The sequence below is a fragment of the Sciurus carolinensis genome, chromosome 2, assembly GCF_902686445.1.
Source record: "Sciurus carolinensis chromosome 2, mSciCar1.2, whole genome shotgun sequence".
Taxonomy (NCBI): domain Eukaryota; kingdom Metazoa; phylum Chordata; class Mammalia; order Rodentia; family Sciuridae; genus Sciurus; species Sciurus carolinensis.
In genome coordinates this window covers 139,042,097-139,330,454 of record NC_062214.1, presented here as the reverse complement: position 1 = coordinate 139,330,454, position 288,358 = coordinate 139,042,097, and the positions used below count along the sequence as shown (strand labels likewise).

Sequence of the window (288,358 nt, the reverse complement as noted above, 5' to 3'; positions counted from 1 at the left end):
CTCTTCCAGATGGTAACATTAAACTGCTCTTCACCTTTGCATCCTGTTCCTCACTACAGAAGTTCAGGGACTTTTGCTGAATTAGCTACAATACAACAATGGCTATATCTACTATAATACATGGTTGTGAAGACAACATAGAAATTATCTCAATCCTTGCTGCAGACACAAGGAAGCAAAGTTATGGAAGTCCATACTTGCATTCTGAGGAAGCAAAATGTAACAGCAAGGAAAACAGATATATTTTTATTCCATCTTAACAACTAAGAGATGTCTTTTAATTTCTTGCTATACCAATTTCTAAATCTAAACACTAAAGGTAATGTCTTTACCTGATTCACGTGGCACACTGCTTATTGGGATTTAAGTGCAATTCCCTAAATAGCTATAAATCTCTACTGATTCTAAACACTTTTACAAGTGTGGTCCTATTTGACCCTTGCAACAAACTCAGTGGAATTTTATGTGGATGGTTTGCTCACTTTATAAGTAAGGAAGCTGAGGGGCCAATATTAAATATTTTCTAACATCAACTTCCTAATTTGCAAAGGAACTCTTTTTCTATTCTGCCAGCACTGATTCTCTCTAAAAAAGATGTTGCTATGATCTGAATGTTGGTGTTCCCTGATATTAGTGTGTTGCAACCTAATACCCAAAGTAACAGTATTAAGAGGTGAGGCTTTTAGGAAAGTAATTAGGTTGTGAAGTCTCTACCCTCACAAATGGGATTCATGCCTTTATGGAAGAGACTGAAGGAAGCTACCATGTGAATATGCAGCAGGAAGATGCCATCCTGGAAGCAGAGAGCAGCCCCCACCAAGCAATGCATTTGTTGGTGCATTGAGCTTGGACTTCCCAGCCTCCCAAACTGTGAGCAATAAACTTCTGTTGTTTATAAATTACCTTGCCTAAGATATTTTGTTATGGGAGTCTCAACAGACACAGACGGGCGCAAAACACCATAAATCACATTCTGAAGATTTAGGAAGTTCTAAAAATGAAAAAAACTCTATAAATTGTTTAACTCAAAAGTTCTTTAACAAGATAAGCCACAGACTGGGAGAACATCTTTTCAGAAGACTCTTCTTAAAAGGGACTATAATCCAAAATATGCAAAGAACTCATATAACTCAATAAAAGAAACAATCTGATTTAAAATAAGTCACAGAACTTAACATCTCACCGAAGAAGATAAACAGATAGCAAATAAACACATGAAAAGGTGCTCCATGTTATATATCATTATGGAAATGAAAATTAAAGTAGTAAGACAGCCCTACTTACTTATTAGAGAGGCCAAAATACAGAACACAAGCTGACAAGTCTGGAGAGCAACAAGGATTTTCATTGGTTGATGGTGGGAATACAAACTGACACAGACAATTTGGAAGACAGTTTGGTGGTTTCTCACAAAACTAAACATATGTTTACCATGCAACCTAGTAATCCAGCTCCTTGATATTTACCCAAAGGACTTAAATCCAATGTCCACACGAAAACCTACACATGGATATTTATGTCAGCTTTATTTATAATTGCCAAAATTTGAACCCAACCAAGATGTCCTTCAGTAGATAACAGATAAGCAAACTGTGGTATACCCAGGTAAGGGAATATTATTCATCACTAAAAAGAAATGATCTATCAGGCTATGAAAAAAACAGAGAGAAAACTTAAATGTATATTATGAAGTGAATGAAGTCAGAGAAAGCTGCATACTATCGATTCCAATTATATAATATTCTGGAAAGTCAAAACTGTGAAGACAGTAAAATTACTAGAGGTCTCCAGAGAGTAGCAGAAAGGGAGGGGTGAACAGTTGGAGCACAGAAGAGACTAGTCCAAAATATATAGAGCATGTCTTATCTCTGAGCACAGTAAAGAGTCCCACATACACATTCCCACCAGGTGACACTATAAGTCATATCAGGACTCAAAGCCCTGTCTCCAAATTTTATGTTGCTCCATAACATAAAATTCTTGTTCTTTACTCCTACCTGCCAAACAACCATGAGATCTTGACTAGTGGAAACACTGGGTTTCAAGTCAGGGAACCAAGTCTGAGTTACTATTTTGCTTCCTGTAGAATCCTGGATATATTAATCTATGCACTTGAGTCTTAATTTTCTAATTTATAAAGTAATACCTATCCGATACGATTGTTATAAAGAGTAAATGGAAATTTTAAAAAATAGGATTTATTTATTTATTATAAATTTTTTGATGACTATACAGATTACACAGATTCAAGGCTTCTCTCACCTAAATTTGTAAGGGATTCGGTTTTGCATTTTGAGTTTTTTTGTTTTGTTTCTATACACCTAATATATCTATTCAGAGGTTCTGGGCTTGAAAACACATTTGGTATCAAGGCAGGAAGTTGCTATTCTTTACATTCAGTGAAATGTATACTGAAATATCAACATTCCTCTTTCCACCACACCACACGTGCCCCTTTTCCCTTGAGGATGACTCATGGTGGAGATGATGGAAGGTTGGTGTGGTCTGAGCAATAAGGTACCCACATATTACCATCTGCTTTTCTCAACTGCTGCTGTTCCCAAAGATAACTTGCATTAGCCATTAGGCCTCTCCTCTTGAGGGTTTCTCAAGACATTCCCCACTTGGTGGCTTCTCACACTAACAGCAGGTCCCTCTGAGGGTCCTAGAGGTGTTCTCACCAGTGTCTGCTGGTCCTGGTAATTGCTACCATGGCGATAGCAACTTCTTTACATGGCATTTATTAGAACCCATTTTAAACTTGCCCATTTGTAAATTTAGTCATCTTACTTTTGTTGAGTTGTAAGAGTTCTTTTATTTAGTCTGTATACAAGCCCTTTATCTGCTACATAATTGACAAATATTTTTCCCAGGATATAACTCTTCAATTTCTTGGTGTGAGCTTTCGAAGCACAAGAGGTTCTATTTTTAATGTAATCCAGTTGAACAATTTGTTTTTATGGCTCTTGTATTTTTATAAGAATCCCTTTTGCCTAACCCAAGATCACAAAGATTTTCTCCTATGTTTTCTTCTAGAAAATTTTTGTTCTAATTTTTCTATTTAGCTCAGTGATATATTTTGAGTTAACTCTTGTCTATTCTGTGAAGCACAGATCTAAGAGTTTTTGTTCAGTTTGGTATTATATTGTTCTTGTTTGTGTATGGACAACCATGTGTCCCAAGACCCGGGTGGAAAAGACTTCTTTCTCCATGAATGGCTTGGTACCTTCTTCAAAAATCAACAGATTATAAATGTGAGAGTTTATTTCCGGGCTTTGTTTCATTGATCCATATGCCTATATTTATGATAATATCAAACTGTCTTGATGGATGTAACTTTATGGTAATTTTTGAAGTTGTGTTAAATTATTTGTGCTAAATAAATAAGTGTCATTAAATTCCAGCAACTTTGTTCTTCTTTTACTCAGGTGTTTTGTATTACAAAGGTCCTTTGCATTTTTAAATAAATTTTTAAAACATTGTTAATTTATATGAACAAAACTGTTAGGATTTTGTGAGGGATTGCTTTGAATATATAGATTAATTTGGGAAATATTTCCATCTGAACAATTATGACTCTTCTAACACAGGAACATGAAATATCTCTCCATTTGTTTTAGTCTTAAATTTCCATTAGCAACAATTAATACTTTATATAAAACTTGCACTTCTTTCATTAAATCTGCTCCTCGTTATTTTATACTTTTTGATCCTACTGTGAATTAAATTTTCTAATTTTATTTTCAGAAACTTTAGTTGCTAGATCACAGAAATATAATTGATTTCATGTATTAATCTTGTTTATTAGTTCTAGACTTTTGTATTGAACTTTCTACACTTTTTATTAGTTCTGGTAGTTTTCTTTCAGCTTCATTAGGATGTATACATATTAAGACTACATCTTAGAGTAGGGCCTTAATGTCCTGTAATAAAGACTCTTTTGCTTCTTTCCAATCTGTATGCTTTCCATTCTTCACTATAAAGAGTGATGGTAGTTGTAGGTTTTTGATAAATTCCCTTTATCAGATGATGAAAGTTTCCCTCTATTCAGATGTCCTCAAGGGAATTGAGCTAATTATTTATCAAAATTTACCATACTCTTCTATTTGAGAAGTTCTAAAATACACTTTTCTATATTTTAGTTGCTTTCTAACAGCCCCAAGGCTGATGATTTAGCCCAAAGGAAAATACCTAGATTTTACAAAAAACATTTGGCACTAATCTCTAGCTTTAGGTTTAAACCCTAAAGCTGTACATATTCTCTGTTTCAACTACTTGGGAGATTAGCATTTAATGGACAAATCTTGATGGGTTTTGATATTTCTTTTAAGAACAGCAAAAACAAGTTTAAAAGATTGGGGGGGGGGGATTGTAGGTGATCCTGTCTCTTTAACCATGTGGCCCTTGGATTCCAGGACTAAAATGAGGAAGGGGATGTGTTTCTGATAGTCACTTTTGAACAGCAAGTAGCCATTACTTTCCCAGCACTTACTAATATGCCAGGCACTGTTCTTCATGCATACATTAACACTTTTAAGCATTCTTTAGTGATGATGATTTAAAGGTACTAACATTAGATCACTAAGGCTTAATTCACTCATTGTTAGAAATGTTTCCCCTCAGCAAAAATTTCAGGCCAAGTATTTTATGTAGAGACTAAATACAACTCCACAAAGCAAATTTGTATACTTGGCTGATGAGAAAAAGATTACATGAAGTGGTGAGTCTGGTGATTATTGGAGATTGTTTTGTAGCTAATTAAGATACCAAAGCTTGAAAAACAGTCTCTGCTTTTATCACTAAATTGCATGATGTGTTAAATGGTCACTGTGACTTGGTTCCCATCTGCCATAACGAAGCTGAGCTCAAACACATTTTTTTCTGTCATAGGAGCCATTTCTCATTTATTGTTCCCTCTGCCCTCTGGAAAAGGAAAGGGAACAGGGGCATTCTGTGTCAGGAAATGAAAAATGCTCTGAATTTTTCTAAAGATTGAAGGTATTTATTTAAACAACACGTGGTTAACATACAGCCGGTCAGTCTGATAATGACAAATGAGAGTGACCTGGAATGCGGTAAAAAGAGAAGTTAACGATCACAAGTTCAGCGCCCCCTGGTGGACGATGGTGGAAGGCATCTGCTTTGCCTCTGTCCCTTAGATGGTGTCTAACACCTTAGATGTGCATGTCATTAACAGCCCTTTTGCCCCTTGGCTTCTCTTGCCTTTCCCACCTTTTGCTTTCAGATAGCCAAAATACTTTAGGCTTTTATGTTTATATTTACTTTATCTCTTCGTATTTTTTAAAAAAAGCAAACAATTCTTTCTGAAGGAGCAATACATCATTAATAAAAATACTCTAACGGCCAGTTTGGAGGTGCCAGCCTGGTTGCCTGGGGTGTTTATGGCCATCATCCATTCTGTCTGTTCCAGTCAATGCCTGGGTCATACATACCAGCAGTCAAATATTTTTTCATATTTTTCCTACATATGAGATTACACATGTATGTACCCTTGCACTTAGAGCCACCTGTGCTTTAAAAACTCTGCTTTTTAAGATTCTCAAAGTCTGTTGTTGCAAATGGAAGTATTCCTTATTTTTTAAGGCCAAATAATGTTCCATTGTGTATATGCACCACATTTTCTTTATCTATTCATCATCATTGATGTATACTTAGGTGGATTCCATCTGTGACTTTTGTGAATAAGTTCACAATAAGCATGGAAATGAAGATATCTCTTCAAACTAGATCTCTTTTCCTTTGGATACATACTCAGAAGTGGGATTGATAGTTTATATAGTATATTTTTAATTTCTTGAAAAGCCCCAGTATTATTTCCATAATAATTACTCCAATAGTGTATCAGGATTCCTTTTCTCCACATTGTCACCAAATTTTTTATGTAATTTTTTGATAGTTGTCCTAACAGGTGTGAAGTGATGATTAGTGGTAATTGGTGATGCTGAGCACATTTTTATGTATCTGTTGGTCATTAGTATGTCTTCCTTTGAGATATGTACACCAGGTTCTTTTTGCATTTTTAAAATCTATGTTTCTTTTGTTTCTGTTTTTGTTTTCTTTGTTATTTACTATTGACTTGTATGAATTCCTTATATATTTTGGATTTTATCAGATATATATTTTCTTCTGTTCTCCAAGTTGTTTTCTTGCTAATTATTTCCTTTGATCTTCTTATTTGGCTATACTTATAGGATTATAATATTGTCCAGTCGGGGCTGATTTGCAGAAGACAGACACTACTTTCAAAAGAATAGAGTTTTGAAAAAGAGCCTTGGGTGTGTCCAATGTCATTGATAGAGTTACATGATCAGACCACAGGTAGGGCTTTGAGTAACCACTCTCAGAGCCACCTCAGATCTTCCCTGTGAGGGTAACTGCTTCCCATGACTGTCAGGAAACAAGGCAACTGAGAAGCTGCCACTGGAAATTTGACTTCAGGAACTTCTTCTCCATGCTCTGGGACCTACCTCTCAACAGCTAGAAAGCTAGTGATTAGACACAAGCATTCCACTGGTAAATTAAAAGAAAAAAAAAATTAAACTTGGTGCCTCCATTACTGTTTTCCAGAAATAACAATTGAAAAAAATATAGAGAGATATGACCTCAAATTTCACTCGAGGACATTTGACTGGCCAAATCCAATCACAGCAGGACTCTTTCTTAGATCAAGGGAATCCAGGAAATGAAAACTTTAGCATCACAGTATAGTTCAGGAAACTATACTAAAAGAACATCTTTTCAAATTACATGTTTCAAAGTACTTGTGGGTCATAAAATTAATTTATTTAATGGGCTATGAAATCAACTGACTTTTAATAAAACGGAATAGAATGGAATAGATTATGGTTATCCTATGGCATAAAGGAGAATTGTTTGATAAAGTCTTAATTTATTTTTATTTTATTTTATGTATCTTACATTCACACAGAGATTATTATTCAAAATGATCATATAGACCTTATGGACTAGAACCAAAATTTTTTATACACTGCACTGCATGGAGGGTAGAATGGATTTTAAAGACCAATCTATAAATCTCCAGCAGTAACCCTGTGAAGATGAAATTATATGTAAACAAACTGTATCAGTTTTCTATGGCTGCTGTGACAAATCCTCAAATTTCATGGCTTAAAAAAACACACACACACATACTGTGTTACTGTCCTGAAGTTAAGGAATCCAAAATGACTCTCAGTGAGCTAAAAATCAAAATATTGTCACAGCTGCATTCCTATCCAGAAGCTTTACTGAATGATCCAATTCTTTCTTGCTCCATTTGGATGTGAGGTATCCAACAAAACCTCCTGTGTTGATGCAGGAATAGTCTGAGGTGAAGTGATTAGATCCGAGAGCTGTAACCTCTTCAGTCCACCCTAGTTTGGACTGACCAGGTGGTAACTATAGGCAGGTAGGCCATGACAGGTGAGGTTGGTCACTGGTTGCACCCTGGAAGGGTTGTTCTTCCTGTGGCACCTTCCCTCTACCCACCTCCCTGCTCCCCACACACTCTATTTATCTATCTCTATCTCTGCTTCCTTGTTGCCATGATGGTGATAGGGAATATGAGGTTAAAGGAATAATTCTATAAACTTGGCCAATGGGACTGACTCCACATGCTTTCTTCAAAAAAGGAAAGCAATTTACCTAACGCCCTGCCTGGCTTAAGTCAATAGGCTATGTTACATTCCTCAGGAAATATCCTATTGTCTGCTAATAGGAAAAATACAAATTGCCCTGAAGGGGTGACCCTCACACAAATCGGGTTGAGAGAGGACTGCTAGGGCTGCCTCAAATTGGTGGTAATAGAAAAGGATAGGCAGTTGCGGGTAGGGAAGGGACAGTAAATGTTGACAAGACAGCTGGCACCAGAACAGCCATTTTAACATGTCTGACATGTCACGAAATAGTTCCTATTTCTCAGAAACGGCATAAGTTTCCATGTCACAGAAAGCAACTGTGTAATCCAGACCATGCCCATGTGCAGGATTCTTGAAATACCAAGAATCAATCAACAAAATGTACAATCCTCGTAACAGTGAAGAACCAGTCAGGAGGAGCTTACCAACTGCTTCTTGGTAACAGGGTACCACTGTGATAGAAACTGGGATAGTGGCTCCTCAAAAAAATTCAAATGGAATTTGAATACAATCCAGCAATTCTACTTCTGGGAATTGGAAGCAGTGTCTCAAATAAATATTTATATACACATGTTCATAGCACTACTATTCATAATAACCAAAAGGTGGGGGCAAGCTGACAGTCCGTTGAAGAGTGAATGTATAAACAAAATGTGATACACACATATAATATGATACTACTGAGTCCTAAAAAGGAAGGAAATTTTGACACATGCTGCAACATGGATGAAACTTGGGGATGTGGTACTAGTGAAATAAATCAATCCCAAAAGACAAATATTTATATGAGTTTCCTAGAGTAGTCAAATTCACAGAGACAGAAAGCCGAACGGCTGTTGCCAGTGGCTGGGGAAGGGTATATGGGGAATTGCTATTTCAGGGGCAGATTCTCAGACTTGCAAAACAGAGTTCTGGAGATTGATTGCACAACACAGACATATTTAAACTACTGAATTTATACACTTAGAAATGGTTAAGACAGTAGGATTTATGTTATCTATATTTAACCACAATTTTATTATTTAAAAATAATTAATATCCAGAGGTGGTGTTTCCCCTACATTCCATCTCTCAATGAGCAGCACCTGGGAGGGGGGTAGGTGTCACTCCTGACTCTCCTCTTTCACATTAGGTAACTCCAAATCTGCCCACTTCACTTCACCCCCCTGGCCTTAATCTGAGTGTTCTTCCTTTCATTACTCATCTGCTTTCCACCAAATATTTGTTCTGATTCAATAACCACACTTCAGCCAGATAGAGTATTATACACAGTGTTCTTAGGAAAGTCCCAACACTGGAAACAAGGCTTAGTCATACAAGCTGGTCAGTGTTAGTCTCAGGCACATCTCTCAACACCCGGGGGGCCCTCACTTCTCATTCTGGCCTAATCATATCATGGATACTAAGACCTGGTCTGGGCTCCAGGTGAATGAGGAGTTCCTGGTTTTGAGACATTCTTACAGCTCAAGGCTATCTCTCCTCTATCCTCTTGCACAACTCAGTTCTAATATTCATTAAATGCTTTTTGATTTGTGCTGCAAAGTCCTCAGCCATGATTCACCAGCCTAGCAAGTACATTAATATCAAGAAAGAAGCTATAATAGGCTTTTAACAATATGAGTCCCCAGAAAAACAGAACATATTTCAGACTCTGAAATGTTCGTCTTTTTAAAATGCAGTAATGAAAAGATAATTTGATCTTCCAGACATTCCAATCACATTTTTCCATAATCTACTCTCTCGTGTTCTCTATTGGCCTTGCTCTCTCATATATTATTAATAAAAAATAGTAATAAAAATTCCATCCCATATGTTCAACTCCCCGTTACTTTGACTTAGAAGGTACTTTTTGCAACTTTGTCTTATTCCTTAGGTTTTGTATTTTTTTTCCTCTTTCATTAGCTTTCCATTAGTCTCCAAATTCTCCTCTCAAGGTTAATGTGTCTTGCTGAGGACAGTGAGGCATTTGTGCTTCTTGGCCTTTGTCCTCTTCCTGTTGACCTCATTGAGATGCTATTTTTTGCTCTTTGACAGAGATAAAAAGAAGAAAATATATCTAATAAATTAGGTAATCACTCAAAATTGCTGAACAAACAGAAGTTCCTAAACTCTATCGTGAACAATGTATTTACATAGTTCCTTTTTCCCAAAGACACTTTTGTAAAAGCTGATAGTACATACTCAAACCATATCCCTTTTTCTCCCTAATCCTCCATTTTCAGAGACTTGGTCCAACCTCAAAACTTCAGCTCTAAATTCCATCCACACAACTCTTCACATCATTCAAGATCCATTTTTTGCAACCATAGTTAAGGCATTCATATACGAACTTCTTACCATTTGCATAAACATATATGTTTTAAATTTTATAAAAGTAACATTCTCTCAGATATCCAAGTTCAAGCTATTTTTACTAAACACCTAATATGTACCTCTCTAATGTGTGCAACAAAGAAAGAAATGGAGTATAATCACCCTCACCCCCAACATTTTCCCAGCCCATCTAGGAATGATGACAAACGGATGAAAGGCACCAAAATATGAAAAGGGTCACATGGTGGTCACAGTTCACTTTTCTCTGCCTTTTATCTTTGATTTTCAAAGTGCTGCTGTATTTTACTCTAATGTTTATAAGACTCTTTGTCGACTTCTCCCCAACTTGCAATCTTAAAGTTGTTTTCTTGTGTTCTCCAGCATACAAGCTTAGTACAATCCAGGCTTCTTTGGTTTTGTTTCACAGGTTCATTCTTCCTCTTCGTGGAACTGCCAGGTTATCACCTCCTGTCTTGGATTTTCTAGCATCCTCCTCTCATTGCTTCCACTCACTTCAATTCACCCAGGGCACCAGACTGAATTTCCTACAAAGCTGCATTGCAAAACCCCTCCCCAGCCCAGGAACCTACTATGGAATTGATCCTTTTCACAGCTTTTAAGGGGTCCTGGTCAAAACCCACTCAAGCTCACCAAGCTCATCTCCCACTAATGTCCAGACACTACTGAGTAGTGAGAGCCGAAGCTCATTTCCAAATGTGTCCTTTCATGAGAATTCCCACTCTGACAGCTCTTCTTAGTCTATGCAAATTCTGCTCAGGTTTTAAAGCAAGCTCAGGTCCCTCTTTATTTACTGACTACTGTGAATAAACCTAGCCTCTGATGTCACCCAGAACTACTCCATATTCCCAGGTCACCCAAGGTTCAAGTGATTTGGTTAGACATAGTTCAGTGTCTTTAACAAGTGTCTTTTTATCTTTTTTTTAAAAATTCTTTAAGCAAATCTTGTATACCAAATTAAGTTAAAAAGGGGGAGAGGGGAATAAAATGAAATAGCTTAGTCTTAAAAACACAACCAAATACTTTTGAGCTTAAGGTATTGAAGAGCAAGTACCTAGAAGGTTACAAATGGAATCAACAACAGTCTGCCCTACCAACTCTGACCCCAGAAAAACCATTAGTAATAATTGTAGCATTACCTTTCCCAGTCTCCTTTGCTCCCTGCCCCAGGCTGATCTTTCTTTCCTAGAACCTTTAAAATTTTACTTTTTCTTAAATTTAAGAACTGACTTTATGAGCAGGGTAATAGAAGGAATATTGGACAAAGAATATTAAGATCTATGATCCAATGCCAGTTCTCATAGAAGAAGAAGTCACCTCACCCTGGAGCCTCATTGTCTTTATCTGCAAAATAAGAAAAAATGAGATAATTTTCAAACTTTCCTTCAAGTTCTATTGTTTTTACATAACTAGCGCTATATACAAGACAGCAATAAGTCAGCATTAATAAATTAGTCCTAAGCTATTTTTTTTCTTAATTTTAACAGACTTAGCACTTTAAACAAGTAAATGACTCTAACTGTGCCATTTTAGCTAGCTCTTCCGGAGAAAGAATTTTTCCCTGATGAGGTCAACCTGGCTGCCCATGTGTATCACTCCATGATGATAACATGACTATCAGGTTAAAAAAACAAGTCCAGGGTTAAAACTCAAGTCACATAAGAACAAGAGTTCAAAGAAAACCTTCATTACAAGCATATCTCAAACCAGCTATAGCTCAATGTTGTTCCTGGGTCCAATAAATAGCACTATTGGTTGAGCAAAGATATTTCTATGATTCTTTTTAAAAACTATTTGAGAGCTTTCTGACCTGCCATGGAAGTTGTAGAAGCTCCCTAATTATTGGTCTAAGGACCAGGAGGTCAGGAAATTGGAAAAAAAAAAAACCTGAATAGAAATGTCACAACACTTTGCTTCTCCCAGACATCAGAAGAGGTCAGTAAAAGCAGGTCATCTTCGGGAGAAGTCATAACACAAGGGCTGAGTACTCTCTCCTGGAAAATGCAAGTGTCAGCCACCCACAGGAGAGAACCCAGATCCAACATTCTGACCTGGCAGTAAAGGGCAAGGATATTCATATGTCACTGGAGTGCCAGGTACAGCTTCTACCCAAGAAGCATCTTGTTCAATCAGATCTTTCTTTATCATCCCTTATGTTCCAGGGGTGAGATCATGAGCATAGAACAAAGGAAATTATGATAGAATATTTTCAATCAAGAAGCACCCAGTGAAGCATGTAATTAAGTGGAAAGCTGTCAGTGATTGCTTATTGTATCTGCACAGGACAAGACATTGGTTTAATGGCTTTATATAAATGAGAAAAGACAACTTGGTAATTGACTTAGTACAACAGTGGACAATGTAAAAAAGATACTTCTGGAGGCAGTAGGACATCAAGTACAATCTTGGGGTGCTAAACATTTAAACGCTGAAGGAAAATGCATAGGGATGGTCAGAAATCATTATCGAAGTAAAAAATTATTTAAAAACAACAGTGATTTTTCAGATTTTATAAAATCTGTTGACCTGATTACAAATAACTAGATTCATCTTTTCTATTTTCAACAAGAAACCTTTTTCCTTCAATCTAGAAAAGTTCAAAGTAAGTATCTCTGAACAATCTTGCAAAACTAGACGCAATGTATCAAAGGCAAAGAATAAATAAGGAAAAGCCTTAAAACTAAGAAAAGCATTTGATAACTCTCTTCACAGACTTAACATAAATGCTTCTTGGATCTATAAATTAAATCCTATTTTACCTCCAAAGGACAGTATAAAGTTTCTAAGAAGTTCAGGAATTTTATTGTATCTAAGTAAGGAGACTTAGATGCAATAAAATGAATTGTTGCCTGATGATAGATTGGGAATGTGTCACAATGTAGAAGAATTAAAGGTTTGGATTTTCTGTAGTATCTCAAATTATGGAGAAGGGGAAAAATGAAGTGAAATCAAAACTCAGAACCAGGAAGTAATTGTATCATGATGATGTCATGTTGCATCTTTCCATTCCAACCTAAGCTGTAATAAAGTAGTAAAAGGTAATTGTGGAGGCTCAATAGTGGCAAAGGGGGTGAGCAAAGATTGGAACTGTGTCTGTGGGGTTCCCTGACCTTCCTCCCTTCCTTCAAGACTCTATTTTTTTTTTTCTTTTACCTCATGATGTAATCAACTGGTTTTAGTTGTATTGGGAATAAATTCATACAGAATACCCACTTCTCATGAAGGGGAGATGGCAGGGCTCATACCTTTACAATATGAGTCCATTTGTAGCAAACTTAGAGAACTAACAAATCAGAGAACAGAAAAGATGGTGTAAGATGGGAATAATTACTAAGTTACTCTCTGTCCTTAATTTCACCACCTCAGCTCCTTTATCTTTACAGTAGGATGATGAAAGTTATATTCATTCAACAAATATTTGTTTGTTATTATGTGTGAGATAATACTGGTCTTTAACAAAGATGAAAAGTTGCCACCTCTAAAAGGATTTACACTTTAATAAGAAATATCAGTATCCTTCCTGAAAAATGTTGTTTTCATAATATTTAAAGGTTGCATCTAAATATAAACTTTAAATGCCTTTCTTTGACTTTTGCAAATCTTACATTGTAAGCTGTCCTTGAGGGCACATCTTCTTCCTACAGTTCAGCTATCACTCCTTTTTGCAATTTACTAGCAGTCTAGTCTAGTTAGAGTCCAGCTATTTATTAAATTCCTGTTTAATTCCATTGAATCTGCCAAAAACCTCCAGATCATCTCTACTAGAATGTTTCAAAGTTTACCCCCCCCATGCTTAAAATAAATTATTTTCCAGTTCTTCCTTTTTCTTTTACCTTCCCTACTCTTTTGGTTTCTTTTCTTCCAGGGAAAAGTCCTGAGACAAGAAATCTGGTGCAAATAGTCATTTGAAAGATGATCCAGGAGAAACTACTAGTGGATTGGAGTAGTGAGACCAGGGAGGGAAGTCATCCAAAAAGACTTGAGTTATCAAACAGTTACCACCATGATAACCCAGAGCTGAATCCTACTGGGTAATTGAGTTATCCTACCTACATGCAAAGGAACTGAAGTGTTTACCCACAACTCCTGTCAAACAGTGAGGTTGAGGGCTGTTGCCAGGACATCTGTTGCCTTCCCATCTCCTTTGGGAAGTGCAATCTTATGGCCGTACATAATAGGTAGGAGTGGAACCTCAACCAGAGCTGCTGCATTCGCCACCCTGCTGATCAACAGGAACAACATCCCTGATGCCCGCAAATAGAAACCTCGGAACCATTCATGACTTGTCCCCCTCTCTTCCTCACTCCCCATAACCTGTGAAGTTTATGCCCATTATGGTTTAATTTTGTTTGCCCTTCTCAAACCTTTTGCCATTGCCTTGATTCAGTGCTTCAATGCCTGTCCTACAATATTGCCATGAATGGATTCCTATCTGGTCTCTTGGCCTTTGGGCCCCTGTTTCAAGCTGCCAGCAGTCATCCATCTTTTATACTACCCCAGAAAGATAATAAGAACAATAACAGCCATGGGCTGAATGTTCTCTTTTTCTATGTCAGGCACTGGACTAAGAATACTGTACGCTTTATCTTATTTAATCCTCACAACAAATTTGTAAGATAGGTAATAATTTTTATCCCCACACTACAGGGGAGATCACAGAGGCTTACAGAATTTAATAAAGTCAGTGCTTATGAGATAAGGGAAGGAATCCAACCCCAGACAGTCTGACCCCACAACTCTGGTGCTTAAATCCATAAGATACTACCATTGTACTCATTCATCCGTTTAAAATGCAAATGCAATTATGTCATTTCCCTGATTAAAGTCCAAGTCCATCAATATTTTCCTAACACTTTCATGATTAAAGTCTTAACTTTTAAGTGTGTCAAGACACTACGTCATTTACTGCCCTCAGATTCCCTTTCTAGCTTATCTTTCTCCACCTGTACTCACATACTAGTTCATAAACTTGAGCCACTAGGAACAGGAAGCAGTGTGTTTGATTAAAACGTGGAGTGGTTTCAGGAAAGTCACAGAAGATAAGCCTGGCTTCACATCACAGAGGCCTTTGAAAAAGCACTGGATCAAAGAAGCCATATATCCCCCCAAGAGTCATCCACCTGCCTCAGCCATCAACATTTCTGAAAAGGTAATCAGGACTTTTAACCTCACACCCTGTCAGGAATGGCATGAACCAGCTGGGAAGCAGGCTGACCTACAAACCTGCTGACTGAGTCCTTACATTCAACAGCAGGTGTTGTCTGGCTTCCTCCTGCTCCCTGGCTAGCCAGTCCCTCTGTCTCCACACCCCTACTCTTCCATAGTCATTCCAACTGTCTTCCTCTGTTAGGTCTCTGCCTGCTGACCACACTGCTCTTCCTCTGCAATGAACTTGAAAGAGGCTCAAAATCTGTTCCCCTGAAAGAGGAGCCTGAGTACCTAAGAGGATAAAAGGCATTTTATATCGCACAGAATCCTTCAGTACCTTGTGTGCAAAAGATATGCAGAAGACAGTTTGTATAAGTGGGATGGCATATCAAGATGGTTTCTAAGACTGTGATATTTTGAATCTTAAAATTCTCTTATTTTGAATGTATAGTGCCATAAAAATTCACATATTATTATTGAAAAATTAAATCCTGAAAATCAACTAAGGTCTAATTAATAATAAGCAATAGTCTATATTTCATATGTGAATGTGATGCACCATCATAAAAGCAAACATGGTGAAAGTTAAATATTCACAGGTCTGGCCTTTATCAGACTAAGTAGTGTTATGGATGGTTAATATTTCACAGAGAGGGCTGGGGCTGTAGCTCAGTGGCAGAGTGCTTACCTAGCCTGTGTGAGTCACTGAGTTTGGTCCTTAGCACCACATAAAAAATAAAATAAAGGCATCCTGTCTATCAACAACAAAATTTTTTTAAATATATATGTAATTTCACAGAAAATTCTGCAATCCTTTTAACAGGATACAAATCACCTGCCACCCCACCTCCACCCTTCTTCACTATTTTGTAGATTTGAACTTTGCATATACATTCCCTCATAGGAATGAAAATCACCAGTAAGTAAATTTAAAAATCTTATTTCATGAAAAAGTTCATTCTCCAATCCATATGCAAATTGTTATAGATTTATCATCTATTCACTGTTAATACCTTCATACAAGGTGATTAAAATTTTCTTCTCACAAGAGAGATGGATGGATATGGAATTACATTTTCAACCTAGAGTCAACATTTTATAAGTGACATGGCCAGAAGAATTATGTTAGAATAGAAGCATATATTTCTGCTATGAAACATGCAGCATAGAGGTGAGAGGCTTAAAAATTGACCCTCATTAAAATGATGGTGTCATGCTATGACTGAAGATGGAAAGCAGCCTTACACCCAGTAGAAAGCTTCATTCATGAGTGAAAGGAAGATGCTCTTGGTGGTCAACTCATGAAACATGGCAGCATAATCAAATCAGCTCCAAGTTTCCTCGCCTTGAAATCAATTGTAAGGAAAATTCCATTTCACTGAAGGTAGCTCTATCTATTCCCCTGAAAAGGTGCTGCTAACACAAAATCAAATATCAAAAGACATATTCGGCTAATCCTAATAGGGAATTCTTTTTCAAATTCTGCTTATGTACAAACACTACATCTTGGCATGATGTGTGGAAATAGCTTATTTTAGTTATCATAAAAATTCTGTGTCATAGTAGAGAAGGTTTTATCACATTTTGCATATTAGGAAGTTCAAGTGCAAAGAAATTAATGTGGTTTGTCCAAAGCATAAAACTTTATTGTGATCTTTAACTTAGATCATCTGTCTCCAAGTCAGGAAATAAAAGAAAAGCCTTGGATTCCCTAATAACTAAGGTGAAAGAGCTATGAGGAAAATATGGATTTTTCCTGTCATGCCGTATTTCATCAGGTTGCTGAAGGGTTAGTTTCAAACATGTTCCTCTCACTTTAATTCTGTTCATATCTATGACAGGCTCAGTCTTTTTAAAATTTTTCTAATTAGTTGTACATGACAGTAGAATGCATTTTGACATATCATACGTAAATGAAGTAGAACTTCTCATTCTTCTGGTTGTACATGATGTAGAATCACACTGGTTGTGCTATCATATATGTGTATAATGTTGAATTCATTCCACTGTCCTTCCTACCCCAATCACCATCCCATCCCTTCACTCCCCTCTGTCTAATCCAAAGTACCTCTATGCTTCCCTAGCTCCAACTCCTTTTTGTGAATTAGTATCCACATATCAGAGAGAACATTCAGCCTTTGGTTCTTTGGGATTGGCTTATTTCGCTTAGCATGATAATCTCCAACTCCATCCATTTACCAGCAAAGGACATAATTTCAAGATTTTCTCCCATTCTCTAGGTTCTCTCTTCACATTATTATTGCCTTTGCTGAGAAAAAGTTTGAATCCATTCCATTTATTGATTCTTTTTTATAATTTTTTTATTTGTTCTAATTGGTTATACATGACTGTAGAAAGCATTTTGACACATTGTACACAAATGGAGCATAACTTCTCATTCCTCTGGCTGTACATGGTGCTGAGTCACACTGGTTGTGTAATCATACATGTATGTAGGGTAATAATGTCTGTCTCTTTCCACCATCCTTCCTAACCCACCACACCATTCCTCCTCTCACTCCCCTCTGCACAATCCAAAGTTCCTTCATTCTTCCCTCCACCTTCCCCCAACTATCAATCAGTTTCTGCTTGTCAGAGAAAACATTGTGGGATTGGCTTATTTCACTTAGCATGTTATTCTCTAGTTCCATCCATTTATCTGCAAATACCATAATTTCATTCTTCTTTAAGGCTGAGTAATATTCCATTGTGTATATATACCACATTTTCTTTATCCATTTATCTGTTGAAGGGCATCTATGTTGGTTCCATAGTTTAGCTATTGTGCATTGAGCTGCTATAAACATTGATGTGGCTGTTCACCGTAGTATGCTGATTTTAAGTCCTTTGGGTGTATACAAAGGACTGGGATAGCTGGGTCAAATGGTGGTTCCATTCCAAGTTTTCTGAGGAATCTCCACACTGCTTTCCATAATGGTTTCACCAATCTGCAATCCCACCATCCATGTATGAGTGTATATTTTCTCCACATCCTTGCCAGCACTTATTATCACTTGTATTCCTAATAATTGACATTCTGACTAATGTGAGATGAAATCTTACAGTAGTTTTGATTTGCATTTCTCTAATTGCTTGAGACGATGAACATTATTTCCATGTTTGTTGATCAATTGTATTTCTTCTTCTACAAAGTGTCTGTTCAGTTCCTTAGCCCCTTTATTGATTGGGTCATTTGTTTTTTCGGTGTTAAGTTTTTTGAGTTCTTTATATATCCTGGAGATTAGTGCTCTACCTGAGGTGCGTGTGGTAAAGATTTTCTCCTACTCTGTAGACTCTCTCCTCACATTATTGATTGTTTCCTTTGCTGAGAAGAAGCTGTTTTTAGTTTGAATCCATCCCATTTATTCATTCTTGATTTTACTTCTTGTGCTTTATGGGTCTTGGTAAGGAAGTCAGTTCCTAAGCCAACATGACAGAAATTTGGGCCTACTTTTTCTACTGTTAGATGCAGGGTCCCTCTTCTAATGCCTAAGTCCTTTATCTACTTTGAGTTAAGTTTTGTACAGGCTGAGAGATAAGGGTTTAATTTCATTTTATTTATTGATTTTTGGGAGTACTGAGGATTTGAACTCAGGGGCACTCAATCATTGAGCCACATCCCAAAGCCCTATTTTGAATTTTGCTTAGAGACAGGGTTTCACTGAGTATCTTATTGCCTCACCATTGCTGAGACTGGCTTTGAACTTGCTATCCTCCTGCCTCAGTCTCCCAAGCCACTGGGATTACAGGTATGCACCACCATGCCCAGTTCATTTTGCTACATCTGGATTTCCAGTTTCCCCAGCACCATTTGTTGAAGAGCTATTTTTTCTCCAATGTATGCTTTGGCACCTTTGTCTAGTATGAGATAACTGTATTTATGTAGGTTTGTCTCTGTGCCTTCTATTCTGTACCGTTGGTCTACATGTCTGTTTTGGTACCAATACCATGCTGTTTTTGTTACTATGGTTCTGTAGTATAATTTAAAGTCTGGTATTGTGATGGACAGGCTCAATCTCAAGAATAGAAGGGGATGCTAAAAATACCCTACAGAATCTTACCGGTTCTTAGAAAATGAAATTTTTGTTTACTTGGAATTATTTATGATGGTAATACTCTATTTTTTCCAATCTTACATTAACTATTAATATAACAATATATACTTGAAAGGTTTTTTTGAAACTTAATAGGATTGTTATTAATTAATAGTATTCTTAGCCTGGAATTCCATATGACATTCATGAAAATAAGAAATTGAAGAGGAGGAGGGTGTAAGAAAGTAACTATTTTATAGACTCCAATCAAATGCAGACTGAAAAAAATTACTTAAAAAGTCTAAAGATAGTCACTTGTAGAATGATGTATACCTTCCAAATAACTAGACAGATTAATATAAAAAATACATCATTGTTGTTACCAAAATTATTTTGGCAAAAGTATTCAGAAATATTAACTATCTCATAATATATTCAGAAACAAGTTTCATCCATGATATAGCAATTTCATGTCTAGAAGCCCAAGAAAACAATCGTTGAAGCATGATAATTATTGGAAAGGATTGGGAGAAACCTATCCATATGATTGCCTATCAAGTCATCTCAACATGTGTGGCTATGAAAATGTACCTAACAAACATCCAATCACAGGAAATACCACTAGATTAAGGTCCACCTGGCTGCTGCATTTTAAAATCCATTATTGCATTTCGGCCAAGGCCACACCTCCCTGACCTTCTCCCAGCTGATGACCCCAGGGACAAGATCCTAAGGTAGACCCACTTCTGGTTAGACTTAAATGGCAGTATGATGGCCAGGCAGACCATGTCTGGCTCCCTTCCTATTTTCTCTCACACAGGCACTTCTAATAAAATTCTTGCAGGTTTAATCCCATTTTGCAATCTGTTCCTCAGAGGACCCAGACTAAGACACATAAAAACACATTTTGAGAAGATAATTTAATTTCATGCTCCCATTTTAAATTAAATGCTCAAGAAATAGTACATGTTTAAAAAGCACAATGCAAACCATATGCTGAAAACAGACTAGTTATTGTGGGAAAATAAAAGAAAATGACAAATTCATATCAATATATACAGGTGATAAATTAAAATATACCAAAGTGTTAGAAGTAGTTGGTTTTTTGGTTTTTTAGTTTTGGGGTTTTATTTGTATCTTTGTTTGTTTTTTGCATTATGATCCTACTTTTATATATTTTTCTGTGTATTTTAAATTTCCTAAACTGAGATTATTTTATTTCATAATTTAAAGTATGATATAAACATCACAATTTAACAAAATACAAATTTATAGAAAAGTAGACAAAATACAATTTGGTTAAGCATTAAAAAGAAAAGTGAAATTGAGACACATGGTACTTTCCTAAAATAATTTGGGACATTTTGTTTGTTGGTTTATTTCAAATTGAAACTTCAGAGAGAAATTAAGCCTTGACTTTTCAGCAAATCCAAATTTGGTATTGATGAAAAGGGTTGAAATCTTTGTGCTCTTAACAATGGACACACACAAACTATCTCTTGCATATTTATGAACAAATGCACCCCTCCTGGGAGAATCTCTAAGAAGTGACATGGGGTTTCATGCTTCCTTTCAAGAGCAAGAAACTTTGCTTCTGTTTTGGCAGAACAGGGTCTCCTACCAAGATTTTAGTTCAATATGAATTATATGGACCACTGTTTCTGAAAGGTTGAAAGAGAAAGGAATGCTTTTGTTTTGGGTGAGGCAGGTATGGCAAATGCAATTTCACTCTCATGACAACTCTGAGAGCTTGGTGGCGTATGACTTTGTTGAGAAGTATTCTGAGGTAGCATCTGATTTAACTGGGATAAGTGGTACCATGAAGAATGGCATCTGCCTCTGTGTGGAGGGAAGGTCTTTGTCATCTTTGGAGTCTGGGCTAATAGATAAACACTGTATCATCCATAGGGCAGTTTTTCAGTCAATATATTTTGTGACTTTCATATAAAAACTGCCTATACATTTCTGTCAGTCTATTATTGATCAAAAGCATATATTGATCAAAAGTATTATGATCTATGTTTTATTAAAACTGTGTTGACTTTGAGGCTGGTTTGTAATCCACTCTAATATAGTTGAGAAGATGATGATATGAAGTAGGAGATTACTGGTTGTAGCTCATAAATATCCTGAAAATCAAGAATAATTGCATACTAATGAGCTATGTTTGGAGAATTGATCATTTTTATGTAGGGGGATGTTGTTCATACACTATCAAATTTTAATAAAAATACCCTGTATTTTCTATAAAAATAAAATGCTTATTGTAATTTATATCATCCTGCTACCGCTATACCATTTAAATTTTTAAAACATAATTCATGTATTGTTTTTGCCTACTTTAAAATAAAATGTGTTCACATATTGGGATTCGAAAGCAGTGCTACTGGTACCCAAGCTGCAGAATGTATGTGTTTTGTATGCTATTATTATTCAGATGGACCTAGAAATATTAGCACACAAGGCAAGGTCAGTGCAGTATCCAGTGGTTCACAGTGTGGGACACCTGGAAACAGGTACTAGAACTTGACTTTTATTACACCAAGTGATTTTAATACATCAAGTGATTCTTAAGCACACTAATTTAACAACCACTGACCTAAACTTCTGAGAAGCTTTATCACTTATTCCTGGGCACTGCTCCACTGCCCACCATCACTATTATTCTCATCTAGAAACACCAACAGTACATGTTCTATTCCAAAACTATTTCTTTAGATCAACTTCTGAAAAACAAGTGCATTCACTTTTAACCCTGAACATTCACAATCTTCTCAAAAGTCACTGTTAATACGTTCCCCAAAATTGGGGAAAATGCTGCTGGCAGCTTTGATTAAAATTACAAGTTCCTCTATTCTTGCATTCTTACTAGGATGACCTATATTCTTTTGGAGATTACAGCATCTTTCACAATCAATATGAAATGCCCCAGAAGCATCTCCATTCAGATGGATATAAATTGTGACTGATGATTTTTACATTGAATTTAAAAGTGTAAAGTAGCAGTAGGAGGAAGCCTATGCATAGGTAACAATTGACTACACTGAATGCTTTTCCTATACCAAGTCCTTTGTACTTTATACTCAAACATGCTTGCACTTGAGTTGGAAACATCTGGATTGATAATTATATTTGAGATCCATTGAAGCTTATACCACTTCTTTTGCATGCTTACTGTAGTGCTTTACCCCATATAAGATCTTTCATATCTTGTCCCTCACTCATTCCTAGGCAGCCAAATATGAATTGGAAGGGAGCTTTTCACATTATGAAGTCTCATTTGAAATATAAAGAATTTTAAATGATAGCATGCTAGCAAATCTAAGAAAAGAGCCCTAAAAAGGGTATGTCAATTAAGATGACGATGGTGTTGATCATTCCTGGATGAGGCTGGAAAATGCACCTAGCATGGAATGCCTACCTACTGCAATTGCCATGACCACCCCTGCACCTGCTGGATTCAGCTGTGCCCAGTCTCTTTCTTCTGTGAACCTTGTGAATTTTCTGCTGGCCACTACACAGGGTGAAGTGTTGGTTCTTTGCCACAAAGAAAAACTTTAAAGTTTTGAACATATACTAACTCTGGTAAAAAGACAGATGGCTTCATAAAATATGCAATAAAAGTAGTCTCTAGGGTCTTCTAAAGTTGAAAAATGTAAGAACTTGTTGTGGTGCCATTTGGCCCCTGAGGTTATGAGGCTGTCAGCATTTCAATTCCTGACTTTAGCAATTTTTAACCCTATCTGGGCAATTCTAGTTGGAAAGGAAACCTCTGTCTTTAAAAATAAAATAAATCTTTAAAAATAAATCTTTAAAAAATAAAATAAAAATTATATTCATCTGGACAAGATATTTGTTTAATGTCTTGAGTTAAAAAAAAGTGCTTCTTTTAAATTTTTGTCCATCTTTAAATAAAATTGTGTTGTGTGGAGGCAGGTGCACATTTACCACATTCATTTTAAGCAGGTAACACCTCACTAAGCCCCTCATTTTTTGTAACAATTCTGGTAAACAAATTCTTAGCTTCTTCAGGAAAAGTATTCATTAGACCTTCACAGAGTTTTCAAGCTGAAAGACAGAGTAAAGACAGAATCAGGGTCTGGAAAGAAGTCAAATCAGGAATACTATGTCCCAACCTGATATTAACCAGCAGGAGATTGTAGGCAAGACTTTGGGTCAGTCCAACCAAAGTGTCTTCTAGTTCTCCAGGGATGGAACGTTGCTGTAGAAAAACATTTGCCAATTGCCAATATTACAAAATGCTTGATCTCCATTCTCAACCAATCCTTTACCACTGTTCAGTAATTTTTCTACACTATTCTAGAGAGTAAAATATTTAAAAGTTTGAATCCCTGAAACTATATGTAAAATTAGGCTCATGTGATTTTTCCTGGGGAGAAAGTCTATCGCTACTCAGTATTTCCATAAAGACTTATGACCAAAAGAAATTAAAAGTTTCTATATAAAGTAAAGTGATACATTATCCATACCAGCTGAAGGAAGTTCTGTTCATCTTCAAATCCACAGTCCTATCCATATGCTGTACCGAAGGGTTTCATGAATGAATTAATGGATTAATGACAAAAAGAACAAAGGCACAAATTCCATTTGGGAATAAATTGCTAGATACTGAGAGTGCCTTGAGTAGCACAACTTATCAGAAACCTCGGTTCCTCAAATGATCCACAATCTTTGTTTGCTCATAGCAATTCATGAACATCCCTCTGTTTTTCTTTCTACTAGATACAGTGCTTATTTGTATTGCCCACGGCCAATTAACTTCAATGGAAAAAGGAAATCCATCATAATATTCATTTTTCTAATGGAAAAGTTAGAAGCAATCTTCTCTGAAATAAAAATGCATAATAAAGGACTTACTGGAATGGAGTTGAAATGGAGAGTACTATTTTTGAGCACCATATTTTGGTTGCAGGAACTAATACCAAGCCAGAGACACTTGTCCATCAGGCCACAAGCCAAGGACTTTAGTATCAGGTTTGCCCATATTTTTAAGAGTCCATTAGATTCTGACTACTTTGGCCCCTGCTCAGAACCCAAGAACACAGGTGTCTTTGGTATATTTATTGCAGTTGCTATTCTCACTCTGGGTGTGTTCCAACCAGGGACCGTCTTTTTCATGCTGCTGGTGCTGATGCTCTATTACCCTAGCCGTGTCCCAGCAGGCCTCACTGAGAGGGTTCTCAGAACTGCCTTTGATGTATGTCTGCTCTCCACATTCTCCAAAGGCTCCTGATGCTTGTTATACACAGGAAAGCCAAGTTTTGTCTGCCCACGACACAGAACCCTTTTGGAATTCCATCCAGAAGCTGGGGATGTTTCTTGCTGCTGCTCTGAGGCTGCAGGGTGGCTGCTGAGAATCTACTTCTTGTCCCCTGCTTCTCCTCTGGAAACACATTTTACTTATTAAGCTGTTTATTTTTACTGATGCAAAAACACACAGAAATTTTACATATTATGGGGTACTATGTGATGTTTCAATACATGTAAATATTGCATAACAGGTTAAAGAAATCTCTCTCCTCAAACACTTATCACTTCTTTATGGTGAAAACATTCAAAATCCTTTCTTCTACCTTTTTCAGACATACAGTATAAAATTGCTATTATAGTCACCCTACTTTGCAATAGCATACTAGAAATTCTTACTTCTGTCTAACCACAACTTAGCACCTATTGATTAACCTTCCCTCATCTCTCCCTCCTCTCTACCCTCTCCAGCCTCAGGTAACCTCCATTTTATTCTTTTTTTTTTTATTGTAAACAAATGGGATACATGTTGTTTCTCTGTTTGTACATGGCGCAAAGGCATACCATTTGTACAATCATAAATTTACATAGGGTAATGTTTGATTCATTCTGTTATTTTTTTCCCTTACCTCCACCCAGCCCACCACTCTTTTCCCTCTATACAGTCCTTCCTTCCTCCATTCTTGCCCCGCTCCCTAACCCTAACTCTAACCCTAACACTAACCCCTCCCACCCACCATTATGTGTCATAATCTACTTATTAGCGATATCATTCGTGCTTTGGTTTTTTGAGATTGGCTTATCTCACTTAGCATGATATTCTCCAATTTCATCCATTTGCCTGCAAATGCCATAATTTTATCCTTCTTTATGGTTGAGTAATATTCTATTGTATATATATACCACAATTTCTTTATCCATTCATCAATTGAAGGACATCTAGGTTGGTTCCACAATCTGGTTATTGGGAACTGAGCAGCTATGAACATTGATGTGGCTGTATCTCTATAATATGCTGATTTTAAGTCCTTTGGGTATAGGCCAAGGAGTGGGATAGCTGGGTCAAATGGTGGTTCCATTCCAAGTTTTCTAAGGAGTCTCCACACTGCTTTCCAGAGTGGCTGCACTAATTTGCAGCCCCACCAGCAATGTATGAGTGTACCTTTCTCCCCACATCCTCGCCAACACCTGTTGTTGCTTGTATTCTTGATAATCGCCATTCTAATTGGGGTGAGATGGAATCTTAGGGTGGTTTTGATTTGCATTTCTCTTATTACTAGAGATGTTGAACATTTTTCCATGTTTGTTGATTGCTTGTAGATCTTCTTCTGTGAAGTGTCTACTCATTTCCTTCGCCCATTTGTCCATTGCATTATTTGCATTCTTGGTGTAGAGTTTTTTGAGTTCTTTATAGATTCTGGAGATTAGTGCTCTATCTGAAGTATGATTGGCAAAGATTTTCTCCCACTCTGTAGGCTCTTTCTTCACATTGCTGATAGTTTCCTTTGCTGAGAGAAAGCTTTTTAGTTTGAACCTATCCCAGTTATTGATTCTTGCTTTTATTTCTTGTGCTATGGGAGTCCTGTTGAGGAAGTCTGGACCTAAGCCGACATGTTGAAGCTCTGGACCTACTTTTTCTTCTATAAGATGCAAGGTCTCTGGTCTGATTCCGAGGTCCTTAATCCATTTTGAGTTTAGTTTTGTGCATGGTGAGAGATATGGGTTTAGTTTCATTCTGTTCCATATGGACTTCCAATTCTCCCAGCACTATTTGTTGAAGAGGCTATCTTTTCTCCATTGCATATTTTTGGCCCCTTTGTCTAGTATGAGAAAATTGTATTTATTTGTGTTTGTGTCCGTGTCCTCTATTCTGTACCATTGATCCACCTTTCTATTTTGGAACCAATACCATGCCGTTTTTGTTACTATTGCTTTGTAGTAGAGTTGAAGATCTGGTACCCTCTGCTTCACTCTTTCTGCCAAGGTTTGCTTTAGCTATTCTGGGTTTGTTATTCTTCCAGATGAATTTCATGATTCTTTGCTCTATTTCTGTAAGGTACATCATTGGGATTTTAATTGGAACTGCATTGAATCTGTATAGCACTTTTGGTAGTATGGCCATTTTGACAATATTAATTCTTCCTATCCAAGAACATGGGAGATCTTTCCATCTTCTAAGTTTTTCTGTAATTTCTTTCTTTAGTATTCTGTAGTTCTCATTGTAGAGGTCTTTCACCTCTTTTGTGAGATTGATTCCCAAGTATTTTATTTTTTTTGATGCTATTGTGAATGGGGTAGTTTTCCTAATTTCTCTTTTGGAAGATTCATCACTTATGTATAAAAATGCCTTAGATTTATGTGCATTGATCTTTTATCCCGTTACTTTACTGAATTCACTTATGAGTTCTAAAAGTTTTCTGGTGGAATTTCCTGGTTCCTTTAAGTATATAATCATATCATCAGCAAATAGGGATAGTTTGAGTTCTTCTTTTCCTATTCATATCCCTTTAATTTCTTTGTTCTGTCTAATTGCTGTGGCTAGAGTTTCAAGGACAATATTGAAAAGAAGTGGTGAAAGAGGGCATCCCTGCCTTGTTCCAGTTTTAGGGGGAATGCTTTCAGTTTTTCACCATTTAGAATGATATTAGCCATGGGCTTAGCATAGATGGCCTTTACAATGTTAAGGAATGTTCCCACTATCCCTATTTTTTCTAGTGTTTTGAGCATGAAGGGGTGCTGTATTTTATCAAATGCTTTTTCTGCGTGTATTGAAATAATCATGTGATTCTTGACTTTAAGTCTATTGATATGGTGAATTACATTTATTGATTTCCTGATGTTGAACCAACCTTGCATCCCTGGGATGAAACCCACTTGATCATTGTGCACTATCTTTTTAATATGTTTTTGTATGTGATTTTGCTAAAATTTTGTTTAGAATTTTTGCATCGATGTTCATTAAGGATATTGGTCTGAAATTTTCTTTCCTTGATGTGTCTCTGTCTGGTTTAGGTATCAGGGTAATATTGGCTTCATAGAATGAGTTTGGGAGAGTTCCCTCCTCTTCTATTTCATGGAATACTTTGAGAAGTATTGGAATGAGCTCTTCTTTAAAGGTTTTGTAGAATTCGGCTGAGAAGCCATCTGGTCCTGGACTTTTCTTTGTTGGTAGGCTTTTGATGACTTCTTCTATTTCATTACTTGAAATTGGTTTATTTAAATTGTGTATGTCCTCCTCGTTTAGTTTAGGCAATTCATATGTCTCTAGAAACCTGTTGATGTCCTCGAAATTTTCTATTTTGTTGGAGTATAGATTTTCAAAATAGCTTCTAATTATGTTTTGTATTTCAGTCGTGTCTTGTGATATTTCCTTGTTCATTACGAATTTTAGTGATTTGGGTTTTCTCTCGTCTTCTCTTTGTTAGTGTGGCTAAAGGTTTATCAATTTTGTTTATTTTTTCAAAGAACCAACTATTTATTTTGTCAATTTTTTGTATGTTTCTTTTGTTTCAACTTCGTTGATTTCAGCTCTGAGTTTAAGTATATCCTGTCTTCTACTACTTTTGGTGTTGGTCTGTTCTTCTTTTTCTAGGGCTTTGAGCTGTAGTGTTAGGTCGTTTATTTGTTGAGTTTTACTTCTTTTATTAAATGCGCTCCATGAAAAAAATTTTCCTCTAAGTACTGCTTTCATAGTGTCCCAGAGATTTCGATATGAAGTTTCTTTGTTCTCATTTACCTCTAAGAATTTTTTAATTTCCTTCCTAATATCTTCTGTTATCCATTCATCGTATAATAGCATATTGTTTAATCTTCAGGTGTTGGAGTAGTTTCTGTTTTTTACTCTTTCATTTATTTCTAACTTCAATCCATTATGATCTGATAGAATACAAGGTAGTGTCTCTATCTTCTTGTATTTGCTAACATTAGCTTTGTGGCATAATATATGGTCTATTTTAGAGAAGGATCCATGTGCTGCTGAGAAGAAAGTGTATTCGCTCTTGGTTGGATGGTATATTCTATAAATGTCTGTTAAGTCTAAATTATTGATTGTGTTATTGAGATCTGTGGTTTCTTTATTCAATTTTTGTTTGGAAGATCTGTCCAGTGGTGAGAGAGGCGTGTTAAAATCACCTAGTATTATTGTGTTATGGTCTATTTGGTTTCTAAAATTGAGAAGGATTTGTTTGACATACATGGATGAGCCACTGTTTGGGGCATAGATGTTTATGATTGTTATATCTTGCTGATTTATGCTTTCCTTAAGCAGTATGAAATGTCCTTCTTTATCCCTTCTGACTAACTTTGGCTTGAAGTCCACATTATCTGAAATGAGGATGGATACTCCAGCTTTTTTGCTGAGTCCATGTGCATAGTATGTTTTTCCCCATCCTTTCACCTTTAGTCTATGGGTATCTCTTTCTATGAGGTGAGTCTCTTGCAGGCAACATATTGTTGGATCTTTCTTTTTAATCCAATCTGCCAGTGTCTGTCTTTTGTTTGATGAATTCAGGCTATTAACATTCAGGGTTATTATTGAGATATGATTTGTATTCCCAGTCATTTGGTTCATTTTTAAAATTTTATTTATTTATTTGTTTATTTTTTTCACACAACTTGGTTCCTCCTTTATTTGACAGTTCCTTTAGGATAATTCCTCCCTTTGCTGATTTGCTCCTTTGTTTTTTATCTCTTCCTCATGGAATATTTTGCTGAGAATGTTCTGTAATGCTGGCTTTCTTTTTGTAAATTCTTTTAGCTTTTGTTTATCATGGAATGATTTTATTTCATCGTCAAATTTGAAGGTAAGTTTTGCTGGGTATAAGATTCCTGGTTGGCATCCATTTTCTTTCAGGGCTTGAAAAATGTTGTTCCAGGCCCTTCTAGCTTTTAGGGTCTGGATTGAAAAATCTGCTGATATCCGTATTGGTTTCCCCCTGAATGTAATTTGGTTCTTTTCTCTCACAGCCTTTAAAATTCTGTCTTTATTTTGTATGTTAGGTATTTTCATTATAATGTGCCTTGGTGTGGGTCTGTTGTAATTTTGTGTATTTGGAGTCCTATAAGCCTCTTGAACTTGATCTTCCATTTCATTCTTCAGATTTGGGAAATTTTCTGATATTATTTCATTGAATAGATTGTTCATTCCTTTGGTTTGTTTCTCTAAGCCTTCCTCAATCCCAATAATTCTCAAATTTGGCCTTTTCATGATATCCCATAGTTCTTGCAGATTCTGTTCATGATTTCTTACCATCTTCTCTGTTTGTTCAACTTTGTTTTCAAGGTTAAATATTTTGTCTTCAATATCTGAGGTTCTGTCTTCCAGGTGTTCTATCCTATTGGTTATTTTTTCTATGGAGTTCTTAATTTGGTTTATTGTTTCCTTCATTTCGAGGATTTCTGTTTGTTTTTTTTTTTTTTCAATATCTCTAACTCTTTATTGCAATGATCTTTTGCTTCCTGTATTTGCTCTTTTAACTGTCGATTGGTGCTATCATTCAGTGCCTGCATTTGCTCTTTCATCTCATCATTCTATGCCTGCATTTGCTCTTTCATCTCATCATTTGCTTCCCTGATCATTTTAATTATGTACATTCTGAACTCCCTTTCTGTCATTTCTTCTGCCATGCTGTCATTGGATTTTATTGATGTAACATCTAGATTTGTTTGGGGCATTTTCTTCCCTTGTTTTCTCATATTGTTCAGGAATCAGTGGGTCATTAAGATATTGCAGATTTCCTCTATTGACTTATAATGTCCCTGAAGATTGCTAGTATATCCCCTCTTATCCTTCAGTAGCCTGCAGTCTTGGAAGAAGTTGATAATGCGGTGCTCCACAAGGAAGCTGCCTCTCTAGGGTTGGTGACCCTCAGGTGGGGTATATTCCCTGATAGTGGGCAGAGGTGCCTCCACTTGTTGACCAATGGTCATCCAAAGGGGAACTAGGCTGCGGGCTGAGGCAAGGCCTGTTTGTGCCTGTGTCTCTGGTTTTACCGTCCTTGTGGGAAAACCTCACCCAGCAGGGAAGACTTACCCGGTGGGGAGGTCTCGCTGGTCAGTTCCCCTCCTAGAGGTTCCCCTCAATCTACAACTACCGCCTGGGCTGGGCTGTCTTCCTCTGCAACGTTCCAGGGGCCCGGACCTACCTCCTGGGCCTGGGAGCCTCACCCTTCGCAGACGAGTCTCCTTAGGCTGCCACTCCTCAGAGAATCTGCCCGCAGTCCTGGAAACTTTGCTCCGCCCCTAGGCATGTCTCTGTGCAGCTCTTCCACCAAGAAGCCGGTCCTGGGACCCCACTCTGCACCTAATCGCCTGGCTATGCGGCCCCTCCTCTGAGCCGCCACCTGGTGCCCCGCACAATTGCTCCGAGTCCCAGAGACCCACCACACACACCCACCCCGGACAGCCGCCCGGTGTTCCGACGCAGTCACTAGGAGACCAAGCAACCCACTTCGCGTCTCCTCCTCCCTCCAACCGCCCGTAGCCCTAGGCAGTCACTACGAGTCCAAGTGACCCGCCCTCTTCCTCCTCCTCCTCGGGGTAGCCCCCCGGATGTTCAGGAGCGGTGGCTCGGAGACCAAGCGACCCACCGCGCTCCTCCAGTCAGGCCACCGGTGCTCAGGAGCGGTTGCTTTGAGTCCAAACAAAGGAGTCACCACTCGCCTCCTCCTCTGGCAACTGCCTGTGGCTCTGATGCAGTCACTCCTAGACCAAGCGACCCGCCGTGCTTCTCCTCTTCCTCCTATGGGCAGCCCCCGGTATTCAGAAGCGGTCGCTCTGAGTCTAAACAGCTCACCACGCAGCTCCTACTCTGGCAACTGCCTGTAGCTCTGATGCAGTCACTCCTAGACCAAGCGACCTGCCGCGCTTTTCCTCTTCCTCCAGGCAACCCCCCGATGTTCAGAAGCGATCGCTCTGAGTCCAAACAGCTCGTGACACAGCTCCTCCTCAGGCAGCCGCCCGGAGCTCCAGTGGTTGCTCCAAGTCCAGGTGCTGTGCTGAGCCGCCTCCTCTACGATGTTCCCAGTGGTCCGTGTTTACCACACCAGTGGGGGCTCCATTTTATTCTTAATCTCTATGAAATCAATTAATTTTTAGATTCCACATAAGAGTGAGATCATGTGATACTTGTCTTCCTGAGCTTGGCTTATTTCACTTAATATAATGACCTCTAGTTCCATTCATATTATTGCAAATGGCAGTATTTATTCTTTTTGTAGCTGAGTAGTATTTCATTATGTATATGTATCATATTTCCTTTATCCCTTCATAAGTTGATGGACACTTAGGATGTTTCCATTGCTTGACTACTGTGAATAATGTTATAATACATGGGAATGCAGATGTCCCTTTGACATTTTGATTTTGTATCATTTACCATATGGTAGTTCTGTTTTTAATGTTTTTGGAATTCCATACAGTTTTCAAGAATGGTTACACTAATTTACATCCCTACCAATAGTGTGCAAGTATTCATTTTTCTCCACGTTTTCACCAGCACTTGTTATCTTTTATCTTTTTTGTAATAGTCACTATTGCTTGAGTGATATAATATCTCGTTTTTGATTTGCAATTCTCCGATATTGAACACTTTTCTTATCTTTCCTTCTTTTTTAGAAATGTCTATTTAGATCTACTGCCTATTTTTAACTAGGTTACTTGGTTTTTTACTGTTAAGTTTTTTGAGTTCCATATATGTTCTGAATTAATATTAAGCCCTTGTCATGTGTATAATTTGAAATATTTTCTCCCACTCTTCAGGGTGTTTTTTAACTCTCGTGATTATTTCCTTTGCTCTGCTGGAGCATTTTACTTTGATGAAGTTCCATATGTCCATATTTTCTTTTGTGTCATGTACTTTGGGGCTCTTGCACAAAAATCCTTGTTCATCCTAATGTTCTGAAACATTTTCCCTACGTTTTATTCTAGTAGTTTTATAGTTTTAGGTCTTACATATAAGTATTTAATCCTTTTTGAGTTGATTTTTAGAGATGGTGAGAGAAAACAATCTAGTTTCATTCTTCGGTATACAAATATCTAATTTTTCCAAGACCACTTATTGAAAAGATTGTCCTTACTCCAGTGTGTATTCTTAGCAACTTTGTCAAAAATCAGTTGCTCATAGATGCATGAGTTGACTTCTTTGCATTCTATTCTGTTCCATTACTATTTTTGAAAGATTAAAGCTCTAGTAGCCTCCTTCCCTTATTCCACCTGTCCTGAGGCAGGCCTGAAGGACACAGTTCTTTGAGGGTGCAATTGATGATCAAGAATCACACGTTTCAACTGTGGTACTCATACCAGTGTTTCAGAGAATCATTTATTGTCCCTGTAAAATTCAAAGATAAGCATGTTGCCTAAGTTAGTTCACCTTTTGGAATATCTCTCTACTAACTTTAGCTCAACCTAGTTTATTTTGCTCTGCCTAAATCATTGATTGATTTAAACTGTTGATTTCTTATACTTACATTTTATTATACATTAAGAATAAAAGTCTCTACCACAATTAGTTTGTAATCTAGAAAAACAATGAAATAATTATGGTTTAAAGAAAGGTTTATTATAATAAAATATGTCCTATTAGATAACATTGTTGTAAAAAATGATTGGCCATTGTCATTAGGCAAGAAAATAAATGAGGCAGAAAAAATAGAAATGAAAAGACAAAATTATCATCATTTGAAAATGATATGGTTATGTAACCATAAGCACAAGAAAAACAACTAGAAAACTATTAGACACAATGAAATAACTCAACAAAATACATGATTACAAAATTAATTTCCCAAAAATAGTTTGCTTTCTTCTACACAAATATCTGATAAGAAGATATAATGAAGAGACAAAATACTAAAAATTAACACTAGAAATGTATTGGATTGACACAAAGAAAAGATTTGAAATTCTATTAAGAGATACAAGATGATAGATAAAAACATACACCTATTATTGAAAATTCTAAATAAATATTGTAAAGACATCAAATAACCTTAAAACAATCTATGTAATTAATGTGTTATTATAATACCTAATAAATAACTTGCCAAATTGTGAAATATACATTTAAAAATTAGATTTAGCACAGGAACAAAATGTTAGATCAATGCAACACAGTGATCAGAAATAGATCAAGTGTATTTTTTCAGTTTAATATATATCAAAGAGCACTGGCATTTAAAATAACTGGAGAAAAGATAGACTTAAGAAAATACAACCTGTGGGCTGGGGTTGTGGCTCAGTTGTAGGGCACTTGCCTTGCATGTGTTAGGCACTGGGTTCAATTCTCAGCACTGCATATAAATAAATAAAAATAAAAAAGATCCATCAACAACTGAAATTTAAAAAAAAAAACAGCCTGGAATTTGGACAAAAAATAAATAAAAATGAATTACTATCTCAATTCTACCAACATTTTCAAGATGAATCAAACATTTTCAAGATGAATCAAAGATTTAATGAATAAAAACTACAAAATTTCTAGATAATAAAAACAAAGATAATTTCTATATAATAAAAAAATTCTCATGGAGGCCCATGGGACAAATACATTGTGTAATAATGTGGAGATGGAGAGGCAGAGACAAGGAGGGAAAGAACAATAAAAGCATAAAGAAGCAACATTAATAAAGTAAATGTATCTTAAATCTGCCTATCTATAGCAGAAACCCCTGGAGCTGTAAACTTGTAGAAACATGAAGTGGTAAGTTTGGAGAACTGGAAAGATCCCTTGTGTTCCAGCAGAGAAGGAAGAGTAGTCCTTGTGAAGTGTGCTTAGAGACTCTTTATCTGTAACCAGGGCCTACTCTCCAGAACAGGAAGCTCTATAATATTTGTTTCAGAGCCCTGAAACTCCAACCACCACTAACCCTATTGGGTCACCTAAGTGGATAGAAGAGGGAGTAGAAGCTGTACAAAAGAAATGCTTGTGATGGTCCTGGCCATAGACACAGATCCACTGAAAGCCTGACATTTACTGGCAGAACTACATGGTTCCTTCCTCTCTCCACTCATCACCACACTATTGAGGCTCCAGCATAATTATGGAGGAGGATAATTTGAGATATAATTTAAGTCAAGAGGAAGATAAAACAAACCCTTAAAGGAATTGAATGCATGAACGCACAGTCAGATCAAAAATAACCTTGTCTGGAGCCACACTAACATTCTCAAAATGCAGGCCTATTTACTTGAGTTCCTATTATCCAATACATCAGGTACAGATTTCAACAAAAAAATCACAAAGTAAGGGCAAGGTGTGGAGTGGTGAAGGAGGTTGGTTGGACATTCAAAAGAACTAGACTCAGCCAAAGCAGTCATCGCCCAAGAAAAGTAGAAACAGAAGGAAACTTAACTCATCTTATAAAGCCAGCATTACCCTACTATCAAAATCAGATCAAGATATTATAAGAAATGGAAACTGAAAACCAATGACTCTCATGAATATAGATGTGAAGATCCTTAACAAAATATCATCAAATCGAATCTGACAATATGTAAAAATAATTATATTTGATGACCAACTGGGATTTATTCCAAGTTGGCAAAGTTAGTTCAATGCTTAAAAATCAATCTTAATAATCCATGATCAATAGACTACGGGAGGAAAATTATCTGATCATGCCAATTGACACAGGACAAAACACTTGACGAATCCTAACACACATGCATAATAAAAACAAATTCAGCAAACCAGGAATTGCTATAGATCCAAACTATAAAAGAAATTGAGAAAGGGTAATCTCTTCATTAGGTGGTACAAAAACAATTGGATATCCCTATACAAGGAGGAGGAGAAAGAAGAGAACCTAGATAAAGATCTTATAACATATACTTCCTTGACTTGTTAAAGAACATCTTTATAGACATACATTAACACAAAATTTAATAGTAAATTAAATATTATTTGCTCCCAAAGTCCAGAAATAATGTACAGATTCTTCTCTCTTCACTCCAATTCAATGTCATATTGTAAGTACTCACTAGTGCAATAAAACAAGTAAAAGAAATAAAGGATATATGGATTGACAGGGTGGGGGTAATCTGTCTTTACTCATAGATGACATAATTGTCCATACTTAAAATCTCAAAGAATTAACAAAAAAAAAAAAAAAAAAAAAAACCTCTGGAACTAATACACAATTATATCAAAGTCTATGGACAATTGCAGTTTCAAATTTAATATGCAATACCTTTACAATATTACTCCCCAAAATGAACCATTTAGGTATGAATCTGACAAACTATGTATAGGACCTATGTATAGAAAACTATAAAACAACATGAAAAAAATGAAAGATCCAAATAAGTGGAGTAATACTTCATATCCAAATAAGACAATATTTAATTTAATTAAGATGTCAATTTTTCTCAACTTGATGTAAAGATTTAATGGGGCATGGGTTATAGGTCAGTAGTAGAACATTTGACTAACATACCTGAAGCCCTGAATTCCCAGAACTTCAAGTAAAATTTTTAAAAAAGACAATGTGATATGTTGTAGCTTAGACATGGAGTGACCCCTAAAGGCACATGTGTTAGAGACTTGGTCCCCAGTTCATAGTGCTATTGGAACATGGTGGTGGGGCTTAGTGGGAGGAAGTTAGGTCATGGGGGCAAGGCCCTGGGAGGTACTGTGACCTTGGTCTTTTCTCTCTCTCTCTCTCTCTCTCTCTCTCTCTCTCTCTCTGTCTCTCTCCTCCTTCTCCCTCTCCCTCCTTCCTAGTCACCATAAGGTGAATATGACTCCTCCATGTCACCACAGGCCCAAAGCAATAGGGCCAAAAGACCATGGACTGAAAAACTCCAAATCTGTGAATCAAAATAAATCTTCCTTCTAAGTTACTTTTCTTATTTATTTTGTCCCAGTGATAGAAAGCTCATTAACATATGATCCCAATGAAAATACCAGCAAGCTATTTTGCAGATATTGACATTTTGATTTGAGATTGTATGGGAAGGCAAAAGATAGGAAAGTCAACATATATGCTGAAGAACCATGTTGGAAGACTAGCACTGCTCTATTTCAAAACTTATCCTAAGACTAGAGTAATTAAGAACAATGTAAAAGAACAATGGAATAGAATAAACAGCCTAAAATACACCCATATAAATATAGTCAATTGAATTTTTAAAGAGGAGAAAAGATAATTAATTAAATAGAGAAAGTTTAGTCTTTTCAATAAATAGTGCCAGAACAATTGGATGTTCCTATACAAAAAGAAGAAAAAGGAGGCGTAGGGAACATTCCTCAAGCTTATCTGACAGCAGTCACTGACACCATGGTCTAAGTAAGCCAAACAGTCTGAACAGAGAAACTGAGGTCATGGTAAAGACTCGCGGTGGAATGAAGGTCTTTGTAGTTGCTGCGGCTGAGTTTGAGCTGAGGGGAGGCCTCCTTCTGACATGCATCACAGAAAGCTGTGATGTGAGCTGCCAGCGCTGCCTTGCCTCATGCTGTGTGCTGGAGCTTGCCATTCCCCCAGTCCTTTGTCTCAGATCTGTTGCTGGGCAGAATTGCTTAGGCACGCTTGGTTTGTTTACATACCTGGACCCTCGATGTACAGTTCACCTAGAGGCTGACTCTGTTATACTTTAACAAGCATGTTAATCTGATTGGATAATGTGTCTACATATGTCCTGTGCAACCCTAAATAAAATTAGATCTGTGCCTTCAGAGCTCGATCTCTGTCCGATGCCTGAGTAAGCGCGCTGGGTAAGGCTAAGTAGGGTAGGCATCGTCAGTCCTCACCCTCAGCAAACCTGTCTCAGAACATCTACAAGGAGGAGGAGGGGAAGATGGAAGAGAAGAATCTAGACAAAGATCTTACAACTAACATAAAAACTAACTCAAAATATGCCATACATCTAAATGTAAAGCACAAACATATCCTGAAGAAAACATAGGAGAAACTCTAGTTAACTTTAGATTTGGTGGGAGTCTTAAAACACAAAACTAATAGCATAATTCACAAAAGATAAAGCTGATGAATCAGACTTTATTGAAATGAAAAACTTCTCTGGGAAAAACACTCTTAAGAGAATGAAAAGGTAAGTTACAGACAAAGAGGAAATATTTGCAATGCACATGTAGTATTAAGGATTTGTTTTCAAATTAAACAAAGGATTCTTTTAAAACTCAATGATATAAAATGAATTACCCAATGAAAACATAAGCAAAAGTTCTGAGCAGACACATCCCCAAAGAAAATTTACAGATGGCAAATATGTATATGAAAAGGCTCTCAACATGACTATTCATCTGGAATTGCAAATTAAAACAATGTGGTTCCCCTAAATATCTATAGAAAAACTAAAACCAAAAACTGACAATATCAAGTACTGTCCGTGATGCTAGGAGCTGATGCAACAGGCACTCTGATTCAGGGAACTCAAAATGGTACAGCCACTTTGGAAGACCAGTTTGGCAGTTTTATGGAACTAAACATAGTTAGTCATACTCTACCATTCAGAATACACACATATATCTCCTTACAATTTAGTAATCACACTTCTAGGTATTTACCAACTGATCTGAAAACTATGTTCATGTCAAAATTGCTTATGGATGTTTATGAGTTTTATTCATAATCATCAAAAACTGGAAGCAACCAAGATGCCCTTCAATAGATAAAATAAACTGTGGTTCATGCATACAGAGGCATGGTATTCAGTGATAAAAGAAATAAGCTATGAAAAAATTGATGTATCTTAAATGCATATTGCTAAAGAAAAGTCAGTCTGCATTAGCTCTATACTATACAATTTCAATTTTATGACATCACTATAGAAACACTATAGAAATATTAAATGGATAAGGAGTTACCAGGGTCTCAAGAAGTGGAGAGAGAGGTTGAATAGGTGAAGCACAGAGGATATTTTAGGGTGGTGAAACTATTCTATATAATACTTTAATGGTAAACACAAGACATTAATCATTTTTTCAAAACCCATAGAACTCTACAACACAAAAAAGCAAACTTCAACATATGCAAATTTTTAAAAAATCTTTTAGGAGGTCAAAGAGTTCCCGCAGAGAATGTGAGATGTGAAAAGAATCTAAGTGTATTACAAATGCATAAAATAATCTCATAGAAGTGGATGGGGTAATGAAGTGCTGACCTAAGAAAGTTTGGAAATAAATGGAAATAGGAACTGCACATAAGCAAAATAGTCTAGTTGAGAAAAAAATATTCATGTTGCGTTAACAATTCTGAAAGCACTATATGTATATACTGGAGCAGAACAACTAAGCAAATGAATGGCAGATGGTATAAAGTTACACCTAAACAAGATGAGGATGCTAAAAAGATTCATATGGTATTGGATTAGAGTTGGAAATCTCTTATGCTAGTCAACTTTCCATTATTATAACAAATACTTAAGAGAGATCAACTTAAAAATAGGAAAGGTTTATTTTAACTCAGAATTTTGGTGATTTCAATCTGTAACCATTCTTCCTTGTTGTTTTTGGGCCTGTGGTGAGGCAGCACATCATGGTGGGGAGTGTATGATGTGGTGGAGCAAGCTGCTCACCTTATGCTGCTGGAAAGCAAGAGAAACAGGAAGGAGCTAGAGTCCCACCACCTCCTTTGAGGTCATGTCCCCAGTGACCTGAGACCTCCCACTAGGCCACACCTCCTAAATGTTCCACCACCATCAAATAGTGCTAAGCTGGGGACTGAGCCTTTGGGGGATATTCTAGGTCCAAACTATAGCACATCTTTATGAACTCATGCCTAATTCAATATAGAGATAGTTGGTTATTTGGAAATATTTTAGATAAGTGTGTGTACACTTACACATACATCTAGTTCTGACAGCTGAGCTTAAGGCCCAGCAACAAGGAATACATCTAGTGCCTAGATCTTGGGCTTAAGTACTATCCTCCAATTAAAGGAACCAGAATTCCTAGGATAAGTTGCTGATACTAAAATTAGGGCAGAAAATACACAATATGAGCCTGGAGCATCTTGTAGTACCACAAAATAAGAGGGTTTTGTTATTTAAAAAAGAAAACCCACAATGATGGGCATATGTCATAGGGATTCTAGAGTCAACTAAGAGAGATTTCAATGAAACTCTAAGTATCAGCACTGGAACAAAGCTGGAATAGTTTGGGCAACAAAATTATGAAGTAATATTTGCTTATAATTTAAAGTATATAATAAATGCCCATGAGCACTCATGAATCTATACTAAAGCCATTGAATAAAAAGTTGAATATAATAGACAAGTTTTCTATGCAAAAAAAGTTCAAATAATTTATGAAATACTCTATACTTAAAGTGGTAGAGTATAATTCTTTATTCCTTAAATGTAACTATGCATAGTGACTTCCTTCCACAAGGTACATTATGAAGAGGGTGGTGGATTTAAAGTCAACAACCTGGCAAACACTACATGGTCTGATGACCATGGTTAACACCAACATTGATAAAGTTTGCCAATAGTATGTACCCTTTGTTTTATGCAATATCACTTTTTTGCAGGGGTCTTCCTCCCAAATATACACTTAATCCAAGTATAAGAAAAACATCAGGAAAATCTCAGTTGAGGAAAATTCTACAAAATACCTGACAGAACAGCTCAAAACTGTCAAGGGGATGTAGCTCAGCAGTAGAACGCTTGCTTAGCATGTGCAAGGCCATGGATTTGATCCCTAATAACTCCCCACAACACACACACACATACACACACACACACACACACACACACACACACACACACCTCAAGGTCATCAAAAAAGGAAAATCTGGAAAACTCTCATAGCCAAAATTGGCCTAGGAAGACTGTAATGTGGTTTCTTGGATGGGATCCGGGAACTGAAAAGGATATTAGGTGCACAAAGGAAATCTAGCCAAAAATACAGATTTTAACTAGTAATAATGTGTCAATATTGTTTTATAAATTTTAAAATATATACCATACTAATGTAAAGTGTTCAAAATAGGAGAAACTAAGTGTGTGGTATTTGGGAAATTCTCTGTACTGTCTTCACAATTTTTTTTTTTTGTAAACCTAAAACAAACTAAAAGATCTTTTTAAAAACAAAGATATTCAGTATTATTAATGATTAAGGAAATGCGAATTAAAATCACAATGAGATATCTGCACACCTATTTAAATGGCTAAAATTAAAGACTGATCACATCAAGTGATGGTGAAGATGCACTGCAACCAGAATGTCATACTCTACCGGTGAGAAAGTAAAATGGTACATCCACTTTAGAAAACTGTTCAACAGTTTCCTAAAATAATTAATAGCTACCATTTTGTCTAGTCATTACATTTCTAGGTATTTATCCAAGATTTTTTTAAAGAAAAGATTTTATCCATGCAGGAATGTATACACAAATGTTCATAGAAGCTTTACTCGTAATAACTAAAAACACTTCAATGTCAATCAAAAGGCAAGTGAATAAATTACAGTAATATTCATGCAGTGGAAAATCATTTAGCTATAAAAAGAAATGAACTATTGAAAAAAATCACAATATGGGTCACTCTCAAATACTTATGTTGGATGAAAGAAGCCAGATGAAAAAATAGTACCTATTGTATGATTCTACTTATATAAACCTTATAAAATGCAAACTCATATATAGAGAGAGTGGGCAGGGGGACAGAAACAAACAGATCATTTGTTGCCTGAGGCAAGGTAAGGAGTCAGTAAGAATTAGGAGGAAAGGTTTATAAATGATTAAGAGCAAATGTTGGTGTGGTCATGATAGATATATTCACTGTCTCAGTTATGGTCTTATGAGCACCTATACAGGTCAAATTTAACAGACCAAACGTTGCAAATATAGGTTGGTTATAGTAAAAATATATGGTATAGTATTATATGTGTATGGCTAAAAATTAAAAGAAGTGAATATACAGTTAAAATTAATAGAACTTCAGGTTTACTGAGTGAGAGGCTAGATCATTCACAATATAATATTTTTGGGGTTCTACAAGGAATTTTATTTTTTTTTTCTCTTTTTTTTTATTTATTTATTTATTTATTTTTTTTTACGTTTACATAGGGTAATGATGTTTATTATATTTTTCCCCTCCCCCCCACCCCTCCCACCCCTCCCACCCCTCCCACCCCTCTTTTCCCTCTACACAGTCCTTCTTTCCTTCATTCTTACTGCTCTCCTTAGCCTAACTCTAAACCTAACCCTAAACCTAATGCTAGCCCCTCCCACCCCCCATTATATGTCCTCATCCGCTTATCAGCGAGATCATTCGACCTTTAGTTTTTTGAGATTGGCTTATCTCACTTAGCATGATATTCTCCAATTTCGACCATTTGCCTACAAATGCCATAATTTTATCATTCTTCATTGCGGAGTAATATTCCATTGTATAAATATGCCACAGTTTCTTTATCCATTCATCAACTGAAGGACATCTAGGTTGGTTCCACAATCTGGCTATGGTGAATTGAGCAGCAATGAACATTGATGTGGCTGTATCTCTGTAGTATGCTGATTTTAAGTCCTTTGGGTATAGGCCAAGGAGTGGGATAGCTGGGTCAAATGGTGTTTCCATTCCAAGCTTTCTGAGGAATCTCCACACTGCTTTCCAGAGTGGTTGCACTAATTTGCAACCCCACCAGCAATGTATGAGTGTTCCTTTTTCACCACATCCTCGCCAACACCTATTGTTGCCTGTATTCTTGATAATCGCCATTCTAATTGGGGTGAGATGAAATCTTAGGGTAGTTTTGATTTGCATTTCCCTTATTACTAGGGATGTTGAACATTTTTTCATATATCTGGTGATTACTTGTACATCTTCTTCTGTGAAGTGTCTGTTCATTTCCTTAGCCCATTTGTTGATTGGATTATTTGTATTCTTCGTGTAGAGTTTTTGAGTTCTTTATAGATTCTGGAAATTAGCGCTCTATCTGAGGTATGGTTGGCAAAGATATTCTCCCACTCTGTAGGCTCTCTCTTCACATTTCTGATAGTTTCCTTTGCTGAGAGAAAGCTTTTTAGTTTGAATCTATCCCAGTTGTTTATTCTTGCTTTTATTTCTTGTGCTATGGGAGTCCTGTTAAGGAAATCTGATCCTGAGCCAACAAGTTGAAGATTTGGACCTACTTTTTCTTCTATAAGATGCAGGGTCTCTGGTCTGATTCCGAGGTCCTTGATCCATTTTGAGTTGAGTTTTGTGTAGGGTGAGAGATAGGGGTTTAGTTTCATTCTATTGCATATAGTTTTCCAGTTTTCCCAGCACCATTTGTTGAAGAGGCTATCTTTTCTCCATTGCATATTGTTGGAACCTTTGTCTAGTATGAGAAAATTGTATTTATTTGGGTTTGTGTCCATGTCCTCTATTCTGTACCATTGATCTACCTGTCTATTTTGGTACCAATACCATGCCGTTTTTGTTACTATTGCTTTGTAGTAGAGTTGAAGATCTGGTATTGCAATACCCCCTGCTTCGCTCTTGCTACTGAGGATTGCTTTAGCTATTCTAGGTTTTTTATTCTTCCAGATGAATTTCATAATTGCTTGCTCTATTTCTGCGAGGTACATCATTGGGATTTTAATTGGAATTGCATTGAATCTGTATAGAACTTTAGGTAGTATAGCCATTTTGACGATATTAATTCTGCCTATCCAGGAACATGGGAGATCTTTCCATCTTCTAAGGTTTTCTTGAATTTCTTTCTTTAGTGTTCTGTAGTTCTCATTGTAGAGGTCTTTCACCTCTTTTGTGAGATTGATTCCCAAGTATTTTATTTTTTTCGATGCTATTGTGAATGGAGTAGTTTTCCTAATTTCTCTTTCTGAAGATTCATCACTTATGTATAAAAATGCATTGGATTTATGAGCATTGATCTTGTAACCTGCTACTTTACTGAATTCACTTATGAGTTCTAAAAGTTTTCTGGTGGAATTTCCAGGTTCCTCTAAATATATAATCATGTCATCAGCGAACAGGGATAGTTTGAGTTCTTCTTTTCCTATTCGTATCCCTTTAATTTCTTTGGTTTGTCTGATTGCTCTGGCTAGAGTCTCAAGGACGATGTTGAATAGAAGCGGTGAAAGAGGGCATCCCTGCCTTGTTCCAGTTTTTAGGGGGAACGCTTTCAGTTTTTCACCATTTAGAATGATATTAGCCATGGGCTTAGCGTAGATGGCCTTTATAATGTTTAGGAATGTTCCCATTACCCCAATTTTTTCTAGTGTTTTGAGCATGAAGGGATGCTGTAGTTTATTGAATGCTTTTTCTGCATCTATTGAAATAATCATGTGATTCTTAACTTTAAGTCTGTTGATATGGTGAATGACATTTATTGATTTCCGAATGTTGAACCAACCTTGCATCCCTGGGATAAAACCCACTTGATCGTGGTGCACTATCTTTTTAATATATATTTGTATGCGATTTGCTAAAATTTTGTTGAGAATTTTTGCATCGATGTTCATTAAGGATATTGGTCTGAAATTTTCTTTCCTTGATGTGTCTCTGTCTGGTTTAGGTATCAGGGTGATATTGGCTTCATAGAACGAGTTTGGTAGGGTTCCCTCCTCTTCTATTTCATGGAATAGTTTGAGGAGTATTGGAATGAGCTCTTCTTTAAAGGTTTTATAGAACTCGGCTGAGAACCCATCTGGTCCTGGACTTTTCTTTGTTGGTAGGCTTTTGATGACCTCTTCTATTTCATTGCTTGAAATTGGTTTATTTAAGTTGTGTATGTCCTCCTCATTCAGTTTAGGTAGTTCATATGTCTCTAGAAATTTGTTGATGTCTTCAAGGTTTTCTGTTTTGTTGGAGTATAGATTTTCGAAATAGCTTCTAATTATGTTTTGTATTTCACTCGTGTCTGTTGTGATGTTTCCTTGTTCATTCCGAATTTTAGTAATTTGAGTTTTCTCCCTTTTTCTCTTTGTTAGTGTGGCTAAGGGTTTATCAATTTTATTTATTTTTTCAAAGAACCAACTATTTATTTTATTAATTTTTCCGATTGTTTCTTTTGTTTCGATTTCGTTGATTTCGGCTCTGATTTTAACTATTTCCTGTCTTCTACTACTTTTGGTATTGGTCTGCTCTTCTTTTTCTAGTGCTTTGAGCTGTAGTGTTAACTCGTTTATTTGTTGATTTCTACTTCTTTTTTTGAATGCACCCCATGAAATAAATCTTCCTCTAAGTACTGCTTTCATAGTGTCCCAGAGATTTTGATATGATGTGTCTTTGTTCTCGTTTACTTCTAAGAATTTTTTTATTTCCCTCCTGATGTCTTCTTGACTGGGAATACAAATCATATCACAATAATAACCCTGAATGTTAATGGCCTGAATTCATCAATCAAAAGACACAGACTGGCAGATTGGATTAAAAAGAAAAATCCAACAATATGCTGCCTGCAAGAGACACATCTCATAGAAAGAGACACCCATAGACTAAAGGTGAAAGGATGGGGAAAAACATACCATGCACACGGACACAGCAAAAAAGCTGGAGTATCCATCCTCATCTCAGATAATGTGGACTTCAAACCAAAACTAGTCAGAAGGGATAAAGAAGGACACTACATGCTGCTTAAGGGAAGCATAAATCAGCAAGACATAACAATCATAAATATCTATGCCCCGAACATTGGCTCATCCACGTACGTCAAACAAATCCTTCTCAATTCCAGAAATCAAATAGACCACAACACAATAATACTAGGCGATTTTAACACACCTCTCTCACCACTGGATAGATCGTCCAAACAAAAATTGAATAAAGAAACTATAGATCTCAACAACACAATCAGCAATTTAGATTTAACGGACATATATAGAATATACCATCCAACAAAGAACGAATACACTTTCTTCTCAGCAGCACATGGATCCTTCTCTAAAATAGACCATATTTTATGCCACAAAGCTACTGTTAGTAAATACAAGAAGATAGAGATACTACCTTGTACTCTATCAGATCATAATGGATTGAAATTAGAAATAAATGACAGAATAAAAAACAGAAACTTCTCCAATACCTGGAGACTAAATAATACAAGGAATTTTAAAAATTCACTTTAAAAAGCAACAGCTGGCTATGATTTCTCCCAACATTCTTTTTCTGGTTACAAAGATTACCTTTCATGTCTTTGAGAAGTACAAAATATCTGTGCATTTCTAAAAATGCTTTTCTAATGAAACAAAATAAGCAAAACATTAGCAACTCCCATAGCTCCTGCATCCTCTTAACACTCAACCATGGCCACAGAACAGTTGCACACACTAAAGGAAATGATCAGCACCTTGTGTCTTTGGTTTACCATTGAGTAGTGAACTGAAAGTTTCCACAAAATTAATTTGGCCAACCAAGAAATGTAACAAGTGTCAATTTCTACCTTGCTGATGACTAACTGCTCCTCTAGCTGGTCTGGAATCTGGGGTCGTGGGCCTTGACTGACATAAGACACACCTGGGGAACTTTTCATACCTGAACACCTTCCACACTGACAGAACAGCTGGAAAGGGCCAAGATGTCACAATTTGTTTTTTTAAGAACTCCATGTTATTCTACTGTAACTTAGGAGAAAGGATTGTTCCATCATTTCAGGACTCCTTGCAACACATTATAATTAAATGGCAAAATTTGAAAGGACTGGTGTCTGGATTCCAGGAAGAATCAATTAAAAAAAAAAAAAAAAAAACTCCCTTGCTTAAAAGAAAACTAATTTTTCATTTTAATATTTATCCAAAGATTAAGGAAAAATTAAGTTAGATGTATTAGATTCCATAATCTTCTCTGTATAGCAAGATATAATTTGTTAAACATGGATAAAATGAAAAACCTTAATGGATTAAAATATTCTGCATTATATAGTAGTTACCTTGAGAAATTCCCATAAATGGGCATCATTGTTGTGCTTTTTCTGTTCTATCAGTTATACTCAGATGAAATGTTCCATGAATTTTTATGACTTCCTGGACAGACGTGCTTTTTAATGTTGGAGCTGTTGCCCAGATAGAATTTTAGTACATTCTCTCTCTTTTTAGAAAAAAAAAAAAATGTCTCAAACTGAGCCTAAGCAAGACCCAGACATAATGAAGGAGAGATACTGAGATACTAAGGGAGGTTCAGTAATAACTCATCTTTGATATCCTGTAGATTCCGTCTTCAGAGTGCTTCCCCACTCCCATTTACTGACCCCAGTGCCCTCAAACTAAAATTTAAAGCCCTTTCCTAGATAAGGGCAGTGCCACAATAATAACAATGGTTATTTCAACTGATATTTATTGAGCACTTAATATATGCCAAGCTATAAACTATTTAAGGCAATGACAGCACTATGAACCAAATATTTTTATCATCCTAACTTTACATCTTAGGAATGGAGACACAGATAAACTGACCAAAGACCACAGTCAATGAGTGACAGAGCTGGGACTTCAGCTCAAGTTCCCCAGAACCCAATCCTAACTCCCACATCATGCCCCTCATACATGGGCTTCACGTTCAGACAGGCCTGAACCTGGCTCCTCATTCTGCCACTCTGTTTAACCACCCAGAGCTCTTCTCACCCTGGCTCTTAAATGAGTGCATCATCACCTACAGCCTAGTCCGTGATGGAATTCAAGGAGAGCAGGTCAGTTGCTTACCCAGGTCCAACCAACGAGAGGCATTGGATTTTAGAAGGAGAAGAGAGCCTGCAGCCTTCTGCATATGGAAATTCCTTATTGTAAATGCATGAAATTGTCTCTCTCCCTTTCCACAGCTGTGTGCCTATTGGGTCCTCCTGTCTGAGTGACCACTGCTTTGCTTTGTGACTAGCTAATGACATGACATAAAAGTCTGGCTCCAGGTTTGTTCTGCCTCCTGCCAACTGCACAGGAAGTGACAGCCTCTAACCTGGCAGGAACATATTGGTACCATACAGTGCTTGAGAAGGCAGGTTACAACTGAGCATCAAATACTTAGACAACAGAGCTCATCAGTTCCAGCGCTTGGGATTAATAATCTTACACAGGAAACCTTATGATGCAACACAATAGGGAATCCTTTTCCATCCAGGACTTCCAGAAAGGATTTTAAAATGTTCCTCCCACCCATAGGAAAACCAAATACCAAGTGTGACTGAAAGGGAGAATGGGACCAGATACAGGAATATAAATAATAAAACAGGATACAGAAGAACACAGCATCATGAAAACAAGAACCAGTGTTTTGCAAAACATTTTGAAGAAAATCAAATTACATATATAAATTAGCTATATTACAAAAACCAGTAATTTATAATTGATATCCTGAAGACTCTAATTTCCTGGTGCCTGCCCCCTCCCATTTATTGAGCCCAGTGTCCTCATACTAACATAAAACCTGTTTTTAGAAAAAGGCAGTGTAGCAACAGTAACAATTATTTTAACTGATATTTACTGAGCATCTAGAATGTGCCAAATAATATTGTGTACTTGTTCATACTAACAATAGCCTATGGGGTGAGTTACTATCATTCTTATTTTACATCTGTGGAATAGAGACACTGAGCAATTTAGTCCATAATCTACATAAACCAAAGTTGAGCCTTTGGTGAGGTCTGAATGATTTCACATGTATAAGAGGTATAAAGAGATTTTCAAAATAAATACCCTGCATACATTCTATGATCACAACAAAATTTAGAAATATGTACATTGGAGTAGATGCTTGGGTCTAGCCTGTCTAGTGTCTTTTTAGCAGCCGGCCCTCTCCACCCTGATTGCATCATTTCCTTCAGTCCAGGCTTATTTGCTGATTAGCCTGACCTTCTCCCTAACCCCCTCTCCAGGCTCTAGAGTGAGAAGGCTACAAGGCTGTCACTCAGGGTCTAACACAGCTGCCAGTCAGAGTAACCTATCCCACAGCTGGAGTGAGTGTTAAGCACAGGACCGAAACCAGGACAATCATAATCTTCACTGATACTTTTAGTCACAGCCAATGGAAAAAGTTTCTCTCTTACTGTAATTGCTAAGATTTTAGTGTGGGGACTTAAGCTACCCATGCCACCATGCCTACTATATGAAGTGGTTTCACAGAGTGAAAGTGAAGTGCAGAAGACAGGTTTGTGTGAGAGTCCATAGGAGACAACCCAGACCTGCCCAAAATAACGTGGTGTGGAACTGAGGAAGGACTCAGACTCTTGCGGCCAAATGAAGGAAACACCAGTCAGTGGAGTTTAAAACAATCACTGTTACTTAAACCTCATTGTGCCATGGGAATGATATCTGCAAAGTTTTTAAGCATATATTTGGATGAACATGTATTGAAATATTAATAATAGCTGCTTTGGGATGCTAGAATTATGAATGAATTTTTCTTCTTTGACCTTTTCTGAATTATTCCAAATATTCTTTAATTAAATTGTATATTATGATGTGAAAAGCAAACAAACACACAATAATTTTATATTGAAGGAAAGATATTCCTAGACCTTCATGGAGTACCATTCAAATGCACCCAAGAGTGCCAAACCTCCTCAAGAAATAATCTTATAACTTTATGCTCATAAGAGAATGTAGAAAAGAAGAAAATCTAAGATTCTGGAAACCCAAGAGTTAGAAGATTCCACTTCCCAGGGAAATCCACTTCACTTCACCACCAAAATCATCAGCAAACATCATCTCAGAAAGTAATCTGAAGACTAAAGAAATTAGGAGTAATTGTATCACCTTCTCAGTTCTTTAAAATTTAGATATGTAAAAATAATTTGTATTTCATTCAATGTGCTGCCTGATGTTTGAATGACTATAAATAGACTGGTATAGACAGTTACACATAGGAATATAGATATAGGTAAAGCAAAGCATAGACACAAGATAGATGTAGAAGTAGAAGTAAATGTATATTTATTGGGACTTTCAAAGTCATACTTGAGATCCATTCCTATATCCTTCTGTATATAATCTTTAGTTTTTCAACTAAAACTTTTCCCATCCCCAAGGTTTTCAAGAATCTAATCCTGATTTCCAGGGAGGAAATCTTTATAGTCCAGTCTCTAGGAAACTTTCCATTTCATTTCTTCTTACATTGACTATGTGTTCATAGTATAACAGTAATATGTAGAGTTTAGGAAGGTTTAAAAGAAAGTGGCGATATATGCCCTTTACACAGTATCTCACCACAATCACAGGGAAAAGAAGAGCCCAGGACAACAATGTCTGATAACTCAACACTCGCAACCCTAAACAAATTCCATGTGAAAGATCTTTTAGAGATGGTTGATAATTTTTTCATAAAGGACAGAACTGTGTAAGAAACATCCTCTGGTTTAACTTCTGGAAACATTACTTTTCCCTCTTCCTATAGCTCACTGCTTGTTCTGCTCATTATCTAATTCACCATTTTCTCTGGTCTTTAATAAGATTCCACTCTATTTCTGGCAAATCATTTGTGCTAATAATTTCCGGCTCAAGTTCTCTCTATAGACTCAAATGAATGATGACTTGTTGCTTTGCTCAGAGCTCATTTGCTGGACTGTAATTTTGGTTCAAGAAGAATTAACATTTTGTAAAACAGATGGTAGATAATAATTCATCACACCTTGAAAGTTTCAATGCTGCTGCTACTGCTGGAACAAAACCCAGGTTCATTTGACAGGTGTTCCATTGCCACTTGGTATTGTTTGAGGTAATATAAAACTTTTCTTTCCTGCATGCCTTGAATTTTTGTAAAAAAATTTTCAATACCTAAAAAAGAAAAATACAATACGTGAAAGGCTCTCTGAGTGGGGCAAAAGCATGTTCTTCTACAGCAAGTATTTGTGTGAACCAAAAAAAAAAAAAAAAGTGTATCTTGGACCCATTCATTATTTCTATAGAGAAGCAATTAAATAATCTTGCTAACTTTTTAATAGATGTTCTTTGCCCAATCAAATCCAAAACTTAGAAGTGCATTTCTAAGGTAAATCTTCTGACTCAGCAGCTAAAAATAAGGCTGAAAATTTTATTTTAAAAAACATCAATTAAGTAGACATTAGTGCCTGAGAAGTTGTTTCCAAATTCAAATCCTCAAAAGAATTATTTTACTGTGCTTTAAGCAGACATGGGAATTTAACCTGAAAGCTACCCTCCGAAGGTCTATTCCCTTGACCTTTATCAGGTACTTTGCATGGCTCACAGAGTAGACAAGAACTGGACTAAGAGTTCTAATCCAGGGAATAGGTATGAAGAAATAAATCCAGGAGAAGGGCTTCCTCCAGAATGATGCAAAAATTTTGAAAGATTGGAAGAATCCAGCATTATGCTGGAAACAAGTAAGAGAGTACACATGATTCCATTTAGTTCTAGTCATGTAAAGCCTTCCCTGTTAGGATTTTAGAGCTCAAATGCAAAGACTAAGAGGTGGATCTCATGGGGATAAAGTTGAGTTCTAGAATTGCAAACCTGCAGTGTACCTGGGCATAAGCAAGGACAGCATGTTTTGGGGTAAGACAAGGAGCACCTATGGTAAAAAGACTCCAATTCCTGTCTCCAGGAAAGGTCTGAGGCATATCAGAATCATTTCCCAGAGCTTCCCAGTGGGATTGAGTCCTAGCTGCCCACAGTAAAGAACCCATCAGTCACTGGTGCTTTGTTTTCTGCCTTCCTTTCCCTATCCCAGGCCCCCATTTCTTTATTAATGCTTCCTTGGATGATCTCCCAAGAAACTACTATACTCAGTTTCTTGTCTCAATGTCTGCCTCTAAGGAAACCCAACCCAAGACAGTGTGTGCCCATGAGTTCCTCTGAACTACAGGAGCTTCTAATTCTGTATTTCCGTCAGTGGGAGCCAATAATGCATAAGAAGCAGTTTATCACTCAGTCTGAGAACATAAAAGAGATATAATCCTCCTAAAAAGAGGTGTACTTAGTGTTGATAGAAGTCAATCCCATAGGTGCTGTGTGTTCATTTCCCAGGGCCATGAAAAGTAACCACAAACCTGGAAGCTTAAATCAGCAGGATTTTTTTTTTCTCATAGTACCAGTGTCCCAATGTCTAGAATCAGGGTGTCAGCAGGGCCATTCCCTCTGAGGGCCCTAGAGAAGGACGTTTCCTGGCCTCTTTTGGCTTCTGTCTGCAAAGTTGCACCTCTCTAGCCTCTGCTCCATTTTCACATGCTGTTCTTCCTTGTGTGTCCCATGGCCTTCTTAAAAGCACACCATTCATGAATGTAGAGACGCACCCCCAAAGTTTGACCTCTTCTTAACTTGTTATATATGTGAAGTCTCTATTTCTAAATAAAATCACATTCACAGGATTCAGGGGTGTGGACTTGAACATTTTGGGGGACACAGTTGGACTCACAACTCACTACATTCCTCAAACTGAAGAGTTGAATCCAGTTAAGTAGCCCTCTTTGCATCCTTATTCATCTATACCAGGTATGATGATTATGATGATGATGATGATGATGATAATGAGGACGACAGCAGCGACCACAACCAGGATGATAATGACAGGGAAGATGAGGATTTAAAAAATCTGTTCCTGCCAGAAGTAAGCTCTTAGCATGGTCAGGATATAGAGAAAATCAGTAGCCAATGTGTCCTGTTTCCTTGCTTTTTATTTATCATTCTAGAATGCTATAGTGGAAGGTATTTTTGAGAATTTGGTGACTGCCTTGGATTTTCTTGCCCTCTCTCCTGAGAATAGTAAGAGTAATTTTGACAAGACAATACCTTTCTTAGACTGAATGAAGGCCAAAAGCATCAGCTCAGAAACCCTCACAGTCCCTGATGTTAGTTGAATTTTACTTTGGTCTCTCTGAGAAATGCAGACTGCCAGGAAGAAAACAGCCACATGACATTTTTCACTATTGGTCTGGATCTGAGTGTGTCCCTTGTGAAAAGGCAATACTGCTCTCATCTCTACATGCACACCTGGTTTCCAAGTTAAATACTCCCGGTTCTCAAGTAATTCACAAACAGGTCATGGTATTTGAGCCACATTCATGTATATCCTGCTTCTTTGCTGCAATTTCTCTTTTGATTACTAATAAGAAAGCACTGAAAAGGAAAAGTAAAGGTTATTGAACAACCAGAGCAAAATGTCCATCACTAATTATCTGAAAGCCCAAATATCCAGCATCCTGATTACTACAGGCCTGGAAAAAGCACAGAGCGAAAACCGGGCATTTATTCTTCAATTAGAAAGCAGAATGATTACTGCCTTTCAGATGTACTGGGGAGCAACTCTTCAACCTCATCACTCCTTGAGCACAAAAGTAATTTACAATACAAAGAAGTGCTCACTTAGGGTCTCTGAACAGACTCAAAATGCTCTTACATGGAAGGCACTTCTGAATCTTTTCAGTTTTTGTCTCTTAATCAAATTAGTCTCTTGCTGAGATAAAACAAAAAACAGCTCACAAAATTATACATGAAACACTGTCTCAACTACTTAAAAATGTACAAAGCAGGGAGAAAAAAAGAAGAAAACAAATATCTCACTCCTAGTAATCTCTGAGAAGGAAATTGTGTTTTATTTCTTTCTTTTCAATTCTGGGTTTTTTTTTTGTTTGTTTGTTTGCGGTACTGGGGGTCAAACTCAGGGCCTTGTGCTTGCGAGGCTAGCACTCTACCAGCTGAACTATCTCCCCGGCCCAAATTCTGTTTTTTAAGTTGTCTACAATGAGCATATATTGTTAGCAATTTCCCATTAAAGGTTTAATTTGTTGAATGTTTATAATGTACATTACTCTCTTAAGCAACACTATACATATTATCTCAATTATTTCTGACCAAAGGGAAAACAACCTGTGTAGGAAGTATTTTTCCCATTAGGTAGCTTACTTAAGGTTAAGATTATTCATCTGATATACAAAAGTCAGAATTCAAAACCAAGTCTACAAATTTTTATTCTCTCTTCCATGTGTTTATTTTTATAATCATAGAAAAGGCTATTCTAAAATTACTATCCAAGATATAGTTAAAATAATGAAATCAATTTGTGTGAAATGAGCTCCCTAAAATGCAAATAAAATTATTATATTGGGAGAGGATAAAAACTTGTAAAAACATTTGATCTGAGTGACCAGCTCTTCAGTGATCTTTTGATATAAAAAATCACCAACCACAGCACTGTATGTACACAGTGCCTGGAAAACAGGGTAATTCTTGGAAGGTAGGGCCAGCCCAGATATCTGAGCCCAAGCCAACCTTCACCACTGGTAGAACTTTATGGCCTTGGTCAGTTTGCTTGTTCTGAGATTCCATATTATCATTTGTTCATTTTTCCATGCACTAATTCAACAGATATTCTTCTGTACCTAATGTGCCAGACATTTTGCAAGGCCTTGGGGATGACAGAGCTCAGCAGCTCACCTATGAACAAGGACTTCAGTGGGGTTGTTGAAGGACTGCATGAAGGAATGTAAAGCACCGACACAGAAGTTGGCACACAGAGGCATCCAACACATTTAAGCACTGGTGTAATCACAGTCTTTCCAGCTATAAAATGGCTGAGTGCAAGAGTATTGACTTCTATGATCCTTTTAATGGTTCATCAACCCCAGTCCAGAAAATACACTGGTTCTTAAGAAGTGCTTCAGAAAGCAGGATATCAGAGGATAAAATGAAAATTGAGATATTTTCCTTATAAGCCTATAATATATTAAATTTCATTTTCTTTTCAAATTTTTGTTTTGATAGTCAAAATTATATTTAATGCTCCCATGTAAAAATTGATAATTCACTAAGAAAGCTCTGAGAATATTTATGTAGGCAAATTCTTATGATCTTAGCTTCCATAATTTAAGAATTTAATGAAAAATTGTGGTAAGAACTCTTTTAAGCAAATTCCTTCTTTTTTAATATTTATGTTTGTAGATGGACACGATACCTTTATTTTGTTTATTTTTTTAAAGACTTTAAGATAGACACCTTGAAATCTAAATAACTTCCCTCCCTGACCAGAAATATGTCCATGCACTATACCCAAAGATATATATTTCCTACAATGCACATTCTATATTTTATGAGCATAATATTTGGACAGGTATGAAGTGACTTATATAGATTTTATCTAATATTCCAAGTGTTCCTTGTAAGTATAGAGAGGCATCCATCTTCATTGGAAACTGAAGCTGGGAGATGCTGAGCAACTTACCAAGTTATACTAGTAATTGTCAAAGCATGAACGTGAACTCCAGTTATCTAACCACAACTTAACCTTTTTGATAACACCACATCCAGGGAGCTTAGCAACACCCTGAGTATCTAGCTCACTCCTTGAGCATCTCATTTCTTCTTTTCAAAGCAATTTCAGTTCCTCCTAACATTGAGCTGAAATTGACCCTCTTACAGTAGTCATCATTCACTCTATTTTCATGCTTTTGTCCAATTAATCTAATTCCTCTTCTACATTTAAGGTCTTCAAATATTCAGATACACCTTTCATTTGTCCCAATTTCCCTATCCACCAAGGTTTCCTTTCTGTAAACAAAATAATCCCATTTTTCTACCATTCTTCAAATTACATTGTTTCAAAGCCCTACCCACTTCCTACTCCGCTTCAATAATCATAGTCTTATTTGTTTGCATCATTTTTAAAAGAACTAAATACAAGACCACAGGTGTGTCTGAAGAATGGAGTTGAATATCATTATCACCATCTTTGTCTTAGATATTATATTTCTATTTATGCAGCTCAATAGCAAATTACCTATTTTATCCCTGCTGCTTCACGCAGCTGACTCACATAGTATTTGCTATAATTATAATAAAGCCTCTAGGTCTTTTAAAAATGTGCTACAATAAATTCACATGTTCAACATCCTAATCCTGTGCCTTGTTTACATGACTTTTTTCCATGTTAAGCTACACACCTCTTAGACTGGGAAGGCTGAAGCATAGGAAAAACACTTTGTCAATGAATTCTTCTCCTTCACAGTTCTATTCAATTCACAGCGCCAATGTCCTCCTTGGTCACTGAGTGCAAATAGTGACCAAGCAAGATAGAGAATAGAATCCAAAATTCCACCTCTTGACATGTAGGCTTCTTCTGAGGTTGAGGTCCATTCATTTGCAGTTGATGGTGTCAATTTCACCCAGAAATTGAATTGGGAATTCACACAGTGGTCCTAGACTCCAGCCTACATGCTTCCACAACTCCTCCAGGACTCTGGGAGAAACCAGGACATGAGCTTTGCCAATATCCAGACATTCCTTATCTTCTGGGTATCCCATACTCCTAGGAACCAGACGCTTCTTGCCATCTGCTATAATAGGATAGACAAGATCTCAGGTTTCTTTTTTGTTTTGTTTCTTTACTGGAAAGAATAGCTCTAGCCAAATGTTCATCCTGGATCTGCTGAAATTTGTGACTTTACTGCTTCCCACACATGGTCAGCATCACAGTGTACAATCTGCATATAGAGCCTGTTCTCAGGTGGGCTCTATGTTGTCACCATTTTGAAATTTTTAACAATTTTCTCTATTTGTATATTTAATTTTTAATTGATCTGAGTTTAGACTGACATTAAGCAGTAAATAAAAAGTAGTTGATAAATCAAAATAGAAACTAAAGAAGAAAAAAAAAAAGAAACTAAAGAAGAAAGGAAAAGCTTTATATTTTAGGATCTCTACTGGCAAATTTTTTCCTGTTGTTTGAACAAGGGACTCCACATTTTCATTTTGCACTGAGTCCCACAAATAATGTAGTTGGCTCTGTGTTTTAATCAGTTGTTTTTGTTTTTGTTTCTTTGTTTATTTGCTGCCATGACTAAAAGACCTGAAAAGAATAATTTTAAGGAGAAAAGTTCATTTGGGGGCTCATTGTTTCAGAGCTCTCAGTTCATAGACAGCTGGTTACATTCCTCAGGGCTTGAGGTGAGGCAGAACAATATGGCAGAAGAATGTGGTGGAGGGAAGCAGCTCATTCAATGATGGAAGCAGAGAGAGAAGACTCCACTCGCCAGATACAAAATATATAGCCCAAAGGCATGACCCCAATGAACCACTTCTTCTAGTCACACCTTATCCTCTGTCAGTGACCAGTTAACATTTCACCTCTGAATGTTCTTGTATTGTCTCGTACATAAGCTTTTGAAGGACCCCTCACATCCAAACCAATAACATCCTGCTTGGGTATTCAAATTATTTAACAACTACAGCATGACCCCTGCCTAACCAGTCGAAAAAAGGTGCCAAGGCATACATAGAACTACAGTGTGCCAGCAGAGCCCTGGTCTTGCTGCTTCCCCTTGCATTGACGCAGCATACTGTGAAGCTCGTGATGTCCTGCAATCCCTTGACATGTGCCAACCAGCTTCAGGCCTGTGCCACAGTCAGTTCCACTCCCCTCTGTCCAGCTCAGTGGCTCCAAACCACCAATTCTGTCTAATCATCTTTGTTCGTTTCTTGTTCTGCACCTGAAAAGTTAAAATAAAGTAAAACTCCACTATTTCCAAGGAAAGTTTAAAGTGAAAAGTCTATTCAAATCTTGAAAAAAGTCAAGAAATTCATGAGCTGATTTACTATATCCTGTAGAGACCACACCAATGTGGGAACTAATATATTTTCATTTTTTAACTTAGTGCTTTGTAGGATCTCTGGTTGAAGAATCATGGTGCACAAAATGCTTTTTTTAAAGGCAAGGAAAGGGACTAAGTGGTACAAACTTGTTCATACATCAGTTCTCCTAATAGTCCTCAGTTCTGTCTTCCAAAGGTACAGATTGCTGGTGGTGTTCTTGCATATTTTGATTTAGGGTCTTTCTATTGAAATGCAATCCTAATGAAGAAATTATCCGATTCTCTTTTCTTTCTGAAGTGAGGAAAAACCATTGCTAGCAGAGCTAACCCCCAGAAGAAGGTTAAGGGTAATCTCAGTTTCCACACCTTCTCTTCAATTTCCATTCTGATCTTGCCACGATTTTAGACTACAATCACCGAAAAATCAGATTATCACTTTTTATAGATATCATCCTCTGTATGGCATTTCCTCAAACTAATATCCCACTTTCTGAAATACTCTCACTTCTCTCTTCTGTGTATCATATAAGATTTTAGTCTGAGTTCCATTCCTCTGAAACTTTCATCCTCTTCTGCATTACTGTTCTGAAACTTTCCATTCTAAGGCCATATATCTAAATGTCTTAGTGAGATCTGATTTACCTGCTTCACATTTATAAAGTTTCCATAGTTCAAGTACACTGAAGGTAGTTCAGAAAACTTCCAGTCGTGTTCACCTATAAAAGGTTGAAACTGGTTCACTCTGGTAGAAAGAACATTGGCTCTGAGTTCCAATTCTGCTTTTTCTCCTTTCTAGTACATGATCTTTGAAAATCTTTTTTCCTTTACAAACATAAGGGTTCATGTGTGAAATAATATAAACTTAGTAATTCTATTATACATGTAAAATTCTTCTTGATTGGGTGATAATCAGCTAGTACAATACCTGCACAGAATAATACTCACTGAATAATAGCTACCAATCTAGGGATACATTCTACAATCCCTTGTACAATTATAACATCATTTCAATTAAAGTTGTTACTACAAATAGTGTCTTCTGCTAACAATTTTGTGGAGATAAAACATATGTAGTTTTTGATGCCTAGAAAAGAATGTTAAAGAGAATAATATTTATTAGCAAAACAGAGCATGTTGTTGAGAACTAAAATGAAAACACCTGCTCAGGAGAGTGCAAGTGGGTATGTGGGTAGGTAAGCCAAGTCCAACACCCACTTAGGTATCAAGAATGACCTCCTGGACTACAGGCCATGACAATGTACTGTATGGTCCAAAAGGCTAAAAGAAAGGACTTCAAAATTTTTCACCATAAGTAAATGATCAATATTTGAGAGGATAGATAAGTTTAATCCAATTTAAACAATGTATGTACAATTTACATGGAACTCCAATGAAATGTACAATTTGCATGTTTTTGTGTACAGGTAAAATTTTATAAAAACAAAAAAGTAAAAGTAAAATAAAAACATTAAAAAAATGAATGGTCTTTTGGTTTCTTGGTTTCATGACAAGAAAGATATATAAAATCTACATTTCTTCTGAGGATCTCCTGAGGAATATCCTGAGTGCCCTATTCCTGTTGGTCAGGCATTTTAAATCCCCATGGACCTGGAGCAGATTAAAAGTTATAGGACACAGATGAGATTTATATGACAGCCTCATGCATCATTTTTCTCACCTTAGTGACCTTACTCCCCAGAATGCCATTTTTTGTTATGTGCATCAACACTGGAGAATTTAACAGGTTGTCTTTATTTTGCTTATTTCTCCAAAATCCTGCTCTACAAACTTTTTGGCCTTTCAGCTACAAAAGTTATTTCTCAGGGATACATAAAAGTGTCAATGTTACCAGGCGGTCTGATGATGCATGGCATACTTCTTGCTAGAGCAAGGCAATGGAGAAGGTATTGCCTTGAATCAAACACTGACACGAGGCCAAAAATCATTCTCCAGTGGAATAGGTTACGAATGTACAGGGAGATGTGAGGATGCACGCATAAGATGCACACCGCCCATCCGGAAAGCCATGCTGAGCACATAACATGAGGAGGTTGAGAACCTCTCTGAATTGCTCTCATGTTAGCTGAATTGGAATTTTGAACTAAAATACATTGCACATATGTTTGAGGTGTCAAAAAGCAAGATAAGGGAATATGCTCTTCCCCCTTTGGACTGGTTCCCATTTACCATTCAGAGATCAACTCATCAATTATCTTCTTCAGAAAATTTCTGTGATTTCTACTCCAACCATCACCACCCCCTCCCACCACCTCCACCTCCACCTCTTCCCATCACTTCTTTACCCCGACCACACTTCATCCCCCTTCACCGTACCCCCCCACCATCATTCTTGCCTCTGCCACCCACAGCCAGCACTACGCCTAATCTAATTAGATAACACACCACATGCCTCTTTCAAGAAGATACCACACCACATTTAGTTGCTTACTACTTTCTCAATGGACTTACTTTCTGGAGTCAGGGACAACTTTTGTTAATCTTCTTTCTCCATTGCCAAGTAAAGAGTCTTCCCTGTAATAGGTGCTTGGCAGATGTGTGCTGAATAAATGAATATACCTAAAAATAAAATTACTTTTCAGAAATGTTTGCAATATGGAGTTGTCTTCTCTTTATCAACCTACTGCCATTCTCAACTTCATTCTTTCCAGCTACTAAGGAACACTAACGGAGCAATTTACTAAATGATACCCTAGTGACCAGAAAGAGGTAATGAGGTAATTTCAAAAGTAATTTCTAGACAGAGTTTACTCACAGGAAAAATATGGCTTAGTACTTCCTAAGACCACAGGACAGGGTGCAGTAAATTAAGTCAATGGGCTGTGTCTTTCCAGACTCAGAAATCAATATATGGTGGTGTCACCTGTTGGAAGTCAGTTTTGAAAATGTGTCAAAGAAATCTCATTCTCTCATTGCCTATATTTATGATTCAGGTGGAATTTGTATGCATGGAAATTCATATCTGACTCTAACATGAATTCTTAAGTTGCTCACAAACAGTCCTTGAACAACACAGGGCAAAACTCTGAAGTTATTTTGTTCATTTCAATTTGTTTTGTTTCATTTCTTTCTTTCCTACTTTCTTTTTTTCTTTTTGTAAGACTTAAACATATTTTAAGGACAATAGAAGAAACAAGAAAAGGGAAAGTGCAGAAAGAGAAAATTTTAAAGATTTTAGAAATATTTATTTATGTACCCAATATCACATCAATCATTATTTCCCAAAATGGAAGTAACTTTGAAGTCTTTAACTTCTAGGAACATGAAACTCATTCTTTATCTGATCCAAATTCTTTCACTAACAGCATGACATTAAGAATGTAGATTCAGAGTTGGGGATGTGGCTCAGCAGTCAAGTGCCCTGGGTTCAATTTCTGGTACCAAAAGAAAAAAAGAATATATCTTCAAACTTATGTAACCTTTTCTCTAAGTTTAGGGGGCTGTGTTATTTACCCCAAGGTCCCTTCATATTCTATAATTTTACCAGTGTTTCTTGTTTTCCAATATCTCTGCCTGTCATTTAAAAAAACAGTCCATATCAAGGAAGACAACATTACAAATGAGCATCTACCCAGGCATCTGAGGAGCATTTTAAAAAAATTTTCACAGTGAAAGAGAAGTTGCTTTATTCTGATGCCAAACTCAAGGAGAGTTATAGGTACAATACCTATGTTTGAATTTTAAGGCCTTTATCAATCACATTTCCCCAGGATTGAATGTTGATCTCATTCCAATAATTCAGTATCTTACAGCAAAACAAAAATAAGACAGACAGGGTTACATGGCTTTCCATGGCTATTGTTGTCACTCATTACATTAGTATATCCTCTGAGAAGGAATAAGTATGGTCCAGGAATAACCCATTCATTTATTTATCATCCACCATTCACGGAGGAGGGAAAATCTAACCAATTCCCATCTCCGACATTCCCCTACCCCAAAGCAAAGAAGATATAGGAGGAACATCAGCAGAAAAGTGACAAACAGGAAAGTAAAGTTGATTTTGCTTTTCAGATTAAGAATTATATATACCAGACAACCATAATTTAGTATTGTTTATTATGTTTTTGCTTTTCTGATTAATATTATTAATAACATAGACTTTTTAAAGTTCCAAACTGTTTTAACTGTCAGAACTTGTCACCCCACAAGAAGACCCAAGACCAGCCATGTAGCCAGAAGTCAGACACAGAAAGAGTGGCTCAGGAAGCCTGGTTAGACGCCTGCGGCTTTTGACCAGTGAGGGAAGCTGGCCCCCTTCAATGGGACTGAACCAGAACACATGTTCATGTTTCCTGAGCACTTGGGTGTCCCTTGTATATTTGCTCTTTCGAAGTAGACTTTCTAAAATTACATTAAATAATTGAATCCCCTGAATGTAGAACATTCATGCATTCAGTTCATCCCATTTAAAATTTTATTAATAGAACCAGAAAGTAAGGGAATTAGGAAACTATCAGAGATACAACCTTTAGCAAATTCTCCCACTGGTACATATATCGTTCTACAAAATAAAAAAATTTGGTGGGATGCCACAGAGGGAATCCAGGTCTCATGCATGCTAGGTGTATACTCTTCATTGAATTATACTCTCAGGCCCCTCGTAATAATATTTTGTACTGAAAAAGTAGAAAGTCAGCTCTGATAGTAATGCAGTAATGCTGTTTAAAGTTTTCATTTATCCTAAAAGAGGATATTTTTCACTCTCATTTCCCAATGTGAGCAAAGAATCCCTTGACCATTCCACCATGAAATTAATCCAGCAAAAAGTCAGAATAAAAAATTCCTCATTTGTAATATTTGTCAATTTCTATGCTATAAACACTCCTACCATGGCCAATTTCAAGCTGCCAACAGTGTAACAACCAGTTGGCAAAATAGCTAATAATTTAACAATTGGCTCTGCATGCCAGTTTGAACCAATACGAGTCGATTCCAGCACATCAATGCCACATAATTAAACAACCCAAGAATTATTTTCAGACAGTAAACTCCTTAGTTAAATAACTTTAATAAGTCAATCCAAGTCCATAATTTCCTTCCTCTAGATGGTCACATACTGGCTGCCTGAAAATGTCCTCAAAATATTCTTTTTTGAGAAAGCAGAGTTGAGTTTATTGCTCCTTGAAGTAAAGGGAATCACTACCTCGGAAGATTCTTAGCAGCATCTCAGAAGGAGAGTAAAAATAGGACACCAGTAAGGTTCAGGGGTATCTGATTTAGGAAAGATTTTTATGAGAAAGAGGAGCTTGAATAGAATAGGCCAAGTCTCTGCACTAATAGTTTAAGATAGGTAGACACAGCAAAACAAGTGTTTTAAAGTGAATATTGAAAAATATAGTCATTTGTTGCTATCTACTAACCTTTTTTTTTCTTTTTGTTTTTTTATTAAAATCTTTTTTTTATTTTTACAGACTGCATTTTGATTCATTGTACACAAATGGGGTACAACTTTTCATTTCTATGGTTGTATACAATGTAGATTCACACCATTCATGTAATCATACACGTACACAGGGTAATACTGTCTGTTGCATTTACTATCTTTCTGTCCCCCACTCCCTCCTACCCCATTTTCCTGTACACCATCCAAAGTTCCTTCATTCTTCTCTTCCCCCTGCCACTACCCCGTGTTATATATTGTCATACACTTATTAGAGAAAACATTCGGGCTTTGGTTTTTTGGGCTTGGCCTATTTCACTTAGCATGATATTCTCCAACTTTATCCATTTACCAGCAAATGCCATAATTTCATCATTCTTTATGGCTGAGTAATATTCCATTGTGGATACATACCAGAGTTTCTTTAACCATTCTTCAACTGAAGGGCATCTAGGTTGGTTCCACTATCTAGCTATTGTGAATGGAGCTGCTATGAACATTGTTGTGGTTGCATCACTGTAATATGCTGATTTTAAGTTCTTTGGGTATAAACAGAGGAGTGGGTCCAATGGTGGGTCCATTCCAAGTTTTCTGAGGAATCTCCATATTGCTTTCCAGAGTGACTGCACCAATTTGCAACTCCACCAGCTATGTATGAGTGTGCCTTTTTCCCCACATCCACACCAACACTTATTATTGCTTGTGTTCTTGATAATAGCCATTCTAATTGGCATTAGATGAAATCTTAGGGTGGTTTTAATTTGCATTTGTCTAATTACTAGGGATAATGAGTACTTTTTCATATATTTGTTGATCACCTGTATGTCTTCTTCTGTGAAATGTCTGCCCATTTCCTTAGCCCATTTATTGATTGGGTTCTTTGTATTTTGTGTGTAAAGTTTTTTAAGTTCTTTATAAACTTTGGAGATGAGTGCTCTGTCTGAAGTATGTGTGGAAAAGATTTTCTCCCACTCTGTAGGCTCTCTTTTCACATTATTGATTGTTTCCCGTGCTGAGAAAAAAACCTTTTTAGTTTGAATCTATCCCATTTATTGATTCTTGTTTTTATTTCTTGCACTATGGGAGTCTTGTTAAGGAAGTCTGGTCCTAAGCCAATTTTTTTAACATATTTTTAGTTGGCAATGAACCTTTATTATTTTTTTTTTTTAATTTTCATGTGATGCTGAGAATCAAACCCAGTGCCTCACCCATGCTAGGCAAGTGTTCTATCACTGAGCCACAACCCCAGCACTCTACTAACCTTAAAAGGGATATTTATTCTGATGAGGAGTCTAGTGTTCAGATCAGTGGTTTTGGAAAAGTTCATGAAGCAAACAACAAAGTTCTTTGCAACTTTATCTTCCTGGGTAACAGTTTCCTGTAATAGTAAACATGTTAGCAAGGTCAGTCAAAATAGGAAGATTATTTTAATGAACATAGCCAAATAATAAAGTTCTGCATAGTTGTGCCTGGTTTTGGTTTCAGAACCAATGATCCATGAATCTGACACTTTTAACTTCCTTCAACATAACTGGTGATGTTTCACTGAAGTCTAAGAAGAGGTAATTCATTGCTTTCCTCTAAGTCTTGAGGATATTTGTAGCTATGATCATTTGAAGATATCTGTATAGGGCTGACAAGTATTCTGGTGCTCCAAAATAGATAAAGAATCATAGGTATAGTTTAGGTATTTGTCTGCCAAGTTGTAATCAGAGGATTCACATGGAACTTCCCAGAAATGTTGCAAAATATCTGCCACTGCCCTTTCTTGTCTTTGGGCTACATACTGATTTCCTTTACAATACAGATATCTCAATACAGAGTCTCACAAGGCATTGTCTCTAAAATTTTTGTTCAAATGAATGATTTGGTTCAATCTATCAATCATTTATCAATAAAATTAATATAAAGTGCCTGTCAGTTAACTTTCAGATTATAATAAGCACAAAGCCATCAAGATGGATACAGTATTTTTTAAAGTATATTCACAATGTTGTGAACTAAAAGAAAAAAATCAGTACAAAACATTATTGCCATTGGTTACAGAACCTCCACTACTCATGAGTTTTCCATTTTAAAATGTTTTTATATGTATACAAGGAGCAAAAGCATGTTAAACTTGCCTTTCCCAAAAGTGGTTAATGCATTGATCTCAGTATTGAACATTACATTTTTTTACAATGTCTATTCACACCATTCATGTAATCATATGTTCCCACCCCCTCCCACCCCTTTTTCCTCTACACCATCTAAAGTTCCTTTATTCTTCTCTTCCCCCCACCACCCTCCATCGTTATATATTGTCATGCACCTATAAGACATTATTCATTAGCCTAACATGTATTACTACCTATGTTGTTAATATTGAAGCACTTAGGAACATTATTGCCCCTATGATACTCATATAAAGTAGTAAAAATAGGATTTTTAAAATTCTTGTAAAAGGCACAAAATTTTTATAGAAGTAGAAAAAAATGCACATATATGGATGTGTAATGCCTGTGTGTATATGTGTGTGCATACGTAGTCCCTTTTCAAGGATGTGCAAGAGCAATGTCTCTGATGAAAGGAATAAAACATTCAACCTGTGAAAGTTTCCTGTGATTCAACAATAAACATGAAGAGAAGGAAAATGTGACTAAAAATGTGTGTATGGTAGTGAGAGGGATGGAGGCAATAAGTAGTTAAAACATGTGTGTCAATTCCAAGTGTTTTTAAATATTCAGGGTTAGTTCAAGAAATTCAAGGTGAATATGACTAAGTCCTGCAACATAGTCTATCCCACTGGTTTTCCATAGATACGAACCTCTTAATAATTTGTACATCACCAAAGGAAATGATGAGGTTTCCACCTGCAAACAGTGTGACTGCAAAGGAGTTTTCTAAATTACTTCCTAGGTTGCAAAGGGGATGAGGTGGGAGGGATGGAGAGGCAGGAGGGGTGGGGTGAGTGGTCTTGGGTTGCCTTGTGATTAAAACTGATCTATGGGAAAGTTTCCAAAAAGTTGGAGAATTTTCCTGATTCTAAAAGGTTTCTCACCCAGCTCTGTGGTGAGCTGAAATCCCCCTACATCACTGTGCACTATGAACTCTGGTTGCAGAATAGTCTGTAGAACCTAATATATCTTTGTGGTTTCCTTCTTCACCTGACAGGCTTTCCCGGGCCTGGCCCAGTAACAGGCAAGTGACTGCAGGACCACTGAGAGACAGCAAGAAGGGAGTGCTGCTTTCCCGATTGCTTTCAAATTTTGACCTTTAGAAAATGAGTCTTAATGAGAGGTAAAATCATCTGGAACAATTTTTTTCTTTCTAAAAGTTAAATATATTTTTTAAATTACTTTATACCTTATTGTGTTACAATGTTTTACCTAATCATATATCATGAATGTTGAGATATGTGACTAAATATTATCCCATAATGTTATTGGAAATAACTACATGCACATTCTGATATATGAGTATATATCATTTATTTAACTCATCTTTTATCAATAAAAATTGGATTATTTCAAATTACTTGATATTATTGAGTCCATTATGAATATCTTGATTTATTATCTTCTAAGTTAAATATTTCACAAACCAAAATTGTTATGCCACCTGCAATTCCCCTCAGTGCTTGACAAGGATTCTCCTGAGTAATAAAGGTGTTTGCAAAGTCTCATCATATTGGGAATTCAGTTGTGGACTTTCCTTCCTTGCTTAACATGTGTAGGTTTACTATTAATATTTTATGTGGTTTCCCTGAAAATAGGGGTCTTAACAGAACCAGAATTAAAACATAAAAAACAGACTTCTAATGGAATAGTGATTTCAGATTTAGTCAGTTGTAATGAAACTTTGAGTAACCAAGAATGTTATGAGAAAATACAAAAATAGATTCTAGCTGCCGATCCACTGTTGACTACTCTCAGATGACCTGAAGTATGTAGGCAAATAACTCCAACCCCATCAAGAATGATTAACAGGAACAGAAGAAATAAAGAAAATAGAGTTCCTACAGTTAAAACACCTTATGACAATGCTTATTTAATTAATGGAAAGCCACGACATCCTTACAGAGGGATGCCTCTTAAGCCCCTGGATTTAGACCCTCCTTTATCTCCCAGGGGATATTTAGATGTAAAATCAGGACATGTTATAATCTGGTTTGAAAGCATATATACAAGAGTGCAAGATATTCTATTTCTTAAAGATTAGGATTTACTAAATGCTGTAAATATTATTGGCCACCTATCCCCCGGAGGAAAAAGTTCCTCAATGTTAAGTTCACACAGTAGAAGATGATGTCATATTATTGTTAGCTTAAACTGCCTAGCACTTATTAACCACAGCAGTAGCCACACAACTGACATTTACTCAACCCTGCTGAACTTGCTTCAACCTTTATGATTAGTTAAACAATATTAATATGTCTTATTGTTTAGTTATAGGTTATCACGAGTAAGCAATTACTAAAAATAATTAAAATACTTCATTGCCTGGTCTAGTAATGATTATACAAGATATTTTTGTTATTTTTCCTTGTGATCTTTTTCTGCTCTGGAAAAACATGTGTAACTGTCAACCTTTTAATATATAAAAAGCTGGCTGGGAAAAATAAAATTGAGAACTTAGCATCCATTCCTTGAGTTTGTGTTGTTTTGTTCTCCACTTCGCCGACGCCTACTCCATCACCTTTGACCACTACAACCCCTGCTAGGGCTGGACCCCGGCACAAAATGTATTTCTAAATTATACCCCAGAAATTTTGTATACTGTCAATAGCAAAAACATGAAAGTTTTTTTTCTGATTTCTTCATCAACATTGAATAATAGCAAAAAAAAATCTTTGGAAATTTGATAGGTTAAAAAGTGATGTCTAATTATTGTTTTGTGTATGTGCACATACATAAACACACACAGATATTTTTCTTTGAAATATTTCTTTGCTCATTACTGAGGCAATATAATTTTATGCTTGTTTATTATTTTCATTTCTCCTTTTGAGAATTGCCTCTTTACATTCTTTGTCCGATTAGTCTTTCTTCTACTGACTTCTAAGTTGAATTACATATTACAGAATTTAAGTCCTTGCCTATGAACTCTCCACAAATACCTTTTTTCTAGTTTGCTCATGTAATTCAGAAGTATGAAAGTTTTGAATGTTTAGGAGTTGAAATCCATCAAATTTGTGGACCATTTTCATTTCAATATTCAAAGTTCTGCTTAGATAATTTTCACATAGACAAATATTTTTAAAGATATTCACTTATCTTTTTTAAGACATATAAATTCCCCCAGTACATCTAAGTATTTACTTCCCCCAAGAAATTATTTCGATGTATACTGAAAGTTATGAGAGATAATTTGCTTCCTAGTAACAAATAACTGGTTGCACTTCCCCCAAAAAATTATCGAACAAATTATCCTGTTGTGATGGCTGTGAAATACAGCTTTTATTTTACTAAATTCTTATATGTATTTGTGTTTGTTGTCTGACTTTCTATTCTGTTCCCATGATGTCTTTAATAGTACGTGGACCAATATTATACTTTTTGTTTAAATATTATTTGGTCCTTAATAATAAAGCACAATTTATACTGTATCCTACTAGATTTAGAATTGAGGCGATCTCTCTGCAATGCTTCCATTTGATTTACTTTTTTGATCAGTGGGATTATCCAAGAGTTTTTTTTGTTGTTGTTATTTGCACATTGCTGAGGTTTTATCTGACAACTTTTAAAAAATTCTTTCTAGTTTTATAGGATTACAGAGAATGTAACTTCTACAATGTCTGTTAAATTTCTACTTTTTGCATGTTTAAATAATTTCCTTGTAGCCAAATACATGACCAATTTTATAATAGTCACACACAAAATATTTTCTCTGATAGAGGGATGCTTTTTATAATAGTCACACACAAAATATTTTCTCTGATAGAGGGATGCTTATGATTATAATTTTTTCTTTGTGTCTTTCTTTCTGAAATGGATATAATGAAATATTCCACTAAAACCGTTTGTACTTCCATCTTCTACTTGGATTTCAAATATTTTTATCCATCTCCTGTATTAGTTGATGATAAAAGGTTTTGATAGCTTTATATTCCTCATAAATTGTCTTTGATGAGATAATTTCCTATTTTCTGTGATAAATGATAAAGGCACTAAACCTTTATCATTAAATTCCACTTTTTTGTTATTTATTTCCCAATTTGGCTTTTTTTCTTTCTCTGCATTAGTTGAATCTTTCTTTGTTTATTCTTTTCTGTTCAGTGACTCATTTTGCTTTAAGAGTATTTCTTATAAGAATTGGGTTTTGTTTTTGTTTTTGTTTTTGTTTTTGTTTTTTTTTTTTTTGGTCAGTTTTTGTTGTTGTTTCTGAGACCAAAACAACTGATAATAACAATTAGAGAAGGAAAATTTTTATTTTGGGACTCATGGTTTCAGTGGTCTCAGTCCATAGGTGGACAATTCCATCGGGCTCCAGGTAAGGCAGAACATCATAGCAGAAAGGTATGGAGGAGTAAAGCAGCTCAGGACCAGGAACCAGGAAACAGAAAGAGACTCTCCTCACCATGGACAAAATATACACCCCGAAGACACACCTCGAATGATCCACCTCCTCCAGCCACACCTTACCTGTGCCTACAGTTACCACTCAGTTAATCCCTATCAGAGGATTAATGCACTGATTATGTTAAGGCTCTCATAACCCAATCATTTCCCCTTTAAGCTATCTTGTATTGTCTCACACATGAACTTTTGGAGGACACCTAATATCTAAACCATAATAAATTATATAGCTACATTTTGATTTTTAACCCACTCTGATAATCTATACTTCAATAATGGACTATAGTGCATTTTATTTAGTAAAATGACTGATATATTTGATTTTATTTCTTCCAATCGTTTTTGTGCTCATTACCAATTTTTGTTTCAATTGCCTACTTTTCCCAGGTTTTTTTTTCTAATCATATCAAATTTCTATTCATTTCACTTTCCCCCCTTATTTAGAATAGCTTCTTCCTTTAAGGAATATGTTCCATTTAGCTGCTCTCATAACCAAATGCATTTATCTCTACTCTATTTGAAGCAAGATAGCAATCATTCCTCTACAAATGTTCTATTCCCTGTCCTTCCCCCTCATCCCAGTAATCCTTTTAGATCCCTTCATATATTCTCTACACCTACACACACATAACCCCTGATAAAACTGTTAGAATGTTTTGCTCTACTCAATTCTAATCTTTACTGAGATAGTTTGTCACATTGTAGTACTTTTTATTGTGGGTTATCTTTAGAGTTTTCCTTGTGATAGGTTCTCCAAATTTCAGGGGCCTCAGTTAAACGTTATGCATTTCCAAACAACCTATCATTTTCTATCTAATAGATAATTTAAACTGACTGTCATCGTTTTCTCTCTTCTTTGTCTTTCCTTATTTTAGTGTCTGATTTTGTTCATTTCTCATTTGATTGATGTTTTTAACAAGTGATTTTCTGAGAAGTAACACAAAATGAATAGCATAAGCCAAATCTTGCTTGCTAATGATGTACTTATCGTACTTGACCAAGTGAAACTTATTCTCAGAAATGACACTCCAGGTATGGAATCTTTTGCACATTCAATTTGTCCAACAACATTCTAGTAAAAGTGAAGACAGATTTTTACTCAACTTATGTAAATAGATTCATTGCTGTTGAAGGAAGAACACTTGATAGAGGTATTTCTGAATTCTGAAGAGTCAATGAGAATTGGGTACTATTAAAATACCCTATCAGTTTTAAAATTTAATAATTTAAAGAATTTATTTAGTAAATATTTAGTAAACATTTAATCAAATAACTTTAGAGCTAGTAATACAAGCTGAAGAAGAGTTTTCCTCCTACACCCATTAACAAACAGCACACTAAAAACAACATTTCAAATTAATAACCATATTAATTTCTCTTATCAATTCATTTGGTCATATGTACAGTCATGAGCCGTATAACCACTTTGGTCAACAATGACCACATATTCAACAGTGGTCCCATCAGATTATTTTGCCTAGTGACTTTGTTGACCAATTAATTTGTGTACTCTGATGTTCACACAATGATGAAATCACCTAAGGACATATTTCTCAGAACATATTTCCTTCATTAAGAAACATGACTGAGCTGGGGTCATAAGTCAGTGGTGGAGTGCTTCCCTAGCATACATGAGACTCTGGGTTCCAGTCTCAGCACCACATATAAATAAATAAGGGTCCATCAACAACTAAAACATTTAAAAGAAAAAAGAAATATATGACTATAATTCACACTTTTTCTTTAGCTCAAGAGTCTGCCCTCTGCCTTCATTTGCTTCAGCACTGAAAAGAGTACATTAGAAATCCTAATTCAATCCTTTGGTAAAATCTAAAAGTTGTCTAAGGAATGGGAACTCAAAAGTAAATATCCCAGTGTCTGTTCTTTGAAAGTGTCAACAATAGAGCACCTGATACAGTCCATCTCATGAGTGTCCAAAAATACATTATGCTAATTTATAGCATAGCAAAGAGTCTTTATGTAAATATCTAAGGTAAGCTGAAAGTTGTTTAATAAAGAAACAATGACTGTAGTCAGTTTATTACAGTGACCAATGCTATCAAAATGAAATAAAATAATACCCTCTGTTGGAGTACAGAGCATAGATATTTCATGAAGGTGTGATCAATGTTTTCTCTGATGATAAGACTAATGAGAGCACTGATAAATCTCCAGAACCTTCCCATAAAATGTATGGTTTCTGAAATATTCATTACATTTTACCAATGCAAACTTAACAAGGAAAGATTAAGCATGTTTTTTTTAATTTGACAATTCCTCCCATATAAATCTTATAACCATTATTAAGCTAATTATGAAATATGGAGCATTCCAAACATTTATTTCTAGTATTCCTCTTCATAAGGTGAAATAATAAATCCTTGTGAATTTTTCAGAGGCCCTCTGAGAACTCACATAGAGAGTGTTAGGTATAAAAGATACACTCTTTTATTAAATATAATTTTAGGGTTTGAATTTGGGAAGACAAAATCAAGAGTTATTGAAGGAGATTTGGCAACTTGATTAAGATTTCACCTTGGATGCAGAGAAATAATACATGGTTATCTATTTAATAAAAGTGAAAAAATATTTCAAAATAACAACAAGGTAAAATGATTGTAAGGAACTATAGCTCTTTTACAAATAAGGAAACTTGTGGGTTTTTTGTTTGGGAGATTTGGGTTTCAGTGTGTGTGTATGTATGTGTTTTGTTTAGTTGGTTGGTTTCTGAAGGATTTTGGTGATTTGGGTTTTTTTTGTTTGTTTGGGGGTTGTTGTTTTTTTGTTTTGCTTTTCTTTTGCTCTCTAAAAAATAACAAGGAAAGTATGAAAGTAACACAAAGCAGATAAAATTATTCTGCTGAGATATGTAGATTTTACAGGAGGTACATAATAACATCATATGTACTTTATTCAAATTCTAAGATTAATTTATCACTTTAATGGAGAAAATTTTAAATTCTAGTTTCTCATTAGTGATATGTGACAGAAAAAGATTCACAAATTCCTTTTGTTTCCTACATTATCTGGTTAAAAAAATCTAAATTTTAAACAAAATTTACCAAAATTTTTACATTTTTCATAGTTCCTTTTCAGATTCTGTTATTCTAATTTAAAGTAAATAAAATTCATTTTGCTCATAAGACTCTATAACTTTCTACACATATTCAGATTTTGTCATTAACTATGCTATCTATATTCTAGAATAAAATAACATTTCAATTTCATACAAATCACTCTCCTTTTTCCTTGGTAAACAAAAAACAAAACAAAAGCCCATTCAGTTATAAAATAAAGCATTCATTAACATGAATATCCTCAGAATATAGTGCATAAAAATCAAATAGTTATGAACTTAAAATTATGCTAAGTAATCAATGTTTCAGAATCAATACTACTTATAAATTTTCTCACTATCTATAGATTTTCCTTTGATTAATGTAATGTGAAAAATTTCAAGGTCTTAAATTACCTAAGGATTTAGAAATTATGTTCAAACTGACATACTACAAAACATAATTACTAATATAAAAATGTAAGAATAACAAAATTAACAATTTTATAATTTCAAGATTTATGTATCTATAATATTAGTTTATTTCATCAGTAAGACAATGTAATAGATTTAGGGTATTATCTTATCTCATGAGAAAAAATTCAAATTATATTTTTTAAACAATATTTGTTATTACTTCAAAAATTAATTGATCAAAAAAAAATTATTAATCCACTCTATTTTGTGCAAAGACTCATCTTAATTATGTGAGCTTGGATTCCTAAAATGTTTCTAAATAGTAATTTCTGCAAGAAAATCTTTTTTCCTCAAAAATCTAGTACATTTAAAGCATAAAAGATTAGATTCCTTATTTTTTTGATTTATATAAGCACTTCTTTATCTCTAAAACCTGGTCAGAGTAGAACTCCTTTAATTTCATAGACATTGTATCTAACAGTAAGACTTTCCAGAAGTAAGAAAGTATTTCACATTCACACAGGAGAGGCAAAGGCTTCTCTGAATTGCAAGCACATAGCTTTAGGTCACTCGTACAACTCCAACTGCAGATCAAAAGCAAACCCAGAATCATAACAACTTGCTAGTGTGGACTTCAAGAGCTGTGGCCCTTCCCAATAGTCAGAAAATAGTTTTCAATTGATTTGAATTTACAAGTAGTTGAAAAGTCAAAGATTAACAAATCAAATGCTGTCATTTCTCACCTTTCAGAGACTGGATTTCCATCATCCATTTGACAGAAATCACCAATGGTCAGACCATAAAACCAAATTCCCAACTATTGCTGCCACCGCTGGGAATGACTTTATTGACCATTCAGGAAACAGAAAAAGCAAAAGCACAACAAAATCAATACAGAGGGGAAAAAAGAAAACAGAGCATCTGCAAAGTTAAACTTCTGTTGCTGCTTGGGATTTACTCCAGGGGGCAGGAAAAGACATGCTTGAGCATTTGAATCCTATGAGGCCCACAGCTCCAAATGCAGTTTCCTCAGGTGAGTGCACTGGGGCATTTAGTGGATATTCTCCAAAGTCATTACAAAAATCATTTTCAAAAAGGTAAAACCATGATTCTCTTGCTCTATAAAATGAACATTCATCAGTGTTTCCTTTAGCCCATTAAATAATAAAGACACCAGTAAAATGCTTTTAAATAGATTTAAAGAGGATTCCAGAAGGTAGGTATATACAAGTACTTTAATAAAAGAATATTAAGACAAAATTGCTGGATACAAAATGATTTAATTGCTTAGATACAAAATGATTTAATGTCTTGAGGGCCATGAGCTGCTTCCTTTGGGGTTATCTGTTCCACCAAACAGAAATTTTCTTCTCTACCAGACAAAAATATACATGTTAACCTCTGCCACTACAAACTTGTAGAATAGTTCGGTCAATAGAAACTCAAGCCCAGACCTGCTGAGAAAAAGCACCTAACAATTTCTTCAAGCTGTATCCAATTTTTGGATGGCACTCAAGAATTTTTACTATGGCACAATGTGTCTGTTTTGGCAATCTACTGGAACATGGTAAGCTCTTCAGAGTGCAGATTTAGCTTTAAATCTCCAAATCAAGGGCATTTCCTGCTGCTATTTGATTATTTACTCTCCTTCTGCCATTCCTCTTTCTCCTTCTAGAATTCCTATAATAAACACAGTGAGTCTTATGAAAGCGACCATATATTTTCCTGACTGATTTCCAATTTTGCTATTTTTCCCACAAATTTCTGACTCAAAAGTGACCTTCCTATCCTTCAAATCAGTCACTGAATTCATTAGTTAGAGAATGATAACTTATCTTCTATCTCTTCCTATAACTGTCTTTTGCCAAGCAAGTGTTTTATTTATATTGACTACTCACCTTTCTGTGGCAAGTCCTTTAGATAAATTGTCATTTTGTTGTTGTCAATGATGATAACTCTTTGGAGTTTGTGCCTGACCATCTCCCAGTCTCCTAATTGGACAGACTCAGTTCACTCATACTCAACTCACTCTTGGCCAATTGGAACTCAGAATATCTGATATGTTTATACAACCCTAATGTTTCTCCTGCTTCTACCACTTTGGGCAAAGCATGGCGGACATAGATCTCTTCAGGCCAAGTTCTTCCCAAGAGCCTCTGCCTCCTGATCTTTTCTACAGGGATCTGATAGTGTCATCTCTCAAGTTCTGTCCAAGTCCACAAAGAAGAGAATTCCCAACAATTCTGCTCCCCAGAATTCCTACATAGCCCAAGCCATTCTTGAAACTTATCAGTTTCATAACCATATGACTCAACCAAGGCAGATATATTGGAGTTCGAAACAGAGGTAAAGGCAATGACCATCTTTCAGAATTCTCCAACCAAATACAACTTCAAATTCCTCCCCTTTAGTCCATGTTGCCTGAGGCCCACTGATTGTTGCTTCTGTTAGTCCATGATATTGTGGGCTAGGAGGGTGGGGACCTGAAGTAGGACACTGTTCCTAAAGCAAGGAGGAAGTATGTGAACATTAAACCATGTTTAACTTGGAAGGTTAAAGTGTGTCTTCGTTCAGCTTGATGGAGGAAAGTCGTCACACCTGGATTCCCCATGCTGCCAAACTCAGGTTCATGGTAGCACTGAGTTACTTCTCTACAGTTTATCTGGGTTTACTGTTTATCTGGGTTCTTTATTTTGTTAAATTCATAGACTTTAGAGCATGGAATATTTAAGGAAAGGGTCAAGTCTAAAGCTCTGTTGAGCCAGAAGAGAGCTCTTGGTGAAAAGGGAAAAGTTAATACTCTAGCTTCCTCGAAATGGAGAGATTATTTGTATTTGTTCTCTTAGAATTCTTTGGAATTGTTTTTGTCTTTTTTCTCATACTGAGGCTGGCTACACTAAAATGGAGTTGGACAGTTGTCCCCATCTTAGGATGGCCCAGGTATGGGTGCCTTAGACCTGCACTTCTCTAGGTCTTGCAGCAAACCTTCTCTCACATTAGGGCACACATACGTGGGTTGACTTTCCTTTTCTCTTATCTACTGTGTAGTAAAATCGAGACAGCTGGTACTGTGTGGACTCAGGGAAAGACACCAAATAGGCCTTTTATCTGTGTTGTGGTAGTTGTGATGGTTTGTGTTTGTTTTTGTTTTTCTCAGCTCCCAAAGAGGTTAAATTTAAGTTTGGAATTAAATGTCTGACCATTAGAGTCTATCTTTACCTGAATCTCTTACATATCGCTCTCACAATCCAATACAAAGTTAAGAGACTGATCACTAATGATACTCTATTCAAGATAATGGGTCTAGCTTTGTAAAGGTGGAGAATGATACATCTGTTAGCATTACATAAGACAGCTCTAATGGCCCAAAAAGGATTTTACAGCTTCATAAACAAGATACAGACTTGAAGCATTGTCAATATTATTAGAACCTTGAAATGGGTTCAGAGATTTTCCTGCTTTGCTTGTATTTGATGACCATAATTACTCACAGGTGCAGTAAGAAAACAAATCTAGCTGAATATTTCAACAGTAGCCTGATTCTGCTTTTTTCATTCTATGAACAGAAAACATTAGTTGCTTTTATTTTTATTGATTTTCATCTTTAATATCTTTTTTCTGTTTATAAAATGCGAAAACACAAGAAAGAATATATAAATCGACCCTAATCTTAGTAAGTAGAGATAACCTCTATTAGCATTCTGCTGAATTGACTTTCAGTCTTATATATACATATACTTAGTGAGTTCAGTCATTCTCTTTGTTTTATTCAGTGATTTGAACAATATAAAGTTAGTTTTTAATGGATATAATAACGTGTTTTTTTTAAATCCTATTTGATCTTATATTTTTTGAAATTACAAATCCAATAGTACTATGAATATTAGTTTAATATTGTTTTATTTCCTGATCCTTGTCAGTATAATCTAAGAATACCCACTTAAAATATTCCTGATGTATTTTTCATTCTGTCTTCTCTTTTTATTCTTATGTTTCATTTGGGCACCCACTTACAACAATTACTTGGGCTTTCCTCTATATGTACATCTGTGTTCTGACTGTGGTACCTTAAGGACCAATTTGATTTTTGTACCCTGTCAAGTAAACTGCTTATTCAAAATCCTTAAATTATTTTTATACTGGAAATTCGCATTTTTGCTAGCATATGCCTAAGCCTCCTTATCCTCTTCATTTTTTCCCAGAACAAAAAATGCCCAGAGTCTTGGGCATTTTTTTGTTTAGATCCAGCAACTCTTCTTTCCATGTCTTTGATTATACACTTAATTATAGTTTCTACTCTATTCATTTACTCTCATTCTCAAGAGTACCAATTATTCGTAGCTTCATATTCCTTTCTCCAAAATCTATCATTTTCTTTCTTATTATTTTCTCTCCCCCCACTTCATTATATAAAACATTTCACACTATTTTCAGTGTGGATTTTAATTTTGAATGGAGTTTAATTTCTGTGGTTTCTTTTCTTAGCATTGGTATTTCTTTCTTTTTTTAAAATCTCGATCAACTCCCCTTTCAAATACTCTTCCATAGATATCCTGTTTTTTAAAAAACTCAAAGCAGGTGCATTCTAAATGTTCTTCTTTTACCATGTTGACCTTTCACTCATTTATTGTTATTATTATTATTATTATTATTATTATTATTATTACATTTCTTGTAGCAGCAGATCTCTTTTATATTACAAGGGACTTTTAAAACGCTCTGTTTGGCATTTGTTCCCCCTTGTTTACACATCTTTGGACAGGGAGAAACCTTGAAGAGATCTGCCGATTGCCAAACAGAGACAGTCTCCCCTTTGTTCCTACTCAGTGTCCCCAGCTCTGGCAGCTTCCTCCTCTCAGGTCTTTGACTGAACATGGATGAGCACAGCCCCACTAGGTGTTTCCTGGGAGACCCAACAGGACCTATTCTTAATGTCAGATCCTCTACTATAAGCTATGTTAATTCCTGCACAGTCTGATTCTGTACACGTCTTTTTATGTGCACCCAGAGACACACACTTTCTGTGTGTGTGTGTGCGCGTGTGTGTGGTATAAAACCTGCACGAACAAGCGTGTCCATGATGTACTAAGGAGGCAACAATCCCACATTATCCCCTTTACTTTGGTGTTTTGTTTTTTCCTGATTAATGCAAACTTCTAAATTGAAATGTGATTTCACTAGAGAAAAGTTTACAAATCTTAAACGTGCAACTTCATGGATTTTTAGTATACATACCCATGCATCCATCAATGAGATGAAAAATTTTAAAGTTATCAGCACCCCAGACACCTCCCTTGGGAGCCTTCCAACTATTAATCCTTCCCTAGGGAGATTTGTACTCTGAGTCATGTCATCACTGATCAGTTTTACATTTTGAACTTTATAAATGAACTTATGTCATATGTACACTTTTGTCTAATTTCCTTTGTTCAAGATTATGTTTTTTATAATCCATTTATGTTGTAAGTATCCAGAACATGTTAATTCTCATTGCTGAATAGTATTTCCATTGTTTGAATATAGTAAAATCTATTTACCCCTTCTATTGATATACATTTCTACTGTTTCCATTTTGGAACCATAATCATGAGTGAATCATAACTTATGTGTATATACACTTTGACAGCTTCCACCAAACACTTTTTAAGCAGTACATGAGAGTTCTAGTTGCTCCAAATCCTATCTTTTATTATTATTAATTTATTTTTAATTAATCTATTCTTATAGGCATATAGCAGTATTTCCATTTGAATATCCTCTTCTGTGAAGTATCTGTTCAAGGACTTTCCTATTTTTCAATTGGGTTGCCTGCCTTTTTCACATGCATTTGTATAAGCTCTTTGTATATTGTAGATGCTAGTCACATCAAACATATATATTGTAAAATATCTTCTCCAACTCTGTGACTTATCTTTCCACTCTATTCCTGGGAATTTTTTTCTTTTTTTTTTTTTTTTTTACGTTTTATATTGAAATACTCTCAGACTTTAAAAAACTCGCTAAAATGGTTAGAGATTGCATTTTCATCCCTTAATGCTAACATTAACACTTAACAAGTTCAGTTATTGAAACCAGGCTATGGTTAATTAATCCACAGACCCTTATTAGAAGTTTGCCAATTGTCCTTTACTACACTAGGATCGTTTGCAAGAACCAGCATTGCATTTAGTTGTCTTATTGCCTCAGACTTCTTCAATAGGTGGCAGCTCTTCAGTTTATCTTTTTCTTTCATAACTTTAAAATTTCTAGGCAGGACTGCCTGTAATTAGAAAATTATTCAATTCAGGATTGTCTGATGTTTTCTTATGATTAGATTGAATGTATCCATTTTTTGACAAGAAGACCACAGAAATGATCTTATGGCTTTAGTGCATCATGTCAGGAGGCACAACATCACATGTTGACCATTTGGCCAAGGGGGTGCCTGCTAGTTTACTCCTCTATAAACTCACTACTTTCTACATTGCAATAAATGAGTATCTTCTGGAGAGATACTTTGAACCTATGCAAAGATCCTCTTTTTATCATACTTTTACCCCCTAATTTTAGCCTTCATCAATGATTTTATAGTCTGCAACAATCATTACTTTGATGCGTGCCTAACAGTGATTTTCCATTTCCATCATTCCTCTTAAGTCACTATTTCTAAATTTCTACAGAAATGAAAAGCTTTATTACTACCTCATTAATTTTTTATATAAATATGATTTCCTAAGTGTGTATTTTATTGTATGGGTTATAATTCTTTACCACCATCGTACATTTTGTTGTTCAGAGTGTCCCAGATTTGGCCATTTGGAAATCCTTTTCACACATTCTTATCTTTTCTTTTTAACACTTCATTTTTTACTTTTGGTGCCATAAGAAATTCCAGGCTCTTTTTTTTTACTTTTTCTGCCTTACACTCAGAACCAATGATATCTTCAAAAATCTCTATTTCTTTGGTAATAGATAATAGTATTTAGAAATCAAGAGCTGGGTCCTAGCTGTATTCATTGATACTGGAATATCATCGGTTCTAGACCAACTCTGAAGAAAAACAATGGTAGGAAATACACATATATATACTTACACATCTATATTTCTCTCCAACTGCATGTATATTAAAGTCACAAATTCGTATAGATACCTCTGATATCTTGGCCCATAATTGCATTACCTTTCTCAGATAGGCATGTGACAACATTCTATCTGTCTTTGGGTATTTCAAACTCCCTGAGTGGCCCCTGAAAGCTCCCTTTCTAGGTGTGGAGTTAGAAGTAGCAAATCCCACCCTTTACCCCAGACTGGAAGAGGAATGTATACCATTCTTACAGTTCAAAGAAAACTCTTCACTAATCCCCTTACAAAATCCTCTAAGGAGCACAGGAAATGTGGAACAACTTCTTAGACCCACTTTCTTTTAAATCAGCCTGGAAAGAGACTCTGTTTCACTAACCATTATTGTCTGTGCTCAGATAGAGGCTTAAAGGCCCTAGGCTAATAGTTTATGTACATTCTATAAATTCTCTCAAGGTTCTGTTTAGGGACAAGGGAGTAGCTTTAGCCCCATTAGAAAGCAACTGTGGCACAGCATGGAGAAGACACAGCTAGGGATAAGTGGTCACCTTTTCCTACTATTTCCTTGTTGGGGATGCACAGATCAAGGCCCTTGATCATCCACATGACAGTTAGAGGTCATTCCCCTCCATGTTACTCAATCAGAAAATTAGTTCTGTGCTTTCCATGACACTATACCCCTGCATCTCCATGTAGTTCCAAGAGTATCACAACAGGAAGTTCAGAGGATGAATTAGGTGTCACTGGTTGGTCATCACCACACATTAGAAATCTCCCTGTTTTTTTTAAGGTTGCTTTAGATTATTGTTTTATTTTGTTTGTTTGTTTTGGTTTGGTTTGGTTTGGTTTGGTTTTTTTTTTTTTTTTTTTTTGAGTTACTGGGGATTGAACTCAGGGCACTCTACCAACTGAGCTATCTCCCCAGCCCTAGATTATTTTTTAAGGAACATCTTTAAGATAGAAGAGCATAAAAATAAGGTGAGAATAATGTCAAAAGCATGCATAATAAGTTAAATTTTCTGCATAACTTTGTAAAACTGCTCCAATATCTGCAAATGGTTTCCTCCAACTTTTATAATTAAAATAATAGACTGTACCAGATTCTAGGGGACAAGTCCCAGTAAGCATGGACAGTTAGTTCTGGAGCATTTGGAGCTGTCAATATTTGTAGACTCTCTGCTTGCTGGGACAGCTAACCAGCTTCTGGGCCAGACACTTCTGAGGGTTGTGATTGAGGTAATTTCCACACAATGAGTAAGGTGGCAAACAAGGTTGCAGTACTGATCACAAGAACCAAGAGTGATAGGAAAGGATGAATTCAACTTCTATCCCCTTTACATTTTCCTTGATAGACTTTCCATCCTGCCCTCAAAAGCACTCTCTTGGTGATGATTATCATCACCAATATGGTAAATAAAGTGAAACAATTTCCCTGAATCAAATACAGACAGGATATATTGTATTTCTAATTGTTTTCTTACTTAAGCAAAACAGCAAGGCTAAAAAGCAACAAGCCCTAAAAGAGAGATACTGCTTCATTGATGAGCTGTTTACTTTCTCATGTCACCAATTATCATGGCAAATAAATCAATTGTACTGATTGGCTCCCTACAGCACTGTGTAGGATGCATTTCTTCATACATTGATATACTGTCATTCATCGTCATTCATCATTACTCTTTAATTATTATTGTACAGTCCATTTCCAGTACCTAGTAAATTAGCACTGCTTCAAAAGTCAACTAGAACCAAATCTTCTTTATCAATTTTATATCATTTGTTCATTTGCTTTACTAAGATTAACATTTACCAACTTTTATTCTCAGCACTGTTCTAGGCTCTTTGGTTATGATATTATAGTATCATGGTACTATAATGGTACTTGCTTTCATGGTAAAACAAGAATAAATATTAGTTGAGCTAATGTTTACTAAATTCTACAGAAGAAACACAATAAATTGGAATAGGAATAAGTGCTTCTATCTGAGAAGATTAAGGAAGATCTCATAGAGAACTTAGTGTTATCTAGAGGATTAAATAGATTTTGAACAGATGAAATGAAGGGATGAAGGAAGGACATTCCTAGTAAATGAAAGAACACAACAAATATGAATATGCAATGAATGGAAAATTGTACAATTTGATTGAGGTGGGGGGGGTACTAAAAACACATGGCAGAAGACATAATTTTGAAAATGTAAGTTTGAAATAAATCAAGGTAAACACTGAATGCCAGCTTAGAAGATATTTTTGTGATCTCTCCAGCAAGTAAAATAAACTTTGAAATTCTGTTTACTTAAAAAATTAAAACTGAAGATTTCCCAGTCATTCTATCTGAATTTCTTATCTATGTATAAAAACAAATTTTCCAAAATTTACAAATTTAATGTCTTGCAATATTGACTGGGTGATTTTTAAAATACTAAATTGAAATCAGTTCGAGTTTGTTGAGTACATTACATGTTAGACAGCGCCACCTAATGGCTACACATTATTTTGCAGACAGTCTATGGGAAGAACACAAACAAATGAATCCTGTGAGGAGAGTCCTCCCGAGAGGCCAACTGCCTTGATTACAGGAATCAGTAGGATGCCTTCGGTAAAGGTGGTATAAAGAACTGCAGGGGATTGGGAAGGATCCTGAGAGAATTGCTAAGTTCCAACAAAGCACCAAAATCAGTGTTTGGGTCTGTCCCTGCCTGTGTTCTCTGCATCTACTGGAGGATAGTAACCTTGAAGTATCTCTATTTCTAGTACACAAGTGAAAAGCATTCATCTAATATTTGCTTTTTGCAGATCCCAGGGTATTAAGGCATACGCACCCACAAAAGAACATAAATGATGAAAATTTACAAAAACTTACATTCTATTCTCAGTGCCTTTCTGAAAAAGAGGTAATATGGCAAAGTGTCACTTGCTTTCAGTTCCCTGATGTTTCTGTTAGGTCACCTCCTGTTCAGAGGTCATTGTCACATCACCTACAGATGGTCCTGTCTTTGTACAGGGACCTACTCTTTTAATTATACCCTGAGAAGAGAGTGAAGGGTGGTCAGGGCTCAAATAAACTCCCCCAAACACGTGAGGAACAATCCCATCCTGTTTTTAAAGAAAAAGAAAAAGAAGGAAGAGGAAGAGAAGGAGGAGGCAGAGGAAGAGAAGAAGAAGAAAGAAAAAAAGAAAAAAAGAATCTCTCTCACACTCACCCAACAACTACAACATTAAAGGCATTCATTCTCTTGCCCACCATCTAATATTGGCAAACTCAGAAAGAAAAAGTTCAGTTGTTTCAATGAACAGAAAACATAGTTCTCGCTTACTTTTGTGTTTTTGTTTTGTTTTTTTTTTTTTTGGATCAATGTGCCTCTATTACTACTGTGTCATACGAGGACACTGGAGTCCAGTGACTTCACTCCTCTAAAGTAGACTGTGACCTGCTGCAATTCTCCAGGAAGATCCCAGGTCTTCAGTCTCAGGGCTGCATCATTGGTCCCTCTTGTCTTGAGGCTCTGCCTTCTTGGACTGAACAACTACTGGTTCCTCTGGCTCTCCAGACTACAGATGACTATTATGGGCCTATTCAGTTCATGACTGTATAGCCAATATACCAAGTTTTGTTCCTCTGGAGAACCCTGACTCATACACTAAGTCATTTTAAGTTAGCAGTTCACCAGTAACAGCCTTTGGCTCACATCTTCAAGTACCATGTAAAAGGAAACACAAGATAATCCTATTTACTTGTATGATTCTAATTGGGTACACTTCATTTCTGCTTTTAGCTCAGTTCTATAATTTTAGCTCCTATTTGTAGATCAAGCTACACAACAATTTTGAATCATATTTCTAATGTGCTTTATGCTTGTGGATATAATTCACTTTCCTAAATGACACTAACTTAATGCCGTAGGTTGAAGATCCATTATACACTCATTATAGAGCTAGGAACAAAGGAAAGACTGATGGAAACAAGCACATTTTTTTCCAACAGTGTGTGTGTTTCCTGTACAGTTGCATTCAAAGAACATATTCCTGTACACATCAGATTTAATCAAATATCCTAATTCAACTTATGCTAGATTTTTATTATATAATGGTTAAAATATATTGCCAATATTTTCAACTCTTACTCTCATCTGTCTTCTAATGTCCCAAGAACATATGGAAGCTGGAGGAAACATCAGAGGATGGAAGGATGGTCAAATATGCAGTGTTTATCCACAGGCACATGGCCTGAACACTGACAGCAAATGCAAATTAAGTTGCTGTTGGATCTGGAGAGTTGATATGGGTGAGGAATGGGGGTATATGGGCCTCAGAGGCCTTCCTGCTCCCCAAAAGGGAGTTAGTGTGGGTGGAATACCCTGAAGCTTCCCAAGTGGGCCTGACTGCTAATGGGTCTGTCAGCATCAGTTCCTTCGTGGGTGAACAGCAGGCGGGAAATGTGGTCCCAGGAAGCTGCAGATCAGCCACTGCCACCACAGGCGTGGTGTTTGGAAGCCTGTTTTATTGGCGAGACACAGTCTGAGGGACTTATTCTCCACCTAACTCTCTTGTTTTCCCCAACTCTAGAATAATGTTCCCAGGAAGAATCACAAAAAGATATAATGTCTTTTGAGACCCAAGTTTGTTCATTTTCTTTAGTATAAAATCAATTTTTTATTCTCCTCTAAAACTACAGCTGGACAAACTCCCACATAAAAAGGGACATGGGGTCCACACTACATGACTATCTGGCACCTACAAGAACTTTTCGACCTTTTCTGGTCACCTAGAAGGACGGTGGATTTCCTATGTATAACATAAGTAAAATGTTTTTTTAAATTCATTCTGAAGTTTTCTTCTCTAAAGAATTCAACCCATCCAAAACTTACGCAAAAGGAAATATATTACCATCTTAGTCTGTGCTACTATAACAAAAAATTCACAATCTGGGTAACTTATATAGAAGAAATGTATTTTTCACACTTCTGGAGGCCGGGAAAGTCCAAGATCAAGGCATATGTATAAGAGTGTGTGTGTGTGTGTGTGTGTGTGTGTGTGTGTGTGTTCCGGATCTTTCTCATAAAGTCACCAATATTCAATCATAGCAGCCCACCCTAATGACTTTATCTAATCCTAATCACCTTTCAAAGGCCCCACCTCCACACAATACAGTCAGATTAAATTTCCATTCTCTTAATACCTTGCAATGGATATTAAAATCCAATATGAGTTTCAGAATGACAAACTGTATTCACACTATAACATACAATATAAATGAGTTACTAAAAATAAAGAAAATAAAGCAAAAACATTTCATTACAAACACAAAATCTTTTGTTATTAGATTCAATAGACATAAAAGTAAATTTCAATACATGCAATGAAAACAAATATAAGAAAAAATAAATCACCAAATCATGCACGTCATTCAAAGTGTGCATACAAAAGATAAATATAGTGAATCCTTATTACATTTGCTGCCTTTATTCATTCTGTGCTTAAAATAAAAAGTTGTGAATTAAATAGCAGCGCTACATAGACATTTTGAACAAATATGTACATCAAAATTTAAAGTTTTTAGTGTTACAGAAGAACTTATTTCTTGTTGACTTATCTAAATCAAAATGACTTGGCGCTGAGCACGGTGTTGCATGCCTACAATCCCAGTGGCTCAGGAGGCTGAGGCTGGAAGATGATAAGTTCAAAGCCAGCCTCAGCAAAAGTCAGGTGCTAAGCAAGTCAGTGAGACCCTGTCTCTAAATAAAATACAAAAAATAGGGCTGGGGATGTGGCTCAATGGTCAAGTGCCCCCAAGTTCAATCCCTGATATACCCCACAAAAATATGAATTGACAATGATGATGCTCCTCACATGTGATGATGACTATCAAAACAGTTTCTATGTTTTCTTTTAATAATACTGCTAGTAGGGAAACAAGATAGAGGTCTATTGGCAGGATAGAATAAGACATTTTAAAGGTATTTTATCAAGTTCAGAATATCCATTCTCAACTCTTATCCAAAATAAAACAAGTGACAATACTTTGCCAAATTTCACTTCTATCATTATTCATATTTTATCCATATCCAAGGAAAAGATCCTTATTCTTTGTCCTTATCAATAGCAAGTCACAATAATGCATCTTATAACATTATAATTGAATTTAAATTGTCTTAATGAGAGTCACAGATTTCAGATTCTATATAATTTTGAGTTTAAATCTAAATGCTAACTTTAAAATATTACCCTGTGTAGTTTAACTCTACTGGATGTGCTAGTTTATCTCTTTCATCTATGGAATCAACCACATGAGTTTTTGACCCTGAATTGGTCTAGACCCTCTTCAACAAGACAAGTCCCCTGAGTGCATGCTTAGTCATCATGGCACTGTTAAATTTCTGTTTCTATACCAGCTTCACAGACCAGACTCTGAATATCAATATCCTAGAAGGCATTACTGGATACTGAGGGAAACTCTGGTTTTCCCCATTTAAGCAATGGAGCAAGATTGGAAAGACTACCATCTGGGGAGCTTTGGGGGAAGATAAATTACAGGGGCTCTTGCTTGTGTTTACCCAACCAGAAGCTTCTCATCAGTAGATCCATCTGTCCACAGTGATTTCTAGATACATGTTGTCAAGCAGCAGCATCCAATAGAACATTTTGTGAAGGTTGAAATGTTCTATATCTGTGCTATCCAATTCAGTAACCACAAGTCACAAATGGTTATTATTGAGTATTTGAAATGTGGCTAGTTGCAGCTAGTGAGCTGTTTAATTTCAACTACTTTGAATTTAAATGATCATATGTAACTAAAGGTTACCATATTGGACAGAACAGTCTAGAAGCATTTATCAGACGTAGGTCCTAGGGCAGAGAGTGAAACAGAACCAGAAGCCTGTTATTCCAGCAACTGCAGCACTCAGAGGGTTCCAGGCAGCAGAGAAGAGAAAGGAACTGCCTGCCATTTTAAGTGGACTGCAGGTTAGCTCTTCATGTGACCCTTCCTCTCTGTAGACTCCTCTCTGAAATACCTCCTCTCACACAGTGCCAGATCAAGATTTAGGGGACCTCTGCCTGACATCCTGTTCAGATCATGGGGAGCTAGTCCCCTTCCTCATGTGAACTTGGCTTCCTGTACTGGATCCTGGCTTGAGGTTAAAACCAGGCCCTTAAACTTCAGGGAACAGTACAATCAAGCAGTTCATAAGAAGCCATATACAGCAAGTGAACAAGGCAGTCTTTTTCAAGAGCATTCATGTTATGGTTTGACTGTGAGATGTCCCCCAAAAGTTCATGTGCGAAACAGTGCAGAGGAAAAATAATTGGGTTGTAAGAGTCCTAACCCAATCAGTGGTTTAATCCCTTAATAGGGATTAACTGAGTGGCAACTGAAGTATAGGATAGGGCTGGAGAAGGTGGGAATTAGGGCATGGCTTTGGGTATATATTTGTATCTGGTGAGTAGACTCTCTCTACTTCCTGGTCACCATGATGTGAGCTGCCTCCTTCTGCCACACTCTCCGGTCATAATGTTCAGCCTCACCTTGAGCCCTGAGGAATGGAGCTGGACTTCTATGGACTAAGGTCTCTGAAATTGTGAGCCCTCAAATAAACTTTTCCTCCTCTACAGTTGTTCTGGTCAGATCCTTTAGTCACAGCAGCAAAAAAACTGAGTAAAACAATCCATATGCTTCTACAACTGAGTTTTGAAGAAGAAAAAAAAATCTGTTTCAACCCAACTTAAAGGAAAAACAACACCTTAGTTCTTCTTCAGCATTATAGGGTATTAGTAGCCTCAAAGACTTTTCCAAGTTTCCTCTAACAGGTTCCCTTTTATAAAGTTCCAGAAAGGGTAGTGTGAATGGAGGATCTCAAGCCCACCATATTCCAAGAATCACCTCCAGTAAGTTCTCTGAGGAAGTGTTAAATCATTGCACTGAATGACTGTGGAGACCTGAAAGATACTCTGGGTCCAGATTCCTGTTTACCCACAGTTGGATGAAACTTATTTGAAACCTAGCTCATTTCACATTTCACCTCTAAACTACAACATTAAAGGGCCATGCTCTGTCCGCTGTGGCAGTTCCCTTCTTGCCCTCCTCCCTCATTCTCTTTTTGAATGCACTCTGTCTGTTATATAACATGTGAACTCTGAGAAGTCCTGTTCCCACCTCTGTCCCACCCCCTCCATTACTCTACTCTTATTAGTTAGCTTCTTGTTTATCTTTCCAGGGTGTCTTTGTACAAATACAAGCAAATTAAATATGTTCTTATTTTCTGCCCTGGTTATATACAAAAGAAACATATTATATACAATTATAGCACATTTATTTAATTTAACAATAGATCCTCGAAATGGATCTTCCTCATCTTTTAGCAGTACATGATCAGGTTGTCTATGACATTTAGGTCATTACAATAAGCTTGTAAAACATGCCTTCTTAAGCCCTCTTTTTGTCCTGAGATTTGATGCCACTATTTGAGGTAGTTAAAATCTAAATTGTCCTTTTTGCTTATGTTTAAAGACCATTCATGATCTTTCTCACAATATAGGTCAAGGTTTTCAATTATCCAGCACATGATATGGCCAACATTTTTATTCAAAAAAATAAAATTTATTAAAACTACACAAAATGTTTTAAGAAATATTTTTTAAAAAATGGAGACACACATTAAGTATAATGTCCTTGACAGGAGTTCAGTGCTTTAGAGTTACCAAATATGAACTAGAAGCCTTCAGAATTAATTTTAAGGGTTGACCATGGTTATTAGCAGATACACATCTGCTTCTAAAACTGCTGACAGTTTCCCTACTGAAAGGCCGGAGACTACTCTGACTCTTACAGCCTTAGTAGAGACTGGATCCGCAGCTGCCACAGGATTGACCCTCTAGGCTGGGTTCTGATTAAATGGAACCTGAAGTGTTGACCTGTGCTGTTCCGTCAATTGCCTTGAGTGAGCTCACCTGTTCTATCAGAGAAAAGATCTGTGCAGCATCTTTATCATTTCAAATCTTTTTTACCTTCACTGTAATGCAAGTCATTTTGCTTTCTTCAGTTCCTTTAAGTTCCAGTAATAATAAGGAATGATCTGTAAAAAGGTAATTTAGGTACCTTAAAATTTTGGTCAGTTTATCTAAGTCCTTAACTGCTCATGTACGGGACAACACCGTAGCACAGGTGGTAAGCTCTCCACCGAGGGAGGAGAAGGTCTTTACAAAGCATTTGTGGGAGCAAGAAAAGAAAACATCTGATTGGTTAAAGGGGGATTCTCTAGTTGAAGGAAAGTTTCCAATTGGTTAAGTTTAAACTCCATTTTCCTGTCCATGTTGAGTTGTGCTCAGTCTGCTTGTGAAGGAACCCAAGGTGATGGAGCCATCAGAGTCTAATGGTCTCCCCATTAGTTATTTTAAAAGACCTCCTCCCTGACAAGGCCAGCTCTCCTGTAAATATTGGTAACGTTATACACAGCAGAGAAACAGATCAAAGGATAAGCATCCTCATGGCTCTCACAGTACTTCTATGACTGACAAATTCCATTGAATGAAGTCTAAAAAACCCATTGAGGCACAGTGTGGGTGGAGATAAAGAATAACAAGATCTTGCATCTTGATTCCAGAGTCAGTGACACCACTTGGAAATTATTTTTGCTTTCCTGCCACTGCTCCCTAGAGAGAGACCATCTGGGACCCCTGTGGGGACAGCACAACAGGCAGAGTTGCTATATTGAATTTTATATGGCTCCATCCAGAGCAGGAATCTGAATGTCAGTCCAACCACTGACAAGAATATTAGCCCTAAGAGCACAAATTACTAATTCATTTCTTACTCATGTGGCTGAATACTTAATGATCCAAATCTTGGGACTAGGCTGACTAACGGCTCACTGTTGGGTGATCCATTTTGACTTTTGAAGTTGCACTCAAATGGTATCATTAGCTTGTGAGCAAAACCAATTGTCTTAATCATCCCCAATCTCCCCAACCCTTCTTCGCTGAATAATATTATCAAAAGTCTGCACAAATCGGGCATCTGAGATTTAGTTGAATTAGTAACACCTCAAAGATCATTTATGGCTTCAGCAATAAGCCTCCAATTTCATCTAATTAGAGAGCAAGATTATTTCCCTAAATCCTCACTAATATTTTGATTTGACAATGAAGCAATCCTGATAAGGAGAACAAATGAGTTTCATAAAGCCACTGCTCTTTTGATCCCTCTTCACTAACCTGACCACTGTACCCCATGTGCAAGTTTTAGTGTCAAGGACACAATATTTAAGTATCTGTCACAACAGTCATTAGCCAAGAAATCTCCAAAGAACTACCCTGAATCTTCAGAAGCACTTTAACTCTGGAGCCATCATCCACCAGGGACATTGCTACTGCTTTTATACTTAAATTCTTCAACACTCAGGGACAGAGAAAATATTGCTTGGTCTCCTTATCATGAGAGTGCTTAAGTATTTACTAAAGCTAATGTTCCCCAATAAATTAGGGCTCATTTCCTGAAGATATTATTTCTCAAAGACATCCAGACACATTTTAAGAGAAGTTTGGTTGATAAGATTTCATGAGGAATGACAGTCTGGCTCAGTTTTCTCTAGCTTGGTACAGAACAACTCTTCACTTGAGACCCCTGTAGATATGTCTGTTTTAAGCACACAGAGTGATCTTAAAATAAACGTAACAATTGTGAATACAATGTTGGTGAGTGTGTTACAAAGGAAACAAGATGGGAATTAATAAATGCAAGGACAGGGGATAGAATGGCAATAAGAACTGAAGGAAAGTGAATAGAAAGAAGATAGAAAGGAAGAGGAATCTTATAGTGATGAAAGAAACCTTGGTGGCGGACTTTACAAGTGGTATGTGACCACTCACATACTCCACAAGGCAATTTGGCAGGGCAAGACTTTGGGCTCTGGGCGGTTGACTAGGTGTCTTGTGAATGCACTTGGCTTTGTTCCAAAGCTCTTAAAGTACAGCGACCTTGGCATGACCATCTGCTCTTCAACAGTTCATCCTATACTTTTCTTACTTGGCAACATTATTCCTTAAAGAAAAGAAGAAACTATATTTAGGAAACAATAAGAAGTTAAAAAAAAAATAAGAAGAAATGGGGTGTCCTGTGGAATATTCAGAAATTCTATGTTCCTCTCCCTCAAGAAGTTCAAGCACAGTCCCTTTACATTTGTCCTGAGCAAAATTAAATATGTCACTCATTCCTGTCGTATGCAATGAGAGGTGTACAATGAACAGAGATAGAAAGTTGCTTTGTGGAACCTTAAAAATCTCTACTAATTTATTTTAAAATTAATTACTCACTTGGGATGTGCAAACTTACCTTTCCCAGAAATGTAGGAAAACAACCAAACCCCTTGACTTTCTGAGAACCAGTGGTACGGTTTATTAAGGCAAATGTCAGCATAGCTGTTGTTTTTCCTCTCCCCATATATGAGTGCAAATAGCACCCCAGTGGGAGTCTGGAGACATGTTTATTTTTCATCTAACAAAAGTGACAGCGATTAAGTAGTGGAGTCAGAACCTGAACTCCACTATGTCCTACAATTGTTCCCTGGTCTCTGCATCACACATCAGCCAGGAATGTATACTCTGATTCATTACTGAATGTTTGATTGTCAACCTTCACAGATATTTGAGAAGTGCCAAGATGCTAAAGCGCAAGTAGAAATGTCGCACCTTTTGCTGGTGGGAGCCTCCTGCTTAGCGGAGCTGAGGACCCTTTTAGTAGATAAGGTTTTCTAGGGGCTTAACTATGTGTCAGTGTTCTGAACATTATACATGAATAGACCTTTTTATTATTCACAGCTACTCTGGGAAGCAGTTATTTCCATTTGACAAATGAGGCCATTGAAACACAGAGTGGCTAAGTGGCCCATGGCCGACCACAGTAAGTGGAGGGTGCCTGAATGTGAACTGGGGCTCCAAACTGTGCCATCCTCAACAAAATCAAGCCACCATTTGCCTGGTTTCTCTTTCACTTTTTTTTTTTTTTTTTTTTTTTTTGGTGCTGGGGATCAAACCCAGGACCTTGTGCATGCAAGGCAAGCACTCTACTGACTGAGCTATCTCCCCAGCCCCTCTCTTTCACTTTTTTAAGCCTGATGATATTTTTCTTTGAAGTGATAGCACCCAAATTCTTGGTTTCAAAAAAAATGTTTTGATGTGTTTTGTCGCTGTTGACTTCTACTGTCATTTTTGTCATTAATTTCCAAAAGTTATTAGGTCTTTCCAGTATTTTATTCTGCTTTTCTTCTTTTTCTTCTTTTTTTTTTTTTTAAAGAAAATTACACAGTATTATCTCCCTCCTTCCTACAACTACCTGTGAAATCTAACAACCCCAGAGACAACCAGGGTTTGTGTTTGTGTGTGTGGGAGTGTGTGTGTGTGATATGAGTGTATGTGTGTACCTTTGTGTGTTTATTGTATGCATCAATGTGTTACATGTATTTATTTATTTAAAAACACACAGAGTGCTGGATATGGTGGCACAAGCCTGCAATCATAGGCTGAGGCAGGAGGATCCCAGGTTGGAGGCCAGCCTTAGCAATTTAGCAGGGCCCTAAGCAATTTAGGAAGACCTTCCTCAAAAAATAAAAGGGCTGGGTTTGTGGATCAGTGGTAAAATGCCCTTAGGTTAAATCCATGATACCAAAAAACAAACAAACAAACAAAAAAACCCTCTGATACCTTTTTAACATAAAGGGGCCATACCCAAGACATATCTCTGAAACTTGCTATTTTTAATAAACAATGGGTCTTAAAGCTCTTTAATGCCTCTGCATATTGACATAAATCTTCCTTCCACTAGATGCAAATAGTAAAATATCACCTTATCTGAGGTAGTCCTTGACCACTCTATATAAACCCCACCCACCCCTGTCATTCTCCTTTTTTGCCTTGTTCTATTTTATTGTGAGCCCTTAGTAAGGCAGAAAATATTTTCTTTTGATATAATTATTAGCACATTTTAATTGTACAAATTAATGTACTTCATTGTGGCATTTCCATACACACATATAACAAGCTTTGATTTTTATTCACCTCCCTACTACCCTTCTTATCACCTCTTCTCCACTCCTGTTCATCCCTTTCCCTAAAAAATGTTCCACCTTGACTTCCACATTGGCTGTTTTTAAAGATTTCTCATATGGGAGAAAACATGTGACACTTGTCTTCTGAGTCATCCTTATTTAACATGATGATCTCTAGTTGTATCCATTTTCCTTCAAATGACATGATTTTATTTTTGATTATACTGACCAGTACTCCATTGTGTGTGTATACCTCATTTTTTTATCCATTCATCAACCAATGGGCATCTAGACTGATTTCATAATTTGACTATTGTGAATATTATGATAAACATGGGTATGCAGTTATCTCTTTTGTATGCTGACTTTGATTCCTTTGGGCACATATCCAAAAGAGGTAGAGCTAGATAATATATTGGTTCTATATTTAGTTTTTGGAGGAACTTCCATACTGTTTTCCATAGTGGCTGCACTAATTATATTCCCAACAGTGAATGAGGGTTCCTTTATTCCTTGCATCTTAGCCAGACTTTTTGTTTTGTTTTGTTTTGTCTTCTTGATTAAAGCTATTCTGACTAAGGTGAGATGGAATCTTAATGTAGTTCTTTGCACAACTAATGGCTAAAGATGTTGAGCATATTTTTCATTCATTTATTGGCGATTTGCACTTCTTTTGAGAGACGTCTGTTCAAATCATTTGTCCATTTTGAATTTCTTCTTCTTTTGATAATTTTTTGAGTTCTTTGTACATATTCATAACATATTTTCTTATAATCCATCTTTCTCCATTAAAAAGGAAATTTTGTGAGAAGAGAAATTTGGTTTTTACTGTTTATATTCTCATCCCATTAACCAGTGCAGGCACCTAGCAGACACTCAAGACATATTTTTTGAGAAATAGCCCTTTAAAAAGACCGTCAGTTTCAAAATCACAAGTGTGTGTGTGTTTCTATTGACCCACATCCTTGCCAATTTGGAATTTTATAAGTCTTCTATACTTTTTGTTAATCTCATGACTTAATTTAGTCTACCTTCTCTGAGAAACTCTGAGGTAAATTTTCAGTTCATATACTTACCCCCTTGGCAATCAGGTTTGTTTTCTTCTTGACTATATATAGGAACTCTTTATTCATTCTGGGTGTTGATCCTTTATATCTTATGTGCTGAAAATAATTTTCCCTATTCTGTCATTTGTGTGTCACTGGTGTGACATGAAGCTTAGGCTGATCTTCAAGGAGCCTGGCCCTTGGTAATTCTGTGGATTTACTATCACCATTTATAAATACATTATATCCTGCATTTCTAACACAGTCCCTGCTACAATTTGAACGCTTGCCTTCTTTAAAACTCATGTTGAAAATTTACCTGTATTTACCTGACCAGAATTCTGTGGATTTACTATCACCATGACCTACTTTGTTCCAGACCAGTGGGGCCTTCCAGAACCTTCTGTCTGTAGCCACATTCACTTTAGTGAACTCTACCCAGGAGTCTTCCCAGGAGATGTCCAGGACTGTGCTTCCTCAAAGGCCTTGCCAGAGAACATAGTGTGGAATTAGCTACTGTCTAGCTCTCATCAAAAGTCAGAATACAACATCCAAGCGTTACCGCTGGTGGATACCCTGTCCATTGGGCCTTTATGTATTCCATACAGCCTAATGCTCTGAAAGCTGAATTCTTGGCCTCTGCTCTCTAGGAGTCACGCTAGCTGATCTCCTCTGATCTGACCTGCTATTTAACAGATGCTTCCTCTGAAAAAGCACCAAGGAAACCCAGGGCCAGCTGAATGCTTGCAGTTAGCAAATCTGGGCATTACTGTCTCCCCAGTTATTTGCTTGCCAAGAATCAATTATGTTTTTCCTCAAATCTAATTATGCCAGTTAATTTTATTATGATAATTTTATAATTTGGTTAAGTATTATATAAGGGATCAAAATGTGAGTAAAAAGAGATTAGTTGTTTCTGTGAAAATTTAGTTGACTGTTGTGGATAAATTATGTGACCAAAATTGCTGTTGTACTAGATGTATATGAGGCTACTGTAAAAAAAAAAAACTGGGAAATTCCTAAATATGTAGAAATTTAGAAGTGTGCTTCATTCAGATTGCATTATGAAGAAAAAGTCCTGGCTAATTATTAAGATTGTTAAACTGTTATATTTTGTGCATGTATGAACATAAAACAATGAACCCCACTGTTATATTTAATTATAGTGTACCAATAACAAAGAAAAAAGACCGTTAAATGTTTATGCCTTTAGTTACAATATAAGGAACATCATATGCATCATTTTCCATGATTCCCTGCTTTACTAGACTTTTTAATAGCTGACCTTTCTACTCGAAGTGTACACTGTAGACCAGCAGCAGCATCAGTGGTAATGTCTTAGTTTATTTTTTGCTACTATAACACAATATCTTGGATTGGGTACTTTATAAAGAACAGAAACTCATTGGCTTACAGTTCTGGAGGCTGGGAAATTCAAGGTCTTGGCAGGTTCGATGTCTAGTGAGGCCATTCTCTTCTTCCAAGATGGTACCTTGCACATTGTCTCCTCCAAAAGAGAGGAAGTCTGGGTCTTCACTCGGCAGAAGGTAGAAAGATCAAGAGAAAAAAGGAAGTCCAACTTGTCCTTTTATAATAGCATTAAGATCACCTATAAGGGCTGAGCCCTCATGGCCTAACCACTTCACTAAGGTTCCACCTCTTAATACTGTTACAATGGAAACTAATTTTCAACATGAGTTTTAAAGAAGGCAAGCGTTCAAATTGTAGCAGGGACTGTTAGAAATGCAGGATATAAGGTCCATCCCAGACTAACTGATTCAGGATCTACATTTTAAGGAGATCCCAGATTGTTGTCTGCACCTTATCCTTAGAGAGTACCAATCTACAGAGTATTTTCTCTCCAATTGTATAAAAGGACATTAAAATAAATATGTGTGGTTAAGGAATTATCTACACATTATTCAGCCCATGTCAGAGATTCCTTTAAAATTTGATGCTAGGAAATACTTTGCTTCTCTCATAGGACTGAAGTATTTTCCTTTTGGACAGTAGTAATTATAATATCAGTATTACCTTCCTTTTTGTTTCGGCCACAAGAGAACTCATAAACAGAGTTTTTACTCATATCAGTCGTCTATTCTTATCTTCCTATTTCTAGATGTATGTTCCCTAGTCTTTTCATTTTATTTTATTATTTAATTTTGTTTGTTTCTTGAAATCAATTTGCTTTTTGTTTCCCCTAACATCATTTATGGAGAAAAGTAGAGAGAGAAATAAATAGACTGTCCTCAGCCTAGCATGGAAAAACTATCTTCAATCTGATCTCTTGCTACCTTCCTGACCTCAGTCCCTCGTCCTCCCATAAAAGAATATTATATTCTTTCCATGCTATTGACTCCTTACTATTACTGAAACATCCTCTTTTTTCTTCTTCTTTTTTTTAATGCAGTCCCTTGATCTCCAAAAGTTCAGTACAAATTATAGCTCCTTTTTCCCTGATCAAGCTGGAGCAAAGATTCTTTCCTCTTTAAACTCCAGAAAAACACTCTGTTAGTACCTCCCAAAGATAAGTTCACATTTGATCTCATATCATGTCCATTTGCATTCATGGCTCACAAAAGCACTTTGAGGGAAGAGAGAATGCTTTATTTGTGTCACCTGCAGTACCTACTGTTCAGAGTCAACTTCATGTGTAAGTTCAGGGAAGGAGCCCATGCCGTGGTCATCTACCTGAGACGTGACGCTAATTAACATAGCCACCATTGTTAGTTAATGAAGAAATGTGTAGTAGAATGAGTTAAGTACATATGATGAGAACTTAATTTTGCTTTATTTTTAAAAAAGATCAAACAGAAAAACCAATACGGTTAAGTAAAATAACCCATTATTTGAAATTTTTCTGCTTCATTCATCATTAAAAGGAACTCTTAACTTAGGGTTCAGCTGGCCATCTGAAGAGTTTACTCAAAACAGATAAGACAACACAAATAGATGCTGTGACCTTTAAGTAAAGCCAAGTAGGTATGGGATTTGGGGTAGGCTGGGTAAGATCTCTGTGTGTAAAAGCTCCATCCGTTGCACCAGGATCATGCTGCTCACCACAGGGCTTCTGGCACCATTTCTAAAGAGTCACAGTCCTTTAGTCAAGGCTTGCATGGCCAAAAGCTCCCCACAGACTGTCTCACGAGGATCTGCAGGGGAACAAGGTAACATTGACTTTGGTGGCTGAGAGACGGTGCTGCACAGCAGCAGGCAGACAGACGGGCACACAGCCAGCCAGGAAAGTGGGACACGTGTGTGAGAGCCAAAACATCCTGCTGACCTCAGGCTGCAGGATTGAGCTGCTGACATGCACCAGTAATAGGCTCAAACCCCTACACAGAGAGTGAATTTCATGTGCAAGCACAGGGGAGCGGCCCATGACATGGTCATCTGCCCAAGACATGGCATTAATTAGCACAGCCACCTTTGTTAATTAGGGGACACAGAAGACATTAAAATTGATCAACTCTTACCTTCTTTTTGGATCAGTGCTATTGGACGTAAACAGAATGCAAGCTAAAAATGTAATTTTAAATTTTCTAGTAGACACATAAGAAAGTAAAAAGAGCTACAATTAATTTTAATAATATATTTTAATGCAATATACCTAAAATGTTAATGTTTCAACATTTAATCAATATATTTTAAATGGTTAGGATACATTACATTTTTTTAACTTATAAAAACTATTTCATTGACAATCTATTTGACATACTAAATCCTTGAAATCCACATTTCATTTAGGACTACCCACATTTGAAGGGCACAATAGCCACATTTAAGTGGCAGCTACAATATTAAACAGTACAGAATTTAGAAACTAAAACATAAGTGTGAGTTATAGGTTAATAATAGCAAAGGTCTTGGCTTTTTTAAATCAAGGCATCTAGCTTATATTTCTACTCTTGGAATACTGATTGTTGGTATTAGAAAGGCTACCTAACTTCACTGAGCCTCTCCTCACAAGGAAAATGCTGCTAAATAAACTTTCAAGTTTGCTAGGGTAAACATATGCAGAGTACTAGCACATGCCCAGACCCCCAAAGAACATTCAACAAGTACTAATGTACTGATAACAAATCCACATGGAGGAAGGACTCTAGCACTAGCTACAGTGTGCATAAGAAACATCTTTGAAGGGAATTAGATACTCTCCTTTTTCCTTGTTTAAAATCACAATATTAAGGCAGGTGGTGGCACTAGTCCTATAATCCCAGCAACTTGGGGAGGTGAGACAAGAGGATTACAAGTTTGAGACCAGCCTCAGCAACTTAGTGAGACTTTCAAAATAGAAAGGGCAGGGATTATAGTTCATTGGTTAAAGCATCCCTGGGTTCTATCCCAGGTACTGCTAAATAAATAAATAATACAAGAGAAAGAGGATGGTTTCATTATAAAATTTTTTCTAACTTTACAGTATGTTCTTGTTCCACTAGTTTGCATTCCTTTTATGAAAATACATGAACTGAAGGAATACATGCTGTTACTCTTATGGTTATATTATGTGGTGTCCCCCAAAAACTCATGTGAGAAACAATGCAAGAATGTTCAGAGGTGAAATGATTAAATTATGGAAGTTGGAACCTAATCAGTGGATTAATTCACTTGAATAGATTAACTGGGTGGTAACCATAGGCAGGTAGGATGTGGCTAGAGGAAGTAGGTCATTGAGGGTGTGCCTTTGGGGTTTATATTTTGTCCCTAGTGAGTAGAGCTCTCTTTCTCTGCTTCCTGATTGCCTTGCCCTGAGATGCTTTCCTCTGCCCCATCCTTCGGCCATGATGTTTTGCCTCATCTGAGGTCCCAGAGCAATAGAGTTGGGCAACCATTGAGTGAACTTCTGAAACCATGAGCCAAAATAAACTATTCCTCTTCTAAATTGGTCATGGTGAGTCTTTTGGTGACAGTGAAGAAAAGCTGATGAAAACATTTATCATCTTCAATTTAAGGAATCAAAACATTTTGAATGAACTTCTCGTTTTGTTTGAAGTCTGGAATACGACAAGCTTGAAAGTCTTCGCTCTGTCTTCATGACAAGTAAAAAACTAAACAAATCGAAAAATCAACTTCTTAAAAAATAAATTAAGGTCACAGGGCAAACTTCTGCTCTCACAACCTAACAGAGAAAGAGCCCGGACTGAGGAAGAAAAATCAGAACTCTAATTGATTCATTGCTGGAGGTTCAGTGTGGACAAGTCTAAGAGATAGACACTCTCAGGAGACCTGGTGATAGGGGGACATCACGTCTGTGAGTTTTACCTCCATGAGCTCTACCAGATCCTAACTCTGAGTGTTGGATAAACACTCAGAAGGAGGAGGAGAAAAGAAATCATTTTGAAATATGCCTGAACCATCTCTTACTAACAAGGCTTGTCTTCAGGAGGAACTATTTTTACCAAAGACTGCTGGGGTGATATCACAGCCTAACACACCTGGGGAAGATGAATACCCAACTCCATCCCATCTAGTCATCCTATTTGGGGAGAATGGGTAGAACAAGGAGCAGTGGTGAAGTTCACAGTGCAGGGGCACAGGGCCAAAAGTCTGAGAAGTAATCAATCATAGGACCAAAGAATGCTCCCATCTCCCCAGACCTTATCCCTATATTACTAAAGCCCATTGACCACAATTACTTTTACACAGATCATATGTGACTTTCAACAAAAAAATTACAAGGCATACACACGCACTATTTGAAGAGACTAAGTAAGCATCAAAACCAGAGTTCCAGATGGCAAGGATATTGGCATTATCTGACCAGAAACTTTTAAAAAATTACAATTAAAATACTAAGGGACTTAAGGGAAAAAATGTTGACAACATGCATGATGAATAATATAAGTAGATAAACAAAAATTCTGTGAAACAAAGCAAAAGAAGTGCTAGCATCAAAAACAATGTGACTGAAATGAAGCATGCCTGTATGGACTCTTGTGAACTAGACAATGTAGAAAAGAATCTCTGATCTTAAAGATATAAAAGTAGAAACCTACAAAACTGAAAGCCAAAGAGAAAAAAGACTGAAAAAAATAAAACAACCCAGAACAGAATACCTGAGAACTGTGGAACAACTACAGTACACAACGTACGCATAATGGGAATAGGAAAAGGAGGGGGGAAACGCAAGAGGAGAAATACTTGAAAAATTAGTGACTGAGAATTTCCCCAAATTAATGTTCAGAGAACATTAATAAAGACAAGGATTACATCCACATTCTCAGACATGTAAGCAAAAGAGTAGAATGAAATATTTAAATTGGTAAGAGAAAAAACAAAAACCACCAACCTAGAATCCTTAATCCTGCAAGATCATCCTTCAAAATCGAGGAACAGCTGCTTTACATAGCTTTGGGTATGGGTAGTGGAGCAGATCATCAGGAGGCAACTTCCTGGTCTAGAGCAAAAGAAGAACAAAATCAAAGTGGAAGGTGGAAGAGGAGTTTGGGAGAACACACTACCCTCCAGAAAGATCCAAGATAAAAATAAAGACAATAAAGCCATGAGAAGAACATGTGGTGAAATAAAGACAAAGAACATGAGGGCAATTTCTCAAATCACTTGTTAGAGGAAAGAGGGAATGGTTATCCATGAACAAGCCAAGCAGGAAGGTAAGAAATGAAACCAGAGGGAGACACCATGACACCTTCCTAGAAGGTAAGATTAGTTAGAAAACATCTTTAAGAATAGAAACATAACTTTGGGATGCACCAGTCAGAAGCTGGGTTAAAGTCACTATAATCTCTAGGAAGACACTCCTAACTCCTTCCTGCCTCCCTCCTTCCATATGGAGTAAGAAAAAAAGAGTTTGGAGGAATATAGGTGCTGAAGAAAGAGAGTGATATTCTGTCTGATAGAAAGCAAGAGGAATTTCACATATGAAACAGTTTGGGAAAGAATTATTTTTAAGTTGACATTGTTAACTGGTAATTATTAAACCTCTCTCTGCTCCCTCTCCAACTTCCCACCCTTCCCCTTTTCATTTTCTTTTATGGTTGCCACTGGCAACAATTCAAGAAGAACCAGCTCTTGCTCCTAAGAATGAGGAAATTCTACAGACCCAACATATCAAATGATTAGATTAGAAGGCACTGCTGATAGGCACTGCTTAAAAGAAAGTTTAGAAAAAAAAATTTCTTTCATTGAACAAAATTCAAAATAGTATTTCTATAACAATGATTATTTCCTACATGTTTGTTTATTTTCTTTAGGAAGTTGAATTGGCACAAATTTTCCAAAAGACTTGTAAAAGTCACCAGCCAGGTCTAGAACTAGTTTCACTACTTGGCTTCCAAAAGTCAAAATCAATAAAAAGTGATTCTTCCAACAGAACTCCTCCTCCCTTGTGTGGTTTGGCATGGGACATTGTTCCACACCTCTGAAGCCCCAAAGTATAAAGCCAAGAAAAACTTCCTGCACAGTCTTACTCTGCCTTGATTTAAAATCTACACACTTTACTGCAATGTCATGCATTTCAAAATTTGCCTGATCTTCTTGGCAAGCCATTATTTAACAGGACACCTAGAATCAGTACAGGAAGACACTTTCTGAAGTAGTTGTTTTTAAAGTATTTTTAACCTCAACCCACAGTAAGAAATAATTTTTATACAGTTACCCTGCACATGCATACATAAAACATGTATAAAACTGTATACAAAAACTGAATTGAGAGAATCATGAAACAACACTGTATTATCCTTGCCCTGTGAAATTTATAGTCTAGTTCTATTTATAAAAAAGTATTGCTGCCCATAGTATTGATCATTGTCCTTTCATAGGTCATAACCCATCTTGAAATACATCAACCTACAGGTTGTGATTTCACTTCCTGAGTGGTTACCATGACATATCTATACTCTGCTGCCTGATTTGAAAAATCCTTTGGCAGTCTGATCCCATCTTTCTGTCCTATATGAGTTCCCATTTCTCCTAACACAACTCTTAAAGTAATAATGTAAGAGCTTCCTTTTATTGGGCACCAACTATGTGACCATTTCTGTACTGGAGCCTACGTGAATAATAACTTTATTACAACCCTGTGAAGAAGGTATAGATTTCTTTCCAAAAAGAAGATGAAGAAACTTGGACTCGGAGAAGTTGATCAAGCAAGTGAGTGACAGAATTGGGACTTGAATTAAAGTGAGTATAACCCTTTCCATGTGAACACACTGACCTCGGAGTGGGTTTGTTCCCTTGGTGCTCCTCCATTCTGCCTGCCTCCAGCAGTCCTGTGTTGGTGCTTGTTCCCTCACCTGGAAGTCTTTCCAACATCTGCTTCTCACAATGCACACCTACCTCACACATTTCCAACAGTTCTCAAACCCTACTTCTTCCAAGAAACCACCCAGGGGACTTCAGCCTGTATTCTCCTCTGTTCTTTTGACTCTTAGAAGCAGTAAAACTCAGAAGTTAGAGCTCCAGCACTGAACCAGACTTGCCCTTTTGATTAGCAGTTCAGCCACTTCAAATCTGAGGATGGTGCTAACCTTATGTGTCTCCATTCCCTGTTAATAATGCCCCTACCCCAAAGGGTTGTTGTGAGGCAAATGAGTTAATAGAGTAATTAGTACTGAAGTTCATACACAGCAGGTGATTAATAAATGTTAATATTACTCAGTTGTACCACAATGATCACTTCAGTATACCTTGTTGTATCCCTGAATCATTTACTCATTACATATTTTTTTTTTATTTCTCCAAATAGAATGTCATGAGCAGGACGATACCACATTTATAGCTGTACCCCAAAGTTACACAATACCAGGCATGTCATTTACATAAATTATGGTTTAGATATAAAGCACCCCCAAAAGTTAATGTATGAAACAAATAGAATTTTCAGATGTATAACCTAATCAGTGGATTAACTCACCCACTGATATGGATTAACTGTGTGGTAGCCATAGGCAGGTGGAGTGTGACTGGATTAAGTAGGTCACTGGGGGCATGACTTTGGGGTTTTTATTTTGCAACCAGCGAGCAGAGTTCTCTCTCTTTTTCCTGCCTGCCACATCCTGACCTGTGTTCTTTCACCATGCACTTCTGCCATGTTGTTTTGCCTCAGTTCAGGCCCAGAGCAATGGAATCAGCCAACCTTGGGTTGAACCTCTGAAACCATGAGCCAAAACAAACTTTTCCTCCTCTAAATTGTTCTCGTCAGATCTTTTGGTCACAGTAACACAAAAGCTGACTATAACAACATGGAACAAACACCAAATTTTGGTATCACAAAATTGGCCATTAGCAGATAAAGATTTTTTGCAAAGGAGCAGTCAGTGAGGACCTGTTAACCTTTACATTTGTGAAGGTAAATAATCAGGTACCTTTGGAGATGATTCTGTTTGGGGAAACTCACCAGATCTTTGCAAGTTCCAAACATAGACATGTTCTTGGGAAGAACTATGATGTAGATTCTGCTCTGTGTTCTGTTTAGCAACTGTGCAGATATAAACTTCATAATTATGTACTGAGACTAGATGCACAAAAGTGTACATTTCTTTATTTTCCCCAAAATGATGTTATTTAACTCTTGAGCTTTATTCACATGTAATTAAGTTTACTCTGTTGCTTCAAATTTAAGCCTTCCATTATAAGCAATTCTTTCCTCATTTTGCTTTCTTTCCTTCTTTACCAGGATAGTCTAATTTCCTAAACCCAATAAGGAGAGAGTAAGAAAAAGACCACAAATTCTGGAGTATGTTTTCAGCTCTGGACTTTTAATGAGCTTGTGAATATGACTGTCTGAGATTAGATACAGGCCTCTATAGGAAATAGGACATTTCAAGTGTACTCAACATAGATACTTTCTTTGTCCCTGATTTTCTTTCCAACCTCACCCAATTTCATTCATTCTGCAAACTCCCTTCCCCAACAATAGACACTCACTATAAGGAAGTTATGGTTCACGGCAAACACAGAGACCTCTGCCTGTCTTACTTTTGCCACCAATCATAATAGAAACATATTTCTTTCTTCTACACAGACAAAACAGCAAACACTAAAAAGGCACAAAGAACTCTCATAGGAAAAAAAACAACCAGAACATACAAAGAAAACCATATCTTTTATAGTGTTTCTTATCTTTTCAAAGAAGTGAAAGTGTAAGAGTCCTCAGATATCTGCCTGCAGGGAACAAATTTCTGTTCCACTAGAGATGCCCTATTGAGCTTGATGGCACCCAAACCCTTGAACAAGTTCACCTGTTAAATGTGTTTGTTCCTCAGAATGTGACTGCACTCTTGTTCTGCGTTCACTGGTAGAAGGAGGTCTGGTTCAGAGAAGATTGGTGGGTAAAAAGGAAATAAGAGAATTGACAGCTCCCTAGGTAAAAAGCAACACTTTTTTTTTTTCCCTAGAAAGTGACTTGAATAGGCTTCAGCTGCAGGATAAATCATCTCAAACTTCATCTCCTCTATTGATGGCTCACAGCAAGTTCTAGAAGATCCTGGACACTCACTAGTTGCTCAGAAGTCTTGAAATTATGACCTGACATTGAGTGATTTCATTGTTGAACCCCCAGTGAGTTGTACAGCTTGTGTTTATGTAGGTACAAATAGAAATGTATAAATCAGTGTATAATCAGCCAGCTTTGAGGGTTTTATAGCATCCTTGGAAATACTGGTAGCAGACTAAAATTGCACAATCAGATTCTTGGCTTCAGCCCCAAAGCAGTAGGTAGTGGGATGGTCAAGGGAGTGCTAACTTTGAGGTTAGAGAAATATTTGTTAGCAACTACATACCCACTTTGGCTTATGTTCTGAGAATGGTCCTCCCAGGTTTCTTGGTATATCTCTGGGAAACATGTCTGCTACACCAAACTACAAGTTCGGATGACCAGTCAATTTGGCCCATTGCAGCCTGAGCTTGACTGCAAATGGGGTTATGACAAATACAGATGTTAAATACTACTATGTCAATACTAATCATGTAAAATAAATAGTTATGTATGCTAAGAAAACTGAAATAATGCATTTCGCTAAATAAATATTTTTTCAGTAATAGCAAAATGCAGAACCAAAGGAAACAAAACTTAGTCACAGAGTAAAATCATTTCCAACTTAACCAAAGCTTTTATTTTTACTCCTCTTTTACACAGTCTCTGCCTAATTATCTTAAAAGCAAATTGTATTTCTAATAATAGCTAAATGACATCTTTTTTGCAATCTGCTGAAAGCTGCCAGTCCATTTTTGGAGTTTTTAAACAACCCTCCCACTCCTTCTGAAACATTGGGACATCTTCTTCCTGCAGTAAAACTTTCTTTGAGCAAAATCATACTTTGGAGATTCTTCTTGTCAAAGCAGAGCTTTCTCTTTGAACTTCCTTTTCCAGTAATTTTATCCAAGCATGAAATGATACTAGTCTCTGTTTTCAATTTAAAAAAACAAAAACAAAAACAAAACTATCCTTAAACGTTTTACATTGGAGGCTAGTTTTCAAAGAATGAGTCAAAATATTCTAGGTAGGAAGAAACTTCAGAGTGCATCAAATTCATTTACTGATGTTTTATAACAGGGAGTTGGCTAAGGGGAGAAAAAGCAGGGGGTCTTTTACAGGGAATTTTATTTTTTCCCTCCACTCAATCCAGAAAATGGTACTTCTACAAGGGGGACCATGACCAAGAGATTTAGGGCCAGCTTCATCTTTCATGAACAGCAGCATATTTGGTAAGAATGAAAAGATCATATCACATCATTCCCTTGCATTTAAATCTCCAAGGACTCCCACTGTTCTATTAAGTCACCAGCTAGGTTTCAGGTGCTGCTAAGCCTTGCTCCATTCTGCCTAGACTTCCCTTGCAGACTCTCTCCATCTTTGGGGTTCAGTCATACTCCCCTTCCTGTTGCACCCACACAGCTCCTGCCCTCAGTCCCTTCTCTGCTTGAAATGCTCTTTGCCCCACTCTCCTCTCACCAACTCCCATATCCTTTAAGTCTCAGTTTAAATGTCACCTTTTTTGGTAATCCACCTAAATTTCCATTATATCCCCTTTGAACATTTGGTACGAGTCTTATTATGACATACTTTGTTTCATGGTTGTCTTCTACATAATACCAGAAGATCAATGAGAGCAGCAACTATAACTGCCCAACCCAGTGCCCATCATCTAATGGGTGCTCAAGGAACCTTTACTGACAAATGCCTGAGGATGAAAAAAGAAACAAAGATGGACACAGGGAACAATTCAGTAAGTTATAGCTCTAAAACCCTCTGGACAGGTGGCTCCCAAATACCCATTGCAGTTTTCTATAAAGATTTTATAAATTATAAATAAAATAGTCCTTTTCAAAATTTCATGGCATAATTCTAATCTGTCTTCAAAGACAAAATATGACATTCCTATTAATTGTGGGAGGTAAAGGAGAAAAGATGCAGAGGATTGAAACATTGTAGTGAAATCCATGTGCTCTGCCTTTTCAACCTTTATTTGTATTTGTATTTTTATTTAGTGAATTTTTTAAAAGTTGGTGTTCCATGTATGCTACTTCCCTGTCTCTGTTATAATAGGCTGCCATCCTGACAGAAATGAAGCTGAAAAGCATCTGGGCCAGAATTCCCAAGTACCAGGTGGCAGAACTGGAACAGGTACTGGAGCTGTCAGAAATAATTAGTAGGTAGATAAGATTGATCTCAGTTCTTTCCTGACATGTAGTTTAGTTGACCTTAGAACCGATCTTCTCAAACTTTAATGTACATATGAATCACTTGGGATCTAGTTAAAATGCATATTCTAATTCAATAAATACAAAGTGGGGTGCAACTTTTAACAATCTCTCAGGCAACAGGCCTCGTCAAAATGTATTGGCACAGATCAGAGGGTACAATCACGCCCTAAAACAAGGGAAATTTTTTTTTTTTTTTTTTTAACAGAGAGATTGCATAAGCAATGTGTTTTGGTTGGTGGGGTCAGTATGGGAATGGTGGACAGCAAAGACCAGCTGCTGACAGCAGAGGGCAGCAGAGGGAAGGGTAAATTGCACTGGCTCCCATAGGCCAACTGCCCCAAAAGCCAGTCAAATGAAGTTCAAAACAGCACGGGTAAGAAAACAGAAAAACAGGAAAGAATCAGCAGCATGAGAGAGACGTTCATTTGGACCAGAATAAACTCACCAAAGGTAGCACTCTTTAGTAGAAGGGGAAAAAAAAAAAACACCAACCAAAGGCAGGAGATTCAGTTCTGACACCAAAACCAAGAAGCAGTGAACTTTGGGCCAGCAACTTATTCACCACTAACCTAGATTTCCTCATTAGTAAAACAAGAGGAAGTGCAAAGGGTGATGTCAAATGGGTGTTTCCAACCTTTATGTTCTGTGAGTTAGAAGTTCTTGTTCAGATTTTGAGGAAACTGAAAGAGTTCATATCCTATAGGCAAAGGTTGAGGAAAGACAAAATCCATGGAGAGACAATGGTCACCAGGGAAAGTGGGGCCCAACAGGGCATGTGAATGGCAATGAATTGATTTGGTCACCAAGTCAGGGATGGGGGCGGGGGGCTTTGGGTTTGGTTTGTTTTTTAATTTGTTCTCAAAGATTATCAGCAAACTGGTTAAAAAGTCAAAAGAATTAAAAAGGTTTTATAAACAACAGTCCCTGCCTTGTCCCTTTATTTGTGTCTTCCTTTCACCCCAGAAACATTGTTTTTTAATTCTTACTGTTTCTTCTCTATTTTACCTCCATTTCTATGAATACATATAGCATAATCCTATCACTTAATTCACTAGCTGTTTACTCCTTACTATGGTGGATTAGGGTATTAGTTCAATTATACCATCTCTTCTCCTTCACTATTCTCCAAATATAATTTCTTATTTTGGGATCATATGTGCATTCACTATTTCCATACTATGATGATGTAAATATTATTCAACAATAAGTAATATAATGATTATATTTAATCTCTTATATGTTTTATTTATCCTGAAATAATTTTCTTATTTTTCTATTTACTTAGTATGCTTTGAACATCTGACTACATTCTATTGTCACTTCGGTGTTTCTTTTGCCCAATTATCTCATTTTTTAAGGTTTTTTTTTTTTTTTTTTTTTTTAGGATTTCTCTCATGCTTTCCTAGCTTCTACCAGTTTTTCAATGTTTTAGTTTATTTTGAAATATTATATTACAATTGTCATATTGTTCTGGAACCTTTCACTGAGTAGGGATATTGTTCTGCTTTTCATTTTCCTGTTCTGAATAACTTTAAATGTGACTAACCCACAATCCTTTTCCATTGCTCATTTTTCAGACAGACGGGTTCTATTCTTCTTTTGGGAAGCAAGAGAGAGTCTGGATATCTTGTCTAGGTCCAAGCTCTAGAATTCTCTCTTTTTTTAAAGAGATAAATGTGTGACCTGGAATTGCTAAGATGCTCCTCATCACTCCCCTCTCCCAGCTCTCATGGGAATTCTCAATCGGTTGCCATTATTATTCAGACTCTCAATTTGAATTCAGCAGTTTCTATTCAACACAGGACTTTGCTTCTGAAAGGAGCTTTGGCATTTTAGTTTCTGGAATTCTAGAACTGGGCCAACCCCAGACACTCCCCCACTAATTGGAGTCTCCAGTCCAAGTCACAGGTTCAAGTCACACTATGGTATAGAAGAAATACTAAACCCTGTGCTCTTTTCACCATATTTCACAACAAGCTAGAAGACTGTGGTGCTACCTTCACACCGCTGGTTACATTCCTTTCTTCAGTATGTTTCCCTTTAAGAGAAAAAGACTGGAAAGATTAAAGTGACAGAAGCATAATTTATGAATCTCCTTAAGTCCCCCTGTGCATAGAAGTCACCAGAGCAACTGTTATCTTTGAGCATTTGTATTTTCACCAGTATTATTTCAGAAGTCAACTCCCTAGATTGTGGTTGGAGGTTTTGTTCTCCAATTGCTCTGTACCAGAACTCGAAGTAAGTCTGTGATGTTGGGCTTATATAACCCATTATGAGCCTTAGGTTTGCCATTTGAAATAGGATAAAGAAAAATGCCCACCTCTCAGAGCCATTGAGATGATGAGATGAGAAGATGTAGAAATTTAAACATATGAAATTGCCCTTATGATTTCATCTAATACACAAAAAAAAGTATTTAAAAACTAAAAAATCACATGCATGCCATTGTTAGTTATTTCAAAACAAAGTTATGAAACATGTGAAACTCTGTAATTTTATATTCTGAATACATCATTTTCACCTAATTTTTTTTTTTCTGTATTTCCCCACGAAGATGTAAACTTCGTAAGAGCAGTGATTCTTTTCTGTTTTTGTTCAATGCTATCTTCTCACTGCTTGGTACATTGTCTGGCACATTATAGTCTTTTAATAAATGCTTGATTGATGAATGAATGGTTTGTGCTAATTTTTCTGTAAAGCACATTATGCAATGGATAAAACACATGTGCAAACATTAAATTATTAGGTTGTTGGATTGGGCCTGTGAAACATGGTCTGCCAACCTATTTCTCTTAGCATTTCAGTTTGCTTTGCATTCTTTCCTAAAAATAGCAGTGGCTCCCCTGCTGTGGAGAAGGGAATCAGTAACAACACTACCAGTGCCAGAAACAGCTGCTGCTGAGAAAATGTGGCAACATTGACCTCCAAGTCCCTGTCCTCCAGGCCAAAATATAGAGAGTTTGCAAAAAAAGTGGATAATAGCTGGGTCTGGAACAAGGAAAAGCTCTGTCTCCCTTGCTGTATGTCTAGAAGTCTGGCAGTCTGTTTTTAAGTAAATAGACTTGCTCTAACGGAGCAATCTATCAAATAATCTGGCCTGCTGGGGCTGGGGGGTAAGGGGCAGTACTGCTTCCCTCTCCCTTGGGAGCTGTTTACTTGAGGAGGATAACAAATGAGAGAGAGGCAGAAACCTACAGCAATGACACTTAAGGCAGGAAAAATAATAGCATGTGGCTTAGGAGGGTCTCATCTTAACTCAAGGTGTGGATGGGTTTTGTGTGTTTAAATAGCCAGCTCTTTCCACTTGTAAGAAGGAGCAGACAAGTGCAGATCCATTACCAAGAGGTTTCTAGTGGGTTTGAAAAGAGCAGGGTGGTGCAAAGAACAGATGAATGAGCACAGGTTTGGTCTCTACAGGTTTTCTCCCTCTGTACTAATGGAGGGGTGTCAAAACCACCAATCTGCTTCATCACTACATAATACTTGATAAATGAGTAACATATTTACATCATTAGATATATGGGGTGGAGCATGGGATGCAGGGAGAAAAGAATTACCAGATATTCACAAGCAGACTTATATTTTGGACTTGACTCACAATATTCGAAAGGACACAATGAGAGGGTGCAGGTGTAGTTTAACCCTTTTAGTTTGTGCCAGAATCTTGAACTCTTTGGAAAGAAGAAAGGGATTTAATGCACACTACAAATGCTTTAATCAAGTGGCTTTCTTCACATACCATGAAAGCATTTTGAAACATTCAAGTAAAAAAAAAAAATCCTTATTTTCTGAAAATATAACGTCTTAAGAACCAAAGACGGTGCCAGACCAAGTCCCATCAAGTAACAAGGCACAATAAGAAGCTTAAAAAGGGTTAGGATTAAGTTACATTTGTATGAATAAGCTCATTTTTGTTGTTCAGGTCTCAATCCTTAAATGATCCTATCTTGTGTGTGGAAGGTGCCTCCTCATTAAATTATACAATAATGTTCTCAGTGTGGGTCCCAAGGGGACCCAAAATTTCCCCAGGGCTCACCAACCTTTAGAGACAAATAACATCAATAGCAGTAATTCAAATTTTGCTTGTCCATTGTCTCAACCTGCTGTAAAGTCCTCCCCTCACCCCAACCAGGTGTTCCTGAGGACCCTTGGGACAGTCTCCCACATGCAGATGGGAAGCCCTGCATGAGCACAAGGTGCTGCCCCTCTGCTGGCTCCCTCAGAGGGAGCCACTCCCAATCCCGTGCCTGCCCTTGTGCTATCCCCAGGCTCCCAATCTTCAAAATACACCCGGTGCCAAAAGATGCACATCCTTTTCTGAATCCAAGCAAGAGGACCCTTCACTCCAGTGCCATGTCACACTGTTTCTTGAGCCCTGACACAGTCTGGCTCATACCCCTTCACAAAAGTATTTTTATCTGATTTTTCCCCTCTCCTCCTCCTCCCACCTCAGACCTAGACCAAGGAGTAGACCATACATTTCTCTTCCATTACCCAAACGAACACAGATGTTCTGTTTCCAAGAAAAAAATTAAGGTCCCCACACAAGTGAACTTTTCCAGGGCCTTCCCTTCCAGTTTGCCAAACATGTCAACATATATGTTCTTGACCCCTAACTGTAAGTCGTGCCTGATTCTTCCTCACTCTTGTCTCTCACACTTATGTTCCAGATCCTATAAATTTTCCATTCATAGAACTTTTCTTTGATCCTTCTTTCCTTCTCATCTGCCACCATCTTAATTCTTATTTCTTTGTTCCTTGAGCTGTTTTTAAACCTCTGAACCTCACTAGTTAAGAGTCACTGCTCTGCTAATCCATCCTAAAAGCTACCAAAATAATAATCCTTGTCTCTGTCCTGAACACACAAATGTTTTGTTGTAACTTCTGACTTGCCATTGAGCCTACAAGTCAGGTATGCTGTAAGGCAACAGCCAGGGTATCAGTCAACCTAAGTCAAGTCTTAGCTCTGTGCTCAAATAACTTTTGTGACCTTGTTATAATCACTTAATTGTTTTAAGCCTAAATTTCATTACCTATAAAGTGTATTCTTAATATCTCCCTCATAGAATGATTGGAAGGAAAAAAATTATAAAAACTTGGTAGTAAATTTTAAACATGAAAATACCAAAATAAGATGCAATGTTACAAAAATTCAAGAACTTCCTCTTGGAACTAAAGACTTCCATAATCCAGCATCACCCACATTCCAACCTTTTCTGCATTTACTGCCATCTCCCCCTCTCTTCCCTAGACTCATCAATCTGTTTCTTTCCCTTTAAATGAGTCTTTCACTTCTAGATAATGCTAGTCACTGTAACAGATGAACTAAAATGTCAGTGCTTTAATATAAGAGAAGTTTATTTCTTGCTAACTTAAAATCCAACACAAGTATTCTAACTTGACAGTGATGATTCAGGGATTCAGCATCCTTCCATCTTGTGGCTCTATCATCCTCAACATAAGGCTTCCAGGGTCACTCCAAAAGAAGAGGAGCATGGACAATCACATGTGGAAGATTGTTATAAGGCCATATTAGAGCTCAGTTATATAACATTAAATGTAGTAAAATGGCAAGAACACAGGTTTGGTGAATAGTTGGCTACTATGTGTCATTAGCCAAAACTTACAACTAGAATATATTCTCCAGGATGTGTTCCTCAGATATATCTTTCAAAGTGTGGGGTAAACCTCAGATACAGCTTTCAAAGACCAGTTAGGGACTCATTTCATTCATGAAGACTTTTTGGAGCAATCTAGATGATGATCTTATTCTCCAAGTTCAAACTCTTAGCACATATTGATTATACTATTCTTTGACTCATGGGGTTCCTCTTTGTTAAGTCACAAAAATGTTTCTTAGATCTTTCTTCTCGAACCCTGAGACATCTAAATCTGGTAGCACCTTTCTTCCCTACATTGATGCTCCTTTTTCACACCTTCCTCATTTTTCTCCTGCCTCTTACCAATTCTGGTTGTTGATTCACTTTTTTCTTCCACTGAATAATTGTAGGGGTCCTTCCCTCCAAGTGGTCTTTCTTCTGCTTCAACTGTAACCTCTGTATTGATGTCTTCCAAAACTGAATCCTGTCTCAGTCATTAATCCTAGCTCCAAAGACATTATTCCAGCTATCTGCAGGACTTTTGTGGTAACCTGTCCCCAAACACCAAAGATACCTCCCTTCCCTCTTCCGATGAACAACATCTCTTGGAATCCACTCCCTTGTGCAGTCTCTTCCCCTTGTTGAGTTAAATGATAGAAGTGAGTTGCTGTGAGATTTCCAAAGCTGGGTTCAGTATCTGTGATCTTCCAACTTGGATGTCTCAGAGCATCATTCTTAGAACCCTCACTGTATTGTAAGGGGCTCAAGACTCACGGCAATAATTTGGTTGACAAGCCCCACCTGTACTCCAGCCATCAGCAAACACCAAATTCTAACCACATCAGTGAGTCCAGTAGAGACTTCAGATGGCATGGGCCTCAGCCACCAGCCAACTGATGGTGTTTGAGAGATCCTGAGTGAGAACTGCCCAGCTGAGCCCCATCAAGCCTTCCATCCATGAGAAATTATACATTTTTGTTATAAATAGTAAGTTTGGGAATAGTTTGTTACACTGCAATAGATATTCTGTAATAATGTAACTGGGGGTATCTAACTGTTCAGATTGCCCCCTGATAGGTTTTGTAGAGATATGTTTCTTAGTCAGAGTTCCCCTAACGATCTGAACACCAGGGCTGGGGAGATAGCTCAGCTGGTAGAGTGCTTGCCTCGCAAGCACAAGGCCCTGAGTTTGATCCCCAGTACCAAAAAAAAAAAAAAAAAAAAAAAAAAAAAAAGATCTGGACACCATGATTTTTCTTTCCTTCCTTTCTGTTCTAACTCATCTACAAGAGTGTAAGCCCCATCAGTCCACAGACTGTGTTCCCATATCCTTAGTACCTGTGCTTCTTTATAATAATAACTCAGTAAATACTTTGTGAATGAATAACTGAATAGATGAATTATTTTTGTACTTTATTTCTTTAAAATGTTTTATATAATCTTAGTTTTTGTTGCAAATTCAATCATGTTAGGAGAAAAGTTGTTGAGTGCATAGGTGCTAGGTGCTCTATTTATAATTATTTTAACTCTCATAATAACACTATGAGACATATATCATAAGTCATTTTTGACAAAAAGAGCAAGCTAAGGTAGAGAGAAATCCAAATTCCTTCCCAGGTATCACAGAGCTTGAAAGTATTGAGTCAGGATTCATGACCCAGGCTCCAAACAATCCTGACTTACCACACTCAGTCAACACTGCTTCCTTACAAGTTTCTTAAATAGAGAGCCTATTTTCAGTTATGTTCCTACTGTCATTTGTTTATTTGTTATATCTCCATAGGGATAGGTGCACAAAATTATTATTTAGAGAAAATGAAGTTTCGGGCCAAATATCATGACAATGTTTTCTCCCCTCTGCCATCTTTACTCTGACAAAATCTGAAACTGGTCAGAAAATAGGGAGTATAGTATTACTATTGTATGGTATGTAGCCAAGAAACCACAGAACAGAGATCCCTAACCCTGACTGCACGTTAGAATCATCTGGAAGCTTTAAAAATTATTTCATGCATGTAACCTCTCCCAGACCAATATAATCGGGATTTCTGGTGGTGGTTCACACATTGGTACTTCTTTAAAATTTACAGGTGAGACTGAAGTGCAGTCAGCCACCGTCTACTGCTATAGGAGTCTTGCAACCAGTATATGATTTCCATCATCTGTCAGAAAATGATCCAAGAGGTTTGGGGGGAACTAACAATTTTCATGTTAAGCAGCATAGCTCTTGGTTTTATGAAAATGCTTATCAGAATATTCTAGTTGGAAGGGTTGGGAGGATGTGGTCAGGCCTCAAATCTCAAACTCAAAAGCCAAGAAGCATTGAGTTGTGAATAAGCCAGCCTCATCCCAGCATCTTCCAGCTCCTTTAACTGTTAAGTCCTGTGATGTTAAAATTTAGTTATAAAACAATGTAGTAGAGTAGAATTTATACTTGTTTGTAGTTAATGATCCATGGTAATTGGTGGATAGTATTGGTTGTACAAAGAGTAGTGATGACACAAATTAAACATTTTAGATAGTAAGGTTACAAATACTAAAAGATGCAAAAAATGACTCTGATCACTTTTTATCATACACATTAACCAGACATAGTAAAATTCTCATAATCTATTTTCTCCCTATAGATGGCAATATCTGGTTTTTTTTTTTGTTTTGTTTTGTTTTGTTTTGTTTTTGCTTTGGGAAACAAATGAAACCCTGTAAAAATAAAAGTATACTTTGAAGATAGAAGAAAATAAAGGAAATAGATTCAGTGGTAATTATTCATAGAAGTTTAAAATATTTTTTTTAAAAACTACCTAAATTCCTTAAACCCACCTGCATTTGTAAAATAGTTTCCAATCCCCTCTTGTCTCGTTCATCTGGGAACACCTCAGCTGCCCAGGTTTGGTGGGACTGTTTGGATATTGCTACTCTCTCTAAAGAAACCCCGAAGTCTCACTTTCCCTCCACTATAGATAGCACAGTGGCGAAGTGTCTCTGTTCCAGGACAGGCGAGCTGGCTCAACTCATCCTTTTGGAGAGACACCAACCTCACTTCTCGTTCTGCCGTTGACAGCACGGAACGGTGTAAACTAAAGCCTCCTTCACATTTATTCATGCAGCTCAGCTCCTGCCCTGTTGATGTTCCCAAGCAAATGTGCAAGTGCCTAAAGACAATTAAACTATGATTCATCCTCCAGGACGCCTGCTAAGGCAGGCTGCCTGGCTGTGAGTGAAAACATATTTTAGCAGTAGCTGATCTTTTCCTTTGGTTGAAGACCAAGTCAGACTAGGCATGGCTTTGAAGTTATTTCTGTCTCGGTGGATTAGCAGTATCAAAAGAAGCAGCTCCACAAACCTTTTAACAAATATTTACAATTCTGCACTAAACAACCTCCACTGTACCTTAACCTTTAACGTCTTGTGAAATGCTTGCCAAACTCCCTGCCAAACTCATGCACTTGCCAGAGTCGACGAGAGGGCAGTAGCTCAAAGGAAATGAAGTAAAAAAAAAAAAAAAAAGAAAAAAGAAAGAAAGAAAAAGAAAAACCTGTAAGGCGTCCACTCTTCTCATGGAAGACCTGGATGCAGAGGTGGATCCTCTTCCCCAGTCCTCCATCCACCCATACCCTAGGCAGGAACTCCTCTGCCCCTGAGTAGCATTTTACTTGTTCAAATGGGATCTTGGAGGGACATATTGACTACCTTGAAGCCAAGTTTTCAGAGGTAGCAAAGGGTGGCTCCTAACCAGTGCAGGAAGGACACAAAACCATAGGCTCCACTGTAAAGGAGATGGATTATGAGGAGGCCCATGTTTTCATCTTTTAGAAGACTATGACGCTTGGCAAAGTTTATAGTAAACCTCCCTCATTGGAAGTTTTTAAATGAAAATGCTTATCACAGAAGACTTTGGTTGGTTCTGTAATGTTACAAGGATTAGTTTAATGAATGACTTTGATACCTTTTCTATTTTTTAGAATCCTCACTGTGAGCACAAAAATCTCAAAACAAAAAATCCTTGGAGAGTAAAAGGACAAATGAAAGAAGCCAGAAAATGAGACCATAGTTGATGGGTAGAGAAGAGCAGCAATCTAGTAGTCCCTCACTCCTGTCTCGATTCCCCAGGGACCCACACTACTCACCTGTGGAGTCAGACCCATGACAAGATCAGTAAAGGGTCCCTAGAAGGGGAAAGAATTAATGAAGTACCCCAATGAGAGTTCAATCAGTCACAGAGAAGGCACCAAAGGAAGGCAGAACTTGAGAGGATCAGATGGATGACAGCTGCCGATATAACAGCCACAAAGGTTTGTTCATGAAGTCCCAAGATATGGTATCTAGGGACTCCCCAAAACTCACTGTGCAAATCTGAAGCCCCACATCAATGATAGTGGCAAGAGTCCCAAGTATGTGCTATACCATACCTCTGCTGGTATAGCCCAGAAAACTTAAATTAGAAGTGGATCAACTCAAGAGATTTGGTGATAACAGTCATAGGCGTTTCATTCATTCATTCAGTCAGTCAGTCATTCAACAAATGCTTATGTTTCAAGGCACTGGTGTAAATGCTTTGCAAAATAAAAATATACAGGTCCTGGCATCTAAAAGCTTATCCTAATCACTAGAAGGTACACCAGTATCTATAACAGAGGTTAGAAATATGTAAGTTTCATCATTTAGTCACAGATTGAGTTTGTATTGGTCCTGGTGGGAAGGGGGGGGGGGGATTTGAAAAGCTCATGGATGAGACAGAATCAGTGCATGCGAAGGTGGAACAGAAGTACTCCCAGGGAGGGGAGGAAGAGTGTGAGCACGATATGGAAGAGGGAACGATCAGAGATACTTTAAAAAACAGTAGATGGTTCCATTTGACTGGGAAATGCTATATAGGAAGTAGTGAGAAATGTGATCAGAAAAGTGGAATCATCAGGAAGTGGAGGGCCAACTGTGTAAGTTTGAGCCTGATCGTCAGGTTATAAAGTAGTGGGAAGTCCAGAAAGGCTCCTTACAGAAAAAGGACTGGACACAATGGTTACTTCCAGAAGGTTAACCTTTTTTAATAGTCAAGGAAATTCTGACTTCAGGACCAAGTTCACAACCAAATTTTATGGTAAATCCTACAAATGGTCATATTCAATAGCATGAACAAGCAAAATCATCCAGTTTTTAATCCCAAATGTATTTCTTCCTACTGCCCAGAATACTCTGTTGGGTTACCAACTTTGTTGAGTGCTATAAATAACAGCCTATGTCAATCATGATTCAGGTCTGTCTGCTGGAGGGTGGAGCAGGGCAGAAGAAAACACTTCAGGGCACATCGTATGGGAAGCCTTCCTGAGAGTCCCAGAAGCTGTCCTCACCTCAGACGTTCATTCACAGTCCACAAAACCAGGAGCACAGTCTTGATTTACTCCCATAACTTACAAAGTCATTAATGCCCAGCCTTCCTCCTGAAAATTGTCAAAAAATACCTTTTTCTGTATGGTCATTTCCCTGTTAATTATGTAAAAATAATAATTGCACATAGACATTGTGAGTCTTATTTGGGTAGCATTAAACATGATAAACTCAATATAGTATTTTTGCACATTTTAAGAATATAAAACAGGAACAATTGTCATCACTCCATGAAACACTGTTAGTTGTACTAGAACACAATAATCTCTATTTACAGAAAATGCTTACATAGTTCCTACAACAGTTTATGGATATTTGCTTTTACTTTCAGAATTGCTTAACAGTTTAAAAATAAAAAGAGCAACTTAAAACAAATGGAGTTTTTTCTCTTATCAAAAATGTAGAAATTTTATTTTAGCAACATTTTAGGAAAAAATAAACAAGTAAATTGAAGAAAAATAAACGCCTTAATCCCACCATTAAAAGATAATATATTTTAATAAATAAATAGCATTTTATTCTACAAATATACCATAACTCATTCAACTAAATGCTTTTGAAATATATACAGCTTTCAATTTCTCAGTTTTAAAAGTAGAAATTTGATGTCGATATCCAAATATTTGTTAAAATCTGTAATCATTTCCTTAGGACAAATTTATGGAAATCTATATTTTAGGTCAAAGGGCAGGCATATTTTAAATGTTTTCAATGAGTACTGTTGACAAATCTTTCAGCCTTTCCTGCAATGAATAACCATAGTCAATTTCTTGAAAAATAGATTTTATGATTGTATTTTATTATTTGCTTATTTGCTAGTGAAAGATGGCTTATTTGCTTTGCCTTTAATCACTAATATTGATATTAATATACATAAGTGTGATTCCTTCCTTTTTAATTTATGTCCTTTCCCATGAAAATTGTATGTTTGCATGTTTTATTCTTAACAACTCTTCATAGATATGCCACAATATATATTTTAATAACTTTTATTTTACATTTTGTAGTATTTTGATATAGAAAAGTTAAATCTGGATGTAATTAATCTGTCCACATTTCTCTTTTCTCATTTCTGGATTTGGTGGCAAGTTTTTAAAAATCTAGCAACCCAAGGTTATAAAAATACTCATCAAAAGTTGGCATACTATTCTTATAGATTTGGCATTTGGATTTAATTACTTTGGTATGTAGTATAAGGAATTTACTTTGATATTTGGTATAAAGGAGTGCTTTTTCTCTGTGTGTTTTGCAAAGAACTACCCAATTGTCCCAATACCATTCAGCAAAACTTTTACCCTTTCCTCATTCCCTCCATTTAATTACAAGCCAAACTTTTATAGATGAAATGGATCAAGTTGAGGATTTCCCATCTTTTCTTTTGATCTGGATTCCACAACAGTGTGAACATTATTTTACCTTTAAAAATACTATGATAATTGGCACATTAGGATGAAGTCCTCATGATTAGTTTGTTTTGTTTGAATAGAAGATGTGCTAGTTTCACCCATTTGCCTTTAACATTTGTCAATATATTGTGAAAAATAAAAGCTTATGCCAGGTGCAGTGGCACACACATGTAGTCCCAGCAGCTCAGGAGGCTGATACAGGAGGATCATAAGTTCGACTTAGTGAGGCCCTCAGCAACACAGCAAGGCCCTCGGCAACTTAGTGAGATCCTGTCTCAAAAAATAGAAAATAAAAAGTACTGGGGATGTGGCTCACTGGTTAAGTGGTTAAGCAACCCTTTGTTCAATCCCTGGTATATATGCTTATCTAAAAAATATATTTACGGTATATCTATAAGCTGAAGGCTTTTCAGCATTAGTGATACCATTGATAACTTTGTATACCTTCCCTAGTCCCCTCCTCAATAGAAAAGAGCTAACCATTGTCACTGTCATTCTCTAGTTTATTTATGCCCTGACTGCATATGCATGTGTTTCTAAATAATAGATGTAACTGTTTAACATTTTTAAAAACTTTTCGTAAATGTCAGAGTGCAAATATTCCTGTTTCCCATTTTTTATTTTTATTGTTCAATATTATATTTGTGAAGCTTATGTAATTGATACACATAGCTCTATTTACTTCATTTTCATTGCTTCATAATTGTCCATTGTGTACGTGAAATGTGAAATGCATCATTTAAATAGCTTATCCACCACCCAAAAATGAGGTGTTCTGTGGTTTCTTTTGTTGCAAACATTCTTATCCCTGTCTCTGTAAACACATGGAGCCATTTCATGAGCATATATCCTAATGAGTAATCTTGCTGACTTGTAGGATGCATATGCATCTTCAATTTGACCTAAGTATTGTCCAGTTGTTCTTCAGGGTAGTTGAATGTTTAGTTTCCTAGAGTTTTTGTCACTCTACAACCTCATCAGATTTAAGTGCAGTCAAGATTTTAAACTTTTCCCAATTTGATCAATTCATTTTTCCACACAAACTTTAGAATTCTATTGTCAAGTTCTAAAAAAAAGGTAACTCTGAGATTTTTAATAATTTTTAACTTCAAATGTTCATTTAGAACAATCAGTGTCTATATAATATAAACTTTTCTCAATTCAGAACATGACTTTTCTAATTTTGCCTCTTTATACTTTGCAACTTTTCATGGTATTGACTATTTCTTAAGTTAATTCACATGCATTGCATATTTTGTTGCTCTTGTGAATGAACTCCTTTTTTCAAAAGGATAATTTTTAAAGCCCAAAATTTACTTTATTCTTTTATTGACATTGAATTTAAGTAGATTAGTGCCCCCCAAAAGATGGAAAATATGTTAAGAACAAATAGCTGAACACATCCATAGCATTATCTAAAATGTCAAATAAAAGGTCAGCACTGAAATTAAATTTCAGTACCATTATAAACACTGCTGGTCCCCTTCAGTTGATCTCCCCCACTCTCTAGAAGTCCCAAGTTTTCTAAAGTCACTTTTCAATGGCCCCTCCCAACAGGAAAGTAGACATGAGGGGATCTAGAATTCATCACAAAGAGCAGTGGACAAAAATGGGCAATGTGGAACCATCTCCCCAGGGCAATTTGCACCACCTTGCGACACCTTACTAAATTTCCCTGGCAGTAAAGACAATTCTTAACCCTCCTCTTTAACTATGACCTCAATCCCAAGGACACAGGAGAATGGGAATAAGAATGGGATTTCCCACCCCAGCGCCCTCCCTTTTTTTATGTGAGCAACCATCTCTTCATCAGTATGAGTTATCAAACACCTATCATGTGCTAAGAACAGGGTTCAAAGCTGTTAAGTAAGGGAGGGGATGTGAAAAGAGCCAAACAAGTGGTTTCTGCCCTCAGGGAGTACAAATCCTCCTTGGAAAGATAAGTGAGTTTGCAGAATTAGAGAACAATCCAGGACCTCTAAAAAATACTCTCGTATTTTTTTCTATACTACTCTCAAGATATATCCAATTATAGATGATAGATAGAATATAGATGATAGATAATAGATGACAGATTATGGATAATTGATAGGAGATAGATAGATAGGTAGATAAATAGAATATAAAGCATTGAGGCAGATTAGTTTCCATGTGACTGTGAATTGGAGCAATGGGAAATACCCTTTCACTATCATAACTGGGTAGAAGACTTGCTGTCATGTTGCCATTATCTGCCTCTGGGCTCTGAGTGTGTCTTCTCCTGCAGTCTCTACTCCGTGTTCCTTTTTTTACTCAGTTCTCTGGCTGTGGGTTGTTCTGGACAGCCCTTTCCTCCCCAAAGATGTTGAGTCTCCAACACCATTTAAGTAATCTCTGACGTGAAACAATAAACTGCTTCTCAGAACTTTGAAAAGAGTAGGGATAAAGTCCAAAAAAGTTCAGAACCTTGTGTACCAGTGAACCCTGAGTACCTGGGATTGATTTTACCTCTGTTTAAAAAATAAACGTTCCTTCCTCCAATCCCCCTATTTTAGAATGACACTTGAAGTAACATCCAGTGAGGGAGAGATTAGTCTGTTCATTCATTTTGCATTGTGGTGCACATTGCTAAAGATCTAAATACAAAAGATATATACACAGTCTGGAAGATTAAAAGTAAATTGCAAGCTATTTTGGTTCTTTAGAAGGAATTAATAGTATCGCATTCCTTAATCTTTTGTGGAGGGTTTATAGAGCAGTTTCATAAATATGATCTCCTTTAATTCCTACAACAGCCCCATCAGGGTGACTGAGCAGGTAATATTATTCCCATTAAATCCATAGATTTTTAAGGCTGGAAGGGACTTGAAGATCTATCCTGCAGATAAGACTCTAGGTTCAGAGAAGTTAACTGAGGCCACACAGCTGGAAAGGGGACTAAAAAACCTCATTTTGACTCCCAGCCTTCTTTTCTTCCATATCAGAAAGCTTCATCCATCTGAGCAGGGAAACCAAAAGTGGCCACCCAGTTGTAGATGCCCACAGGCAAGTAAGGAAGGAGGAGTACTCAAGGGTTTCCATTGTGGAATGTCTGTTTTGTGACCACAGCAACTGAGATCCTCACATTCCATGTTATGGGAATGTGACATACAAACCATTTAAACCTTCTGTGGTTTGTGTGCCAGTGTTACCAGTGACAGAGAATCAAAACAGCCCTTCACTCAGCCTGTCCAACCCCAAAGGAAACTGGTTTCCCAATCAATGTATCCCATCTTAGAAGATGCCTAGTTCTGGAATTCCATAATGTTTGAGAAGGAATGTGTTATTGCTTTGGACCTTAAATGTCCCCCAAAAGTTCATGTGTGGAGGGCTTGATGGCACTATTGGGAAGTGCTGGTAACTCCAGGTGGTGGGAAAGTAGACCTTTGGAGGCATTCCCTTAAAGTCCATATTGGGACCCCAGCCACAACTCACTCTCTCTCTATCTGTGTCCCCTCAACCACCTTCTGACTGTCATGAGGTGAGCAGCTTGTCTTTGCCATGCATCCACCATGACATTATGCCTCACCACAGGCCCAAAATTACAGGGTCAAGTGACTCTGGACTGAAACCATCAAAACTGTGAACCAAAACGAGTCTTTCCACCTTATAAGACAATTTATTTTGGTTATTTTGCCAGGGGAACAGAAAGCTGATTAACATAGAAAGTCAGTTTTCAGGTTGATTCTGATACTTAGGGCCCAACTTGGTTCAAAATCTTAAAAACACATCAGAGGGACTAGGGCTGTAGCTCAGTGGTAGAGGGTTTGCCTAGCATGTGTGAAGCACTGAGTTTGATCCTTAGCATCGCATAAAAATAAAATAAAACAAAGGCATTCTGTCCCTCTGAAACCACCACAACAACAAAATTTTTAAAAACACATCAGAAAAAAATTATACCTAGCATGGAACAAAATTTTACAGTTTTCCCCCAGAATCAAAGTCACAGGATATTTCCAGAGCAAAGATAACTCTCCATCCACAACTTCTAAGGATGTTTGTGTGAGTCTACCAGATGTATGGACAAGGATTGAAACAAGGTGACAACCAAACATGAGGAAGGCATGGGCCATTTATTTCATCATAAAACTCTGTGTCTACTTTCACATGATTAAAAAAAAAAAACTAACATGGGAAATGCAAAGGTGAGACAGGTCGCCCAAGGATTCTACCCCTGGCAAGGTGAGGTAGTGTGCAGCCGCCTGGCTAAGCTCTTTACTTGGCAAGCCCACAGCCATTTGGGACAGACAACTGGGTCACCATGTCCCTGCAACATCAACACTGTTCAGACACCGGAGCAAGTAAAGCAGGAATTTGATCCAAAGATTGGTTTTGGAGAACCACGCTCAGACTGGAAGCCTGAGCCCCTGAAAAAGATCTGTCTCGCCAGCTGGCCAAAATAAATACTTACAAAAATAAAAGAAAAGGGGAGAAAAGCAGATTATGAATAGTTTTTCCAGACATGCAATTCTAAACCAAAGTCCAGATATGCACTTTAGAAAGAAAAAAAAAAAAAAAAAGATCTGTAGTCTTTTGAACTATTTCATTTTTGAAAACAACCTTATTTTACTTTTAATTTGCTTTGATTCAAAAAATTGACACAAAGTGAGATAGAAATGCATTATCCTGAACATTAAAGCACATTAATACACGACTACAATGCATGTCAGTTAATTATTACTGATATAAAACAAACATAACTGCTTGCTGTTCCCTGGCTGTTACCATTAACTTCTCATCGTGAATTACTGAAATCCCTGTTCACAGCTTAAAGCCTATTTTTTTTCATTAGGGATCAGTTTTTTTTCAAATACTGATTTCAATAAACATTTATCAAATTCTTACTTTGGGCTGTGCATTCCCTTACTGATTCAGGGATTCTTGATTTCTATGTTAAAGGAAGGAAGAAGAAGTGAAATTCCCTAAAGGGAAATAAAGCTTATAAAAGATCTGACTATTTACGATGCTAATCTTTGTGTAACTTAAAAGGTACATATCAAATCTGAAGAGATTTTAATAATCCCACTAAGAAAAAGTAGGTTTTGTTTGGTTTTGCTTCTAATGAACATGATCATTTTATTGTGTTCTGAAATGGTAACATGTATTAGTTTACAACTCCACAATCTCAAATAAAGACAACATCAGGAAAACAAAATTACTGTGAATAATATATTAATTATTACTTGCTAAGAGCCTAACAGAAATGATATAGCTAGTAAGCAGACCATTTGAAAGTTAGATCTTCAACAATAAAGCAATAATTCTTCCAAATCCCATATTATGTAAAATGGAAGGAAGATATTCTTATAATTAACTGTTATATTCACATGTTCTGAGCATCTCAGGCCTTAGAGAGCAGAAAGTTTACAGCCAGTAATACCATCTATTTCTTAAATAGCTTTTTAATGACACTGTTCTTCTTTGGTTAAGTTATGTTACATAAAACCTCCCAGAGAAATGAAAAAAAAAAAAAAAAACAGTAATGAACATGACATATAAAGTTCCCAAACTCTTTCTAAAGTCTTGCCAATATATTCATCCCCCTACTGAACACATTTGCAAAGCAGCCCCTCTGACCTTTCTAATGAGCATCTTATGAGAATCCCAACTGTCATAAAGAAGAAAGAGATCTTATTAACCCAGAAAATTTATATCCCATGTAAGCCTCACACATTAAATATTGTATAATCCATTCATGAGGGAGCAGGAAGGATCAATAGTCTAAGTACAGTAATCTCAAGTAAGCTTAAATGATTGTTTTTATATTTATACAGTAATGATGTATTCTGAAGCCTAAGTTATGGGGAAACATTTTAATACAATGCATATAAACATTTCCCCTTATTTTTCACAACTTATTCAAACTATTAATTATGACTTTGATGCCTGTTCCATTTCCACATGAATTATACTGTAAATGAAAGTCACAGAAGATATACCATTATTTGGGTGCTGCATATCATAACTAATTTTCCATATCAAAAGAGATTTACTTTTTACTTTTTATTTTTTTTTTTGTAATAGGGATAGAACACAGGGACACTCAACCACTAAACCACATCCCCAGTCCTTTTTTATATTTTATTTAAAGACAGGGTCTTGCTGAGTTGCTCAGGGCCTTGCTAAATCGCTGAGGCTGGCTCCAAACTCACAATCCTCCTGCCTCAGGTTCCCGAGTCACTGGGATTACGTTACATGTCCAACCTACATTTACTCTTTTTATTATAAATTGAAGCATATTGCAAGGACACTCAGGAATATCAATCTTTATATAACCAGCCCTGGTCACTATTTAATACCCAATTTATGTAACCAAATAGCTAAATATATCTTAGATTGAAAATTCTGAAATCAAAGAGAATGGATTATAGGGGATGAATAATAAGAAATTTTGAAAATAAACTTGCTCATGTTGTACTGATGCTGCATCTATGCTTCATGCATTTAATCATGTCTCAATATGTATTTACCCACATCAGTGATGTTTGGTTTTGTGAAAAAGCTCAAATGAATTATGTTCCTTTAACAGTGTCAATATGATGTCCATTTAATAAAATCCTTTGATGATGCTTATGAACTCCAGCAAAATTCCCAGTTACAAACTCCCATCAGAATTCCCAGTTACAAGGTCTTCTTATAAAAAGAATTTTTAACAAACTTACAACCACCAAAAAATTCTGGTACAGACTTGTCACTATTTTTTTAAATATATTTTATAGTTGTAAGTGAACACAATATCTTTATTTTATTTTTATGTGATGCTAAGGATGGTACCCAGGGTCTCACATGTGCTAGGTGAGCACTCTGCCGCTGAGCCACAAACCCCAGCCCACTTGTCACAACTTTTAAGTCCTCTTTTTTAGGCAAAAGAAAACTCTTTTGAGTAGTGCAAACTTCTCAAAGTGCAAAAGCACCTGTAGATTCTTCTCCAGGTCTGGAGTAGGGCCTGAGATCCTGCCCTTGTGTCAAATGGCAGGATCTACTGGTCCAGGAAACAACCTGATATAGATAGAAAGTAGAAGAAAAGTATTCCTATGAAATCAACAAAATTTTCAACACCTTACTGAAGTGTTCCTTGGATTTTTAATGAGATTTTTCTATAAAGAAGCTCATCCCAAACATCATCTACCTTCTCAGCTACAGGAAACATAAGAATATTCATTCAATGGCTGTGAAGGCAGATCCTTCAGGTGGAAGACAGGACACAAGTTGTCTTTAATTTAAAGGAATTAAATGCATAATGGAAGCATTTACATGGATGAAGTGCCTCACTGTATTCCATACACTTAGACAAAGCAGAATTTAAAAGGCAGTATGATAGAAAAGATCAAACATCTTCCTCCAAACACAAATGACTGAGCACCATGTTGAAAGGATTGAGTGTCCTCTGAGAAGTGAAAAGCTAGGGTGACGGCTGAGCAGAGACGCAACTCCCAGTTGCATGCATTTGTTTTAGTCAGCTTTTTCGCTGCTGAGACTAAAATATCTGACCAGAACAATTTTAGGGGAGGAAAAGTTTATTTAGGGGCTCACTGTTTCAGAGGTCTCAATCCATAGACAGAGGACTCCATTCCTCTGGGCTCAAGGTGAGACTGAACATCATGGAGGAAGAGTGTGGCAGAGGGAAGCAGCTCACATGATAATCAGGAAACAGAGAGAAATTCCATCCTTCAAATACAAAATATATTCCCAAAGGCCACACCCCCAATGACCCACCTCCTCCAGTCCCGCCCCACCTACCTTTAGTTACTACTCAATTAATCCCATCAGGTGATTAGTATGCTGATTGGGTTAAGGTTCTCATAACCTAATCATTTCTTCTCTGAAACTTCTTGCATTGTCTCACACTTGAGCCTTTTTGGGGGGGGATCATCTCATGTCCAAACCATCACAGCATAAAGATGGCCTCATGCAGGTGGTGGGGTCACCCGCTGAAGAATGAGCTGGGCTGAAAATGTAGATAGGGAGAAACAACACACCGGGAGGCACAGATAGACATTTGCATGTTTTGTCACATTTTCGTTTCTACAACCAAATGGACAAACATTTACATTTTGCAATCTATTTCACTAAACCTTTTTAGGACTTCACAGATGAGACTAGAGTTTTTCAAAGCCCCAGAGTTCTCAGAGTAAGGCTTCCAAACCAACAACAGTATTAGCATCACCCAGAAACTTGAAAGAGATGCAAATTCTCATTTCTCACTGTCCCACCCCAGGATCCAGGGTTTAGGACCTACATCCTAGAAGCCACCACAGTTAAGTTTTACAATTATGGGACCATGGTTGTCATGCTTCAGTATGGACAAGAACCTCTTTGGGAGCTTATTGAAATGCAAATTCCTGGGCTATGCACAGAGAATCTGATTTAGTAAAGTTACAACAGGGTCTGAAATAAATATTTTTAAAAAGCAAGCCCACCTACTTCTGACCCAGGTGGACCACATACCCCATTGTGAGAAACACTGAGTTATAGTCTCAGAATATGAGGTGAAGAAAAGAAAAAAGGGTGGGAAGAGAGTCAATAAAAATAGGAGAGGGAAAGAAAAAGTAAAATATAGCTCAGTGTTTATCAGCATGAAACCATTCAGTAAGGAAAGGGTTTGATTCTGAATGCTATGGAAAGAAAATTAGATCCGGAATGCTGATACCTAAGTAACTCACACATTTCATAAAATTTGATGGACAGTTCCACAAGGATTTTTCAATAGCCATAAACAATTCCTCTTTTATAACAGAGGTCTCAGAGTATGACTCCTCTTGACATTACAAGTGTAGAGAAATTGCTGGAGTTCTTCCCCGCCTGATACCCAAGAATTTGATAAGCCATTGCTGTTTTTAACAGGCTGTCATTTATTGCTTGTGGGTCCCAGGAGAGCTTAATGGCAGAAATTACTCTTAAAACCTTGTCCTGTTTAGAGCAGCAGGTCAGCCTTAGCAGTTCCCTCACAGATCCTCTTCTTTTTCCTGTGAATGTTCAGGAATAAATCTCAGAGTGACTTAGCATCTAGAGAACAAAGTGCTGGCTCAGGAGTAGTGATAACCCTACTGCATGGTGAGGTTAATTATTAGATTTAAAGGTTGAGTTCTGTCCTCTAATCTTCCTCATTTTAAAACAAGATTGAATTGCCCACTGGTGCAGGTTATTCCAAACACGGGATGAAATAGGAACTTCCTAAAGCCCTCAAGGAGACACATGGTTTCTGAAGAATCCCTGGCTTTTCAGGCCACAGGCCTTCTGGAGGCCTAGAGGCCACTGACCAGCAAAGCCTTTCTCGGTATCCATGACTGGGGCATTCATCCACATGCAGTTGAGGATCCTGGTAAAAAGCAGAGGCCCTGTGGTCAAATTCTCCACCCCTTAGTACAAATGACCTTAAGCCAATAACCCTTCTCTATCCACTTAAGTATTCTCATTTATAAACTGAGAATATTAATCACAGTAACTTAATGGGGAGTCTCCATAATTAAAGAGATGATAAAACATTTATAAAAGATCTGACAGTAAGCACTTAATTGTTTTTATTATTTCTCGTATTTCATATGGTAGAGAATGGATCCAAGTAGACATGAAGATGGCACTTAGAATATTAAATAAAAACGTGTCATTGAATGTACTTTGAAAAATGAAAGTACTCTACATTTACAGACAGTCCCAAGTTTTGATGGTTTCAATTACGATTGTTCAACATTACAATGATGTAAAATCCACATGCATTCAATAGAAACATACTTAAAATTTTGAATTCTGATCTATTCCCAGACCAGTGATATGCTGTATGATCCTTTCTCAATGACGGCAGCAACAGTGAGTCTCAGCTCCCAGTCAGCTACAATGTCACCAGGGTGAAAACAAGGACTCTACTCCAGCTACACCAGCAGTCAGTAGATTCAGGGTCTTAAATATATTTTCAACTTAGGATATTTTCAATTCAGGATATTTTCAACTTTTGATTGGTTTAACAGGATATAACCCCAAAGTAAATCATGGAGCATCTTCCATGGGTCAAGAATGTATTAGGATAGAATCCTAAAAAAACCTGGAAGAGAGCAGCTTTGGCCTTTCTCACCCTGTTTTATAGGGCATGTCTATTCCAAAGTGTTCCTGAAATAACATTTCTCAAATTTCTTAGGTTATCTGGGTTGTTTTATGGCTTCAACTTCAATATGACAAGTCACCTAATCTCCCTGGACTTCCTCATTTGAAAAATGGGTTAGCAACTTCTTTGAGAGTCCAGTGACCACCGGCTTGTGAGGCAGCCTCAAGGATCTGAGGTGGTGTGGCAGGGGTGATGCTGCCCTGACTCGCAGTCCTCCGTGCTGTAGTGAGTGCTGGCCTGGGAATCCGTGGTGCATCCCAACACTGCTGTCCAAGGAGGAGAAACGTCTCCAATTGTGTTTTGACACTAAGATCCATGCAAATTTTTTGAAGTTGTATTACATTTTGTAGCTGTATCTTTTTATGTAAAAATGTTTAAAAAATATTTTCCAGATAAATTAAATTTCTCTCTCCTCTCTCCACTCCCCACCCTCCTATGCCAATTCTCCCAACTTGCAAGTAAAATCGACACTCCTTAGTTAACTCACTTAAACCCCTGGATGGTGAAGGAATCCCTGTTTTGGAAACTAATGGAAAGTTCTATGAGAAAATCACATTTCCCCAACCACGCTGCAAGGAGAGGTCTAGTATATTGAACTATTTCCTGGACTGTCAAGGCTTTTCAATTCTCATTCTTCTCCCATCTTGTCTATTCACCATCAAAGATCCAATATAGAAAGTACAGAGCATAAGAATTGAAAGTGGAAGATGCAATAGGAGAGGAGCCTGTGTTTTGTGGAGATGAGAATTCCTTGCAGAGCTATTACACAACTCATACATTATTCAGAGTAAATTACACTGGAAAAGTTGTGCTGAGATGTCTCTCCCATTTCATAGGCACAGTTCCACTATAGAACTTGAAAAATTGTCTAAATAGAGCTTCAGGACTTCAATAAAATCAATTGTCATTTTTAAGACCTCATCTCTAATTTTTGTGTAGTAAGGCAGCAACTTAGACACACAAATTATTATCTTGGTCTTCAAATTCAAAAGAGAAATTTTTTCCTGGATTATAAAACAAATGTACTTACATGATGGTCTTGCAGTCTAATTAATTCAGAATATTATTGTGATTTATAAGAAGTTTTTAAAAAATCAAATACTACTGTGTAACAGAATGTCATAAAATATTAAGTAAATTCCTAAGTACTTTTTCTTTCCTTAAATATAATTCAAAATAAGTTGATATACATATATTTCCTATGGGAAGATTATAGAAAAAAAAAGTGGTTTGCTTTATGCAAAACAATTAGGGGTCTTTCCCTTACATCTCAGAATCATAAAAATAAAAATGTACTTCAAAATGTCATGGGATAATATTTATGTTAGTAATACAAGGAATTGTCTCACCTATCATGCAATTGAAGTAAGAGTGAGGAGTATATATTTGGAGTATATATTTGATGCTTTTTCTGCTCAACGATTTATCACTTTCAAGTGATCGTTATAAAATTACAGCTATCATCAGTATAAACCACTGGTCTCCCAAGATTCCTCTATTAAAGTTTGTGTCATAAATTTGATGGATATGTTGAGAACAAGTTTTCAGTGATACTTTTTTTTTCATAGGTTTTGGAGATCTTCATACTTTCAGAGAACTAAGAGCTCTAAAGTAAAGCAAAACATCACATGAGCACATGTAAACTAATATCCTCTCTTTTTGAAAAGCAGTTAAAATTGTAGTTGTGGGAAGATTAAAGACCTCAATTGACCTACAGGCCTAGATAGCAAATTTTATATTTTCCTTGGAAAAGTGACTCTGATCATTTTAAATGGATTTTCTTAAGATCCATCAAAATACATACTAAGGCTAAATTTTTCCTAAAAGGTGGTCCTGGTGCAAACACAAACCCATGGGGGCTTTGTGAGTAGGTCCTGTCTGAACTAGAGGGACCTCTGAAGGACCCTGCCCTGCCAGCAGTAGTTGAGTCCACTTTAGGCACCCATGGGAAAAGGCAATATGGATTGTGTTATAGTCTTAAATGTTGCCTCCAGTAAGCTATTTAACTTGGGGAGGGGAGATAATTTTACATTTTTCTTATTAGAAAACCAAGATGTGCTCAATGATTAAGAAATAAATTGGAGGATGAATAAGTGTCAAAAGGAAAAAAAGGATTAAAAACAGGGTCACTTAACCCTACCATGTGACTTTATCAATAAAATAGACACAAACAATGACATTTCCACAGGTACTACCTGGTAAAGGTTGGTGTGTGGAAGTCGTTAAAGGTTTTCTATGTAAATAAAATGGATAGTATTCTGTAGATGTACTTATGTATACTTTATTTTATAATAAGATGTAATCTTGCTGGGCATGGTGGTGCACACCTACAACCCCAGTGGCTTGGGAGGCTGAAGCAGGAGAATCACAATTTCAAAGCCAGTCTCAACAATTCAGCAAAGATGGAATCTGACTATCCTATGTATTTTGTTCTACATGTCAATATGGAAAACCATATTATCACCAGATGGTTTCTTGGGTAGAATGGAATCAGAAAAGGAAGTAGTTGAATTGCATAATGTTTAAAGCCATGACAACAGTATGCTCCATTTACTTTATAGGAATTTACCAACTAATTTGAGGTGAAAGCTCAGAATGCTCATACCCACTGTTTAGAGCATTCTTCAGCAAACAGCTAGGAACTTTCATATGAACATTTGCCCTCCGACCATTTCCTCCCCACCTTTTAGGTTCAGCACACATCATGTTTCCTTGATTGGTGCAAACTTTCTTAAGAAAAGTTAGTAATTAAAAATTACTTGTGGTCTTTTATGCACTGTACTTGTTTTGGTTACAATTTGATGATATCATCTTTCAGTTATAAAGATTACAATGTCATTTTTGAGATATAGATACATCATTATTTCAGACATCACAGCCTCACACCTGACAGAATTCTGTTTCCAGTTTCTTAACTTGTTGACTTATCTTTAGGGCTTGTTAACTTTTACAGCAGGTTGATCTCAACCATGACTCTTCATTTTTCTTACTTCATCTTTCAAGTTTAATCTTATCCTCTGATCCCCAGAGTATAGTGTGTGTATATGTGTGTGTGTGTGTGTGTGCGCATGTACATGCACACATTTGGCACCGAGAGATATGTGTAGATGCTAAGGACCTCTCTACTCAGAGGAAATGGTAAATAAAAAGCATGATAGCACTATCTTTTTAAGGGCTTGGACTTGCCTACTATATCATAGAATCTTTTTTTTTAATCATGGAAACAGTAAAACATATATCTGTAGTGTGTTGGGTCATTATTACTTGTGTGTCCAGACCTGCTTCTCATTAAATACCTGCTGCGTGCTAGGAACTGTGCCGGCACTGGTGATGTAGTAGCGAACAGACTGACATTAGACTCACTCTCACCATTTCCAGGCTAGTGAGGAAGACAGCCTTTAAACAAGGAGACCCAGATGGGCAGAGCATTCCAGAAGAGTAGGCATCAGTACCATGGAAGTGTGTAACAAGAAGATCTAAGCTCCCCTTCCCAGACAGAAGAAATTTCTTTCTGAGAATAACTCCAGCAGGCAAAGATGGGTGAGGAGAGGAGGGGATGTTGACAGTCACCTGGAATCTCAAAGCAGATGGTCGCTCAAGTTCCTGTTATTTTGGGAAATCAATGATCCTAACACATTGACTAACAAATCAATTTTGATGACATTGGGGGACGCTGGAAGTAAGATTGCATTGTTATAACATGGTACGAATGCAGACTGTGACTCTCAGAGCAGAAGATTATTGCTTCGGATGCTGCCCTGCCTTCCAGGCACCAGTCACCTTATGTGGAATTCCCGTTCTTTCCCCCACCCATCTCGACATGCTTTAGATGCTTCCCCTCCCTCAGTCTGGTTACCCTCCGCTGAGCCCATTAAACAATAAGTAAGTAAAAGTGGAACAAAATTTCAGTGGCGTCATTATACTGCCAGAGGTGCTCTACCTGGTTATTTGACCTTCTGTAGTTAGTATTTTTCTTCTGTAAATTGAAAATAATACCAGCCTTATTGGTAAGGGTGAAATGCAAATGTCCTTAAGGACTAAGCCATAACTGAGTGTCTGGTACATTTGTTTTTAACAAATTCTACTTTTCTTTTTCTTCCCTTTCTTACTGCTGCCTGCATATTGACCTTTCTGCTGTCGATTTCTTTCTGGCCTTTACTATTAAAGATGAAATATAAGATATTACACATTGATTATTTCAAATTAACAGCCCAAGATAACCTTCTTATTGTGCATTTATCTAAGGTTAAGATGGCTGGGTGGATAGATAGGTAAATAAACTAATGGACCGATACAGGCATAAATTCACACACATCTGCCAGTAAAAATGGAGTATTAGACTAGACTTGCTTTTTTTTTGTGCAATACACTCATCAGGAAGGCAAGAAAAGAGGTGTAATGTCATCATAAAAATTGTTGAATAGACTATGTGCTTATCATGTTTTTTCTAGGTGAAAGAGAACAAGAAACAGAGTAAGGTTTGAAACTAGGAGAGTTATGTTGAACTCCACCATTCACTAGCTATGTAATCCTAGATAACACTAGACAATATTGATTCATATGTTTGTAATTTGTTTTTATTTAATGAATATAAGCATTGGTACTATAAGCATTGGAGATAATACACAAAACAAAAAAGACAAAATCTTTATACTCACAGAGCTTATTTTCTACTGGACAAAAACAAACAAAAAAATAAAAACCCAAATCTGTAAATTATAGAATTGCATAAAATTAAAAGTAATCATCTATAATCTTATCACTATTTTTTCTTCTTGATAAATAAAAAATAAAACAAAGTAAAAATCTCCTCCTCCTGTTACTTCTTCAGTTTTACCTATGGGAGACGATCATCAGGAATAACAGTGTATGAGCCCACAGCACTGGCCCACGCCTGTAATCACAGTGGCTCAGGAGCCTGGGGCTGGAGGATTGCAAATTCAAAGCCAGCCTCAGCAGTTTAGCAAGGCCCTGAGCAATTCAGCAAAACTCTGTCTCTATATAAAAAAAGGCTTGGGGTGTGACTCACTGCTTAAGGCTCAGTGGTTAAGCACCCCTGGGTTCAATTCCTGGTACCAAAAAAGAAAGACTAGAAGTATAAGAAGCTGGGTGTGACGGCACGTCACTGCAATCCTAGCAGGAGGACTGCTGAGACCAGTCTCAGCAATTTAGCAAGGACCTAAGCAACTTAGCCGGAGCCTATCTCAAAATTAAAAATAAGAAAGGGCTGGGGTATGGTTAGTGGTGAAGTATTCCAGTGTTCCATCCCCAGTAACCAACCCCCCAAAATCTATATGTACTTACATGTGTATTAAAAATAAATAAAACACACACCATAAGTCCTAGCCAAGATGAGATGTAGGCTCAGTTTGTCTGCTGAAGAAATTAGCACTATATAAAGTTTATTAGGAAAGAGGGAATCTAGACATTTCTCTCCTCTTTCCTTGGGGCATCGGTGCCTGACTTAGCTCCCATGGCCTCCTAAAGCTGTTTTCTCCCTTGTTTTCCATCCTCTCTCCAACCTGCCTTCATCCTGCTGTCTTTGCCACTTACATGCCTGGGATAACCATCAGTGAAGCCCATGTAGGACACAGCAAATCTTTTTCTGTAGGGTACTGATCAATTTTCCTACCCCCAATTTTTATCAGTGATGCTAAAATATCCCCAGTTCTCCAGTGCAAGAATGAAGGGAGGCAAAAGAAAAGAAGAGAAACCTCCTCTCTGACTGCCTCTCTTCTCTCATGCATGCTATAACGTGCTGCCTCTTTGCATCGTGGTTTAACTCCTTTATCCAGCAGTGAGAATCCTCCAGGCATGACTGACCACATGACATCATTTTCCTTTGGCGATTCTCTTAAAAAAAAAAAAAAAAAACTCTGATCCAGCCATTCTCCAGACAGGCTATTCCATTTTTCCACTTCTATGCCTCCCTCCTGATGTCTGTCTTTATGGAATACCTTGCTATGCAACACCTCAGCCCACAGATGGTATTCTGCTCAAACATCTCTCCCTCCAAGATAACATTAGACTCAGTTCCTTCAGAAGCAGATCCTGCAATGATATTTGAGTGCAAGCAGTTTACTTTAAGGAGATCCTAGCAACCCATCAATGGATGTGTTCTGGAGGAATTTATATGGTAGGTAACTGGAGTTCAATCCTAGTGGGGAGGCTGGGGAGAGTTATCCCCCCAGCAGGCAAGGTAGCTGAAAAGTCTTTCTTCATCACCCCTCTGTCATTACTGATATTAATCCCCCTGAAGTTCCAACTTGACCAATGTGTGGTCTGAGAAATGCTTCCAGTAGAACACTATGGGTGCTGGCAGTAGGATGCTGGCAGTGTGTACAGAAACCATGGGTGCCAAGGGTATATGGGCCTGGAGACATACGGCATTTTGACAAATTAGACATGATTACCCCCATCATGCCTTCATGACCCTTGGTTTGTATCATTCCCCAATAGTTACCATATTCCTGCCTCATGTTTAGAAGTATTTGTATGCAATTAGAAATATATGTATATATTTAATTTATACATACTTATTTATATAAGTGTGTGTGTGTATTCAATTACTAATTTGCTTACCTCGGCTTCCCCAGAAAGTAGAACCCATGGAAAATGCTTCTGTGCTGCTACTTTATCAAGAAGTGAAAACAGGGGGTGATCAGGGAAGACAGAAGTACCAAAATAAGTGTGCTTTGCTGCTGGCCACCAGTAAGTGCAACTGACTGCTTCACCTCACAGGACCATCCTCAAGGAGGCCAAATAAACAGTGTCTCAGGACGCTCCACAGAGAGATGAAAAGGAGAATTTTTCTACCAGTCCTTTACTCCCATCATTAGAGGTTCATTTGACAGAGACTCCTGCACATCTGTGGTGCACAGGTGGGCATTGAGAGAATTCTACAATGTCCAACACCTCAGCATGAACAGAGCAGCCAGGACAGATGGGGAGAGATGTGAGTCACAGTAGGAGAGGGGCTGTCTCTGGAGGCATGAGGTCAGTCTGAATCTCATCTATGGCTAAGTCAGGGACAAAAGTGTCTGAAGACTAGTAAGGTCAAGAGAAGACAAAATCACTTTCTAATTGTGCTTTATTCACCAGCTGAAATAATTCATTAGAGATGGGTGATCCCATCCTGACGTGTACCCACATTCCATGCCAGGAAAATTAGCCTGAAATGGTGTGAAGCATCTCTATCATAGCTTACAAAATAAGTCAACTTTCTATTGTGAAAATCTGGAACATCAAACTAAAAACAAAGGCAGCTGAGAGAACAGAACTGTTCTTTCCAAAATGTCTGACTGCAGTGAAAACGGGCCTCTGAGGAGCTGAATACACTGGAATAACAAAACAGCAAGAGGGAAAATAAACTGAGTGAAATACATTTGAATGAATTAAGTTAGAAAGACTTGTTATTATCAGTGAGGTAAAAGGAGGGTTCCTCTGATTCATTGAAAGTTTCCTCAAAAACATTCTATAAAGAATTCTTATATCAGTGCTTGATATGTCCATCTATGGAAATGTCACAGTGAAACCCTTTAATTTGTACAATTAGCATGTTAATAAAAGTAATTTTAACTGTTTTGATATTTTACTCATCAACGGCTATGAAGCACTAATCACAAGTGTACATAGATTTACATATATATATAATTCATGAAATCTGCATTTATGTACACATTCATGAAATCTGAATGAAAGCGGCAGAAGAGATTATCTCAGGGAAACAGGATGCTCAAAATCTTTATAGGTGTTATTCTGGAAGGCAAGCAATATATAAAAATAGAAACAAGTTTATCTGTTGGAAGAAAATGGGTACCTGGAAGAATACAGACTAGTAACGGATGCTGTTTAAAGGACAAGAGGAAATGTACTTGACTTCAGTTTTTTTAATTGTCATCAGCTAATTCTTTTTAAAAATCTGGGTACTGTTGAATATATTATGAGTGGGAATTGATGAAAAGGCCAATGACACATTTCTATAAGTACAGTATTATTTCAAAGAAAATTATTTTAAAGAAAATATTTTAAGCCTTAATATTCCTTGAGAAATATTCCCATTTAATCCAAGAAGAAATTTGATTCTTGAGATATTTCAAATATGCAGAAAATGATCTCAAAGTTTATAATTAATGTACAGCATGAACATTTTGCTAAAATGCATTAAAGGGTTTATAGAAGACTAAGCATAATGAATACAATAACGAAGGCAGGTCAAACTTCTAAGCAACATTTCAGTTTCAGGAAGAACCTCTATGTAAATGTAGACACCAGAGTAGTCTATGTGATCATGTATCTGAGGCACATTCTTCAAGATCAAGTGCTTGGTTATAGTCGGCCATAGCTTCCTCAATCAGACCTATTTTACCACGAACTTCAGCTCTGAAGTTATACGCTAGAGCATCATTAGGAGTCAAAGACAGAGCTGCAAAAGAAAATACATTAAAGATGTGTTTGTGCACTCAAAACTAGCTCCATTTTTTAAAATAAAATTTTATGAGAATTTTGATGTAATTCATTTGATAATATTTTTCTTCAAATGTTAACAATTCAGTTAAATTAAAAATATTCAATCTTCCTAAGAAAGTAAACTTAGGGAACCACAGTACAATACTTTTCTTGGAAAGGTTGGCATTGTTTATGTATGGGTTTCCTAATAATTCTCTATATGTGACTCTACCAAAACTTTAAGTTATTACCTAGAGGAATCTATATTGATTACATTAAAAATGACATCTAAACACAGTGATTCTTTTTTTTTTCTTTAGCTAGAAAGACAAAATGTTTTATTTTAAAACTTTAGAAAAACATTAAAAGACAAATGTCCATTATATAACCAGGAATGTTAACAATACAGAAACTGTAACTCTAAAGGTGGTAGGCACTTTCAGAGAACTAAATACTGCAAATTATCCTACATTCTTCTCTAATAACAACACTTGATATAACGGAAAATACCAAGGTCCTACTAATTATTTAAAGTCAACATCTTTGGGTTCAACTTAGTTACACAAGTAAAAGTTTTGTCTAAGATGTTCCTGACACATAAAGCTTCCAGATGAATTTCAGAAATGTTAACAAAAGTATCTTCCTTTTTTGCCTGTGAATGTTTGAGTTTTGCTCTATTGTTGGCTTATGTTCACTGCAGACACTGGTTCTAGGCCAGTCCAAGGATCTTCAAGCATTGAAGGCTTGAAATAACTTTACAGCTCATTAGATATTCTTTTTTTCTCTACCTCACCCTGATCCAAATGGTGTGGATGTCCTAGGAGAACCTTGGGGATGGGTCTGCTGCTGGCCTGGGGAGAAGCCAGATGGCTGCTGGGACCCCACAGGGGACTTGGAATAGGAGCCAGGGTAGCCATCAGGGGACCCTGACTTGAACTGGCCCTTGCAAAGACTGCTGTAGAGTGGCCGCTTCCGTAGGGACTAGACCAGTGCCCTAAGGTGGCATGTGATGCGGACTCTCCAGCCTGGGGTACACCAAAAGCCAATCCTGCCACCCCAACCTCCTACACCCATGAGGGCATGTCAGGAACCAAAGTTGAAGACCTCACTACCAAGTTCTCTCACCCATGACCACCCCGTGGTGACCACGTGCCCGACACATTGATTCTCATGTACCTCCATCTAGACAAATAGACCTGATAATTTTCTTCTTTTGTAGTCTAAAAACAAACACATTAACAGCTATCATTTTATCAAAATAGTACCAAAAAGTATACCTTTACTTAATTCTTCCTCAGCTAGCTCATACTGCTGTAAACTGTGGTATAAATGTGCTCTGTTGAAATATACTGCAGCCCAAAGTGGACAGTGTTCAACTGCACATGCAAAATTTTCTTTTGCTTCTTCATATTTTTTCAATATTGTATTTGTGATAGCTTGATTCATGAGAGCATAATCATCTTCTGGATCAAACTTTAAAGCCTTTGAGAAGTAGTCACCAGCCTAAAATGTAAAAATAATTATAATAAATGTACTTTAATTGGTAGCTGTCCAAAAACGTGAAGCACTTTTTTTTTTAATTTAAAATTAAGACCAGTTATCTACTAAGCAGGTAGAAGTATTTCATCCCAGATATATTGGTGCATTGACTGTAGAAAATATAGAGAATATTAAAATGAATAACAAACCAAAAGGCGGTCTGCTTTTTGACTTTACTATGTGTCTCAGTCAGTATTCTGTCTCTATGACAAAATACCTAAGATAATCAACTCAAAAGGAGAAAGGATTTATTTTGGTTCACAGTTTCCAAGGTTTCAGTCCCTGTTGGCCCTGTTGCTCTGGGACTGTGATGACATAATACATCATGGTGAGAGTGTGTGGCCAAGGAGTCTGCTCACCTCAATGCAGCTGGGAAACAGACAGAGGAAGAGATTGGGGTTCCAGTATCCCCTTTAAAGGTGCACCCCCAATGATGTAATTTCCTTCTGTTAAACCCCACCTCCTAATGATTCCACTATCTCCCAATAGTGCCACAGTTTGGTGAACAAGCCTCTAGCATATGAGCCTTAAGAGACATTTAAGATCCAAACCATAACACCATGTGTTGGGAATTCTAAACTATGTCAATGATAAAATATTTCTCCTTGCTGAATGAAATACACTCACTACCTGCCACCCAAATCTCATATTCTTGTACAGAACAACAACAGCTACAAGAGGTAAAAAGTAAATTGAAAAAGACTGAACAAGATCATAAAATAAATACAAATCAGGTAAGTAATATTTTACCTATAAAACCGTAGTAAGAGCTGAAGTTTCAAAGAAGGTCCTAAATCATATCCAAAGCAATAAAATTGCAGTAATACTATGAAAAATTATAAAGAAGAAAAAGGAGAAAATATCTTGTTGAGAAAAATCAAGAACTCTAGATTATTCACAATTCATCATTGACCTAGAAGATTTAAAAATAAAAATTAAGAAGGCTGCAGTTAGGTCAAGAAGAGAACAAAACTTCCTGTGTGAGTCTCAGAAACTACATTTGGGAGGCTCTGGTTTACCTCACAACACAAATTCCTCAATCTTCAACTTCCAGCTATAGGAAGTTAACTTTGGAAAGAATGTGCTTGCAAGACCAAAGATTGCAACAGTTCCCAATCACGGAACTTTTGTTGACTTGCTGACTGCTTGAAATGACTTATTGCCAACAAATCACACCCTGCCAACAGCCCCCTAGCAATCAATCAAGAACAGCTTAATGTATGAACAGACCTTCAACTCCCATATAAATTTGTTCAAAATGACTTGTGTAGCTATCAGGGCCAATCAAAATTTGTTCAAAATGAGTTAATTCACTTCATCCAATTTCCCCCTAACTTTTCTGTTAGAAATCCAGTTCTCCTTCCCCTGGATGGAGCTTGCTTCGTTTCTTACTAAACTGTGCCTTCCAACTTGCAGATCTCTTATGTACCCCAATAAAAACTGTCATTACTTTTATTTCAACCTCATTATGATTTCTTGGTTCACACAAAGACCCTCAAAATGTGGTCTGGAGTCCTGGTCCAAGAAATAATTGCTACAAGCCTGCAAAGAGGTAAGAACCAAAACTGAAACACTAAGTAGCATCCATAGCATTTTAACATGACTATGAATCTGAGCACATGATCATATTTCTAGTAATTTTTTGCTGTTATTGTTGTTTTTGTTCTAAATTAGTTATACATGACAGTAGAATGCCTTTTGACATGTTGTACACAAATGGAACATAAATTCTTCTTCTGGCTGAACACGGTGCAGCCACACCTGTAGTGTAATCATACATGTATATAGGGTAATAATGTCTGTCTCATTCCACCTTCCTGCCCATCCCCACACCCCCAATTCTTTATTATTATGTTTTAATAGTGTTTTGATCTATAATAAATGGGTTTTAAAAAAAAAAAAAAAAACAACTGGCCCTTTTACTATAAATAGCTTGAGATGCTGCTTAGACATCCTGCTACTCAAATTAGGAATCTAACTCCCTGATGGATGAAAATTAGGTTCTTACTTAAAATTTACCTTCAAGGGAAAGTCACTTTCCATAATTCAATTTATTCTGTCCAATTACTTCCCATTCTATTTTTTCCAGACCCACCACAAGTTGCCTTCTTATCAACCTCCTCCTATTTCCTATGTTGTACTCTGACTGAGGTTGTAAACATCCTCAAACCTAAGGGAGACTTTCCAGTTACTTTCCTCCAAGGCATTTTTGTGACACAGATAGTCTTCATCTCTCCTTCCTTCTTAAAATCCTCTCTGTCCTTAGGATGGGCTCTCCCTGGTCCACCTCTCTAATCATTTTCTCCCATCTCCCTCGCTGAACTATTTCCCTCCTTTTCCCAGGACCCATCCTCAATTCACTTCCACCATGGGTGATATAAATTCTGCTCACATGGCGGCAGCAGTTTAGACTAGGGAGCTAGATCGTTGGGTTCAACTTCTGCCTCCACCTTGGGTGAGTTACTAATGCTCTAATTGTATTATTTCTTCATCTGTAAAACAAAAGCTAAAAAACAAAAAAACAAAAAAAACCCAGCATTTATGTAAGGATGAAGTGAATTCAAATGTAATGTACTGAGAACAATATCCATAATGTAGTGAGCACTCAATCATTATTGACAAATCTGTTTTCTTCTGATGTCAATAAATGAAGAGGTAAAGGTCTTGAGGCAATTCTCCACAAAAGTTGTCTCCTCTGACTTTTGAGAGACAATTGGATCACAATTGTAGTTACTGCCTTACTTTCTCCCCAGGCATTCCTATGCTCTGGATGGCAGCTATTCTATGCTACAGTTATATGCAATTTAAGGATCTGTTGAGATGGGGGCAGAATTTATATCCCTCTGTCAAGACCTTAAAGAGGATTCACTCCTGAAGAGAAGGCTAAGGTTTCATTTGACAGTCATCAGAAATGAGGTGGGGAATGACTCCAAGCTTTACTTTCTGCATAAAGTAACTTATGCTTCATTTTAAATCACCAATAAATGATAAATGAAGGCTACACAATAATACACCATAAGAGCATGACTTCAATTATATAGAAGCAAATTCCTATCTTGGCTAAAAGGAAAGAACTCAGTAAAACACCAGCAGTGCACATAACTTTGAACAAAGAAAACTTTTTATTATAGCTTCCAAATTATATTACTTAGAAGACTGAAAACATATAAATTTATTGAGGTTACTGGAAGTATAGGAGTATGAAAAATTAAAGGCTAAAGCAATAACAGGCCTTGATTTTTTAACAATTGCTCTGACGTCCTCGTATCTATATAATTAATTAATTAGAAACAGATCTATATTTTTAATTCACCTGTAGTTCATAATTCACGCAAGTAGCCCATTTGAATGTGAATTTGAAACATTAAGATTCTAGCTAGGCCAGCTTCTCCAGGTTCTCGGAATGGAACTGGCCCGCTAGTGAGAGCCTTTCTGACCAGAACAAGCTCCGAGTCCCGGAGCCCCTGCAGCGCAGCGTACTCCAGCAACGAACCAGCGGAGAGCCGCGATCCGCAAACAGCCTCTGGGATTAGGGCAGGGCAGCCAGAGACCTCTTCAGGCGGCTCTGCCCACTCCGGCTGCAGGCTCTCTTCACGGGGCGATCCAAGATGGCGGCCTAGAGGGAGACTGCACCCCCAGTCGCTCCAGAACCCTGGAGTTAAGAAGGGGAGGCATTGAGAGACTCGGACTGAAATAGAGCCACGGGTGAATCTGCCCACTGGGTAAAGCTCGGCCCGGGTGGCAGGTCCAGATAGAGGTGGCTTATTGGAGCCGGGCAGGGCAGCTAGAGTCTTCCCATGGTAGCCTTCCACACTCTGGCAGTGGGCTCCTCCCACACGGCCAGCTGCACGGCGCAGGCCCACAGTGAGAGCATTTCCGCACAGAGCCAGTTCCAAACCGTGGAACCAGTAGGGGGCTAGGGGCAGTTTTCTTTGGATGAGCTGCTTTATCAGATTCCTCCAAGACATCAGGCTACTGAAGGCTGGGAGGTGATACACTGGAAATCTACCGGAACACTATAAGCCAGTAGCAGAAAACTGCAATATCTCAGGGTCCCACTGACAACTGACCAATATGAGAAAACAAGGGAAGAAAATGTCCCAAACAAACCTAGATACTACATCAATAAAACCCAATGACAGCACAGCAGAAGAAATGTCAGAAAGGGAGTTCAGAATGTACGTAATTAAAACGATCAGGGAAGCTAATGAGGAGATGAAAGAGCAAATGCAGGCATTGAAGGAGGAGATGAAAGAGCAAATGCAGGCATTAAATGATCGCACCAATCAACAGTTAAAAGACCAAATACGGGAAGCAAGAGATCATTTCAATAAAGAGTTAGAGATACTGAAAAAAAAACAAACTGAAATACTTGAAATGAAGGAAACAATAAACCAAGTTAAAAACTCCATAGAAAGCATAACTAATAGGATAGAACACCTGGAAGACAGAACCTCAGACATTGAAGACAAATTATTTAATCTTAAAAGCAAAGTTGGCCAAACAGAAAAGATGGTAAGAAATCATGAACAGAATCTACAAGAATTATGGGATATCATGAAAAGGCCAAATTTGAGAATTATTGGGATTGAGGAAGGCTTAGAGAAACAAACCAAAGGAATGAACAATCTATTCAATGAAATAATATCAGAAAATTTCCCAAATCTGAAGAATGAAATGGAAAACCAAGTACAAGAGGCTTATAGAACTCCAAACATACAAAATTACAACAGACCCACACCAAGGCACATTATTATGAAAATACCTAACATACAAAATAAAGACAGAATTTTAAAGGCCACGAGAGAAAAGAATCAAATTACATTCAGAGGGAAGCCAATAAGAATATCAGCAGATTTTTCAATCCAGACCCTAAAAGCTAGAAGGGCCTGGAACAACATATACCAAGCCCTGAAAGAAAACGGATGCCAACCAAGAATCTCATACCCAGCAAAACTTACCTTCAAATTTGACGATGAAATAAGATCCTTCCATGATAAACAAAAGCTAAAGGAATTTACAAAAAGAAAGCCAGCATTACAGAACATTCTCAGCAAAATATTCCATGAGGAAGAGATGAAAAACAACGATGCAAATCAGCAACAGGAGGCGCTAGCCTAAAGGAATAGCCAAATAAAGGAGAAACCAAATCATGTCAAAACAAATATGAGTCAATTGACTGGGAATACAAATCATATCACAATAATAACCCTGAATGTTAATGGCCTGAATTCATCAATCAAAAGACACAGACTGGCAGATTGGATTAAAAAGAAAAATCCAACAATATGCTGCCTGCAAGAGACTCACCTCATAGAAAGAGACACCCATAGACTAAAGGTGAAAGGATGGGGAAAAACATACCATGCACACGGACACAGCAAAAAAGCTGGAGTATCCATCCTCATTTCAGATAATGTGGACTTCAAACCAAAACTAGTCAGAAGGGATAAAGAAGGACATTACATGCTGCTTAAGGGAAGCATAAATCAGCAAGACATAACAATCATAAATATCTATGCCCCAACATTGGCTCATCCACGTACGTCAAACAAATCCTTCTCAATTCCAGAAATCAAATAGACCACAACACAATAATACTAGGCGATTTTAACACACCTCTCTCACCACTGGATAGATCGTCCAAACAAAAATTGAATAAAGAAACTATAGATCTCAACAACACAATCAGCAATTTAGACTTAACGGACATATATAGAATATACCATCCATCAAAGAACGAATACACTTTCTTCTCAGCAGCACATGGATCCTTCTCTAAAATAGACCATATTTTATGCCACAAAGCTACTGTTAGCAAATACAAGAAGATAGAGATACTACCTTGTACTCTATCAGATCATAATGGATTGAAATTAGAAATAAATGACAGAATAAAAAACAGAAACTTCTCCAATACCTGGAGACTAAATAATACACTATTATATGATGAATGGATAACAGAAGACATCAGGAGGGAAATAAAAAAAATTCTTAGAAGTAAACGAGAACAAAGACACATCATATCAAAATCTCTGGGACACTATGAAAGCAGTACTTAGAGGAAGATTTATTTCATGGGGTGCATTCAAAAAAAGAAGTAGAAATCAACAAATAAACGACTTAACACTACAGCTCAAAGCACTAGAAAAAGAAGAGCAGACCAATACCAAAAGTAATAGAAGACAGGAAATAGTTAAAATCAGAGCCGAAATCAACGAAATCGAAACAAAAGAAACAATTGGAAAAATTAACAAAATAAATAGTTGGTTCTTTGAAAAAATAAATAAAATTGATAAACCCTTAGCCACACTAACAAAGAGAAAGAGGGAGAAAACTCAAATTACTAAAATTCGGAATGAACAAGGAAACATCACAACAGACACGAGTGAAATACAAAACATAATTAGAAGCTATTTCGAAAATCTATACTCCAACAAAACAGAAAACCTCGAAGACATCAACAAATTTCTAGAGACATATGAACTACCTAAACTGAACGAGGAGGACATACACAACTTAAATAAACTAATTTCAAGCAATGAAATAGAAGAGGTCATCAAAAGTCTACCAACAAAGAAAAGTCCAGGACCAGATGGGTTCTCAGCCGAGTTCTACAAAACCTTTAAAGAAGAGCTCATTCCAATACTTCTCAAACTATTCCATGAAATAGAAGAGGAGGGAACCCTCCCAAACTCGTTCTACGAAGCCAATATCACCCTGATACCTAAACCAGACAGAGACACATCAAGGAAAGAAAATTTCAGACCAATATCCTTAATGAATATCGATGCAAAAATTCTCAACAAAATTTTAGCAAATCGCATACAAATATATATTAAAAAGATAGTGCACCATGATCAAGTGGGTTTTATCCCAGGGATGCAAGGTTGGTTCAACATTCGGAAATCAATAAATTTCATTCACCATATCAACAGACTGGAAGTTAAGAATCACATGATTATTTCAATAGATGCAGAAAAAGCATTTGATAAAATACAGCATCCCTTCATGCTCAAAACACTAGAAAAAATTGGGGTAGTGGGAACATTCCTAAACATTATAAAGGCAATCTACGCTAAGCCCATGGCCAATATCATTCTAAATGGTGAAAAACTGAAAGCATTACCCGTAAAAACTGGAACAAGGAGGCAGGGATGCCCTCTTTTACCACTTCTATTCAACATCGTCCTTGAAACTCTAGCCAGAGCAATTAGACAAACCAAAGAAATTAAAGGGATAGGAATTGGAAAAGAAGAACTCAAACTATCCCTGTTCGCTGATGACAAAATTATATATTTAGAGGAACCTGGAAATTCCACCAGAAAACTTTTAGAACTCATAAGTGAATTCAGTAAAGTATAAGTTACAAGATCAATGCTCATAAATCCAATGCATTTTTATACATAACTGATGAATCTTCAGAAAGAGAAGTTAGGAAAACTACCCCACTCACAATAGCATCGAAAAAAATAAAATACTTGGGAATTAATCTCACAAAAGAGGTGAAAGACCTCTACAATGAGAACTACAGAACACTAAAGAAAGAAATTAAAGAACACCTTACAAGATGGAAAGATCTCCCATGTTCTTGGATAGGAAGAATTAATATTGTCAAAATGGCCATACTACCTAAAGTGCTATACAGATTCAATGCAATTCCAATTAAAATCCCAAGGACATACCTTACAGAAATAGAGCAAGCAATTATGAAATTCATCTGAAAGAATAAGAAACCCAGAATAGCTAAAGCAATCCTTAGCAGAAAGAGTGAAGCAGTGGGTACCACAATACCAGATCTTCAACTCTACTACAAAGCAATAGTAACAAAAACGGCATGGTATTGGTACAAAATAGACAGGTAGATCAATGGTACAGAATAGAGGACATGGACACAAACCCAAATAAATACAATTTTCTCATACTAGACAAAGGGGCCAAAAATATGCATTGGAGAAAAGATAGCCTCTTCAACAAATGGTGCTGGGAAAATTGGAAATCCATATGCAACAGAATGAAATTAAACCCCTATCTCTCACCCTGCACAAAACTCAACTCAAAATGGATCAAGGACCTCGGAATCAGACCAGAGACCCTGCATCTTACAGAAGAAAAAGTAGGTCCAAATCTTCAACATGTTGGCTTAGGATCAGACTTCCTTCACAGGACTCCCATAGCACAAGAAATAAAAACAAGAATCAACAACTGGGATAGATTCAAACTAAAAAGCTTTCTCTCAGCAAAGGAAACTATCAGTAATGTGAAGAGAGAGCCTACAGAGTGGGAGAAAATCTTTGCTACTCATACTTCAGATAGAGCGCTAATTTCCAGAATATAAAAAGAACTCAAAAAACTCTACACCAAGAATACAAATAATCCAATCAACAAATGGGCTAAGGAAATGAACAGACACTTCACAGAAGAAGATCCACAAGCAATCAACAGATATATGAAAAAATGTTCAACATCTCTAGTAATAAGAGAAATGCAAATAAAAAACTACACTAAGATTTCATCTCACCCCAATTAGAATGGCGATTATCAAGAATACAAGCAACAATAGGTGTTGCCGAGGTTGTGGAGAAAAAGGTACACTCATACATTGCTGGTGGGGTTACAAATTAGTGCAGCCACTCTGGAAAGCAGTATGGAGATTCCTCAGAAAGCTTGGAATGGAACCACCATTTGACCCAGCTATCCCACTCCTTGGCCTATACCCAAAGGACTTAAAATCAGCATACTACAGAGATACAGCCACATCAATGTTCATTGCTGCTCAATTCACCATAGCCAGATTGTGGAATCAACCTAGATGTCCTTCAATTGATGAATGGATAAAGAAACTGTGGCATATATACACAATGGAATGTTACTCTGCCATAAAGAATGATAAAATTATGTCATTTGCAGGCAAATGAATGAAATTGGAGAATATCATGCTAAGTGTGAAAAGCCAATCTCAAAAAACCAAAGGATGAATGATCTCGCTGATAAGCGAATGAGGACATATAATGGGGGGTTGGATGGTTAGCGTTAGGGTTAGGGTTATGTTTAGGGTTAGGGTTAGGGAGGGTGGCAAGAATGGAGGAAGGAAGGACGGTATAGAGGGAAAAGAGGGGTGGAGAGGTGGGGGGGGAGGAAAAAAATAACAATGAATCAAATAACATTACCCTATGTAAATTTATGATTACACAAATGGTATACCTTGACTCCATGTACAAATAGAGAAACAACATGTATCCCATTTGTTTACAATAAAAAAAAATAAGATTTTGATTTCCCTATTCTTACTTTAAAGTTTTTCCTTTATATCTACTAGACTTTGCAATGCAATTCTCAAGGTACAATGTCAAATAATTCTTTATCTGAATAAATTATTATGGACAGGTGTATTTAATATAAAAGAGCAATTTCTTTTTCTTTTATTTTTGTATTCTTCTTATGTAAATACGCTACAGAAGAAAAGCAAAAAAAAAATGTATGCTGTTCTTAGAATGTTAGTAACTTGTGTCTGAGTCTAGCATGTGTGAGGCACTGGATTTGATTCTCAGCACTGCATACAAATAAATAAAAATAAAAATATATTTTAAAAAGAATAAAAAAGAGCACAAGCAATAATAATTGTTGGCATGGATGTGGGGAAAAAGGCACACTCATACACTGTTGGTGGAGTTGCAAATTTGTGCAGCCACTCTGGAAAACAGTATGGAGATTCCCCAAAAACCTGGAATGGACCCACCTTTTCACCCAGTTATCCCACTGGGTCATCCCTTTGGTTTATATCCAAAGGACTTAAAATCAGCATACTACAGTGATGCAGCCACATCAATGTTTATAGTAGCTCAATTCACAATAGCTAGTTTGTGGAACCAACCTAGATGCCCTTTGATTAATGAATGGATAAAGAAAATGTGGTATATATAAGAATAAAATTATGGCATTTGCTGGTAAATGGATGAAGTTGGAAAATATCATGCTAAGTGAAGTAGGCCAAGCACAAAAAAACAAAGGTCGAATGTTTTCTCTGATAAATGCAGGAAAATATATAACAAGGGGGTGGGTGATGGGAGGAAGAGAAGAATGAATGAACTTTGGATAATAATGAGGAAAATGGGGAGGGATGGGGTGGGGGATGGAAAGACAGTAGAATGAAGCAGACAGTATTACCCTATATATATGTATGATTACATGAATGGTGTGATTCTACATTGTATATAACCATAGAAAAGAAAGGTCGTACCCCATTTGTGTACAATGAATCAAAATGTGTCTGTAAAAATAAAAAAGATTTTAACAATAACAGAAAAAAACCTGCCTGACCCTGGATGTGTGTGCACTCTTAAGCCCACACATCCTATGCATTGAGACAGAGGATAGACAATATTTCAGATGAAATGTTGCCCAAGGAATGTGGAGAAAACAGAGTTACACTTTTAGAAAATAAAATTTAAAGTTCAAGCTGCATTTTAGATCTAAACAAATAATTTTGTATGGGATGGCCCATAGAGTTACCAAAGAAATAAATTTGAAAGTTAATGATCTTCCTTTCATGCACATCTAAGCATATACAGAAATCAAAAATCACCCTGGGCATTTTATTTGTCTTAATCTCATTAACTAACTTTACAATGCTAAGGAACATTTCTAGAACTCAGCAGGAAAGTGATGAGATTATCGAAGTTTAAGGCAATTAACCTTGGCCTGCCTGCTTGGGAAACATTAGTCACCCAGCTATCAACTGAAATCTGAGTGAGGACAAACCTCTTACATGCCTTACAGAACTCTACCGTCCATAACTCTGCCTCAGTATCTAGCTTCCCCACTGAGGCCAACTGGCCAATCATAGAGGTCAACCAGCTGGCGAGGGCCATGATCTAACTTGAGAAAAAATAAGAGCAATGGAGTATAAATGGAATGCAAGGGACAAATTTAGGAGAAAATAAAATAAATTATGAAGTTAAATGGACAAAATTAGATGACTGGTTAGATGAAGGAGACCAGATGAGAGAAGACAGTGATGGTTGACTCTGTTTCTACTTAGATGACATCTTGAATTTAGAGAGGATTTATTCAAAGAAAGCTGGACTGGAGATAGGGGGCATAGAAATCAATTCAATTTTGTCCCTTAATGGCACTTGTAAAATATCCACTTTTAGGAACTGGAGATAAATATGAGTTAGGAGCTGAGAAAAAAGGCGGAGGTGTAAATCATGGGAAGAAATGTACTCTCTGAGAGGGAGGAGAGGACAGAGTATGGTTCCTGCCCCTAAAGATCTTAGAGTCATGTTGTAGTGAGGGTATTAGAGATAGGTCCACAAAAACAAGTGCAGAGAGAAGTGAGGCAGAAACAAGCCCTTGTGTACCACCAACACTCAGAACAGAAGCAGAGAGGAGGGGCCAGAAAAGCAGACTGAGAAGGGAGCATCCAGCTGAGATGGTAGGAAAAAAAGATAGAATGGTGTCATCCAGTGACTAAAGTGCTTTAGGAAGGGGAAAGTGCCCTGTGTCAAATGCTGCTGAGAAGTCAGGTAAGAGAAGGATGGAGGAAGTCACTGGCTCAGATGGAGAGGATTGTGGAGAGTCTGTGAGATGAATTAGAAACTGAGAGACAGTTACTACAGTCGCTTAACAGAGACTTCTACAAAGAACCGTAGTGAAGAAACAGAGGAGCTAGCCTGAGTCGGCTATGAGGCCAGTGTTCATTTTCCTTTTCTTTTTTTTTTTTTTTTTAAGATGAGGGTTATTGATTTATGCTCTCATGTTAATGAGGAGGAGGAGGTTACAAGGTAATTTTATTGTGGTTCCAAGTAGAGGCATTAAATAAGGAAATGAGGGTATTAAAGTTATTTTTAGAAAGGCAATCACTACAGGAAAACTATAAGCCTTTCTATTTTCAGAAAAACTCTGAAAAAAAAATAGATTACAGAGTAAAATACTTTAAAGTGCACATAAAGACATAGAATATTAAAACCCTTCTATATAAATAAATGTCTAATTTATTCTTGAGTCAAAAGGGAAATAAAAATTGCAGGTGCAAAGTTTTAGGAAAACATTAATAAAAGCATTGCAGGATATATTTAACACTTCTGAGCTATAAACTTAAAATAGTTAAGAAGGTTAATTTTATGTCATGGGTATTTTACTCAAGTTAAAAATAATTATAGACCAAAATATGTGGGATACTGCCAAAACAATACTCGGGGATAAAAAGACATAATTTTAATAAACTGTCACCATATAAATAAAGGGTGGCAATAAATTAATTTACTCTTTTGTCTGCTTGTCTTCAGTTTATCTTCTGTTAAAGAGCAAGAAGACAAACAGAGCAAACTAGTAATTACAGATAAAAAAAAGAAATAATGAGAAAGGCAAGAGTTTGAGTCATATAAATGCACTACAATTCAAATAAATAAATTTTAAGAAAACATCATCTAATATCCTAAACCTTTCATTTCAGACATTACAAAATGAGGCCAAAAGAGATTAATGACTCACATAAAACCAGAACTACAATCCAAGTCTCCTTCTTCCCAATCATATACTCACTGATGCAATTTAGGAAAGGCATACGTTAAGATGAGTTAGCGGTTCTGTCATAGAGAGGGTCCTGAAGAATGTCCAAGTGGAGGTGGAGGGAGGGGGAAACAGAAGACTGAAGCTGAAAGCTGGCGAAGCTGAATATAACAAGATCTGACACTCAGGAAAGTTGGAAAAAAAATGTTTTCTGGGTAAGCATTGAATGATTTTGATGATATTGAGGAGAATAAATCCATACAGGTGTAAACATTTGATGGATAATTATAAACATTCTTATGAAAGAGAACATTACTTTTTTTAAAGGAAAAGCTAATGGTTTATTAGTTTGAGGTGTAAGGAATGCATTTTCAAACTATATATAACAAAGAAAGCATTTGTTTTCAAAAAGAAAATATTCCAGAAAACTCACATTACCTGAGAAAACTGCCTGTGGTGTAAGTAGATATTTCCGGCATTAAAGTAAGCCAGTGAGTACTTGGGGTCTAAAGCAATTGCTGCTTGGTAGTCTTTCATTGCATTCTGTTTTTGGCCCATAAACTCATGAATCACACCACGATTTGTTATGAACTCTGCTGTGGTATTGATCTGCAACATGATAGTGTGAGTCTTTAGCATCTGGGAATAGTATTTATCTCCCATTTCATGTCTGCAGAAATGAACATTATGAAATCTACTTGTGGGAAACAAGTAATTTTATAGTGGAGGTAAAACCCCATTAGAGCAAATATTTTGAGAAGAGACTTGGTATGAAATTGGTTCAATGTCAACACTTTGTTGATTTGGTTGCAATAAAGCAAATAATCTTGGTGCTTTACTAAGTTTCTTGCCAAGGAATAGCTGCAGAGGGAAAGCTTATCTGTTTACCTGTGTTAAGCTAGAGAGAAATTAAATTGAATAGTTAACACATTTATTTGCCCTATGTAGTAATAATTATCTTTAAGTTCTTTCCTTTTTCTCATCTCAAACCTTAGAACATCTACATAAATCTATGGAAACAAAATTCAAAAGCTAGAAGAAAAGAAGAATTTCTGTCACTACATTCAAAACAGGAGTTTTTTATTTGAAATTTCTCTACAGGAAGAATCTGGGGATTTACATTATTCTTTCTTTACCTTCAGACCTAGAACACTGTTTTATGTTTTACATTTATTTTGTATTACAAAGTAGTATTTATGGCCTATGAAACTTACAAGCTGCATTTACTAAGAACCACCAATGTTTGTTAGGAATTAGTTTCTTTTTTCATTTCAAATTCATTTAGACTACAAAATGGTCAAGTCACTATAACTCTTAATCCTGGGAACCACTCAAGGAAAAAAAATTTTTCTCCAAAAACAATATTTTCTCCATAAGTCACTTTAAAGAGGGAACAGAGAACCCCTTACTTGAAAAAGTTCATTAATGGTGTTAATTTATGCTAATGATAACATAATCTAAATAGATTTTTACCTTTATGGCAGCATTAATATCCTGCATTGCAGCAAAATTATTACCCATCTGAAGACAGACCACAGCTCTTCCTTCATAGGCCAGGTAGTTCTTTGGATCAACTTCTATGGCAATAGTAAAATGATTCCAAGCTTTCTGGAATTTTCCTTGGGCCTAAAATAATTTTCTGATTTCATGAAGTAAGAAATAGTTTGTAACATGACAAATGCTTATGATTCTACCTCATACAAAATCTATGGCATGTGGAACTAAAGGGCATATGGTACCAATCTAAGCTATTTTAAACAAGAAGGTGGGCTATACTGTGAGCAAATTCCATTGGCTAATTACCTATGAGTATTTATGGTAAAATTTTAATTAACTAAGATAAGTTCAATTACAGGGTCATCTCTTAACACCAGTTTCAGGTTACATAAAACATGGCCACCATGTGAAACACCAATGATTCTAACAATTGTTGATAATTTTACAGTGAGCTCCAAAAACATAGACAGGGATTATGTTTATTTGCTTGGCACTGAATTCCAGTTATATATAACATATGCATTATATATAAAGTAAAATTAATATGTGTTGCATAAATAGATAAAACATATTTTGATAAATTGTACAGCATCTGGAATTTTAGTACCATTATACATATTCCATAAAAGATGCTGGTAAATCTCCTAAGCATGTATGTATACCGAACTAAGCACCAAGTGGAAAAAAAAAAGAAAAATGGTAAGGAGAGGCACCCTTAATAGGATGTCAGAGTATTTCCCAGAGAAGACCAGTTACCAAACACCTCACCATGGGAAGGCAGCTAGTTAATGAATTTGCATGGTCTAGGGTCTGTCATTTTTCTCATGGGCTCAAAAAGCTAACCTGTCAGAATCTCAGAAACTAACACTTTAACCAAGATAAGCCCAGCGAGTCTCACAAAAAGCTAAGAAGAAATGCAGCTACTAAAGAAATTGGACCTTGCTTTTGGATAGGCAAATCTTCTCTCTCTGGATAAACCACTTGAAAATCCACATTGTCATCACAAGTTCATTTACTAAACAAGGAAGCAGGCAAATTGAGGTTAGATTATTGGAATACTAAACTGCAAACAGTGTCCCAATAGAACTTATCTGTCATCTGTTGTGCTCCCTTCTGTAGCCTCATGATAGGCAAACAGTAAAGGAATATGTAAGTACCTGTTGAACAAATCCTCACTCTTTCCCCCTGGATAGTACGTATAGTCCCCCATTACAGTGTTCCTGTTGCCACTGGCCTTCTTGGCCTGAAGTCAACCCAGGTATCAGGAAGACCAGGACTACCTAGCAAGTGTCTTCTCGTTCCCTGATCCTAAAACTGTCTTGTATCAGTCTTTCATTTCCTGACTCAATCCTTTATACTGATGTGCTTTTCAATCCTTTTGCAGTGAGATCTTCATAAAATGCAAATCTTTGATGTCACTTCTCTGATTAGTGTTGTTCATGTTTTTAACTGAACAGCAAGGCCTTCAATACCAGGCCTTATTTAATTTTCTAGCCTCACCTCTAACCACTCTCCCCTTGCCCATAGCATCCTACCCCTTAGGTCCCTCCCCCTCTTTCTTTCAAAGCTTTCCAATGGGCTACTCACACCCTAGCCCCAGCTCCTACTTCTGAGTAGTTACTAGTCTTTAACACCTCAGCACAAATGTTAATTCTTCAGAAAACCCCCACACTCTTCAAATAAACCTAGGTTCCCTTGGACTAAAGCCTGTTGTTTGTCTTTGTAGCACTTATCATGATTATAATAAAATAGTTATTCATATAATTGATTGTTAGTGTCTGTCGCTCCAATAGGAATTAAACTCTCCCAGAGGAAGCCTGCATATCTTGCTCACTGCTATATCCCTAGGCTAGAGCAGTTCCTGCCCTATATCAGGTACACAGTAAACACCTGCTAAATGCAGTGAGCCATGATGCTGACACATTCCACTGGAGGTCTTCAGATTTAGCTGCTTTGGAGTCACCCCAACCCTTTGCAAATTCTTCTGATCCATAATGGCTAATTTTGTATTTAACTCTCAGAAGGCAATTTTAATTCCCTATTAATAAATTCTTGAGAATACCTCACTATAGCACCAATCCCAAACACCTCCAGTGTTATCAGCCTTAGATCAGTCACAATTGCTTCTTTTTGAATGAAAAAGCAGCAACTTTAAGGGCATATTATTAACAGGGCTATTACAAATTACAATAATTTGAACACAATCTTTTTCCATTACTTAAGTTTTTTGAATATTAGAGGAGATAAAAAGAAGACTTACAATTGCTTAGTTCCTTTTCGTGAAAAATATAGCACATTTTTTACTCTATTCCAAAAATGTCCCTACATTTCTTATTAGTGCAAGTATCTGAGTGAGTTGTGACATTTCAGTGCACAGGTCAGTGTCACAGAAACCACGTGGAGGTCTGCAAGGCCCCACACAGTCTAGCAGCACCCTTCCTTCCTGCTGGAGGGACAAATGCCTGTCCAGATCTTCCTAGCAAGGTCAAGTCCATTGCCATTTGGAGGATGGTTGAATCCAGAAGTCCCTGTAAATCGTCTGACCCCTTGCACAGCTGGAATCCACTTCAAAACTTTCATACATTGTTTATTCCCTTTAATTTTTTTTTCACTAACTCAATAGGACAAAACCTATGGAACCAAGATATAAACTAGTGGAACAAACATTAGTCAGGGTCTTATACATGAAATTCATCCAGTAAGTTTTAAAAGCTGTTCATAAGTGTAGGGAGGGGTACAAACATTGAAAAAAAAAAAAAAGGAAGAAAAAAAAAAAAACTTAAATTCCAAGGATCCTCATCTGACTAGCATTTTAGGTCCCAAGACTCTTCCAGGCAGGCTCCCTGTACCCTAAACAAACTCCTGTGCCCCACTACTGTTCTGCATATTAAAAGTAAGGGAAAGGTAAATGTTCATAACCAAAGAAATTGCCTTTCTCCCCATCGCAACTAATGGGCCAAATATATTCTTTATGGGCCAAATATATTCTTTATCCTGTCCAAACAATTTGTCAATGGTTAAATTATTGTTATATAATATTACCTGCAAATTATAGCCTAGACTAATTCTGGCTTTTGCATATAATGGATTAAAATGCAATGCTTTCAGAAAATCCTTCTGTGCTTGCTTGGTGGCTTCATCATTTCCATATTCCATGTAGGAATTCCCGCGTCCAACGAGAGCATCCAGAAAACGTGGGTTAAGTTTAAGAGCCCAGGCGAAGAAATTGACAGCATCTTCAAACTCTTTAATTCTGAAAAAAAGAAAGAAAATATTGGTGCCTTCTGGAATTTATACTTTCTAATAACATAATCAACATTTTCCTGTATGTGACTTTTCCAAAAAGATTTTCATTGATGCTTATAAAAGAAAATCTTTCATTTTTTTATTATCCATTGTAAGAAGCAGATACATAAGTTCATATGACCTAAGGAGCTGTGAGCTGTGACTAAGGAGCTGTGTAAGGAGTTCTCAAAAGATTTTGGTAAAAGAAGGAAGGGAAGTAAGAACCATTTTCACAGTAGAATGTGAGGGGATGATATTCTGGAACTCTTTTTTCAAATGATAAAAGCCTGAATGGTATTCTTCAACCTAGTTTAAATGGCTATCAGTTACCAATAGAGGAAAGCTTGTGCTCTTATTGACAATGTACACTATTAAAATTATGTTTTGCCTAACAAAGTTTCAGTTAACTACAGACCACATATATGCAATGGTGGTCCCTGAAGATTATATCACCTAGTGACATCATGAACCCCTCACTTTATGTAAATATACTCTATGGTGTTCATACAACCATGAAATTGTCTAACAATGCAATGTATAGAACTTATCCCATCAGTAAGTAATACATGACTTATATTAAAAATAAATTTATTAATACGTATTTAATATACATATGAAAGGGACCAGGTTTTCATTACTGTGAATCTTTGCTTCAGATTTATAAAGAAATGTCATTTCACTGCAGAAACAAGGAGAGGAAGTGAGAGGAAGAAGTAAGTTTTACTTATTAACTTGTGAATGTATGTGGCTCAGTGATAATTCTCTCTCCCCTCCCTAGTTTATGGGATGAGAGCTAGTTTAGTGGTGGGATGAGGGCTTTGAAAGAATCAAATGTATGTTTATGGGCACAGAAAGTCACCTCCATTTCACCTACATATCTAATAATTATATTTAGTCTCAATATGGAAAGAGTTTAGGGTTTAAAAAAAATAAAATGAGTATTCTATTTACTTACCAGATACTATACTAAATGCCTTACATATGCTATTTCACTTGGTTCTGTAAGGTAGTTATGACTGTATTTTACAGATGAAAAGAAAATCATGGCTCAGAAGAGTTTCATATAGGAAATGGCACAGAGTAAATACCTGAGACTCAAATTGAGATAAGGCTTACTTCAAAATTTGTGCTTTTCCACACAGGCATCTCTACTGCACAGTTTTCACTTAAAGTATACTATAGTTGGTGCAGGAGAGCCAGTGGGCTTGTTTCTCAACAACATAGTATTCAAAATGTAATAAGATGTGTCACCATTTTATCTATTTTCCTTTGAAAAATATTATATTTTCTAGAACAGTTACCATGAGTTTCTTGTATTTTATAAAGGAAATTTGGGAGAAATGGTGATACATCTTATGACATCTTGAAACCTACTTGAGTGGTGATGGGTGAGGTCTCTGTGGTAAGTATTCTTCATAGGCTCTTATTTGGTCCTCATTACAACCTTGAAAAATTAATATTCATTTGCATGTTCTGGTTTATGTCTGGACTCTAAACCTGAATATGTAAATTAATACATGGAACTCAGGACAACTGTTCTAGAAACTAACGTATCCTACATATTACTCCAGAGTATCTTAAAACAGTGTTCCCTAAACTTCAGTTCTTTTTTCATGAAAGGTGCCCAACCTTATTTTCTATTTACACTATCATCTACCGAATATTTCCTTTAAGTCAACTTTTTCACTTAACTGAATGTATTTAAAAATACAATCTAATTTTGGTACCGTAAATAGAAAAATTGGTATGCAGTGCCATAAACAGATGGCAATCCTAAAAATAAATAAAATTTGTACTGGATACTGTGGTCTACATCACACTAAGCCCTTGGACTGCACCATCTATTATAAAGAGTTAGAACATTGTTAAAGACTAATCCTTTGCCTATTTATTGATTGTGTTATTTGTTTTTGTGTGTGTGTTAAGTTTTTTGCATTCTTTATGTATCCTGGAGATTAATGCTCTATCTGACGTGCAGGTAAAAAAGATTTTCTCCCTTTCTGTAGTCTTTCTCTTCATACTCTTGATTGTTTCCTTTGATGTGAAGAAGATTTTTAGTTTGATACTGTCCCATATTTGATTCTTGATTTTACTTCTTGAGTCAATCAATAAATGGGCAAAGAAACTGAACAGGCACTTTACAGAAGAAGAAATGGGATCTGTCAACAAATATATGAAAAAAATGTTCAACATCTCTAGCAGTTACAGAAATGCAAGTCAAAACTAAGATTTCATCTCACTCCAGTCATAATGGCAATTATCAAGAATACAAGTAGAAATAATGATGACAAGAGTGCAAGGGAAAGGGTACATTCATAAATTGCTGGTGGGACTGCAAATTGGTGCAACCACTTTAGAAAGTGGTTTTGAAGATTCCTCAAAAAAACTAAAAATGGAACCTGTTATACCACTCCTCAGTACATATCCAAAAGAATTAAAATCAGCATACTACAATGATGCTGCCACATTGATGTTTATAGCAGCACAATTCCTAATAGCTAAGCTATGAAGCCAACTTAGGTGCCCTACAATAGATAAACAGATAAACAAAACGTGGTATACATACACAATGAATATTATTCAGCTATAAAAAGAATGACTTTATGACTTTTGCTGGTAAATGGATGGATTTAGAGACTGTCCTGCTAAGTGAAATAACCCAATCACCCAAAAAACAAAGGTCAAATATTCTCTCAGATATGTGGATGCTAACACAGAACAGGGGTGCAGGAAGAATAGAAGTTCATTGAATTAAACAAAGGGGAATGAAGTGAAGAGAGCGGGGTGGAATAGGAAAGACAGTGAAATGATCAGACATAACTTTCCCAGACACAACTTCATATGAGAGTACACCACCAGTGAAACTCCAAATCATGTACAACCACAAGGATGGAATCCTAATTAGAATAAGTTATACTCCATGAATATATAATATGTCAAAATACACTCTATGGTCATGTATATCTAAAAAGAACAAATTTAAAAAAAAAAAAAAAAAAAAAAAGACTAACTCTTAGCTTTCTTAGCTGAGACTTTCCCCCTTGATGTGTCTGGAAGGTTGAGAAAGAGTTCATTTTGAAAGTGAAAAGTGATTCCATTTCTCACATTGTAAAGAGAAAATTATTAAAAAATTTTTTAAAAACCCTAGTTTTTCAGACCTTAATTGGCTTTAGTTTTGATGCTAGAATTGAGCAGCAGTCTAGACCCAAATTGGCTCAAAAAGGAAGTGACATAACAGAAAAGAGAAGTGAGGTAGAGACAGCCCAGTTGGTTCCTGCTCACTTCTGTCCTGTTTGATGTTTGAGCAGTGGTTGCTTGTGATTGGTTGAGACTCATTTACTTTTTACAAGAGTAGGTTATAGCCTGTTTACATATCACATGAGGTTACAGCAGAGGGAGGAAACTTTAGGCAAATTCTCCCCACTTAGTCAACCTTTTCCCTTTTGGTCAACCTCTTTAATTGACCACTGACCAGAATGTTGGGCCTTGACCTCACTCTCTGTCACCATCATAAATGGATTTATTTGGTCTTAAATCCCATTGGGAAATAAAAGTGGAGTTTGTAAGATAGAAATAAGAAAACAGAACAATAGGTGGGGAAAACAGATTGGTTAACATTAGGGTACTTGAGGCTACCTGGGGCTCAGGGTTAAAAGCAGAGGGTATTTCTTTGTTTTGCTGACTCAGTCTGGAATCTCTGTTTTGGATGGACAGGGAGACTAGTCAACTTTGGATATATTTCCTCACAGTTTAGTTTGATTAAGTGTCATTTAGCAGGAGGGACTCCATTTTGATTTTTGTTCAGTTGGGGCAAGGGGTAGTATAGAAGTTCAATCCAAAGAAATGAGCTGACATAATTTTTAACAAGTATTTTTAATGTTTGTTCACACCATAGTTAAAGTACTCATGATTCTTGCTTCATATTTTGGCAAACACTATCCAAAAGTAGTACACCAAGTGTTCTGCTAGAAGATCACACAAGAATCAACACTGGCACACTAGAAAACTTGGCTTTTGATGGTACAGACAGGCAGAAGTTACCATTCATGTATGTGAACCACTTGGCATCTTCTAAGTTCACCTCATGGTTGTTACTGAGAAACCACAAGGTTGTTTCCCTCAAGTAGTTTATAATGAAATTATACTCCTATTTCTTGGCAACTGGCACTATTTTAGAAGCAAAAATTTGCTAACGTAGGGTCACGATGCCTTCCCAGGTACCTTCTCACTATATTTCAGCATTAATTCCAAACAAGACATGACATTATCTCTTAATACTGGCCATAGTCAATGACCAGTAAGTTGTGTTGCACTCAGCAATTCTATCAATAGGTAGTAAAGCGTTACTTATGATGCATACCTATGGTGATGATGTGTACTGAATCTCCAGGACAATCCCTGTTTCCCCCGTAAATCTCTGAAATGTTCCTAGTTAATTGCTATTCAAATTGCATCATCCTGTGCAAGTGCACATTCTAATATATAGCTTATAAAACATAATTTGTCTTTTTGTATAGCTTAACCAATTACCAAAAAAAAAAAAAAATAAAAAGAAAGAAATACAAAAACAATGAGGCAGTGAAGAGAGGCACACCACCATATCATCTAAGTCATGTGTTACCAAAAGGCAGCAACTGACGCTATTTTTGGATACCTATCTAGTTGTCAGCATTAACTTTAATGAACATCTAGTTTATTTGGACAAGGTAAATAATCATTGAACCATATATCTGGAAATGAATCTTGAAAGTCCCTTGTATATCTCATCAAAATTGATAATGATTGAAATCAAGTCCAGAGGAGGTGACAAAGCTGAAGATAGATTTCCCTGACCATACTTCTCATACCAAAAATAAGGAAAAAAAAAAAAAAAAAAAAAAAGGAAACGACTAAAGAAACAGCAGTTTCATTTTTTCTGGAGATATGTTGATCAAAGTGTCCTATAGGGCAAAGCTCTTGTTAAGTCATCCGATGGCAATTAGCCAATGGAAAAATATGGCAGAATATCTACATTGCATCAAGGTGCATGCTCAGAGAGATATAAATTGTTAAGCATCTGTAACTATAAATATAAAAGTATATTTTAAAAGTTTTTCTAAAATAAAATGTGTTTGTTTCAATCTAAAGTAATGTGATCACACACGGAGGGTGCCTGATTCTTGTCAGTGTCTGCTAACAATGTGCTGAGCTTACCCGCTGGGCCACAAACACAAAGGCCCACTGCCTTTACCACATTAATCACATACGTGACCAGATGTGCCCTACTGAGTTGTACAAATAAATCACAAACACCTCCCCAACCAAAGAATGTGGCTTGCAGAGCTAAAGATTTTTTTAAATTATGTAAATATTAAGAATAGTAAAAATAAATTTGCTGAATGAAAAGTGTGTAGGACACAGAAGGGAGTAATCTATGTTATTATTTTTTTTAAATCTGAAGGTGACTTTCTCAAAGCGATCTAAAACTTAGCTCCATCATAACACTCTTGGTGATTAAATTGGGCAACAAGTAGGATATTCAGACTAAGGAATGTTGTCTCCTAGCAACCGCACGAGTGAGAACCAGGGATATACAAAGGATACTTCAAAAGTCTGCAACCCCACAAGTTCAAAGATCAAAGCCCTAAAATTTAAAGATTTATTCCTTTTATAAAATTTTCCAAATGAGAAAAGTTTTACTTTCCCTACTATAAGACACCAAAAGCAAGTCCCCATAGTTACAAACCATACTGCCATGGTCTAAGTGTGTTACCATTCACCTTGAAAAGCAAAAATAGTGTTCCTAAAAATATATATATATAACTAATGAGTAAACATTGTTAAGTTCAGTAAAACTGTTACAAGTCAATATACATGGAATTGGGACTCTGAGTTATCAGGGATTTATTGTTGATTGGAATTCTACTTTTATCAAAGAATAATAGAGATCCCAGTTGGGTGATGACAGTTGGTTATTTGGAATTGCAAAGCAGTATCAGCTTAGGGAGGTTCTGCCATATATACCCAGTGATTACATTTCTTAAGAGATTGTGAACTGACACACAGAGAAACTTCCTGGACTCTAATAGACACTAAACATAGGAAAGAGGTTGAGAGAAATTTGGGGTCTTTTTAGTTTTAACAGAATGCAGTGACCCTGGACATTTTTGTTCTGCACACACCATCAAAACAAACACATCAGTCATCATTATTCCTTCTCTTAAGAATGACAATTAAAGAGATGAAATATATAAAAATTGCTGGGTTAAAATAGGTAACAGTGTTACTGTGTTTTACTGTCTGTATAAAATAAAAGGTCCTAGTCCAATTTAGGCCTTTTAACCCAAAGTCACCTTCAGAAGGTCCAGTTACTATCTTACTTCGTCACTAAATTTTTTAAAGAAAATTCTCTTATAGGGAAACATAGATGTACTATGTGCTAAAAAGAAAAATAAAGAGTGCCAATTTCCTAAATAATTCACTATGTCCTATTCCCTAAACTGAATATTTACAGTCTTGTCTACATAATTTATGAATTATCCTAATTTCCTCCTTGAAATTAAGTGCTGTTTCTCTTATTTAAAGTGATGTTATAAACTATTACTTAACCAAGTACATTTGATCCTATATTAAAATCTGCATGAGCTGAATCTCTATGCATTCAAAAGCAAAACGATCAAAACTTAATTTTCAGATATCAAATGTACATGTAGAAATGTACACATTATAGTTAGCAAAGTCTATATACTATCATATTATTAATGTATTTTAAATTGATTGTCTGTATTTTAGCCTTATATAAGTGTTCTATCCTTCTGTGACTCTTATAGAAGTAAGAGTAATAATCTTAGAGGTAATAATGTTTTAAGCACTGTGTTTTTGTAGATTTTATTGTATTTTGTAGATATTTGCTGGCATTTTCTTAATTAGTTTTAGATTTACAGTTATGTTTTTTAAAGGCAAAATTTCTGGAAAATACATTACTTTTTTAAATCACCCTCTCTTCTAGGAAATGGAAGTTTTATAAGCTAGTCCCCTTTTATGAACAAATTACATAACTTTATTTTGTGCTTAGATATTTCAAGCTATGTATAATTTTATTCTACATATTACCAAGACCCTTTGCATTATACAGGTTGGTAACAAATGGACACCCGCAATACCATGATGCAGGTGTTTACCCGCCAACTGGTCTGAGAGTGTGTGAAAGGCAGCACGGTGCTAACGACATGCTAGTTGTGGTGGTTCCTGTGTCTCCACAGGGAATTCTCATTTTTCTCCCCCTTTTGAATGCTGCCACATCCAGAAAATTGTCCCCAATGTCTTCCATTATTTCCTGGCTTCTTCATGGGGCTGTAAGTAAATATATGTGATGATCCCACTTGCCTCCCCTTGGACACCAATTGTACTCCATACCTGTGGTGGCACATGGCGGCAGCATGAAAAAGACTCAGGTTGGTCTGGCTTATCAGTGCAGCTTGTTTAAAATCCTGAAACAGTTTTTCAAGTTTTTGTTAATTTTTCAATATTATCTCAAGTTCTCTCTAAAACTTTTGTCTAACTTTGATTCCACATAATATACATAGCACAAGCATTAAAGTATGCATCTTCCTAAAATCTCATCTTTTCTTCACAGGATCACATCTAGCAAGAGTGGATGTTGCAAGGGAATCCTGTAACAAATTATCTCAGTCGCTCTATTTTTGTTTATACCTCATGATCACCACCAGAGACTTCCCTACCTAGGTAGAAATGGAAACTCCTGGAGAGAAATTTTGGGCAAACTTCAGTGCAGGGAAAGGACACCTGGACCTTGTGTATGGATTAGTTAAATCTGCTCCTACCTTTGGAATCCACACTTCTGGAAAGAAATGTGTCCTTTATGCAGGGACTCAGAAGACTTCCTGAACAGGGAGGAAGGGAAACTCTAACCCCAAGATTTGAAGTTTGGAAAGTCAACTGGTATGGATTTGTATGGTCCTGGGAACAAGTTTGTTTAAAAGAATTAAAGGTGCTGAGTCTGCAAGAGATCCTGCCGTAGTGGCCCAGAACACTCTCCTCTGTTAGGCACCAGAGAGTTTCTGAAGCTTATAAACTTTTCAAAGTCCTACAGAAACATTTGTGACCTGAAGCAAAATAAGAACACCACTAAAATTAACATTTAAATAAGTATCTACAAATCAAAATGTCATGTGTGTACATATGTGCACATTTATATACATATGATTAGATTGATTTTACTGATTGCTATAACATGAGAAGGGACCTTCCAAAAGTAAGAGTCCAGAACCTCTGAATAAAAATTACTTCTTTTCCCCAGAGACCTTCTTCAGCAGGATCATCATGGGCAATTGGGTTGTGGCCAAGCTAAACAGTGGAGAGTGCTGTACTCTCCTGTGCTACACAAAATCCCTCCAGACTCTCTTTCTGAGGGTGACCAGCACCCCTAAGCCCCAAAGGGCATTTCCAAACTGCAGAAGAGCTAACTCTAATCCACAGTCTTGCTCCCTTTTCTCCCTCCTCCTCACACAAAATTTCCCTGGTTGTGTTTGAGGGAAGAGGCAGGCTGTCTTAGTGGGTAGGATGAGTGTTTCCATTACTAGAAGTGGAAGAGAAGCAGCAGGGCTGAACTGAGCACTCAGGGATCCTACAGGAGGAAGAGGTACCAAAAACAGACCAATCTGTAAATGTGAATTGTCTGCTTAGATTCATGAAGCATGTTTCAGTGCTAAATGGAACCATTTGGCTGAAAAGAAGAGATGGATTGCCTAATCAGATATAATCTCATCAAACACTCTGCCAGTCATCTTCCATTCTCTGTCAGAGCATTTGTCCCACATCCCCTGGAAACTGGCTCCACATTCATGCTATCTCCTGTCCTTGTCTCACTCTCCCAACCTAGCATGACTTCTCTCAGCCTGCCCTGCCCTGGAAATGACACATGACCACATCATTATAGTTCCTGTCACTACCAATCTCCCTGAATCCTAGTCAGCACTTACCAAACCCGCACCTCCAAATAAGTCCCATTTTATTCTGTAATTTGTAAACTGGCTCTAAAGATGTTCTTAAATTATTCTTATCAAAGTAAACCAGTAAACCAGTACTCAGACTCTAAAAAAACTATAGAACTTAAGTACTACATAGTGGTCCTCTGTTCCACTCCCCAAAGGCAACCATTTTTACAACTTACTGTTATTTTTTTCTGACATTTACCCTCAAGTTTCTAAATAACATGATTATTGCATCATATTTAACTTTACAACCATTCACTTTATACACAGAATAGGATTTAGCTGTCTTATATCACCACCCCATACACCTTCCTTCTCCCATCATCCCTCTACACCTAAGATGACCTGGTTTTGCTTTTTTTTTTTCATTAAGGAGGTCACATGTGAGCAGAAACGTGAATGAAGGATGGACTGAACCATATACTAATCAGTCAGAAGAAAGCCATGTGCACAAGGAAGAGCTGTGCAAAGGCCCTAGGCAGGAAGGGAGTCTGGTTTTGCTGCCAAGGAATAGCAAAAGGCCAGAGAGGAGTAACTAGGGTGAAGAAAAGGAGGACTGGGGATATAGCTCAGTTGGTAGAGTGAGTGCAGCCTGGCAAGCACAAGGCCCTGGGTTCGATCCCCAGTACTGCAAAAAAAAAAAAAAAAAAAAAGGGGGGGGGTGGGACTGAAAATGAGGTCAGACAGGTCAAGTAGGATCATGGTTGATCATTGTCAAGAATTTGGATTTTATTCTATGTGTGATGGGAAGCCATTTTAGAGCTTGGAGAAGAGAAGTTAACTTGTTCAGCTTTATGCTTTTAAGAGTTTTCTCTGGTTGCTGAATGGAGAACAGTGTGCAGAGGGGAAAGCATGGAGGTAGAGAAGCCAGTTGGAAAGCTACAGCAATGGTCCAGGGAGAGAGGATTCTGTTCTGAGATCTGAGTTCACACCTGCCCCAGTCCCTACTTATTGAGAGGGAGATGGTGGTGGCCATTAGGAGAATTGATTTAATTCAAAATATGCTTTAATGTTAAAGCTGACTGGACTTGCTATAAGGTTAGATGTGGGGTGAGAGGAAAGAGAGGGAACAAGCATGAGTCTCCTTAGATCATCATCTCCTCAAGGACTTGAACTCAGTCTTATTTATACCCTATGGTCAGTGCCAGTACCTTGTCTGAAAGAACAGCATTCAAGATCAAGTGAGACCTGAGTTCAAGTCTTTCCCTAGTACTTACTGGATCAAAGAACTTATTATTTAATTTCTCTTGAATACAAGTTTCCTCCTCTGTAAATTATAATTTTAAATTCTATAGTATTGTTGAACCTGATACATAGCAACTGTGCAGTAAATAGGATGGATATAGCTGTACAGTGCAAATAAATATTCATTCTGTAGGTAACACAGGCCCAACATTTAATCCCCAAAAGCTGAGGATCTTTGATCCCCACCTCCATTTTTCTTGCTTTCTATATTCCAAAACTGTTGCCCAGATTTCCATAGTTTTCTTTTCTACCACAATCAGAGAAGTTCTTTAGCAGCCTGTGCCTGAGGTAGTCCCTAGTGGTATATCTCAAAGATATTTTCAATTATCAAAAAGCCTAAAGGAATTGAAATGTTGAGATTACATTGTATCATACTGGAAGCAAGTAGAAAATAAGTGATCCTGTTGGGCAGTATCTCAAAAGATAGTTCCAGATGTCAAAAATTATAAAAACCATCCTGGGAGATGAAAAACAAATAGGAGAACACTCCTCTACATAATGTTTAGGTTGCAGTTTCTTAGAAACTAAGATGCAAAACTATTACCTAACTATAAACCTCAAAATGCTATTTGATTTCTGTCTTGTGTTTCTTAATTTTAATTCCAACATTACCATAAAATAGACAACAAAAATAAAGTTAAATGCGAATTATGAATTTTATTTATTTTATAATAAAATAAATATGAAACTATTTTTTCAATATACTGCATATGCTTACATCTATTACAATTCTGAACGCTAGTTCCCAGTAACTGAAAAAAATGTTCCCAGCAGCCCATTCTGATCAACTACATCCTAAACCATTTAAACAGATTTATTTTGATATGTTTTCAACAGGAAAAGAAAAAAACTGTGAAGGAGAAAGAGCACCAAGCACCAGAGTAAATGATACACAAATAATTTCATTTGCTACACAATAGAGTTTTGAGTGTATTTCTTTTCAGAGGTAATAGTCTCGCTCAATTAAAATTTACTCTTTATTCTCTGGCTATTTATCTGTATACAATGTGAAGTAAAAATACCATTTTTTTTGCACAGGTTCTTTTAATCATTCCTACCTAGTACTTCAATACAACTGTTGCTAAAGTTACCACTCATTAGCATTGCCATTTGGTAGCAACGAAAATGAGTTCACTAGTTTTCAAAAGAGAAAGTACAAAATCAAGTGGGTTCATTTTATATGTCCACAGGAGAACTCACCTCTAATGCAAAGCCATACTGCTCTTGCTCAGCATAGATGTTTCCACGATTAATGAGAGCATTTAATGTTAGACTTTCTACAGCTTCAAGCAGCAGCACAATTCCATAATCTGTTAAGGCCTAAAAATAAAATAGTCACTTACAACCTAGATACAATTCTTTAGATATTTTGTTCATTAGCCATGGACAACATGTCCCTGCACAAAGTAGGATCTCCACCTTAACTCTTTAATTTGACTTATAATTTGGGATCAAAACAATCATATGTTACATTCGCAGGGTTTCCTTAGCTAAGTATTATGAATATGCCCACTTTTTAAATAAGTGGTAGCCTTTATTTTTATTCTTTTTTTTTTCATTCACTGAATGAACAGTTTTTTCCTATCCTCTACTCTGTCCACCAGGTACTAGAAACATCCTAAATTTGAATTGGAGTAGTCTCCTAAACTATTTTCCTAGTGAATATTTTGTCCAAGAAAAAAAAAAAAACGGTCATACGGTTTGATTAGAAAAGGGCCAGATCTCATGTTTGCATCACCTACTAACTGAAAATGGCACGTGTTCTCTATGTCACCCTGTGCAGGCTCGCTTGTGCATAGGTTGAAAGAGAGGAACTCAACACCCACCCACCCCCAATTCAGTAGTTTCAACAAATGACTTACTGACATTAAAGCACTGCATGAACTACTGTTTAAAATTTAATTTCTTTTTAGTGTTTTATTGTCTTCCTCATAGAAGTCTCAGCTCTACGGGGTCAGACTTTATCTATTTTGTTCACCATTACAAACCCAGTAACAAGCATCATGACTGCACACAAAAGGCATTCATTACCTTTCTACCAAATGAATAAATCATGGATCAATGTAAATGGATAGTAACAAAAGTAACAAGTAAGCACTCATAAGAAATATCACTTTAAAATATTTGGTAGGTATACTCATTGTTTTTAATTTTTATTGGTGCATTATATCTATACATAATAGCAGGATTCATCGTTGCATATTTATACACACAAACAAACACACAATAGAACAATTTAATTTGGTCAATGTCCCCCCCCTCCCTCTGGTCTACCCCCTTACTTTACTATATTCCTCTCCTTCAATTTTTGCACACATTGTTTTCTAAAGATAATGGTCTAAGCTGAGAATTAATCTACTCAGATCATCTCCTTTCTTTTCATCGTTCTTTTTTTTTTTTTTTTTTTTTTTTTTTGTTCCCATTCAATGAACAGGTTTCCTGCTCTTAATTCTGCCCACCAGGTCTTAGAACAATCCTAAATTTGGGTTGGAGTAAAGTCTCCTAAACTAATTCCTTAGTGAACATTTTGTCCCAAAAGTCATATGGTCTGAAAAGAAAAGGGCCAAACCTTACTTGCTTGTAGCACCTACTACTGAAAATGATAAATAAATACCAAGTCACTTTGTGCTCATTGGCCCTTCTCTAGTATTTCCTGATTGTGCACTCAAGTGTCTAAAAATATTGTTCAGTTAAAGAACCTGTGTGTATACTGTGGCATAGTTATAAGCAAACATCAACAGAACTATAAAAATAATAATGCCTAAAAAAAAAAAACTTTTGTTTACAATAAAAATAAATAAATAAATAAAACCTAGAATGTTAGTCACAAATTACATATCTTTTCTTTTCATAGAATCCCAGAATATAAAACCTATAAGATGTGTTAAGAGATCTGCTAAGCAGCTGAATATGTGACATAAGAGGAAACAAATGCCAAGAAGTGAGATTTCTTGGAGAGGTGAGAGCGCAGGGGTTTTAAGAGAATGAGTGAGCGTCTTGGCCTTTCCCAGATGTGTATCATCCTACATATTAGTACTTGCTTCTCAGTTTCCTCAGCTGCAAAATTGGTATATTAAACATAAGATTGTTTTAAGAGTTAACTTAGAGGGCTGGAGTTGTGGCTCAGCAGTAGAGTGCTCACCTACCATGTATGAGGCACTGGGTTTGATCCTCGGCACCATATAAAAACAAATAAATAAAGGTATTGTGTCCAACTAACATATACACTTTTTTAAAAAAGAGTTCATTTAGAAATATTTTGTTTGTACATTGATCAATCATTTAGCCCACTGCCTAACACACAAGTCCTAAAAAAGAGGTAACTGCTATTATTTTTATTAGTATAGAATAATAGAGTCAGAATTCACCTTTGCTTAGTTTTTAGGAAACCATATCTTAGGAGAATGCCTAAGGGCATTTTTTTTTTTTTTTTTTTTTTTTGGACACTTGTTTTTTTCTCAGTCTAACATGGCAGGAATGTGAAGAATGGGATCAGCAAAAGGGAGGAGGTGACACTGTTAAGTGATATCTGGGTCCACATGTTGGAGATCAGATGGTTTTGTAAAGCCACCTAAGACTGTTAACCCAGAAGCAAACAAACCTGTGAACGCCAACCAGGTCTCTAACTCCCTGTGTGACTCAGATGAGTTTTCTAGCCTCTCCCTACTTCCATTTCCTCACCTGTAAAATGAGGGGATGAAATGATTTGGAGTCCTGGATGCTTTAAAATCACCAATATTTTGTGATTCTAATTTAGTCTCACTTTATTTGGGCAGTTTTTCATTTTCTTCGTTAACAAGGACTTGCCTTTTTTACATATCTGAGATAACAGAAACTTGGAAGTCGTTTCCCTAACCAGCCTATTGTTTGGGCTTCAGGATTACCTTTCTAGTAGGAGGAGGGGTGGGGACAGAGTCCTCAAAGATACCTGCTGTGCAGGTCACTGATAAATACTCCTTTAATTAACTCCCTTGTTCAAAATTAGTTATTCATTGTCTGTGTTTCTGAGGAAACCTGATAGTCTGGTTACCAGGAATTTTGCATCCTCTTGAATAGAAATGATGTTTCCCAACTTATTCCCTTCAAAGCTTGCACTTCTAAGTGTTTTAAACAGACAACTAAGTTTCAGAGATTGAGGAGTATGTTTGCATAGAACAGCGAAAATGAGATGAAGTCTTCAAGGAAAAGCTTCATTTACTGTGCGAGGATCAGAAACAGGGAGGGGGAGACCAGGGCATAAAAGAGAAAAAGAAGCAAAATTGACAGGACAGAACACTGGGAGCCCACAGATTAGCCACTCGGCTATGAGGGATCCTCCTTGAAAAAGGACCTCACTGAGAAGGGGTGAGAAGATAGGAGTAAGCCTGGAAAATATAAAAGAGAGTTTGCACAGGTAGATGCTGGATCAAGGCAAATAGAGAGAAAGATTTGTTGTAGCCATGGTTAGGCCTTTAAAACACACTGGCACATCTTGTTCACAGTCCCCAGAGGCGAAAACCATCACATCAATCCCCCTACTGCATGTATAGTGTCAGGACCTTCAAAAATGCCTCTGTGAACTGCTTGAGCTAATGTCAAAATAGTGAAGAATAATATTTCTAGTGATCACTGCTATAAAATTCTACAAGCAGAGTATCAATAGACACATTTACTCGCATGATTCTTATGTAGTGTATTTTAATGTATTCAACATTTAAATGTTTTTATTAGCATTACAAAATTAATTTTTTACTTATTACAGAAATTGTGTAAGAAAACTATATTATTTGAAATGATTCTTTAGTTCTTAAGTTTTATGTGGTGTATTTCCATAGGAATTACTTTCCAAAGTTATAGACGTAATCGGAAAATACTTCGCAGGTGCTTTAAATATGTTTACAAATGCTTTAATATGTTGTTTAGTCAATGTTATTTATTGATATCAACAAGCCGTTAAGTACATGTTGTTTTTTACATGGTTTAAGCTCATTGTTTACTAAATGATTGGCTCACCATTTGAAGTTCCCTTGTCTGGGTGTAACATAATGCTCTGTTATAAAATGCCACATAACACTTTTTGTCCATGTTGATAACTGTAGTTAAATCTTCAATAGCTAACTTGTAATTCTACAAAGAAAAAATAATTAAGAAGGGTACACCATAATGGACAAATTTAATTGCAGAATAAATTCTTGATTCTATCAGAGTTTCTGGAACATTCATTTAACCATTCAGGATATCATCTGTGAAATGAAGACAACAATCAAGCTAACCTTCCACAGAGTTAATTAAGAAGATTTCCTAGTAGGAATTCTTATTTTCTTTCAACTACAAATAAAATTAAAGATATCAGTAACTTTTTAATTTAGACAATCATTTTATTACTAATGTTCCTGGATGGCATGGAGAAAATTCTACTGATTGGTAAAAGGGAATCAACCCAGGTTCATCTAGCAAACATTTGCCAAAGTTGCTTACTTCTGTTATTCAGACTACCCAAACGTATAAGCATACATTTCTATAGGTAGTACTTTTCATGGAATTAACACATAATGCAAGAGCATATGAAATAGCTACTGAGAAAGGTCAAAAAAAATCAAAGTAGGGAGAAACAAAATACTCCATGCAGTATCAGATATCAACAGTGCTGCTCACACCGTCTAACCTGATCATTTCTGTTTAAGAACCAATCATGAATTCAAGTGATGATTTAGTTCTCAGGTGTAAAACTCTATTAAAATGATAAAATAGTAAAAAATGTAAAACATCCCAAGTATCCAACAATCAAGCGGTTAAAAATAAATGATGGTGGAATATTATGCCATCATAAAAATTATATCTCCAAAGATTAAATATAAAAAGCAGGGCACAACACAAATTATGTAAATAGCATAAACCCCAGCATATATTTTCAGGAAAATTAAAAATTAACTGCAGATACTCCAAAAATGCTCTCGGAAATTATAATTTGATGGTTGGGATAGTAATCCTTTATTCCCTTCTTCATATTTCTTTTTTATTCTTTTTATTTCCAAACTTCCTACAATGAACATGTTAGACTAGGTAGCCAGACAGACATGAGTAAAGGTGGTGGGGAGAGGAAATTCAGACTCTGCCCCTAGGCAGCACCCTGCTAGCCTTAATAAGGCCCAGGGACCAGCTTCTTGTGGTCAGACAGTTTGCTGTCAATCTGGAGAAAAGGAAAGCAATCTATGCTGGGAAATTTTCCAACATGATGAAATTGGAAATTGGCATAGGCACACTAAGCCATGATGGAAAAACCTCAGTAACCACCCCACATTCGTAATTGAGGAAGGAGGTTCTGAGACAAAATATAAAAACCTGCCAGGTGGGAAAACCCAAGCTGCTTCCTCTCTCTGTCTTCTTCTGTCTCTTGACTGAAATCTTTCTTCCTAGAACATAAGAGTAGAGGAACCTCTCTCCCCAGTAGCAAAATATTACTACTTTCTTTAAAAATAAAATAGTAATGATAACATTATTTAAAATGTAAAGGTCAAAAATAAGTACCACTATTTTGTGAAAAATCATGAATTGAAATCCCCTTTTGGTTCATTATGAAAAAAGTACTCTACGTAGTTCTGCTCTTTATACCACAGCAATTCTCCTATCACAGAGGAAAAGAGGGGAGTGAGTCCCTACTTAGCATCTAAATCAGTCAGGAGGTGGCCTACCCTGCTGTAGTATTTCAGAACTCCTCTGCAGAGATAGGCGTGCACACTCTCAGGATAAATATTGATGGCCTCATTACAGTTCAGAATTGCTTTGGAGAATCTGCCTTTTGAACCATAGAAGGCTACTCGGGCTAAGTATGCCTTTCAGAGAAAGAGAAAAGGAAAGCAGGAATAAAGGTTTTACTGAAATCATCAGTTCGACCAAAAATCTATGAACAAATCTATGCCACCCGAAGACAGTATTAAGATACAGTCTTTTCCCCCACTCAATCATTAAAAAAAAAAAAATTCAAACATACAGAATAATTGAAATAATAGTATAATGAACACCCGTGTACCTATCAACTGGATTCAATAATTATGGACATTTTGCTTGTCATATTTATTTTATTTTTTCCTTAACTATGGAAAAGCAGTTGTAGCCATCATAATTTTTCACCCTGTGGCCTTGTGACAGGTTGACATATTTGACTCCACAGAAATGTTATAGGTCAGTCTATATGGGCAATAACTAAACAGACTCCATTTTACCCTGAGACTCCATGTTATGTAAGAAATGCTTCTCCCGTGGGAACACCCCACCTCTGTACCCATCAACAGTTGCTTAGCATAGCATGTTTGGCAACACAAAATGACAATTCTTATATAATGCAAAATTGTTCTCTTTTTGAATCCTATTTTTCTTAGGCAATGTACCATGTCAAGAGTGATTGTCTAGATGTTAGTAACCATTCTTTAACTTGTACCCAACTAAGGTCATTTTGATCCACTTCCCCTTCTGCTTATGATTGTAGATCTCATGATGTTGGTTTGTAGTTCCGAATCATAGCAACAGACACTTATGACTGATGTACTGACGTATGGTATAAAAACCCCTGCAACCCTATTATCAGAGCTGTTCTCCCAATAGTCATTTTGGGGTGTTGTGTGAGACAGTTAACCAGCCGGCTAATAAAGACTCTCAGATTTGGATTTCTCAATGGTGATTGATCTGTTCTTAAAATTGCACCCCACAACAGCCTTCAGTATGCATCTACCATGGAAAAAAGAGATTGCCCTAGGTAACCACACTGCCATTATATCACATTTCTAGAAATTCCCTAAAATTATCTATTATTCAACCAATTCAAATTTCATGGTCTTTTTAAAATCAGGATCCAGTCACACTTCACCTATTAAATTTTGTGTTGCCTTTAGTCTATTAAAAGACAGAAATCCATGTGATAGCAAAATAATAAATAAATAAAATTAATAACAGTATGTAAATTAAAATTATTAACAAATAAATTAATAAATTAGCATATTTAGATACATCTGAATTCACAAAGCACTTTAATAAACATAATATCTCTGTTGGGAAAAAAAATTTAGTCTAAGAAGAAATACAGATATCTGGATTTTGAAAATATTTTTTGAAAAATAGGCACAATAACCAATTGTTGCTATCTAATAACAAAAGTATAAAAAGAATTTAATAGTTTTACCAAGATTAACAAATTTTCCAAGTCATTGTTATTATATATTTAAATACCTGGTAGTGTTTTGGATCGAGGGTAATTGCACGATTAAAGTCCAGAATCGAGCTCTCCTTTTGGAGTTTTACTTTACAAAGCCCACGTTGATAAAAAGCTTCTGCAAAATCAGGATTTGCTTTCACAGCTTTTGTAAAAGAATCAAAAGCCTGGAAGAGCATAGTGTTAAAGCACAAACCATTTAGTGATGCAATATATTAGTTTAAAAGGTTAATAAATTGCAGTATTTAACTTTTGTTGAAAAGTTTCACTCTATTTTCTAGTCTTTTTAAATATATTCTCCCAAAGAAACTTTTGGGGCAAGCAAGCCAATATTTAGGAACAATTCAGGTTTACTGTTATATTTAAAAATCTCACTCTTTTCAGGTTAATGTTTCCATAATCCATGCTGTTAGATAACAGTGCTTTTGCAGGCATAATTTTAATCATTAGTCTTTGGATTTCATTTCTTCAAAGAAATTGCAACCAGAATCATTTATTTTCCATAATAGTCTGAGAATCATAGCAGATATATGATTATGAAAATTCAGGACAACAGAACTCTAAAATTTTTTCCAATATTGTAGAATATACAGCCAAGTCTTCTCTGTTGTCCAAAAGGACAAAAAGCATGGAAAAGATTATAATTAAACTTACATTTAATGAACAACTTAGTGGACAACTACTCAAGGCAATTCTTTTTCTTAAATGTAAATTTAAGATACTGTCCATCCTATATATATAAGGCAGGATTGGAATGATGTGTGAGTGTGTGATTGTGTATGTGTATGCAGAAATGGAGTTGTGGTATAGCCAACAATAGCCATTGGATAATATCAATTATTTTACATATTCCAATCAAAGACTGATAAATTCATAATAACTGAATCAACAGGTTTTCAATGAACCTGGCCATCTTAATAACCAGTTTCAATCTGATTTGAATTAATCCGTTATCAATAAGCTAAGTCAAAGAATATTCTACTAATTTTCAACTTATTCTACAATACATTAAAGCTCTCAATATAAACTACTTGGAGTTTAATAAGTAATGTAAATTAATAATATAATAAAATTGCATCACTATAATAACTTCCTATATTTAGGTATTTTTTGGTGGAAAACATATCAGTCCTTAGATATTGTCAAAAACTAACATTAAATAAAATGTGTTGATTATATAAAATAATTTGTGGGAATTTCAGGGTTGACTATAAAAAGTCAATCATTATAAACTTTTGGTCTAGTCACTCCTTGTACTATCTAGATAAGCCTCCAGAAATAAAACTGAATGCAAGCAACTGGTTTTTAAAACCAAACAATCTATGCATCTAAGTACACAATATACCATGTGAGAGAAGAATGGAGGAACTCTGGATTATGTAGAGGGAAATGAGAAGGGGTGGGTATGAAAAATGGTGGAGTGAGACAGACATCATTACCCTGTGTACATGTATGATTACACTAACTAATGGTATGAATCTGCATCATGTACAATCATGGAAACGAAATGATATACCCCATTTGGGTACAATGAATCAAAACGTAGTCTGTAAAAAATTAAAGAATAAATAATTTTTTAAAAAATACCATGTGGAAGTTGTTTTCTTCCATGTAACAAAGACCCAAGTTATACAGACAGTCTGATGAAAGAGTTGCAGTATTTGGTCCTTTTGGAGAATAAGAAAAGACTTCCAATGCCTTCATATACAGTCTCATAGCTTCCTAGAATGATTTAAAAAAATGGGGATGAATGGAATATCTCTTTCTAATATTTTTTTAATATTATAACTTTCAATGTTAAAAAGAACCTAGACAAGGAAGCTGTACTCCCATTTCACAGGGTATGCATGGATCTGGTAAAGACCACAGGTCTTGTCTGTACACCCCAAGAAGAGGACCCAGTTCCAGAGCAAACACAGAGTCCCACTTGAGTCCCTACCCGATAAACCAGGACCTAGACAGGTTCACACACAGGAATTTTTGGAATCATAAGTTTTAAATTCTAATGACTATTTCCTAACAGTCTTAATCAGACTTACATTTATGAACTGGTTTATGAACAATTTCTTAGTAATTTCCCTGGGTGAAATACTTAAAAATCTACTAGATAGTAAGAATATTGATAATATCCGATGTAATTTGCATCAACTTTTATTGGTTTATGCTGTACTCTTAATGGGGTTCTATGGGCACCAGAAAATAAACTATCATCAAAAATCACTCTTTTTAGTCAAAATAGTTGAAACCAATTAATGAAAAAAATTAAATTTACCCAATAGAAGTACCATTTAATAATAGAAGAAACATCATACATCTCTATACAGAAATACAGACACTCGCTAATTGCTGTCAATTTTCTTAATGTATTAAATTGCTAAAGAAGCCACGAGATTTAACTTGGATGTGCTGTGTCTTTGCTGCTCCCTTTAACAATTACTTCAGGTTAACAACCCACCTCAACATCCATCCTTCCGTCCTCACTCTTATCACATGACCTGACCATGGAAAATTGGATTGCTTTCTCAATTTTCGTTCTTTGCTTTTTAGTACATCTATATCTTCAGCCATTTTCACCTTTTCTTTTCTATCTTCAAATGATTTCCTTTCTTCTCCTCTTCAGAGCTCACTCCTAACACCATCTCCTCTGCTCTTTCTGAGCACACTTTGTTATTTCCTTTGTTTTTTGGACCTCTGCCCCTCCACTGTCTCCTTCATCCCTAAAGAGACTCTATTCCAGCCTCCCATCCCATTTAAATTAAAATGAACACATCTTCACTTCCTCCTGCCTTCCCATCTCTCCCTCCTTCACTACTCTGTGAAGTCTTACCAGGGAGATCTGGGGAGTGAGGATCAGCAGATAACGCATATTGGTATTCTGAAAACAGTACAGTGGCTTCTGTGGATAACAGCTTGGAAGGGAACAATAAGGAAAAAAATTTAAATCTATATTCTGAACTAGGATAATGACCACAAAAATAGAGAAAGGAAGCAGATTTGAAAGATTATTTAAAAAGTAGAACCAAAAGACCACTACCATTGATTAGGTAGAAGAGGATCAACAATGATACTGGGCTTCCAGCTAGAGCAACAGGAGCAGGGGAAGGTCAAAGCAAATGTCAAGGAATATTCCTGAAAGAATGGAGAGATGAACAACTTCAAATATGGGCAATCAAACTCTGAGAAATGACCACTGAATTTGCAATAAGGAACTCACCAATGAAAAATAGCCAGAGGACTATAATCATTTTATGTTGCTGCAAATTACCACAAATTAGCATATTAAAGTAACACACATTTATTATCTCCCAGTTTCCACAGGTCAGGAGATTGAGAATGGCTTACTAGTTCCTCCACTCAGGATTCCACAAAGATGCAATCACCATTGTCAGCTGAGCTGCATCCTCCTCTGGAAACTTGACTGGGGAAATCACCTTCCAATCTCATTCACATACTGGCAGAATTCATTTCCTTGATACTCCAGGACACAGAGTCCTGGCTTCTTGCTAGCAGTTGGCTGCCCTCAGATTCTAGATACTATCTGAAGTTTGCCACCACATGACCTTCTGCATGGGCAGTCATAACATGCAGTTTCCTTCTTCCAGACCAGTCCAAGAATTGCTCTTTCCAGTCTGCTAGAAAAGGAGTCTTAGATAATGCAACATAATCAGGGAATGACATCTTTGCCCTGCATACTGGTTAGAGGCAAGTCACACATCCTGTTCATACTCAAGAAATGAAAGGAAATTATATAGGGCATGATTCATGGAGGTCAACTACAGAGTCCACTTTCTGGGCCCCAATGACTCCATATTCCTGCCGCATGCAAAATACATTCCTCCATGCCAGTGCCTCCAAAAGTCTCATCTCATTGCTCCATTAGATAAAAGTCTGAAATCTCATTATTTAAATCATGTCCAAGTATGGATGAGGCCTTTGAATATTATTCACTGAAGTACCACTTCTGGAGCACAATTCCTTTCCATCTATGGACATGTGAAATTAAAGACACAAACTATTTCTCTCTGAAACACCCAACATGCAATGGTGGGATAGGCACAGGATAATAACCACAGATATTCCAGTTCAACAGGAGTTGGGTGGGGAAATGGAGGATAAAAAGGCCTCAGTGGTCCATGGCAACTCTTTTTGGGTGGATATCCAGAGTCTCTTGATTAGGTTTAAAGGCATAGAATAATTTTCTGTGGCTCTTCATTCTGCCCTTGAGGTTCAAGGTCTTGCCCTCTGGGTCATTACTCTTTTTACTTAAAAGGTTGGACATGTTTGCAACTGAGTTATTCTATTAATCTGTTTCCTAACAGTATAATTTAAAGGTCTGACAGTCTTTCATTTCATATTCATTTTTAGTCCAAACTGGTTTCTAAAGAAATAATTTTCTTAAGAATTTGGAGACCTTTAATGCATTTCACAGGCATTCATTCTCTCCATTAGACCAAAGCCATATTCACTAATTTTTGCAAGAAAATTCCTTCTCTACACTGGTCTCTTGCTTAGATGTATGAAGGACAACATCTTTAAACCTTTAGAGGTCCTCTGGTTTGGTTAAGATTTGTAAGGCATGTCCTTAATCTCTCAAAAGGGAGTCATGCTATTCTGAATATTCTGGCTTTATGGTATTCCTGGAATATTAGCAACAGGTTGTCCAGTTACGCCTTGTTTGTCTCACTAGTTAGAACATGTTACTGACAGTGACTATTTTGCTTTTATCATCCTTTGCTATCTGGAGAAGTAGAGAATTATCCTCACCAAGTCCTGTTTTATTTTGTTTAGCAGTTCTTAGTTTACTTCTCTCCTCTCATACTCCACTGTAAGAAGGAAGAACTAACCTGGCATCACTCAGCACTATCAAAACTTTACTTTAAAATTATCTTACATATTAGGATCCTGACTATTTAGTTCTCTTTTCCATGTAACTACAGGAAATATTTTTGCTAAGCTTTCAATCACTATATTTAAAAGATCCCTCTTTCACCAGTTTCCAATAATATGTTCCTTATTTATTTGTGAGATTATAGTAGCATATCTTAAAGACCAGATATCCACCAACAGTCTGTCTAAGGTGGTTAAAGCTTTCTTGTCATGCTCCTGAAAAGTCTTGTAGCCTCTGCCCCATTGGTTGGTTTCAAAGTTGCAGCCACATTTTTGGATATTTATTATAGTATCACTCTACTTCTAGGCACCAAAAACTGAATTAGTTTCCTGTTGCAAAAAAAATTAAAATTCCACAAACTTAGTGCCTTTGAAATGATACACATTTACCATCTTGCAATTTCCATAGTCAGGAGTCTGTGCAGGGGTCCTCTGCTCTGGGTCTCATAGGCTACAATCAAGGTATCCACCAGACAGCATTTTCATCTAGAAGTGCAAATAGGGAAATATCTTCTCCTGAGGTCTCTAAGGTTATTGGAAGATTTCATTTCCTCATGGCTTTATGACTGAAGATACAAGCTTCTAAAAGTACTGACTATTGGAGGCTCCCTGAGGTTCTACAGGCCACAGCAATTCCCTGAGAAGGACTCCTCCACAGCTAGTTCACAGTAGGTGTCTTTGCTTCATCAAGGTCAGCAAGAGAATCTATCTCTCCAGTCTGCCAAAAGAGGATCATATACAATGTAACATAATAGTGGGAACAATACTCCATGAACTTTGCCATATTCTCTTGGTTAGAAGCAAGTCATAGATTCCACCCAGACTCAATGTCATATGAGAGCAATGTTTGTTGGAGGTCACCTTATGATGTGTTCACCACAAGAGGATAGAAGCCAGCCAGATTATACTGAGTGGAAGAATGAGTGGAAAGTGAGGAAGTGAAGACAATGGATACAGAAAATATTCAAGATTTGTTGTGCCAGAGATGAGAGAAAAGTAGATAACTGGAGGAGTCGAGGAGGTAAAAATTGAGAAGCGTGTTTTTTAAATGAAATATAATTCCTCGTAATTCAGCAGGACACAGTGACATATGCTTATAATCCCAGTTGCTTGGGAGGCTGAGGCAAGAGGATCACAAGTTTGTACCCAGCCTGGGCAATTTAGCAAGACCTTGTCTCAAAAAAATAAAAAGAAAAAAGTCTGGTGATGTGGTTCAGTGGTAGAGTGCTTGCCTGACATTATGGTTTGGATCTGGAATGTCTCCCCAAAAGTAGATGTGTTGAAAGTATGGTCCTCAATGTAGCAAGGTTCAGAGGTGTGGCTTTTAGGCAATGATTACATTATAAGGGCTTGGAACTCTTCTGTGAATTAATCCATCAAATGGATGGACAGCTGGAAGGACTATTAGGAAGTAGAAGGTAGTTAGAGGAGGTAGGTCAAGGGTGAGGGGGTTGTTGGAGTACCCTGGAAAGGTTTCCCTGCTCCACCCCCTCTGTTTCCTGTCTGCCATCAGCTGAACAGTTTTCCTCTACCATGATGTTTCCACCTTGGAGTCAGCCAATCATGGCCTAAATCCTCTGAAACCATGAGCCAAAACAAATCTTTCCTCCTTTAAGCTGTTCTTGTCAGGTATTTTGGTCACAGCAACACAAAGCTAATACACCTAGGATGCTCAAGGTCTGGATTTCACCCCCAGTACTGAGAAAAAAAAAAAAAAAAAAAAAAGATAATCAAATGCTTTGGAATGAAACCTATAAAGAAAGAGGCTAAAAGTCTTAGGTAGAAAAAATAGGAATAATAATGGCCAATGTTTATTAAATGCTTACCATGTACCAGATATTAAAGTCCTAAATAGTTACTTGTTTTAAACTTCACAAAATCATTATGAGATGGATTCTCTAGTTATCCCCACTTTAAGATATCAGTACTAAAAAATAGTGGACAGTGACTTGCTTAAAGGCTCACTGAAGGCACAGATATGGGACACAAATCCAGCAAGTCCATGTTCAAAGACCATGCACTCAACCACAGATTCAGATTCCTAAGAAGCCAGATAAGATGGAAATTTTCAAATGATAGAATACGTGACAATTAAATTATATCATGTTAGCACCCAACTCTCAGTCTGTCTAATGCATATTAGGTGCTTAATAGGTAACATCTACTTATTATTATTAAACTAACTTTGCATTACTGAAGACATGTCAAAAAATCCAAAAAGTACCTAAGATCTTAAATATAGGAAATCCTCCTACCACTAACCAGAGTCTTCCATGTCTCCTAAACATCAATCAAAATCTTTCATTCTATTAAGAAAATATAACATTTACTAGATAAGGTTTTATTACAACAACAGTAACTACAACCATCTTAAAGATTCCCACTTCACCCATATTGTTACTTAGAGTTGTATAGTACAAAGCAATGCATATGAACAACAAGCAACTCAGAATTTTAATAGTTGGGATTTCTGCATCAGTGTGGTAGATGGGCTATTTCTAAAGAAATTTCCTTGGGAAAACTCTCTAGGGAAGTCCTCAAGAAGCAGAGACAGAGATCTATATGAGAACCTAAGCCTGGAATGTTGCATACACTAAGCAGACAGAAGGGAGGTGTTATGTTGAGGGTAGAAAACTACAGTAGCATCACCATCTGGCTTCCATGAAGTGGGTCAACAACAAAGAGGAAGATTTGAGTTTGGCAGTTATTTATGAAGATATGATTCAGGATCTCAGGGACATTTGCTGAATTGTAATGTTCAAGGTATTCACTGAATTGGAATGCTCAGGAGAGCCAGAGTAATCTCAGGATGGTGATATCCCTTTGCTCTTGAAACATCTTAGAGAAATCCAATATGGAGGAAAATAAACCCTATATAGGCCACTGGATTCCTACAGATTAAAATCAAGCAAAATGCTAATGAACAAAGATCACAAGCACAGAAAAAAATAAGCCAGTATGAGTGAGAATTGTCAAACCTAACAAACCAGTCTTTTACATCTGATAATTGTATCTGATAATTGAATACATGTTTATAAAATATTTTTTAATATTTTAAATACATGTTTATAAAATTTTTTTAAATAAAGTTGAAATCAGGATGTTAAAGCAAAAGGAGACAATTAGGAATGACTAGGAAAACTTGAAAACCATCAAATGGAACTTCTACAAGTAAAAAGTATTATTCAAATAAAACATGAAGACCCAACTGAAGAATTTGTGAAACTGAAGAAAATTTTTTAAAAAGTTATACAGAATGAAGCAAGAGATTAAAATACAAGAGAGAACATAAGATAAAAGAGGATTAGGAAAGTCAAACCCATATCTGTCAAGAGTCCCAGAAAGAGAAAACAGGTAGAATGGGAGAGAGAATTTGAAAAGACAATTTCTTTGAATTTTCCAAAACTGAACATAGACAGGAATCACAAATTGAGGAATCATACCTAGTAAAACCAGGGGAAAAAATCAAGAATATACAATTTTATAGAACATAAGAGAAAATTTTTAAAATAACCAGAGATAAGAAAAAGATACCAAAAAGGGAAGGATAATCTAACAGAATTTTCATAAGCAATAGGAGCTAAAATATCAATAGAAGCTGAAAAATAGCATATCTCCTTCAAAATGTTGACAAAAAGTAACTGCCAACCTAAAATTTTGTTCTAGAAGTGAAAAGCCTTATCACTGACAGATTTTAACTTTTATTTCAGAAAAAAAAAAGAAAAATTATCTCAGAACAGTTTGACACACAATAAGAAAGGCTGAGCAAATATAATAGAAATGTATGTAAATATAAATTTTGATTATATAAAATAATGGTAGTCATTTTGTATTATGATTTGTAGATCTTAAAACGTGTAGAAGTAAAATAGTATATGTGAATTTGAAAGAGAATAATAAAAGTTAGAGGAGTCTAAGTTCTTTTTATTAGTCAGGAGAGTAATGCCTATACTCCGGAAACAATATATTGAACTTCAGACAGCTGTATATGTGTTGCAACTTTTCACTAGTAGCAAACAAAATGTATTACAAGTATTATAAGTATTATAAGTAGCGATAGAGGAGTTACTATGCGATGATAGAAGTTCAGTTCATCAGGCAAGCATAATAATTCTAAAATTGAGGCTCTATAACAAAAATAGTTACTTTAACAATTATGCATTTCAAAATAACTAGAGGAGAGGAATTTGAAGGTTCCCAAATCATAGAAATGATAATATTTGAGATGACAATGCTAATTGCCTGGATTTGATTTTATATATGATATATAGCAAAATACACGTATCAAATTTCAATACAGTATATGTATATATGTGTGTGTATATATAAACATGTCAATTTAAAATGTATAAAATTAAAAGTAACCCCAAGTTGCATAAAACAAAAACTGAAAGAATGACAGAGAAAACTTGGTATCCATCATTATGGGAGATTTAAAAATACTTCAATCATGGATAAATCAATTATTTTAAAATAAGCATGTGAAAAACACATTAAAAATGAGACCTATGGAACATATATGAAACATACCAATAGAAAATACATATTTTTTCAAATAGACATAGGAGATTTATAAAAAATAAGGCATGAATAATTCTGAGCATATTGCAAAGAATCAGTATCAAGCAAAATATTCGCTTTACAATGTATTTGAATGTGTTTGTTTTTAAAACATGAAATCCTATTGTGAATTTTAAAATATTTATGAAATTGACCATAACTTGTACATGCTGTTTATTGCTGTAGTTTGAAAGTATTCTCCTAAAATCACAAGCTGGAAACTTAATACCGAATGCATCAGTATTGAGAAAGGAGACATTTGAGAGGTGTCTAGATAATCAATGAATTAAATGCCACTAACTGCTACATGGGTTATCATGGGAGTGGGTCCTTATAAAAGAACAAGTTTAGAATTCAGCTCCCTATTGTTCCTTCCCTCTCTCTCACTCTCTGTCTCCCACCACACACCCCTCTTTGTCCTCCAGCCTTGTACCATGAAATGATTCAGTAAGAAGGTCCCCATCAGATGCCAGAACCCTCATCTTGAATTTCTCTGCCTCTAGAACTGGGAGAGATAAATTTCTAATCATTATGAATTATCCAATCTGTGATATTCTGCACAAAACAGACTGACACTTGTATTATAAAAGAATAAAGCTTGAATATTAATGAAATAAGTATCCAATGGAACATTTAAAAACAAATAACAAAGAAATAATCTCTTTCCATAAGAGTAGAAGGAAGAGAATAATAAAAGTAAAAGTACATTTCTATAAAACAGAAAATAAAGAATACAAAGCAAGAACTACTCTTCTACAAACCTGTAAAGACACAAAACAACAAAAATAAAATGAAATCATTATTACTTATGAACATAGGTGCAAAAATCCTCAACAAAATACTTGCAGGTCAAATTCAACAGCACATTAAAAAGATCATATGCCATGATCAAGTTGGCCTCATTTCAGGGAAGCAGGGATAACTCAAAATATGCAAATTGATAAATATAATACATCACATAAATAGAATCAGGATTCAAATCACCTGATCACCTTTATAGATGCAGAAAGCCTTTTATAAAATTCAGCATCCTTTCATGTTTTAGAAAATCCCTGAATAAATTAGGTTCCGAAGGGTCATACCTCAACATAATAAAGACTATACACAACAAATCCACAGCCAACATCATACTAAATGGGGAAAAACAGCAAATATTTCCTCTAAGATTAGGAACAAGATGAGGGTATCAATTCTCACCAGTCTTATTAAATATGAAACAAAAATTTTAGCCAGAGAAATTAGGCAAGAGAAAGAAATAAAAGGAATGCTTGCTAATGGTACTATTGTATACACACAAAACCCTAAAGACTTCACTAAAAGATTTTTAGAACTGATAAATTAAAGTAGCAGGATATAAAATCAACATACAAAAATTGCAGCTTTTCTAAATGCTAATAATGAAATTGTCAAGAAAGAAATCAGAAAAGTTATCACAGTCACAATAGCAACAAATAAAATACCTAGGAATAAACTTAACTAAGGATATGAAAGACCTCCACAGTGAATATTACAAAACACTGAGGAGAAACACTGAAGAAGACACTAGATGGTAAAAAGATCTCGTATGTTCATGAATTGGGAGAATTAATATTGTTAAAATTGCCAAACTACACAAAGTGATTTACAGATTCAGTGCAATTCACCTCAAAATACAATGACATTCTTCACAGACCTAGAAAAAAAATTCTAAAATTCATATGGGAGCACAGAAGACTCTAAGTGGCCAAAGCAATCCTGAGCAAAAACAGCAGTACTAGACAAACCACAACACCTGATTTCAAAAACATACTACAGACTCAAAGAAACATAAGCAGCATTGCATTAGCATGCAGGCGGGTGACAGAATAGGGGGCTCATATGAACCCATGTCTCTTCAGTCAATTGATTCTCGACAAAGGTGCCAAAATCATATAAGGAGAAAGGACAGCCTCTTCAACAAATGGTACTGGGAAACTTGGATATCCACAGGTGGAAGATTGAAACTCTCACCCTGTCGAAAAAGTCAATTCAAAATGGATCAAAGACCTTAATGTAAGACCTGAAACTTTGAAACTAATAGAAAAATACAGAGAAAACACTTCAAGATTTTTGACACTGGCAACAATTTCCTAAATAGTAGCCTAATAGCTCAGGAGACAAAAGCAAAAATTGACAAGTGGGATTACATTGAAAAGTTTCTGCTCAGCAAAGGACATAATCAACAGAGTGAAGAGACCACCTACAGAATGGAAGAAATCTTTGCCAGCCATTCATCTGACAGAGGATTAATATCCAGAATATAAAAAGAAATGTTAAAAACCTAACAACAAAAAATGTAATTCAGTTATTGATTCTTGCTTTTATTTCTTGTGCTATGGGAGTCCTGTTGAGGAAGTCTGGTCCTAAGCTGACATGTTGAAGCTCTGGACCTACTTTTTCTTCTATAAGATGCAAGGTCTCTGGTCTGATTCCGAGGTCCTTAATCCATTTTGAGTTTAGTTTCATGCATGGTGAGAGATATGGGTTTAGTTTCATTCTGTTGCATATGGATTTCCAATTCTCCCAGCACCATTTGTTGAAGAGGCTATCTTTTCTCCATTGCATATTTTTGGACCCTTTATCTAGTATGAGAAAATTGTATTTATTTGGGTTTGTGTCTGTGTCCTCTATTCTGTACCATTGATCCATCTTTCTATTTTGGTACCAATACCGTTTTGTTACTATTGCTTTGTAGTAGAGTTGAAGATCTGGTATTGCGATACCCCCTGCTTCACTCTTTCTGCCAAGGATTGCTTTAGCTATTCTGGGTTTCTTATTCTTTCAGATGAATTTCATAATTGCTTGCTCTATTTCTGTAAGGTACATCATTGGATTTTAATTGGAATTGCATTGAATCTGTATAGTACTTTTGGTAGTATTGCCATTTTGACAATATTAATTCTTCCTATCCAAGAACATGGGAGATCTTTCCATCTTCTAAGGTTTTCTTCAATTTCTTTCTTTAGTGTTCTGTAGTTCTCATTGTAGAGGTCTTTCACAACTCTTTTGTGAGATTGATTCCCAAGTATTTTATTTTTTTCGATGCTATTGTGAATGGGGTAGTTTTCCTAATTTCTCTTTCTGAAGATTCATAACTTATAAAAGCAAGAATCAATAACTGGGATAGATTCAAACTAAAAAGCTTTCTCTCAGCAAAGGAAACTATCAGCAATGCAAAGAAGGAGCCTACAGAGTGGGAGAAAATGTTTGCCAATCATACTTCAGATAGAGCATTAATCTCCAGAATCTATAAAGAACTCAAAAAACTCTACACCAAGAATGCAAATAATCCAATTGACAAATGGGCAAAGGAAATGAATAGACACTTCACAGAAGAAGATGTACAAGCAATCAACAAACATATGGAAAAATGTTCAACATCTCTAGTAATAAGAGAAATGCAAATCAAAACCACCCTAAGATTCCATCTCACCCCAATTAGAATGGCGATTATCAAGAATACAAGCAACAACAGGTGTTGGCGAGGATGTGGGGAGAAAGGTACACTCATACATTGCTGGTGGGGCTGCAAATTAGTGCAGCCACTCTGGAAAGCAGTGTGGAGACTCCTTAGAAAACTTGGAATGGAACCACCATTTGACCCAGCTATCCCACTCCTTGGCCTATACCTAAAGGACTTAAAATCAGCATATTACAGAGATACAGCCACATCAATGTTCATAGCTGCTCAGTTCACAATAGCCAGATTGTGAAACCAACCTAGATGTCCTTCAACTGATGAATGGATAAAGAAATTGTGGTATATATAAATATATATACAATGGAATATTACTCAGCCATAAAGAATGATAAAATTATGGCATTTGCAGGCAAATGGATGAAATTGGAGAATATCATGCTAAGTGAGATAAGCCAATCTCAAAAAACCAAAGCACGAATGATATCGCTAATAAGTAGATTATGACACATAATGGTGGGTGGGAGGGGTTAGTGTTAGGGTTAGAGTTAGGGTTAGGGAGCGGGGCAAGAATGGAGGAAGGAAGGACTGTATAGAGGGAAAAGAGGGGTGGGAGGGGTGGGGGGAAGGGAAAAAATAACAGAATGAATGAAACAACATTACCCTATGTAAATTTATGATTACACAAATGGTATGCCTTTACACCATGTACAAACAGAGAAACAACATGTATCCCATTTGTTTACAATAAAAAAAATGTAATTCAATATAAATGAACAAAGGATTTAGACAGATACTTCTCAAAAGAAGTACAAATGACTAATAAGTATATGAAAAAAAAAACTCATACTTTTCACCCTCAGAATAGTGCAGATCAAACTACACTGAGATTCCCTCTCACCCCTGTTAGAATGGCTATTATTAAAATAAATAAATAAATAAATAAATAAATAAATAACAAATGTTGGGAGGATATAGAGATAATGGAATCCATGTACACTGTCGGTAGGAATGTAAATTAGTACAACTACTATGTATATAGGTATGGAACTTAAAAAAAAAAAAAACTAAACTAAAACCAGAATTCTCACACAATCCAACTGTACCACTCCTGAGTATAAACCTGAAGGAAATGAAGTTAGCATACAGAAAGAGATATCTGGATGCCCATGTTTATTGCAGCGCTATTCACAATAGTCAAGATACAACTGTCCATCAACAGATGAATAAAAAAAAAGAAAATATGGTATGTATATACATATATATATGTATATACATAATGGAGTATTAATCATTCATAAAGCAGAACGAAATCATGTCATTAGAAAGAAAATGGGTAGAACTAGAGTACATCATGTTAAGCAAAATAAGCCAGACATAGAAAGACAAATATCAGGGGCTGGGGAGATAGCTCAGCTGGTAGAGTGCTTGCCTCACAAGCACAAGACCCTGAGTTCGATCCCCAGTACCGCAAAAAAAAAAAAAAAAGAAAGACAAATATCACATATTTTCTCTCATATGGGGAACAGGAAAAAAAAAATGACCTAAATATAGAAGAGGGATAGTTATGGACTGGGAGAGGTACAGGGAGAGAACAGAGAAAAGAGGGCAAGAGAGTGGAAAACTAGGGAGGATGGATATGGTCAATACATAATATATGCATTATGCATATATGAAAATGTCACAGTAAAATCCATTAATTTGTACAGTTAATATGTTAATAATTATATTGATAAAAATAAAAATGAAAAAGTATAAATGTTAATAGAAAATTGAATAAATAATATAATAAATACTATTATAAAATTAATGGTATATAAAAAACTTACAATTGTAAATAATATTAAATGTCATATTAAGCATGATATATGAATTCTATTACTAGGTTTAGTAAACATTACTCAGAGGACCTTTCACCTTGATGTTCTTGGCCTTCATTTGTGTTTTTGCTAATATCATAAGCATGATTGTTTCTGGCCTATTGCACAAGGCCTCTTCCAAGACCTGAATGGCCTTCTCATGGTTTTCACAAAATGAATAAATGATTGCTTGCTGTACTGGACTCAATTCAATGAGACCTAAAGGGAAAGGAGAGTTTATCAGTACCTTTGCCAAGTATCAAGAATTTCAAATACAATTATTTTAACAAGGTCAAGCAATTAAAAAATTATTCTTTATAATATGAATTATCAATATTATATGAAAGTCTATTATCAAAAAGCATAAGACATTCTAATTACATAACAAAAAATAGCAAAACTGTAAGCCTAATAATTCCTATAAGAATAACCTCTTTCACAAAATTAATTACAGTACATTATGGATCATTTTACCAACTTATGTACATATGAAACTGAAGTTTCCAAATCTTTGTTTCTCAACTAAAACCATTATGCTATCCATACGTAGTTATTGAAAGTAGTACAAAAATTCTAAAAAGGTATTTCTTAAATTAAAACAATTATAATTTTCAATTAATTATATTTACCACGGTTCATTTCTGCTACTTGATAAATAGTGAACTTTGCCAGATCATATTTTTTCATCATAAGAAGATATTGTCCTCTAGAAGAAATAATAGTTTTTTTATTCTAAGCTGATAAAAATATCTTTTCTAAAACAAAGTTTCTTATTCTCAGTTACTTAAAAATTTTACAACTACAATATATTCATCTATTCATATTTATTTATGCATGCATAAAAGGCAATACAAAAATTACAGATTTTTTATAGTCTAAATAGACCAATTTACATGGATGTGTGATGAAGCCACTTAGAAAATGCAGTGCTACAAGAAAAATAGTAGTTTCTTTTAGCAATTATCTGCATTTAAAATGCTATACTTTGTTGCTGAGAAGTTGTTTAAAAATTAAAATTCAAGGGACATAAAAGGAGGAAGACTTCATAAATTGCTAAACTGTGGTTCAAGACTTAGAACACAAAACAAGCCTTGTTCAGAAAACACTGGTCTAGCTGGGAATATAGCTCAGTGGTAGAGCATTTGTCTAGCCTGTGTGACACTTTGGATCCAAAGTCCAGTTCTGGAAAAAAAAATTCCACTTTCTTTTTCCAGTTCTATTAATCCTTAGAGATTATATTTTTGGAAGTGATACTTTGTAAAATGTCTCCTTATTCCAAGTTCTACTACATTTCAAATACAATTCTATGCACCACTTATTTTTTTCATGGAATTAGCTGACAATTACTTGGGACAACACTGTGAACATATGAGAATAACTGTTCAAAATATTATTACCTTGCTCTCATGAGATATGAACCAACTGTATAACCAGCAACCTAGAAAGGCCTAAAGAACTTAAAGACTTGCAGTTATGTTTTGATGCAAGGGTAGAGCCAAGGGAAAGATCCAGTTACAGTTTGTAATGTTATCTTAAAGTTTAATAAAAACAAGAACTATAGCTGGCTTGCTGGTTGGGTGATGGCCAATGCCCAGGGAGCAAATGTAAAAGGAGGAGGTTGAAGAATCAAGAGAGAACTAAAGATCCCAACAGATTGCTCAGATGTGAAGTTATCCTAAGAAGAATTCAATTTCTATGCTCGTACCTTATTATATATAATTGGAGTCCATCTGGCTGAAAGTGGATGGCACGAGATAACTCCTTGACTGCCCTTTTCAATTTATGCAGCTGTTGAATGATAAAAAGAAAACTGGGTTCTAATAAAACTGAGTGTTTCCTTTTTGATGTTTATCCCCTCCTATGCTTTACTGCAGAAATTTTGCAGAGACATCTCCTAATACACATGATTTTCTAAAGAATCATCAAAGCAAATGGGATGTAGACAAGTTAAAAAAAATGGTTATGATGCGAAGTTGGTTTTTCAGAATTATTTAGCTTTAATTTTGAAGAATAAACATACATATATAAATTTACATTCCAGTTTGTGTGTGTGCTCCTTTTTCATTTAACTTTTTGTTGTTTTCCCTCTATCAACCACAACACTTATTTCACCAAATTTCACCTGTTAATAAATTAGCAAGTAGAAAAAAGTAAAATAAAAAGTAAAAGTCAATTCCACTTAAGAATAAGAGAAGATGCTGGGTGCAGTGGCACAGGCCTGTAATCCCAGCAGAGCATTGCAAGTTCAAAGCCATCCTCAGCAACTTAGTGAGGCCCTAAGCAATTCAGTGAGACCCTGTCTCTAAATAAAATGTAAAAAATGGGGGACTCTGGCTCAGTGGTTAAGCACCCCTGCGTTCAATCTCTGGTACAAAAAAAAAAAAAAAAAAAAGAATAAGAGGAAAAGCAGTCTTGAACCAAAATTAAATTTAAATAAATAAATGAATGAAAATATAACAATGGTGTAAAAAGATCTATTTCATATCAATATATAAAAGAAGGTAAACATTGATTCTTTCATTAATACTGGTCTCACAAACATAAAATAAATTAGTACATATCCAGGGACAAAATCAACTATCATGGTAGACATTACCAAAGGACTACTACATAGTCACAGCAAAATTAACGTGGGACAACCATCACTCTTCTAACCATAATGACTGATGAAAAAGAAACCAGAATGCCCCAAATTAATTTGTACATGGAAGCAAACTGGGTCTGCAGAAAGAGTACAAACCATTTGGAAGAAATAGTGGGTAGGGTCAAAGAGGAAACCCAAAAAGAGAGGAGGTTTAAGATTCATTTAAACACATTTGAGAATTTCTGTGGAACTTCAGGGCCATTGCTTCACAAGCAGCTTCTGCTCAGGTTGGTGCAATTAATACACCATCCAATCAAACATGCACATTGCTATACCTGTTCTACCAAGTGTCTGTAGCTATGCATTGAGGAAACTCTGTTTGGGGACAGCTGGAGGTTCACTCTGAATTTACAAGCGTCCCTGGGGTTGGACCTCTCCAGGCAGTCTTAGATTATATTCCCAGGGAAGCTGAACCAACACAGTAGGAGAATGTATTCCTCTACATATAAACACACGGTTTGATTTATAATTGTGGGATCATATTGTACACACTTAAACTCTTCTGAATCTTGCCTTTCTTACTCAAAAATATCTCATGGAAATCCCCCATCAGTTCTCTTCTTTTCATGGACTGTTATATTGCACAGTGTTCATACACCACAATGCATTCACCCATTACTGTGAACAGATTGATTTTTGCCTCTCAGTTCAAAGAATCTGAGTGTACATCCTTTACCTCCTGCTACCATGCTGGTGCTTTGGTTTCTGTGTGTGTTCAGGGGAAACACCAGCTTCCCCAAATGGCCTAAGCTTCATTGATAAGGTTAGGTTAAGTAAAAACCCACACACTGCAAGTATGTCCATGTCTTCCCCAATAGGACTCAAGGGCAAAATTTCCCTAGGGACAATACTGAACATGTGTCTTGGATCTTTTGCTTCTGTCATCCAGAAGGTAAGAATTTTGTATGGGACTCCAGTCACATGAGGCCCTGAGATTGAGGCAGTGGAGAGCACAGTCTCCTGACAGTTCTCAGTGGACATAAAGTGTGAGAAATAAACAAGTCTTTGTTGTTTGAAATGGTGATTTTGAAGTTTTTTGTTTGTTTTTATTTTTTACCACAGCATAACCTAGCCTATCCAGACTGGAACCAGCTTATCTAGAGAACTTGTAGAAAACAGAGGGATTACATTTATTTTAAAATTTAACTTGAACAGAGTGGGAGAAAATATTTTCCACAAGCACTTCAGATACAGCACTAGTCTCCAAAATTTATAAGAATTTATAAAACTTTACACCAAAAATACAAAGAACCCAATCAATAAATGGGCCAAGAAACTGGACAGACCTTTAACAGAAGAAGATATACAGGTGATCAACAAATATATGAAAAAGCATTCAACATCTGTAGTAATTAGAGAAATGCAAATTAAAACAACTCTAAGATTTCATCTTACTCCAATTAGAATGGCTATTTTCAAGAACACAAACATAATAGATGTTGGCGTGGATGTGGGGGAAAATGGCACACTTGTACCTCCCTGGTGGAGTTGCAAATTGGTGCAGCCACCCTGGAAAGCAGTATGGAGATTCCTCAGAAAACTTGGAATGGACCCACCTTTTGACCCAGTTATCCACTCCTTGGTTTATGCCCAACGGACTTAAAATTAGCATACTACATTAAAGCGGCCACATCAATGTTTATAGCAGTTCAATTCACAAAAGCTAGATTATGGAACCAACCTAGATGCCCTTCAGTAGATGAATGGATAAAGAAACTGTGGTATATATACACAATGGAATATTATTCAACCATAAAGAATAATAATATTATGACATTTGCAGATAAATGAATGGCATTGGAGAATATCATGCTAAGTGAAATAAGTCAATCCCCTAAAACCAAAGGCTGAATGTTTTTTCTGATGTGGATGAAGATTGATAATGGGGATGGGAGAATGGAAGGTAAGAGAAGAATAGAGGAACTTTAGATTAAGTAGAGGGAAATGAGAGGGGGGCGGGGCACGGGTATGAAAATGGTGGAATGAGACAGTCATCATTACCCTATGTACCTGTATGATTACATGAATGGTATGAATCTACATTGTGCACAACCATAGAAACAAAAAGTTGCACTCCATTTGTGTACAATGTATCAAAATGCAGTCCGTTAAAAAAATAAAGAAAAAAAAAGTAATTTCAAGTGTCAAAAAAAATTAAACAAAATTTACAGAAAAGTGTTAATGTTTAGATTACCATTCTACACAGAGATTCTATTCTATGAATCTACCCCCTCACCAGTACATCCATGCACAAAACATTAGAACAATGATTCCAAAATGTCAGTAGTAGTTATCTCTTGAGAATATGGACAGTTTTATTGCTTTTCATAAAACTTATTTGTTTGTTTATTTTTTCTTATTTGGATAAATATATTACCTATAAAAAATACATATTGCTTTTAAAATAAGGAAAAAAACAGATACGGTATTATTTTTAAAATGAAAGACAATAAAAATGCACACCTCATAAGAAGAGGCTTTGTGAGTAGGTAATCATAGTTAACTACATCTGCTTAACACTGATAGCTTATAAGCCCATTCACCTCTCTAGTTAGCTAAAGAAAAGGATACATTAAAGCATTTAAAATTAATTGAACAGATAGCCATAACATTAAAATCTTTATTCAAAATCTTCAAACATTAAATACCTTATAATAGCCTTCTGCTCTACAAATATAGCTTTGAATACACAAAGGATTGATTTTAATAGCCTCAGAAAACCACCAAATGGCTTCATTGCAGTTGTTTAGGTGTAGCAGATATATGAGACCAATGTTTATATAAGCCAAAGTAACAGTTCTAGGAAAATAAGAAAATAAAATCTTGTTAGACATTTTTAATTATCCAAAATGTTCTGCAATTGTGAATGAATTTCACAATTGCATACATGAAATACATACATCAATATATATCAGGTTTTTTAAATGTTTTACTAAAGAAACATAAATTTAAAAATTTTATAAATGCCCTTTGGAGTTAACGACTGTAGAGACATGCTAAGAACAGAATTCATGAAGTCTCCTAGACTCTTAGCAATATTTTATTCCACTTTGATTTAATCTTGAGTTATCTTGAATTTGAATTGCAAGCTCAAGTTTTCCTTAGTTCAAAAGTCTTTGTTTTAAACCATGAGGATCAGTGATAAAACGGTTTGGTGACTTGAGGTTAAAAAACCTCTCCACTTTGGTGTCTACACAGCTTTTTTTCTATATCAAATAAATGTTGCTTCTCTCTCTTTGAATCAAATAATATTCAGTATAGAAATGATCTTAGACATTATCTTTTTCAATGCCTCTTTTACAATAAGGAAACTACACATGCAATGGCCCAATCTCACAGAAGCCCTAACCGGTTGCCTAGACACCACAGTTCCTACCACCCACTTTCTGACTCTTTGCACCAGAAAAGTCTTTTCTTTTCCTTTGTGGCTCAAAAAGGTCCAAAAAAAAAAACCGATTACAGTCATTATGGAACTATCCTCCATGATTTTCCTGAGTCAAGTTCAAAGTTCACCTTAGAGAGTTAAGTAAACAGTCTGCTAGTTGACATAAAATTAGCTTGATATATTACTCTTTCTGACAACTTCCATTTAATGAATGCGTCCTTGGAAAGAAAGAGAATTATTTAAATTTAAATTATTAAAATCTGTATTTTACAGCTGACTCTCTGACTAATGTGTTTGATTTTCAATCTGTGTTCCTTCCTGAAACTATGCTCTAAATGTTATTGGCTTTTTCTTTTGCTCTACTAAAAAATGAAGTCAGTAGCTCAAAATAGAGGATTTCTTTCCATCGAGTTGTATTTTGTGCATAGCAATGATACATTAAGCAGAATATTTGTCATTTTAAATTGATGATGGTTTTCCAGGACCTTCTAAAAGGTCTAGCCTGGGTATTCTCCAACCCCTTCTAATAGCTTGTTGATTTATTATTTATGGACATAATTCTTTTCAAACCCATTCAACCTCTAAAATTTGCAAAAGCACCTAACACAAACAATTCTTATTTTAGCAGTAGTCTAATTTTAGTAATATTCTAATTCTAGAATGATTTTATAATTGCCTCATAAGTTATCAATAAGTTATCAATGATAATGGGAAAATCCTGTTCTTTTATTTATATTTTTAAATTTTAAACAAAAGCGAAACCAGTTTGAAAAGAAAACATACCTTTCTAGAGTAATAACAGTTTCAAAGTCACAAATCGCCAGCCACCAAAGTTTTAGATGTACATACACTATGCCCCGATGTAGAAAACAACTAAAATTCTCATGGCCGTCATTTAAGAGAACTTAAAAATAAAAGAACATGTTTTATTCAGGTTCTGAACAATCATATCTGAGTTAAATTTTAGCCTAGACTCTTTCTATTGCTTATTCTTATTTAACATTACATAAAACAAAATGTATCTATGATGAGTGTATTTGGTGAGTAAAAAAATAGTATTGTACATAAAAATGCATTTGTTCATTAGTAACTATGTGACTATTAAGGATCACAAACACATTAAGGCTGGAAGAAATTCCAATGGCAATCTAATAAAGTCCACTAACTTTCCAGGTAAGCAGATTAAGGTCCAAGGGGACAAGGTACATTGACCAGGGTCATGATGCAAGGCATTGGTAAAGTGGGCATAGAATATAACTCCAGCCAGAAGGGCGCCATTATCCCTGATGACCTGCTATAATCACAAAGACACCATTTCTGGCCAAAGAACAGACTCAGGTACTAACCCAGACCAGGACATATGACAAAAGTCAGTCTTACTCATAAACCAGGAGAGGCAGCTGCAAAGGAGCTCCTCCAAGGCAAGCAGAACCTGGAAATGAGGCAAGCAACTTGACTATGGAATCCCAGAAAGCAGAAACACACGGTAAAAAGAACCTCTTCTCAGAGCTGCCTGAGTGCAACTCTCATCAGCAACCAACCTAGAAGTCATCTCATGTCTCTGGCTTACTGGCTCCCCTTCACTTTAAAAAATACATTAGTGAGTTGGGTATGTTTTACACAAGGTTTGACACACATCTTCTAAGCTTCTCTAGCCCTTCCTGGTTTAGGAAGAAAGTTGCCCAAAATATTCACAGTCTGGGACACAAATATTCTCACTATCAAGTTTGGGGAAGGGTAATCACTCTAAAACAATTCTTAAGGAACAATATACTAGAGTTACTTTACTTCTCTATTCTTTGACTTTAATATCAGTAAAATTTAAATGATACCCACCTACCTGATGTAATTGTTTGAATTGCCATTAAAATATTCCATATATAGTACTTAGAACAGTAATAAAATGCCCAATAAATGTTAGAAATTATTGTTATCATCCTAGAAAGTATCTTGAGGATCTTTTTTGGTTATGGATGATAAACTAACCTATATGAAAAGACTGAAGCCAAAATCAAGCTGGTCTACTCTGAACAATTAAATAATAGAGATTTTGAATTGTTGTGATAGTCTAGAAAGGGGAGGACTAAAGAACCGAAAGCTGGAAATGAGGGGGAAAAGTCTTTAGAGAAAGACCAGAGAGAAATGGAGTCAACCAGGTGGCAGGTAGACAGGGCCAACAGAGCCAGGGAAACCTACAGAGATCTTTTAAGTTATGTGTGCCACATTTATCCTCTGAACTCTGAACTGTTCTGAATTATGCATGATGTGTTTGTGCTGATGTTATTTTGGGACATGAAGGAAAGACCTAGGAAGAATCAAAGCAGAGGGAAGAATAGCCACAAGAAGTGAGCAGGCGAGCAATGTTGGAGAGTTAGTTGTAAGCAGAAATTAGACTCAAAGATGATGAGATCATTGAGTAAGAATCTTCAGCATACCTTCCCAAGAGTCCTTAGACATAGAAGCCAGAGCACTGGACTCCTTTCAGTACGTAGGGGACAACAGGGCTATTTTATCTGAATATTAATGGAAAAGGTGACCTCAGGAGGCAAAAGGACTTAGAAACATTTAAGCAACAATCATCTTAGATTTCATTCCCTATGAGAGTCTGACTATCTCTTCTTAATTTCCAGATTAAGAAAATCTAGAAATGATGGGATTCTACAATTTTGCATCCAGGCGTGCATAGTCATTGTTTGGAGTGTTGTGTTCTGGATGGATTGTCTGTTAGGATAGGCTCAATTCATGTCATTGGAGACGATTTCATGGTCAAGAATTGTGCTGGACACTTATAAACCAGGGATGCACTGACTGAGGCTAAAGAAGAAATGATCAGTTTTGGCTGTTAACATACTTTAGCTACTGAGAATACTCAAAAGCCTATTTTTAATTTAAGCATCAAAAATGTTGAATTTGAAAAATCCATGGACTGACTTAGAATAGGATCCAAATCACCAGGACAAGTGAATGCCATTTAAGCCGACTAGGAAATAGAATGAAGTTTCCAGAATATTCTCCAGAACTCAGTTTACCAAAAGATTTCTTTGATACAATAGTCTCCCCTTGTCATGTTTACAAACACACAGAAACATATATGCACACATTTATTCACACATATCTAAAGGACATATTAGAACATTTATAGCTCAATCATCATGGTTTATAAATGTAATATATATATATATATTTATATTTATATATATATATATATATATATATATATATATATATCACCACACACAGAGGTATGTATACACACATATACAATAGTATGTATCTAAAATATATTTAAATATATAAATACATATATACTAGTATATAATATTATACATATTATATTAGTGAACCCACATCAGTATTCCCCTCTATGAGAATAAGGTGCTGAACCTCAGATCAGATGATTATGTATGTGCAATTGAAAGCAATATACCTGAAATGCTATAATCCTGTAGTGCTTTTAGAGGGTTAGTCTTTCTAAATAAGCAAGCTCGATAATAGAATGATAACCAGTTATTAGGATCTAAGTGAACTGCAATAGAAAAGTCCTCAGTTGCTTGTTTATAAAGGTGCCTTTTAAAATTTGCTCTCCCTCGATGTACCCTAGAAAAGAAAAAAAAATCATTTTAACACATATAGCAACATATACATTTCTCCTTTTGATAAACCTATTTAACTAATTTTATATTTGCATGACAATTTGTGATTATTCTCCTTGCTTTACAAGGGAGTTTAGTCATGTTGTTAATTGCAAATGTACACATGTATTTATTTATAAATAAGGTACACTCTTTATGTACAAAATTACATGCTCACTAATTACATTCTATATCATAACTACATGCTTATTAATTTCATTTTATTTTTTACATTTGTGGGATACCAAACTTCTGTGAACTCTTTTTAAAGATTCTTTCCTAGTTATTGATCTATTCTGGTTATTTCATGAGTGAAAGGCATGTTTCCTGCAGGAAGAGGTTGAATTGGTTGGAGAAAAGGAGATTAATTCAAGGTATTTTAAGATATTGCTGTCTTATTAGAGGAACTTCTCTGCCATTTTTAAGAATTTGGGACCTCTGAAAGAAAATTGTCGAAACTCGAGATCATTATTATGTGATAATCAAATCTTATCACTCCAGAGCTTTGGTGTAATATAACATCCCAGGTGTGAACTGATGAGGCTCTGGAGTATCGAGGCAGTAGAAATAACAAACAAAAGATGTAAAAGTCAGTATGTATGAAATATTAGCATGGCTTAATGGCATGCAACAGAGTATTATAAAAGGTTTACACTGTAAGAATTTGAATTAAGGATTACATATATAAAATCATATATATAATAAAATATTAGCAACTATATATAAATAGTAGTATTTTTAGCAACAAATAACAATTAAAACAAATAACTGCAAAAATGGGATCCTACTTAGAATAAATTATAGTCCATATATGTATGCTCGTATACTCTAATGTCATGTATATCTAAAAAAAATTTTAAATTAAAATAAAAATAAATATAAAACCCTTATTTATTAGAAAATACATAAAACTTTCCTTTCTCTTACATAATTTTTTAATTTTTATTAGTGCATTATAGTCATACACAATATTGTGGTTTATGTTGACATAATTATACAAACTTGGAATATAATTTGTGCCGATTCTGTCCCCAGTTTTCCCCTTTTCTCTCCCTTCTTCCTCCTGTTCATTTTCTGCTACCTTACTGGTCTTTATTTATTGATAGTTTTTTAAAATTAGTGCATGATAGATACACATAAAGGTGAAATTTACTGTGGTATGTTCATGTATGTACATAAAATAGTTTGGTCAGTTTTATTCCACCATTCTTTCTTTTTCCTGTCCCTCCTCCATCCCCCTACTTCCCCTTTCTCTGCTGCCCTGATCTCACCTATATCTTCATGGGATTCCCCTATGCCCTTTTTCTTTTCTTTTCTTTTCCTTATTTCATTCTACCTTCCACATATGCAAGAAAATATTCAACCCTTGTCTTGCTGGGATTGGTTTACTTCAGTTAGCATGATATTCTCCAGTTCCATTCATTTACCAGAAAATGCCATACTTTCATTCTTCCTTATGGCTGAATAAAACTCCATTATATATACATACCAAATTTTCTTTATACATTTGTCTGATGGTGGGCATCTAGGCTGGTTCCATAACTTGGCTATTGTGAATTGCACTGCTATAAACATTGATGTGACTATATCCCTACAGCATGCTAATTGTAGATCTTCTGGGTACATACCAAGAAGTAGGATAGTTGGGTTATATGGTGGTGCCATTCAGAAAATAAATAAATAAAACATTTCTTAAAGGTGGGGTATAAGAAATATCTTCCTCCATGGGTAAATTAACTTGGGTCTGAAGATATGATAACTGCTTTTGAAAGACTTTTGGTTGGATTCAAGCTGGGATAACTTTAGAAGTGAGTCATTTCTAATGTTCAAAAAAGAAAAAAACAACACAAAAGACCCATTTCCTAAACAAAAACCAGAATATAATTTATTTTAAGAAAGTATTCAAATATTGAAATCAAATTCTGATGAAAAAACCAGATATCTGTCTTACTATGAATATAGATTAAAAGTTTTTGTCAGATGCAGTGTCATATACCTGTAATCCAGGGACTCAGGAGGTGGAGGCAGGAGGATTGGAAGTTTTAGGCCAGCCTCAGCAACTTAATTAGGCCCTAAGAAACTTAGGGAGACACTGTCTTAAAATAAAAAATAAAAAAGGTTGGGAATGTAACACAGTGGTTCAATTCTCAGAACAAAAATTTAAAAAAAAAAAAACTTTTTTATAAAGAAAGTGAAACAAAGAAAATTTGGTATAATTATATAATATTCCTTCTAAAAATATATGCTGGCCAAGAGGCATTTAACCCTCAAAATTAGGAAACCTATTAATATAAGTATTTATAATTAGATTGCAGGAAAAATAAATTCCAAATAGAAACAAAAAGATATTCCATTGAAATAGTTAAAGAATAAATGGCTCAAATATTACACCACTGCATTTTTTGGTAAATCTCAAAGGAATTTTTATTAAATTCAAAAGATGAAGATTTCCTTCATCATGTTGGCTTAGGACCAGACTTCTTAACAAGACTCCTGAAGTGCAAGAAATGAAAGCAAGGATCAATAAATGGGATGGATTCAAACTAAAAAACTTATTCTCAGTGAAGAATACAAATAATAATGAGAAAAGAGAGCCTATAGAGTGGGAGAAAATATTTTCCACAAGCACTTCAGATACAACACTAATCTCCAAACTTTATAATGAACAAAACTTTATACTAAAAATACAAAGAACCCAGTCAATAAATGGGCTAAGGAACTGGACTGGCATTTTACAGAAGAAGATATACAGGCAATTAACAAATATATTAAAAAGTGTTCAATATCTCTAGTAATTAGAGAAATGCAAATTAAAACCACCCTAAGATTTTATCTTACTCCAATTAGAATGGCTATTATCAAGAACACAAGCAATAATAGGTGTTGGCATGGATGTGGGGAAAAAGGCACACTCATACTTTGCTGCTGGTGGAGTTGCAAATTGGTTTAGTCACTCTGGAAAGCAGTAGGGAGATTCCTCAGAAAACTTGGAATGGACCCACCTTTTGACCCAGTTATCCCACTCCTCAGTTTATACCCAAAGGACTTAAAATCAGCATACTACATTAAAGCGACCACATCAGTGTTTATAGCAGTTCAATTCACAAAAGCTAGATTATGGAACCAACCTAGATGCCCTCCAATAGATGAATGGATAAAGAAACAGTAATATATATATATATATATATATATATATATATATATATATACACACACACACACACAGTGGAATATTACTCGGCCATAAAAAAGAAAAATATGGCATTTGCATATAAATGGATGGCTTTGGAGAATATCATGCTAAGTTAAATAAGCCAATCCCCCAAAACCAAAGGCTGAATGTTTTTTCTGATAAGTGGATGATGATAGATAATGGGGATGGAGGGGGTGGGGGGTGAGAGAAGAATGGATAACTTTGGATTATATAGAGGGAAATGAGATGGGGAGGGACAGGGTATGAAAGATGGTGGAATGAGACAGTCATCATTACCCTATGTACATGTATGATTACATGAATGGTGTGAATCTACATCATTACAACCATAGAAATGAAAAGTTGTACCCCATTTGTGTGCAATTAATCAAAATGCAGTTTGTAAAAATAAAAAAAATAATTAAATTAAAAATTTAAAAAAGATTTCTATTATCACTAAAATTACTAAGTTAATTTATCACTAAAATTATTAAACCAAAATCAATGCAATAATAAAAAGAGTGGGGAGAATAACAAAAAACACAGGGTATGGAACTCAGTTCCATTCTTCCATAAAAGTTATGAATAAGTTTGCAAAAATTGTCAGCATCAATTCAAGTCCTGAAAGAACATGGTTGCAACCAAGAATCCTATACCCAGCAAAACTAACCTTCAGATTTGAAGATGAAATAAAATCCTTCCATGATAAACAAAAGTTAAAAAAATTTACAAATTCTGTATCCTGCGCTACAAAATATTCTCAGCAAAATATTCCATGAGGAGGAAATGAAAAACAACAATGTAGGTCAGCAAAGGGAGGAACTACCTTAAAGGAAAAACCAATCAAATGAGAAAACAAGTCAAGTTAAAAACCAAAAATAAGCCCAAATGACTGGAAATACAAATCGTATCTCAATAATAACCCTGAACATTAATGGCCTAAACTCATCAATCAACAGACATAGACTGGCATATTGGATTAAAAAGAAAGACCCAACAATATGCTGCCTTCAATAGACTCATCTCATGGTTAAGGACACCCACAGACTAAAGGTGAAAGATGGGAAAAAACCTACCACACACACAAACTCAGTAAAAAAGCTGCGGTTTCCATCCTCATTTCAGATAAAGTGGATTGAAGCCAAAGTTAGAAGGGATAAAGAAAGACATTTCATACTACTTAAGGGAACCATAAATCAGGAAGACATAATGATTGAAATATTTATGCCCCAAACAATGGTGCATCCATGTACAAAAAAACAAATCCTTCTCAATGCCAAGAATCAAATAGACCACAATACAATAATTCTAGGTTACTTTAACACATCATTGTCACCATTGGATAGATCTTCCAAACAAAAACTAAACAAAGAAACCATAGAACTCAATAACACAATCAATAACTTAGTCTTAACAGACATATACAGAACATTGCATCCATCAACAAGTGAATTCACTTTCTTCTCAGCAGCACATGGAAACTTCTCGAAAATAGACCATATGTTATGCCACAAAGCAGCCCTTAGGAAATGCAAAAAAATAGAGATACTACCTTGTGTTCTATCAGATCATAATGGAATGATATTAGAAATCAATGACAAAATAAAAAACAAAAATTACTCCAACATCTGGAGACTAAATAATATGCTATTGAATGAAGCATGGATAACAGAAAACACCAGGGAGGAGATTAAAAAAAATTCTTAGAGGTAAATGAGAAAAACGATACAACATATCAAAATCTCTGGGACACTAAAAGTAGTACTGAGAGGAAAATTCATTGCATGGAGCACATTCAAGAAAAGAATGAAAAGTCAACAACTAAATGACCTAACATTACAGCTCAAAGTCCTAAAAAAAGAAGAACAGAACAATACCAAAAGTAGTAGAAGACAGGAAATAATTAAAATCAGAGCTGAAATCAATGAAATTGAAACAAAAGAAACAATTCAAAAAATCGACAAAACAAAAACTTGGTTCTTTGAAAAAGTAAACGAAATAGACAAACTCTTAGCCACACTAACAAAGAGAAGGAGAAAGAAAACTCAAATTACTAAAATTCGTGATGAAAAAGGAAATATCATGACAGACACCCCTGAAATACATAACATAATGAGAAGCTACTTTGAATACCTATATTTCCAACAAAATAGAGAATACCAAAGACATCGACAAATTTCTAGAGACATGATCCTCCCAAACTGATCCAGGAGGACATACACAATTTAAACAGATCAATATCAAGCAATGAAATAGAAGAAGCCATCAAAAGCCTACCAACCAAGAAAAGCCCAGGACCAGACAGATTCTCAGCCAAGTTCTATAAGACCTTCAAAGAAGAGCTCATTCCAATACTTTTCAAAGTATTCCAGGAAATAGAAAAGGAGGGAACCCTACCAAACTCATTCTATGAAGCTAATATCACCCTCATACCCAAACCAGACAAAGACACATCAAGGAAAAAAAAATTTTAGACCAATATCCTTGATGAATATAGATGCAAAAATCCTTAACAAAATCCTGGCAAACCACATCCAAAAACATATTAAGAAGATAGTGCACCATGATCAAATGGGGTTCATCCCAGGAATGCAAGGTTGGTTCAACATCCATAAATCAATACATGTAATAGATTTAAGGATAAGAATCATATGGTTATTTCAAATGATGCAGAAAAAGCATTCAACAAAATACAGCACCCCTTTATGCTCAAAACATGAGAAAAAATAGGAATAGTAGGAACATTCCTCTACATTGTAAAGGCTATTTATGCTAAGCCCACAGCCAACATCTTTCTTAATGGAGAAAAACTGAAAGCATTCCCTTTAAAAACTGGAACAAGACAGGGATGCCCTCTTTCACCACTTCTATTCAACATCATCCTTGAAACACTAGCCAGAGCAATTAGACAGACTAAAGAAATTAAAGGGATACAAATAGGAAAAGAGGAACTCAAGCTGTCACTATTTGCTGATGACATGATTCCCTAATTAGAGGATCCAAAAAAAACTCCACCAGAAAACTTCTAGACCGCAAAAATGAATTCAGCAAAATAGCAGGATATAAAATCAACACACATAAATCTAAAGCATTTTTATACATAAGCAATGAAACATCTGAAAGGGAAATGAGGAAAAAAACTCCATTTCCAATAGCCTCAAAAAAAAAAAAATTAAATACTTGGAAATCAATCAAAGCAAAGAGGTGAAAGACTGCTACAATGAGAACTTCAAAACATTAAAGGAAGGAATTAAAGAAGACCTTAGGAGATGGAAAGATCTCCCATGTTCTTGGATAGGCAGAATTAATATTATCAAAATGGCCATACTTCCAAAGGCACTATACAGATTTATTGCAATTCCAATTCAAATCCCTATGACATTTCTCATAGAAACAGAAAAAGCAATCATGAAATTCATCTGGAAGAACAAAAGACCCAGAATAGCCAAAGCAATCCTGGGCCGGAAGAAAGATGCAGGAGGTATCACAATACCAGACTTTAACTCTACATAGAGCAATAGTAACAAAAACAGCATGGTATTGGCACCAAAATAGAAAGAAGATCAGTGGTACAGGATAGAAGACAAGGAGACATAGCCACATCAGTATAGTAACCTTATACTAGACAAAGGTGCCAAAAACTTAGAATGGAGAAAAGATAGCCTGTTCAACAAATGGTGCTGGGAAAACTGGAAATCCATATGCAGTAAAATGAATTTAAACCCCTATCTCTCACCCTATACAAAACTTAACTCAAAATGGATCAAGGATCTAGGAATTAGACCTGAGACCCTTCACCAAATAGAAGAAAAATTAGGCCCAAATCTCCATCACGTTGGCTTAAGACCAGACTTCCTTAACAAGACCCCCATAGCACAAGAAATAAAAGCAAGAATCAATAAATGTGATAGACTCAAACTGAAAAGCTTTTTCTCAGCACAGGAAACAATCAATAATGTGAAAAGAGAGCCTACAGAGTAGGAGAAAATATTTACCACACACACTTCAGACAGAGCACTCATCTCCAAAGTTTATAAAGAACTTAAAAAACTTTACACACAAAATACAAAGAACCCAATCAATAAATGGGCTAAGGAAATGGGCAGACACTTCACAGAAGAAAATATACAGGTGATCAACAAATGTATGAATAAGTGCTCATCATCCCTAGTAATTAGACAAATGCAAATTAAAACCACCCTAAGATTTCATCTAACTCCAATTAGAATGACTATTATCAAGAACACAAGCAATAATAAGTGTTGGTGTGGATGTGGGGAAAAAAGGCACACTCATACATTGCTGGTGGAGTTGTAAATTGGTGCAGTCACTCTGGAAAGCAGTATGGAGATTACTCAGAAAACCTGGAATGGACCCACCTTTTGACCCAGTTATCCCACTCCTCAGTTTATACCCAAAGGACTTAAAATTAGCATACTATAGTAACGCAGTCAAATCAATGTTTATAGTAGCTCAATTCACAATAGTTAGATTATGGAACCAACCAGATGCCCTTCAATTGATGAATGGATAAAGAAACTGTGATATATATAAGAATAAAATTATGGCACTTGCTGGTAAATGGATGAAGTTGGAAAATGTCATGCTAAGTGAAATAGGCCAATCCTCCAAAACCAAAGGCCAAGTGTTTTCTCTGATAAGTGGATGACAATATATAACAAGAGGGAATGGTGGGGGTGGAGGAAAGAAGAATGAAGGAACTTTGGAAGGTGTAGAGGAAAATGGGGTGAGAGGGAGTGGGGGATGGAAAAAAAAAAACAGGCATGAAGACCTATGGTACAGAATAGAAGATACAGAGACAAACCCACATAAAAAACAGCTGTGTCATACTAGACAAAGGCATCATAAACATACATTGGAGAAAAGATAGCCACTTCAACTAATGGTTGAGATATATACATAACATTTGTTTATATATATACGTATTTATAAATAATAACATCATATTGTACCCATATATGCATACAAATATTATTCTGAAACACACGAATTTTAATGAGACATAACAAATACCGTTCACATAAAAATTGATAATAACTTAAAAAATTACAAGACTAACAGAAGAAAAATATTGAAAGGACAATAGATATGTTTTCGGCTCAATTCTACAAAAATTCAACTTAATATAATAATGCCAATCATTTTAATTTATCAGACTCAAATTTTAAATGATTATAAAAATAGGGTAGGAAAAAACTTTCCTATATAACATAAAAAGCATGAATCTTAAAGAAAAAAACCTGATATATCAGACCATTTTACAATTAAGAACTCTTTATCAAAAGACAATATTTAAAGAGTACAATGACAATCAAGAATGGGAAAAAACATTTGCTGTAAATATAACCAACAAAAGGCCCCTATCAAGAAAACACAAGAACTTTTAGAAATTAATGAGAAAGAAGCAAAGTTGAAATCTAATAGTTAATAAATATATGAAAAATGTGCAATCATGTTAGTAATGAAGAAAATGAAAACTTAGATCCAATAGGGTCATACTACATATGCAGAAGGATGACTAAAATATGAAAGTCACATAATAATACTAACTACTTGTGTGGAACCCATATATACTTCTGATAGTATAACCATTTTGGAAAAACAACTGAGCCCCAAAGTTGCACATCTGCAAACACTATCAACCAGACATTTTATATACAACAGAAATATGTCATGGTAGTACCAGTGACATGCACAAGAATGTTCAAGGGAAAACTACTCATCATTGAAAGCTGGACTCAAAAATCCATCACCAGTTAAATGGATAAATGAATTGTAATGTATGGAAGCCAGAGCCTCATGATATGTGCACTATATTCAGTGAAAGAAGCTAGACCTGAAAGAACACTATCATATCACTCCATTTATGTAACACTCAAAAAAATAGGCAAACCTGAACTAAGAATATTTAGAGATGCACACTTGTGTGCTGTGACTATAAAAAACTACACACGAGTGATTAAAATAAGAGTGGGGACATTGTTTCCCCTCTGAGGGAGGCAAAGATTCAGAAGTTTCCAGAGAGCTGAAAATGTCTTCTTGACTTGGTGATGGTTACAGGGACATTCACATGGTGATTAATCATTAAGGCGTACATTTCCCTTTCATGTGCTTTTCTGGATGCATGCTTTACTGAATGACTAGGGTACAATGAATGAATGAACGAGGGCACCAATAAAAAAATTGTAAGGGAAGAGATGAGGAGACCTGACTATATGCAAATTTTATACCTCTTCAAAACAGAGTTCAGTTTAAAGGAAAACAACAAAATGAGAACTGTATTATGCGCAATAAAGTTGAAAGAAAAGTTTAATATACAAGACATAGTAATATTTTACAAAAAATACATATAAACCATTCTTTTTATTCAAAGGATATGTTTGAAAAGGGAATTTGAGAAAGAAAAATATAGGTGGTAGCCAATGCTTTTGAAATTTACAATGTAACTAGTATTTAGGAAGTACAAATAAAATAATTCAATTGTCATTTATGCCTATTGAATTAAGTTATTCACTACCATCAGGTGGCACTGGAATTGATTATTTCTAAAGGGTTATTGGATGCATTTCAAGCACTCTTCTTTCCTGAAAATATATTTCAAAGAATAATAATTTCAAAACAACACGCCTAAAGTAATTCTTACCTTGCTTGCAAATTTTTGGGCTCTATATCTAACAAAGTTGTAAAATCCTGTATGGCTGAAATCCAATTTTCATTTTCATAGTAAAACATTCCACGTTTCAACAATGCATCTACTCTTTGGGGATCATGAAAAATACACTACAGGGGCATGGAGAGGTATATAAACATGTTACATACTTTAAGAAACCATATACATAGTCACATAGCAAATTCAGATTACATATAAGAAAACCACTTTGAGATGCCAAAATTTTCACATTTACACTTAACGACTGTATTAAGAAACCCATCCATCATCTTGAAAGGTAATATCTTTTGAGATTAAAAAAAGAAACAGCATGTATAAGAAGTCAAGGCTTTTGCCCACCAAAATTTTTACCATAATAATTCATAAATGCATTGTTCAACTAGAAATTGGGTCACGTTGTATCTCTCACAGCATTTTATCCTAATTAAAGATGAAGTATATTAGGCTACATCAATGCTGATTCAATCAAACCAAATATGGATTAATCTAGTCTCTAAAATGATGAAAAAAAATTAATTGGTGGTAGCTTGGTTCGTTCATTTCACTTAGACATACAAAGCCATAGGGGGACAAACTAAATCATTATGTGCTCGGTTGTAAAGTTCTTCAGTTGGGAACAACTGAAGCACAAAAGTTACCATGATTTTAAAAGAGAATAGGAACAAGACACTAAAGATTTTGAAACCTCCTGGTGCTGTATTGATCTATTTTTAAAGTATGGTGCCAGGGAGAGGGATGGAATCAATAATCTAATCATTTCAACATCTTCAAAGGGATTTTTGGTCACTTCTAAACCAGAAGTTATAAAACTTGTGCTCCTCAAGCAGAAGAGTGTCAAGGCAGTGACTAAACCATCAGAGATGGATTAAGAAATGGGGCAACTGGCAATATGGTAAGTTAAATTACTTAATTTCTTCTAAATTCTCAGTTCTACTAAGGACAAAGAATTTGAAATTAAAAATCAGAAGATCAGAGTTATATATTTTCCTGGAGTCAGGAGAATATTTTACCTTGCCTCTGTAGCCACAAAGTATGGTTCAGCTAAAAGCCCACTTCCTCAAGGAAATTCTCTGACATCCTCAACCAAATATACATATTCTCCCGCTGTCCTTATTTCCATCCAGCATCCATCATAATTTGCTATTATGTATTCATGTATGTGTTTATATCTGTCCTTGAAACTATAAACTCTATATAAGCAGAAAATGTCTATTTTATTCACCAACATTTACCCACTGCATTATCCAGTGCCTTAGTTGATAAATATTTGTGAGTTAATGAATGAATGAATAAAACAGTGACTACAGCTTCTTTGAGAGCAGGTAGATTCCCCCTGCAAAAGAGAATAAGCTATTAAAAAGTAGAAAATAATTTTCTCTATCGTCTGAAGGTAAGAAGCAACTTCTTTAACTGCTGTTTCAAGTTCAAGAAGGGAAATCCATTTACCAATATTTTTTGAAAAATCATTGAAATATTAACATCAATACCAATAATGAAAGTTCTAGTTCATAACCTGTAATAAATTAATATTGATTATATAAAATATATGAAAAGACTTTCAAAAACTTGCTATACTACGAGAATGAGAATATCATGATCTAAAATATATAAATGGCAGCAACATATGTAATAAAGCTTACTTTAGAAAAGTCATCAATGGCCAGTACTCTGTTTGCGTTTTCATGCATCTCACCCCTCCTGAAATAGCTATCAGCATCTGTGGGCCTGCACTTAATTGCCTGGGTGTAATTTAGAATTGCCAAAGCGATGTTTTCTTTTTTCCTGAAAATTTCCGCCTTTGACAAATAAGCATCTAAAGAAGAATAGAAGGTAAAATTAAGTGTTACAATTCTTCAATTAAGAATAAAAATTTTAAAACATTATTATCTCTCTAAACGTGTGATTTAAAAAAATAATTATATATGTGTGTGGGTTGGGGGTGGCATTGGGGAAGGATTGACCATTGAGCTGCATCCGCATCCCTTTTATTTTGAGACAGGATCTCACTGAGGTGCCCAGGCAACCTCAAACTTGTGATCCTCCTGCCTCAGCCTCCTGAGTCACAGGGATTAAAGTCATGTGCTACCACACCTAGAAAAAAATGTGGTTCTAAAATAATTTTCTCTTTTATACTTTCTTAATCATTTTATTTAATTTTTTAAAAATTTCAGCAAAGCCAAATTTGTCCTCAAAAGTTGGATAAATACTCACTTGTGGTTAAAAGTATTCTCTCAATTTGAAAGTGACAAAAATTGCCAATTTACCTTTTACCTTTTTTTATGTCTAAAATGTTTCGTACTCTTTTCAATGATTATAGTAAAAAGTTAGGTTTTGACAGCACAAAATTTTATGAGCTTTTAGCAGAGATTAACATAGGTCATTAAACAATCGTTAAGCTCATATTGAACCCTGAGTTATGTCTGGGTACTGGGGTACAAAGAAAAGCCTCATTTCTAGGCTGTTCCATGTCTGGTGGTTCAAGAGGGTTAGAAGAGGGTACATAGGGCAAACATACAGATTTGATCCAAGAAGTCCCAGCAATACTATGACTCTGAACCAGATTTTTGGTTAAGAAAAGATTTGTGGATCACTTATAAAACTAAAACTTCTAAGTTCATATACTTCTTGTGAGATAAGCAGTAAGGAATCAATTCAAGGAGATGACTATTTCAAACCATGATGAGTATTTGGAAAACAATATAGGATTGTATGAATATTCAGAGTAAAAAAAAGCTAACTGAGGAAAATCACATCCATTTCTGCAAAATGTATATCTATTGATTTATGTATCTTTATAATAACAGTAAATGACAAAAAGTGAGATAATAATACAGGTAAAATAACTGTCTACACAGACAACCCACCTGCATTATTTTTATTGTATTTATTTATATAATTCAAATCATCCAAAGCATCATTAATTCTGTCTTGGAAAAGATAAATGAAATGTCGGTGCCAAAAGGCATTGAGAAGCATTGGCTCCAAAAGTATAGCCTAGAAAACATATGCATAAATTTGGTTAAAGTTGATTTGCTAAAAACAGGTACCTTATCAAATAAATTTTTCAAGCACCATCAATCCCAATTGCTTTGTGTGTATATAATATAAAATAAAGCATTCAATCTGACAAACAAAAATATAGTGTTTTAATGCTAATTATTTGAAAAAGCCAATAATTGCATTTTTGAAATCTCACATACTATATAATTAGTCATTATTGAAAACTCCAGTAAAAATTACCATATAATTAAAAGCAATGCAAGTGGTATTGTTCTTTTTATTTAAAAAACTTACTTCCTGTAAATCACTCATGGAACTCTGTAACATTCCCAGATGCCTATAAATAGCTCCACGCCTGCAATATGCAACTGCAGGAAGCATCTTCTTATTATTTATTTGCTCAGTCAAGGTTTCCACTTCAGATTTACAATGCTCAATGACCTTTGATGGAAGATCACATCCCAAAAAATCACTTAATTTTAGTTTTGGTGGTTCTTCAACTTTTTCAGGAAGCTCCTTTTCAATAGAAGTTTTAACGTCTGGTGGGGATTTTTTTGGAAGCTTATCTTTAATGAATATATCAGCAACCCATGTCCGAAAATCAGTATTTCTTGGTATTCCTCCCTTACTTTCCACAAATTTATCAAAATCTAACTTCAAAGGTAAGCTGGGACACCGTAATTGACGTTCATATAATGGAACTCTGAGAAAATATTTCTTTTCTCCAGGAAGTATTCCATGAGATGATGATCTAGTTTTAAAAAGAATATTTTTTTTAAATTACAGAAGCATAATTATCTTTCTGATCAACAAATCAACTCAGTCACACACAAATTATTATTTTTCTATTATCAAAATAAAATTATATGCTAATTTTATGCAACACAAGTCTGCTTTTTTATTCATTAAAATTGTAACAAAGAATGAAGAATTTCTCAAGTTTATAAAGGCAAAAGTCTATTGATAAAGAGTATTGAAATAATGTGGACAGCATTCCTTTCATATTTAATTTACATCACCACCTCACCCTCCACCAGAGCAATTAAAAGGAAGGAGATTTTAATAACCATTCTAACAGGAATAAGGTGATATCTCATACTGGTTTTAATTTATATTTCCCTGATATATTTTTTTTCATGTATCTACTGGTCATTTGTATGTCTTCTTTCGAGTAATGTGTATACAGGTCCTTTGGTCATTTTTCAACCAGTCTGTTTTCTTGCTATTAAGGAAGTAAACATGATGTGCTATACTGCCTCAGAACACAATGGAACCCACAAGGAACAGGAACCAGGACTTGGGGATTTGCAGCATCATCCAACTGAACAGGTAGGACCCGGATTCATTAGTGGTAGCCCACCTGACTTCCCCATAGGGGCCTAAGTGGGTGGAAGAGAGGTTTGATCAATCTCTGAGGGTCCTCAGTAACCTCCAAAAGGAGTTGGAGCAGAAAAGGACCTCAGTAGTCACCTAAGTAGTCTCTGTTCAGGGTCAAGGAGCAGAAGGGAAACTGCGATTCCCTTTTAATTGTGGAACTTTTGGGATTGGGGTAGTATAGAAATTTTACTCTGACCATGTCTGTGTGAAAGACAAGGAAAGGGTTCTGACCCAACTCAAGTACGGAGTCCCAATCTGAGGTTCCGTGGTACCTCATACAGTCTGTGGCAGAAGTCCACCAGCCAACATCTAGGAGGAAGCTCTCGGTCAGGGGTTGATACCAACCTGCAGGACTAAGAGAATCCTAAGTACCTGTGAGGAGAATGGCTGGAGATGGACAAAGTGAGTCTTGCCTAAGTGTGCGACACCAATGCAGGGTAACACATGGAAGGCACACAAAGAAAACTGAGTCTTTTGAAATGTATGTTAGAAAACTTTAAGAAAGGTTTTAATGGTAACTGTGGGGTGAAGCTCACTCCACGAAGGTTATATACTTTGCACATTAGAATGGTCAGCCTTTGAAGTGGGATGGCCACCAGAAGGATCTTAAGACAAAAGTGCCATTGGTGAGGTCCTTTTAATAGTTGTCAGAACCCCTGGACACCCAGACCAATTACCTTGTATTGATTGCTGGCAAGAGATAAAACAGGGACAGCTTCCTTGGTTGACAGACTGTCTAGAAGGACAATCCAAGTTGATGTTAGCTCAGACTATAATGGCCTCTAAAACCCAACTAAAGGGAACTAAACAGAAAAACCTGAGAATAAAAGACAGAAAGGAAACCAATTTTCCCCATGAACCAGAAGAGACCCCACCACCTTACATACCACTCTACCTGACATTCCTGAGACCACTAAGACAGCAGTCTGTCCTATCAGTCCCCTCAATGGTGGCCTCTCAACACTGGCTATTCCTCCCTCCTTGATGTCCTCAGTGCCAGAGGCTTCCCCAGAACCAAAGACTCCACTGCCTCCCAAGACCAAGGTGGGAGACTTGTCCTAAAACCAGAGCCACAACCCAGACAAGAGCTCTCCAGATGCCCCTATGAAAGAACAAAAGACCTGTCTATCTTGACCAGGAGGGAAATGTCCAAGGCAGACCATGCCAGTCTTTCACCACCACTGATCTCTTAAACTGGAAAAATCATACTTCCTCCTCCATGGAGAAGCCCTGGGCCATGATTGATCTGATCAGTCCATTATCCAGACCCACCAACCCACCTGAGTTGACAGAGGAGCATAGAAGAGTGACACAAGCAGCTTTAAAGTGGCTAGAGGAACATGCTCTGGACACATAAGACAACATCTAAGCCTATGTCCAGGCTCATTGCCCCAACTCAGACTCAGGGTGGGAATCCAACAAAGACGAAGATCTCCTGAAGGTAAAGAAATATCAAGAGGTCCTTGTAGGCAGCCTAAAAGAAGGGGAAAGGAGAGCCCTAAACATGAACAAGATATCAGAAGTACTCCAAAAGTCTGATGAAAACCCCAGCCAGTTCTATGAGTGACTGTGCAGGGCCTTCCCCTTCTGACCCTTCCCTCCCTCTGATCCTGAGGCACCAGATAACCAGTGGATAGAACAAACCCCAAGAGGCATTCACCAAAAGCTACAAAAACTAGAGGACTTGCTGGACTTTGCTAAAAGAATGCTGGTTTGCTGATTGAAGTGGCCGCCACAGTTTTCATCAACTGAGACCTAGTGGCTCAATGAGAGGAAGAGGATGGGTCTCCTTGCAGCTGCCTCTACCACTAACCCAGAGGTCACTCAAAGTTGGGGGGTGGGTCCCACCAGGAAAAAGCCAAAACAAATATCAAATCCAGGACCAGAAACAGGGCCAAAGGAAGGCCTGAATGAAGGAAATACCTCACTTGGGGACTAAGATGAAACCAAGTCGAAATGCCTACTGTCATCTAGAGGGCCACTGGAAGAAAAAAATGCCCCCAACTGAAGGCCAGTTGACCTGGACCAGGCTGCGACAGGGCTTCAAAAACTCACTAACCATCTTTGGGACAACGCTGGCTACAGATTTAAAAGTCTTTCCTGCAAAATGACATGGATGTGGGCCTCTGATATGGGTACATGTTGCTCCAAAATGTAGATGATCTGTTGCAGGTCAAAGCAACCTGAGAAGATGGCATGAAGGGGACACAACTACTTCTCCCTCCTGAGTGAAACCGACTACAAAGTCTCGAAGAAGAAAGCCCACATCTGTGAAAAAAAAGTTCAAGTACCTCTGTTTCTATCTGACTCAGAGACAATGGCAACTGGGCCCCAAGAGGGAACAGACAATTCGCTCAATTCCAGCCCCTTCTACCCACTATCAGATCAGAAATTTCCTGTGTGCTGCCAAATTCTGCCAGATATGGATCCCCAACTTTTCAGTTATGGCAAAACCCCTCTATGAAACTGCAAAGCGGGGGGAATGGGATCCTCTAATGTGGGAGCCAACACAACAAAAGGCCTTTAAGGACATTAAACAAACACTCCCCAGTGTATGTGGAGTAGGACTCCCTGACCTCACAAAGCCTTTCTTTCCGTATGTCCGTACATGGTCTGAAATAGCTGTAGGGGGTCCTAACTCAAATGTTGGAACATGGCACCATCGAGTGGCCTGTCTGTCTGGACTCAATGATTCAAGGCTGGCCATCTTGTCTATGGGCCCTCGCAACCACAGCCCTTCTGGTTAGAGTACAAAGGACAATATTGACTGACTACTGTGAGGATAGTCAAATACCAGGGTATCTTATGGGAAAATCCACATATCCGTGTTGAAGTTATCTAAACTCTAAATCCAGCAACTTTGCTGACCATCAGGTCTGGGCAACCTGATCACAGCTGCATTGAGGTCAAAAGTGTTCTCTAGTTCTCCAGTAGACCAGACCTGACAGACCAGGCCCTCAAGGATCCTGATGTGAAGTACTTCACAGATGAAAGCAGTTTTTAGATGACAGAATACATCTTCCTAGGTATACAATGGACACTCTGGACTCCACCACTCAGGCAAAGTCTCTCCTCACAGAACTTCAGCTCCAAAGGCAGAACTTATCACTCTGCCCCAACACTCCAATGGACAACAGAACTCTGTGTCAATATTTACACAGACTCAAAATATGCCTTTACCACCCTTTATGTTCACGAGAACTTATATGATAAAATGGGGGCTAATTAACTGAGGGAAAAAAAGGCATAACATATAGACAGAAAATTCTTAATCTTTTGGATGCAGTATGGGCACTCAGGATGTTGCAGGTATACATTGCTGGAGCCACCAAAAGGGAACACGATGGTTGCTCAGGGCAACAAAAGAGCACACAGAGAAGCAAGGTTAGCTGCCTGCAAGAAACAGACAGGAAATCCAGTTCCAGGTTAAACGCGGTCCTACTTACTGACCCTCTGACAGAATGGGAGTCAAAATATTCCCAACATGAAAGTAACTGGTTGAAGACTGAACAAAAAAGGTATCTCCCAGGAGGATAGAGGAGATTTTCTGATGGCTACATAACCATCCCTGAGACTCTCGCCCTGCCTTCAACAGACAGATCCATACGGGAGCGCACACTGGCCAAACGACACTTGAGACTGTTCTGAGTCAACATTTCTACAAAAACTAGAAATCCATGTGCAGAAGAATGAGAATAAACCCCTATCTCTCAACCTGCACAAAACTCAACTCAAAGTGGATCAAAGACTTAGGCAGTAGCACAGAGACCCTAATAGAAGAAAAAATAGGCCCAAATCTTCACCACATTGGTTTAGGACCTGACTTCCTTAACAAGACTCCTAAAGCACAAGAAGTAAAATTAAGAATCAATAAATGGGACATATTCAAACTAAAAAGCTTCTTCTCAGCAAAGGAGACAATCAATAATGTGAAGAGAGAGCCTACAGAATGGGAAAAACCTTTGCCACATACACCTCAGAACACTAATGTCCAGGATATATAAAGAACTCAAACAACACCAAAAAACAAATAACTCAATCAATAAATGGGTTAAGGAACTGAACAGACACTTTACAGAAGAAGAAATGTAATCAATCAACAAACATATGATAAAATGTTCATCATCTCTTGCAGTTAGAGAAATGCAAATCAAAATTATTCCAAGGGAGCTGAAGAAATAGCCTGTGTTACAGAGCGCTCGCCTAGCATGTCCAAGGGCTGCAGTTCGAATCCCTGGCGCCTCAGAGAAGGGGAAAAAAAAAAAAAAAGAAAGAAAAAACTACTCTAAGATTTCATCTCAACTTCAGTCAAAATGGCAATTATCAAAAATACAAGGAATAATAATTGTTGTTAAGAATGTGGCGGGAAAGGTACATTGATACATTGTTGGTGGAACTGCATATTGGTGCAGCCACTTTGGAAAGCAGTATGGAGATTCCTCAGAAAACTGGGAATGGACCCAACATTTGACCCAGCTATCCCACTCCTATACCCAAAGGACTTAAAATCAGAATACTACAGTGATGCAGCCATATCAATGTTCATAGCAGCTCAATTCACATTAGCTAGATTGTGGAACCAAACTACATACCTTTCAATAGATGAATGGATAAAGAAACTGTGATATATATACTCAGACATAAAGAAGAAAAAAATAATGGCATTTTCAGGTAAATGGATGGAGTTGGAGAATATCATGTTAAGTGAAATAAACCAACCCAAAAGGCCAAATTTTTTTTTCTGATAATTGAATGCTGATATACAACAGAGGGTGGGGTGTTAAGGGAAGAATGGAGGAAAGTTGGATTGTGTAGAGGGAAATGAGGAGAGGGGAGGGGGCAAGGGAAATGAAAGATGATGGAATGAGACAAATATCATTACCATATGTATGATTACACAAATGGTGTGACTCTACATTATGTACAACCATAGAAATGAAAAGTTGTACTCCATTTGTGTACAATGAATCAAAATGCAGTCTGATGTCATGTTTAACTAAATAGAACAATTTTAAAATTTTTTAAATTAAAAAAAATAAATAAAATACAATTAAAAAGAAAGCTCTAAGACCATAAAAAGGGGTCGACAAACTAGGGTAAAGATGACTGTCTACCCCAAAAGATTATTACCACTTATGGTCCTGCTACCTAGGCACAGCACAACAATTAAGGATATAGAACTCCTGTTTACATGCTAACTGGATTATTCCCTTACAAACTGTACTGGAAATTATTACTAATCAAACTGCTACAGGCTTTGTCCTCCTATCCACACAACAGAACCAGATGCACACAGATGCACAAAAGAACCAGGCTGGCCATCTATCAAAATGGCTTAGCAACAGAATACCTACTAGCTGAGGAAGGAAGGGGAAATGTGTAAGAAGTTCGACAGTTCAGACGGCTACATCCAAAGAGATGACAATGGAGAGACAGTTAAAGACGTAGCCAGCAGTATCAGAAAACTAGCACGTATGCAACCTGGAAGGATATTAAAGCTTGGAATCCAATCTTACTATTTGGAAGATGGTTTTCAACTCTTGATGAACTTAAAATCTTAATTGGTAGAGTAGGTATTCTGCTGTTAACCTGTTTATAGCTCCCACGTTTGGCTCCCCTTTACATTAGAACTATTGTGTCTACTACAGAAGCGGCTGTCAGAAAAAAAGAGAACAACTAAGTTTCCCCCATTACATAGAGTTTTAAACTAAGAGGATAAGAGGAAGATGATGACCCTTGATTTAAATAATTAAGTAACAATAATCAAAAGGGGAATGAAGCAGACCGGGTACCCCCACCCAAAAGACCCTTGCCATAATTAAGCTGCTCCTCTTGTCATATCAGTCAAGACCTCGGCAGAAGGGTTCAGTGGGGTTTGACATGCTATTTCCTGTTGCTCTGTCTTGTAAAAGTTAAGTTTAACTGCAAAATTTAGGTTACTCCTGCTTTTGTGGTAAAATGTGTAAAATGAGACAAAAAAATATGGAACAAAAAAGTACTTGCCATGTGAACCTCCAAAATGTCCCCCCACAACTGGGTATAAAGTCCAAAAAATTTTCAAAATCTTTGTTCAGAGGAAGAATTCTTAGGCAAGAGACACCTCTGAATGCTGCAGTCAATAAACCTGTTTCCTGAAAATTCTTTCGGTGTCCAGCCTCTTCTGCCCTACTTCAGGGTGAGAAGGGAAAGGCCATCCCAGAGGCGGGAGAGGACACCAACTTGAGGAAGTGGAAGGAAGAAGGAACAGACTACCAAATAAATAGCCAGACTTTGCCGTTCTCCAGTAAGTTACCAAATTAGATAATACAAGTATGCTTTCAAATGCTGAAAGGTTAGAATTCTTCTCAAATTCTCCATTGGCAGCACAGCTTTTATTTAGTAACATTTATCAAACCTCTAGTACTGCACTAGCTACAGAGATAGGATGAACATTCTATTAAGAGGAAAAAAAAGAAACTTTTTATTTTAATTTTGGTACTGGGAATTGAACTTGGGCACTCAGATACTGAGTCACATCCCCAACTCTATTTTGTATTTTATTTAGAGGCAGGGTCTCACTGAGTTGCTTAGCGACTCACTCTTGCTGAGACTGGGTTTGAACGCAAGATCCTTCTGCCTCTGCCTCCTGAACCCCTGGGATTACAGGCAAGCACCACAAAAAGAAGCAGTTTTTAACCCCATCGTTTTGCACATGTTTACTAAGTGTATACTGTGAGAAAGACCCAGTGCTGAACACTCTTAGAACAAAAGTAAGAAAAGTCCATTTCCTGCCCTTTCCAATTCTCTCTACTCCTCTCCACAATCTAGTGCAAGCCACCATCCTCTCTTCTGTTTAGAGTACAATAGATAACTCCTTACTCCCCTGCTTCTATTCTTGCCTAATCTATCTTCCACATGGCATTTAGCATGTTGTTTTTACTAATACGTCAGATCATGTTATTCCTCCAAGATCTTCCCCTGGCACCTGGAATGCCAACCAAGTCCTTACCATGGCCTACAAAATCCCATATGGTGATGCCCCCAGCAGAGATCTCTGATACCACTATGACCTCCTCCATACCCTATTCTTCAGCCACATTACTGAGAGCAAGTTTCAAGGCCATTTGTCTCTTCTAGCCCTTTCGGACTATCTGGATTCTTCTCAATTCATGTTTCTGTTCAAAGGTCACTTTAGATTCATCACTTATGTATAAAAATGCATTGGATTTATGAGCATTGATCTTGTAACCTGCTACTTTACTTAATTCACTTATGAGTTCTAAAAGTTTTCTGGTGGAATTTCTGGGTTCCTCTAAATATATAATCATGTCATCAGCGAACAGGGATAGTTTGAGTTCTTCTTTTCCTATTCGTATCCCTTTAAATTCTTTGGTTTGTCTAATTGCTCTGGCTAGAGTGTCAAGGATGATATTGAACAGAAGTGGTGAAAGAGGGCATCCCTGCCTTGTTCCAGTTTTTAGGGGGAATGCTTTTAGATTTTCACCATTTAGAATGATATTGGCCATGGGCTTAGCGTAGATGGTCTTTACAATGTTAAGGAATGTTCCCACTATCCCTATTTTTTCTAGTGTTTTAAGCATGAAGGGATGCTGTATTTTATCGAATGCTTTTTCTGCATCTATCAAAATAATCATGTGATTCTTAACTTTAAGTCTGTTGATATGGTGAATGACATTTATTGATTTCTGGATGTTGAACCAACCTTGCATCCCTGGGATAAAACCCACTTGATTGTGATGAATATTCAGAAAGAGAAGTTAGGAAAGCTACCCCATTCACAATAGCATCGAAAAAAATAAAATACTTGGGAATCAATCTCACAAAAGAGGTGAAAGACCTCTACAATGAGAACTACAGAACACTAAAGAAAGAAATTAAAGAAAACCTTAGAAGATGGAAAGATCTCCCATGTTCTTGGATGGGCAGAATTAATATTGTCAAAATGGCCATACTACTAAAAGTGCTATACAGATTCAATGCAATTCCAATTAAAATTCCAATGATGTACCTTACAGAAATAGAGCAAGCAATTATGAAATTCATCTGAAAGAATAAGAAACCCAGAATAGCTAAAGCAATCCTTAGCAGAAAGAGCGAAGCAGGGGGTATCACAATACCAGATCTTCAACTCTACTACAAAGCAATAGTAACAAAAACGGCATGGTATTGGTACCAAAAGACAGGTAGATCACTGGTACAGAATAGAGTACATGGACACAAACTCAAATAAATACAATTTTCTCATATTAGACAAAAGGACCAAAAATATGCAATGGAGAAAAGATAGCCTCTTCAACAAATGGTGCTGGGAAAACTGGAAATCCATATGTAACAGAATGAAATTAAACCCCTATCTCTCACCCTGCACAAAACTCAACTCAAAATGGATCAAGGACCTCGGAATCAGACCAGAGACCCTGCATCTTATAGAAGAAAAAGTAGGTCCAGAGCTTCAACATGTCAGCTTAGGATCAGACTTCCTTAACAGGACTCCCATAGCACAAGAAATAAAAGCAAGAATCAACAACTGGGATAGATTCAAACTAAAAAGCTTTCTCTCAGCAAAGGAAACTATCAGTAATGTGAAGAGAGAGCCTGCAGAGTGGGAGAAAATCTTTGCCAACCATACTTCAGATAGAGCACTAATCTCCAGAATCTATAAAGAACTCAAAAAACTCTACACGAAGAATACAAATAATCCAATCAACAAATGGGCTAAGGAAACGAACAGACACTTCACAGAAGAAGATCTACAAGCAATCAACAGATATATGAAAAAATGTTCAACATCTCTAGTAATAAGAGAAATGCAAATCAAAATTACCCTAAGATTCCATCTCACCCCAATTAGAATGGTGATTATCAAGGACACAAGCAATAATAGGTGTTGGCGAGGATGTGGGGAAAAAGGTACACTCATACATTGCTGGTGGGGCTGCAAATTAGTGCAGCCACTCTGGAAAGCAGTATGGAGATTCCTCAGAAAGCTTGGAATGGAACCACCATTTGACCCAGCTATCCCACTCCTTGGCCTATACCCAAAGGACTTAAAATCAGCATACTACAGAGATACAGCCACATCAATGTTCATAGCTGCTCAGTTCACAATAGCCAGATTGTGGAACCAACCTAGATGTCCTTTAATTGATGAATGGATAAAGAAACTGTGGTATATATATACAATGGAATATTATTCCACCATAAAGAATGATAAAATTATGGCATTTGCAGGCAAATGGATGAAACTAGAGAATATCATGCTAAGTGAGATAAGCCAATCTCAAAAAAACCAAAGGACAAATGATCTCACTGATAAGCAGATGATGCCACATAATGGGGGGTGGAGGGGTTAGTGTTAGGGTTAGGGTTAGGGTTAGGTTTAGGGTTAGGGTTAGGGAGGGGGGCAAGAATGGAGGAAGGAAGGACTGTATAGAGGGAAAAGAGAGGAGGGGGTGGGGGAAGAGAAAAAATTACAGAATGAATGAAACAACATTACTCTAAATAAATTTATGATTACACAAATGGTATGCCTTTACTCCATGTACAAACAGAGAAACAACATGTATCCCATTTGTTTACAATAAAAAAAGAAAAAAAGAACCCGAGAACCACAGAGAGAAAAAAAAAGGTCACTTTAGAAAGGACTTCTGTGTTAGGTATTTTGTTTGCATCTCAATGTTAATCCTACCCTTCTCCACCCTTGCTCTCTGCCACAGGAGACTGCTCTGTGCAGGCTATATTCATAAGATCCTCTGCTGTCTATCTTCTCATGGAGTGTGCCTAATTAGGAAACTTGATAAGGAGAAAAAGGATAGTGCATCAAGGTATCTATTCCACTGGTCCTTCATGAAGGGTCACCTCAAATTGACTATGATCTTAGATCAAAGATAACCACTTCTTTCAAGGAAACCTTTTCTATACAACTCTTCCAGGTTCTAATAATCCCTTCTCTTTTTGTCCTCTCAAACTTAGGGGTAGAGTGACTTGACTACCTCTAGCCCCAGATACTGCATTCTCATTTGTGCTTCCCCTATACCCAACTTCTTTGTAAAATTCCCCTTTATCAGACCCTCCTGGAGTTATTCTAAGCTGAGAATGCCATTTACTACTGGGAACCTGACTGATAAAGTAATTGGTACCAGGGAACTCAGGAAACACACACACATAAAGGATTCTAGGATAACCCTCTTTCCAGAGTAAAATAGAAAATAGGTAATCCATAGCATGTAGTGGTATTGCAACTGCTCAAGTCACCACCATTGCTAAGAGGGAAGGATATTCAGGTGAAAGGTGAGGTACCAGGAGATCAGGTAAGCTATTGCTTAGTCACTAGGACAACAATGATGATAAACATTGTGTAGTTGTGACTACTTTTTTCAGATCAAAAAAATAGTAGCAGTACTTATTATATGTCCAAACCCTCAAACCTATGCACCAAGGTAATGAAGCTACTGGAGAAGGAATAGGAAAATGAAACACCAGATGTGAACACCTGAGCAGACATGAATGAAGGTGAAAATTTTGAATCTCCAAATTTCACTTACCTTCCTTTGACTGAAGAAACTGGCTGAAGGACTATCAGATCCCCTATCTGTCAGAATCGGTCCCCTCCTGCATAAATATCTTTCAATGGCTACTCTGTCACATTGCTCATGCACTGTACTGGACCTGACTTACACACTCCCCAGATTCAGGAGGTGGCCTTGGGTGGGTGCTGCCCTAACTAATGCAGCCTTAGCTAACCTACCCTGGCATATTCTAAGAGAATGAGCTTGAACATTACTATCAATCACCTGGAAGGCTTGTTAAAACAAATTTCTGGGACTCACCCCCAAAGTCTCTAATTCAGTAGACTTAGAGCGGAGCTCTAGAATTTTCACAACTAATAAGTTCCCAGATAACATTCACTGATGCACTTTGAGAAGCACTTCTAAAGAGGAATAAGCTCTAAGGTTCTGGGAAATGGAAACTGATCTGCAGTATGGAACATTCTCAGTCAACTTAACCTCTGGAAATAAAAACAGAAAATGCATAAATGAGGGTGCACAGTAATCTTGGAAAGCCTTGTCAGTGCAGAACTCAGCATTGTAAAAGAGCAAACAGGGGCAGGAGAAAATGAATTTGGTTCAATTGTCCCAATGGGAATAGTAGAATTTGGGGTGGTAAATTACAACAAAAATTGCTTTACCATTGCAGACATGGAGGACACAATAACATCAATAAGCCACAGGGACAGAATGTTAATAACTGAATCTTAACTTGAAAGAATCTGTGGCCATAACTAAATGACCACAGGTTCTCAGAGATGAGACAGATGGATATTCTTTGATTTACATAGGTGAGAAGCATCCAGGTCTTCTGGGTAGAAAGCTAACCAGTTATAACGGAGATTGACATTTACTTAACTAACTCTCAGATCTAAGTAAGTTGGCATCCAAAATCTCTCACTTGACAAGAAGGCCAAGCCATGCCCCACTGAGAAAGATGCCTGCCATGCAGCCTAGGTTTACACAGGGAATTTCCCAAAAAACTTTCCAAAGATATGTGGAAGGAGAAATACTAAGACTTCCTGGAGGTTTTTAGATACTTGCTTCCAACATATCCTGATCCACAGATACCCTCTGCAGATGCCACTGAAGTCTATCAATTCAATTAGGGAATTATGAAAATCAGGTAATAGGAAAAATCTTAGCCTAAGACCATCTAACAGTGGATCTAGTGAGGCAAGGACCATCTTCCTCATCCCAGAATGTATAGTGGGAATGCTTGACCAGTGAAAAGACATACAGCTTGTATAAAATTACTGTGAATCACTGCAGATTTAATCAGGTGTTGATAACAACCACAACTTTAGTTCCAGATGTGGTAGGTATATTTACTGAAGCAATGAACACACTTCCTGACACTTGGTTTGCAGCTGTGGTGCTGATATACTTTCTTTTCCTTTCCTGCAATATGGGGAATCAGGTGTTTACATTTACACAGCAGGTACAATAATATCTTTTCTGTCCTGACCAGCATGTTAGCTGTCCTGCAATGTTTTAGTGATATAAAGTGCTAGGCTGAAATCCAGTCCATTTAGACTTTTGTCTACACTGCACCACCAAACCATTCTTGTCATAACCACCTGCTCCTTAAGCAGGCTTACCTTTCTCAGCAAACCTCAATCTCCCCAGTTGCTCCTTGGAATCATCCTTAATTTGTTTCTTTTCACATCCCACAAAAAACTCATGAGCAAATACTATTGGCTCTACTCCCAAAATCTATCTTAGAATCCAACCACTTGTCACCACTTAGATTGCTATTACCCCAGAGAAGCAACCACTTCTATTCTGGGTTATTTCAATAACCTTCTCTCTGCTTCTACTACAATCAATCTATTTTTCACATAGCAACCGCAGTGAGCCTTCTGGAACATAAACTATATTGCATCAATTCACTTCTCTCAACTCCCAATGTTTCCTCTTGTATTTAAGAATCCAGTGTCCTCACTATAACCTATAAATGTCACAACCCTATTCTCAAGTTCACAATGACTTCCTGTACTCTTATAATTTCAAACTTGGCACTTACTGTGGCCTACAAGGCACTACATGGAATCATCCTTGACCTCTTCCTTGACTTCAGTTCCCACCATTCTACACTCCCTCTTTTCTAGCCACATGAATTTCTATGTTGTGCCTCAAAAACAACAAGTATGCCCCGGCTCAGGGCCTTTGCACTTGCTGTACATCTTCTTTAGATGTTTAAACTTCTCACTATTTCATTCCATTCAATTCTATGCTTGCATATCATTACCTCTTAAAGGCTTCTGGCCACTCTCTCTAAAACAGTAACCATTACACTGCTTTATTCTTATTCATAACATTTATTACTCTCTCAACATCACTCATTAATATTCTTTCCCTCTCTTTCCCTCCCTCTTTCTCTCTCCCTCTTCTCCCTCTCCCCTTATTTCTCACTAGAATATAAGTTCTATGAGAACAGAAAATTTGTTAGTCTGTTCATGCCCTGTTTCTTATCCAGAATAGTGTCTGGTATGTAGTAGGTGCCCAATAAATTTACATTGAACAAATGAATGGCTGAACTCATTTATTCATCAAATTATTGATGAGTTCCTACTACGTATCATAATTCAATTAAAGAAACTAAGTTATGTCCTCTTCATTCTGAGCTTACAAACTTGACCTTCTTTGAAAATAGAAAAGTTATCAGACTTGAAACCGTCCCTCATTTTCATATAACCAAATACACAGAATCACATGCACCAGTCTCCCCTCTGTTTTTACTGGTAGACGTGCCCTCCTTTAAGTTCCATTTGTGTCACTAGTGTTCTGTATTCCATCCACTCTTGCCTTCCTAAGGGCTTCACTCTTTCAATAACTCCTGATTTTTCCATATCCACTCTTCTCCCTCCACTGAATCATTCACACCAGCACATAAACATGCTCTGTCATCGCTCATTAAGAATACACTAAAAATCCATACAGAGTTGTGATTCTGGTAGGATGGTAGAAGTCCCTACAGTACATCCCTTCTGTTTATAACAATAATGAACTGAAAAGTTACTAAAAAATCGACTGCATGAGGATTCTGAAGAGCAAAAGCAGGCACTCTGAATGGGAGTCAAAACTTGGTCAAGCAGTCCTTATGGGATAAGCTTCCCAATCGTTTGTCCTTTTGTGTTTTTGTATCAGGGATAAGCTATGGTTCAAAGCAGCTGGTTGCCTGTACTTAAACAGGCAATAGATACTCTAAAATTTTACTAGACAGAGAAATTGTAGAAAGAAGTTCAGAAGGGCCAAAGCAAAGAAGAAACTCCAAAAGAAAGAGAGTTGAATCCTTGAGGGGATCTTCTAGTTCTACATTTGAACCCATATGTATCTCAGCCCAAATCCTGAACCACTCATGCTCTCATGCTACATCATGGAATGATGTAGCAAAGGTTAGAGGACTGAAAACTAAAAGAAGAGTGTAACTTGAAACAGTCACTTAACCACTTAAGAGAGTTTTAAAACCAACCAAAGGCCTAAGCTGAAATTGTTAAAATTTAGTCCTGAGGTTCCATAAATTAAGATGGGAAAGAAAAAGAGTAAGTTAGATACCTACTTTTCACATTCTGATTTTAAAAAGAAATAATGAAAGAAAAAAAGAAACTCACCAGCTATTAGGGAAAGATAAACATTTAGAATCCTAAATTCTGAAAGCAACATATGGTCTTTATAAAAGTACATAAAACAGTAACATGAACATTTTCAAGTTTTTATAAAAGCAAAAAGTATTCTCATGATCTCAAAGTAATCGACCTTGACAAAAATTGAAATGTCCTTTAACCTTTTTTTTTCTGGTCAGGGGATATAGATGATAGATGGAACTGAGGTCCACATAAGTATGCATGATGGCTTCATGTACTGCTATTGGACACCAATTTAGAATAGCAAATGATGTGAATATTTAGTAAATTTCCTTTTTTTTTTTTTTTGGTTGTAGATGGACACCATAACTTCATTTTTTATTTATGCATTTTATAAGTGGTGCTGAGGATCAAACCCAGTGCCTCACGTGTGCTAGGCAAGCACTCTACCACTGAGCCACAACCCCAGCCCAATATTTAGTAAATTTCTTAATAGATTATTCAAGCTTACTCTGATGGCAGAGGTCCTAGAGTTATAACATGTCTTTGTATCATCCTCACTGAGCTCCATAAACAACTACACATTTGATTCCATCTGTCATACACAACTAATTAGAACAAATAAAAAATTTTTTAAAAAATTTTTTAAACAAAAATTTTTAAAAATTATATTAGAAAACATTTCTTATGATGTACTCCAGGAAAATAGGAATATGCATATACATGAATCATAAAATTTTAACCAATGACACATATGTGCACACAAAACAAATTCTAACTAAAGTAATTATTTCAAACACACCCCTTACTATTTGTTCACTACCTGCTTACTTCTTGGTTTTCTCCTAATACTTTCCAACTAGAGAGCAAAGACAACTCTAGAAGTTTTAAGAAAGATTTATGAAAGAAAAACTTGAAATTGAAAACAAAAATTTTCATTTATTTTTTGCATGAATTGGGGTAAGACCAATATGTTTAATTGGTAGGGTCCTTTGATCTACTCAGAAATACAGCTATAATAAGTGAAAATACATTCTAAGAATCCCTACTTTTCACATCATTGTCCCAAAAGACTTTTAAAATAGGAAATAAGAAATGTTCTTTTCAATTAAAATACATGTTTATTCAGGAAAAAAAATTCAAAAAATATGGAAGTGGTTGGCACAGATACATGCCTATAATCCTTAGTCCATAAACTGAGGCAGGAGGACTATAAGTTGGAGTCCATTCTGGGCAACTTAACAAGACCCTGTCTCAGAATCAATGGTAAAAAGGGATACAAATGCAGTTAGATGTCCTGGATTCAATATTCAGCACCCCCCCTCCCACACACACACACACACACACACACAAATACAGATGGGCATAAAGTAAAACACTGAGTCTCAACCTACCCCATCTGACAAATTCCCTATAACCCAGAAAGTTACTGTAACAGTTTGATGTATAAAATTCCAAACTTTCTATACAGATATAAAAACACAATTTACACACATACACTCATATACATAGATTTGTTAAAATGTATTCCCATATAAACATTCCAAAATATGTTGCGGCTTGATAGGCTTGCTGTACTTTCTAAATTTCTTTACAATAAACTTGTGTTATTTTTACTACCAAGTAAAGTATAATACTTTAAAGAAAATAAGAACTTGCTACACAACTTTCTAGAAAAACATAAAAAGCAAATGCAGATGGTGAATGAACTTTTACAAGGAAAAGTTATAGCCCCAGATCATTGAAGTTAAATAGTCCAAATAAAAAAGAAAGATCAGAAAAGAAGACTTGCTGTTTACTTCCACCCCAAAAGGGAAATATTTCTTTATGTATTGCAGGTCTAGACCTATGTTTTCATAGCCATGAGTATGGTTATTGTTTTTCACTGGGAGGAACCAAGGTAAGTCAACCTGCTATCTCACCTGCCAGTATGAAAAAGTCAGACTGTCAAGTCAGAATACATAATGAGTTTGCAATGAGATGTGAGACTATTTGAGGAAACAAATAATTGTTTAAACAGTTTAAACAGTTTGCTCAAAATGTTTCCTTTGTGCAAGAATAAGGTCGATTTTACTACGTGAATTATGAGATCTTTGAGCTGAAAGTTACTTCAGAAATCATGTGGATAAGCTCCACATCTTCCAGATGGGGAAACAGCAGAAGAAATTAGTTTGGGCTGGTCACCAAGGACCTAGTGAATGGGGATTAGAATTCAAATATACAGGTTTCTGACCCAAAGGAAGAATAAAAACAACCAAGGAAAATGTGTCATATCCTGCTGAGAGTGGGCAAAGGGATAAACTCTGCCTCTCTTGGGGATTTAGCAAAAAAATGGGCCCAGAAAACCAAGACTGAGATCACAGACTGACTTTCAGGAGCAGGTCATACAAGGCTTTGATAATGGAAGTACAGACTAAAGGCAATTATTCTAGAATGGGACCCAGGGAGAGGAATTTATGGGTATAAGAAAACCATCAGCAAAAGGGCAGGCCTACATCTCAGATTGAGGATGTTACTCCGTTCTGGAAGTCAGAGCACTGACAGAGATCCAAGAGACTAGCAATTCACAGACTCCCAGGTAAACAGGAAAACCATGGGTATAAGAAGTCAAGGCAGACAGGTCATCAGTAGGAATGGTTCACTGCTTGATCAACCTGTCGAGGAAAGTTTCTTCTTGTAGCTCCCTGGTTAGTCTCTCAACACTGGGCTTAAGGACCAAAGCAGAGGGAAACCTGAAGAGAAAGAGTAAAGCTGCAAAGTTAGTACAGGTATATAGCATCCAGCCAAGACCTAGCTGAGGGTGGAGGCAATAGGGGTAACCTATAGCAAGAAGACTGAAGGGATAGGCATGAGTCTAGGTCTTTAATCTGCTCAAATGACCTTCTGCAGGAACTCCTTTTCAGAGTCAAGATTTGACTTGTTACATGAGAACACATGAAGTCTACCTCTAACCATTAAAAGAGCCCACCAAGAAGAGCTGTGATTCAACAAGCTTATAGGTTAAACAGGAAATGGTAAGAAGACTATTTCTGAGTTACCACGTTAAAGTTAGTGAAAAAGATCTTCTACTATAGGAATAAAACTATTTTTAAAGTTATTCCAGGAGCTGGGGTTGGGGCTCAGTGGTAGAGTGATTGCCTAGCATGTGTGGCCCTGGGTTCAATCCTCAGCACCACATAAAAATAAACAGAATAAAGGTATAAAAAAAAATTATTCCATAACTTGTTTTGAACTAATGATTATTTCCTACCTACATTTAGGTGGTAAATTAATTTGAGATTTAAAAAAGAAAGAAAGAAAGAAAGTTGTACTAATGTGCTGTATTGGATAAACACTGCACAGTTTGTTTTATTGCCACCACCAAAGGTTCATCGTATGGTCCCTGTCATGCCTGTTGGCAGCATATACAAAGTTTAAATCAGGCTATTAATAAAGGCAAATAATCTCTTTCAATGGTAAAACTTTATACCCAAAATGATGAAGAGTCCGTATGCAGAAAAACATCCCACAGAAGCAGTGTTTAATCTATTATATCCTTTCCATAGAAATCACCTAAGTCCTTTAGTCAGATGGTGAAGATTCATAATACTTTGAAATCAGTAAATGTACCAAAAACATATAAGCAAACTTCTGGTTCTGATTTAAAATGTTTTTTAACTTAGAGAAATCTACCTAAAACATCCTAAAGATGGCCTAACAAAAAAAGCTTCCACATACAACTTTTATTGCAGAAGAGAAAGGAAAGTATACAGAGATCTCAGGATGGCATGGCATTCTCCTCTGCAGTTGGCCTCTGTTCACTCTGTCACTCACACTTAAGTGTTATGCCCCGGTGTTCAAAAATAATAAGTAATCAACCACACCAAAAGATAAGGAACTTTTTTGCAGAGCCTGAAAGTCTTTATAACAATAAAGTGAACACAATTTTTTTATTTCCTTATCATGAGGGAAGTTTTTACTTTTCAAAAGGACATAAGTTTAATAAACCCTATCATCCAGGGATATCTAAAGAGAATAAAGGAACTTTTGAAAATCATTTTGCACAACACTTTGGTTATAAGAAAGTGATGCAATGGCGTTTTACTTGGCCGTAAAGATGAATGAAATTATGGCATTGCCAGTAAATAAATGAAACTGGAGAATATCATGTTAAGTGAAATAAGCCAGACTCAGAAAATCAAAGGTCAAAAGTTTTCTCTCATATAGCAGAAGTTAGAGCAAAGTAATGAGAAAAGGGATAAAGGGGATCGAATCTCATAAGAATAGAGGGAAGAGCAAAAGAGTAAAGAAAAGCAATTGAGGGGGAGGAAGGATGGACTGGAAAGAGAAAGAAATACAGAGTGAATTTGATAAAATTATGCTATGTACATATATAAACATGCCACAATGAACTCCACCTTTCTGTATATCTGTAAATCAAATAAATAAATGAAAGAACAGTAGAGTTGAAGAAAGGGAATGGGGGAGGGAAAGAGGAGGCACTAGGGACTGAAATGCAGCAAATTAAATTCCATACATGTACGATTATGTCAAAAGGAACCCAACTAGTATGCATAACTATAATGTACTAATAAAAGCATAAAAAAAGGATTCTGATTTAATTGGTCTGAAGTACAGTGAAAAATAAATAAAGAAAAAGAAAAGAAGTGATATTCTGCAAACACTTAAACATGAACATACCTCGAGTTTTTCACTTGCTGATTTCAGGTCCCTCCATATTTTTAAATATACTAGCTATTATTACTTCCAAGTAAGGAGAAAAAATATTTTTGTGTGTTGATCTCTGAAGAAGGGCTCAGAACATACAAAACCCAATTTGTCTAGATATCTATTTCTCATTCAATAAAAAGCTAAAATTTGAAAACAGTTAAATACCAGAAATCTATTTTGATTTTTGAATGGGTGGTATTCATTTGGAGTAGGAGTTGGTTTTTCATACCCAACTACATCTAACAAATAAGTTTTTAGATTTTTTTTTCTTTCCACTGAGCAACTTCATTCAGTCATCAAACTGATTTTTATCCCAAATCATATCCCCACTTTATAGTTTGAGCCACTCACATATTAATACTATGAAACATCCATGTATTTTTAAAGTTTTGAGGGATTGAACCTTTAGTTCAGCATATTTTCACTGCTAAGTAAGATAATAAAACTTCACTGGGTGAAATTATAAAATTGAGGCCAAAACCACAATATATTTCTTAAATTATAAAATAATATAGCTTGAACGGGACCTTTGAATGGTTTTGGGAGCCTTGGCTAACTCTTTATACACACTGGTAAGCTTAAGCATTTTCAGTTTTTTCTTCCATTTCATCTTCTTTTTCTTGGGATAAATAATGTAAGTAACACCAGCTTTTTTCGATGCTTCAACGAGAGAGAGAGACACATCTTCAAAATGGCTCTTGTCCTGAGTACTCTCCAAGTGTTCATCTATACTTGCTCTCGTAGAGGGGTGCATCTCTGCCTTATTTTGCTCAGCGAGCTGGAGCTCCAGGGCCCTTCTTTTCTGGAACATCAACACTCTCAGATTTCTTCCAATGTCATCCTTGATTTCTAATGATTTGGTGGTGAACTTCTTTCTCAATTCAACTGCAGATTTTGCTCTCTTAATAAGGAAAAAAGAAGTGAAAAAAGTATATAATCAATTTAGTTGCTCCACATTAAAAATTAATTCAATTATAGTTACTATTAATATAGTTTGAACACTTTTTTGAAAATGTTTTAAATCGTGTATTAATGAATAAGATAGAAGAGACAGATAGTAAAACAGGCAGACAGTTAAGGAAATGGGTTCCATAAAGGAAGGCTTCTCTAAATATAAAGTCCACTCCATTAGATTAACCTGTAGAAGCAAATTCCAAACATTCCAGCCAACTCCTTTGTCCCAGGGCAGTGGGAAAAGGAAGGCAAGACAGACCTGAGTGAATGCTACAGACTCAAGCTGATTAGAACAGATTTTGCCCAATAGCTTTGGGACTTCCCCAACATCTGATTAGCATAAATATTGATCAATGCCACTACCCAGTAGCTATATAAGTCCCTAGACTAGTACATTCAAGTGACAACTCCAGCCAGGTCCCCTCTCGCCCTGAGGAAGCTCTGTCTCTTTTCTTCTCACTTGAATAAATTCTACTCTTTTACGCTCACTCTTCTGCGTCTGTGGATTTCATTCTTCAAATTCATGAGACAAGAACCTGGAAAGAGGGCACCGGCTGGCAGCTGGGGTCTGCTGCATGCTACAACAGCAGAAGCTGAAAATCTGGTTTCAATTATAATCATTGAAACTCTAATACTCATTATTCATAAAAAAAAAGAATTTCTAATCCTTTGATATATCATTTCCTGCTTATTGAGACACTATAAATAAATTTATGGCATTTTATTTTACTAATAAATAATGTGTTATAGAGATATTTTTTATAGTGAATTTAGACTCAAATTCCAAACAACAATTTCATACAAACTAGTTATGTATCTAAGATGTACCAAAGTGCACTAGAGATCTTAACCATCCATGACATTGTATTTCCCCATCTCAGGAAACTATATTTGACTCAAAATATAATTAGAAATAGAGACTAAAATATGAAATATATATGAATGCTTTTGAAAAATTGTAAGGCAATTATTGCTAGAAATAGAAACACTTCTTTTGAATAATAAAAGCTGAAATTACAATACCTTCAATTGTATAGGTTGTGTACTGCAACGTTTTGGGATATTGTCAAATGATGCAGATTTTCTGAGTAAGAAAGGCTGCAAAATAATTGAATGAGAAATATTTATTAACCATAGTCACTACTTGGTTAACTAAAATGTCATATGACAGTTGGCTAATAATAATTGTGTAGGTAAATTAATGAAATGTAGAAATACTAATTAAAACAGGTTCTTACTGATTTTGAAGTCACTGACTTCTTGAAGAGGTAGAGGATTTAAAGCCCATCAATTAACTCAGCAAAATATATAATAAAGAAAATTATCTTATTAATTTTCTAATCACAGCAACCTCAATCTTTTACTTCAGGGGACCATATAAATATTATATATTACTATAATGGCACCAAGACTATTATATTCAAAGAGCTGAAAAACTCTACCGTACTAGAGTGGAAAGTATAAAGGAAATGTTACATTCCATGCCCTCAGACTGGATAATAGTGCAAACAGCAAAAGATAAATCTGTAATCCAAAACACCTGTGGCAATGACTGTAAAGATGGCACAAATCATGTGTAAAAAGAATGCAGGAGAGGGAGAAACCAGTCCTGAACAGGTAGGAATCTGGATAGACCAGCTTAAACAGGAAGCATTAGAACTACTATGTGAAGACAGCAACACTTCTGTAGACTGGGAAAGGGTAGAGAATATCCCAGGACAAGGCAACAGCCTCAGCAAGCAGAAAATGTCCAAGTGACAGGAATATCAGTCCATGAGACTTCTGGTGTGGTCAGAGTACAGCATACATGGAGGTTATATGGAAGTAGAGGTAAAATAGTAGGTAACAAAAATATAGATGAGGCCAGGTTAGGAGGCTTAGTTAAGCACTCTGACTTCATTCTATTTGATAAGTAGATTTGTTGAGTTTTTCTGAGTCATGAATGACATACTCATACCTGTTTTAAGACTATAGCAGGATAGACTCAAAGAAGCAGCTACTAAAAATGAGAATATATAATCAGTAGATGCAAGTGATGCTACCACCACAATCTAAAAAGTGTAAATGGCTTTCCAACCTAGAAAAGTGTCATTTATTGATTCAATCTTTTTTTTTAAGAAACAGTTACTGCTATAGGTGTTGTAGATAGAACAGTGAACATGAATGGTATAACCCCAGGCTGCTGAGGAAGAAAAAGATCAAACATACAAGACGGAAAATGTTCACTGAGTGCTATCAAGAAGCCAGCAAAACAGTGATCCATATGAGAAGTAGGACCATCCCCTTCTGAAAAGGAGTATTCCCTGACTGTGGGGGACAGCGCAGGAAGCCCAGAGGTATATTTAACCTAGTTTCAGGGATTTGTTCAGGGCACACACTCAAGATATCATCAAGGGGAGTAGAGGACTGAAGGCACTGTGAAGAAAAATGAAACTTTCCTGTTAGTCCCCCATAAAGTTCAGGCATTACTCAGCCTCTGCCCTCAATCACTACTTCCTCTGCCCTCAATCACTATTTCCTTTCTTTCCAATCGTATTTGTTACTCCGTAAGCTTACTTAGGGAACTGTAGAGATACTGGAATCATGAGTATGCATCTAATCACCATTTAGAGCCATCAGTTTTAGTCTGCTTCATGGCCAGAAACGGTTTCTCTATTCAGTCAAAAGGCTCATACACGTGTTCCTTTAATCATTCAAGTACAAGGCAAGAATGAGAAGGAAAACTGGAAATTTTAGAAAAACTCACAGCAGATATGCTGCCATTGATTCATGAATAATGTCTTTGGAGTGTCGTAAAGACAGCATATTTGAGACAGTGAAGATGTATCCTTTATAAAGATACCACTGACTAGTCTAAGCCATTTCCCAGAAGGTGGAAGTACCAAGAAATCACTTCTGGAATTACTAGCAATAATTTCTGGACTTGTAGGCAGAAAGAGTAACCAATCCATAGCTCAGAATTAAAATCATACATACCTTACTTATTCTGTTATTATCTAAAGTGATACACTCCTCGCTTTCAGACAAAATTTTCTCAGTTAAAATTCTGCTTGTTTGAACACTCTGTGATAAAAGATAAGTTTTAAATTATCTTGTGAAATACATTTAAATGCCTGTGATCACTGTAACTTCAGAATACAACATTATTACTATTACCAAAATTTTTTAAATTATGGAAGAGGTAGAATTCTAGAAAACACTTTCTAAAGATGCATTAATGTCCAGTTATGGCCTCAGTATTTGACCAAACCCAGAGTTTGGCTTCAGCATTGGCCCTTAGCCAAATGGGCATTTTTGTATTATTTCTGACATCCTTTATCTCCAGTGATCAATGACCATATGTTCTCATAAGTTAGCTTTGAATTTATTTAGCATGTCAACATGAGGACTATGAATAAGACATATTATCTGGATTTATGGTAAATAAATAAATATTCATTTTCAAACACAAGCAAGCATTCTAAAAATAAATTGGAATGAAAATTTCCTTCAATGTTTTATACTTTGAATTCTATCCATTGATGAAATCATAATACATATGCTCTGTCTATATATAGAGAGAGTGAGTCACAGGATTGTCTACAATAATTACAATTATTACATATGTTACTTCCCTATCTTATAATGACTTGGATACACAGAAAAAAAAACAATAAAAGGTCTAAATTTGACAGCCTGGTGGCATTCATGATTAGGTGGATTCATGTTAAATCATGCTGTGGCTTTACTTGTTTGCTGAAATCCATAGGCCCCAAAATCTAACATTTCAAATTGAAATAAAATAAATAAAATAATCATGTAAAGGATTTCAAACTGAATAAAATAATCAGTTGTTTTAAAGTATCATGTAATTATCACTGACAATGGGGAAGGCAATGGATAATTTAGGAATCATCAGTATTGAATTTTTGTTCATCCTTTTGTTTTTTGTTTTGTTTCATTTTGTTTTGGTACCTGGGATTGAACCCAGGAGCTCTTAGTCAGTCACATTTCCAGTCCCTTTTCTTATACTTTATTTAGATACAGGGTCTCAATGAGTTGCTTAGGGCCTCAGTTGCTGAGGCTGGCTTTGAACTTGTAATCCTCCTGCCTCAGCCTCTTGGGTTCCTGGGATTACAGATGTGTGCCACTGCACCCAGACTTATGTTATATTTTTAGGAAATAGTTGGAGCACAATGTAAAATTAACAGAATTACTAAACAGGGACTGGGGTTGTGGCTCAGTGGTAGAACACTTGTCTGGCATATGTGAGGCACTGGGTTTGTTCCTCAGCACCACTTAAAAATAAATAAAATAAAGGTATTTTGTCCATCTACAACTAAAAAAAAAATTAAAACAGAGAATTATTAAATATAACAGAAAGATACTTGAATGCTTTCACCATCCTTCTGAAATGACAAACTACATGTTGTACAAGAGATTTTGGAACTATTTTGTGCTTGTGCAAGATATTAAAATATAATGAAATAGCAGGTATTACACATTTAAAATGATACTTTTAATGAAACAAGGACAAAACCCTTAACACCATATTTTATGATAGCAAAAGAGCAGAGCTTATTAACAGTTAATGGTTATTTTAAGAAGAGAATACAGTTCAAATGTTGGAACTTTGGAACTTGCCAAGATATTGTCCAAGATTGCAACTGTAGTTATTGTTTGCATGACATCCAATGCAAAAATTTATCATCAGATCAATGCATGCTCATCACCTCTACGTGCAAGACACCATTCTAGAGGCTGGAGGTGCAGCAAGGAAAAACAAAGTGCTGCTTTCGTGGAGCTTACATTCTATATGAAGGACAGATACAGAAAACATGTGCTGTTGATCCATATTATTTGCAGTAATTACCTTCTGTAAAATCACTGCAAGCACTGAATTAGTGAGCATTGCTCATTGGGAAGTGAGTATCTGGTTTTCTTCACTCATCAATACGTTACCTTATTTTATGAGTTTTCTATTTAAATACACCTTGTTTAATATATACTGTTGACTCATTACCAATGAACTCATGACCTACAGCACTACAGCTTATGCCTGAAGGAAGCTGATCCAAAATGTTTATTTTCTTTGGAAGGTACATTGCAGCCTTCTTTCCTTTAGGAACGCTCGCCAGTCCTTCAGCACCATGTTTGGGGACCGTTTTAAACACACGTGACACTTCATGTAGGTGCTTAAACTGAGGACTTGTATCTTTTTACATTTTATCTGTTCTTTCATTCATCAGATAACTACATGTTGATCATCTCTATGTGCAAGCTCATATTCTAGAGGCTGGAGGTGCCACAATAAAAAGCAAAGTTGCTTGCTTTCACGAAATTTACATGAAATGTGAAAAGACACAAGTCTTTGGTTTAAACAAGTCCATTAAGTGCCTAGTGGGATGAATGAGAAGAATGACAGTTTCTGAGTACTTATTACCAGTACCTGATAATGACAAAAAATAGAAATAATGATTAAAAATGGAATAGAATACTAGATTCTAGTAATGATAAATGATTTAAAAAAAAAAAAAAAGAATTTTATGCCCAGTCCAATTGGAATGCAAGAGGCAGGGCAAAAGAAATAACACACATCCATGAGTACAAAGACTCCAAAAATTTATTACCCACAGACCCTCACAGAAAGAATTAGTTAAAAATATAATAAGCAAAACAAAAATGACAGAAGAAAGGGAATAATATAAGGAAAGGAAATAGTGATAAGAAAATAAATCAGTAAAGCTTCTAGCTAATTCTGAGTTATTATGATGCATTAAGTGAAAGTTAAAAGCTATCAGAAATTGAAATATTTAATGGACTCATGTGTCAGATCACAGGAAGGAGTAAAGTAAAACGTTTTTAAGTGTCCTTTAAGGAGGAAAGATATGGATTCTGTTGATTTTTGATGTGCTTAAATATGTGTGAGATTTTTTTTTTAATAGCAATGAAAAAGTGAAATCAGAATATATTATATCCAGGTCACTGAATTTAAGTAAAAAGGGGAAAGATACAAAAAAAAGTTTAAGAAAAGGAATAAAAGGAAAAAATAAGAGACAGAATCAACAAAAAACATAACTGACAAAACAAAAAATACCAGTAATCACAAAATATAAATAGGTTAAATTTGCTTTTTAATAGAGTACATAGATTTTTATATCTAAATACCACTGTCCATTCACAAGAACCAGGAGTTTCATTCTGGTGAATAGAACTAGTGAATTTGAGCCATCTCCTTGTGCCAGAAATCCTGTTGGATCCTTTTTCCTCCTGGAAATGGGGGACAAACAAAATCCTCCAGTACTGATTTTCTTTTGGATCTCCATTCCAATGGGCTACTCCATGATCACCAGTTTTCACTAATCCCATTCTTGGTACAATTTCTACTTTTTATCAGACAATTTTACCTACTCTCAATGCCCTACATTCACACTTTCCTATAAAATACATGCCTACTCTATAATCAAACATAAGTTTAAGAAGCACTGTATTCATCTAACACTCCCTCCTATATCAGTTCAAGTAAAAGCAAATGCCAACAGTAAAGGATAAAGAAAGAGGGAATAGGCAGGGGGAAACCTCCCAACAATGATGCCATTCTGATATCTGAGAAAAGGGATGAGAGAAGGATTGGATGGGAAGAGCTTTAGACCACAGAGCAGTTCTGAGAAAGATCTAAGTGGAAGGGCCTGAGCCAAAGTTGCCCACAAAAGCAATCCCACATCAAGCAGGAATGCATCAGTTCTGCCAACAACTTTGGGTTCCATCCCTGGCCGGGAGCAGCTGAGAGTAAGCATGGCCTTAGAGTGAATATCATGGTAGATCTACAGGACAGCACCTAGAGGCTGGCAGTAAGCATGCTCCTCTAACAGATTCTCTTGAAAGAGATGTGAGATTTTCCATGGATGCCACACCTACTGATGCAAATTAACAGTCACCCATCTTTTGCATTAAAGCAATCTTTTTATATACTTATATTTTTAACCTTCTCTTTTTAGTTCATGGCATCTTTATACACATTTTTCCTTAGGTAAATGAAAACATTAGACTGTGCTAGAAAGAAAAAAAGGATATGAAAATATACACATTAATCTTCCAAGATTTTAAATATACATACACTTGGACCAGAAATTCCAAGCAGAAAAACACATGTGTACAATATATGTGTTCAAGGATATTTTAAAAGAAAAAATCAAGATGCAGAAAAATAGAAATTGCAATTCTATATGTGTAAAAACATTAACTTGTATAACACAAATGACAATGAAAACTTCTGAATTGCTACAAAAATGCACTTACCAGTAGTCAACTTCAGGGAAAGGGGAACTGAAGGATAGTATTCAAGTTGAGAAATGTTCTATGCCATTTACGTCTTTATTTTTGAATTTTTGCTATAAGAAAACATTCATATGCTACTTGTCCATTTTGTTAAGTATTAATAGTTCTTGCCATTAAAAATGGCATGATTATGTTGCTAAAGAAAATAGTGGTCTTTTAACAAAAGACAAAACAGAATATTTTTAGACAAGAACTACCAAATAAAATAATACTTGTAAGGCCAAATTAACCATATGCTACTGATACAACACATCAAAAACAAAAAAATGCAACAAAGAAAGGAATAAAATGAAAATATTCCTGAACACAAAAAGGAAATAAAACAGGAATTAACAAATTATAGCAGAATTTAAGCATTAAATAGGCCAAATTAAATCACTTAAATTTAGAGATGAAATATATAAATTCATAATTTTAAAATTCATAGTAAAGATAAAATGATTTCTTATCACACTAAGTAAACATATGAAGAAATGGACAAAACACAATTTCATTCAAAACCCCCAATTAATCAAAGTCGTTATTAGATCAAATGAAAGTAATATACCACTAAAAAATGGATTTATATCATAACACAATAGTCAAACCTATTAATTAAACACTTGTATTTATCAGGCAATACCCTATATAGTGTCTCACTAAATTCTCAAAACATCCACTTTACATACAAAAAACTGAGACTTCAAGAGGTTAACAGTACAAATTTACCTAGGAAGTAAGAGGAATTCAAATCCAACACTATCTGATTCCAAACCCTGTGCTCTTCTTAGTCCTGAACAATGTAAAAATGATAACTATATGTAATACCACATAATTGATAGACATTGGAATTGTTTTAGGTTCCTTTTTTATATTTACAGAATGCAATTTACAGATTGCATTCTGATTCACTGTACACAAATGAGAAACAACTTTTCATTTCTGTGGTTGTGCATGATGTAGATTCATACCATTCATGTAATCATACATGTACATAGGGTAATAATATATTGGAATGTTTAATAAACCACAAAGCAAATATCAATAAATTCTAAGAAACAGGTATTCTAAAGAATTTATTTTCTTATGTTCATAAGAATTAAAAATAAAATTTAAATAAAATAATTCCAACAAGTTTAAAAATTTTTAAAAACACTTTTCCACATAAGTGCTGTATCAAAAAAAGAGTTCTTCCATATTTTGAAGATTATTCCTATGCTATATCAATTTCAGAATGTTTAAAAAGATGAAAGCAAGAATAAATCTGGTAGCAAAAGTCAACAAAGGAAAAAAATGCATGTAAGGGTCCAGATTGGTAAGACTACAGCCATCTTGGTCTTAACTACCACTTTGCCCACAAGGTGACCCTGAACCATATCCCAAGCCCTATAGGACAAAGTTGTTAAAAGAGCCAGTCAAGCATGTTATGCTGGCCACTGATACCTGGACTGTTTCTCAACTGACCTTTAAACATTTTCATAGTTTTTGAGAAAGGTCAGGTATATTGCAGTTGGCCACAGCCTACCTTTGTCTAACTTTGCATATAAACCTCTTTTCCTGCTTTGAGGTACAGTGACTTGCTTAACTTGATACTACCCAAGACAGGCATCTGTCAGTAAGTTCCCAATATATTATACTTTGTGCAGTCCTGGATCTGTCTGCCTTTTTTTTTTTTTTTTTTTTTTTTGGTCTCATGATCCCTTTTACTTTTGGCAGCTGGTTCTCATACACATAATTCACCTGTGCATACATATTAAAAATAGAAAATATATGGCCTCTTAGAATTCAACATAACCTAGAATAACAATATAGCATCATCAAGTAACCATAAAACAAAGATGTTTCAATATTAATATTCTAAACATCTGAATCAATAGGTAAATTCATGACCCCATTTCAAGAAACAGCACATATGGATCAAATTTCTTTGTATTCATTTTATCTCTGGCTTTGTTATGCTATTGCCCTTGTTATGCTTTCTTTATGATTTCTTTTTATCTTTTTTGCTTTGTTTCTGTTTCTGATAGATATATTTTAGTAAGCTAACTAAAATAGTATGCAAATAAAATAAATCTAAACACCATTAATAATCGATGCACAGCCTAAAACAATGGCACACACCTGTAATCCCAGCAACTCGGGAAGCTGAGGCAGGAAGATCACAAGGTTGAGATTAGCCTCGGCAATTTAGGAAGACCCTGTCTCAAAACTGAAAATAAAAAGAGCTAGGGGTGTAACTCAGCGGTAGAGCACCCCTGTGTTCAATTACCAGTACCAAAATGCCAGATGCCAGTCGAACCCGTATTTCAAAAGCAAGGGAATGATGTTCCAGTTCACTGTTGTAAGGCATGACTGAATACAATACACTGCCTGTGAAATGGAGATAGAATCTTCACCCACTCAGCTGCTTAAAATATGAATGAAACCCCATGGTGCTTTTAAAATTGTGAAAATTGAAGAAGGCTACTAAACTGTTTTTTCAATGTAAATATTTATATTTCAATGTAAATATTTAATGTCATTAGTTATTAAACAGATTAAGCAAATTCCTCAATAAACTAGCCCCTGGTGTCTTCTCTCCTGAAATGGGAGTAATGTTGGGATGACCAAAACGTCATGCATCTTTAAGACTACTTTTTAGTTTCCACCTGAGAAAACTGAATAAGTGCCTCCGCTGAGACCTTGCTAAGTGGACATGCCTCTGTATGCTCATTCCCACCACTTTGTAAATGTGGTCCCCTGACAGTTCTTCTAGGCTAGTTTGAAATGAAACTTGCTTTTCCACAAAAGACTAATATGAAAATATGGAAGTTTTATGTAATTACTTTTTCATTTGGTTTTCCAGCAAAATTATAAGGACTTAACCGTAAGCTATAAAACAATACTATTATCATTGCCAACAAAATTAATAATGATTCTTAATCATTATCTAACATCTGATAATAAATACTGTTCAGTTTTCATGGATTATCAAAATAAAAGTAAATGAAAATACCATGAAGATCCTTTAAACAACCCATATGACTTCATATCTCAATTCTCAAATACAATATTCTTTCAAAGAGAAAACAGAATATGGTTCTTGACTGATTAAAGTAATATCATAAGTATAACACTTAAAATAAATATACAAATTACAATTATATCTTATAGAAATATATACAAAATTTTAATTTTATAAGTATGTAGATATATATCTGTACATACATCCATAATGTATACACATAGCAATTATTTACATATGCATAGTTTCTATTGTGCCATCCAATCAATCCTGACCATAGCAATGGTTGTCTGACAAGTTACATAACAACTATACAGTAAAGTTTAATGTCATAAGCAATTACACGATTTAAATATTAAATAGTAACAGTTCTAACAGAGAAAAATCATTCATTACTTTACCTCATATTTTGGATATAGAGTGTCCCTCATGACAGATTCTGGAACAGAGAATTTGGGCGCAGTGGGATTCCAAAACATCTTTGTAAGTTCTGGATAAGCAGATGTCTTAGAAAATAACATAGAAAAAACTATTAGAAATAGTAACAAATGTCTCCTAAGATAAAAAACCCAAACTCCTGTCAAAATTGCCTGTAGTTGCTAAGAAAATGACCTAATTGGATGCAAAGTCTCTGAAAGTGAGGGAAAGATAACTTTTCACACCCATCAGATTAGCAAAAATGTAAAGGCAGCAAAGGTCATTTGAAGTAAAGTAGAAAAAGTACACACCATGACATAGTGAATCCCACTGTTGTGGTTTGGATATAAGGTGTCCCCAAAATCTAATGTGTGAGACAATGCAAGGTTTGGAGGAGAAATGATTGGGTTATAGCCTTAACTTAATCTGTGAATTAATCCCTGATGGGATTAACTGAGTGGTAACTGGAGGCAGGTGGGGTGTGGCTGCAGAAAGTGGTTCACTGGAGACGTGGCTATGGGGTATATATTTTGTATCCGGAGAGTGGAGACTCTCTCTCTCTGCTTGCTGGTCACCTTGTGAGCTGCTTCCCTCTGCCATACACTTCACCATGATGTTCAGTCTCACGTTGAATCCCAAGGGGCTCCATTTATGGATGGAGACCTATGAAACCATGAACCCCTGAATAAACCTTTTCTCCTCTACAATTGTGCTGGTTGGGTTCTTTAGTCATAGCAACAAAAAAGTTGACTAAAACACCCGCCATCATGTGAGATGGTGTCCTAACTAAGAGATATTCCATGCTTATATAATTATATCAAAATGAATTCTCCTGTCACAGATAACTAAAAAGAACCAATAAAAAATAAATAAAAAGTACATGTCACAAGTTCCAGCAATTCTACTTACAACTATATATTCTAGGCGAATTCTTACACACATGCCTGGAGAAATATGTACAGAATATTCAGAGAGCATATGAAATAGCAAAAATAAAATCTAAATGTAAATGTCTATTCTAAAGATACAGATGAATAAAACTTGGCATATTCATAAAAACACTATAAATTCATTAAAATTATGATCCATAGATGGATCTTAGAAGCATAATCTTGAGAATAAAATAAGTTTCATAGTTACATATGCATTTATAATTTATATAAAATGCAACTGGAACACATATAACTATGCTATTTATAGTTTAGTATCAGATCTACAACTAGTAAAGCATAAACTAATGGACAGGAAAGACCAGTATTGTAACAGTGGAGGAAGAGAAATGAAGACTTAATTAAGAGGACTTAATGATCTTTTATTTTAGAAAATATAAAGCAAGTATGACAAAATGTAAACATTTATGAATTATTGATAACATGTTCCCCAGATGTTTAATATTTTGTTTTCTGTATTTCTTCATATCTTTAAAATTGTCCAAATAAAAATTAATCAGGCCTAGGGAAGTTTTTTTAGGGAAGTGAAACTATTCAGTATAATATTGGAACTGTGACTACATGACATCATGTGTTTGACAAAATCCACTGAACTTTACAGCAGAAAAAGTAAATTTTAACATAATGTGAAGTTCAAAAAATCATTCAGGAGGTAAGAAGGAATCCCAGAGTAGAATGAAAAATGTAATAAAACAGTCTATCCATATTTCAAATGGAAGGGGTAGGGGAAGGTGCTGACTTCAATAACTTTATGGAGTATATAAAACTAAAGTCATTTCAGCTGCTAAAGTATTTGCAGAATATGGGTTAATAATTCTAATACTTCTGTACGTACATACTGGAATTTTAAAATTAGGTAAATCACACATCTATATGCCAACAACGCAGGAGGTCAAGGCAGGAGGATCCTGCAGCTGAGACCAACCTGGGCAACATTTAGCAAGATTCTGTCTAAATATAAAATTTTAAAAGGGCTGAGGATGTAGTTCAGTGGCCGAGTGCCCCTGCATTCAATCCCCAGTACATCAAAAATTAAATTAAATTGAGTAATTCAATGAAGGTTTGAATAGGAGTTAGAAAAAAGTAAGGGAGGAAGCCATAATGATCCATGTGGTAGTGGATTAGGGTTGGAGACATCAATGTGAACTCATGTTTAGTTTAATATAGACACAGATGCATCCAAACAGAAATACTTAGAAATATGTATAAACAAGTTAGTATGCACACATATATTTTCTTGCTTCATCAGCCAACACAGCCTAGAAATAACAATGTCCCAGGAGCAGCAACCACACCTACTGCCCAAGATCTTGATTTCTAATTACATTCTCTAATAAATGGAACCCAGGCCCCTTACACAAATGTCTAATTCTTGGACTAAGGCAGGAAATACACAAGCTAAGCATGGAACCTCTTATACTACCAAAAATTAAGAAAGTGCTTAAAAAAAAATAAAACCTCACAATGATAAGGTACATCCAAAAGCACACAGAAACCAACACAAGGCGTTCCCAAGGTCCAAAGCTCAAACAATTTCAACAATAATAATAACAAAAAGTATTGGATTATAACTCAAAGCATTACACAAATATCCAGGAGTCACACAGATATAAATAAATGACTGAGTAAATACATGGGGAAAAAAGACAAACTTCCTGGGCAGAAGAGTCCTATTTAATTTTAGTAGCTACTCTACCCTCAGGCAAGTGGAGCATAATTTCCCACTCCTTAAGCATGGCTCTGCATAGTTACTTCCTTTAAAACATACGATATAGAAAGGCAGGAAAAAGAAAAACTTTACAAGGAAGAAACCTAAACACCACCTCAACAGGTGTCCAAGGTAACATCAACACTGATAAACTATCTAATAATATGAACCCCAGGTAGGATGTGGTGAAACATGCCCTATGTCACTAGTATTCTTCCCAAAGTCACACAACCCAATCAAAAAAGAAAAAAATTCAGGCAAAATCCAATTGGAACACTTTCTACCAAATACCTGACTAATATCCCTCAAAACTGTCAAATTCATTAAAAGCAAGGAAAATCTGAGAAACTGTCACAGACAAAAGGAGCCTAACAGACATGAGAACTAAGTGTGATATAATATCCTACATGGGATGCTCAAACAGAAAAATGACATTGTGTAAAAACTAAGGAAATTTTAATGAAGTATGGACCTCAGCTATCTGAGCTAAACCCAAGGCCAACACTATTCTAAATGGAGAAAAATGGAAAGCATTCTTCTAAAAACTGGAACAAAACAAGGATGACCTCTATCACCACTTCTATTCAACATAGTCCTAGAAACTCTAGCCAGACCAGTTAGACAGATGAAAGAAATTAAAGGGATACAAATAGGAAAAGAAGAACTCAAACTATCACTATTTGCCCATGACATGATTTTATACTTAGAAGAGCCAAAAAAATTCCACCAGAAAAGTTCTAGAACTAATAAATGAATTCAGCAAAGTAGCAGGATATAAAATCAACACCCATAAATCAAATGCATCCCTACACATCAGTGATGAATCCTCTCAAAGAGAAATTAGGAAAACTACCCCATTCAGAATAACCTCAAAAAAAAAAAAATAAATAAAACACTTGAAAGTTGATCTAACAAAAGAGCTGAAACATCTCTACAATGAAAACTACAGAACATGAAAGAAAAAAATTGAAGAAGATCTTAGAAGATGGAAAGATATCCCGTGCTCTTGGATAGGCAGGATTAACATTGTCAAAATGGCCATACTACCAAAAGCACTATACAGATTTAATGCAATTCCTATTAAAATCCCAATGACATTCTTCATAGAATTAGAAAAAGCAATCATGAAATTCATTTGGAAAAACAAGAGACCAAGAATAGCCAAAGCAATCCTTAGCAAGAAAAGTGAAGCAGGAGACATCATAATACCAGACCTTGAACAGAGCAACAGTAACAAAAATAGCATGTTATTGGCATCAAAACAGACATGTAGACCAATGGAACAGAATAGAAGACACAGAGACAAACCCACATAAATACAGTTATCTCATACCAGAAAAGGTGCCAAAAACATACATTGGAGAAAAGAAACCTTCTTCAACAAATTGTGTTGGGAAAACTGGAAATCCACATGTAGAAGAATGAGAATAAACCCCTATCTCTCACCCTGCACAGAACTCAACACAAAGTGGATCAAAGACTTGGGCACCAGCCTAGAGACCCTGTGCCTAATAGAAGAAAAAATAGGCCCAAATCTTCACTATGTTGGCTTAGGACCTGACTTCCTTAACACAACTCCTAAAGCACAAGAAATAAAAGCAAGAATCAATAAATGGGATGGATTCAAATTAAAAAGTTTCTTCTCAGCAAAGGAAACAATCATGTGAAGAGAGAGCCTACAGAGTAGAAGAAAATCTTTGCCACATACACCACAGAGCATTAATGTCCAGAATATAGAAAGAACTCAAAAAATTTAACACCAAAGAAACAAATAACCCAAACAATAAATGGACTAAGGAACTGAACAGACACTTCATGGAAGAAGAAATTGCAATCGATCAACAAACATATGAAAAAATGTTTAACATCTCTAGCGATTACAGAAAGGCAAATCAAAACTACTCTGAGATTTCATCTCAACTCCAGTCAGAACGGCAATTATCAAGAACACAAGCAACAATAAATGTTGACAGGAAGGGCTGGGGAGATAGCTCAGATGGTAGAGTGCTTGCCTTGCAAGCACAAGGCCCTGAGTTCGATCCCCAGTACCAAAAAAAAAAAAATGTTGGCAGGATGTGGGGAAATGGGTACACTCATACACTGCTGGTGGGCCTGCAAATTGGTGTAACCATTTTGGAAGGCAGTATGGAGATTCCTCAGAAAACTGGGCATGGATCCACCATTTGACCCAGCTATCTCACTCCTCGGTTTATACACAAAGCACTTAAAATCAGCATGCTACAGTGAAGCAGCCACATCAATGTTCATAGCAGCTCAATTCACAATAGCCAAACTATGGAACCAACCAAATACCCTTCAACAGATGAATAGTTAAAGAAACTGTGGTATATGTACACAATGGAATATTATTCAGTCTTGAAGAAAAATGAAATTATGGAATTTGCTGGATGGAGCTGGAGAATATCATGCTAAGCAAAATAAGGCAATCCCAAAGAACCAAAAGCCAAATGTTTTCTCTGATTTGCAGGTGCTAAATCACAATGGGGGTGGCTAGTGAAAAATGGAAGTACTTTGGTTTAGGCAGAGGAGAGTGAAGGGAAGGGAAAGGGCATGTGGGTAGGAAGAATAGTAGAATGAATCAGATATTATTACCCTGTGTAAAATATATGATTACATGACTGGTGTGATTCTACATCACGTACAACCAGAAGAATGAGAAGTTATACTCCATTTATGTGTATGATGTATCACAATGCATTCTACTGTCAGGTAAAACTAATAGAACAAATAAAAAATGTGAAAAAAGTATCAATGTATTAATACTTGATTATTAATTTTAATATTTAAAATTTAATTATTTAATCAATCAATACTGGTTTATTAATTTTAATAATCAATATTGATTTATGAATTTTAATGAAATATCATACTTCTGTAGATAATTATAAGTCTCCCAATGATGACAGATATTAATCTCTCACAGTTCTGGAATCAAGGCAGAGGGAAGACATGTTCCCTTTGAAGAATTCTTTCCCACCTCTCCCCTAGTTTTTAGAGGTTACAACAATCCTGACCTTCCTTGGCTTGCAGCAACATGGTTCTCATATCCTTGTCCCTTGTCCCCTGGCTTTCGTCCCTGTGTCTCTCCATGTGCTCACATGCTATTCTCTTTTCATAAGCACACCAGTCCTATTGTGTTTCAGGATCACACTACCTCCAGCACCATCTTGTCACAGGATTCTCAAGTACATCTACAATGTCCCTATTTTCAAATAGGGTCACCTTGGACATATCTTTTGGGGACCATCATTTAACCTGTTATTATTAGGTTAATAATAAGGGAAGCAGGGCATTCTGTCTTTGCAAGTTTTCTGTAAGTTCAAAACTATTTTTTAAATTAAAAATTTTCATCTGTAAACTAATAAACAATAAAAATAATAATTTGATTAAGTAGTTGCAAGCAAAATAAATTAATCAGACATTCATAAAAAGAGCTTGAAGCAAATATAATATTTTAAAATAATATCTGTTTAAGAGCATAGTATTATTGGTAATTATATTTTTAATGTTTTTATGGACTTTTAATAATAGTTAATTGGATGATGCATTTTCCCCAAAATGATATTTTCTTTTGCCAAAAGAGGAAAGCATACATTCAAATCATTGTAAAGCATCAATTTTCAGGCACTACTCTACGAACCCTTAATAGTAATATCTCCTGGAGTGAGGTTGTTACACAGAATTTCTGGAGTAAAATATGAAGACCGAAGCCCAGTAAATGAAAATTCACAAATAGACTGTGACAATGAATTTTGAGCACTTTCATTTCTAATTAGAAATACACTCACTGCAACTATCCCATATACTAAGTCATATGTTCCTATCTACAACAGAACATTTAGAGAAATGCAGATTTTGCAGTTGCCAGGTAAATTTGTCCAACATAGAAACTCAAAATTAAGTGTTCTGTCTCACTTGTCCTCTGTTCTGCTAGGCACAGTGCATCACCCAATGATCAGCAGACTTACAGTCAAGAAGTTCTTGCTTTAGGATGAGTAAACTCTTCCAAAAGCAGCTTCCAGAGAGCACATAGAAATTAGAAGAATTTCAAGTATTCAAATGATATGTCACATACAATATGATAATTCTCCCTGTGCAGCAGTTTAGACTTCCAGTAGCTTTAGCATCCAGAGTAAAGTTAATTCCTAAACTATGAGATACAAGCCTTCAGGGTCAAGTCGGGTAGGGAAAGGTCATCAATGAACAACAGCACTTTGTTTTCAAGGAAAAGTACTAATGTTTTTCTCAGGAGAGAATTTATCAAATTAAACTAGTAAAGAAACACTAATCATGGTAAATTAGTTTACTCTGCAATACTTAAAGCATTCTAAGGTGAGTTGCGGAAAAATTATTAGAAGCAGTTGGGCTGGAAGCTGCTAGAACTTGGTAGGAAGGTAGAGAATACATAGTAAACTGAACTGCTAAGACTTCCTAGTTTAATTTAGTGTTTAATAGCACCTGTACTGCCCCTAAGGTTATGATACATATATTATGACCCAATACAATAACTCATGTTCATACTGATGACCTAAGGCCAGAATATTCTATTCAGTGAAGCAGAGAGACATGCAAATTAATTTCAGGGGTACCTTAAGATTCATATAAATGAAACATAAGGCAGAACACCAGTTTTCAAAATGTAATCTGAGACCCTGGAAAAGGTTATCTGCCTTTTTCACTGTGTTGACATTTGCACTGATGGTGAAAAATGTATATATAATAAAATTGACAGTACCTCAGCATGAATCAAGACAACACCACCTTAAAAATGCCCTCCAGGAAGCAGGAAAAATCATTACTGTTATTAAATCTCAACCTTTAAGTGTACATTTTTAATGATCAATGTGATTAAATGAGAAGTACACACAAAATGCATCTGTGGTCATGTTTTAGTCAGCTTTTTTTGCCGCTCTGACCAAAGGACCCAGCCAAAACCGCTGTAGAGGAGGAAAAGTTTGAGGGCTCACAGTTTCAGAGGTCTCAGTGGGCGTGCAGCCGGCTCTATTACTCAGGGCTCCAGGTGAGGCCAAACATCATGGGGAAGAGTGTGGTGGAGGGAAGAGGCTCACATGATGATCAGGAAGCAGAGAGAGAGAGAGACTCCAGTGGCCAGATACAAAATATATACCCCAAAGTCACGTCCCTAATGACCCGCCTCCTCCAGCCCCACCCCACCTGCCTTCAGTTACCACTCAGTGCATCCCATCAGGTCATTAATTCACTGTTGGGTGAAGGTTCCAAAACCCAATCATTAACCCTGTGAATCTTCTCACATTGTCTCACCCGGTGAGTTTTTGGGAGACAACTCACATCCAAACTGTAACAGGCCATAAGTTTTGAGGAAAAGCACATGTGCTCTTGTGGGAGCTGTAAGCGGGAGTAGACACCAGTTTTATTGGAAAGGAAAAGCATCAAACTATAGTTCTTGAGAATTAGGTATGTGGCAACCATTTTCCTGAAAAGAAGTGATGCAAATCTGTCACTTCAAACATTCCATGGTACTTGTGCCATAAAAACTGGGACTTTTAACAAAATTAGAATTTCAGAAAATGTATGGCCCTTGTTATGCACTTGCCAGATAGATTCCCCATTACTAAAGATTTTTCTGACAATATTAAAAATGAGTTATTTAGATATTGTATACATAGTCAAATTTTCAACATTTGAAGAATTAAATAACTTCATGAGCAAATTTTCTGAAATTTTCTAGTTAATAAACCAATACATGTTGTTACAAAATCACCCATGAGTAAAACATTCATTCAACATACAAGATAAGCCAATAGATTTTAATGCAATGAGATATGCAAAAGTAATTGATATGGTTTCAGATTTCAAGTGCAACAAACATTTTTAGATTTATAAATTATCATTCAATAAGTTATATTTTAGGCTGAGTTTAATATTTCTTTGTCTTTTTTTTTTTCCTTGTTGGTGAACTGACCACAATTTTTGTATTAAGCTTTTTATTTTTTTTTTCTGCATCTATTGAAATAATCATGTGTTTCTTAACTTTAAGTCTGTTGATATGGTGAATGACATTTATTGATTTCCGAATGTTGAACCAACCTTGCATCCCTGGGATAAAACCCACTTGATCGTGGTGCACTATCTTTTTAATATATATTTGTATGCGATTTGCTAAAATTTTGTTGAGAATTTTTGCATTCATGTTCATTAAGGATATTGGTCTGAATTTTCTTTCCTCGATGTGTCTCTGTCTGGTTTAGGTATCAGGGTGATATTGGCTTCATAGAACGAGTTTGGGAGGGTTCCCTCCTCTTCTATTTCATGGAATAGTTTGAGGAGTATTGGAATGAGCTCTTCTTTAAAGGTTTTGTAGAACTCGGCTGAGAACCCATCTGGTCCTGGACTTTTCTTTGTTGGTAGGCTTTTGATGACCTCTTCTATTTCATTGCTTGAAATGGGTTTATGTAAGTGGTGTATGTCCTCCTCGTTCAGTTTAGGTAATTCATATGTCTCTAGAAATTTGTTGATGTCTTCGAGGTTTTCTCTTCTGTTGGAGTATAGATTTTTGAAATAGCTTCTAATTATGTTTTGTATTTCACTCATGTCTTTTGTGATGTTTCCTTGTTCATTCCGAATTTTAGTAATTTGAGTTTTCTCCCTCTTTCTCTTTGTTAGTGTGGCTAAGGGTTTATCAATTTTATTTATTTTTTCAAAGAACCAACTATTTATTTTGTTAATTTTTCCAATTGTTTCTTTTGTTTCAATTTCGTTGATTTCGGCTCTGATTTTAACTATTTCCTGTCTTCTACTACTTTTGGTATTGGTCTGTTCTTCTTTTTCTAGCGCTTTGAGCTATAGTGTTAAGTCGTTTATTTGTTGATTTCTACTTCTTTTTTTGAATGTGCCCCATGAAATAAATCTTCCTCTAAGTACTGCTTTCATAGTGTCCCAGAGATTTTGATATGATGTGTCTTTGTTCTCGTTTACTTCTAAGAATTTTTTTATTTCCCTCCTGATGTCTTCTGTTATCCATTCATCATATAATAGTGTATTATTTAATCTCCAGGTATTGGAGATGTTTCTGGTTTTTATTCTGTCATTTATTTCTAATTTCAATCCATTATGATCTGATAGAGTACAAGGTAGTATCTCTATCTTCTTGTATTTGCTAACAGTAGCTTTGTGGCATAAAATATGGTCTATTTTAGAGAAGGATCCATGTGCTGCTGAGAAGAAAGTGTATTCGTTCTTTGTTGGATGGTATATTCTATATATGTCCGTTAAGTCTAAGTTGTTGATTGTGTTGTTGAGATCTATAGTTTCTTTATTCAATTTTTGTTTGGACGATCTATCCAGTGGTGAGAGAGGTGTGTTAAAATCACCTAGTATTATTGTGTTGTGGTCTATTTGATTTCTGGAATTGAGAAGGACTTGTTTGACGTACGTGGATGAGCCAATGTTCGGGGCATAGATATTTATGATTGTTATGTCATGCTGATTTATGCTTCCCTTAAGCAGCAGGTAATGTCCTTCTTTATCCCTTCTGACTAGTTTTGGCTTCAAGTCCACATTATCTGAAATGAGGATGGATACTCCAGCTTTTTTGCTGTGTCCGTGTGCATGGTATGTTTTTCCCCATCCTTTCACCTTTAGTCTATGGGTGTCTCTTTCTATGAGATGAGTCTCTTGCAGGCAGCATATTGTTGGATTTTTCTTTTTAATCCAATCTGCCAGTCTATGTCTTTTGATTGATGAGTTCAGGCCATTTACATTCAGGGTTATTATTGTGATATGATTTGTATTCCCAGTCAATTGACTCATATTTGTTTTTGACATGATTTGGTTTCTCCTTTATTTGGCTATTCCTTTAGGCTAGCACCTCCTGTTGCTGATTTGCATCGTTGTTTTTCATCTCTTCCTCATGGAATATTTTGCTGAGAATGTTCTGTAATGCTGGCTTTCTTTTGTAAATTCCTTTAGCTTTTGTTTATCATGGAAGGATCTTATTTCATCGTCAAATTTGAAGGTAAGTTTTGCTGGGTATAAGATTCTTGGTTGGCATCCGTTTTCTTTCAGGACTTGGTAAATGTTGTTCCAGGCCCTTCTAGCTTCTAGGGTCTGGATTGAAAAATCTGCTGATATTCTTATTGGTTTCCCTCTGAATGTAATTTGATTCTTTTCTCTTGCGGCCTTTAAAATTCTGTCTTTATGTTGAATGTTAGGTATTTTCATAATAATGTGCCTTGGTGTGGGTCTGTTGTAATTTTGTATGTTTGGAGTTCTATAAGCCTCTTGTACTTGGTTTTCCATTTCATTCTTCAGATTTGGGAAATTTTCTGATATTATTTCATTGAATAGATTGTTCATTCCTTTGGTTTGTTTCTCTAAGCCTTCCTCAATCCCAATAATTCTCAAATTTGGCCTTTTCATGATATCCCATAATTCTTGTAGATTCTGTTCATGATTTCTTACCATCTTCTCTGTTTGGCCAACTTTGTTTTCAAGATTAAATAATTTGTCTTCAATGTCTGAGGTTCTGTCTTCCAGGTGTTCTATCCTATTGGTTATGATTTCTATGGAGTTTTTAACTTGGTTTATTGTTTCCTTCATTTCAAGTATTTCAGTTTGCTCTTTTTTCAGTATCTCTAACTCTTTATTGAAATGATCTCTTGCTTCCCGTATTTGGTCTTTTAACTGTTGATTGGTGCGATCATTTAATGCCTGCATTTGCTCTTTCATCTCCTCCTTCAATGCCTGCATTTGCTCTTTCATCTCCTCATTTGCTTCCCTGATCGTTTTAATTACGTACATTCTGAACTCCCTGACATTTCTTCTGCTGTGCTGTCATTGGGTTTTATTGATGTAGTATCTAGGTTTGTTTGGGACATTTTCATCCCTTGTTTTCTCATATTGGTCAGCTGTCAGTGGAACCCTGAGATATTGCAGATTTCCGCTATTGGCTTATAGTGTCCCAGTAGATTTCCAGTGTATCACCTCCCAGCCTTCAGTAGCCTGATGTCTTGGAGGAATTTGATAATGCAGTGCATCCAAAGAAAGCTGCCCCTAGCCCCCTACTGGTTCCAGGGTTTGGAGCTGGCTCTGTGCGGAAAGGCTCTCACTGGGGGCCTGCACCATGCAGCTGGCCGTGTAGAAGGAGCCCACCGCCGGAGTGTGGAAGGCTACCTGGGGAAGACTCTAGCTGCCCTGCCCTGCTCTGATAAGCCACCCCTATCTGTGCCTGCCACCCGGGCCGAGCTTTACCCAGTGGGCAGACTCACCCGTGGCTCTATTTCAGTCCGAGTCTCTCAATGCCTCCCCTTCTTAACTCCTGGGTTCTGGAGTGACTGGGGGTGCAGTCACCCTCTAGGCCACCATCTTGGATCGCCCCGTGAAAAGAGCCTGGTGCCGGAGTGGGCAGAGCCGCCTGAAGAGGTCTCTGACTGCCCTGCCCTGATCCCAGAGGCTGCTTGCGGATCGAAGCTCTCTGTTGGTTCGGGGACTTGTGGCTGGTTCTATGTAGAAAGCCTCTCACTGGGCGGTCTGGTCTGAGAAGCTAGCCTTGAAAGGCACCTCCCACCGCAGGGGTCCAGGCTACTTCTAAGCTTTTTATTTTGTAGATTCACATGAAGTTTTAAAAAATAAAAATAATAAAGATTCTATCTACCCTTTACCCAACTTACCCTGAGGTACCATCTTGTTTATTTATGTATTTATTTATTTATTATTGTTTGTTCTATTTAGCTATATATGACAGCAGAATGCATTTTGATTCATTGTACACAAATTAAGTACAACTTTTCACTTCTCTGGTTGTACATGATGTAGAGTCACACCATTCATGTAATTATACATGTACATAGGGGGATGATGTTTGTCTCATTCCACTATCTTTCCTTCCCCCCATCTCCTCCCCTCTCCTCATTTCCCTCTGCACAATCAAACTTTCTTCCATTCTTCCCTTATCCCCTCCCTCTATTATGTATCAGTATCCACTTATCAGAGAATACATTTGGGCTTTGGTTTTTATGGGGATTGGCTTATTTCATTTAGCATGATATTCTCCAACTCCATTCATTTATCTGTGGATGCCATAATATTATTATTCTTTATGACTGAATAATATTCCATATACCACAGTTTTTTTATCCATTCATCTATTGATGGGCATCTACGTTGGTTCCACAATCTAGCTAACTTGAATTGAGCTGCTATGAACATTGATGTGGCTGTGTCACTGTACTATGCTGATTTTAAGTCCTTTGGGTATAAACTGAGGAATGAGATAGCTGGGTCAAATGGCAGGTCAAAATTTTCTGAGGAATCTCCATACTGCTTTCCAGAGTGGCTACACCAATTTGCAATCCCACCAGCAATGTATGAGCATACCTTTCCCCCACATCCTTGCCAACATTTATTGTTGCTTGTATTCTTGATAATAGCCATTCTGACTAGAGTGAGATGAAGTCTTAGGGTAGTTTTGATTTACATTTCTCTAATTACTGGAGATGTTAAACATTTTTTTCAAATATTTATTGATCGATTATATATCTTCTTCTGTGAAGTGTCTGTTCCATTCCTTAGCCCATTTATTAATTGGGTTATTTGTATTTATGGTGTAAGGTATAAAACTTTACACCATATATGAACTCATAAGAGTTCTTAATAAATTCTGGAGATTAGTTCTCTATCTGAAGTGCATGTGGTAAAGATTTTCTCCCACTCTGTAGGCTCTCTCTTCACATTATTATTTCCTTTGCTGAGATAAAGCTTTTTAATTTGAATCCATCCCATTTATTGATTCTTGCTTTTATTTCTGGTGCTTTTGGAGTCTTGTTAAGGATGCCTGCTCCCAAGCTGACATGGTGAAGATTTGGGCCTAGTTTTTCTTGTATTAGGCACAGGATCTCTAGTCTAATTCCTAGGTCCTTGATACATTTTGAGTTGAGTTTTGTGCAGGGTGAGAGACAGGGGTTTAATCATTTTGCTGCATATCAATATCCAGTTTTCCAAGCACCATTTGTTGAAGAAAATTAATATTGTCAAAATGGCCATACTACCAAAAGCATTATACAGATTCAATGCAATTCTAATTAAAATTCCAATGACGTAACTCATAGAAAAAGAGAAAGCAATCATGAAATTCAATTGGAAAAATAAGAGATCCAGAATGGCCAAAGCAATCCTTAGCAGGAAAAGTGAAGCTGGAGGTATCACAATTACCAGAACTTTAACTATATACTACAGAGCATTAGTAACAAAAACAGCATGGTATTGGCACCAAAATAGACATGTAGACCAATGGTACAGAATAGAAGACACTGAGACAAACCCACATAAATACAGTTTTCTCAAACTAGAAAAGGTACCAAAAATGGAGAAAAGATAGCCAAGATACCATCTTGCAAAACTATAATACAATATAATGAAAAAATGCTGACATTGATACATTCAAGGTACAGAATAGTTCCATCATCACAAGGATCTCTCTTCTTGACTTTTCTTCCCATCCATACCTGCCCCCTCATCCTGAAACCCTAGAACCCACACAATTTTGTCATTACAAGAATATTATATAATAAAATTAGATAGCCTATAATCTAGAAGTGACTTTTTAGCATAATTCTCTAAAGATTCATCATTGTCATTGCATGTATTAATAGTTCATTGGTTTTTATAGCTGAGTAGTATTCCATGGAATGGACATACCACAGTTTGACTAACCAACTGAAGGATATCCAGGGTCCTTCCAATTTGGTTTTATAAAATAAAGCTGCTATAAACATTTGTGTACAAGTTGTGAGGCAATCACAAATTTTTATTTCACTAGGATAAATGCCTAGGCATGTCATTGTTGGGTTGTCTGTCTAGTTGTTATTCTTCCTTTTAACTGCCAAATTATTTCCCACAGAACTACATCTTTTTACATTCTACCAACAATATGTGAGTGACCCAGTTCTCCACATCCTTACTAGCACTTGGTGTTGCCACCATTATTTATTTTAACCACTCAGTAGTGACATCTCCTTGTGCTTTCAACTTGCATTTCCCTAACACCTAATGATGTTGAACACCTTTTCATATGCATATTTTCCATCTACATATCATATTTGGTGAAATGTCTTTTAAAATGCCTTTTGCTTGTTTTCCAATTAGATTGTTTGGTTTTTTAATGTTGGGTTTTGAAAATTCATTATGTATTCTAAACACTAGGCCTTTGCTGGATATGTGTTTTGCAAATATTTTCTCCAAGTCCATAGCTTGTGCTTAATCTTCTGAACAAAGCCTTTTGCAGAACAAAAGTTTTTAATTCTGATAAAGCCCAATTTATCAATTTTTTTCTTTTATGGATCATTTACCTAGCTTTACTCCCAACAATCTTCTGCATTCTTTATACAAGCTTTATAGTTTTACATTCTACATTTCAGACTGTGAATCATTTTAAGTTAAACTTATTATAACTCAAGACTTAGGTCAGCATTCTGGGTTTTTTTTGTTTGTTTTTGTTTTGTTTTGTTTTTTTTCCTGTTGTTGTTCAATTGCTTCAACAGCAATTATTGAAAAGGCTATCCTATATCCATTGAGTTGTTTTTGTATCTTTACCAAAAATCAGTTGTGCATATCTGGGACAGTCTGTCTGTGGATTTTCTGTTCCATTCCACTGATATATGGGTCTATCCCTTCACCAAGACCATAGTATTGATTACTATACTAGTATAATTAGTTGTAAATTCATAAGTTGATTCCTCCCATTTTATGCATCCTTCTTAAAATTGTTTTAGCTATTATAGTTCCTTTACCTTCCTCTATAAATTTTAGAACACTCTATTTATATCTACAAAAAAAAAAAGTCTTGCTGGAAGTTTGATGGAATTAATTTAACCAGTATATCCATTTGGAGACCAATGATATGTTTACTATGTGGAGTCTTCCAGTCCATGAACATGGACTCTCTCCATTTAATTCTGTTGCTTTCATTTCTTTCATTAGCATCTTGTAGTTTTCAGCATTCAGATTCTGTATATGTTTTGTTAGATTTACTCCTAAGTATTTCACATTTTGAGCAATTACATATATCCACTTTTTATAGGATTCATCTATCCATTAAGGATTAATAGAAATAGACTGAATCATTTATGTTTATATTGTATCTTGTGACTTTACTGAGCTTAATTATCAGTTCTGTGAGATTTATCTTTTACCCATTCCTTGGAATTTTCTATTCAGACAACCACATCATCTGCAAAGTTGTGTTGTGTCCTTTCAAGTGCTTTATGTTCCTCTTCCCACCTACGGCACTCAAAATTTCCAACACTGGGTTGAATAAGATGGTGAGGGAAGCTATCCTGGCTTTCTCCATTAAATATAACAGTAACTGTAGATTTGGGTAAGATGTTCTTTTTCCAGTTGTAGAAGTTTCCCACTATTCCTATTTTTCTGAGAATTTTTATCATGAAAATGGGTGTTAAATTTTGTCAAATGCTTTTCCTGCATTGATTTGATATAATTATGTTATTTTTCTCCTTTATTCCGATAATATGAGGGATTGAAATGGTTTCCAAATACTAAGCCAGTCTCAAAATCCCTGGAATAACCCCCTTAGGCCATGGTGCATAACTTCTTTTCTGTATTTTTCAACTACATGTTCTAATATTTTACCTAATAATACCTAACATTCATAAGGAATTGTCTTAGTTCATATTGTGCTCCTGTAAGAGAACACCTTTGACTGAGTAATTTATAAAAAACAGAAATTTATTCTCTCACAGTTCTAGAGGCTAGGAGGCCCAAGATCAACTGGCATCTTCTGTGGGCCTTCTAACTATGTCCTCACATGCAGAAAGCAGAAGGGTTAAGAGGGGAAAAGGAGGTCGAATCTGCCCTTTTATAACAGCAATTATCTTACCTGTGAGAGCAAGTTCCTCATGTGCTAATCTTTTTTAAGTGCCCCACCTGTTAACACTGTTACAATGACAATTTAATTTCAGAATGAGTTTAAAAAGGGACATTCAAAACAAAGCAAGAATATTGATCTATACTTGATTTGTACATACTCTTTTATTTGAAGGGGAACAGTCTTTGTTTAGCTTAGGTAGCAGTATTGCTAGCTCCATAAAATGAATCTGGGAGCAGGCCTGAGCAGGTAGCCCAGTGGTAAAACACTTGCCTACCAAGTACAATGGCAAAGTCCTGGGTTCAATCCCCAGTATCACCAAAAAAAAAAAAAAAAAAAAAAAAAAAAAAACTTCAGAAGTGTTCCCTCTTCTTTTCTTTTCTGTCAGAGATTATATAAAATTGGTGCTAATTCTTCCTTGAGTAACTGATAGACTCCTCTCCAGTAAAATCATGTGGGCCTGGAGGTATGTGGGAGAAAAGTCTGTTTTTTAAATTAATAATTCAATTTTCTTAACAGTTATATATTCAATTATCTATTTTCATTGGAAGAGCCGTGGTAGTTTGTGTTTTTTGAGGAATTTCTTCATTTCAACTAAGTTGTCAAATTTGTGTGTGTAGAGTTGTTCAGAATATTCCTATAATTTTCCATTGATGCCTTCTGAAGTCTATGGTGATATCTCTTGTTTCATTTCTATATTGTTAATTCATGTCTTCTCTGTACATTTTTTTTCATCACTTTTACCAGAGATCAATTTTATTGATCTTTTCAAGAACTGGCTTTTTCACTGGTTTTCTTTATTGCTTTTCTGCTCTCAATTTCATTGATTTCTGCTCTTCATTATTCATTCCTGACTCTTGCTTTGGGTTTATTTTGCTCTTCTTTTTCTTGCTTCTTGAGATGAGAGTTAAAAATATTGATTTAAGACTTTCTCTTTTCCATTGTAAGCATTTAATGCCATAAATTTCCTTCTCAACCTTCTTATAGCTGTGTCCCATGTTTTTTGATATATTTTCATTTTCATTCATTTCAATGCATTTTTAAATCCCTTGAAACTCCCTCTGCAGCCCATAGATTATTTATAACTGTATAGTTTAGATTCCTAATGACTAGAGGTGTCTTCTATTATTCTCTTATCATTGATTTTTTTTTGTTTGATTCCACAATGGACTCTATATATATAATTTTGTGGTAAATGAAAAGGATATGTATTCTGCTTTTCTTGGTTTCTGGGTACTTCAAGGTTCAACTAGATCCTGTTGGCCGATGGGTCTAGTGAGTTCTATGTCCTTAACTGATTTTCTAAACGTGTACTATCAGGGGAGGCTGAAGTCTACAATATAAACATAGAATTGCCTGTTTCTCTTGTCAGTTCTATGGTTTTTCTTCAAGTTTTGCCGTTCTGCTGTTTGGTGCATGTACTTTCTCAGATCACGGTCTTGGTGAATGCACACTTTTATCATCATAAAACATCCCTTTCTGTCTCTGACAACTTTCTATACTTGGAAAACTACTTCCATCTGATACTAATATAGCCACTCCCACTATTCTTTGAGTAATATTTGCATGTTTTTTTTTACCATTCCTTCAATTTGACTATATTATTATATTTTAAGAATGTTTCTGGTAGAAACTATACAACTGAGTCATGTGTTTTAATTCTTCTACCACTCTGTCATGCAATTTGTATATTTACACCTTTTATATTTAATTGAGGGTTGAAGAATGCCATTTTATTCTTGTTTCTTTTTGCTTTTCTGAATTCTTTATTATCTGTTTTCTTTATTCCTTTCTATTCATTTCTGTGGGTTACTTGAATATATTGTAGAATTCCACTTCTATTGATAGTGGGGTTGTTTTGCACAATTCAAAAAATTTCCTTTATACATTACATAATGAGTCCATTCCATTTGAATTAAGAATTTTTTAATTTTTTTAATTTGTTCTAATTAGTTATACCTGACAGTAGAATGCATTGTGATACATCATACATAAATGGTGTATAACTTCTCATTCTTCTGGTTGTACATGATGTAGAATCACACCAGTCATGTAATCATAGATGCACATAGAGTAATAATATCTGATTCATTCTACTATCCTTCCTACCCACATGCCCTCTCTCTTCCCTTCACTCTCCTCTGCCTAAACCAAAGTACTTCTATTTTTCACTAGCCACCCCCATTGTGATTTAGCACCTGCAAATCAGAGAAAACATTTGGCTTTTGGTTCTTTGGGATTGCCTTATTTTGCTTAGCATGATATTCTCCAGCTCCATCCAGCAAATGCCATAATTTCATTTTTCTTCAAGACTGAATAATATTCCATTGTGTACATATATCACAGTTTCTTTAATCATTCATCTGTTGAAGGGTATTTGGTTGGTTCCATAGTTTGGCTATTGTGAATTGAGCTGCTATGAACATTGATGTGGCTGCTTCACTGTAGCATGCTGATTTTAAGTGCTTTGTGTATAAACCAAGGAATGAGATAGCTGGGTCAAATGGTGGATCCATGCCCAGTTTTCTGAGGAATCTCCATACTGCCTTCCAAAATGGTTGCACCAATTTGCAGGCCCACCAGCAGTGTATGAGTGTACCCATTTCCCCACATCCTGCCAACATTTATTATTGCTTGTGTTCTTCATAATTGCCATTCTGACTGGAGTCGAGATGAAATCTCAGAGTAGTTTTGATTTGCCTTTCTGTAATCGCTAGAGATGTTAAACATTTTTTCATATGTTTGTTGATCGATTGCAATTTCTTCTTCCATGAAGTGTCTGTTCAGTTCCTTAGTCCATTTATTGATTGGGTTATTTGTTTCTTTGGTGTTAAATTTTTTGAGTTCTTTCTATATTCTGGACATTAATGCTCTGTGGTGTATGTGGCAAAGATTTTCTCCCACTCTGTAGGCTCTCTCTTCACATTATTGATTGTTTCCTTTGCTGAGAAGAAACTTTTTAATTTGAATCCATCCCATTTATTGATTCTTGCTTTTATTTCTTGTGCTTTAGGAGTTGTGTTAAGGAAGTCAGGTCCTAAGCCAACATAGTGAAGATTTGGGCCTATTTTTTCTTCTATTAGGCACAGGGTCTCTAGGCTGGTGCCCAAGTCTTTGATCCACTTTGTGTTGAGTTCTGTGCAGGGTGAGAGATAGGGGTTTATTCTCATTCTTCTACATGTGGATTTCCAGTTTTCCCAACACAATTTGTTGAAGAAGGTTTCTTTTCTCCAATGTATGTTTTTGGCACCTTTTCTGGTATGAGATAACTGTATTTATGTGGGTTTGTCTCTGTGTCTTCTATTCTGTTCCATTGGTCTACATGTCTGTTTTGATGCCAGTAACATGCTGTTTTTGTTACTGTTGCTCTGTTCAAGGTCTGGTATTATGATGTCTCCTGCTTCACTTTTCTTGCTAAGGATTGCTTTGGCTTTCTCGGTCTCTTGTTTTTCCAAATGAATTTCATGATTGCTTTTTCTAATTCTATGAAGAATGTCATTGGGATTTTAATAGGAATTGCATTAAATCTGTATAGTGCTTTTGGTAGTATGGCCATTTTGACAATGTCAATCCTGCCAATCCAAGAGCACGGGATATCTTTCCATCTTCTAAGATCTTCTTCAATTTTTTTCTTTCATGTTCTGTAGTTTTCATTGTAGAGATGTTTCAGCTCTTTTGTTAGATCAATTTCCAAGTGTTTTTTTTTTTTTTTTTGAGGTTATTCTGAATGGGGTAGTTTTCCTAATTTCTCTTTGAGAGGATTCATCACTGATGTGTAGGGATGCATTTGATTTATGGGTGTTGATTTTATATCCTGCTACTTTGCTGAATTCATTTATTAGTTCTAGAACTTTTCTGGTGGAATTTTTTTGACTCTTCTAAGTATAAAATCATGTCATGGGCAAATAGTGATAGTTTGAGTTCTTCTTTTCCTACTTGTATCCCTTTAATTTCTTTCATCTAACTGCTCTGGCTAGAGTTTCTAGGACTATGTTGAATAGAAGTGGTGATGGAGGTCATCCTTGTTTTGCTCCAGTTTTTAGAAGGAATGCTTTCCATTTTTCTCCATTTAGAATGATCTTGGCCTTGGGTTTAGCACATACAGCTTTTATGATGTTGAGGTATGTTCCTATCATCCCTAGTATTTCTAGTGTTTGGAACATGAAGGGGTGCCATATTTTGTCAAATGTTTTTTCTGCATCTATGAGATGATCATATGATTCTTATCTTTAAGTCAATTGATGTGATGTATTATGTTTATTGATTTCTGTATGTTGAACCAACCTTGCATCCCTGGGATGAATCCCATTTGATCATGGTGCATTGTCTCATTAATATGTTTTTGTATGTGATTTGCCAGAATTTTATTGAGAATTTTTGCATCTATGTTCATCAGGGATATTGGTCTGAAGTTTTCTTTCCTTGATGTGTCTTTGTCTGGTTTGGTATCAGGGTGATACTAGCTTCATAGAAAGTTTGGAAGGGTTCCCTCCTTTTCTATTTCATGGAATATTGGGAAATATTGGTTACTTCTTTTTTTAAGGTCTTGTAGAACTCAGCTGAGAATCCATCTTGTCCTGGGCTTTTCTTGGTTGGTAGGCTTTGGAAGGCATCTTCTACTTCATTGCTTGAAATTGATCTGTTTAAATTGTGTATGTCCTCCTGATTCAGTGTGGGTAGATATTTCTGTAGAAATTTGTTGATGTCTTTTGAGATTTTCCATTTTATTGGTGTATAAATTTTTAAAATAATTTCTAATTATCTTCTGTATTTTACTAGCATCCATCGCAATATTTTCCTCTTCATCACAAATTTTTGCAGTTTGAGTTTTCTTTTTCTCTTTGTTAGCGTGCCTATGGGTTTATCAATTTTATTTGTTTTTTTCAAAGAACCAACTTTTCATTTAGTCAATTGTTTTGTTTCTTTTGCTTCAATTTCATTGATAACTGACTCACATACTTAAGAAAACTCAAAAGAAGAAGGAAATGCTATTGTAGTTACAACTATTTTTGCTTTGCATATTCTTGTTCCTTCCAGATACTCTTTTATGTTGTTGTTGTTGTTCTAATTAGTCACACATGGTAGAATGTATTTTGACATATTATACCTATATGAAGTATAACTTCTCCTTCTTGTGGTTGTACATAATGTGGAATTACACTGGTCATGTATTCATGTATGCACATAGGATAGTAATGTCCAATTCATTCCACTGTCTTCGTATTCCCATTCCCCTTCCCTTCCTTCATTACCCTTTGTCTAATCCAAAGCACTTCTATTCTTCCCTAACCAACCCCCACTTATTGTTCTGATACTTGTCCTTTATCATTTTGGTTTAGAGAACTTCCTCTATCCATTCTTTTAAGGTAAATCTGCTGGCAACATTCTTTTAATTTCCTTTATCTGAGAATGTCTTCATTACTCTTCAGTCCTGTTGAATATTTCTCTGGTTACAGGGTACTGGGTTCACAGTTCCTTTCTTTTCACATTTTAGAAAATATTCTGCCACTTACTTCTGGCCACCACAGTCTCTGAGAAGAAATCCACTTCACTCATGTTGCTGTTCCCTTATAACATAGTCCTTCTCTCTTGTCGCTTTTGGGATGTTTTCTTCTTTGGTTTTTAGAACTTTTACTATTTTGTAGCTTAATAAACATATATCTGGATGTTTTCTATTTGGGGTTTTCATAGATTACTGAATCTATAAGTTTTGAATTGCCAATATTTCTTTCAGTTCTTTTTCAGTCTCTCTCTCTCTCTCTCTCTCTCTCTCTCTCTCTCTCTCTCTCTTTCCTTTCTGGGATCATTGTAACACAAATATTAGGTCTTTTGTTATAGTCCTACAGTCCCTGAAGCTCATTCCTTTTTTTTTTTTTTTTTTTTTTTCAGTCTGTTTTCTCTTTGTTGTTTAGATTGGATAACTTCTATAACTTTCTGTCTCCAAGTTCATTGATTCTCTCCTTATTTTACTTTTTGGTTCACCCACTAATGTTTCATGTTTCAGTTATAGTATTTTTCAAGTCTAAAATGTGTGTTTCTTCTCTGCATCTTCTATTTCTTTACAAAGTCTTACTTTCTTTTTTTTTTTTTTTTTTTTTTTTTTTTTTTTTTTTTTTTTTTGTCTTTGTACTGGAGATTGAACACTAGTGTGCTTTGCTTCTGAGTTATATGTCCTGTCATTCTTTTTTAGTTTTGAGACTGGGTGTCACTGTTATTGAGGGCCCCACTAAGGTTGCTGAGACTGTCCTCTAACCTGCAATTCTTCTGTCTCAATCTAGATTTGTTGGTATTAGAGTCATATGCCACTGTGCCCAGCTTCTTTACTAAAACTTCCTATGTCCCTTTTGAATCTATTTTTCTACCTATGTTGCAAGGTTGTTCATAATTGCTCATTGGAGCATTTTTATGGTTGCAGATTTAAAATTTTGTCAGATAATTTTTTTTTTTTGTAGTGCTGAGGATTGAACTCAGGTCCTTGTGCTTGTGAGGCAAGCACGCTACCAACTAAGCTATATCCCCAGCCCATTTTGTTAGATAATTCTAACATTTTTGTTATCTCAGTGATGGCATCTACTGACATTCAGTTGAGATTTTTCTAGTTCTGGATAAGATTAATGAATTTTGGTTGAAATCTAGATATTTGTGGTCTTATGCCATAAGACTCTGGAACTTATTTAAACCTCCTGTTTAACCGACACTCCACTAGACCTCCTCTGATTCCAACACTGGGAAGGGGGTGTGGTTTGTGATTAGGATGGAGATAGAATCCCGCGTGGTCTTACCTGACAGCTTAGGGGTGGGGGAGGTGTCTCATTACCACTCCACTAGCATTAAAGTACCAGCTTCACACACAGCCTTCCTTGGAACCATGCTGGCAGAAGTGTTGGAGTGTTTCACTCCCTTTAGAGGTAGGGATGGGGACAGTTTTGTCTGCAGTGTTTGGCAAGAACACAACAGTTATTTTTCTAAAAATTTTCAGACTTTTCGTTCTGCTGGGTTGCACTTCTCCTGGTTCTTCAGCTAGAGATAGCAGTTCTGATTTTTTTTTCTTTTTTGTCTTTACCTGTTAGCATTTCCAAATTACCAGTTTTTTCAGCTCATGTCTAGGTCATACGAAGCAAAAAGAAAGAAAGAAAAAAAAAAGAAAACCCAGGAAGCTCGCTACCACGTCATCCTTGAGTCCTGAAGTTCCTAGCTAGTGTCCCTCCTTCTTTCCACCTTAGTGATTGTCTTACGTTTGTCAGGTACAGGGTTTTTAGCTGTAATGGGCAGAAAGCATAGGAAAAACTGATTCTACCCTACCTTTCACAAAAGTGGAAGACTCACAGCAAACTCTCAAGAAACTACTGCTTCTTAAATTTGGATATATTAGAGAATATCTTACAATTATGTAAAAAATGCTATTTAAGTATTTTTTTTCTTTTTCAACTACATATCTTTGTAAAACTACAATTATTCTCTTATATTTCAATCAAACCAACCACAGAATTGAACACAGAAGTAAACTTGAGAATCCAGCTTTCTTCTATTAAGCCAGATAGCAGAGAGATTTCCAAAGTAAGTAAATAAATAATCCAATTTTTTTGCTGTTTTTGTTTTTATAAACATAATTATTTTTCATAAAAAATACATTTTTATGTTAACATAAATGACTTTTTTACTACTATTTTAAAAATAAATATTTTGGCATTTTGTTTTAATTTCTAATATTGTAAAAGTCAATACAGATAGCTCAAATAAACAATTATTGATAGCCTCAGTAATTTTTAAGAGTGTCAAGAGGGCAATAAGCCAAAACTTTTGAAAATCTATGAAGTAGAGAAAAGTAACACTGAAGAAAGTTCTTACTTCCTCTCCCAAGAGTGACAGGTATGGCTTGTGAGCATATTGCCTAGTTCCTTGTGCCCATTCACAGGGTGTCCCCGGTGGTACCAGAGGGACACTGACATAGTCTTCATTTTCTCTCCTAACAGGAATTCCATACAGTATTCTGCAATGTAATTTATAAAAATTATTTTTTTAAGTTATTGATAAAATGAAAACTGCAAACACATTGACATTTGACATCTGCACTAAATAAAAATTGTGAAGAGGACAAATAATTCAAAAGGAGAACCCAAAAATTAATTGTTTGGTTCTGAATACATTTTAATAGTAACTCTTATGATGGTTTTCTTTTATTACATTGGAATAATAATAAGTTCACTCTACGAAAGCCCAATTACAGAAGCTATCCAAAGTTCTCTGTGATCTCACTTCTAACCTGCTCCCCACTCCACACTCACAAAAAGATTTGGGGCAAAGCGCCAGCCTGAACAGAACTACCTTCTCACATTACAGTTTTCCCTTTTTGATTCATATCTGGCTGAGATGAACAGAAAACTGTGTTGGCATCAGATCTTCCCTTGGTAGGCTACCAGTTACATATATCTAAGAATATATATAGGAGGTTTAAAAAAATTATCAATGAAAACATTAATTTAGCCAAAGAGATGAGATAAATCAAAATTTGAAGGCAGAATGTACCATTAATGACTGACCTATGGATGGCTTAAAAATACATTAATTTTTGTATTGAGAAATCTACTATTAAATATAAAATACAAAATGAATATAAAACAGGCCTCCACAGACTATAGTTCTATACGTGATGTAGGATCCACTAACCACTTCAGAAGGCAGAAAGTTCTGGGGTTTCTCTTGGCAAGCACAGTTGGGGCAAGGTTGTCTAGTTCTGTAGCACTGTTTCAGTTACTCGTTTAGTAAGTTGTCATTTTATTTTGCCAGTGAGCACATCAAACAGACATAGTGTGGCTCCAGAGTCAAAAGTGGTGACAGTAGAGGCCACCTGATCCCCGAATCTCAGCTTTGGTGGCATGTCGACAGTATGGCTTCCCACCTTCGTGATTGAGAGCGGCAGAGGCAGCCACTTAAACCTGCTGTATGGCTGCAAGCCCTCCTTGACAAATGGCGATTTTTCCAATCCTTCCATTGATTTTATAAGCACCAACTTGTCCTTATTCAATCCCTTTTCTAAGGACGCTTCTATTTTCTGCAACTGAATCTTGACTGATATATTTATAAAAACAAAAGAACAGGAACAGACCTAGTGACTAAATGAGGAAGCCCAGAGTATAAATACATCAAGACCAATAAGGAAGTTCTAATATTAGGTTGTGGGGAAAGGGTTGTGGGGAAAGGCCCCAACTCTCAACACTGCTGGGAGTTGGGGCCTAGGTATTTGGGTCATGTGTCTAGGGCCCTTATGAAGGGATCAATACCTTTCTTGCAGAGATGGGTTGACTACAGTGAGTGGGAATTTGTCCCCCTTTTCTCACTTGGTGTCAGCTTTACCTCACTATAACCAAAATACCTGGCAAGAACAACTTAGAAGAGGGAAGTTTTTCTTGCTAACGGTTTCAGAGATTTAGTCCATGGTCTGCCCACTCCATTGCTCTGGGCCTAAGATGAGGCAAAACACCAAGGCAGAAGGGCATGGCAGTGGAGCTGGGGGCCAGGAAGCAGTGGGAAGAATGGGTCCCAGGAGTTAGGGCCTAGATATGAAGTGTCCCCAAGAGTTCCTGTGTGGGCAAGTCAAGGATTTTTCAGAGGTGAAATTATTAGATTATGAAAGTTTTAACTTAATCAATGGTTTGATCCACTGATATGGATTAGCTGGGTGGGAATTGTAGGCAGAGAGGGTGTAACTGGAGGAAATAGGTCACAGGGAGTGTGCCTTTGGAATTTATATTTTACCCCTGGTGAGCAGAGCTCTCAGCTTCCTGCTTGCCATGTCCTGAACTGCTTTCCTCCACCATGCCATTCTGCCATAACACCATTTCTTTAAAGCACCCAAGGCAAACCACTAAACTGATTTTACAATCTATTTATGGGGTTTGAATTCACAATCTGGAAAGTATTAGTTTATAGCAAATCCTGTTTAAAAACATAGACTCAAAGGTTCAGAAAAATCTTTAGGAGTTCATCTTCTTGAAGATGGCAACCTATAAATAATTTTCTGTAGCCTTGTATAGTTTTTTTCTTTAAAATCTTCACAAGAGGCATGTGAATACTTAGAATGCTTTTTAAAAATCAGAGATTATAGTCTCAATAAAATAATGAGTCTACAGAAGAGTACATCTATAACTATATTGAAATTTTTTGTGCAAAATAAGATTGGGGGGCATTGTATTTTTAATCATTGTAACTTCATTGCTACATGCAAACAGTGACATCTGGTGGAATGACATTGTTTTACTTTTCAAAAAATTTAGCTTTTACATAATGGAGTTATAGGAAAAGAACGATTTCCAAATTATTCCTTATTTGGGTATTTCCATTTTTAAAAATGTGCTAGTATAACATCAAACATTGATAGACAATCCTGATATGGCTTTTTAAAACTCCAATCCATATTTTTTAAAATATGCTCAAGGCATACTAAAGACACTGTTTGTTCAAAGTAAACAAAAAAGAAATTTAAATGAGTTTACTATTGATTCTGTCTCTAACTTTGCCACCAACCATAATTGTGGGTGCAAAACTTTGTCTCTGTCTCCTTGTTTATAACATGAGTGGTTTAGGGTAGCAGATGTGCTAGATCTGATATATGTACTTGTGTGTCACATATCACCAGCTAGACCTCAAACAGGGATTATTATATCTTGTGCTCTCTGGTATGATACTTTAGGCCACTGTCTAGACTATGCAGCACTGAACAAAGCCACATAAGTGGTGGGGATGGTGTCAGAATTAGCCCAACAGCTAAGAAATGGCAGACAATGTAGGGATGGGGAATGGAAGCATTATGATTAGCTTATAAACATTCAAATTGATGCAATTTACAAGAGACAGAGCTAAGAAAAATTAAAATGAAAGAAAGGGCTAACAATAATATATAGATAAAGCAAAAATTAAGACTAAGTAGTTTCACTTTTTGTGGGTTGAGTATATTATCTACAATGAAAACATTAGGAATACAGTTAACGGTTTCTTGAATTTTCTTTGTTAATGGTGGGTCAGAAATTTACAGTCAGTTTTTTATAAACAAATCAGTGAAATAGAGCACAAGTCCATAAATTGACTCACAAACACGTTGGAATTTAAGGTATGAAAATCTGTGCTATGGTCTGGATATGGTTTGAGTATATTCCCCAAAGTCATGTGCTGAGAGCTGGTCCCCAATGTGGTGATGTTAAGAGTTAGTGAAACCTTTAAGAGGCAGAGCCTAGTGAGGTCATTACTTGCTCATCCCTGTCTTTCTTTGACTTCCTACCTCACCATTCAATCTTTCACTCCCTCATGTTCCCAACATTGGGATGCCATCCACCATTAGGCCTTCAACAGTTGAGCAGAAGCAGCATCATGCTCTTGAACCTCCAGAACTGTAGGCTACAGAAACCTCTTGTTTTTATAAAGTACTCAGTCTCAGGTATTAAATTACTGTAACAGTAAACAGACTAATATAACTAGCATTTCAAATCAATGAGAAAAAGAAAATTTGTTAAATAATTTATGTCATGCGATTGGCTTCTCATTTGGGAAAAAATAATAATGTTTGTTCTTCTTAATGAAATAAATCACAGGTAGATCAAATATTTGTTCTTTAAAAAGAAAGTCACAAAATAACTTGTAGAAAATATAATAGAATACATTTAAATTTAAGTGTGGAAATGGCCTTGTTAAGAATGCACCAAGGGGCTGGAGTTGTGGCTCAGTGGTAGAGGGCTTGCCTAGTATGTGTGAGTCACTTGGTTCAATCCTCATGACCACATAATAAAATAAATAAATAAAATGAAGGTATTGTGTCCATATATAACTAAAAAAAAAAAATCTTAAAAAAAAAGAATGCACCAACACTAAAACATATAAAAGATACAATTGCTAGTTTTTACTACATAAAAATGTAAACTTCTATCTAGCATAAAACACCATAAATAAAACTGAAAAAGAAAAAGAAAAAATGTCTATAGTATGTATGTCAAATGACTAAGATCTTTAATATAAAAAGATCATTTAGAAATCCAGAAGAATGAGATGAATAGAAACTCCACAAAGAGAGAAAGAAAAGACTGTTCTTGGTATGAGGGTGTGGCTAAAGCACTTACCTAATATATGGGCAGACCTAGGTTAGATCTCAAGGAAAGGAAGGGAAGAAAAGGGAACAGAAGGGAAGGGAAAGGGAAGGAGGGCAGGGAAGGAAAAGGGAAAGGGGAAGGAGAAAAAGAAAGGAAAGGAAAGGAGAGGAGAGGAAAGGACAGGAGAGGAGAAAAAGGAAGGAAGGAAGGAAGGGGAAGAAGAAAATTCTCAACTTCACCATAAATGAATAAAATATAAAAATATTCTTAAAAAATCTTTTCCTTACCAGATTAGAAAATAAATATTAAAAATTGACAATTAGTTATTTGGCAATAATTCAAGGAAATGAATAGTGTCAAAATTATTATAAAAACAGTCACCACAGTGTGGTTAACTTAGTACCATGAAATAATTTAAATGTTCACACATAAACTTGAGTGAAAAAAAACTAGAGCTATGGAATGCCCTGTATGGTATGAACATGTACATTTGTAAGAGCTGCCTGGAAGACTGATCACCAAACCAACATTAACCTAAGTTAAAGTTTAAAACACCTTTAATGATTTGCCCTACTTTAAAACTTTAAATCTAAAATTCCATCCTAAGAATTCTAATTAATGGTTATAAACTCTTCCATATAGTACAAAAAATATTTTTAAAGCAAAACATTTCAACATGAAATACTTTATAGTTCTCATCAAAATTGCTGTTTAACCAAATAGACATAAGTTTGAACATCATTTTACTATTTGAAATAGACTGAAGTATATATCCTTATCATTTCACTAAAATATCATTAGTGTTTGACAAAAATAATAATTACCATATGCAGAATGGGGAAATAATTAAAGTTATATAACCACAGTATTATTCTGCCTTGGAGTTCACTTTTCATTGCACAGATAAAGCAAAAGTTTGCCAAATAAAAAGGTATTCATTTTGTGTTTATGATTACCATTCTTTAGAACACTTATGACAGCAGAAAAAAATTATACATTTCTGAACTTGTAGACTCAGCAGACAGATATATTTTGAAAAGGTTAAGCTATGTTTAGCAAGGTAATCCTCAAGAGATGGATGCCAGAGAATTAAATATTAGGTACTTAAATTAACTTCTTATTTGGTACTTAGGAACAAATTGCCAAGAATTATCATTGTCAATAGAGTGTTATTGACTCTCTTGGAAAAAGAAATCAAGGTACTTGAATTAAAAAAAAAAAAAAAAACTTTAGAATTAGAAAGAAACCAGCATTTTTAACACTTTGCATTAATAATAAAAACTATAAGTCCCCAAATGATATTTGGCTTACACAGCACTAATGGAAATGACTCAAGACTATAGTTTCAGTCTTAAGTCAGGACTAGCAGATATGTCTTTACTTTGTATTCCCAACTTTAGGCTTTTAAAGGACATCTCAAAGAAAATCATGCTGAATGGCTATTTCCTATCAGAGACATTTAAACAATATTTCCAAAATTCTTCACATATAAATTTTTTTCAAAAAGTTAGCAAGCATTTATTTGAGAAATTAAAAGATTGGCAAACAAAGTCTAAAAATATTTTTTGTCTAAATAAAATATAAATATTATGATAATCTTCTTTTAAGAATTCAAAATGAAACTCAATGTGGTTATGAAACACTGGGAAAAAAGGTGATTTTAAGTCATGAAAGAATGCACTGGAGTGCTTCATTTTTTACTGAAATCAAAGTTTGAGGAAATGGGTTCAGAGCATATCATAAAAAGTGTAGGTAAGTCTCATTTTGGATTGTATAATTAAATTTTTTTAAAATATCGTTTTCACTAAATATTAAAATATGCTGGAAAAGGCTCTATTCCACATAATATTTAATTTTTTAATAATCTTAGAACATGTAACAGGTGATTTTTCAGGATTCTCACTAGCTCTTCTGAAAGGCAGGAGATTTTGGAGCATGGATCTTTCTGAGCAAGTAATATAGCCCCTGATAGGGGTGAAAATTGATGCTTTGGGCATGGGGAGTGTGGGATAATGAAAGCTTTTTCTCTTTATGTAGAAAGAACAGACACACATTCAATACTATAAGCAGATATACAATATATCTAGGTATTGTAATTTAATTAGGAGGGGTGGTTAGAAGAACAAAAAGTCTTAGAAGTCTCTTTAAAGGCGTAAAGATGGAAATCAAAAAGGTTAATGAAAATTCAGACAAACCTTCATTCTAATCACTAATCAAAAATAAGAATTTAGGCAAATAACCTGATACCTTGGAGCCTAAATTTCTTCATTAATAATATGGAAATTGTGACTTTTTCTTTACAGTTGAAGACTTAGAAAGAAAGCATATGCAAAAGCACATAGCACAGTGCTCCAGAAATTGTTACCACTAAGTCAAAGTTAGCTCCCTTTCTTTTTCTCCTCTTTTGAGGATATTGTAGATTATATATGCTTCACAAAAGACCAGGCAGATTCCAAAGGGAACTGAAACACCAGGAGAAATGGAATGAACTCCAAGAGGCAATGACTTTTGTATATGATCCTAGACCCAAGTATATCTAAAGATGATGAGATTTACTTCCAAAGACTGGACTCAAGTGCCAAATCTGTGGTTTTATTAATTGTATAATGTTGCTGAATTGATTAACTTTTATGTGCCTCAATTCCCACATCTGTATTCCTGAGTTTTTATTAAGAATAAATGAGGTCAAGTGATTAAGCACCCCTGGGTTCAATCCCTGGTACCAAAAAAATAAAATTACAACTGTAATCCCAGCTAGTGTGGAGGCTGAGGCAGAAGGATTACAGGTTCAAAGCCAGTCTGTGCAATTTAGCAAGACCCTGTCTCAAAAGAAAAAGTTTAAAAGGGCTAAGGATGTAGCTCAGTGATAGAGGGCCCTGGATTCAATTCCCAGTACAAAAATTGAAGGAGGAGGAGGAGAAGGAGGCGGAGGAGGGAAAGAGGAGAGGAGGAAGAAGGAGAAGGAGAAGGAGGAGGAGAAGGAACAAATGAGATAATTATGTGTAACATTTTTTGGGAACTAGACTACTAAAGTTACCTCATGATAGGATACTGCTGTGGTTTAAATGTGTCTTCCAGAATGCATGTGCTGGGAACTTAATTCTCAATACAACAGTGTTAAGAGATGGGGCCTTTAAGAGGTAATTAGATCATGAGGGCTCTGCCCTTATGAGTAGATTAATGCCATTGTTGTAGAAGTGTGTTAGTTATCCCAGGAGTGGTTCCTGATGTAAAAAGGATGAGTTCAGTCCCTCTTCCCCCATCCCCTACTACCAATTCTCTCCCTCTTAGTCTTTTGCCCCTCACTCTTCCACCTTAGAATGATGTGGTAAGAAGGCCCTTGCCAGAACCATGTCTCAACACACCCTCACCAGAACTAACTCTCCAGAACAATGAGAAATAAATGTATTTTCTTTATAAACTACCCAATCTGTTATATTCTGTCAGCAACACAGTGGACTAAGACAGGCATGGCTCTTGTTAACATTATCAAGACATGGAGATACTGACTTAGTTTGTGTATGTACTGGGGAAGCCACCAGAAAGAGCAAAAATGGCTCCTCTCTATTGTCCAGAAACAGAATCATACCTTTAAAATCTAAACCTCAAAGGCAGAATGTCCTTGACGGTTTAAATCTTGTTTAAAACAAAATTACCAAGGAACTCTTACCTATCTTTTTCTGTATCTATGAAGTGATCATCTAAGAAACATGACCCAAAAAATTCAAGTAGGTTACTGTGGCCCTTCTTGTTGGCAGTGTGGTACACACGGGAGGCCAGGTGCAGGTCAATGGGCAGCTCCCGGCCTGGGGTGGTGGTACACAGATCATGCATGTGAGGACTGAAGGAGGCCTGTAGAATTCTGCAACAGAGGAAAGAACGTGAGTTTCTTTTATTGTCATGTGCTCTTCAGACACCAAATGCATTTATATTGACAGTTTAGTTCAGGCTCGAAAAAGGATGCCTAAGTGCAGGAGATCAGATGCAAACTATAATACTTGATGTAATAATTTCTGTATTACAATCTCAGACCATTGTTTAGACCTTCAAGCTAATATCCAACCATCTGCTGAATATCTCAACCTAAATGTCTTATAGACACCTCAAAAATCAATAGATATAAAAGTAAACTCATTATCATCCCATCCCTAGCCTCTTCTCTCCTGAATTTTGTAAATTAGTCCACAGACACATATCAAGACATAGTGCACTCCTCCTTCCTACTCTGCTTAAATGCTAATGCCCCTGGAGAGGTAGAAAAACATGCGTAGTACATTACCTATTAACTAGCATCATGGAACCTGTACCTCTCTAAGTCAGTATGGCATTTCCCTCACACCTTTCTAGAACTTGCCTCTCTCCTGCCTTTCCAAAATAGGAAAGAAGGTGTGATGATTTGCCTTCAAATTCATCATGATTTGTCTTAGTCACCAATTCCTCCAGCTTCCCAAACTGAGTGTGCCTTCTAAGGTTTGAACCTTTCTACATGGGAAAAATCATCTTCCGTGTTTCAGTTATTCCCTCTGTGCTCAGTGCTCCTAAATTGCATCTCTGTCTCTGGTATACTATAGCGCCTAGATTCCTCATTGTCAAGATACAAAACACCTTTGAATCCTCTCTCCACCTGCATATCCAATGCAAAATGAAGCTTCTTACTGGGCATGGTGGCAAAGTCCTGTAATCCCAGCTACTTGGGAGGTTGAGGCAGGAGGATCTCAGGTTTGAGTCCAACCTAGGCAACTCAGTGAGACACTGTGTCAAAATAAAACAAAACAGGCTGTGGGTGTAGCTCAGTGGTAGAGTGCCCCTTGCTTCAATCCCCAGTATTGGAGGGAGTCTGGTAGACAGTATTTCTCCCCTGTCCAGGGTTGCTCAGGTGTGCTCCTTCTTCATACCCACTGCCAGCACACTCCAGCCAGCACACCTAAGCCTGGATCTGAATCTCCATTCTAACACCTACAAACTGGATCACTGCCTTCTCTGAGAAGCTGCGGAAAAATCAGAATAAAAAAATCCTAGCTCTTATCTTTGTAAGAAATGATAAAAATAATGGTCCTATCATGTCAGGTCTGTGGAAGTCTCTCAAGAAATGCTTGTTATATTTTTGTTATCATTATTATTTGCATTGCACAGCATCTACCCTATTGGTAGGTATAATGTGTACATAATTTAGTCACTAAGAGAGAGTGGTTATGACATTTTCACAACAGGGCCCAACAAAATCAAGACATGAAATCTGTACACGTTCCTGTGGTGAAGGGGAAAAAGAGATAAATCTAAAGCATGTAGAAACACCTGAAACAGAGAGACTTAAGGGGGTGGGGGGAGTGTCTAGGACGCCAGGGCATCAGGCACACTGGGTCCTAAGAAAGTGCTTTGAAAAGAGAGGACAAAAAGGTGAGCTCCCATGTCAAGCTCACATGCACCATCATTCTGACTGGGACAGGTCCTGGCTAGTGAAATGTGCTTGAGATTACATTACCGACTTTTATTTTTTCTTTGAAAAGCATCACAATCTATCTGAATTCCCAGGTTCCCATTATAGTCTAGCAACGTAGATTAACAAGCGATTCTCCCTTGATTATTGCACTAAATAACAATATGCTGCAATAAAGGACTGAATCCCCAAGAAAATATTGTAATGTGAGAGTTAGTGGTGAGAAAAGTTAGGTTAAAATCTGACTAAAGAAAACAGAGCAGTGAATTAAAGACTTTCAGAAATATTTTTCCAAGATTCTCTTTTATAATTTTTTTAAATGTCAGATTTTTCTTCTCCTCCTGTTTCTAATATAAATTTCTGGTTTCAGTTTTAATGAATTAAAATAGCACTACATATATCAATAAGATCTACAAATATTTTTGGCATGCTCAAGAAAAGCTATGTTTTTATAGTACACTCTCCTTAAGCAGGACTATTTGTCTTCTTTGAAACACGAAGACATAAAAAAAAGAAAAGACTCTGACTCTGTGTGTGGCCACACTACTTTGCTTAATGCACTAAATGCAAGGTTTTTTAGGGAAAAAAAATCAAGAAGTTTCTGCTTCATTGATAATCTGACAGTAACTATTTATTGAAGGTAAAATACTTGTTGTCTGCTGTCACTATTTGTTTTAATACATAATCTTGCTAACTAAATGAGGTTAAAGCAATGCAGATAAGCAATGGCATGTATGGGGTCACTTAAATGCCAATTTAACTGTTTCATAAACTTTGGAATTCTTTTCCCATGACTCTATTCTCAGCTACTAAATTGTGAGTAATACCCATTTGCAAAGTGTAGGCCGGCCATAAAAAGGTTGTCTTCCATGTCCAGCACACTTTTCAGTGCCCTAAGCAACAACAAAAGCTAATAATTAAAGCTTCTTCAAACCCCCATAAAGAGTTAAATGAAGAATAATCTAGAATAAACCAACCCATAAAACCTAGTAGTGAAATAAAGAGAAAGCCAGGGTCGGATAGCAAAAGCTAAACCATAATCTAAAGTGCATTTACATACAGTTGTGCAAAATTGCAGATGTATTCCTGTGTGGTAAGGAACTCCATCAAATGTTGGTGGGGAGACAGATGAAACATGAGGAGAAGAATAAAGCCATTAGCTACCAAGTGGGTTGGCCTGTGGACATTTTGCGTTGGGTTGTCTTTTATCATAAAATCAACCAATATAATAAGCAGTTTATCTAAATCAGATAATATAGGGACCAAAACCATCAAATCTAACATGCTAACATTTAATTTTTCTAGTTTCACAGAGGGCTATTTTTATTCTAGCTAGTATTACTTTTATTAAAGTAAGTACATAGGTCAAAATCCAGAATAGAAGGAAGCACAGAGGATAGCACATACTTCCTAACGATAAAATCTATGCCAACTTTTCCTTTGAGAAATTTTAACTCAGATCTCATATATGAGTTTCTAAAACATCAGTTTTCCTTTTAAAAATGCATTTTCACATATCAATGCTAGTGAATGCTCTTCAGATAGTAAAATTTGTAAATTTAATGAAGTTACTTTTCAGGTAGTTTTTGATCATGATGGTATTTTAAAGACTTTCTTAGTCTCAGTGCTGGAATTCCTGATTTACTTTTTTGTGTTCTCTTAACTTCTTTTCCTCTGATTTGCAAGGGTTCTGTTGATACCTTTAAAAACAAAGTAATACTGGTAAGGGAAGTTGTAACATGAGAGTTAGATCTTTCTCTCTTATTTAATGGTCCTTATATTTAAACTGATGATTTCTATATGTAGTTTATAACAATATAAATGCTAAAGGTGAGTTATTTGCCTCTAAATACATTCCTAAATTTTTACATGGAAATAAAGATATTAGTACCATATATTCACAATATTTTTCGTCCAAAAATCCACTTTTCTTTTTCTCCCCACCCCCTTTCCAGTGCTGGGCATAAAACCCAAGGCCTCACACATGCTAGGCAAGTGCTCTACCACAGAACTACATCTCCATCCTGATTCAGGACTGGTCTTTTTAACAGAACTTACCCCAAGTAACAAGTTTGGCATAACTTGTGGTTACAAGTACAAGCTAAAAAGAACTCAAGTGCTTTATATTATTATTTTGAGCATTGTTTATCAATTTGTACTTTCACTGTTTTCTATTTCTACTGCTTGGCAAATATCAAGTATGTTCTGTGTCATAAATAATTGTAAATATTGATTCCTTAGATTTCTTAGAAATTTTGTAGAATTTCTGGTAATTTTTCATGTAGCATTTTTCTCCTTGGTTGCTCTGTATTTTGGGGGAAGAAAGAAAGAAAGAAAGAAAGAAAGAGAGAGAGAGAGAGAGAGAGAGAGAGAGAGAGAGAGAGAGGGAGGGAGGGAGGGAGGGAGGAAAGAGAAAAAGAAAGAAAAGGAAGGAAGGAAGGAAGGAAGGAAGGAAGGAAGGAAGGAAGGAAGGAAGGAAGGAAGGAAGGAAGGAAGGAAGAAAGAAAGAAAAGAAAAGAAAGAAAAGAAAGAGAAAACAGGAGACCTTCCCTCATAAAAGCAGAAACATGATTGAAGGAGAAGGTCAGACAAAGGGAAGTTTTTATAAATTAGACATAGGATTTGGTTTTGACTCAGTAGAAATGACAGCACTATTGCAACTTCTTGAGTAAGGAATTAATGAAGAATAATGAATGTTCAGGGAAGACAAAGCATTACATCTCCCCGTTCAGTTAGTGTTTGAATTTCCTCCACAGATCTTTCCCAGGTGGTTATCACCTGGCTTAAATAGGGGCAAGAATAGAGAACACAAATACATTGAAAGTCAGCTATTTTCTCTTTGAAACTCTTCCATTTGTGAGAATTCCTGTTTGTTTCTTATGATTGAGTCTAACAACTCTCAACCACCAGTCTCAGTTCAAACCTCAGAAACCATACAGGCACAACCTAACTCTCTTCCACTTTGAACAGATACTCAAATATTTTGAACACAGTTGACTCCTTTTGACCTGCTTTTTCCCCAAAAAGAATCCCCAGGCCCTTCAACTCTACCTTACATAAATGGTTTCGAAGTACTTGCTTTGTCATCTTGAAGATTCTTTTCCAGTCTCTAATTTGTCAAAGTTCCTCCTGGGGTTGGACACTCAGATCTGAACGTACATGTGAGGTACGATAAGATTGATCAGTCAGGAGAAAGATGATCCTTTCATTGCTTTTGTCAACCAAAGCAAACTATGATTGCATTTGCTTCCTCTCACAAAATGACAATATAGCTTAAAACCCTGAAGTCTTTCACATTTGCTACTGTTAAGTCCTACCATCCCATATCTATATTTCCTTTGAGGTCTGACCAACCCAATTTTACCAGTCATGTTTTGGATGTTCTCTGCAAATTCAACAAATAAGTAAGTCTTCCACATTCTCATCCAAATTATTGAGAAATATGTTGAAAATTCTGTAGCGATTTTTCATGCACTAATCAGGCAGCCTTTGCATAACTAATTTTAAATCCACCTGCAGTTCACCAAACTGCCATCTTGTCTGCAAAACTGTCAGGAGGTTTTCATAAGTGGATTGCTTAAATTCAGAGGATGATGGCAATTACTAATGTTTATTGCATTTCTGTGTGCTGGCTATGATTCTGAGTGCTCTCTATTGTAGCCTCTACATATAATCCTTCCAACAACATTCTAAGGTAGGCACGGTCATTTTCCTCACCAAACAATATAGACATATAAGTAGTTTGGTAATTTGCCTATGTCACACTGCTAGTAAAGAGGAGAGAATTCTGTCACTGGAGATCTGGCTCCTGAGCCTGTGACCTTCCTCTTATGTTAAACAACAGAATAAGATCTGTCGTTTTCTGATGGTCTAGGAGAAGAAATGAGGTTGATTTCCATGGCTTGTCCTTAGGGAACCCATGCGCCTAGTGATTACTTCTTCCTTTTATAAAGTTTCAAATACAACTCTTTGAATAAGTCATTTAGTCATTGTAGAGTCTCGTCTAAGACCAATGCATAGATTGCAAAAATCACAGCCCTGACCCTTAAAAAACTAAATATCAGATTTGCAGTTGCCAATCTCCTGGCTTGCCACTCCTCTCCCACTACAGCCTCCCCTGAAAACTGCTTCGACAGGGGCACAAAGGCAAGGAGTGATCACCTGAGCCACCGGGCTCAGGCGTCACTCTGAAGACCTTTTTAAAAGATTTGTTTTTTTTAAATCGATTCTTCTCTTCTTTCTAAAGATCACTCTTGTCAGATTTAAGAACCAAGTTGTGAGTTTATCAGTTTCCTTTTCTCGCTGTCATATTTGTTTATTTAAAACCTCAACCTTTTTCTAAAAATAAATTAAGGTATCTCTGTCATCTGTTGTCATTACACTATTCATCCATAATGACAGGGCTGTCTTTGCTTTTTTCCCTCTCTTTGCTCTAAAACTAACATGAAAATTGCTTTCATTGTTGTTATTCTTAGCATTATTCACAGGCTTCAGCCCTTCTGAATCTCAGTTTTGTTGGTATAATTTTTGTAGCCACATGCCACTTTTAAGTTTATCTGTGAAAATGTATTTTTTTCTCTAATCTTCTTCATATTTAAAAATTCTGAATGTGATCGATCATTTCTTATTGTCCTGAGAGGATTTAGGGGGACTTAGGGCATACCACACCTCTTAAAATTCCTTCCATTTAGAATCCCAGGTCATATGATCAAACCTACATTTTTTTACAGACTCATACTGACATTTTCCTTTTTAAATGCTCATAAATCTTATGACTGGATATTGTGTCAGTCATTTCTTCACAAGGTTGCTATTATATTTATCGGTATTTTTTCTGTTGTTGGACATGACTTAATCCAGAATACTAATGACATTATACTCCTGAGTTTCTAAGAGTAGAAATGGTCAATAGGTGGAGCTTGTTCAAATTTTGTACTTTTTTTGCCAAACAAGACCTTCCAGCATATATCTAAACACTTGTAGTCCTCCCTTGATCCTTTATCATCCCTCTGCTAGACCTATTTATTAGCTATGTCAGAAAGTCTTCTTGTGCCCTAATCTGTCCTGGCTTGCTGGAGTATATTGTTCCTCATTCCTGTGCCAAGATGCAAGAGACTAAATTTATGACCTCAGTTGTCCATAACAGGGTTAAAGTTCATGGATAATAATTGATCCTGAGATGTTAACATAAACAAACAAATATAAGATTCTTGGTGGGGATTTGGTGGAATTAATCACATAAATGCCCCCAGTGCCATTTTTATGGCATTTCTGATGTGTCCCCTGATATCCCACAACAATAAACCATAACAAAACATCTTATCAGACATTCTCTTCCCCTTTGAAACATTTCTGGTTTCAGTTTAGTGTCCTCTTAATACATTCTCTAAGTCCTCCTGGTCAAGTCATGCTTCCTAGTTTTGTGATAGACATTCATCCCTTGTCATTTCTGTAGCTGCAAGTCTGTGCTTCTGTACCTGAGCAGACATTGATGCTTATTGTTATGAAAAGGCAGTGTGGCCAAGTGACAAAGAACTAAGATTCCAGAATCAGGCAACCTCAGCTCAAGCCCTGCATCTACAACTTAACTTGTGTTTGAGCAAGCTATGTATTTTCTCACAATGCATTTTTGCAACTATAAAAGAAAGATAATGATAAAGATTTTATTAGGAAAAATTTAGACAAAGTGTGTAAAACATTTAGCAAAGTGGTTGGCACATGATAGTCAATAAGTTCTAGTGACCTTAGGAAAGAAAGAACTTCCTCTTTTAACCAAAAACAAATAATTTTACATAATTTCTTAATAATATTTAATAACAGTCACAATAAGCCAAAAGAGTTAACATTACAGGAAATTTCAAAAGAGGAACTTAAATTCCTGATGGGCCATGGTGGTTAAGCCACTGTCCAGAAAATTCTTTTCATTCTTTGACATACTAGTAGCTAACCACTTACCTCTTATGTTCACACTTATTTCCAAAGTCCCAATGTTCTGTAGAATAGACAAAAATATCACTGCTGTGGCCCCCAGCCTAACGCATTTTCATCAAAATGCCACAGTCTCCAGACACCTGGAGGATGTCAGCCTAAACACAAGATTCACCTGAACAGCGAACAATGGGCAGTTTACTTAACCTTGCCTTCACACCCCAAAGTGACTGCTTTGGAAAGGCAGCATGACTACTGGTGGTGTCCATCACCAACACAGGATAAGTCTAGCTTCACTGAAAGCAGTGGGGAGTCTTCTCTGGTCAACTTTATTACTTGTGAATCTTCCTTGTTACCTATATTCCCAGATCACAAGCTAGTGTCCTATAGGATGAACCTAAGAAAGCAGGGCTTGAGAGATGGAGAAAAACCAGGAGACAAGTGCCCTAATCCAGACCTAATTCCATCAGGACTCAGACTACAATGGAGACAACCAGAAAATATAAGAAAAAAAAACATATAATCAATAGTGTTCAGGAACAATCTAGGCCTCAAGAGACTGATTATGTGTGAAAGGGAAAGGTCACAGATAAATCCCAGGTTTCAAAGTTGAGAGTCCTAGGTCAAAGTTGAAGAAGGTAATGACCAGTTGACTTGGGTGAAGCACAATTAGGAACATAATTTGAGGAGTTAGAAGGAGATGGATGATCAAGAAGGCTGTTACCTAAAAAGAGGCTCCCCTCTGAGTCAGTCAGAGGATTATCTCTAGTGATAAGATGATATACTGATATTCTGGAAAAAGGAGCTGCTTGGTTTTTAATCCTTAATAACATTATTATTAAAATAGCATATCTACTTTAAAATAAATGTATTTACTTAAGTAAAAGAATATTAAGTAAATAATAGTAGGGTGATATGCAAATATGATTTAAAAAATTATGAAAATTATGCATAAGTAAAACAGTAGAAAAAGACTCAGGATTAACATAAACGTAAATGGATTATAAAGTTATAAAGCTGCAAAGCTTACCCAGTCCTGATCATTGTAGTGATCACTGTAGACTTCCTTGAGATAGGTAGTACTTGGAAGACTACTGGTCAGTTTCTGGAAGAGCTAAGATTCCTTCTTCCCATGAAAATTTATCTTCTCTTCCCAAAATTGCAATTAGGGTTGAAACTAAAAGCTCTTAAGAGGCTGGCAATATAGTTCAGTTGTAGAGCATTTGCCTAGCATGTGTGAGGCCCTCTGTTCAATCCCCAGTGCCGGAAAGATAAATAAGTAAATAAATAAAGCCCTCAAAAAAAAAAAAAAAATAGGCTGTCTTTTTATAAAGAAACAATATGCACTATTGAGGCCCCTTTGCAGGGTGAACCCTGACCCCATACCATAATCCTTGCCTGGGCCATTTGTTCACACTCGCACATCCTCAACTCTCCTGTTTACAACATAGTTTTTCACTTTTGAGGATACCTGCTTGGGGACTTTTGATTTTTTTCCAGGCTGCCCATCTTCCGAAGGTTTGCTTGATTCCTCTGCTGTCTGTATTTGTGAAACCTCCTGTGATCTAAAGACCTCGCTTTCTCCTTCTGAGGCTTCCCATTCTGGTAAGTCCTCCTGTTCAATCTGGAAAACGCTCGACATATCTTTCAGAAGTTCCTCAAACATACTTTGCTGGAAAAAAGAAAAAGAGTAAAAGCACAAGAATGCTCTTTTTATTGGTCCTTCCAAAGTCTTCAATTGTGCAACATTTTCTATCTGACAACCAAATGAATACAAAAATGCATGTTTGTAATGTAGAAGAGGTGGTAATGCTTCCTCTACAAATTAAGAAAAATGTGAAGCCTAGCAAATTGTTTTCCCTGGCCTTTATCTCAGAAAATATACCAACTCTACAGTTTTTATGCACAAACTCAGGAAATAACAAGACTCAGCTCTTACTCTGGCACCACCCAGTACTCACACAGTATCAAGTCAGTATACCTTCCACAAAGGCACTACAGACAGTTCTATTCATTATCCCACTTGGTCTTAGGTCAGCCTTGGGTCCACTGCCCAAATCTGAGGTTCTGAGAACCTGAGAAGTAGGCTTCCTGTTAGGTAGCTTCTCTTTCAGAGCTTAGCTTCAGTTCTGGGGAAAGAGTTAAGCCTGAGGCCTCAGGAAGACCATCAAATACCATAGATCCCTCCCATACCCAGAAGAAAATTTCTCACAAAATGTTACTCTTTGTGCTCTTCAAAAATGTCTCACTGTCTTATGTTTCTCATCAAATCCAAAGGAAATTATCTATATGACCACATTTGGGTAATAATTAATTTTAAACCAAGATTATTTGGGATTATGAAGCACACTGGCAGTTAAAATTCATTGCCTCAATTTAACAAATGATAATACTGGTCTGACTTACATAAAAGCCCTATTTACATAATAATTACTCAAAGATCAACTTTGTCATTTTCTTCCTTGATATATTCATTTGCTAATAAGTAAAATAAAGGATAAAAGATGCCATACAGTATCAAATACTACATAAATTTCTTTGTTGTACAGAAGAGATACCTCAACCAAGAAGTTTAAGTTTGCAAAATGAGCTTTTATCTTGAGCCCGTGTTTTTATAAAGTTACAGGCAAGACTAAGAACTATTTAAGCAGATGGGACTAAATTCAGGTCCTGGGTCTGTCAATTAAAAGATGTTTGATTTTGGTGGACTGAAAATAACTCTTTTTAAGTCTTATTTTCCCCATTGACATAAAAAGGTTAATAAGACTCTTCATAAAAAGGCAAAGTAGATATGCTGAAGCAATAAATGTTAGGGACTCTGCTGCTGTATTCACTATCCATGATGAACTCACTCATTTTATGTTCCATAGCTCTGGGCATTGTTGACCATTCCCTTTCTTTTGAATTTCTATGCTCTTGGCTTCCTCCACACACTCTCCCAGGGTTATGGTTTGGGAGACTAAACAAATGAATGTAACACCCACCAAATTAGAAAATGGAAGAAGAAAATCTTGAAAGGAGGGCAATTCCAGCTGCAGTTCCCCTTCTTCAGGACTCTGCCCACTTCACCTCCTCTACAAAGCCTTCCCTGATCCTGTAACTCCTCTGTATGAGCATGTATCACATAACATTACAATTGCTTAGGCAATTGCTTAGGCAAGATATGAGTACTAGCTCATCTAATTTTAATACTCAGTACATCTGCATGAAATAAGAACTGTTGGTAACCCCATTTTATGGATAAGAAAACTGAGGCTTAAAGAAGTTATATAACTTGCCTAGAGTCATACTTTGAATAAGTAGCAAAGCTTTGTTTAAACTTAGAAAATCTGATTCCAAAGTATACTCTATCTCTACCTGTTTCTCTTTCACTTAATAGACTTAGTCATTCTAAAAATGTGGTCCACAGATTCCTGATAGTCTTTGAGACCCTTTCAAGAGGACTACAATATCAAAAGAACTTTCATAATATTAAGATGTTATCCACCTTTTTCACTGTGTTGAAATTTGCACAGATAATGGTAAAGCAGTAGTGGATAACATGGTGGACTAATACTTTTTAAATGATTAATGCATGAGGTTACAAATATCATCCAGGGTAAAAGATTAGCTCAAAGAGCAAGATGAAGCAATGGATTTAATGTAAGGATATGCAACAAGTTCATATAGCAGGTTTCTGATTCCACATCACAACTAATCTTTAGGAAACCAGCACTTGTGGAATTTTGGTGCATTAACAAAAGAGAGTATCCATAATTATATTAGAAGGCTACTAAAATATGACTCCCTTTCCAATCTGCATGAGACCAGATTTATTTAATATATTTCAGTCAAAATAACACAGTGTAAAAGATGAAATAGAGAAAAAGACATGAAAATCTAGCTCTCTGTTACAATCAGACATTAGATTCACAGAAAATGTAAGACAATACTACTCTTTTCACTCCTAAAAACTATTCTTTTATGTTAATGTGTTATGATTTAGGGCTGGAATATCATCCAAAGTCTCAAGTGTTCAGAAACTACCATTGCTAAATAGCTACTCGTGTTGCCACATGCTAAGCCTAAAGGCAGGGAATAAGATACAAAGGGGTGAAAGACATGGTCTCAACCAAAAGCATCTCAAACTCTAGTAAGTTCTATCATTTGTGGTGACTCTAACATTATAGGATCCATGGCTTTAGCAAAAAGATTCACATGCTTTATGAATATGATATATTATTAAAAATGAAGTGTGATCTCAGTTTTTGTGTATTCGGGGTCTTTCAAAAACTGAAGGAGCTTGCCATTTAGTGATATCATTCTGTGAACCCTATGTAAAGGAACTAATCATCATGCCATCTTTTTCATTTAATTCTCAATTTTTGCATACAAGGAGATACATTTCATTCACAAGAAATATTGCTTTGAATCCCACAAATATTTTGTCAATGGGGGCCAAAAAGAAAGCTTTATTTCTGAAACAAACCTGTCACCAACAGTTCACATTTCTCAACAACATTCTCCCCTTGTCAATGCTTTTAACAGTTCTTCTACTTAACTCCAGATTAAAGTAATTCTTTCTTACAAGTTAATAACTTTTTAATTAATTCTCCAACTACATTCTATATCTGGATGGCTTTAAACCAGAAAAGCTGTTAAAAAACCTTTTTCTTCTTAAGAGTGTTGGGCCTTAGCACAAAAGGTCTATGATAGTCAACCATAGTGAGCTGACAACCAGGACTCCTTGCGTACTGTTGGATTACGTATGCTTACACTTAAACATACTTAGAAAATAACTTGAAAAAAATCTTTTAAAACTCTCTATATACACATTAAGTAACAAATACCTCTCCTTGGTTTATACCCAAAGGACTTAAAATCAGCATACTACAGTGACACAGTCACA

At 36.2% G+C, this 288,358-nt stretch overlaps 1 protein-coding gene across 2 annotated transcripts; it reads right to left on the bottom strand.

Moving 5' to 3' along the window:
- Nucleotides 1–135,729: 135,729 nt before the first annotated feature.
- On the bottom strand, nt 135,730–285,113 carry LOC124972202 (tetratricopeptide repeat protein 6-like). Of its 2 annotated transcripts, XM_047536465.1 has the most exons (28): nt 284,942–285,113; nt 275,776–275,967; nt 267,877–268,018; nt 243,473–243,577; nt 235,748–235,834; nt 233,795–233,869; nt 232,345–232,718; nt 211,891–212,347; nt 211,461–211,590; nt 210,237–210,409; nt 208,570–208,706; nt 198,508–198,677; nt 195,864–195,984; nt 194,344–194,494; nt 190,757–190,839; nt 189,681–189,757; nt 189,110–189,270; nt 175,897–176,031; nt 174,327–174,476; nt 172,796–172,936; nt 171,117–171,230; nt 167,325–167,444; nt 163,282–163,355; nt 155,644–155,854; nt 152,578–152,730; nt 151,543–151,713; nt 138,330–138,555; nt 135,730–137,029 (listed from the first exon to the last, which is right to left on the bottom strand). In XM_047536465.1, the coding sequence occupies exons 1-28, from the start codon at nt 284,977–284,979 to the stop codon at nt 136,893–136,895; spliced, it is 4,305 nt and encodes a 1,434-aa protein (XP_047392421.1). In that variant the 5' UTR covers nt 284,980–285,113; the 3' UTR covers nt 135,730–136,892. The 2 variants fall into 2 exon arrangements, with proteins under 2 accessions (XP_047392421.1, XP_047392426.1); XM_047536470.1 differs by lacking the exons at nt 210,237–210,409; nt 211,461–211,590; nt 211,891–212,347; ... (5 more) ...; nt 275,776–275,967; nt 284,942–285,113 and adding an exon at nt 209,607–209,675.
- Between the last annotated feature and the right edge of the window lie 3,245 nt (nt 285,114–288,358).

Bases quoted from the DNA above. Each gene is read 5' to 3' on its own strand.
- LOC124972202 (XM_047536465.1), bottom strand. From the start codon at position 284,979: ATGGGCAGCCTGGAAAAAAATCAAAAGTCCCCAAGCAG. The intron at 167,445-171,116 runs GTGAGCCAATCA...TTTTATTTTTAG, and splicing joins AGACAAGGGAACTTCAAATG to GCCTTAACAGATTATGGAAT. The intron at 138,556-151,542 runs GTAATGTGAGTT...TTTACATTTTAG, and splicing joins ACCACAGGCAGTTTTCTCAG to GCTGGTGACTACTTCTCAAA.